The sequence below is a fragment of the Mustela erminea genome, chromosome 2 (assembly GCF_009829155.1).
Source record: "Mustela erminea isolate mMusErm1 chromosome 2, mMusErm1.Pri, whole genome shotgun sequence".
Classification (NCBI taxonomy): Eukaryota; Metazoa; Chordata; class Mammalia; order Carnivora; family Mustelidae; genus Mustela; species Mustela erminea.
The window spans coordinates 15,586,320-15,874,677 of NC_045615.1; the positions used below are offsets into that span (position 1 = coordinate 15,586,320).

The window sequence follows — 288,358 nt, forward strand, 5'->3', positions numbered from 1 at the left end:
AGGTATGGCTTTTTTGTGCTTTTGTAAGAAAAGTTATCTGAAACTTGGAAAGAGGCAAAAGAGATTACTAGGTGTTCTTTCAGTGCAGTGCTGGGCTTGACTCTATTTGCTAGGTATTTTCTAAGTCTGATAGGGCAGAAGTTAACTTGTAGATGGTTGTCAGGTAGAGCTGGAAATAAGTTCTGTGCAGAGGAACAGATAACCTCAAAGGTTACAGTTTATGGCCCTGCTGGACATTAACTAGTTTTGCATCTAACCCATAACCTATTAAATTAACTGTATGTACATATCTAGCTTCTCACATGGTCTTTTGATTAGTTTTACAATTTTCTGGTCTCTCATTAAATAGTTAAAGTCAATTTTTGACATGTGTTCTTCCTGTATTTGCTGAGAGTTCAGATTTTTACCTATTTGAAAACTACACTTTAACCATTTATTTACTTGGTACTTTTCTGTGGTACATAATAATTGATGTCAGTTATGACCTCATTGTGAAACATCAGCTCTATCGTGATGAAGCTTTCTTTTACGTGTTTAGTACTTTCTGTCTCAAATTCAGCTTTGTCTGATATTAACATCATACTGCTTCTGCTTTTGGTTGATGTTTAAGACATGGTGGGTTAAATAGACAGGTTAGACACTTGTTAATTCCCATCTTTCTGAGCCACTTGATCTTAAATATCTCCTATTCAACACTTACTTGGGCTTTATTATTTGACCTAACGTGAATTTGTTCCATATACATGTTAGTATGTGTTTGGTCTTAATGCTGTTATCTTTTTGCTTTGTTTTGCCTTCAATACTTCCTTGTGATTTTCTTTTGTTACTTTTCTAACAATTCTATTTTCCAAGTAAGATCATGCAAGGAATGATTGCATTCTCAGGTCTTCTGGCCTCCTCATCAGTCTTGCTTCCCAGAGGCTCGTGGTCTTTGCTGTACACCTTCTCTCCTGCCATTTCCCCTGCACACTGAAAGTTTATCGATTATTTTTAGTTCTGTTAATGACCATTATAGCTTTGACCTCTGTTTCTTGATTTGTCAAGGTAAAAAATGAAGTTGAATCTACCGATTCTTGTTATTAAATATGAGGAATTCAGTGGTTTATAGCTTTCTTTCCTTCATTTCTTCTACTTCCTGATTTTTCTTCATAGTAGACGATCTAAATCCATGAGGGTTATATTACAATTCTCTTACATTGTATAGTTTTTTCTTTTTAATCCATTTAAATAACTGGGAATATTATATTTTAGGGTATGTGAAATATATACTGAGACTCGGGTGCGCATTCTAGCCTCAGGGTGCAGTTGCTGTGGGAAGTTGAAGATGACGTTCTTCAACATGACTGTGTCTTGTCTTTTTTTTTTTTTAAGGAATTTTTAAAAATTTTTAAAATATTTTATTTATTTATTTGCCAGAGAGAGGGACAGCAGGAGAGGGAATACAAGCAGCGGGAGTGGAAGAGGGAGGAAGCAGGCTCCCCACTGAGCAGGGAGCCGGATGTGGGGCTCCATCTCAGCACCCTGGGATCATGACCCGAGTCGAAAGCAGACACCTAACGACTGAGCCACGCAGGCACCCCTTAAGGATTTTATTTTTAAGCAATCTCTACCCCTAATGTGGGGCTCAAACTTACAACCCCGAGATCAAGAGCTGCACACCTACTGAGCCAGCCAGACACCCCAACATGACTGTGTCTTGAGTCACCCCACTTCAGTTTGGATTTATTCCTCTCTGTTCTGTGTACAACCATCATTCTGGGACCTTTGCTTCACCATCACGTGGAAGATTTTCATCTCTGTTCTCATATGTTGGATAACCTTTCACATGTCTGTAATGAAATCTTCTTTCTGGGGTTTACTCCTTTGCTTTCATAGTGCACATCCTCAGTAGCTTCTTGAGAAAGCCCATGGGAAGTAAATTTTTTGACACCTTAAATATCTGAAAGTGTCTTTATTCTGTCCTTACATTTAATTGATAATCTGGCTGGAAATAGGATTTGGAAATCTTTCCCTTGGGAAAGTTGAAGGCATTGCTTCTTTTCTGTCTTGCCTTCAGTGTCACTGCTGAGAAGTCCAAAGCCATTCTGATTTTTGATCCTTTGTATATATAACTTGTTATCTTAGTCCCATCAAAACCTGGTGGGTTGTCTTGTGCTCTCCACTATCTTGAAATTTCAGTCCTGTACTTTGGTATGCATCCATTTTCAAACTATCAAATTTGAACATCATAATTCCATTGCAGTCTGAAAATTCATATCCTTCAGATTTGGGAAAACATTTTTAATGCTTTTGTTAGAGTCTCTTTTCTCTTTTTCTCTCTGTTCCGTCATTCTGCAACTCCTATTCAGGTGTTGGCCCTCATGAACTGGTCTTCCGATTTTCTGAGCTTTTCACTTTAGTTCCATACTTTTCTTCCCTAGTGTTTCTGTTTACCTCTGTGAATATGTATGTGAATACAGATATATATATATTTGTATATATGATCATATCTACCATATATATACTACTATATATATAAAACATATAACATATACCATATCTACCATCTATCTACATCTTGTTATTTTATGTACATATTGTCATCTCTCTCTCTTTGATGCTGTTAGTGATTTTTTAGTGTTTTCTCCAACTCATTTTCTCCTGTGGTTTTTTGGTTTGTTTGTTTCTTACTTCCACGATAGAGATTTTCTTCAGAAATCAAATAATTCTTGGTTGTGTGCTCATGATTAAGAGGAGAAGAGAAACTAAAAGTTGATAAGAAGCTCTGTGTGTACAGTGAGTGTCTTAATTTGCTTGGGGTGCTCTAACAGACTGAGTGGCTTAACAAAATAACAAAAATTATAAAATAACAAAGTTCTTTTCTCACAGTTCTGGAGGCTGGGAAATCAAAGATCAAAGTTCTGGCAAAGCTTGGCTCCTGATAAGAACTCCCTGGCTTGGAAGCCTGCCTCCTCCTCCTCTCTCTCTCTGCCTGCCTCTCTGCCTACTTGTGATCTGTCTGTCAAATAAATAAAAATCTTTTGAAAAAAAAAAAAAAAAAAAAAAAAAGAACTCCCTGGCTGGCTTACAGATGACTCACAAATCTCACTGTGTCCTCAACATGGTTGTGAGAGAGAGCAAGCAGGTTCTCTATCATCTCTTCTGCCCCTGTCCGTTTTATTGAGATATAACTGACATGTAGCTCTATAACGTCTAAGGTGTGTAATGTAATGACTTGGTTTGCATCTACCGTGACACGACTACCGCAATAAACTTAGTTAACATCCATCATCTCATAGAGATACAAAAACGAAAAAAAGAAAAAAAAATGTGTTTTTCCTTGTGGGAGAACTCTTGGGATTTACTCTAGCAACTTTCATGTCCACTGTCATACAGCAATGCTAGCTATAGCCACCATGTTAGACACATATCCCTAGTCCTAATTTATACTGCACCTTTTGACTGGTTTTATCCAGTTACTCCTCCCATCTCCTGCTTTGGGTAATCATAAATTTGATCTCTTTTTCTATGACTTTGGTTTTTTCTTTCCTTTAAGAGTCCACATATAAATGAGATTATATAGTACTTGTCTTTCTCTGACTTATTTCACTTAGGATAATGCCCTTAAGATCCATTCACATTGTCACAAATGGCAGGATTTCCTTCTTTATTATGGATGAATAATACTGCATTGTGTACAGATACACACACACACACACACACACATATATACAGACACCTCCCCCCCCCAACTTCTTTATTCATTCAACCATTGATGGGAATTTAGGTTGTTTCCATGTCTTGGCTATGGTAAGCGATGCTGCTGTGAACATGGAGGTGGTGCAGATATCTTTTTGACGGAGCACTTTCATTTCCTTAAGATATATTCCCAGAAGTGGAATCACTGGAACATATGGCAGTTCTGTTTTTAATATTTGAGAAACCTCCATACTCCTTTTCATAGCGGCTACAGCAATTTACATTCCCATCAACAGTGCACAGGGGTTCCTTTTTTTCCCACCCATATCCTTAGTAGCATTTGTTTTCTCTCTTTTTTTTTTTTTTAATTAATTTATTTGACACACAGAGAGCACAAACAGGGGGAGCAGCAGAGGGAGAGGGAGAAGCATGCTCCCTGCTGAGCAGGGAGCCTGATGCGGGGCTCCATCCCAGGATGCTAGCTCGGATCATGACCCAAGCTGAAGGCAGACACTTAATCAACTGAGCCACTCAGGTGCCCCTTCTCTTGTCTTTTTGATGATTCTAATAGGCACGAGGTAATATTTCATTGTGGTTTTGATTTGCATTTCTCTAATGATTAGCCATGCTGAGCATCTTTTTCTGTACCTGTTGGCCATTTGGGTATTTTCCTTGGAAAAACATCTACTTAGATCTGTTGCCCATTTCTAAATTGGATTATTGTTTGCTTTTTACTGTTGAGTTGTATGAGATCTTTATGTATTTTGGATATTAACCCCTTATCAGATATATCATTTGCAAATATTTCTTTCCCATTCCATAGGTTGTCTTTATTTTGTTGATCATTTCTTTTGCTGTGCACAACTTTTTAGTTTGATATAGTCCCACTTGTTTATCTTTTATTTTGTCACTTGTGCATTAGGTGTCATATCTCAAAAATCACTGCCTAGACCCAAGTCATAGAGCTATTATTCCCTATGTTTTCTTGTAGGAGTTTTCTGACTTCTGGTCTTACGTTTAAATCTTTAAGCCATTTCAAGTTATTTTTTGTGAGTGATGCAAGGTAAGGGTCTAGTTTTATTCTTTTACAAATGAATATCCAATTTTTCCAGCACCATCGAAGAGACTTTCTTTTTTGCATTGAGTGTTCTTGGCATCCTTGTCAAATATTACTTGACTATATGGTTTATTTCTGGACTCCTAATTCTGTTCCATTTGTCAATGTGTCTGTTTTTAATGCCAGAACCATACTGTTTTGATTATTAAAGGCTTTTAATATTGCTCAAAATCACAAAGTATGGTGACTCCCACTTGGTTTATCTTTCTTAGGATTGACAGGTATTTGTGGTCTTTTGTGATTGTTTTTTCTACTTTCATAAAAATGCCATTGGAATCTTGATAAGGATTGCATTGAATCTATAGGTGGCTTTAGATAACATGGATATTTTAATAATAATTCTTCTGATACATGAATATAAAATACCTTTCCTGTTTGTCTTTGATTTCTTTCATCAGTTTCATGTAGTTTTCAATCTGCAGATCTTTCACCCGCTTGGTTAAATTTATTCCTAAGTATTTTATTGCTTTTGATGCTATTATAAATGTAAATTGTAAATGGAATGTTTTTTAAAGTTTCTTTTTCTGATGATATATTATATATAGAAATGCTAATGATTTTATATGTTAATTTTGTAACCTGTAACTTTACTGAATTCATTGATCACAGCTAACTGTTTTTTGGAGTCTTTTTGGATTTTCTATATATAATCATGTCGCTAGAGATGATTTTACTTCTTTCTTTCCACTTCTGTTGGCTTTTTTTTTCCATATCTGATTCACCATTGAATATGTGTTTCTATATTCACCATTGAATATAATGTTGGCTGTGGAATTGTCATATATGGCCTTGTTGAGATATGTTCCTTTCATACCTAATTTGTTGGTTTTTTATTATGAATATTTTGTCAAAATATTTTTCTGCATCTATAGAGATGATCATACCACTTTTTTCTTTCATTTTATTGTTATGTATCACATTGGTTAAATTGTGTATGTGTGCCATCCTTGCATCCCTGGGATAAATCCTACTTGATCATGGTGAATAATCCTCTTAATGTGATGCTAAATTTGGTTTGCTTTAATATCTTATAGAGATTTTAAATTTTATATTCATCAGGGATATGGGCCTATAGTTTTCTTTCTGATAGGGTCCTTTTCTGACTTTTTTCTTGGGTAATTCTGGGACACATAAAATGCATTGCAGACTGTTCTCTTTTCTTCATTTTTTTTGGAAAAGTTGGAGAAGGATTGGTGTTGATTTTTCTTTAAACGTTTGGTAAAATTCAATGAAACCATTTGGTCTTGGGATTTCATGGCTGGGAAATTTTTGATTGATTACTGATTCAATCTTCTTACTAGTAATTGGTCTGTCCAGATTTTCTATTTCTTTCCACTTTGCTCTTGGTAGGTTGTATGTTTCTAAGAATTTTTCCATTTCTACTATATTGTTCAGCTTGCTGGCATACAGTTTTTCCTGGTAGTCTTGATGATGCTTTGTATTTTGTGGTATCAGTTTTAAGTCTTCTTTTTCACTTACAATTTTATTTGGGTCCTCTCTCTTTTTTCCTTGGTTAGTCTAGCTCAAAGTTTGTCAATTTTGTTTATCTTTTCAAGGAACCAACCAACTTTAACTTTTAAGGAACCAAGTTTTGTTAATTTTATTATTGTTTTCCTGTTCTCCTTTCATTTATTTATGCTCTAATCTTTTTGTTTCTTTTGTTCTGCAAATTTGAGGCTCAGTTTGCTTTTCTTTTTCTAATTCTTTAAGACAGAGATTTAAGTTGTTTTTTTGAGAATTTTCTCATTTTTTAAGCTTTTCATTTTAACTACAGCTAGTTAACATACAGTGTTATATTAGTTTCAAGTGTGCAATATGGTGATTCAGCAATTCCATACATCACCAGGTGCTCATCGCTGACAAGTGCACTCACTAATCCTATCATCTGCTTAAGCTATGAGCTCACCCCCCTCTCTTCTGGTAACCATCAGTTTGTTCTCTATAATTAAGAGTCTGTTTCTGGGTTTGTCTCTCTCTCTCTCTTTTTCTCCCTTTATTCATTTGTTTTGTTTCTTAACTTCCACGTGTGAGTGAAATTATATGGTATTTATCCTTCTCTGAAAGACTTATTTTTGCTTACCATTATACTTTTTAGCTCCATCCATGTCTTTGGAAAAGGCAAGATTCCATTCCTTTTTATGGCTGAATAGTATTCCATTGTATAGTTATATAGGATGTCTTCTTTACCCTTTCATCAACCAACGGACAAAGGATGCATCCATATCTTATCATCAGAAATATTGGCCTATTCTCTTTTTCTATGGTTTTGGTATCAGGGTAATGCTGACCTCATGAAATGAATTGGGAAGTTTCCCTTTCTTTCCTGTTTTTTGGAATAGTTGGAAAAGAAGGATATTAACTCTTCTTTAAATGTTTGTTAGAATTCACCTGTGAAACCATCTGGTCCTGGACTTTTGTTTTTTGGGGAATGTTTTGATTACTGATTTAATTTCTTTGCTGGTTATCAGTCTGTTCAAACTTTCCATTTCTTCCTTTTTCAATTTTGGTGGGTCATATGTTTCTAGGAACTTATCCATTACTTCTAGGCTGTCCAATTTGTTAATACATAGTTTTTCACAGTATTTCTTATAATTTGTATTTCTGTGGTATTGGTTGTTATTTCTTCTCTCTGATTTGTGATTTTATTTATTTGAGCCCTCTTTTTTTTCTTGATTAAGTCCATTTAAAGGGTTCTCAATTTCATTGATTTTTTTTTTTTTTAAGTACCAGCTCCTGGTTTCATTGATTTGTTTATTGTTTTGATTATTTTTTGTTTTTTTGTTTCTATATAATTTATTTCTGCTGTAATCTTTATTATTTTATTCCTTCTACTGGTTTTATTTTGTTTGTCATTCTTTTTCTAGCTCCTTCAGTTGTAAGGTTTAGTTGTTTCTTTGAGATTTTTCTTGCTTCTTGATGTAGGCTTGTATTATTATAAACTTCCCTCTTGGAACCACTTTTGCTGCTTCCCAAAGATTTTGGACTATTGTGTTTTCATTTTCATGTACTTAAAAAATTTGTTTTTTATTTACTTTTTGACCCATTTGTTGTTTAGTAGCATGCTATTTAACCTTCATGTATTTGTGGTCTTTCCAGATTTTTTTCTTGTGGTTGATTTCTAGTTTCATGATGTTGTGGTAAGAAAAGCTGCATGACATGACTTCTATCATCTTGAGTTTGTTGAGGCTTGTTTTGTGACCTAATACAAGACTTATTCTGAACAGTGTTTTATGTGCCTCTAAAAATAATGTGTATTCTGCTATTTTAGGATGGAATGTTCTGCATGTATCTGTTAAATCCATCTGGTCCAGTTTGTCGTCCAAAGCCATTGTTTTCTTGTTGATTTTCTGTTTGAATGATCTGTCTATTGATGTAAGTGGGGTTTTAAAGTCTCTTACTATCATTGTATTATTATTGATTAGCTCCATTATGTTTATAATTAATTGTTTTATGTATTTGGGTATTCCTTTGTTGGGTGCATAAATATTTACAAATGTATATTCTTGTTGGATTGTCCCTTTTATTGTTACACAGTGTTCTTCTTTGTCTCTTGTTACAGTCTTTATTTTAAAGTTTATTTTGTCCAATAGAAATATTGCTATACAGATTAGATTTTCTTTTGATACCCATTTGTATGATAGATGTTTCTTTATCTCCTCACTTTCAATCTCCAGGTCTTTAGATCTAAAATGAGTCTCTTGTAGGTGGTGTATAGGTGGGTCTTGTTTTTTTGTTGTTGTTGTTTATTTTATTTTTTTATCCATTCTGTCACCCCATGCCTTGTGATTGGAACAGTTAGTCCATTTACATTCAAAGTCATTATTTATAGATACATATTTATTGCCATTTTATTCCTTTTGTGGTTGTTTCTGGAGTTTTTCTCTGATGCTTTCTTGTCTCGCTTTCTTTCATTGTTTGCTGGTTTTCTTTTGTGATATACTGGGATTCCTTTCTTTTTATTCTTTGCATATTAGTGGTTTTTGATTTGTGGTTACCATTATGTTTGTATGTAACATCTTCCTCATATAGCAGTCTATATTAACTTAATGGTCATGTAAGTTTCAACTCATTCTTTTCTCCTTTCTTCCCCATATTTTAGGTATATGGTGTCATTTTTTGCCTCCTTTTATTTTGTGGATTACTTGATTGTGGATTACCTGATTTTTTTTAATACAAAAATATTCATTCTTAACTGCTTTTGTGTTTCCTGTTTTCATACTGTCACTTTTGTTCTTTCCACTCAAAAAGTCCCCTCTAATATTTCTTTCTTTCTTTTTTTTTTTAAAGATTTATTTATTTGACAGAGATCACAAGTCCTCAGAGAGAGAGGCAGAGAGAGAGGGGGAAGCAGGCTCCCTGCTAAGCAGAGAGCCCGATGCGGGGCTCGATCCCAGGACCCTGAGATCATGACCTGAGCTGAAGGCAGAGTCTTTAACCCACTGAGCCACCCAGGTGCCCCCCCTCTAATATTTCCTGCAGGGCTGGTTTAGTGGTCACAAACTCTTTTAGTTTTTGTCTGTCCAAGAAATGTTTTCTCTCTCTTCCCTTCTATTCTGAATGGTAAGCCTACTAGATAGAATAATCTTGACTGCAGATTTTCCCCATTCGGCACTTTGAATATATCATGCCGTTCTCTTCTGGCTTGGAAAGTTTCTGCTGAAAAACCTGCCAATAGTCTTTTGGGGTTACTCACATATTTTACTGTCCTCTGTCGTCTGGTTGAATTACAGTGTGTCTTGGTGTGACTCTACTTTTGATTTTGTTGGGGGTTCTCTATGCTTCCTGGATCTGGATATCCATTTCCTTACCCAGCTTAGGGAAGTTTTCAGCTAGTGTCTCTTCAAATAATTTTTCTGCCCCCTTTATCTTTCTTCTTCTGGAATTCCTATAATAATAATGTCATTAGGTTTGATAGAGTCACGGTGTTCCCTATTCTAGTTTTGCATAATCCTGTTTTCTCTGTTTTGTTCAGTTTGATTATTTTTCATTACTCTATATTCTAGGTCATTAATTTGTTCCTCTGCTTCTTTTTGCCTGATGTTCTTTGCATCAGGGATGTTTCTAACGAAGTTCATTATACTCTTTGTTTCCAAATGGTTCTTTTTTTATCTCTCTGTTAAGGGTTTCATGATGTCTTCCACTCTTTTCTCAAGTCCAGTGAATATCCTTATGACCATTGCTTTAAATACTCCATCAGGCTTGTTACTTATGACTGTTTTGTTAAGATATCTGGTTGTAACCTTGTCCTGTTCTTTCATTTGTAATAAATTTCTTTGTCTTCTTATTTTCTCTATGTCTGTGTGCCTGTTTCTCTGTGTTATGAAATTCAGCCATGTCTCTTGTTCCTGATGATAATGGCCTTATGAAGAAGAGTTCCTGTAGTGCCCTACAGTTTAGTATCCCCTATTCACCAGGGTCTGACACTTCTGTCAGTGTCTTCAGTATGTTCTTTGTGTGCTCTACTGTTGTGTTCTGGCCACTCAATCCTTCAGGTAAGAGGTCTGTAGAGCCCGTCTTTGTTGTGGGCAGCATGGTCATCCCTAGCCTCATTGTGGCATGTTTTAACTAGATCTCTGATCTAGGTAACTAGGTGCTCTGATCTGCTTGTGAAATGAGACCTGTCACCACCACTACCAGAACCGAACATCCCCACTATTCCTGGGTCGGGAAGAATGGTGTTTGCAGGGTTTTGGGCTGGTCTTCTGGGATGGAGCCAAGACTGACGCAAGTGGGACTGGGCATGGCAGTTTCACTGGAATGGAGGGGGGCAGGGCTTGGTGTAAGCAAATGAGGTAGCAAGTGTGGGCACTGTGCTGGTTCCTGAAGGTGCCCTGTGCTTATGCTGCGGGACATGATGGGAGGAGAAATGACTTTGGTCAGTTCCTTTGTTCCCATTGGGATTTCTCCATGAATGCTGGCCTCTCTGAGATGAAAAAATAACCTCCTTCAGATTGATGTCTTCATGCTGATTGTCCAGGGACTATTTGCTCTGCCTTCTCTTTAAGAGAAGCCCTAATGCTCCCCTGGCTCTATCCAAGCCATCTCTGCTAACCTTTAAGACTTCATGCTTTAAGACCTGCTGGTTGCAGTACTCCTAAAATTCACCCTCTCTTGCTTTTCAAGCCAATTGCTATGGGATTTGTTTTCCCTGTGTGCTAGTCTGTCTCTCAGCCTTCTCTAGGACTGTGGCTCTCTCCCCACTGCAGCAGCTATAATCCATTTCTCTCCCAAACTGCATCTCCATACTTCCTACCTTCTTCAAGGCCACCTCTTCTCTATCTTTAGCTCTGGAGTTTGTTCTGCCAGTCTTAAGGTTTGTTTTGGGGGTATTTGGGATGATTTGATGGTTATCTAGTTGTATTTGTGGAATGAGGCGAGCCTAGGGTCCTCCTACCCTGCTGCCACCTTCCTCTCCATCCTTCTCATTTCTTAATGTGTTTTTTAGTAGAAGTTTCCCTCTTAGAACTGCTTTTGCTGCATCTCATACATTTTGGTATGGTGTGTTTCCATTTTTGTTTGTCTCAAAGTACTTTTTAATTTCCTCTCTAATTCTCTATTTGATCCATTTGTTTAGAAAATTTTCTAATTTTTATCATTCATGTTTGCTTTCCAGTTTTCCTCCTGGTATTGATTTCTAGTCCCATACCATTTTTGTGAGAGAAGATATTTGGCATGATTTCAGTCTTCCTAAATTTGCTAAGATCTTTTTGTGTCCTAACTTATGGTCTATCCCGGAAAATGTTCCATGTGTACTTAAGAAGAATGTGTATTCTGCTGTTGTCAGAATGTTCGGTATATGTCAAGATCCATTGGGGTCTATAGTTTCGTTGTTTATTGTTTGGATGATTGCTGAGAGTGGGGTATAAATGTCCTCAACTATTATTACATTATTCTTTATTTATCCTTCAGCTTTGTTAGTTTTTATTTTGTATAAATATAAATTTATATGTATGTGTGAAATATATACATCTATATACATATTTGCTTGATACATCTTTTTCAATCCCTTCATTCTATGTGTGTCTTTGAGGCTAGACTGAGGCTCTTCTGTGGAGCATACCACTGGAAATTGTTTTTAAAATCCTTTAGCTCTTTTATGTCTTTTTATTGGAGAATTTAATCCATTTACATTTAAAGTAATTATAGATAAGGATACACTATTGTCATTTTATTGTGTACTGGATGTTTGGTAGACTTGTACCTTGTTTTTAATCCTGTTGTGGTTTTTTTTTTGTGTGTGTGTGTGTGTGTGTGTGTGTGTTTTAATGTCTTTTGGTATTAATCTGCTTTTACTTCTTTATCATATTCTTGTATGTAATTACTACAGGTTTTTCCTTTGTGGTTACCATGAGGCTTACATAAAATATTTTGAAATTATAACAGCCTATTTTGAACAGACTACAAACTTCAACAGTATTCCCAAACCTTATAATTTTCTCCTCCCCTTCACATTTTATTTTATTGATGTTACAGTTTATATATCCTTATATTGTATAACCAATTATTATAGTTGTGGTTATTTTCACATTTGTCTTTTTTTAACTTTTAAACTATTTATAAGTGAATTATGCACCACCATTAGCATATTATAGAATCTAACTTATATTTACCATTACCAGTGAGTTTTATGCTACCATTTAATGTTTTTATGATGTTAATTAACATCCTTTTACGTCAAGTTAGAGACCTCCCTTTAGCTTTTATTATAAGGCAAGACTAGCAGTGGTGAACTCCCTCAGCTTTTGTTTGGGAAAGTCTTTATGTCCTCTTCATTTCTGAAGGATGGTTTTGCCAGGTGTTGAATTCTTAGCTAGCAGTTTTTGTCTTTCAATATTTTGAATATCTCATCCTATTCTCTTACTGGCCTGAAAAGTTTCTATTAAGAAATCGGCCAATAATCTTGGAAGGCTTCTGTTATACATAGCTTCTCTCTTTTCTCTTGCTGTTTTAAGAAACCTGTGTGTTTGGGGGCACCTGGGTGGCTCAGTGGATTAAGCCTCTGCCTTCGGCTCAGGTCATGATCCCAGGGTCCTGGGATCAAGCCCCGCATCGGGCTCTCTGCACGGTGGGGAGCCTGCTTCCTCCTCTCTCTCTGCCTGCCTCTCTGCCTACTTGTGATCTCTCTCTCTGTCAAATAAATAAATAAAAATCTTAAAAAAAAAAAAAAGAAATCTGTGTGTTTGACTTTTGACAGTCAACTACAGTAATTGTTGTTGTAGCCCTATTCAGGTTCAACCTATTTGTGGTCTTTTGAGTTTCATGGATTTGATGTTAATTTCTCTCTCCAGGTTTGGGACGTTTTCGGCCATTATTGCTTTCAATTGCTTTGTCTCTTTCTTTTGATTGTGTTCCATAAATCCCATAGGTTTTCTTCAGTCTTTTTCCATTCTTTTTTCCTTTTTCTCCTCTGTCTGGATAATTTCAAATGTCCTGTGTTCTAGGTCACTGATTCTTCTGCATGGTCAAATCTACTTTTGAAGCTGTCTATTGAATTCTTCACTTTAGTCATTGTATTTTTAGCTCTAGATTAAACAAAATTTTTCTTTGATGGTTTCTACTTCTTTGCTGAACTTTTTAAAAAAATATTTTATTTATTTGAAAGAGAGTGAGCAAGCGAGAGAGACTGAGCGAGCGAGAGAGCGCATGAGCAGGAGAAGGGGAGAGGCAGACTCCCCTGCTGAGCAGGGAGCCCAATTTGACTCTTGGTCCCAGGATTCTGGGATCACAACCTGAGCTGAAATCACTTAACCAATGGAACCACCCAGGTGTCCCCTGTTGAACTTATTTTTAATGCATTGCTCCCAAATTTAGTTGTGTGTTTTGGTAGTCAATAAGCTTAAGAGAATTATTCTGAATTCTTTGACAGTTCATAGATCTCTTTTTTCTTAGGGTCAGTTATTGGAGATTTACTAGTTTCCTTTGGCTGTGTCATGTTTTCTTGTTTTTAAATAATTATTGTTTACTTACATTTGTGTCTATACATTTGGGTAAGTGGTCTTTTCCAGACTTTACAGGTTTCCTTTGGCAGAGATAGTTACTTACCAGTTAGCTCAGTTTGGGTTTCTGGGTGTATGTCCTGGTAACTTTCTTGGGCAGGTGGAGCTTGCTAAACAGAGTTCTATTTTGGGGGGTGAGGTCAATGCCTAACCTCTGAGGTTGGGGGATGTATCACTAGCTTAGAACATTTGGATAAGACTGCTGGCTTGGTTCCCTGCTCAAGCAGTACTGTAGGATGAGATCTGTGGCTGCCTGTGTTCTGTAGTAAGGCTCTCTAGATGGTTCAGATTGGGTACTATAGTCAGAAGTAAGTAGAACTATGAATTTGCTTCCTTGCTCTGGCAGTGAAGCAGAGATATGCCCCAGAGCCCACATGGCTTACTGTGTAACAAGACTATGTCCCGCATTTCCTTGCCAGCTGGGGCCACTGGTTTTGTTTCTGCAAATGGGGAAAGCCATAGGGTACTTTGTTAAAGTGTCTCTCTCAGCAGGGCCATTAGTGGGCAATGCAGCTTCCCAGATGCTCTGGTTAGGATCTTGATAAAGTGGGCTCAAGGCTGCACCTAACAATATGTGGAGATACAAATTAGTTTTCCTGTGCAGGCAGAGTAGGCCAATCAGCTCCAAGACCAACAAGGCTCTTTGTCTGTGGCACTGGCCAACCTATGCCCCACGTGTCCTGGCCAAATAGTGTCACTGGCTTTGCTCTGCAGATGATCAGTTCTGCGTGTTACACTCTCTGCTAGAGTGTTGCTGGGATACACAGCTTCCTGGTGTTTTTGTCAGGCTGTCTGGTCAGGAGGGTCCAGAAGCTATACTCAGCAGTGAGCTGGGCTATGTCTCAGCTTCCCTGCCTGGACAAAGCCGAGGAACCCTCCAAGCCTGGCAAGACTCTTTGTGGTCTCGACTCAAACCAACCGGCTCCCCTAAGTTCTCTGGCCAAATGGTGTCACTGGCTTTGCTCTGCAGATCAGCTCTGCCTTCCATTCTCTCTGCTCATCTTCAGCATGTTGGGCCATGCAGCTTCCCAGTGTTCCTGATCTGACTTTCTGGTCAGGAGGGTCCAGGAGCTATACTCAGCAATGGATTGGGCTATAACTCAGCTTCCCTGTCTGGGTGAAGGCAGACCAGGCTCCAAGCCCAGCAAAAGTCTTTGTTTGAGGACCCGAATTAGGTAGACCTAGAATGTGCCAAGTTCTCTGGCCAGACTATGCCATCTTGGCTCTGCAAATGAACAAAGCAGCTGCAGCATTGGTACTACTACTAGGGTGCTGCGATAGGAACTGGGTCACGATCCTATTGCTAGTTGTTGTGAGCTCCTCCCCCTTCTCCGTCACAATCTGATTCTTAGTGGTTGAACCCCTCATTTTCCCCTGTAATCCCCATAGGGCTCCCAGGAAGCCACCCACATTGCTGGGGGAGCTGGATGTCCACCATAGGCTTTCTTTTCTCACTGGAGGTACCATAGGCTCAGGGCAGACCTCTTGGTGCAGTGCTATTCCAGCCTGGGTGAGGGGCAGTACAATCCACATGGGCCACTCCCTTCACCCTTCTAGTGCTGTCTGTCTTGGTCTCTTGTGCTTTGGGGGGATGCTTCAGCCTCATCCCCATGTTCTAGAATTCTCAGTGGTGTCTTGCCTATGAATAATTGTCAGCTGTTCTCCTTGTGAGGGGGAGCAAGTCAGAACAACCTACGTCACCATCTTGTTGATGTCACTCTCCCCTGTTTTCTCCTTATAAGGACACTAATACTATTGGGTCAAGGTTCCACCCTTGGGACCTCACTTTGCCTTTATTACCTCCTTAAATTTTTATCTCCAAATATTGTTACATTGGGATTTGAGGCTTCAATACATGAGTTGGTGGGGAGAGATACAAACATACAGTATGTGGCTCTGGGGCTTACTGATCTTGCTATCTGGGTTGTTTTTTTGAGGAACTCCAAATGACAGCCTTTCTGGTCTTTCCTCTGGGGTTTGTTAGAGTCTCCGGAAGAGCCTTTCAATTTCTGGCCTGCAGGGAAAAGTTTTAGCTGCCAAAATTCTGAAAATTGACTTGGGGAAGAGGACTGGAACTTTTAGTACTCACTATTTGGTGTGTGTGGGTTCCCTTAATCATCCTATTTTCAATTATATTACTCCAGCCTTCAACTTTGTCTACGGTTCTCTTTCAAAGATCCTCTGTTTGACCCTCTTCAGAAAATAACCCCCCAGGCTATTGCTGAGGTGGGAACAGAGCATCTGCTGAATGGAGGGAGCTGGCATAGGGACCCAAGGACCTACTTGCTGTCAAATGACTCCCACTATCAGTCCTCCTCACTTTGGCCTCTTCCCTTCCTCTCCAGTGTTTGCTGCTGTCCATTCTTGTGGCTTTTGGTTTCTGTGGTATGAGCTGTATTCGCTGTGAACTTTCTCCATTGCTCAGTTTCAACTGCTAAGTGAGTTACTACTATCTACCTTCCAAAATCTTACCACTTTTGTCTCTTCTACTCTTCCTGTGGTATGGATTTTTAAAAATCCCCTTTAGTCTGTGTTTGTGAGCTTTGGTGGGAACCAAACTAGATCTGTGTGCTCAGTCTTCCATTTTAACCCAGAAGCGTCCATTCTTTTCTGTAGCAGTAGCTTTCAGAGTTAGTTTCAGTTCTCTAATTAAATAGATTGATTACTTACTGCCGGTTCTTTCATTCCATATTGCCCCTTGTCCGAAGTTCTTTATTTGGATGTACTTTTTGGCTGCATTTCTTCATCAAGTTATTATTATTATTTTTTAAAGATTTTATTTATTTATTTGAGAGAGAAACAGTGAGAGAGAGCATGAGCGAGGAGAAGGTCAGAGAGCGAAGCAGACTCCCCATGGAGCTGGGAGCCCGATGCGGGACTCGATCCCGGGACTCCGGGATCATGACCCGAGCCGAAGGCAGTCGTCCAACCAACTGAGCCACCCAGGCGTCCCCATCAAGTTGTTTTTTAAGGAAGAGTTTACTGGCAGTTGTGCCAAGAGGTAGCTTGAGGTAGGTGGGGTGAAGGCAGACAGTGTCTGCTAGGCAAAAGTAGCTTTAAAAAAAATCCTTTTCTAACCCAATTGCCAGCCCGAAGCCGCCCCCCTTTCTAAAGATTTATTTATTTTAGAGAGAGAGAGAGAGAGAGAAAGCATGGGGGTGGAGGAGGGGCAGAGGGAGAGAGAGAATCTCAAGCAGGCTCCCTGCCAATCATGGAGCCTGATGCTGGTCTTGGTCTCATGACCCTGATATCGCAACCTGAGCTGAAATCAAGAGTCGGAAGCTCAACCGACTGAGCCAGCTAGGCACCCCTGAAGCCCTTTGTTTTAGAACTTCTAGAGCTACCACTGCTCCTAGGTTTTAGAGTCCTTAGATCTTTGCTGGTGTGTGAATGCCAAACTGTTGCCTTTATGTTCAGCTCTTCACTTCCTAGTTTTGTGGCCTTGGTTAACTCACTTCACTGTTTGGGACCTTGGTTTCTAGTGTGTAAAATGGAGGCCATCATTCCTCAGAAGGTTGTTGGGAGAGGCAATACCAGGACTGTCTGTTCAACAGGTACTACTTTCCTTTCTCTGCCGCCCCCCACAACCCCTGCTTTCCAAGCCTTCCTTTCCTCAGATGGACATAAACCATGCTTTGCCTGTTGCCTTAGCACCCCAAATACGTAGCGGTCTGAGACCCCGGTTCTTGGAAAGCTTGACAACAGGCAGAAACAAGACTTGATCCCAGACAGCTCAAAGCAGACTGGCTTTTCCTAGAGGCTCAGGTGTGGAGCCCTTCTCCACCTGCCCTGGCTGGGACTGCAGGAACTGTCATCTTCCTCATCTTGTAGCTGCTAGCCTCACAGATAAGATCATCCCTGAGACAAGAGGATAACCTTCACTGCAGCGCTTTAGCTGGCAAAAGCTCTGACTCAAAACAGTAATTTCCATCAGGGGAGAAAAGATAAGGTTTGGTCACTTCTAATCTCCACGAGAGGATGTTCACGCTCCAGTGTCTTTCTGTGAACAGGCTGCTTGACATTTCTCATCATGGGGCTTGCTCACAATCAGCTGTGCTGCTGCTTTCTGAATGAAAAAGGGCGAGTGTGAGACAGGTTTGCTCCTTCCCCCTGCTCCTGTCAGATGGTTGTGAATGTGGGACTGAGGGACTTGGGGGCAGACAGGGAAGAGACCTGCCACGGATGGATGAATGAATGCTTGTCGAGAAAAGGCGTAAAGAAGCAAATCTCAGTGTTGAATACACTTACGTGTGCTGCTCCCATGCTTCATTCAGGATTCTAGCTCTTGTGACAATGAGAATGTAAGACATGTAAGACAATATAAGATATGAAAGACTGGCTTAAACTGTGGCATCTGTGACAACAGAATAGAAGTTGTAGGTATATTAATTATAGGTAGTTATTAAAAAGGATTCAGCGGATCTATGTGTAGCGACACGGAAAGAGGTTTACTTTTGTCGCATTACAAAGTCATGTGCACAGCGCGAGCATTTTATGTGGGGCTGCTCATGTGTGTGCGGGAGCGGATGGAGGCTGTTTGCCAGTGTTTACCGTGGTTGTCTCTGACGGTGGGATCTCAGGGGACTTTGGGCTTTTCTGTTTCAATTAGTTACAGTGGACATATATAATTTTTAGAACCACAAGCTATGTTCACTTAAAGAAAAAGCCTCTCTACTTTGCATTCTTTCTTGATGACCTCATTGACTTCCGTTATGTGCAGTTTTCACAACTGGCACAATGACAGGATTTTCCTCACAGGTTGGTTGGTAGGAGGATGAAATAACATGAAAGCACAGCCTCGTTGCTCCATTGAACCTGCTGACTGAAACAACTTTAAACACAAGTGGGCTGAAAGTTTTTTTCCCCTTACAACAGGAAACATGGTGGGTAGAAGAGGGCGAGAGAGGGTGAGTCACTGACTTGTGTTCGAACCCTCAATCCGTTGAGCCGCAGACCTGGGCTGCCATGCTGGGCGGTGTGGGCACTTTTCTTATTCCCTTGCGTGTGACCCAGACACTATGGGATGGCCACCGACTGGAGCTGCGCAGTGTGGTGGCCCGGCCTGGGACTGAAGGCCCAGAGGTGAGGACACCAGGCAGTGTGGTCCTTTGTCACGTGGGGGAGTGTGGCATTCCCCTTTGGGTGAGGACTGCCTCATCAGGCGTGGGAAAGGCCCAAGGCAGGGCCCAGCCCTGTGGGGCTCAGCAGATCCTAGCTCCTTCCCTTGAGGGAGTTTTCCAGGTGGACCACGAGGGTATTCTAGGCTTGTGAAGAGATGCAAGAGCAATCATACATGTTCGGACATAAAAAAGCAGCCAGTTTGTTATTTCTAATGGGCATGAGTTTGACTGTCGATGTTAAAATCAGTTTCTTTGAAGAGTCTGTAAACTTAGTTCTTGAAACAGCCTGCCCAGAATGAAACACAAGTGCATTGCTGGCATACACAGAAGTGTGGCACTATGCCGCTCCCCAACTCCCTCGGAGGGTCTCCCTGATCACACAGCCACCAGCACATACGGGGCGGGGACTGGAGGCCATACTGGTACTGGACAACGTCCTGGGAAGCTCTCAGAATTACAGTGATATTTTAATTTTATATTTTTTGGAGATTTTATTTACTTATTTGAGAGAGAGTGTGAGAGAGCATGAGCAGAGTAGAGGGGCAGAGGGAAGGGAGAAGCAGTGTCCTCCTGAGCAGGGAACCAGATGTGGGGCTCCATCCCAGGACCCGGAGATCAGGACCTGAGCGGAAAGCAGAGGCTTAACCCACTGGCTTAACCCCCCAGGCGTCCCTACAGTGCTATTTTAAAATGCTTTTTGCTGCTCCGGTCTCAGCTAGTCTCTTGTCCCTCCAGGCATGGATCTGAGAGTTTGCAACCCTAGACTTAGATGAATGAGCTAGAAGGACCAACTAGAGGATGGGACAAAAGGTCTCAGAGCACCAGAGGTATTATTTTCCTGACTGGCTTCTAGCAAAATTTAGAGATTCTAGCAAAAAGCCACATTTTATTGCCAACAGATATGAAACTCCCTTTTTAAAATGGGCCAAAGACTACACTTTGTTAGATGTAATAACACTTAGTACTGGCAGTGTTTTATGTTGAACAGACCATGTACTAAGAGCCTCACATACATGAGCTTATTTAATCCGCACAACTACCGCAGGAGGGAGTGACTGTCATCTTTGGGAACTTGCTGAGAAGCAGAGGAAGTTTACGTGCCCGAGGTCATGCTCCTGTCGAGAAGTCCATTCACTAGAGTAACAACTGTTTATATATGAGAATGTCATGGTTATGCGTTGTCTCTCCAGTATGACCACATCTGATCCTCGCACTTGCCCGAGGAGCTGGGTGTTTATCTCCCATTAGAACAGGGATCGTAGGGGTGCCTGGCTGGCCCAGTTAAGTGATTGACTCTTGATTTTGGCTCAGGTTGTGATCTCGTCATGAGATCGAGCCCCACACTGGGCTCTGTGCTTGGCACAGAATCTGCTTAAAACTTGTTCTCCCTCTCCCCTGCCCCCAACACTCTCTCTCTCAAGTAAGCAAATAAATCTTTAATGCAGCTCAAAAGGTGAAGGGGGCATCCCCAGAGCCTCAGGGTTTTCAGAATCAAGGTCTTGAGCTCTTTCTTAAACTCAGGGGTTTCTAAGTTCTTTATGAACAAATTGTGCTTTCGATTAGATGATAATCTCTAAAACAGGTACACCCACATACCTTTGGAAATAGAAATTTGCAATCTGAAGCTATTTTCCTAGAACAGGTTTTAGTTCTTAAGTTGTACTTTTAGTTTATTCCTTTGGGTCAGTAGAAATCTTTCCATTAAAGGGACCTGATCCATTCTCAACTTTAAGAAACCATATCTTTACCAGGCTCCTTCACTTGGTGATAACCTATTTTTAAAATCTATTTTCTACTCAGATTTCAGTCTGTTTTTGATATGGCTTAATTCCCAGGGGAGTTAACAAGGTGAACTAAAAGCAGAGCTATTTGACTAGGCTTGAGGTGGTTACTAACGTATGTTCAATATGGATCAGAAACACAAGCTTTAAAGCTTCCGTGCTGAGGCTGGCAGGTCCTGCCCAGCTGACCCTTCTCAAGAAGCAGCCCGTGGGACCGAGGGGTACGTTTTTGAGAGGGCCAGGCGGACCAGGCTGTGGAGGCGCCGAGCACCACACTCGCCAGGAAAAGCCTTGGGCAGTCAGAAGAGCAGCTGAAGCCTCTCCTGGCAGGAGAGGCCGCAAGAGTTCTGCCTGCTCTCCCTCTAACCTTCGTAGCTTTAAAAGTTCTGCAGCTTTTACACAAGCTTAGGAGACTCACTCCAAGGAAGGCTGAGGATGAGCTAGAAAGCAAGCTATTTTCCTGTGCCTGAGATGAAAACCCAGATGGGACACTGGCTGACAGCCACCAGAAATGGGCACGTTCTTAGGGAATTTCGTCTTAAAATCTTGCTCTGAGTTATTACTTTAAAATAAGCCTTTTTACAATTTTATAAGGGACTAGTTTGTACATTACACGTGTGGATCCCTTTAGGGCAGCAGGACACTGAGGACAAGCAACTGGAGGCACAGAAGCTCTTGTGGAAGCTGCGGCCACACTGCAGGCAAAGGCAAGGCTGGGACAGCGTGCTCTCCATTCCCTTGCCCCCCATTACGTGTACTAACAGCTAGTGCAGTGTACGCACCGTGAGTTTAACAATTTCAATTTTGGAGGAAAAACAAGCAAAAGTGAGAAGTAGCTAGATTACACAGTGCGCCCCCGAGAACACCCAGGTTAAGTGCTGTGTGGCCGCCAAATGAAACAGTACGCGGCACCCAGAGGAAGTCAGCGGCGTCACGGATTCACAGCAAATGTCACTATATGTGTAACAGGGAAAGGAGAAACACCTTGTATGATTCCTCTCTGTAGGCTGAAGATTTTATTTTTCGAACCTTTCAGGGGAATCAATTCCATTTACTAAACCTTTGTAAAATGCCACAGAAGCCAGGGGGCAGAGGGGTAAGCCATGCTCTGAAGAACTGGCCATCTCCAGGCAGAGTCTCCCTTGAAGATCACCTGGAAGTTACAAAGAGGCAGTTCTAGAATATGAACATTTGAAAAAACCAGTCTTTTCCCTATTTTTAGATTTGGGCTTGTTTCCCACTTTTTTGCTTTCAAGGGCATTTAACTCTTACCTTTCTTCTGTTAAAGCAAACCGAAACCCATCTTAAAGAATTATGGTGCAGGAAATGGCTTCTGTGGAAGCGCATCCGGACTCAGGGCCACTCCTGCCCAGGCAGGGCGGCTCAGACTCTCCCTGCTCAGGACAGACAACAGGGGGAGCCACTTCTGGGGAGAACTGGTGCCCTCGCTGCTTTGTAGGGGTCAAGAGAGTACAGACAAGACAAATTGTGAAACAAAGGTTGTCTATAGCGGCCCATTGCAGATGGCAGACTCCCAAGTGAGAAAGGCTGGTTTCAGGCTGGAAACACCAACTGACAACTTCAGTTCCTCTCTCCCCATCACACTGTTCTTTCAAATATCAGCACAGGAATCAGAGTGATTTCCATTAAAACAAAAGCTCATTTTCTTGTGCTGGAATTTATATCAAATAAAAGGACAGAGATCAAAGGCAAACAGTTTTCCCATGTTCCAATCCTTTTGTCCCTACAGGACATAAATAACCTACTCCTAAGTTTATTCCTTGAATGACAATAGCTAGCTTTATTTCACGAATGCTGGTGTCCAAATGAGTTACTTTGCTTTCATCACTGTGCATGAGTCAAGGCAGGTCAACTGGAGGCTTCATGCAGACTTTAGGAACTGGATATGTGACTTGAGAAGATACAGAGGAGGGCGAGCGGGAGCTCTGAGCACCGAAGCTCGATGGGCTTGGTCAGCAGACACCCAGCCTGGCCCTGCGAGCAGATTCCAGTCTCCGCAGCTGTAGGATGAGGGAGAAGCTCCTTGCCAGGGAGACAGGCTGGGTCCATTTGTTTAGCTCAGCCTCTCTGCTGAGTATTCAAAATATCTTGAATTTTTATTTTCTGCTGGGAGGAGACTGCATCAAGGTGAGCTGGTGCGGCCATTACTTTAGTGTCTTTACCATGTACGGACCTTGTAATCTGTAGCCAATCTTTCTGTAATAATTCCTGGTGCCGACCCCTGTGAAGCAGCAGAAAACTGAAGTTAAGAAAAGTCTCTACAAAGTCTAACTTTCATAAAACCCTCAAAAGCCAGCAAACTCCCCCCTCACAGCTGCCCTCTTCCACTCATTCACAGACCAAATTCCAGTCCAGACTGAATCTTACCTTAACAAGTTCGGAACATTTTTATTATTTTGAATTCAAGCTGTACTAAAACACAGAAACTGTATTTCAGAGCCTCGCGTGTTGCAATCCTGCGGACACCTCCTTGTGAGAGGAGGTGGATCTGTGTGAGAAATGTCCACACTCTCAATGGAGCCAAACAGCAGTAGCGTTTCCAGGAAGCTGTGAGAAGAGGCGTGGGAAACGGGGTCTGCACGGAGCGCCCGGAGGAAAAGGGCCCGGAAGGAAGAGCTGCGCTTTAGTGTCTGCGCCAGCCTCCGCAGCGTGAGTGACAATTTCAGCAAAATATTGGTCACATTAAATCAATGCTACTCAATTTGCACTTTACTAAAGTTTTGTTTGTCTTAACTGGCATATTTACTTTCATGTATGAGCAGTGTAAGTCCGAGGAGTTCATACCAGTTTTAAGTTTGCACGCATTTAAACAACGTAGCTGATTTAAGTCAGTACTAAAGATCCAGGAACTTAGTTGCTTTAGAGAAACACTATCCTAAGTGGTGTTCCTAAAGTAAAAACAGTCTTACACATAAGACGCTGAGCTCCTAAGAGGATAGAGCACAGTAACTCAGGCAGTATCTCCAGGAGTGGTTAAGAGGATGGACTTTGGATCAGTCTGCTATGGGTCTGAGACCTAGACCCGTCATTGTATAGGTCTGTGGCCTGCGCCACTTACTTAACTTCCCTATTATTTGATCGTCTGTAATAACATACTTAAGTTTTAAGGGTGTCAAGTATTAAACGAGACTGTCTATGAAATGTGATTAATTCAGAGTCTGAAAAAGGCCGATTCCTCAGAAACACTGGCTGCTGTTGTTACTCTTTTAAAAGTTTTTTATGAACTGGTACCTGCTTATATTTCTAGCTTCATCTCTTGCTACAACTCTCTCCCTAACATTATGCGCTTCAGCCTTGGTGAATCTAAAATTTTTCCAGGCTCTCTGCATGTCTGGCTCTTTCTCTTGCTTCCAGGTCTCTTTGCTTATGCTGTTCCCCCTACCAAATTAGTTGAACCTGAGGAGGGGGGTAGTGGAAACTTCCATTTATAGGTCACATAGGTAACAAGCTGGACTTGCAATGGGCATCTGAAGTAAAGACATTCTTGCGGGCTTGAGCCCTTAACCCGTGGGATCTGATGCTAACTCCAGGGAGACAGTGTTGGAATGGAGTTAAATTACAGCTGGTATTGCAGAATTGCTTGATGTGTGGAAAACTGCTGCGTCTGGTGTCGGTAACGTAAGTATTCACAGAGCACTGTGTGCAATGTGAGTGAAAACAACAACATGTGTCTTTATGGTGCTTTGCCGCCCATGGCTCCCCCACCTCTCCCCCCCGTTGACTATGTGCTGCTTGCCTCCCTGTGATGGAAGTTCTATTTACCTTGTTGATCAAGTGTATTTCTAGTGCAGAGGCCTGTGCCTGGAATCAAATAATTGTTAGCTCTTTCAAGTCTAGCTTAGTTCTTTAGTCCAAACATTTGCTATTTAGGAATAGGCCTTCCCACCATGTTTTGTTTCCCATCCCCTTCAAAATTTTTCAAGTGTTTAGAAAATGGAACTAAAGCTGGCATGACAAAAGTCACAAAACTGACCCGTGAGAACAGGTCACTGGAGACTTTCCCCTTAAAATCAAGGATTACTAATACTCCATCTCGCATAATCGTACCGTGTCTCTGTTCTAATCATTACTTCTGTTCAACACTGTGACTCAGGGTAGAGCAAGGGGAAAACAAAAACACCGCACAGGTCAGGTGGCAGCTCAGACCCCCAGAGGTACACAACCTCTTCTAAAATTCTGTATCTGTAAGCATATCCTATAACCTAGCAATTCTGCTCCTGAGTGAAAAGAGAAATGAATGCTTACATCCAACAAAAGATATAATTTATAATATCCAAACAGGAAATATCCCAAATATCTATCAACAGAATGGATAAACTGTATTTTCACATAACAGAATACTAAACAGCAATGAAAAAGGAACTTTCTCTGTAAGAACATGGATGAACCTCACAGACCTAATGTATATGAAAGAAACCAGATATAAAAGGTTAACACAAGTTCACCTGTTAACACAATGTTCAGACAGAGGCAAAACTAATTTTATCGTCCTAGAGGTCAGAGTACTGGTTTCATATGGAAGACAGTATGGACTGAAAGAGGGAAGAAAGTCTTCTGGAGTGCTGAAAATGTTCTAAATCTAGTAGCTACATCGGAACATGTAGCTAAATGTAAAAATTAAGTGGTGTGCTTCCAGTCAGAATGGCTAAAATTAACAAGTCAGGAAATGACAGATGCTGGTGAGGATGCAGAAAAAGGGGAACTATCCTACACTGCTGGTGGGAATGCAAACTGGTGCAGCCACTCTAGAAAACAGCATGGAGGTTCCTCAAAAAGCTGAAAATAGAGCTACCTTACAACCCAGAAATTGCACTACTGGGTATTTACCCTAAAAGATACAAATGTAGTGATCCAAAGGGGCATGTGCACCCGAATGTTTATAGCAGCAATGTCCACAATAGCCAAACTATGGAAAGAACCTAGATGTCCATCAACAGATGGATGGATAAAGAAGATGTGGTGTATATATATACAATGGAGTACTATACAGCCATCAAAAGAAAGGAAATCTTGCCATTTGTGACGACATGGATGGAACTAGAGGGTATTATGCTTAGCGAAATAAGTCAATCGAAGAAAGACAACTATCATATGATCTCCCTGATATGAGAAAATGGAGATGCAATGTGGGGGATTTGGAGGGTAGGAAAAGAATAAATGAAACAAGATGGGCTTGGGAGGGAGACAAACCATAAGAGACTCTTAATGTCACAAAACAAACTGAGAGTGGCCGGGGGGAGGGAGGTAGGAAGAGAGTGGTGGGGTTATGGGCATTGGGGAGGGTATGTGCTATGGTGAGTGCTGTGAAGTGTGTAAACCTGGCGATTCATAGACCTGTACCCCTGGGGCTAATAATACATTATATGTTTATAAAAAAAAATTAAAATTAAAAAAATTAAGTGGTGTGCTTAACACGTATACGTATCTCAATTAAAAAAATAAAGCTTCAGAGGGACACTCCATTTAATAGATGTTTCAATGTATTTGTTTTTTTTAAAGGATTTTTACTTATTTATTTGACAGATCACAAGTAGTCAGAGAGGCAGGCAGAGAGAGAGAGGAGGAAACAGACTCCCCGCTGAGCAGAGAGGCCGATGTGGGGCTCGGTCCTAGGACCCTGAGACCATGACCTGAGCCGAAGGCAGAGGCTTTAACCCACTGAGCCACCCAGGCGCCCCTGTTTCAATGTATTTTGAGAGATCAATTTGTCCAGAGAATTCAGTAAAATAAGGTAGAAGGAATAGGATGAGTGGCCCACTTCACACTGAACCGCCCACTTGGACAAACCACCAGGAGACTCTTGCACATATGTCCACTATCCACAAAGAAGCAAGAAATCATAGCCCCTCTTTCTATGCTAGCTTCATCCCTTCCTTACTGCCCTGTTGTTTTGGTAATCATGCTGTGCTTTATTTTACTTGCATGTCTAGCTCCCCTCCCAGAATGTAAGCTCTTTAAAGTCCATGACTTCCATCATTAGGGCTTAATAAGCGCCTGGCATATCATGAACATGCAATGAATGCTTACAGATATACTGTACTGTATTCACAGTTATTATGTGGTATACATACAGAGAACTGTGCTCCTGGGGGATGTCTTTAAAAAAAGAAAAAGAAAAAATTGCCACTGTGTTGTTAGGTGCCCAGTCAGTGGGAATGACTCAATGTAAAAGGCATTAAGGGCAGGACTTCTTCATCAAGTTACAAATTTTCCACCTTGTTATGTTAAAGATTAAGAGTCTGCTTTTCAATTTATACTATTATATCTAATAAAACTGCCCCCAATTTTTAAAGAAATATTTGTTTTTTTATATATTCTAATTTCACAAAGCAGATGCCATTTTCCATGGACTTAATCCACTATGAAGAATTTCAGATATATAAAAGTAAAAATGATAGTATATTGAACCTCCACATACCCATTACCCAGCTCCTTCAACAATTATCAGTTCATCCGCCAGATTGCTAATGCTTCCAGCTTTCTACTCAGAGGAAGTCACATAATACATCTGTTTCCTTCCAGTTCTGCTCAGCTTAGTCACTGGAGATATAGTTTAATTGCCTTCTTTCAAATAAAGATGATGATATTTTCTTCACCATCAATTTCCAGACTGAAGATGTCCTGTTGATCAGTGGACTTTACTTCCTGAGACATGCTACAACCCGTATCTATCCACCACAACCAGCAGCAGAGGTGACACAGAAGCCGCTCCCAAGACAGGACTAGCCAGGCCTCGGATAACTGCAAAAGTTCCTCACCTTGAGGGTGTCCAGATTTCCTAAGCACGCTGCTGAGAAGAACAGGTCTACAGGGGCACAATGAAGCCTTCCTCAGTCGTGACTCCCAGTGAGCATACAGACTCCCTGAGCTCTCCCTTTCTGCCTGTATACAGGGCACACGCCCTAGAAATCATTACCAGCTTGAGAAGACACATTTAGACTTTGTGCTTTTTTTGAAGGAAAGGTATACTTTCAAGCTCCTTTCTTTGTTTTCAGTAACATGCAGTAGCACTGAGATGGAAAATCTACTTCTGGAGGCTCTGAGAACTTTTAAGAATTTGGGGGAGAGAAGTCTGACCTCCACTGGGTATTAACCAACTAAGCAAAAATACTCCCCATTTGTATTTCTACGTGCCCCCCCCCCTTTCTACAATCTGCAGAAAAGACTGCCAAAAGCATTAGTGCTCTTAGCCAGCTTGAAGGAGAACACACCATCACCCAGACTGGGTGCAGGTCACACCTGCTCCCATCCCCACTCCGTGCTGAGCAGGGCTCTAAACAGTCCTGTCACAGTAACTTTCCTCTTGTTATTCGGCCAACAACAAGCAATTACGTGTCACAACTGACGTCAGCCAGCCTCCCAGACTGACGTCGGCAGGCTGTGTCACAGGCCTCAGCGTTAAAGCTGCTCCTGCCCTTGAGGAGACATGCAGTGGGCTGTGCATGTAACTGAGTTCTTGGGTCTGCAAAGCCTTGGGCTGGGGAACGAGCAGGACTTGCACAGACACACAGCAGCCCTCAGGGTGCCCTATGGCCAGTTGTCAGCAGAGCAGTCAGGATGGGGAGGAGTGGGGGTGGGCCAAATGCCTGCTTCCTTTCATCCTCCAAGTTCTGTAACCCACAACCAGAAGTTACGTAGATCTTGGGGGCCTCTTTCCTACTCTCAGAGGCTGGATAAATGTTCTATCTTCACCACTTTGCAGGCTCTGATGATGATGAGATATGGTGAAAGAAGAGTATCTTGAAATGTGTTGGAGTGATACTCTGTGATTCGGTTTCAGCGACCAGCCTCTATAGTTACCCTCCTGGCTTTCACCTGTGCCCCAGGACCTATAGCTCTTTTGGAGGAGAACATAAACCTGGTTACTTGTGTGCAGGAACTTTACACAGAACGCAGCCACAGGACAGAGGTAAAGACCTGGGATGCCATGCACTCTGATGGGGTGACAGGAAGAGAGAGCTGGTCAGCACTATGTGGAAGTGCTCCTTACCCAACTGTGATCTCCAGCTGATTGCTCCAAGGCTGGCTGCCATGAGCTGCCTACCTCCTAGGACCCTATCACTTAGGGGAAACCAGGGGATAGAGTATTTCTCTGATCCTTTTTCTGTACCCAATACCTTCAAGCCTCAAACCCCTCACAGTGGGTGAAAATGCCTCCACTTTTCTGACCCCCTCTCCTTTCTTTCTTTGAAAAATGTATACCATTTAGCTTAAGTTTTGCATACTCTTAATACTGAGGAAAGAAAGGAAATCACGAAGTGTGTACCTACATGCCACTGCCTCAGCCACTGACTACAGGAGTAGCTTAATTACGGGTTGTTTAATGATCTTTAGTATAAGTGGGGGAATAAAAATCACAAAATCTTTAAGATTAATAAAAGAGGAAAATGGAACAAATCTGTTAAATTCCACTCTGATTCTATTTTAGAAAACAAAGGCGGGGGGAAGAAGTAAGCAAAAGGAGTAAACTAGTCAGTGTGGTCCCTGACTTGGGTACAAAGTAGCTCTTTGCTTCTTCCTATTACTGCAGCCCTTTCCTTCTAAAAGGATAAATCCTCCACCAAAGCAGAGGCTGAGAAAACTGAAAACACATATTCCCTTTAAGAGAGAAAGTAAGTCAGGAGCAGGAGATGAGCCTACACCCCACCTAACTCCATTTCAAAACAAAGGAAGCCCAACAACGTTACAGTATAAAGCGGGAGGAGGAATTTAGCATTTAGAAATGCCAGGCATTGCATCTAGATATCTGACCTACCAACTCAAACACCTAACAAAGGGGCACCTGGATGGCTCAGGTGGTTAAGCGTCTGACTCTTGGCTTCAGCTCAGGTCATGAAGTCAGGATCCTGGGATCAAGCCCCATGTCAGGCTCTCTGCTCAGCACAGAATCCACTTGAGATTTCTCCCTCTCCTTTTACCCCTCCCCGGCTCCCCAGCATGCTCTCGCTCTAAAGTAAATAAAATCTTAAAACAACAGACTCCCCCCGCTCCCTGCCAACACACATACACACACACACACAAAACCTAACAAGACTGGAATTACTATCTTATGAGGAATGTGAGTTCCAGAAAGGGCGCTAACAAAAGGTCACAGAGTTAGGAAACAGAACCATAATTCAGACCCAGGTCCCTTGTCTCCACAGCTCACAGTATTTCTGCTAAGCTATAGCTGGGGTGGCACTGGGTATTGTAGATAAGTGCCCCAGCCACCTCCCCCACTCTGGCTTTAAACGTCAAGTCTGCTCTAGTAGCTGCATAGAATGGACAACTAATTGGCTTGTCTTCATCAACTTACCTCTCATACCTGTGTCTAGTTTGTCAGTATCATTTTTGATAAATCACTAGCTGAAATAAACACAGTGACCTTATTTTCACCTCACTAATAGGGCTCAGTAAGAAAAGTTACATAAAACGGTCTGATAACATAGGCAATAACAAACTTTGTAAGCAGATAAGGCTTACAAGTGTGAGACCTACTGTTACTTTTCAGTAACTACTTGATAAATTGTCACCCTTTCTAAAATGAAGAAAAATACCATATGGAGTTTGGAGGGAAAATGTGGCGGGGCGGGGGGGGGGAAGCAACAAAGATGGAAAAATGATGGAACCGAGATCCCAGAGGAAGGGCAGTCAAGTCAGGAGGAGTATGAAACTTATAGAAAACAAGGTGACTTCAGGCTGGACTGTGGCACACTAAATGATTAAGATCAACTTGCCAGCTGAGAACAATCTAAAAATTTAGACAAATTCAAAAAACAAAACACCAAAGGTCTAATAGTTATTATCAGGCAGAGAATAAGGAGAAAAGGTGAGCTTTAAGAAGGGAGTAGACTTCTACCTTGGTGGTGGTTGCCAATCCAGGAAGGGCAGCTGAGATCTACAGAGACCAGATGGAGAAAAGTGGGACTGGGTAGGAGTCATGTGGCCACCAGAAGCAGAGAACTAGCTATAATACTGCTCATCTCACTCCTCTCCATGAAAGGTGCTCTGCACTGTGGGAGTAACTGAAAGCCAGAGTTGCTTCTAAGATTCAAGAAGATGAAGGAACAGAAAAGAGTCTGAATCCAGAGCCTGGTAAAGGCACAGACTCCAGGGTAACAATTCCCTTTCTGGATTGTCTCTGAAAGGTTCAACTTTGAAGCAGAGAGAGGGACTTCTGCCGGGGGGGTGGGGGGGCGGTCATTCACACGACCTGGATAAACCTCAAGCCTTGTTCTTGGACAACTAGTGCTCTTAGATGCCCTGGCTAAAGGAAACAGAGATCCTACTTGGATGAAGCTAACATCATCTAGGTTTTGAAGTATTCTTGAAAGCAAATTCTCTCATAAAATGTTCTGCAAATAAGAAGTGATGAGATATACTTTTAAACAAGACAACAGGGTAACAAAAGGCTGCAGGTATTCCAGATCTGAGGTCCTCTGATGCAAATTGTAGAAGAACTATGCTTCCTACAGTTCACTGAGATAGAGACTGAATTTAAGACTATTTAAAAGCAACAAAAAACTAAAACATGATAGAACAGTTGAAAAAGATACTAGAATCAGAGAACTGAAAAATGAGGACTAAGGCATCAGTGAGTGAGTTTAGCAGTAGGTTATACCGAATTAGAAGAAACTATCAACGATGACACATGGAGAAACAAAGCAATGGGGGTAGGGAAAGAGGGTATGGGACACAATGGATATAATGAGTAGGTCTAACGTATGTTTACCAGCAGTTCCAGGAAGTGGGGAGAAAATAGGATAGAGACAATATGGGATAGAGGCTGAAAATTACTCATTTAAAAAAGAAAAAAATCAACTCCCCCATGAAAGAAACCCAAGCATAGAAAACCCATACCCAGGAACACCATAGTAAAACTACAGAAAACACACTCTAAACCAGACAATATTAAAAAACAAAATCATAAAAGCAGCCAGAGATATCCTGAAGACAGACCTGAGAGTTCTTAACTGCATCATTAAAAGCCAAAGACAGTGGAAAAAGTCTCAAGGTGCTGAAAGCCAAAAAATACAAACCCAGAACTCTTAGTGAAAACTGCATTCAAGAACAGAATCAGATAATGACACGTCATATAATCAAATTTAGTTCACTAAAGTAAATTCTTTAGGCATAAAGAAAATAGTATTTGCAAATTACCTGATTACCCATCAACAATAAAACAGATAAAATGTGATATATTCATATCATAGGATCCTATATATCAATGAAAATAAAGAGCAAAGAAAGTAATAAATGTAACAGTAAGTCCAAAGGAATATTAAATGTATATAACAATAATATTAGTAATAATAATGTCTTGTGGATTTTTTAAAAAGTATCACACATGGAGAAAGTTCAAAAAATATCTAAATGACCAATAAACATATGAAAAGGCAGTCAACTACATCAGTCAGCAGGAAATATAGATTAAAACTACAGAAAATACCACCACATACATCCTGAACAACTGAAACTCTTACATATTCCTCGTGGGAGTAAAAATTGGTAGCAGTATAGGAAACCACTTTGTAGATTCTTATAAACACCTGTAACTCTCTGTAATCCAACAAGCCACTCTTAGTGCACTGCCCACAAACATGTCTGCACATGGGCCCCATGATACATATATAAGAATATTCATGAGCCCAAACTGGAAGCTATACAAATATCCAGCAAGAATAAAAAAAAATGTGAGATATTTGCATAATGGAATCCTATATATCAATGAAAATGAGTGAAAATGAACACAGCCACACACAACGTGACTTCATCTTATTATATTGCACACAAGCAGCCAGAACAACAAATTTACTAAAATGATTTCATTTATCTAAAACTAACAACAAAACTACACTACAGTTAAGGGATTCATAGTTAGGTAATGGGAGTATAAAAAGAATACATGGAAGAAAATACCAAAAAAGCCAGGCTGCTGCTAGAAGGAAGAACGCAAGGAGGTGGAAGGAGAGGATGATGGGAGGGGTCAAGAGAGGGTACTTCTTATTATATGGATGCTGCGTATGTTCTTGACCTAAGTAAGGACGACATAGGCATTGGTTAAACAATTTCTTGTTTAGCAGTTAATGAACTTTCCTATTTGCTACAGTTTACTGTCAACTTTTAAAAATGACAGATTAGTTAAGATTTAGTAATTTTAACTATGTGAACGCTTGTTTATTAAATAAGGAAATATATGCCTCATGTATGTGGAATATCAGAAAAACTTGGGTTTAGTGATTCCAACTGGACAAAGGAAGCACATGAAATTACTAATGTGATTTAATACACGAAAAAAAATTTAATATCATGTAATTATTGAGTATGTACTAGGAGCTAGAAATTAAGAGTTTTATCTGCTAGAATTCTTCAAGGAAAGAAAATTTCTGACCTAATAATTTAGAAGCTTTCATGTCTGAAGTAGGAAAATGAATTGAAATCTGGAGCATTCCAGTTCTTTGACACTACCTCAGCTAAGACACAAGGCTGTCCCCTTCATCGCTAGTCATTTGTTGGACTGAATTAAAATTCAGCCTACAGCACATTCCTAGAGCCAAACATGAAAAGAGAAAATATGCTAAATCTATCTTTTGAAACTTAAATCTGATTTTTCCAACTAGGCGCAAAAGACTGAGATGATGATTCATGATCATTTTAAAAAAATCAGTGGAATAAAAATAAAGAAACTGTTTTAATTAGTTTTGGGTTCAATTAGTCAACTATTTATTGAGTGCTTGATATGTGCCTAGCAGCGTTAATACAAGGCAAATGTATTCATTAGTTTCATTCATTTGCTATTGAAATGAGACTTTATTACATCTCATTGATCTCTTAGTTGGATGGCAATATTTCACTCTTCAACAATGCACACATATGAGAGTTGGGGAAAGGCTTTTATTCCGAACATTTGAAAATGAACCAATAAACTCAATGACCTGAAATCTTTGAAAGAGGTTTTCTTCCCTTATTCTAAAAAAAAAAAAAAAAAACGGATTACCCACGGATAATCTTAGTTCTTGAAAGCAGTTGATTATTCCAAGTCAAAAATACAGCACATTAGTACCTTATTCTCCATGATCTTGGAAGATACAGAGACTACCTGAGTAGAGCTCTAAGACCCAACCTGCTACCAGGCGGCCTGAAAGTTCCTCTAGCCATTCTGAAATGGCTATACTAAGATAAGAACAAAGACAAATTGAACAAAAAATAAAAGTAGGTAACTTATAAAGCAGACACAGAGAATCTAAATAAAAGCTAAAAGCTACTATGTAAACTTAGGGTAGGCTGATGGTGGTTGGTTATCCTATAGCTCTTAGGTTTTTTTTTTTTCCTTCATAGGGTGTTTGATATAGGAGAACCCACAATCTTCTAATTCAGAAATGAAGTGGCTCTGTTCATATCAGTGCAGAATATGTGTATGTCACAGATCATTCTCACTACTTTGTTCATGTCCCAAATCATTAGTGTCTCTACAGTAGTTAAAGACTGTGCCATCGGTAACCTGGTATAGGAAGTGGGATCCCTTCTATTTATAGTCTTTTAAAAAACAGACTTTAAAAGAGCAAATGGTGGAGTAGGAAACTGCAGAGATCAGTCGCTCCACTGAATCTACTACTAAACTGGAAAAAAACAGAACCAACTATTTTGGGACAATGGAACTTTATAGCATCCAGGGGGGGTGCCTGAGGAAGGGGCTGCTCAACTATGACAGGAAAGCAGCAGATGCAAAGCACCTACTATTCCTGATTTCTATGTAGCTGGCTGCAGCCATGGTGGGCAATAAACCATTTTCTCTAAGAATGTGAAGCTGTATGTTTTGTTTGGTTTGGAGGCTCTTGGGGGGACTAGTGTTTTTGTTCTGTTCCCTCCTTGCTGTGGCTTCCCTGGGGTATTTATTGTAAGATTTGAAGAGACATACACTACCTTCTCCCGCTTTTAAAGATCCAGACATTTAAGAAAATCCCTGTTGGGTCACAAGCTGACTGCAGAGAGAACAAAAACTTCAGGGGCCACATGCAATGAAGAATCAACTTTACAAAAACAGTTTGGAAAAGTCACTACACAAATGGACGACTGTAGCCCTTAAAAGCAACCCTACAGAGGAGGACAGTCTGACCTGTATAATATTCAAATGTGCAGATCTTAACAATAGAAAATCCAGGAAAAAAAGAATTTGACAAAAGCTATGCTTAAGCCTAGACACTGGCATTACCAGGCAAAATCAACTGTATTAAATATGCTCAGAAGCTGAAGGAAACAATGGACAAAGAACTAAAGGAGCACAAACAACAAAAGCAAAAATAAGGGGGACTGCAATTAAGAAGCTTCTCTATAGCAAAAGAAATAATTAAAACAATGAAAAAACCTATAGAATGGGAAAAAATATATGCAATTCATATATGAATAAGGGGTTAATATCCATAATACTTAACCATACAACTGAGTAACAAAAAACAATGATTACAAATGGGCAGAGAGACTAAACTGACATTTCTCCAAAGAAAATATCCAAGCAGCCAACAGGTACATGAAAAGGTGTTCAACATCACTATTCATCGGGGAAATGGAAATCAAAACCACAATGATATGACCTCGCACATGTTAGTATGGCCACCAGCAAGAAGACAAAAGAACAAGTGTTGGCAAGACTGTGGAGAAAAGGGAGCCCTTGTGCATGCTGGTGGGAATATAAATTGGTGCTGCTCCTCTGGAAAACAGTATGGAGTCATCAGAAAATTAAAAACAGAATTACCAGGAAAAAAAAAGGAATTATCACATGATTCAGTAATTCTTCTTCTGGGTATAAACATCCAAAAGTCATGAAAACAAGACACTGAAGAGATATATTTACTCCATGTTCACTGCAGCATTATTCACACTAGCCAAAATATGAAAACAACTTTTGTGTCTGTCAATGGGTGAATGGATCAAGAAACTGTGGTGTAGGGTATACAGTACATGCAACAGAGTATTATTCAGCCATGGGAAAGAAAAAAATCTTGCCATTTGCAACATGGATGGACCTTAAGGCCATTATGCTAGGTGATAAAATCAGACAAAGACAAATGGTGTATGATATCACTTATATATAGAACCTAAAAAAATAGTTGAATGTTAGTTGCCAGGGGCTGGGAGGGTGGAGGAATAGGAGCGATACTGTACCAGGGTACAAACTTGCAACTTGTAGATAAATAATTCTTGAAGATCTAATGCACAGCATAGTGATTATAGACAGCAATATTATAAACATCAAACTTGCTAAAAGATTAGATCTTAATCCTACCACAAAAAAGAAATGATAATAATGTGGTATGTTAGAGGTGTTATTAATGCCATAATGTGAATCATATTACAATACATAAATTTATCAAATCAACATATTGTATGCTTTAAATTTATACAATGTTATATATACTTCAAAACAAGAACTAAAAGAAATCAAACACTCTATGTACAAAGGAGGAATGTCAATAAAGAGAAATTATAAAAAGAAACTGAACAGAAATATTGGAGCTGAAAAGTACAGTAGCAAAAATATTTAAAATTTAATAGAGGAGTTCAATTGCAGATCTGAGCAGACAGAAAACAGAATCAGTGAACTTAAAGATAATGTGATTGAATTTATCCAGTCTAAGGAGCAGAAAGAAAAAAGAACAAGGAACCTAAGAGACCTGTTGAGACACCACGAAGCATACTAACATACACATAATGGAAGTCTCAGAGGGAGATGAGACAGATAAAGGGTAGAAAAAAAAATTTAAGAAAAAAATGGCCAAAATTTCCCAAATTTGATGAAAGATATGAAACTACACTCCTAAGAAGCTCAAAAGTTTCAAGCAGGATAAACTCAAAAAGATCTATCAAGGCACATTACAGACAAATCATCAAAAGCCAAAGAATCTTGAAAGCAGGGAGGAGTGACTCATCAAATACAAGGGATCCTCAATAGTATCAACAGCTAATCTCAGAAACCATGGAGGTCAGAAGGCATGGGCTGACACATTTAAAGTAAAGAAAGCAAAAAACAAACCTGTCAACTAAGAATTTTATATACAGCAAAATTATCTCTCATGGATAAAGAAGAAATTAAGATATCTCCAAATAAACCAAAGCTAGGAAAGGTTGTACCACTAGACTTACCCTGCAAGAATCCTTCAGATCAAAACAGAAGGACTTCCTTCATGTGAAGGAAGGAAGGAGGGAAGAAGAACAAAGAATGAATGAACACTGCTAAACGTTAACTACATAGGTAAATACAAAAGCCAATATTATTGTACTGGTTTGTAACTCCTCTTTTCCCCTATATAATTTAAAATACAAATTCATAAAACAATAATTATAAATTTGTTAAGAGACTTATAGGTATAAAGATATTATATATATATATAATTTATGACAGGAACAAGGCAAAACAGAAACCGATATGTATGGAGCAAAATGTTTGCATACTATGAAAACTAAATTCATATTATTCAAACTAGGTTGCTCTAAGTTTAAGATGTTAATTGTAATCCCTCAGGTAATCACTAAGAAAATAACTAGTAACCAAAAGAGAGCTGAGGTGGATATACTACCAAAGAAAAGATATTTTATTTTTTTTTTTCATTTTTTTAGAAAGCTAGTTTTTTTTTTTTTTTAAAGATTTTATTCATTCATTTACAGAGAGAAAGATATTATAAGCAGGTGGAGCAGCAGGCAGAAGGAGAAGGAAAAGCAGGCTTCCCACTGAGCAGGGAGTCCAATCGGGGGCTCGATCCCAGGGCCCTGGGATCATGACCTGAGCCAAAGGCAGATGCTTAACCGACTGAGCCACCCTGGTGCCCCAAAGAAAAGATATATTAAGCCAAAAAAATGTATAGGAGGTGAAGAAAAATGTTATGTATTGATAAAAAGTTCAATTCATCAAGGTTTAACAATTATAAACATATTTATACCTAACAACAGAGCCCCAAAATACATGAAGCAAAAATGGACAGAACGAAGGGAGAAATAAATAGGTCTACATTAAGAACTGGACATCTCAATGCACATTTTTAATAATTTCTTGAAAAATAAGACAGAAGATCAGTAAGGAAATAGAAGACTTGAAAAACCCTTTAAACCAATTAGACCTACCAGACACATATAGAACACATCACTCAACAACAGCAGAATATACATTTTCCACAGTGGACTTGAAGGGTCCTACAACTTGGATCATATTATCAGGTCATAAAACAAATTTAATAAATTTATTAAGACTGAAATCTTACAAAGTATGGAAAAAAGTGTAAAGAAAAAACTGAAATCACTAAAATTAGAAATGAAAGAGAGATTACTGGCTTTATAGAAATAAAAAGAATTATAAGAATACTATGACAACAACTTGGATGTGTGCATACACCAATATACTGGATAATCCAGTTAAAATGGACAAATCCCAGAAACACAAACTACAAACACTGACTCAAGAAGAAAGAAAAGGTCTATATAGTCCTCTAACAAGTCAGGGAATCAAAATCCTCCAAACAAAGGAAAACCTAGGACTAGATGGCTTTACTGGTGATTTCTATTAAATGTTTATAGAATTAACACCAATCCTCAAACATTTCCAAAAAACTTAAAAGGAGGGACACTTCCTAACTTAGCATATGTGGCTAGCAACACCTTGATAATGAAGCTATACAAAGACAGTACAAAGAAAACTACAAACCTCTAACTTTATGAATGTATATGGAAGAAAATACTTGCAAATCACAGATCTTATAACAGTATCCAGAAAATATGAAGAATCCCTAAAATTCAACAACAGAAAGAGAACCCAATTAAGTACTAAGCAAAGGACTTGAACAGATGTTTTTCTAAAGAAGATACACAAATGACAAAAAAAAAAAAAAAAAGAAGAAGATACACAAATGACAAGCACAAAAAAGACATTAAGGAATCAAAGTTAAAACCCCAGTAAAACAACACTCCACACCTACTAGGATGGTTATTTTAAAAAAGAATAAAGGGAAAACAAGTGTTGGCAAAGATGCGGAGAAATGAGAACTCATGCATTGCTGATAGGGAACATAAAATGAGTGATATGGCCATTGTAGAAAGTTTGGTGATTCCTGAAAAAGTTAAAAAGAGTTTGATCCAGCAACTCTACTTTTTTTTTTTTTAAAGACTTATTTATCTGAGATAGAGGGAGAGTGAGCGAGCATGCATGAGCCGGTGGGGTGGGGAGGGAGAGGGAAAAACAGACTCTCAGGTCATGATGCCAGGGTCCTGGGATCAAGCCCCGCATCGGGATCTCTGCTCAGTGGGGAGCCTGCTTCCCTTCCTCTCTCTCTGCCTGCCTCTCTGCCTACTTGTGATCTCTGTCTGTCAAATAAATAAATAAAAATCTTTTTTAGAAAATGGTTATAATGGTAAATTTTGTCATATACAATTTACTACCTCCACAAATTAAAAAAAAGGACTTTAAAGGTTCATTAACTATTTTCAGGTGTTTGTGGGGGGATAAGAGTGGGATATCTCTAAAGAGAAACCATGTACCCTCAGCCCAAAGATAATCTTCTATATTCCCTAACCTAGAAGAAAGATATAAATGGCCAATAACATAGATCTAAAGGACCAGACAGGATTTAGATAGGCTTGTAAAGGGAAATACAGACATGTCCTCATGGAAGAAAGATGACAGACAAAAGGTCAGATGCAGGGGCAACTTGTGAGGAAGGCCCGCCAAAGTCTACTTAGGACAGTGTTAGGTATAACTGTGCTGCCATAACTGTTTCTATGAAAATCTGATATTGGGTTTGGGATAAGAACCCTTGAACCTACGTTGGCCCAAAGAGAGTCTATCCTGGGAGAAGGCTAAATGAAGTTTCCTGTAGAAAGGGACTGTATGCCTGTTAATCTCAAGTTAATGAAAACATATTTAACTTACTAGGCAAAAAAGGGCTGTCACCAGATCCTCTCTTTATAAGTGGATGTACTCTCTCACCCTTTAAATCCACGCTGGCCCAGTGATGCTGGTTAAGCAACAGAATGGGGCCTAAGGCAGGCAGGGTCTAAGACGACTTCCAGAGTCCCTGTCTAGTGGTATTCAGTCTTATATAATCCCTTCCCCTTGAGAGTAGGCTGGACTTGACTCTTTTCTAAGACCAGGTACAAGGACTATGGCTTCCATCTTGAGGGGCTCTCTGTCTCTGTGATCACTCTAGGGGGGAAGCAAGTTGACATGTGATGAGCAGCTCTACAGAGAGGCCTGTGAGGCATGGTGAGGAACTGTGGCCCTAGACCAACAGCCTGTGAGGAACTGAAGCCTGCCAAAACCACACAGTAAAACTGGCAGTGCATCTTTCAACCCCAATTGAATCCTGAAATGATTACATCCCCAGCTGATACCTTAACTGCAGCTTTGTGAGACACTGTGGGCCAGAGGTACCGAGCTAAGTCGCTTCTAGATTTCTGACCTACAGAAACTGTGTGGTAACTGCTTGTTTTCAGCCACTAAGTTTTGTGGTTATTTATTACACAGAAACAGATATGAATATAAGATTTCTGGGACTTCTAAGCCCAAGTCTTTGTTTCCTTCCTCTTCGAGCCCAGCCTTTCAAGCCATGGGACATGTAAGTCATGGGAAAGGAACCAAGGTGCTCATGTTGATAGCCTCCACTGAGCACCTGCTACCGGCTAGAACTGAGACTCCAGACAAGCCAACCTAGTCAGCTAACAGCCATTTAAGCCACCCCAGCTAAGGCTCCAGACATCATGAAACAGAAATGAGCTATCCTTTCTATTCCCTGCTGAATTTCTGACCTACAGAATCACTAAGAAAATGAAATGCTTGTTCTGTTAAGCCACCAAATTTTGGTGTGGTGTGTTAGGCAACAAGAAGTAACCAAAACAATCACTAATTAGTAGGATTTGCAGTAAGAGGTTAGAGAGAACACAGGGTCTAGATCTGAGGCTTAGATACACCAAACATCCATGATTCATTCATATATGGTGGAAAAACTGAACAACTGGATGCTCAGAGTGGGAGAAAATGGTGGTGGTGGTGGTTGGGGGGGATATAAGGAAACATATCCCATGGCCACTATCTAAAACCCTAAATCTACCAGTTAATGTCTTGGAAATGTGAGCTATTAGAGACAACAGTTTAAGCCAGGCTGACCAAAAAATAAAAAGTCCCCTGTATTATATCCTGTTGGAATGAGAAATGTTTAAACTAAAAGACTCCATAAAAGCAGTATCTCAGTTGCTAAAGAAGGCAGCAAATGTTTTCCAGCATTATTTAGTGATCTGCTCACCCAAAAGGCAAGAAATAGATCTGAAAGAGTAAAGTTTTATCAAACTGAAGGGATTATAGCAATGTCATATATTTACAGAAAAGAACCATACTAATTATATGAAAGTTACACTGATAAGGAGTTAACATGGTAACAAACTAAAAACAGACTTTGTGACAGAGAGCATATGATAAGTAGTCCAGACTAGACCACTTTGGAGAAGGCCTTCTTCCTCAGAAAAAAGCCTGTGAAGTGTCTAACTTTGCAATAAAAGCAGTCATTTCTATCCAAGCTCCCAGACCTCTTGGGAATATTATTAGAGGCCACGTGACATAACACTATTCCTCCTCCCAAGCAGATGCACACAGCGTAATTCCCAATACCCAAAAACTAAGAGGAATAAGGATGGGGAGAAAAAGTATACAGATGTGTGTCAACATTAGCAAGGCTGTCCTCTGGGATGCTCATGTGCACATTTCTGAGATGCAAGGAGACTTGCTAGCAAGGACCTGGGAAGAGCAACAGCACTTGCCAGAGACGGTTCCTCAAGAGCCAACAAGCTACTACGTACCTGGATCACTAGCTTTGGCTTAGGAAATCTCATCATAAATTCAGTTGCTGATAAGATCCAAACAGTGGAAACTCACTAGTGGCTTATTCAGGAATACTTGAAAAACATGCCTTAATAAATATAGTCATGAATACCAAGAGAGGGATGAGTATAACGCACTTGGTATACAAAGTACTACAATCTGGTACCTGATTTATCTACAAATGAATAAATATCAAGTCAGGAATAATGACCCTGAGAGGAGCTGGGCAACAGTGCAATACAGACACCAATTAGCAAACATTTAGCTAATTTCTTATCCAGCAAAGTAGTATATCATCAATGCTAGTTAATAATGATGCTAAAATTAAGAAAATCCTGGTTGCACAGCAATATTTTATGTTCTATATATTGTCTTTAAAAAGGAAGATACTAGGGACACCTGGGTGGCTCAGTTGGTTAAGCGGCTGCCTTCGGCTTAGGTCACGATCCCCAGCGTCCTGGGATCGAGTCCTACATCGGGCTCCTTGCTCGGTGGGGAGCCTGCTTCTCCCTCTGCCTCTGCTGCCACTCTGCCTGCCTGTGCTCTCTCTCTCTCTCTCTCTCTCTGGCAAATAAATAAATAAAATCTTAAAAAAAAAAAAAGAGGAAGATACTAGCCACCATCATGATAAAATCCTGTGGGAACATGGAACAAAAAAGAAGTATGTATAATCGTTAGAACACCAAAATGGGAGAAATAGAGGAATATACAGAACCCTAACAGTGTGCATTTCATTAGAGGATAATTTATTAAAAGAGAAATTATGAAAGAGATGAGACAGAAAGAAGAGAGAACCATCTCCTCCCTTCCTTACTGAGAAGTGCTAGGCACACATGCACGTGCAGCACAGACTGGTTTGCCTTTGGCAGGAAACAGATAAGCCAAAACAAGGAAGGTTTTTCTAGGCATTTTGGTTAGGATTATGATTCCACTACCAGACAGAACCAGGTACAAATACATGCTTCTTTTCACCTAGATTTTCATGCAAAGAATAAAGCTACCTTCACCTTAAATTAAGGGAGATGGGTTGCTGCTTAGAATACAGGTGAAGTTTCTGGGGTCCCATAAGTAAACCTAAGCCATTTGTAGTTTAATGAAACCAAATGACTGTTATTTTCTGCCCACATATCATTAAACACTGGCTCTGGGGTACCAGACCATTAATTTCGGTCCTAGGAAACCATACTGGGTTACGTAAGGCACAGGCATGTTGATGTTTTTTCACTGGTAGGAGTTGTAGATGTAGTTTTAGAATCGTATTCTGAGCATCATGATTTAGAATGATCTCATCTCCACAGGGACTTGTTTACTCATTCTATATTTAAGGTTTAAGTTTTATTCACCCTGTATATTTACCTTCTCCCCTTCCCTCTTCTGTGTCTGTTTAATGGGTTTAAGCAAAATGGCTAACAGTCTCTGACTTCAGTGATTTCTGTCATCAACCATTCAGACATTTTCCTCATTTCTCACCACCACTGTGTGATCTATCAGCCTGGTACAATTCTTGGCCAATGGCCATATTAATTTTCTACTTGAAAGAACACAAATAGAATACTGCTTATGACGAAGGTACTAGGGGGAGCTTGGGGAATAGCTGTTCGTCTTGATGCATAGCAATTAGCCTGGCAAACAGAAACGGTAACATGACTGGATCTGATACCTAGCCAAAATTGCCAAAAGGGGAAAAAAAAAAAAGTCATTCTGTTGGGGGTATTAAGTGGCTTTTTAAATAGTAGCTATCATCAGTTATATTTGCCCTTTTGGAAAGGGTATGGGCAGTATAACATCAGAGATCTCCAGTTTCCATGGTGATTATTAGTAATGGCATTTCAAATGTTGTAGTTAGATTCTACAGTATAATCACTTGCACTTTACACCATAAGACAGGGCAGAGAAAAAACTGCTTTATCTTAACACATTAAAGAATGTTCATCATCCACTTAAACATCACAGCTTTTCAAGTAGACAGAATTTGTTAATCTTAAACAGATGTATGTTGACAGAACCTACATGAGTAAGTTGGGGAGATATCCTAAAACACTTGGATATAATGGGGACTAATTAATTGCTTAGATATTTAGCAGTAATTAACTGCCTACACATTATTTTGTAAATTGGTTGTTCTTATCCTATTGATATACTCATTTTTGTATGCAGAAAAAGATTATTTTCCTATTCTGAGGCAATTAGTCATGAACTGAGATGTAATGTAAGTAGAGAGAAAAATCTATCTTCTTCTGCAGTTAAAGATAATCAATGTGGTGAGGACTAAGTTAGCTGTGCGGCTTAATAGGAACATCCCTCAAACACAGGGCAGCACTTTGTACTCCTCTGCCCTCTCAGTGCTGATTCCTTGAACTTGGGGGAAGCCAAACATTTCATTTTTGCTTTAATACTCACATTTGGAGTTGATGGTTAATTTAAAAACACAGTTTACTTCCCAAGACAAATACGTGTGCTTTAAAAAATAGAAAGAATTATTTTTAAAAGTCTAAGAAAGTGCTTCATTTGACTCCAATAAACAAGAAAATTTGTAATTTTCTCATGTAGCTATAAGTTAATCTTCTAAAAAAAAGGATCAATCAGCTGTAAAATATTCAGTATATACCCTCTAGAAACAAAATATATTAAGGTAACAAAGATAAAATGGCCGATTGGTTTAAGATAAAAAACCGATTTGTTTTTAATAGAGAAAAATAGAGCACATGGAATCCTTCTGACTAGTGTTTCAAATCAGATCTACTGTGCAGTTAATCATATTGTCTGAGACAGAATCAAAGATCATAAATTCAAGTAACAGAAAATCTGCTGGCAAGTTGAGGGGAAGTAATAATGAATCAGAATGTAATTTAAAAAAAAACTCTACATAAGTGCATTACTCTTATAGTCACAGTAACCAGAATGATAAATGACCTGTCTCTTCCTTGCTCAAGCTACTAGTTATGGCAGAACAGAATATCTAGGCCACCACTGTGTACAAAAGCCTACAGACCAGAACAAGGATGGATTTACAAATTAAGGACAAGGTCATAAAAAAAAGTATCACCAAATTGTGACTGAAGTCAATATGCATCCACAAATCATGGATAGGATAACCTACCTATGGGAAGCTGTGTTAATTTTCACCATCAAATACCCAATGTACAAGGAGATGGAACTCAAATACTAATGAAACCGAAGGGCTTCCTAACATGGTTTCAGAAAAGAATCTACTTTAGACGTAATCAGTAAAACATAATTGGTTACTCTGAGCACTACAACAGATTAAGACACTGAAGGGCCGAGTTCTAGATTCTGTAACTGTAAAAGATAACCTACCTCCATTGTTTTTAGTAAGGAAAGAAAGGTCCATGGCGATCAAGTAAAATTATCCAAGATCACAAGGAGTGCTACAGTCAACAAAGGAATGGAATCCAACCACTCCCCAAATGTCTCCTCCTATATAGCCCAACTAATGACACACTGTGAAAAAGCACAGTGCACAAACACCAATGTGATCAGAGTTTTTCATTCTAAGGATTGATTTATGGAGAACAACTGTCTGACTTTTTACAAAAACAAATTAAAACACACACACATGTACTTGCATCAGCAGCATATATACTAAAATTGGAATGATACAGAGAAGATTAGCATGGCCCCTGTGCAAAGATGACACGCAAATTCATGAAGCATTCCATATTCTTAAACCACAGTGAGATACCACCTTACACCAATCAGAATGGCTAAAATTAACCAGCTAGGTGTTGGTGAGGATATGGAGAAAGCGGAACCTCCTACTCTGTTGATGGGAATGCAAACTGGTGCAGCCACTCTGGAAAATAGTATGGAGGTTCCTCAAAAAGTTGAAAATAGAGCTACCTTATGACTCAGCAATCACACTACTGGGTATTTACCCTAAAGATACAAATGTAGTGATCTGAAGAGGCACACGCACCCCAATGTTTATAGCAGCAATGTCCACAATAGCCCAACTATGGAAAGAGCCTAGATGTCCATCAATGGATGAAAGGATAAAGAAGATGGGGTGTGTATATATATACAATGGAATACTATGCAGCCATCAAAAGAAATGAAATCTTGCCATTTGCAACAACATGGCTGGAACAAGAGGGTAATAAGAGAACTAGAACTGAGCAAAATAAGTCAATCAGAGAAAGACAATTACCATATGATCTTACTGATACGAGGAATTTGAGAAACAAGACAGGATCATAGGGGAAGGAAGAGAAAAATGAAACAAGATAAAACCAGAAACCAGAGAGGGAGATAAACCATAAGAGACTCTTAATCTCAGGGAACATACTGAGGGTTGCTGGTGGTCGAGGGGAGGGATAGGGTGGCTGGGTGATGGACACTGAGGACAGTATGTGCTATGGTGAGTACTATGAATTAGTTTAAGATTGATGAATCACAGACCTGTACCCCTAAAACAAATAGTACATTATATGTTAATAACACACACACACACACACTATAAAGTAAAGTAAAGAATGAACAAACATGGAAGGACAAAAGCAACATAAAAGACAGGTGATGATAGTACATTAAATCTGCACTGCTCAAAGTTCTGAATAATGGACATCTCAGGTATCTAATTCACAAGCTTAACTGAAATAGTAAAGTAAATACTAAATTACAGCAATAAAATGCATACAAAGAGCAAATGTTCTTGGCTTTTTGATCAGATGTTGAGTCAAAGAGAAAGTCAAGGCCTTGTGTGCTTTACTCAGTAGAAAGCAATGGTCCAGTATATAGACTAGAGTGACCCGAAGCAATGCTTCCTTCCTCCCACAGAACTCTGGTTTCAAAAAGACAATCCAGGACTACAGAAACCCACTGGCCAAAAGAAATCTCCTATACAGAAATCTAGTGGTCCTACTGTAGTGCTGATAAGCAGAAAGGTTCTTCCCTGCTATTTTCAGTAAGTCTCTTCTTATTATTTTAAAAATCCTACAGGCAGACGATCTGAAATTGAGCTTTTAGATTATGATAAAAAGCCAGAAAAAGGACAGGTGCTGATTTCCACTTAGACACCCTGCTCATAAAAAACAATAACTGAGGCTCTTATGTGCAACTGAATAGAACCTCAGGCCAGTCAGGGGCCCTCTGTGCATGTAACATTTCTCAAAAGAAAGATATTAGGAAGGCTAATGAAATAATGTGGAGAAGTGATAAGATTACCAATGTTCTTCCGTTTTAAAATTGATGACATTCCCACAGATACGAGAAAACCATGTGACTGCAAAGCAGACTGTGGGAGTGTAGGCACTGCCAGGGTCACGGAGAGTATCCAGACCTTAATGATTTGGAAGAGAATATGAGAACCTTGCTACTCAAAGTGTGGTCTGAAGGTATCACCTTGGCAGAGGTATCACTGAGAACTGGTTAGAAATGCAGGTTCTCAAGCCCCATCCCAGACTGAAACAGAATCTTCATTCTAACAAGATCTCCAGGTGAAGCACAAGCACATTTAAAGCTTGAGAAGTACTGTGCTGAAAACACTGACAGTGTCTAGCCAAAGGGACCACTGAAATTTCAGGTGCTTTCAATCCTCCACAGATGTGTGTAGAAGGAGTCCTGAGTCAGGCGGCCCTTTCCTGGTACTGGGAAATGTTAACTTCAGAACCACCACAGGTTAAACAGTTGAAAGGTAAACATTTCTTATTACAAATATCAGTATCAATCAGATGAGCCTCATTAAGTCCCTCTTTAGTGAAATTAAAGATAACAGAGGAAAATATATAAAGCTAGCCATGTTGAGAAATGTTTTACTTATCTGTCTGGATAATGCCAAGAAAACCACAACCACACTAAGCGATTAAGTAAGCCTGTGTCATTATATTTTCATAATTATAACTGTTAAAACCCAGGTAAGGTTATTGATTTATTGATTAGCAGCAACTTATTGATTAAAAAACCTTTCAGAAAAGATTATTTAAAAGATCTTCAAAGAAAATAATCTGCCTCTAAGAGAAAATATTTTCTAATGGAAAAACAAATTCTGGAGGGAAAACAACCTATATTCTGATCATAGCTTTCCCCCATGCAAGCTTCTTACTGGGAACAGCAATTTTTGTAAGGATATACTACTAAAGTGTAGGAATGAAAGGGTATACATAAGGTTGTTTTTGCTCCATTCATACTAGAATTTCCTTTTCGTGCCCACTTCCTCAATTACCTAGACAAAGTACGGGGAAACTTCCAAACAAGGGAAAGCTATTTCCCAGAAGCAAAGTCACTGAGGGCAATACTTAAGGAGCAAAAAACTCTACCTTTAAACATCTTGTACTGGCACCTGAGATCCATTTTAAGTTTCTGAACAACAATATTGATAATGGCCACACTGGTTTACTTTTTCTTGGATCTTTATCACCAAATTTCATCTTCCCAGACAGAGTGGGCACAAAGCACAAGAGAGGAAATGACCATGACAACTAGTGGGACAGAGAGATGACTGGTGTGACGGACAGCAAGGAAGGCAGGATCCAGATTACTGGTCTTGCCACTCAGAGATGGAGTGCTTCTGAAACTATGCCACCAAACTGTGTGCAGTAATTCTGTGTCTGACCACAAGTCTTTCACTATTATACTCTGTCCAATTGTGAATAATCATAAATGGGGGCAAGAGAGGCCTGAGATCATTTTAATTGTGATACCAAGTTAAAAACGTGAATGAATCATGAACTCTGTCTTCCTCCAGTTACCTGATATAACAGCTATTTTCCCAGATCCATGTTCTTCTCTAGCTATTCTTTCTGCCTCCTCCATCAGCAGCATGCCAAATCCCTGGAAAGAGCAAAAGAGGGGTTAGGGAATTAAGAAGGAAGGAAGTCATTATGAGGATATGTAAAACAAAAGGGATAATATTCAGTAGTTGCTAAAATCTGTTAAAATAAGAGTGACCAAAAAAAATTATGGGGATAAGAATACAGAAACCATTCAATTATACCAAAAATACACTATAGCAGACTAGTAAAAAAAGGCAATAATTTTGCAACAAAAGCCGTCAAAAGGTAATCTATGGATCATGTAATCTCATTACAGGCTGGTGGCAATTGCCTCTCAACTTCTGTCTCTTTTTAAATAAGCTCTAGGCAATCTCCAGGTGATGAAGTCTGGGGCATCCAATCTTTAATCTATTAGTCATCTCTCCAATTTCTAAAAGGTTTTGAAATATTCTTAAATCACCAAGTCTGGGGTTTACGCTATATCCACCATTAGTGGTTTTAAGCTATTTTGTGGAAATTTGAAAAAGTAAGTTATTTATTTAGGTTGTTCGTGGGGAGTGGAATAGCATTCCACTATATATCAGATAGAGCTTGAGTCTATGAAGACCTTTCATATTTCACAAGTGCTTTACATTATCATCTGCTTTGATTTCATAATACGTAGTTGAACCATAAGAAATTGCTGGTATTAAACCACTTCTGACTTTCAAAAACAGAAATTTCATGTGGTTTAACCTAATACTGTATCCTACTTGACTCTCAAATTTGTCACTCACTCCTTCCCTCTCACACCCAAAAGGGTACAAGTCGGAGAGAAAACATCCCTGAACATAAACTATTAGTTCCTCCATTTCTGTATTTGCCTTTCCCCTTCCTCTTCCCTCTTTCACTGTCTCTTCCTCCAGCCCCTCCTGCTACCTACTCTTTTTCACTTTTCCTCCCTTGGGCAATTTCTTTCTCCTTCCTTTGTTCCTTCCTCTCCTTCCTTCCTAATCTATTTTTGAGAGAGAGAGTGTGTGCATGTTCCCCGGAGAGGAAGCAGGGTAAGGGGGCGGGGTGGAGGGAGGGTCTGAGGAGGAGAGAGAATCTCACAAAGCTCCAAGATCAGCACAGAACCCAATGCTGGGCTTGATCTCATGACTCTGAGATCATGACCTGAACCAAAATCAAGAGTCAGACGCTTAACTGACTGAGCCACCCAAGTGCCCCTGGGCAATTTCTTAATTATAGTCAAAGAGAGATGGAATACAGGATACCTGATGCTGAAATTTAGTAGGATCTCGACTGCTCACAGGGACGACACTTCCATACACATGCAGCTCTCGAACTATGGAAACACCTCCAACCAATTCAAAACGGAACGTTTCTTCTGAACACTTTCGTAATCGCAGGAGGCCAATCAATATGTCTTGATCTGGGTCTTCATATGATAAGAATGTTTCCCAGCCACCATTTGCAACATAATCTCTCCTCACCAATTCAACCTGTTGAATAAAAATAAAAACTTCTTTTAAGTTAGACAAAAAACAAACAAACAAACCCTTAATCAGGGAATAGAATTCATTTTTATAAGTATTTACTTATTTAGGCTAAAATACCCAATTAAGGATAAAGAATGAATAATCATGAATTATGTTCCTTCTTACTTGTCTACTCTCACATATCATTGATTAAATAAGAGTTCAGGCCTTGTTCAAAGAATATTATAAAAGGAAAACACATTTGAATTTCATTAACCTTGAAATTCTTGCAGAAATCTGGCTCAGTAAAGGCTTCAATGTACTTATATCTTTGGATTCTCCAAGAAGAGCCTCTAATAAAATTATATATTATATCACATGTGTAGCTCTTGGGAGCACCACTGAGCCCCATAACAGTCAGGTGGCGCAACAGTTTCATTTCCTAGCCTTTATCTCTTCTATGAAAACCTGCTTTTGGGGGAAAAATGTGCTATTGGTCACTTGTTTCTTGATGGGATTTTAAGAAAGTATGGAATCCCTTTAAAGGGATAAGCCTTTAAAATATTATACCTAGTTAGTGATAAGATTAGAACATCAAAGAAATTCAAGCACCGGAAAGTAGCTTTTGGGGGAAGCTCCTGTTGTAGCAATCTACATAGGCTTTTGACTCTTCAACTCATTGTTCAAGTGCCCCTTGACCTTTGCATTTATATAAGCAATATTTAACAGTATGCACAGAAAAACCTACATATGTGGACAAGGTCACATCCAGACACTTTCCAAAAATGGGTGGATTATGACTGTAGTGAGTGAACTGTAGTGAGTGAACAATTCAGAATGATGGTTATGTTTCTTACTTCTCAAACTTAATGTTTGCTAACTAACTGGATTGCAAAGGAATGTGGAAAAACGATTAACTTTGTTTGGGTTGACTTTTTTCCTCAAGAGGTCCCGAATGTTAAAAATATCAATGCAGGTATCATCTAGTCTTTCTCAAATGGGGTTCTACAAGAGAGTTAACTCATAGGAAATATGGCACATAGCTAGGCATTATAGGTAAATAGGAGAGAAGTTAACTCGTTATAAACAATGAACATTTTGGGGCATTAGGCTTAAGTTTTGTGGAACCCCTGTTGATAAAGGCCTATCCATTTGATTATCACCAATAGAGTAGAATTTAATAGCTGTATACACAGAAATAAACATCTCATTTAGCTCTTCCTGAAGGTAGAATAGCCACTAGCTGCATGTGGCTATTTATATTTATATTTAATTAAAACAAATAAAATTAAAAACTCAGTTCCTTAGCTGCACTAGTCACATGTCACATGTGACTGGTGGCTGACACCATACTGGATGGTGCAAATTACAGAACATTTTCAACCCTGCAGAAAGTTCTGGTGGATTGTGCTGATCCAGAATGAAACTCAGGCTTGTATTTCCTAGCCTGGCTCTTCTACAATTCACCCACCCTCATATTTGCCTCTCCTGTCTTGTCATCTCTATCTGATCCTCAATTACTTTGCTTAGTTTACTTACTAACTTCTAGGGATCAGTCCTGTTGGTTAGAAAGTATGGATCCAGGCTTGCCAAAGATTTATGATCAGGGCCCACTCTCTCTATAAAATGAAGAAACTAACCTGGTATGGCCGTACTTTGTGATGAATTTCTTGGATTCCAACCTCTCTGGTTCTTACATCTCGACACTGCCCAAAAAAAATAAAAAATTAAAAAAAGGAGGAGGAGAGGGGCAAGTATAAAACTGGTAACTAAATTTTTATTCACACCTTTCCATCAAATCCTGGGCTCAAAATTAAGTTTGGACACAATTTACAAGGAGATTAAAAAGAACTAAATTTCAAAATAAAACCATATTTACTAAGCCTGAGGATAGGGGGAAATGGTAGTGCTTTAAAAACAAGCTTAGAATTCTGAGAGCAGGGATGCCTGGGTGGCTCAGTTGGTTGGACGACTGCCTTCGGCTCAGGTCATGATCCCGGAATCCCAGGATCGAATCCCACATCGGGCTCCCGGCTCCATGGGGAGTCTGCTTCTCCCTCTGACCTTCTCCTCGCTCATGCTCTCTCTCACTGTCTCTCTCTCTCAAATAAATAAATAAAATCTTAAAAAAAAAAAAAAAAGAATTCTGAGAGCAATATGTAATACTCAAAGTAAATAATGTATGTTCTAAAATCTGACAACAGTTTTACCCAGGGGATATAACTAAACCTGAAAGTATAATCCAAAACTATGTATATAGAAGAGTAAGAAGAAAATTCCTCATTTTTTAAAACCTTCACCATTTTATGGCAGTTAAAATTTTTAGCATCATCATGTTTCTGTCATTTTACAAATGTCAAAAAGAAGGATGCTGGAAGACTGCCGTGTTTTGTTTTTGTTTTTTGCATTGTGGAAGAAAGGCTGGGAGAAAGGAAGAGGTTAAAAAGGAAGAAAAGAAGGAACCCAGAGCTATTTATTATACAGTCCAAACCATAGTCATGAGATCATCACTAGGAGGCACAGAGCTGCCTGCACATGATACACATGCAATGCCTGGTCTCTGCAAGGCCAAGCTCATGTGATGCAACTCTCACTCTTATTCCACAACCCAGTGTGTACACTATATAGCCGGACATTTATAATTACAAAATCCTCACAGTATTGCATTATATGTAATATAGTATTTTTCCCCTTCAGAATAAATTATAAAAATTACTGTCAGGACTCTAACATTTTCTTTTTTTTTTTTTTAAGATTTTATTTATTTATTTGAAAGACAGAGATCACAAGTAGGCAGAGAGACAGGCAGAGGGAGAGGAAGTGAAGCAGGCTCCCTGCTGAGCAGAGAGCCCCATGCAGGGCTCCATCCCAGGACCCTGGGATCATGACCTGAGATGAATGCAGAGGCTTTAACCCACTGAGCCACCCAGCCGCCCGGAGGATTCTAACATTTTCTACCAGTGAGAAAAGATCATCCTAGGAAACGTGATGATGTCATGCAAGTTCTATTACTAAAATAGCATATTTATGAAGTACTGTTACATACGTATAGAATTCCATGAGAAAATCTCATTATTCAGTTCTGTAAAAGCAAACCTATTTCCATGTCCCAGGAACTAGCCCCAGATAATAGTGCTTTGTTAATGTGGTTTCTATGAACTCAAAAATTATATAGCAAACAAAGATCAGAAGTCTCTGTAATTACAAATCTATTAAATTTAGATGTTGTCTTTTAACTACAGCAGATCTATATAGTAGTTTGCATGTGAACGCACCATAGTTATATGCTCTTAATGAACACCTGCATTCCTCCAGGAGGGGGGCTATGAGATAATGCTTTGGGGGGGGGGCGCAGAGGGAGAGAGTGAGAGAGAATCCCAAGCTGGCTCCATGCCCAGTGTACAAGCCTGGTGTGGGGCCCAATCCCAAAACCCTGAGATCACAGGCCAAGCCAAAATCAAGATCAGAAACCTAACTGACTGAGCCACCCAACTGCCCAGAGAAAGCTTTTTAAAAAGCAGAGACTGGTGTGTACTTATTTTCTGGTAAAGACATTGCCTATGTGAACTAGGTGTCTTTGGGCTTTCACTGAATTTTAGTCTTTCCAGTTTAAGAGAGGCTATTACGGTTTAAAAGGGATACTAGGTTAGAGATGATAGCTAGATGATGAGATTATCAGGCTAACCAGGCCAGGTCAATCACTTTGGCTGTGGTATACTCAGAGGGGAGAGGGGTTGGAAGAAGGACAGCTGGAAAACGGGAAGCAGAACAGGCACATAGTTTCATTTGGTACTATTAATTACTATAGATAATAAATTTGCCCTTTTTCTAGAACTTAAAATTGTTTTTGTTTTTGTTTTTTAAAAAGAATAAACCAATCATGTTCACAAACTCTTCTTTGGACAAACAATGGACTAAAAGAATAAAATGTCTTGGGCAAGTCCACAAACATGATATGCAGTCCTTGAAACGGTATCTCTCAAAGTGTGGTCCATGTCTGGATTGTGCATGAGAACATCCCATGGCTCTATCCCAAACCTGGTGAATCCAAATGCTGAAAGCGGAGCCCAGGAATTAATGCTCATCCCTTGAGCCCACTCCTGGCTTTTTTCCTTTAGCAGATCTATTAAGAAGTTTCTAGGGGGCTGTGAATTTATGTCATAATCATCTTATTGTATTTAAGAGTCATCTGCAGAGACTGTCACAGATTCCTGGGCTCTTTAGTACTTCAGGGTCAGAAGAAAGATGTTTAGTAAATATCTGCGGAAGAAGTAAGTACCTGAACAGACAAAGGGATGGAGTGGGGCAAGGGACACTGGAATATGTGGGCAACAACACTGTTTGGTAATCATTTTACACATGTAATCCTTATTTCTTCAAATGTATATGCATATTGTCTACCACCGCTAGTCAAGAATTGAACACCCAATACTCTAAAAGAAAGAAAAAAAGAAATACTTCAAAATTTAAAAGGGAGAGTTGAGCACATAGTTGGCATCTGAGTAGGTGAAAAAGCAACCCTTAAATTAGCAAACCTGCCCTTTTAGAAGAAAGCAGACGGGTGTAAGGGACAAGATGCAGCCTTTGTAACCACTAGTTTCAACTTCATGTTACAGAGTACAATACCTTCAGTATGTGAAACTTTTTGACCAAACTTGTGGAGTCTGTAAGTATGTATCAAAGTGTTTTGTGTTTCAGACTACTTTGATCTCAACAGTTCTAGTCAAACTCTTACCTGTATTCCAAGGTCTTTCATTCTTGCAAATGCCAGCTCTCTCAAATTACCATGCTCTACCCCTGAACTGACTAAGGGCATTGGAATATCTCTGCAAAAGAAAGACGTCAGCTGTTGTAAAATACAAATCTTTCTCTACAGCAGTAAGGCAGGGATATATAAAAAAGGAAACAAACAAAAACCTACAAAGCAGATCAGAAAAGCAGAATTATTCTAAACAGGAAGCAAGGTTCAGGGCTTCTCTGTTTGTTTTCCCATCCATGAAATCATGATTTTCACCTACCACTCAGGGTTTTTGTGAGGAAACACCCAATGAAAATAACTTTATAAGATTACAAAGTATAAAATAAATGTCTGATAGCCATCAGTAATGATTTTTGGCTGAAGAGATAAATTTGCACTAAGCAAAACAAGAAATACAACTGTCTTTTTAAGTAAAATCCAATTTTTTTAAAGAGGAGAAATAGCAATTGTTAATGTACTTCTTTATTAATAGCTTAAAAACACTTGCCCATACAGTTGCTGAATGACAAGTAACCAGGAAGCTCAAAAGCCTAGCTCAGCCAACAAATGGACTCAAAGAATACTCCCCCGCGTCTCCCTGTTTCCTAGAAATCTAAATTAGAAGTGACTCTGCATTAGAAGATTAACAGCTTGCCTAAAGATAAGAGGAGATAAATTTTATTTCCTGGCATCAATACAGCATAAAGTGCCAGGCATAAAGGAGATTTCAATCAAAAGCTAAATTTATGAGCTCTATTTTAGTAGCCCCAACATCCTCTTCTAGACAAAAATCAGCATCTGATGATAAAAGTTAAAAAAAAAAATCTGAAGAATATGCTTAGCACATCTACTTCCTATTCAAAGGCAAGTCCTCAATTTGTTTTGTCTAATATTTGATTCATTAGGAGAAAGATTTGAAGAATATATCTTCTCATTTGTTTTTGAATCAACTTGAATTTTTTTCTTCTTTTTACTTATCCCTCCAAATGTTAAATATATACAATTAGCTAATTCACCCATTTGATTCTATTAAGATATTTCTCACTCAAAAATATCAACAGCCAATCAATTATCATTAAAAGATATACACAGTAAATCTATTAGGCTCTGGAAGCCAGCAGAGTTTCCATGAAACATTACATAAAGCAATGATAAGCCAAAATTCTTTAAGACAAAGACACATCAGTGAGTTCAGTGTAAGAGTGATATTAAAGAATATATTTTAGAGGGATTAGTTAATATATATGGTATACTTAAAGTTCTTAGCAAAAAAAATTAACGTTCTATTTTGAAACTATAATTTCTTAAAATCAAGTACATTTTAAATCAGTTGCAGGGGCGCCTGGGTGGTATCCAATTAAGTGGCCGTCTCTTGGTTTCAGCTCAGGTCATGATCTCAGGGTTGAGACTGAGCCCTGCATAGGGCTCTGTGTTCAGCAAGCAGTCTGATTGTGACCTTCTCTCCCTCTCGCTCTGCCCCTCCCTGTCATGTGTTCTCTCTCTCTCTCAAAAACAAACAAACAAACAAATCAATAATCACATAAAACTAAATGAAGGTTACTGAAGCAAAATAAATAAATAAATAAATCTATATCTATATCTATATATATATGAGATTTATTTTGGCCAGGAATGTGCAAATATACTGTTTTAAATATTTTACTGTTTCATATTATATAAGCCAAAGATCAAGTCTTCTAAATGCCCTTTTTTACCCTGAAACATTTTTTAAGGTTTTATTTGAGCATGCACGCGCATGTGCACATGCACATGCACAAGCGGGAGGAGGGGCAGAGGCAAAGGGAGCAAATTCCCCACTCAGTGGAGCCTGATGTGGGCCTCTGGGGCTCGAACTCAGAACCCTGAGATCATGACCTGAGCTGAAGTCAGATGCTTAACCAACCGAGCCATCCAGGTGCCCCATTTACCCTGAAACATTTTATAAACAACTCAGAAATACATGTACTTCCATGTCTTACAGGTAAAATTTAAAATCCTGTTATACATGATATTAATCTGATAAAATCACTGGCAATCACTATTAGTACTCATTGAATGGCAGATACATTTGATTCTTGTTATTCACTAGGCATAAATTCTATAAAGGTGCCATGAGTACTGTATTCGCAATTACTCAAACACTGTTCCTACAGAAAACACAGGGTTAGGTTTCTGTGAGCCTCACTTACATTTTCTTCAACTGATCGATACATAACCCTCTTTTATTTTATTTCTATGTAAAAATACTTTATTTAACATGTATCTGACTCATTAACCTAACACTTGTGGCTAACAGCAGTTAAATTTATGCCTTAATGAAGCTCATCTAATATTTATTTTCTTCAGAAGGTTTATTACAGCTTGTGCTTAGGAATGCTAGACAGCAATTCTGCACTATGCTTGGGGCCCTTTTAAAATGCAAAAATCAACACAAAGCACAAAAATGTGAAAAATGGATTATTTAGTAAGATTGTGAAAAGGACACCTGTTTGCACAGTATCAGAACAGTATCTTGTTCCTCAACAACCCTCCAAACACTAGTCTAACATGCACCGATGACTCCTGTTTCACCATCCCTATTATGACTGTCAAACTGGTGATTATCAATCATCCCTCCTACATTTATTAGTTGGGCTTGTATTACAAGGAAGAGCTTTCTTTTCTCCATTTATTTATTCATTTATGAACTCATGGATTCCTTTTTTATTCAAAGAGTTGTAACCTGATGCTAATGTTATTTATTTTGTTGCTTAAATTAGATTTGGCCTGTGGGTATGTATTCAGGCTGGTTTCTGGGTCCTTTTGACATGTTCACCTTCTTTGAATATTTCCTTACTTTCTGAAACAACAATATGTTCCAGGTTTATTTTGTATGTTTGCTGCTCCAACCCTGTAACTGGCCAATGTTCCAAGCAGCCCCTGATTCCTTTTAGTGGGGAATGGTATTTAGAAATCAAGATCTAAGCATTCACTGTGCTCATTACTACTGAGGTATCATTGCCTCCAAACTCAGTGTAAATAACTAAGAAATTTATGTATATACATACATACTTGTATGTGCATATAGGCACTCATATATGAATATACATAAATGTACATTTATAACTATTTCTGTATGTAAATTTAAAAAGTTCATGAGTTCATACTGAACTCATTACAATTCTAGTCCAGTGTTCAACTTTCCACCTTTCAAATCAGACGATGAGAAATCTGGCTCTCTTATCTTTAGATATTGACTTATTTGCTAAGTCAAATAGTTTATCTGCTAATCTCCTAACTGCTCAAGCTGCCACCACTGCGCTCTCTACCCTTCTCCATTTCTTCAGATGACAGATATGAGCGGTAAATGCCTCCATGGCATTGCCTCCATAGGTGATGGGATGGAGAGATGGGAAGGGAAAGAAAGATGAGCTCTCTACAAATATTTTAATAATAAACCAGTACTTTTAAAAGACACTAAAAATTTCAAAGGAAGTAAACTCTCTAAGGGATTGGTTTTATCATATAGTGTCGTTAAGCAGAATTATATGACAGAAATAATTACCAAGAGAGCTGGCTAATAATTTGTGGGGCCTAGTACAATGACAATAGCCTCTTGTTAAGAAATTATTAATAATTTCACGATGGTGAAAGCAAAGCATTAAGCCAAGTTCAAGGAGCTGTGAGACTACACAGCTTACGTTTCCCAGAAGCTAGCTCTGATTACCACGAAGCACAAACCAGAGAGGACCTAGTAATAGAGAGCTTTTTAATGATGTGAACAATTCATAAATATTGTTAAATTTATGTCTATCAATATAAAAATTCAACATTTTTCTTTTTAAAGATTTTATTTAGGGGTGCTGGGTGGCTCAGTGGGTTAAAGCCTCTGCCTTTGGCTCAGGTCATGATCCCAGGGTCCAGGGATTAAGCCCCGCATCAGGCTCTCTGCTCACTGGGAAGCCTGCTTCCCCCTCACCCCTCTGACTCTCTGCCTGCATGTGATCTCTATCAAGTAAATAAATAAGATTTTATTTATTCATTTGAGAGAGAGAAAGAACGCACACACAAGTGAGCATGAGCTGGGGGGAAGGGCAGAGGGAGTGGGAGAAGCAGACGCCCTGCTGAACAGGGAGCCCTGACAATGTGGGGCAACCCTGAGATCATGATCTGAGAGGAAGGCAGATATTTAACTGACTGAGCCACCCAGAAGCCCTGCAACATGGTTTTAGTAGTCTTTGGCAGTGATGTGCTTGGAGTGTATCAGATGTGAGTTCTTCCTCATTAAGGAATAGAAATGTGGCACTCTCCACTTTTAGCGAAAGTATCTCTTTCAACGAAAGCAAAGGTTTCTTTCAGTGAAAACAAAGGGACAGAATTCTATGTATCCTGAGCACCTTTTATGTGCAGAGGAGTGTATTAAGCAATCTGGAATATATAAAGAGAGACAAATACTGTTACAGTTTTCTAGGAGTTCAAAGCCCAGGTGAGATTACTGACCATCTGAACTCCATCTAGGTAGGAGTTAAAATTACTTTTAGGTTTTCTCAATTTGTTTCAATCAAGTTTCACTTTCTTGACTTGAAAAGAGATTATAACTCAAGAATATTTATTCACTTTCCTATTTCAGTAGGTAACATTTTAAGCTTAGAGGTGCTAATATTTGCAATTTGCTCATCAGAAACGTTTCAAAGTAATGTCTAGAGCTTTTTTGGTCTGAAGGTTCTCAAGCTTCAGAAGCATGTTTTGGTTGCAAATTGGTATTCCTCTTCTAATGGTTCACAGTGACTTAAATACCACACTGAGGCAGACAGCTGTCAAAGAGCCCGCAGGCGGCAGCACTTTAATGTGGCTCCATCATGTGTCTGGACAGAATTTTACATTCAATCATTCACTGCATCCTTCAGGGGCACAACACAGAATCATCTATTAGAATGCTGCTTCATAAAAATAAGTAAGATGTTACTTGAATCAGATGTTACTGATTCAAGTGTCATAAAATTAAAAGTGTAAATTATAAATTAGTTAAGAAAAGAAAAGGTGGGGGAAATGTCTAATTAAAAATAACAACTAATCTATTAGTAAAATACAGCATTTAAAAAAAAGGCCAAGTATAAAACATTGTATTTTCACTTGAAACACCTTCTCTCCTACTTTCCTTCCTCTCTCCCCTTCTAACACCTATCTGAAAAACAATTCCTAAAATCTCCCTGTATGTTTAGATTCACCAGTCAGTGCTAAGTTTATTATCTGTAATTGGTAGAAGTTATCACTAGGGGACCCTACATAGAAATAGCCAGATATCCTAAATGCACAGAACACAAAGACACACATGATTTGCCTTTACTATGGTTTAAAACAAAAATAAACTATAATTATTAAATTACCTAGATTCAACACTCTGGGAGGGACTTTTTTCCCTTGCCAATGGTTTATCAGTTTTCTACATTCTCAGAGTTGCTCTAAAAGTTTAAAACTGAAGCTGGAAGGAACATTGTGGAGTCAAAACCATATGATTCCCTTTGCACAAATCAGATTTCTCAGTTACTTATTAACACTCTCTAAAGACCCAGCCTTTTCTTGTACACATCTGTATATAATGTTTCAGTTACCCACTAAAACTTTCTTTAGCACCTCTATTTCAAAATTTTACTTTCCAGTTACCAATACAAATTTCCTTCTAGAGGTCCAGATACACCAAATTTGAGCTATAACCAAATATAAAATGAATAAAATATAAAATATTAAGCTGAGACATGAAGCTTTTACCAGAAAACAGCTATCAGACTGTTATTAAGTGTTAAATGTACTATGTGAATATGGCTTTTTATCTCCCTAGTCTTTGTCTTTGTCTAGAAGAATGAAGATAATTCAAAAGGCCTCTGAAAGGTAAAACTGAGATTTTCTCTGAGTTATCTCAATAAAAAGCACCATCTCCTTTACTCCCAAATTCCATGACTGGCAACTTATATATAAACAGACAACTGACTGAAGAAGAAGCAGAAATAATAATCAGTTATAGGAAAAAAGTGTTAATCTTCACTAATAACTACAGAAATGCAAATTAAAACCCCTAGATAAATAAAAAATATAAGCATCTGATTCTATAGAGATTGTGATTAAGCCAATAACTGCTTATTACTCTAAATTGGTAGCTTATCCTAATCCCTTTGGAAAACTTTATCACTATACATAGCAATAACCACAAAATTCATTTATACTCCCCTTGTTCCATAAAGTATATTCATCACCATCTTACTTGGTTCCTTTATCATGAGTGACCCTTCTCCTAGATTATACTACCCTAATAGAAGGCTTCATCAAAACTAAATATAGATTTTTCTATCTTCATGGATTTTAGTTGTCATGAAGGTTAGGATAACGATTTAAAAAAAAAAAAAGTTAGAAGCAACCTAAATGTCCAACATTAGGGAACAGACTAAATGAGACAGAATGAAATGCTAAACTACGGTGCTGCCATTAAAATTATAACTATGAAGATTATTCTAAGTCTTTAATGAGAAATGGAACACAAAAATGCAAACAAAATATTTGCCAGTGTATAAAATGTATTGCTATGTAGAGATGCATCCCAAACATACAAGGAAATTTTTGGGAAAATAAAATAAGCCCGTTATTAATACATATTTTGAAAGTGCTTTTAAAGTAGCTTTATAGAGAAGTTATTTTGTTCATGTAAATACAGTGCTTTATGGCTGGAACTTAAGTAGAAAATACGAGTTCTGGATAGCTAGTAATATCCTACGAACTCTGTTGGAAAAAAATCATAAAATCACATGCTCCAAAAGAAATGCATTGTGATCAGTGAACTGTGGTACACAGAAACACACTACCTCAGCACTGTAAAGTCTAGGCTAGAATTTCAGTGATTATTGATAACAAAAAACAAGTCAATATAAAATAAATTTGAATAATTTTTTATGCAGTATACACAAAGAAAGTATGCAAGTAAAAATGGGCAAAAAGCAAGTAGCAAAACATAAATCTGAATGAATTCTTATGCAGGCAGCCATAGTAATAGTTCACTAATATTCAACGCAAAAAATAAACTAATTTGAAGGAATTCTGTCCAGGCTTATTCGGAAACAAATGCTTTAAATTAGTGCATGGTACATTAAAAAAATAAAGAATTCTAACAGAAACTTGTTTAACAATAGCATTGTTATATTGGAAACAAAAAATAAAATAGAAAGTATCATAAAGATTTTAATCTTTATTCTAAAAAACCTAGAAATAATCACATTCGAAATTAAGTAAATTATCAGTCCCAAAGCATGCAAATCTGACATCACAGGTAGACTTTGCATGACTCTCTCCACCAAAGGCATTTGCTATGTTAGGAACTGAGTCATCATGATTTTGAAATAAATTGAGTGTGTCTGAGGATATTACTAATTCCATGTTTTAAAAGAGATTGTACCTCTTGTTTTACAGCATTCTGTTAAGTTTTAATTCACCCACACATCGTAAAGTAAAAAAAGAGTGTCACTTCAAAATCTCAAGCCTACACCCACCTGTACCATTTGTCCTGCATAAATCTTTTAAGTGATGTATTGATAGATAAATAGAACTGACAGTTTGGCTTCTTGGAATTAGAGCTGGGGGACACTTTTATTGCCAGATTCTCCAGAGAGAGCTCTACTGGGGTCATGACAGGAAAACTGAGAACAGATTTTCTCTCCTCAGTCTCATGTTGGTTACCCATAATATGCCCTTCTCACACACAACCTTTGGAAGTATTAACACACATGCTCTTAATTCTTCTGGTCATGATGCCCTTACAATTTTCCTATAGAGATTATTTTGCTGCTCTTATTTTCTCAGTCTTTATTTTCTTAGTTGGTGGTAGGCCAGGATAATGTCCCATGGTGATATTTCATAGTCTATAAACTTAAGCTTTTAATGTTATAGCAATGTCTCTGTTGGTTTTGAATCACTGGTTACAGCAGTAAGAAATTTAAAACTGAAAGTGAAGGGGGAGAATGCAAATTCTTCACCTGATTGTGTGAGCTATGCCTTGTTACTTATGGTAAGAAAACTATGGTGTCCATGGCTGTGACATTTCTATCTACTCTGTGATATTTGCTGCCATTCGCTGCTGCTGGGAAGTATTATTTTCTGAGCTCTCTGGCTGCCCTGCAGTGTAAGTGCCTGACATTAAGCTTTCTGTAGCATGAGTGCTTGACATTAAGTTTTTGATTGTTGAGGCATCCATTTCAAAAGACATCTATCCTGAGTAAACATATTGCTAGCTGTGTGACACAGCTACTAGCAAAATGACCAGATAAGGATTTAGACAGTCCCTTCCCCCCATGAAGTTCTCTCTTTGAGAAAGCCGTTGGTAACCTACATAACTGACCCTCGGAGTGGCCCCATTTTCTTCCTTATCACACCTTAATTCCCATTTTTGTTCTTTAAATTAACCAATGAATGAACCCACAAAACCCTAGACACTCTACCCTTGGATCCTAATAAAGGCAGGTTCATGCCTTTCCCGCATTCCCCCTCAAGTTCACTGTGTACCTATTGGGTTTGCTGGGGACCTTCCAGGACACTTGAGTCTTGTTTCTCTAAGTCCCCTGACGGTTTTTGCTGAAGTGTGTCTTGCAGTTATAATAAGCAGCATAAGGGCTAGTCCAGCAACACTGGCCCCCATGGGGGAAATATGTGTTGGGGCCCAATATGAGTAATAAGGGTCAGGGAGTATCTCAGGTACTCAGCTGATAAGATCACCATCATTAAGTTGACGTCAACACAACAGATTTGCTTTTTCATACTCAGCTGCTGGGAAGTAGTATCTTCACTTTTATCTCGTTGCTCAAGTCAGTTAAATGCAAATAATCTTTATCTTTTGTTTTTGTTAATACTACTTATTGCATCTTTGTTTTCTATTGTATTAGTTTACATTTTTTGAAACAATCTCAAAGTTACAGAAAAAGTCCCAAGTGCAGTACAAATAACTATTTTCCTAAATTATTTGATGGCAAATTGGGAACAAGATGTTCCAACACCCTCAGAATACTGGAAGTATTTCCAGTATATAACAGGGATATTCTCTTACACAACCATAATACAACCACCAAAATCAGGAAGTTAACAACAGTACTTTACTACTGTCTAATCCTGGACTCCACTGTAGGCTCACCAGTGTCTAAACAATGTCCTTTATGGCAAAAGGGTCCAGTCAGAACCTTGTGTTGTATTTAGGTGTCATGACTTTTTAGTCTCCTTCAAAATGAAACTCTTTCCTTAATTCTTATAATTCTGAAGATTTCACACTATTTTTTAGAGTACCTCTCAATTTGGGATTGTCTGTTGTTTCCTCATAATTAAATTCAGATTATGGAGTTTTGGCTGAGTAACACAGAAGTGATACCGTCATACTATCATGTGGCACATTAAATGACTTGTACGATTACTGATGGTATTCACTTTCACCAGCTGCCAGTCATCTCCACAGTCAAGTTACTTATTTCTGCTCTGTAATTAATAAGCATGTTATAGGGAGGGATTCTGAAACAATGTACAGTCAATATGCATTATTCTCAGTAACTATATTCTACAAAGTTTCCACGAATGCTGAGTTAGTGAATATTAAAATATTGCTCCTAGGGGAAATACAGGGCTAGGTTCCTGTGAGCCTCTGGTCACAACATTTTCATTTACTAATCAACATATAACCTTGCTTCACATGTGTTTAAGAACACCATATATATATATAAAATTGTTGATACAACACTGAACTCCCGGCCAACAGTGCTATACTCAAGGCCAAATGAAGCTTATATAACACGTGTCATTTCTCCGTAAGGCATGTCATAGCCTTCTTGCACTTAGGAACAGTACACAACATTTCAGTACCACCTTTAAGGGTCATTTTAAATAGTGAAATGACCAACAAATAGCACAAAAATGCAAAATACCATTGCATTAAAAAGACTGAAAAAGACACACACACTATATTTCTTATTATACGATTTATAATTATTTCTGTATCTACCCATATGCTGAAAACCATGAGTTCACACCAGTATCTCCTATTCTAAAACATCATGGGGTACATTCCAATTTTCTCCTTTTTCACATTTCTAATTCCCATTCCAGATAACACAAAGCCTAGCTCCCATTATCCTTAATATTATCTACTTCCTAGATCAACCTTCTACAAGTAACCAATCTTCCACTGCTGTTCTCTTCTCTGCACCCCATCCCCCACCTACTCCAGGACGTGTCCTCACCCTGCTCAGTTCTGACATCCTGCGCCAGACCAGACCTAACCAAGAATGCCCTCACTACCACATCCAGGCGGCCAGAGACCACACAATAGCACTGCCTCCTCCACAACAGCGACCTCCGTGCCCTGTGGCTCCCTACTTCTGGGCGGATGGCTGCATTGTGAGCACCTTCTAATGTCTTTTGAACTGAGTTGTTTGAAAAGGGTTGGAAAAAGAAGGGGAAGGACAACACAAACAGTTTTGGCAGCTGAGTTTTCTTCAGTATTAAAAGAAAAAAACCAGATCATACAGGCAATTTAGATCCTTACACTGGGCCAATAATTTAAAAAATTTAAGAAATCACTAGTGTAAATATCCTTCAACTTTTAAGCAAATCCATTACTTTATATTCTTGATAATTGTCCTTTAGTTGATCATTCTGCTTATTTTCAGTACTCACTGTTTTATATTATTAGGAACACAATTTTTGTGCTCAGTGGAGTAATAGTCACAGCAACTGATTGTACACACATTCACTAGTCACCTTTCCCCCTTTTGTTTGTACTAGAATCTAGGCAGCTTTTGGCAAGGTGGTGGAAATGTGCCTTCCTCACCAGCAAATACAGGCATGGCTCTGTCAGGATTGTAGGTAGATCTGTAACTTTATGGCTCCTAAAATTTTTCTTCAGTGTTATGTTTCTTATAAAATAAATAAATAAGTAAAGGTCATGAATGCAAATGACATCTTAGTTTTTCTCTCCTCTAGGAAAAAAGCAGTTGAAATGATTTCCTTCATGTCATCAGGAATAGTTCACTCTTTCTCCACATTTACATTAATATCTGTGAAGAATGGTTATTACTACTCTTTCTTTTTTCCTTTAGAGGCTCTACAACAGGGATAACAGATATATGCCTACACTTCCTTCCTCCGTACTCACTACTGTATCCAGACTGAAGTAGGCCTGGAAAAGGAAATTCTGGAACCAACATCATGCATATGTACCATCGTAATTTCTTCGCCTGGCACGTGAATCAATGGAGAGATGAATACATGAATAAATAAGATACTGGCAAAGTGGCTTGGACATGCTGTCCTTTCATTTCCATCTCTATGTATAGACAGAATTCCAGGTCTCATTTCTAATTAAAAAAAAAAAAAAGATTCAAACTCCTCAATATTAATTTGGACTGTTCTCATTAGAAATTAAATAGACTCATTTTTATTATTGATTATTAATATTATTTCCAGCATAAAAGGTAACACACTACCTCTGCACTCGGTATACTCGAGTCCATGGAGGCACGAGGGCAAGGATCCGAGCCACCAATTCAATCAGGTCGCTAGGAGAATAACTCTTATATCTTCCTGATTTCCAGAGCTCATAAAGTCCAGTTCCACGAATCACCAGGGTAGGGTAGAGTTTCAAACCATCAGGACGAAAAGCAGGGTTCTCAAAAAATTCCTGTGAATGGAGAAGAGAAAATTACCACTCCATCAGTTATGCAGAGATTGATGAAGTTTTCCATGGTCAAGTTTCAGTCCTGGGCCAGCTTCTTGCACATAACTACCAAGTCCTTAGACTGCCTTTCCTTTCCTTCAAGGGAGGGGATGCAGACAAAACAGCAACTCATTGTTCTTACAATCTCCCTGGAACAAAATGTGTGTGTGCTGGTTTACAAAGCCCCTGTTTAATCCAGTCGGTCTACTGCTGCAATCTCATCTCATGCCACCCTCACCACCTTGCCTTTCTGCCTTTTGCAAAGGCAATTTCCTCTGTCTGGAGAGTACATCAATTTTACTTCATCTAGCTAATCTCTAGGTCTCGGCATGAATGCCAATTCTTCAGAGAGGCCTTCCTGACCTTCAAATACAAGTTGTCTCACTTAAAAAAAAATTCATATTGAATTCTATAATACTGCTTTCTTAATATCACACTGGTAATTTATTCGATGCCTGCCTCTAGACTGCATCCTACTTTCATATAGAATATACTTAGTTTAAACTTCTAAAAAAGACGTGACAGAGATCATCACTTGCCTACAAAACCTAAAATGTTTACTATACAGCCCTTAGCAGGAAGAGTATGCCAGTCCCTGGATATGCCTATTTTGTCTTCAGGCCAGCTGGCACCATTCCTAACCTGGGATACACACTATTTGTTATCTAGACACTGAGAAATACATCTAATTTATCTACTTTGACACAGTCATTTCCTGTACTGTATCATCCCAGCTGGCTTTATTTGGGATAAAGCACGGAGACACCAGGCATTATCCTTTCCATGACTTTGCACTGCTCATTTGCTCTTAATTTAGCACACTGTGTAATAGAGGAATGAAGGTGGACTCAGTTTCCTCTCACTCCACCCCGGCATTGGTATCTATAGAGCTAGCTGTACTGTATCTTGTGACTATAACAATGCTTTTTATCTCGTGCTACATTATTCTTGCAGAGCTTTCCACTGCTTAACTTGCTTTTCAAAGAAATGTAACTCTCTCTCACTAATTTTTCAATCTCTCTCACTAATTTTTGTCATATTCTTAAATGCTGTATTCTTTGTGCATCATTTGGTTTTAGAGATATTCTTCTGTAATTGCATGTAATTTTCTGTGTACCATTTATATATTAACAATTCATTAAGCCTTTATAAGTAGTCTATAGCCACCCAAAAGAACATGTATGCAAGTCATTCTGTACCTAGTTTGAATGCATGTTGGAATACAGGATTTCAGAGAAGTAGTTCAAGTGCTTCTATGATAAATTTAGAAGATAGATGGGCTAATAAGAATGATGATAGATGAAATTGGTTCTGGACTTCTGGTTAAACAAGAATTAAAACATGTGTTTCCTTCCTTTCCCTCCAAAATCATAGTAATAATAAGAGATGAACTTTTATAAAAGTATAAACCCAGAAGAACAAAAAGAACATCAGAGGAGATGCGGATTGGGGGTTTGAGTACAGGACCAGTGATAGTAATAAATTTTTAAAGACAGAAAATGAATGAAGATTGGCAAATGACTTTGCAGGTAAATAGAGCTATAAGCAAAGTATCTGCAAAAGTGAATACCAACGAAGGTCCAGCTCAGTCACATTAGAGTCCCAGAAAGGCTCATGGGTCAAATGTACCATTAACCAGGCAGGACGGAAGAAATCATGGGATCAAAGTCTGAAGATGGAGGGATTTATTCCTTATTCCTTTGCCCTGCCTACAAGGCATTTGTTCTGCCCTGCCCATTTGTTCCTGGAGAAACTCCTGAATGCTGTGATTCCAGGTACAAAGGAAGGCCTAGGAGAGGATAAAGGCTGAAAACAGAGAGATTAAGTGAAAGCCAGCACATTGTTGAATTCCCTGCCTTGCTTCCTGGATGCCAGCAGTCAATTTTGTGATCTACTCATACCAGCCACTTCCAAGCAGGAACTTGGAGAGTTCATCTCTGGATTAAGCAAACAGCCCTAAATAAGAGTTCAAGATACTGACATTTGAGAATCCCCTAAAGAAAAGGAGAGCTGGGGCATGGATGGCTGGCTCAGTCAGTAGAGCATGTGACTCTTGATTTTGGGGTTGTGAGTTCGAGGCCCATGTTGGTGTAGATTACTGAAAAATAAAAATCTTAAAAAATATAAACAAAATAAAACCTTAAAACAAGAAAAGGAAAGCTTATTACATGAATATCTTTCAATGAGGTATACCAGTAGCTAGCCACCCAGAACTTGCAGTCTGTTCTTTCAGTCCCTTACTTTTTTTAATTTTAATTTTATTTATTTTTTCTAAGAGAGGGGAAAAAGAGGGTAATGGAGCAGAGGGAGAGGGAGAGAGAGAATCTTAAGCAGGCTCCACGCCCAGCAAGGAGCCTGACATGGGGCTCAATCTCACAACCCAGAGGTGAAATTAAGAGTTGGATGTTTAACAAACTAAGCTACCCAGGTCCCCCTGGTCACCTACTTTTAAAGTATGACCATCTGGCTAAGGATCACCAGAAATTTGGAGGAAGCCTAGAAAATAAAGGGCAAAACAAAAGAAAAAGAAAAAAAAAAAGGAATGTGGAGGATAGATGCATTGTATAAAGGAAAATAAAACTTAAAAAACAAACCCTGTAATTCCCTCAGAGAGAGAAGATCTATTACATCCATTATACAAGAACAGGATGGTAGGGAAAAATCACACAACCAGAAGGTAAGAAAGAATTCCTGAAAATCAAAGCAAGCTATAACAAAAATAAAAACATCTAACTGAAAAGTTGAAAGATAAATATAGGAATAGAAGAAAGCAGAAAAAAAAGGAAAAAATAGGTAAAAATAGGAAAAATAGGTAAAAAAAATTTGATGAATATGGGAGATCCAACATTTGCCTAAGAGGAGTTTAAAAAAGAGAACATAGAAAATGAAAGGGGAAAATTAACCAGTGGTACAAGGAAATTTCCCAGATGACAGATTCTTCAAAATCTAGCACAATTAGTTAAAAAAAAACTCTTGCCAAGATACAGCACTGTGAAATTTCACAATACATGGGATAAAGACAATTTCTTAAACAGAGTTAACAAAACAAAACACCCAGGTTACATAGATCACAGGATTAAAGAATAAGGAATACAGGATTAGGAATAAAAACACATTATGCTCCTTAACAACAATGCTAAAAGCTACAAGGCAATGGTGCAATGCCTTAAAAAAAAGTCTTTACACAAGTCTGTAAGTGCGAAGGTTGCATAGAGCCATTTTTTGAGTACACCAAAAGCTTACTTTCTATGAGGAACCTTTCCTAAGGAACCTGGTAGAAAATGTGTTTTAGTAAAGTCAAGGAATAAACAAATAAAAAGGGTTAACTTGGAATCCAGAAAACAAAGAATCCAATCCAGGAGATTGGTGAAGAGAAGACCTCCAAGAGGACAGTTATGAACCAGGCACAGAGAACTGCCAGTTTGGAGTTGGAAGATAAGACGTCCACAAGACTCACCACTGACTTGACTGGTTACTTAATCTCATCAGGCCCGCTTCCTCACCTGGAGAGGCTACATCAGGTGGTCTTTCCTGACAGAATGCTACAGTGACTTGTATCCTATGCCACTATCTTCAGTAACAAGCCTTTATATTAAAAACCAAGTAACAATAAATACCACTAGCCATCCCTGCCACATAGTAATTCAATCAGATTGGCTCAGTGGGGAAAAAAAAAGAACTTGTGTCAGATGTTAATGGACTTTGAAAGACTTCCGCTAACCGATAGATTCGGAAGAGAAACATATTCTTCAAGCATTTTCAGCAATCTTAAGACTGGATATTCAAGAGCAGTCTAATTATTAAAGGAATAAAACACCAAAACAGATAAAGGTTACTTTGAGTAATAAATAAGTTCTATCTGAGGATAGGTGGAAAGGGCAAAGTTAATGCTTTTAGGATAAATTCCTGAATTTCCACCACAACAAGGACTTCTAGCTTTATAAAAAAAAAAAAAAGAAAACTTCATTTCTGAGTTCCTGGAAAATAGAAGCAAATGCTATTTATCATGCACAGCTACAAGCTCTGCACCTACCACTAGGTAAGAGTGTGAATGTGTCATGAACAGATGCGTAAACAGATACTAAGAGTAGTGACCCAGAGCTGACCTAAACAACAAAGCATGAGATCTAAGCCAATTTATAACTAGCACACTGCAGGCATACAACCCAAGATATAGCTGTGATACCTCAGCAGGCTAGGTAGTAGATTTATGGATCTATGCCAGGCAAGGCTATCACGTCCTCTATAAAGGTAACAGTTGCTACACTTCTGTAATTATACAAGCAGTCTCCCGATTTAGCAACCCTTCTAGCAGAACAAAACACATTAATTAAGGAAAAAATACCTGTGGGTTGCTAATGGTGGAACAGTAAAATAAAGTAGGGAAAAAAGTTTTTGAAGTATAAAACAGGGGTGCCTGGGTGGCTCTGTCAGGTCAGAATCTGCCTTTGGCGCAGGTCATGTTCTCAGTGTCCTGGGATTGGGCTGTGCATGGGGTTCCCTGCTCAGTGGGGAGTCTGCTCCCTCTTCCTCTGCTAGTCCTACTAATTCAGGAAAGCTTGTGAATTCCAAATGGGCCCAACAATATTTCCTAAAACAAAAATTAGTTTAAGAAGTTTTTGTGCAAACTTTTACCTGAGTGTATCTTAGATACCGTAGTGTATCTTAGATAGAAAAAAGTACACAAACTCTCAGTGTGTATCTTGAAAGATTTTTACATATCTCATAACCAGCACCCGGACATTCAAATTAAGAAAAAGAATATCAAAATCTTAGAAGTCCACCTCATGCGTGTTTCCAGTTACAATTCCACCCAAAGTTTTTGGACTTCGTATTAACAGAATTGTATATTAGGTAGTCTTTTGGAGCTGGTTTCCTTTGCTCAATTTTATGTTGAAAAAAATCAGCCATGTTGTTTCATGAGGTTGTAATTAATTTATTATTTTTCATAGTATTTCACTGTATGACTACATCACAATTTATTTATGCATTCTATTGTTAATGGACACTTGTTGCCGCTCTGATATTACCAACAATAACTTGTGACTGTGACTTTTGGTAAATATGTGTAGGTATTTCTGTTGAGTATACATCTAGGAGTATAATTGCTGGGTCTTGGGGTATGCATATATATTCACCCTTAGCAGTACAACTCCTGGGTCTTGGGGTATGCATATATATTCACCCTTAGTAGACAATGCCCAACATGATGTACCAATGTACTAGCAGGAAATGAAGAATTCCAGTTGCTCAATCCTCTTATCAACACTTGGTTTTGTCTTTTTTCATTTTAGCTATTCTTAGCTTTTCTGGTGAGTATATAGTAGGAATGCATCATAGTTTTAAATTTCATTTCTTTGAAGATTAATGACTTTGAGAACTTTTAAGTACGTTTATTGGCTGTTTGAATATCCTATTTGTGAAGTGTTTGTTCAAGTATTTTTGCCCATTCTCCTACTGGGCTTCTGCTTTTTTCTTACTGATTTGTAGAAATTCTTTATTTTAGGGCAATTTAATTTTGCTCAAGAGAGAAATGTTAGCTCTATTTTGTCACTCATTTATTTGTTGGGATGCAGTCAGAAGAGGCATACAGTCCATTCGTATTCCCTTTTGAGTTTTTCTGAAAAGATTACAAACAAGATCTGTTAACGTGAAGAATTGTCTTTCCAATATTATCACTGAACTGTTCTTTATTCTGAGGATACTAAGGAAAATGAATAGTAAGACTCAGCTATTTGGTATTATTTGAAACGTGCCGTATTTTCTTCTAAGGATACCTAAAGTAATGAATTCTGATTACTGGTCCACCTAGGAGCTGTGCTAAAGAAAAGTGCTTCAGGGAACTTTAAGGCTTCGAGTCTAGATACCTCGCTATTAACTACTGAGGAGAGGCCATTAGACTCAAAATCTACACAGCTAACACAGGGGAATTAGTAAAAGGGACATTTATGAATTAGTACTATATTATAAACAGGCCTTCAGTTGTAATTCACTGGCCTAAAAATTGTAAAGATAAACTTTTGGTAAGGAAAGAATGAATTATTAACTATGTTCCAAATGAGGCCAGGTGAATTCCATTTTTCTAAATAGAAAAATTAAGTATTTCTGTGAATGAAATAATTTTATAAATACTTTCACTCTCTTCTCTAAAAGAATATCCCAAAGGCACTTTCTCTAGCTAAGAATTTGAAGGAGAAAAATAAAAAAAGAGTTCTGATCAATCTCATTTCCTAAGACAACAGGAACACAGATCAAGCAAACATGTGATAGAGTAACAAAAAACACTCCCAAAATAGGGGCGCCTGGGTGGCTCAGTGGGTTAGAGCCTCTGCCTTCAGCTCAGGTCATGATCCCAGGGTTCTAGGATGGAAGCCCCGCAGTGGTCTCTCTGTTCAGCAGGGAGCCTGCTTCCCCCTCTCTCTCTGCCTGCCTCTCTGCCTACTTGTGATCTCTGTCTGTCAAATAAATAAATAAAATCTTAAAAAAAAAAACAACCCAAAACAAAAAAACAAATAACAAAACCCCAAACCAACCAACCCAGAGTAGGTATTCAAATTTAAAGAACAGGAAACCTAGAAAAAAACCAAGTATTTTCTTTCACTATTTAATGAAATCCTGGAAGAGAAAAGCAGCTCTCAGTTCAGAAGCATCTGAAGAAATCATAAAGGATGGATCTAACAACAGATACAAAAATGAAAAGCCCAAGATAGAGTGGGCAAAAATATTTGTAACAACTATTTAAAAAAAAAAAATCAATGAGGGACGCCTATGTGCCTCAGTTGGTTAAACTTCTGCCCTTGGCTTAGGCCGTGATTTTAGAGTTCTGGGGTCAAGCCCCACATCAGCCTCCGGGCTCAGCAAGGAATCTGCTGCTGCTTCTCCCCTGCCCCTCCCCCCTGCTCATGCATTTGCTTGCTCTCTCTGATGAATAAAATCTTTAAAAAACAAAAAACCCAAATGAATCCAGAATGTCCTTACCTAGAAAGTTCATCTAAATTAACATAAAAAATGTTTATATCCAACAGAGTAATTGGTCAGAGAACAAAAACATACAATTCCAAAAAGATGAAAGAATTATTATTACATGCAAAATTGAAAAATGTATTACCATAATTACAAAATACAAATTGAAATGGCACTTTAATCCACCAAATCAGCAAAGAGAGAAACACTGTATCTGTGTGTGTGCAAATGCATAAATAGGAGAGAATTATTTGGGGAAAAAGATAACGCTGCTAAAATGACTGTAAATTGTTATAACCTCTGAAAAGCAACTAAGTAATATGGTGGGATTCTTGAAGTGTTTATACCTTTACCTGATAATTCTACCGCACGGAATTTATCCTAAAGAGATAATCCTAAAAACTATAAAAAGTTATAGGCATAAAACTGTTCACCTGCAGTGCCATTTACAATATTAACAACTGGCAATACCTTCAATTTAAAAAAAATTTGGAAGGAATTAAGCAAAGTATGGAATATTTATTCCATGGAAATTAAGTACAAATTTAAATACGTTAACATTTTAACAGAGACCGGCTACATAACAGATAAATGCTTGCATAACATTAAGTGAAAAGGCCATTAAAATTACTTATCATATATATGTAAGCATGTGTGTCTCTCTGTGTGTATATGTATAAACCACCTCAACCCTCCAAATAGCCTAAGCATAAAAAAAATTCCTAGAAGGAAACATATTAAAATGTTAGGGTTTTATTTGGTGTTGGGGCTGTGAATGACTTTTCTTTCACTATAGTGTTTCTACTATTCTATAATGAGGTCATATTGCTTAAATAATGAGGGGGAAATTAGCAGTAAATAATCAAAAAGAACAGAGAGGGTAGATAGAGCAACATGCAGAGGCACTTGAAATTAGCCTTTTTAAGGCAACACTTACTATAAACTGTTCGATGTCTCTCTCTAGTCCCACATTTGGCAGATCAGGCATCATATGAGCCACAACTTTGAAACCAGAATCCTTGGCCAGGTGAAATGACTCACATACTGCCTTCACAGTGTGGCCCCTGAGGAAAGAAAATTCACTCCTGTTATACAAATAAATGGGCAAGAAGGTTAACACAAGGAACAGAGGGAAAACAATCTTGGAGACATGTAATGGTAGTTTTATAATGAAGAATAATATGGCTGGGGAATAAGAATCTCAGAAAATCATTTTTATATTTCTGGCTGTGAAAAGGCCTAGAAATAAATCAGTTCACTTCTGAGATATTTCTCAGAAATTCCCCAGGTACCTAACTCATGGCTGTGACAGTAAATGAATGGGTTAACCAGAGTTAATGCACATAAAAATTATTTGGACTATAAAAAAAATTATTTGGTTTAGCATCATCAGCTGAAGTAAGCTTACTAATATAAATATTTAAGTTAAAAATAAAAATAATGAGCTCAAAACCATGCAGAAGCAGCCTCTTATTATGTTCTTTCCTTTAAAATTTTTCTGAAATTATTTGGAGAGAGAGGGAGATGAAGAATGTCACCTACATACAAAATAGATTTCATTCTGGTGGTCTCCAATGTCTTTTAAAAAGTGAGAAGAGTGAATGATTTACTGACAAGGCAGAATCATCTGGGGCCAGCTGGGTAAATCATTTTAACATTCTAGCACCACATCTAATAGGAAGCAAGCCCTAATAACAGTTTGGGGCTACTGTAAACCAAAGCCCTATGCCAATCCTTTCACCTCCAGGACATTCCCATTCACCACCACCACCACCACAAATAAACAAATGAATAAACAACAAAAAAAACCACACACAAAAAATTCCTAGAAACATGGACTTCATCCCACTCTGGATATTACCATGCATTTCCATTAATCCATTTCCAATCTCTTTTTGCTAACCACTTCCTGATTTATATGACTAGGTGAGGCCTCTCTCCTGATACTCCATCCAAATATCCAGTACTCGAAAGTTCTACTGTACAATACCACGGTCCCTAGGCACATGTAGTTACTCAGTTTATACTTCAATTAATTAAAATGAACAATTCAGTTCCTCAGTTGCACTATCATATTGGACAATGCAGATGTAGACTACTTCAATCACTGTACAATGTTCTGGACAGCTCTGCTCTAAAGCAAACCCTCAACTTGTTGTTCTACAAGTATCTAGAATTGAGTACATCCAACAACGAAACTCACCTTCCCTCCATGACTCCTCTACTTCCCATTCTCTCCTACCCCCATGTCCATCTACTCACCAAACACTGTCATTTGCTTCTTTTTAAGACATCATTTCTTGTTTAAATGAGTACAACAGCCTCTTAACTGATCTTCCTTCTCCACCTGCAAACTGTGATCCTTCCAAAGGGATCTAAAATGCAGATATGCTCCTATCACAACTTATCTTACAGCCTGTCCTCAGACTAAAGCCGAAACTCCCTGGGCTGACTTCTAAGGTTCCTTATTATTTGGCCACCATGGCTAACCTCTTCTGCCTCACCTCTTACCACTATCCTACCTCATGCTCTACACTCTTAACCAAGCTAACCTGCTCCAAATCCCCTAAATTTGCCAAGTGCTCTCATCGTTAGGCATTTGCTTGTATGTTTCTTTCTGCCTGAAATAATCTTCTTCTTCCCCATTTGAGTCATACTCTTCCTGTAAGTCTCAGGTCTGATGCCATTCTTTTCAGAAAGCTTCCCTGACCTACAAGAGACTCTTCCCATCTCCACAGGTACAACACGTGATCACTGCAGCAGGCCAACCAGTGTTTCCGGTTTAAGACTCACCCTACAAGGGTACATTTTATTCATGTTAATCTTTCTTAAGCCTGATATCTGTGTAATTCTTCCCTGTGATCAAAACTATCCAACAGATCTCTAGTACCTAAAGGAAAGATTCCTCTCTCTTTAGCCTGGCATTCTTCTGGTGGTTTCTAAGATGCTGACCAGTGTAAGCCTTTTACTTCCTAGTTGCCTTCCTTCTCCTACCACAACCACCAATCACGTCTGCCTCTCCTGGTAAAGTAGCCTTTAAAGTCCAACTGATCATATACCAACTCCCTGAAACCTGACTTTACATCCTCAATCAATGATCTCTGCTGCCTAGCAGACTCCTGAAATCTTTTGTTTTTCTCTAATTTACCAATTAATCATAAAGTTCCTTATACAGCTAATCTTTCATGTGTATGTTTCTCTTCAACTCAGTGATCTATTTCTAGAGTTCTTCAAGAGAACTTTATATGGCTCTGTCAACCCCTATTTCTATTCTTTCTTAACTTCCTAAATTTCTCAAAGTTTACACCCATTGCTCAACAACCCTTCTCTCACTACTCTATTAATTGGCATCTGCTTCACAAAAACCGATCTTTTAAATAGCACCCTGATTTTCTTCTTGTTCAAACCCTTCTCTTTGTTTCCATGCTCCTGGCCTTCTCTTCTGCTTTAGAAGACTGACCTTGAAGCCCTGCCTTCCCCTTTCCATATGGAAAAGGCTGTTTATGACAAGAACAGGAAGAGAAAAAAGCACATTTACAAGCTACTGGAAAAGAGCCAGTAAAGACGAGAAAAATGGAAAGGGGGTGGAAATTAAGAGCAGAGACAGAAGAATGACTCTGAGAAGAAGGAATACCTATACCTCTTTCTCTGATATTGGTAGGAAGGAGAAGAGGATGAGTATAAATATAGATATAATCAGGGGGAGTTAGAAGGAAGCTTGTGTGAAATCATTTGTCTTCATTTTACCTGTTGGTATCTCTGGCCACATCTTCGTAGACACTCTGTACCCCAATCTCCAGCCTTGTGCAGCCATAGGTCAACATGTCACTTAAATGCCGCTTCATGCAGTAATCTGGTCTGGTCTCAATTGTAATTCCAATACACTTTGTGAGGCTTCTTTCAGAATACCTGCAGAGCAAATCTAAAAGTAAGCAACCTTCCACAGCTTTAGGACATTTGCTCCCATTTGAACGACTGTTTTCGCTTAGTCCTGTAAGACAGTGGTTAAGAGCGTGGCCTACCTCAAATCCTGGCTCTGCTACTTCTTAACTATGCGCACAGAAATGTTATTAACCTCTCTGTGCTTCGGTTTCATTATGTGCAGAATGAGCCTAATAGAAGCCATACCTCATAGGACTGACATGACTGAACTAGCACACAGTACTGTTACCACCATCATTATCATTCTTATCCCCCTACAGGACGCTAGTAACCATAATCTCCTTGAAACAGCGAATGCAACTGTGGAAACTCTAGTAACCACTTTTCATATAAGTGAAAAGTATCTGCCTTATTTATTTCCTACTCTGTATTTTATGCCATGTTAAATAAAAGAAAAAAAAAAAAGAAGGGCAAGGGAAGTATGTATAATGATCATAGGAATAATTTAGATAAAATGTCTTCTATATACACACACAAGTCATTCTGCCAAGCCTATTAATCTTAGCAATAATTTACAAAATTAGGCATCATTCTTCTCTTTCACTAACACTAGGTATCAAAGTAGTGAGTAATACTTCAGACTCAAGCTGCTTGAGTTAATGGCTTTACTGCTGGCTGAGAATCCAGGGAAGTAAAAGGGACCTACTGAGGGGGCTGCTAATGTGAGCAGAGGACCTAACATTTCCGGGGGCCACTGCACCAAGTGCTGTGTTAGATACTCTGTACATATATGGAATGCTCCATCAGCTCAATGAAGCATGTCTTCTTATCTCCATTTCACAGAAGAAACTGAGGTTCAAAGAGATGAATACCATGTCTAAGGACACAGAGCTCATAATATCCAAGTCAGGATTTGAAATTGGGTCTATCAGACTTCTAAATTCTTATTCTTCATTTCACTTTAGAGCACTGCTTAGACAATTCAGCAAGGAACATCAGATTTCTCTTTTCAACTTCTCTAACATCCTAGAACCCAGTGATTCTTCTTGGTGCACCCTTCTACAACTTTCTCAATTCCCTGGGAGGGTAAGGGAAACCTCTTTTTCTCCCCCATCCCGCCCCCTATTTGATTTTCTTCCTTTCAAAGAAGTTCAAAGTCCTTTCTTCAAGTATAAAAATAATCAAGTTTCCAAAATTTTAAAACTATTCCTTTAGGTTCACTTCTTCATTAACTGTCAATAAAAGCTGACTTAATTTTAATAACAGTTATTAACAAAGTTAATCACTGAACTGGAACACCGATTCTGAAATTTTTCATTCTTGATATTCCAACTCTTTTGCACTGTTTATTACCTATAAAGTTTTATATGGAATTACCAGAGGCAACAGAACTAAAAAGTAAATAAGTGGTCCACAGTTACTGAAAACTGAATCCGAAGAGAGATAAAGTGCTCAGATATTTATCAAATCTTGCCTAAGACAGGATATAAATCATTGTGCATCTTTGAAATAAATCAGAAAGTCCCATGCCTCTCAAATAGGTGGGTACTAAGACTTGCACTAACAGAAAGAAGTATATAATGCCATGGTTAAATATAATTTTCCTTAAATATCAATTATTGTGTTTGGGGAAAACCATATTTAAAAAATTAAAATACTCATATTATGGAGGAAAAAAATCACATGAAGATTGATTTAAAAAGAAAGGAAAGCAAGAAACTCTAAATTAGTGTATTTGAGAAAGTAAAGAAGAACATAATAGAATCAGGCATTCTAAAATTGTACCATATATCTCCCTATTAACTGACTGTTTCAAAGCTTCCAGTTTTTCTTAAAAGAAAGCTCAGCAGCACAAGAGTACCTTGGATCACTGGGAAAAAACTAGAGGATGGGCAACTGTGCAAGTGGGAATCTGTCCACAGGAAAGAGAAAATCACCAGCAAATCTTTCTCTTGTCCAGATCACGAAAGGCATGCAGACACAGGAAGCTGCTGCAAGGACTGTAAGAAATCTCTTTCTTAGTAATTGGAATATAGTATAAGGAGAGAGACAAGCCTTATTCTCAAACAATAATTTAACTCCATTTCAAAAATGTCTTTCCTCTTAAGGGAAATGTCATTACCTTTTGCAGGGTAAGAAATGGAAAAATTAAAAAGTAAGTTTTAAAAAGCTAACATTTTGTATTTACAAAAAGCTTTTACCACTACCTTCTTTTCAGAATTGTATTTTCATTTGCAAAGCAATTTAGCAGAAACTCTTAATCTGAATGACAAATTAATGGGGTATTTTCCTAAAAGAACAGAGTTTAAGGTCATCCTTCCTATAGGATAACTGTATTTTTATTGGGATTTTTGTTAATGCTACATTTAGTCCTACAGTCACTGAATGTACCTCTTCATTGAACAGCAGTGTAAAGATATTAATGATTGTTCTTTAATATGCAAATATTTGCATGAAGGCTTTCAACTAGTCCAAGCAACTTCGGGGCAATTTTTAGGGCCTGCCATAACTCTCATATCATTTTAGGTAGCCATCCAATAGGATGCCTCTCTGTTAGTACCCACTTCAACTCCCATATCTTCTGGGGACCACAAAATTCTTAAGTTCTCGGGCACCCAGGAAATGCACTACACATTTTCCAACCCTGATCATAAACTTCTAAAGGCCAAGTTAGGACTCATACCCAGGTCTTCTAATTCCGACTCCACTGCTCTTTTTATGCCATTACAGGGTCATCTTAAGTAAGTCTGGACCCTACTGTGCAGGGCTATACTGAATCCTACACATTTCTGTATGCCACAGTAGTGGCACCAACTACAAAAGATGCTAGCTAATATGCTCTGTAAAGCCAAATATAATTGAAGCCAATAACTTATGCTGACTTTTTTTTTTTTTTTTTTTTAAGAAGGTTGGGCGGGTGCAAGTGGGGTGGGATAATACCTTCAGAGTTTGAAAGTACACAAAAACTATATGTTAGCTGGTCTTCAAAACATAGCTCAAATATATTTCTCCTCCCACAACATCTTCCCAGAACCTCTCATCACTTTGTGCTACCATTCCCAGAGCCACCTTGCCCATAATATGAATACAGTTTGCCTTGTTATTGGTGGATGTTTGTCTGTGCATCTAGACAGGAGCCACCTTGAAGGCAGTAGGCTCGAATATGTTTGGCGGTAACTGCTTAAAGTCTTCAGCATCAAAAACTCTACTTCAGTATAAAAAAATACAACTACAAAGAATGAATTAATAATCAAGCGTAACTAAAGACAGGTCTTTCTTTACCTTCCCACAGCAGCCTCTAGGTAATTCTGCTGGTTATCTTTCCTCTTGCAAAGAATCAACCCTAGAGGATGCCTCAAACTAGACCAGGGATTCTATAGAAAGAAATAATACACTAGTTCTTGTCTCAGAGATGCTTAACAATCTAGCTCTAAGAAAAAGACACAGATGAAATCAAGAACCACTTAAGAACAAAGACCTAAAAGGGGCAGAAATATGAACACATATTATTTCTTGGTTCTATTTATAGAAGGAAAAAAGTAAACTATAAAAGTGGTATCCATTATTACTAACTCCTTGCCTGAAGGGCCCCAACAAAGGGGACACTGAAGGAAGACAGCAAACCAATGTTAAAGTCTTCTGGAAACTGTTTATATGATTCACTCCAGGAAGATTATAGCATCAAAGAACACTTTTCATTGCTATCAGTTTGTTGCAGTCCTCTTTTAAAACCTCTGTCAATGGTGCCTGGGTGGCTCAGTCATTAAGTGTCCACCTTCAGCTCAGGTCATAATCCCAGGGTCCTGGGATCAAGTCTCACATCAGGCTCTCTGCTCAGCGGGAAGCCTCTTTCTCCCTCTCTCAGTTCCCCTACTTATGTTCCTTCTCTTGCTGTATCTCTCTCTGAGAAATAAATAAAATCTTAAAAACAAAAACAACTTTTAAAACCTCTGTCATTAATAACGTCAATGTGTCTTAGTCTACTCCTGTGTGAAATCTTATTGGGGCTCAAGGCCCAAATTCCTGAAAATCCTACAGAACCTCAACCTGCTCAAACCAAATGGCAAAGTAAATAAAAATGGTACACAGAAGAAATGTTAATTTTGATTAGTCATAATGTGAAACTCTCTTCCATATCTACAACCCCAAACTTGGCTAATTAGAATTTACAAAATTCTTGGAAAGCCAAAAATTTGCTTGAAACGCCAAATAACATCAGGGGTTCATGGTGCAATATCTCTGGAATAGCACCACAGACCAAATTCTTTTTTTGCTATTGTCATATCTGGAAAATATATTTCAATAAAATTTTATGCTCTGTACAATGCTGTGCTGGTGATATTCTAGGCTTAAAAATGACTGAGTTGGGTGTCTGATGATTTAAAAGTAACAATTTCTTTTCCCCTTTTGAGACAGTGGTCAAGTTTGCTTCCTGGACATTGGTTGTTATGTCAATGAGGTCTATAAAACAAAGTTCTGCCCGACACAAACCAAGGAAACAGAAACAAAGAGAATTCTGATTTTTAAATGAGCACAACCAATGAAAAACTAACCTGGTGACCTTGTAAGTTTAGAGACTAATAAGGGACCTTTGCTCCCTATCATGCTAGTTGACAAGGTATAAGACAGTAAGATATATATAGACAAAACAACCCATAACATTTTGGTTTTTGATTCTTTCAACAGCTGACAAGAATGCTATCAGACAGCTGAAGAACCAATAGCAATGCATTATTAATAGAAAAGAAAAAAAAGAGTTATTACATATTCTTTTAACACTGCATTCATATTCTACTTTAAGGACTACATATAAGGACTATAAATGCATTATAGAAAAGTCATTGTCAGAAAGTGACTGCCAGATTAAAAGTAACTTCCAAATACACCTTTTAGATAAACATTCTCATTCCAACAGAAATCTTCAAACTACAGAATGTCGGAGAAAGTAGTAATTTCAGAGATAATCTAGTCCCACCTCATTTTTATAGATGAGTAAACATAAGCACAGAACACATAACTGGCTTAAATCAGGTAATAATGTAAGATGATCACAGAATTAAGTGTGGAAACTAAGTCTTCTGATTCTTCATGCACAGTTCTTTCCACTGGGTTCATTTAATAACACTTACTTAGTACTCTCTATCCGTAAAACATTATGCTAGATATAAGGGACTTTTTCTCTTAAGAAGGTTAATTTCCTATTTAGGAAGGGGTGCCTAGGTGGCTCACAGTTAAGCATCCAAATCCCGATTTCAGCTCAGGTCATGCATGATCTCAGGGTCGTGAGACTAAGCCCCACAGGAGGCTCCTCATCCACTGTGGAGTCTGCTTCAGATTCTCTCTCTCCTCTTCCTCAGCCCCTACCATGCCCTCTCTCTCTCTCTCTCCCTTAAATAAATAAATATCTTTTAAAAAAAATCTCCCCCCAAAACAAAAACAGAACCCATACAGAATAGCCTCTCTCTGACCAAAATGGCATTAAATTAGAAACTGACAACAATGAGATACCAAAAAAAACTCTGTTTTTGGAAATCTGGAAATCAAACAACCCATTTCTATATAATCCATGGGTCCAAATATAAAGGATTTAAAAAATACTTTAAGAGAATAATAATTATAATACCACATATCAAAGTTTATGGGATTCTGCCAAAGCAATGCTTAGAGGAAAACTTAAAAGTTTAAATACTTACATCAGAAAAGAAAAAAGGTCTATAATAATGGCCAAGCCTCTATACCTTACTAAGTCATAGAAAAAGAACCATGAAGCATGCCAAAGAAAGGAGAAGACAACAATAAAAAAGTAAAACAAAAATTAATGAAGTAGAGGACATAAAGTCAAGTCAGTTCTTTGAAAGGAACAACAAAATTGATAAACCCCTAACTAGACTAATCAAGAAAAAAAAGAGAGAGAGAACACAGATTATCAGTATCAGGATTGAAAGAGGGGTGATCACTAACATCCTACAGATATTAAAAGCCTAAGGGAATATTATGAACAATTTAATGCCAAAAAAGTTCAACAACCCGGATGAAGTAGACAAATTCCCTGAAAAATATAACTTACCAAAATGGATACAGATAAAACAGAAAATCTGAATATCCTTAGTTAGGAACTGACTTAATTATCTAAAACCCTTCCATAAGGAAAACTTCAGCCTTGGATCATTCTACTGGTGAGTTTTAGTAAACACTTAAGGAAGAAAAAACACTGATTTTACATGAACTTTCAGAAAACAGAGGAGGACACACTTCCTAGCATGTTTAATGGGGCCAGCATAATAACACTAATACCGAAACCTAACAAAAAAATTACAAAAAAGGGGATTACAAACCACCCCTGTTCAAGAACATATATACAAATCCTTTCCAAAGTATTAACAAGATGATATATAAAAAGGATAACACATTATGATCAAATAGGGTTTATCCTACGAATGTAAGGTAGGTTTAAAATTAAAAAAAAAAAGTAATCTAACTGATAAAAATAAAGTAGGAGAAATATGTGATCATCTGAACAGATATAGAGAAGTCATTAGACAAATGAATTAATGATAAAACCTCTCAGCAAACTTCTTCAATCTAATAAAAGTGCCTACAAAAAACCTCTCAAGATAAGATAAGAAAACAAAGTCCACTTTCACCACTTATATTTAACACTGTCTTAATGTCCTAGCCATTACAATAAAGCAAGATAAAGGATGCAAATCCAAAAAGAAAAATTAAAGCCTACTGTATTTGCAAATTAAGTGATCGCTTATGAAGAAAATCTTAGCAAATTTACAAAAACAGCTTTTAGAACTAAGTAGTGAATTTATTAAGGTAATATAATACTAGGTTAATATACAAAAACCAATGATATATCTATATACTATCTGTAAAAAATCTGAAAATGAAATTTTTAAGAAGTTCAATTTATTTTTTTTTCTTTTTTCTTTTTTCTTTTTTATAAACATATAATATATTTTTATCCCCAGGGGTAAGAAGTTCAATTTCTGTAGCATGAACAGACACAAAAATATTTTGGAGTAAATTTAACAAAAGGCTAATAAGAGCTCTACACTGGAGACTTCTACAAGGAATTAAAGAAGATCTAAGTAAATGAAGAGATAGACTATGTTCATTGATCAGAAGACTCAATATCATTGTCAATTTTCTCCAAATTGTTTTATAGTTTTAACACAATCCCAATCCCAACACACTTTTTAGTAGAAATTGATAAGCTGATTCTAAACTTTAAATAAAAATGCAAAGGAACTAGAATATGAAGACAATCCTGAAAAACAATGACAAAGATGACTCAAACTACTTGTCTTCAAGATATACTATGAAGCTACCATGATCAGACAGTATGTTACTGGCATAAGAACTAAAAAATGGATCAATGGGACAGAACAGAGCCCAGTTCCACATTTATAGTCCATCAATTTTTGACAAAGCCACCAATATAATCTAAATGGGAGAGTTTTTATGGGAAAAATGGGGAAGTTTTTAAAAAAGTAATGTTGAAACAAAAAAATGGGGACATTTTTAAAGAAGTATGTTGAAACAATTAGATGCCTACCTATAAGGGAAAAAAGAAAACTTTGACTTACTTCACACTACATATAAAAATTAATTCAAGATGGATCACAAGCCTGAACAGGCAAGCTAAATATAAAAACCTAAAACGAGAACTAGAAGAAAACACAGGAGAGTATCTTCTTGTCTTGGGAGTAAGCCCAGGTTTAATAGAGACAATACAAAAGCAGTAACTATTAAAGCAAAAAACTGCTAAATTAGACTTCATCAAAATAAAAACTTCAGCTTAAAGTTAATCTTAATATAATAATACTCAAGCCACAGACTGGGTTTTCGTATTTGTAAAATACAGATCTAGCAAAGGACTGGTATCCAGGATTTATAACAGTCCAATAAAAAATAGGCAAAAGATTTTAACAGACACTTCACGAAGGAAGTATACACAGAAAGCATAAGCACATGATAAAGTGCTCATCGTCATTAGTCATCAGGAAAATGCAAATTAAAGCCACAATGAGAAACCATTACACACCTACTAGAATGGCTAAAATTAAAAAGACTGACACCACCATATGTTGGTGAGGATGTGGAAAAACCAAATACTCATACATCACCGGTCAGAGTACAAATGATACAACTACTTTGGAAAAATGTCTGGCAGTTTCTTAAAAAATTAAACATAGATGTAGCAATTCTACTTCTGGCTTACCCAACAGAAATAAATGCAGTATTCACACTAAGACCTGTATGAGTATGTTCACTGAAGTTTTATCACAATAACTGCAAACTGGAAATAGCCCAGGTGTCCAATGATAGAATGGATAAGCTGTGGTCATGCATACAATGGAATACTGCTCAGCGCAACCACTGAAATACCCAACAACACTGATGAATCTCCAAATATTAAGCTCAATGAAAGAAATGTTATACAAAACAGTATATGGCTGTATGGAAGGGGGAAAAAGGGGAATAATGGTTGCCTTCGGGAGATACAGTTGAGAATTTACTGGGAAGGGGCATGAGGAAGATTTCTGGGATGACGGTTATGTTCTATATCATGACAGCGTTTTGATGCACAGGTATGTATGTTTATTAGAACTCATCAAATGATACACTTAAGATCTTTGCACTTCATTGTATGTAAATGTACTTCAAAAGAAAACACAGTGGACTATATATGGAAAGAAGTGTACTGAAGCCTGCAACGTTTTGAAATACATAAAAAAAAAAAAGAGGGATCCATGGATGGGTAGAAAAAGGGATAGTTGGATAAGTATGTGATAAAGGAAGTACTGTAGAATCCAGATGAAAAGCATGTAGTGCTCACTGAAAAATTCTGTATGTTGGAAGAAATACAGCAGCTAATATGACTGAGATCATATTTTAGGTTGGACTGCCAAAGTTAAGGATCCTGGTCACCATCCATGAAAATCTGGTTGATCAAGGGAGGAAGCAAAAGATGTCAGTATATAAAGTGAGGGGTGAGGAATATATTAAAGCCAAAGACCAGAAATGCAAGAAGTCTGAAGTGTGCCAGAAAATAAAGCCCAGGGCAGTAAGGAAGAAAATAATCACTTTCAAGCCCTCTGAGGTTGCTTTTGCTTTCTTCCTAACTTCTGCAAATCTACGAAACTGTCTTGTAGGCCTGGTACCCAGCATTATCTAGCACACCAGCTTTTCCAAGACACATAAGGACACAGCTGGAGGATTTAAAGTCATTGATGAGGGGCAAAAAGAGGAAGAAACGGAAATGAATTAAAAATTCCACTGGGAGAAGGTATGACTCACCCACTTCTTGATGGGTAACCACCCTTTGAAATTGCATCTTTTAAAAACAGCCAAAAAGCATTAAAGATTGAATGTAAAACTGCTACTGGGCAGGACTGATTAAAAAGGAATAAAACTATTTTAAAAGGTTATTCTGAGTTATTTGGCAATATTTGCATTCCAGTGAATGGGTGACTCAGATCCTACTGCCGGTCCTTTTCATCTCCAAGCTATGATTTTTAGAGGACAACAGTCACCAGAAGTTGTTGCTCTCTGGAGACAACTGGAGTTTTAGTCTAGCTGATAGAAATGAGTGATTATCACTTTGCTTGATTGAATGCACCTTGACAGAAACCACACCTGCTTTGTCCTTGAACTCTTTTACTCAGTTTTCCAATTTTTCTATTTGCAAGGATAGAACATACTTTTTGCTACTAACTTGCTATAAATAGAAACCAGGTTCACTCTGGGGGGGCTTTTCCTTACCTTAACTTTTGATCTTTTAAGTAAAAGCAAAATTTTGATCAGGCTTAAACATGGCTTAAACTTTGATCAGGTTAGACACTGAATAACAAAGGAGGGTAACATGAGGTAACTGCAATTTGAATGAAGACTTTTAACCTTAAACATTATTATGGACTCATCTGTCACTATGTAATTTTTAACTTAATTTGAAATTAAGCTTTTAAATTAAAACCTCTGCTGTGCTAACTAAAATCAGTATTGCATATTTGTACTCAGCAATAATAAACTAATAGCAACGAACATTAAAATAAACATGAAGCTCATTACTTAACATCTGGGAAAAGTCAGCCACACTGGGTAACCCAGCCAGTCTTCACAAATACCCTTAGTGCAAGAGAACATAGAAAACGGAGAGGTAAAGAGCTCATCCAAAAATTTTTGAAGAAAACACATTATGTCCAAAACACATCATCTCTGGGCTGCTCTTTATTTCACAAAATGTTAACATTTGAGAATGGTCTTCTAGGTCTCTAGTTCTATAGCACAATCCAGACTGCTATTTCTTTAAACTATATAACATTTTCTGAAAAACTAAATGCCATCTTTAAGTATGGTAGCAAAAATGTAGTAGTAGCAAAAAATTTACCTCAAACAAAATAAGATACCACAAATCAGCTTTTTCCAGATTATCTCATAAAAGTATAGAGACCAAGAGAAAGAACAAAACATGTCAAATGTAGGTTGCCATGATTCGGTGTAACATTCATGGATGGTTTTATGGCTCCCAGATTGTACTTTTATTACTTCCCAAGAGCTGTTCATGAGATTTGTTGCAATGAAGACTCAAATCATATATAAATTTTCATCTGAAAGTAAAGTGTTTGTTGCCCTCTTGAGGCAAATTCAAGAACAGAAATAAAACAACGCTGGCTTGGCCTACTCCATTACAGAAAGAGGCTTCCTTCTCCAAAGGGCTTTTTCTATCATGCTCTGAAACTGGATAGTTATAATATAAACTCTATTTTCACACCAATAACAGACAACTTATAAAAGGCACTAGAACATTTCTGCAAAAATAAAGCTAAAACTTCATACTAAGAATAAAGCAAAAATTTTAAAGTTTCAACTGATAAAAATGTCAAACTAGCTGCATCCTAAAAATTAATTATGCAGATCTTCAGTCAACTTAGCTTATATGGCCCAGGGGACTCCAACTATACACTACGAAAAGTTTTGTGACAAACTTTTATGAAGGTTGGGAGGGTGGGGCAAGTCCAAGACAGTCTACTCCGTTATACTTAGCAAATAAGGTCTTCAACACGAGAAGAGCTGCACTGAGAAAAGAGTGTGTAATATCTAAGTGTGGGTAGAAAAATTCAATGGTCTTGACAGATTATCCTGTTACAGAATTCTCAGAGTTAAATGAATTTTAGTAATTCTGAAGTACAGTTGCCATTTCAGTGTCATGGGGCTTTGAACTAATTAATGTTGTTTCTTCTTAAATTACATTTTATTTTAAGCTATCACCTGATTTTCAGCATTAAGAAGAATGGGTTGGACTACATTATTCCTCTAAAGTTTCAAAGATTTCAGTGTTTTACTAAGCATGACTTATATTCATGAATGATCAAGATTTCAAATAAGCAGTAAAAATATGGTCATCATCTCATCTTCCTACTAAATACTAAAGGTCCTGTAGGAGGAAGAGATCACACCAGCCAGCTGTTATTAAAAGTCTAGATTCATGGACATAGAATTAACCCATCACATTCTCTAGAACCAATCAAACAAAGTAGGTTCCTCACACACTCTCCCAGTTGCTGAACTCTATACAGATGTCTCAAGATACCCTTGATAGCTAAGGGGACAGGGAAAGTAGAAAGAAGACAAAAAGTGTCCCTAATCTAAGAGGTTGCCCTACCTGTTGTTAGCTGTCAGTATTTCACCTACAGACTGATCATTCATTCAAAATGTATTCACACATTTACTTATGGCTACTAAGTGCCAAGAACCACTTTATTTTATTTTTTTTAAAAGATTTTATTTATTTATTTGATAGAGAGAAATCACAAGTAGTCGGAGAGGCAGGCAGAGAGAGAGAGAGGGAAGCAGGCTCCCTGCTGAGCAGAGAGCCCGATGCGGGACTCGATCCCAGGACCCTGAGATCATGACCTGAGCCGAAGGCAGCGGCTTAACCCACTGAGCCACCCAGGTGCCCCAAGAACCACTTTATTTATAATACCTTAGGTTCATTCGAACTTTGGCTGCACTTACGACTACAAAAAATTCTCTAAGAGGGGCACTATTTGAACAACTTTGTCCTTACCTATGTGACCCTCCCTCCGCAATATAAAAGAGAAGCCAGAAAAAAGCCTGAACACAGGAAGAGGAGTATTAAAAAAAACTCCAGAGAGATCCTATTTCTTCCAATATTTTGAAGTTCTAATGATGTACACACATGTGTGCTCATATACACATAGACACACAAACTTTCATACATTTTTTGTATCTAGCACAGTTTCTTGCATTAGAGCAAAGCTCAGGCTCTGAAAGCAAAGCTGACTGGTTTCACAGCCCCACTTGGCCACCAACTACCTGTGTAATTTTGACAAGTTGCTTAATCTCTGTACCTTAGTTTCCTTATCTGTAAAACAGGGGTAGTTTACATACTTAACTCAGGATGCCTGGGTGGCTCAGTTGGTTAAGTGCCTGCCTTTAACTCACATCATGATCCATGGGTCCTGGCATCTGGCTCCCTGAGCAGGGAGCCTGCTTCTCCCACTCCCTCTGCCCCACCCCCTGCTTGTGCTCTCTCGTGCTCTCTCTCTCTCTCAAATAGGTAAAAAAAATCTTTAAAAACAAATAAATACTTAATTCAAAGGTTTACTGTAAGTTTTAAAAAAATGAATACTTACCACAATGCCCAGCACATGATATACAAACATGAATGTCCTCCTTTATCCCCATCTGCCATGTCCCTTCCTTCTCAGCTCTAATGCCCGTAGTAACCATCATCACTCTACTATCTCTTCCATGCATTTACATTTTCTAAGCATTTACACATATGTCCCTGCATTTACATTTATGTGCAGGTACACAAAACTGACGGGATCCATACTGTAAGAACTGGCTCTAAAAATTGCTTTTTCACATAGTATATATACCTCAGAGACTGATAACTTTATCATATTAGGTGATCTTATCTGTCTGCATGGCTACAAAGGCCATGTATAGGTTGATAACCCCCAATTTTACACTGCCAGCCCAGATGTCTCTTGTATAGTCTACCCAAATCTCCACTTGAATGTGCCTTAGATATTTCAAATTTAACATATCCAAAGTAAAATTATTGGTTTTCTCCTATATACCTGCTCTTCTCTATCTTTTTCATCTCAGCATATGGCCCCACCCATCAACCATTTCCTATAACCAAAGGCTGGGTATCGTGCTTGATTCTTTCCTCTTTCTTACCCCCAACCCAACCCAAAGTCCTGTCATTTGCAGCAATAAAACAGAGTTCTAATCCATCCTCTCTTCTCCATCATTACTGCCACCACCCTCAAGTGAGCTATGATGGACATAATAGTCTTCTATCTGGCTTCTCACTTTTACTCTTATAATCCTCCAACCCATTACCCAGACAACAGACAGAATGACCTCATCAACCTGTATGTGTCACTCTCCTGCTTAAAACCATCTACTTTCTACTGCATTTCAAATAAAATTTTGGCTCCTCAAAAGCATTATATTTTCTGGCCCATACGTATTTAACTCTGCAAGCTCACTTCATGATTATTCTCTCCTTTGTTCACTGGAGTCTAGTTACAGTGGCCTCCTCTCTGTTCCTAGAAGACCCCAAGATCTTCCCCATTTCAGTGATTTTTGTCTTATTTTTTCTGCTCTTGGCCTAATTATTCCTTATACATTGGGTCTCAGCTTAAATACTACCATGCTGTCCAGAGAATAATCTTGTTCTTTATCATAGTAGTCTATTTCTACTATAGTATTCCTGTTTATTTGTTGAACTAGTAGAAATAAGCACCTCAAGAGTGAGGACAACATCCTTACTCCTAGTGCTGAACGCAGTGCACAACACCTAGTGGGCCCTCCATAAACACTGAGTAAATAAGAGGGAATAGCATACAGTAATTAACTAGATTTTCCTGAAACTTCTGAAAATAAAACCTACTTTCAAACCTACTTTTTAAATAACTATATATAAAACTTATTCTTCTTCTTGCTTAAAAACTGAGATATGAGATATCAAAAGAATGTATAATTCTCTTTTGCTTTATCAACTACAATGAATAAATCATCTCATTCATGAATAGAAATTATTTAGTAGTTATTAATAAATTATTAAATAATAATCACTTGTTTCATTGATTTCATGGCAGCCAGATGTTTTACATAAAGTGTACCCTCAGTGCTCTTTTTGAGTGGTTTAAAGACTCAACTAGTTTAGTTTTAGTTTAGTGGTTTAGACCAGCCTATGGTTGAAAAACCTTCAGTGATTTTATGAATCGTTCTTTCTCAGAGGATACTAATGTCAGTGAACCATATGCACTTATTTAAAAAAATAATTTTTTCAATGAAAACAGTCCTTTCCCACAAACAGACATAACTATGAGAACTAGGAATGTGTAAGGTGATGGATGCTAATTAAGCTGACTGTGGTGGCCATCTCACAATATATGTAAGTCTTTATTCTGTACACCATAAATTTTACAATGCTGTACATCAATTATATCTCAATAAACTAGAAAAATGTATTTTAATTATAACCCATCAAAAATATGCAAATAAAATGAACAAAATCTACCACTGCCCCCGCCCCCCTGCACCACCAAAAAAGAACTAGGAACATAGATGTAGAGCAGAAGGAATTCTCAAAGGCTGCGGCTAGGAGGATAAGCTGATAACCACTCTGAAGAATATGGTAAAATAAGGATTTCTTACTTGACTGCCTCGTAAATATTGTTGGAGGTATGTCCTGATAAGGCATCATGTAAATTTCGAATAAAATAATCTCTGTATTCTTCTGGAAGGGCCATAAATGTTCCACCCATCACAATAAACTCCACTTTATCCACACTGTGACCAAGTTGTTTTAACTGAAATACATATAAATTCATCAGCATTAGACATAGTCAACTACACTAAGAAGGCACTGAGAATTTCTAATTTTATTTTGTAGCATTTTCATCAGTATAGTTTAAAAATGAAAAGCAATTAAACATATTTAGCAAATTCTGTGGATTAAAAAAATAGACTCCAGAGTCTGAAAGGAAAAAAATTCTAGCTCATGGAGGGAAAGGGAGAATTATAAAGAATCAGAAAGAAGCTTAACATCAATACATATGTGTGAATTTAAAAACATGGAGAATATAAACTAGAAAGCAGGAAGGGCAAATATAATAATACAATACAATATGCAATATAATAAATATTTATTGATTATGTATTTTTATTTCAGAATTTGCGGTAAGCTTTGGGGACAAAAAGATGACTATATGCAACATAATCAAGACTTGATGCCAATGGAAGAAAAAGAACACTACATTACAAAGAAAAATTAAGAAGGCAATTTTAAATCAAAACTTTGAAGTTTTAAATCAGTTGTGAAGATTAGGAGCACAGGTAGCACTGCTCTCTGGAGGAAAAAAGGAAAATAAAAGTCTGATAAAATATGAAATAGTATCTCTCTCTAGGGGAGAGAATAAAACAGATTTTTCATTTTGTCAGCCATAACAAGCCAAGATTCTAAATTTTAAAAACGAGTATTTAAATTTCTTAGGTTCCTCAAAAAATTAAAAATAGAAAATCAGTATGAGTAATCCCACTACTAGGTAGGTACCCAAAGAAAAACAAAAACACAAATTCGGAAAGATATATGCACTCCTCTATTTACTACAGCATTTTTACAATAGCCAAGATGAAAGCAATCCAAGTGTCCACTGACAGACAAAGGGATGAAGAAGATGTGGTATATATATATATATATAAATATATATATATATAAATCAGCCATAAAAAAGAATGAGCTCTTGTCATTTACAAAAACATGGAGGGAACTAGAGGGTATTGTGCTAAGTCAGACAGAGGAAAAACAAATGCCATATGATTTCATTTATATGTGAAATCTGAAAAACAAAAATGGATAAACAAAAAGCAGAAAGAGCCATAAATGCAGAGAACACACTAATGGTTGCCAGAGAGTGAGTGGTGAAGGGATGGAAAAAATGGCTGAAAGGCAGTAGGAGAAAACCGGCTTCCAGTTACAGAATGAATGAGTCACGGGGATAAAAAGTACAGCATAGAAAATATAGTCAATGATACTGTAAAAGCACTGTAGGGTGAGTGATGGTGAGCACAGTATAACAAATAGACATGTTGAACCACTAGGCTGGATGCCTGAAACTAATGTAATATTGTGTGCCAACTACACTTCAATTAAAAAAAATTTCTTGCCATATTTTAGGCTTGAGAAAAACTGGGTCAAAGGGACTACCAAATTATGAACTCAAATTAATGCACTGTGTAAAGGATGTCTACACTTAATATGGACAAAAAGGCACCTTCTAAAATGTTTGTTTCTGAGAATGGCAGATAACAATTTATGCATATGTATATCTTTATGTATGTAAATATTCACATATACATACGCATGCACACACAAATATGTATTTGATAAAATGTGTATGTAAGTGTGTACACACACACACACACACACACACATAAAGAAAGCCTTCTATCTGTGTTTGTTTACAAGGGATACACAACAAAATCATTCTGGTAGCTTTTTCAAAATATCTTGCCAGAACCGTAAACTACACTTAATTGAACTCTAGAGGTGAAATGCTGGCATATGTTTTGGAAAAGATACTCAGGTGATTCAAGTGCATTTACAGTTAAGAAAAGAATCACTGCTTACAGTAGTTTCTTTTCCTTTTTTTTTTTTAATTTTATTTTTTTCCAGTGTTCCAAAATTCATTGTTTATGTTCTACAGTAGTTTCCAAATCTTTTAAAACCCATTCCCTTTCCAGTAAACATAAAAATTTCATATGCTATTGAAACATTTTAAATGAATTAAATGCCATAGTTAAAAAAGAAACTGAAGCAACGGTCAGCTTAGAAGATGCTTTTCTAAACTATGTAGGTTCCACCCAGGCAGGGGTCCTTTCCTACAGCTGACCATCGTGATGAACATGTGCTTGGGTGACAGTGAAGTGAAAAATCTGAACTGGCTGGCATTCACTAATACTAGTTAAACAAACACAGAAATGACGTAAGGACATGAATGTATTACTTTCCATTGGAGATTTCGTAGTTGCCCTATCAGATATCACTGTAAAAATTAGTGGTCACACTTTTTTAAGTTGGATAAGTTCAAAATAGAATTATAAAAGAGAAAAACTATATTAACATTTAGATTTCCCAAACAGAGCAAGGCTGTTGACATAGGACTTGTTTTTAATTGGTTATATTGGAGTCTAATTTACATACAATAAAATCAATTATTTTTTAAGTGTACAACCGGATGAGTTTGGTTACGTGTTTAGAGAACGTGTTTAGGGTTGTGTAATTACCACCACAGTCAATTTCACAACTCTCAGAAGTTCCTCATACCCTTTTGCAGTCAATTCTCTATTCCCACCCTGGCCAACCAGGCATGGTACTTTTTATGCAGCATATGGAAGCAAATATTCAATCCATCCACCTACTATCTAAGGACTTCCACATATCTACATCTGTAAATTTGGTCTGGTAAATGAGTTTGTACAATTTGAAAGAAACTTAGAGAATATAAAACCTTAAAGCAATAATAGAGTCACGAAAGGAAGTAGCGTTTCTGACCTTGCTGGGTATTGCAAACTAGTCTCCCTCCTTCAGATGGGTATTTAAACTTACCAAGGGGAAAGACACTCTTTTAGTTATTTCAGGTTCAACTCAAATCAAACAATAATACCTTCAGTGTACAAAAACTGAATTTAAAAATGCTTTTTAAAAACTTACCTGTTCTATTCGGTGTCTTGTCTGTAGATAAGGGTCATATCTAGCGCGGATAGCTCGCATGGAGGTTGGCTAAGAAAAAAAGAGAAAAATCTCCTGCTGGGCCCACATTCAATAAAAATAATAAGTAGTTTCAAAAGGACTGTATTAAAAATAAACTTCTTTTGTGCTCCTTCCTTTTTCAGTCTTGTTAGGGATCAAAATAATGTTCTGAATAGCATCTGGCTAGCTCCTACCCAACTGTCTTAAGTATCTGACCAGCAGGGCATCTCCTTGAATCATATTTATCTTTGTGTAAACACTTATGAAACCTCCAGGGTCACTTTCTGCTAGAGCAGAAAGGGGTGGCTAGGGGACAGAAATGAGAGGGAGCTTTTTCACTGAATAATTCCTTTTGTATTTTTAACAATTTGAACAATGGAAAACAAGTAAAAAGTGAAATCCCATATATAAGAAAACGTCCAGTGGTTTGCTGGCTGCTGACCTCTTCTGCAGAGGCTCACTGCTTCAAAAGCCTGCTTGCTGTTCTCCTGCTTGCACCCTGTCCTTACTCTAATCCTTACCCACACAGCATCAAATGATCTTTTTAAAACCCTACACTGGAACAGACCATCCCTCTGCCTTCAACCATAATGGCTTCTCATGACACCTGTAATAAAATCCACTCTCTGAGCAGCTTACAAACTCCCTATGTCATCTGTCTTTCCAATCTCATTCTTCCCCTTACCCATAAGTCCTGGTATACCCCACTGTCATTCCTGCTACAGCTCCTTGTTCTAGATATTCTCTCCGCTGGGAACGTTCTCTCCTGATATTCCTGCATGGCTCCTTCATGTCATTCAGGAATTCAGTCCAAATATCATCTCCTAGACAGTCACTTGCCAGCCACCAAGGCTAAAGTACCTACTCAGCTTCTACAAATCTAACTCTATTTTCCTTCTTGGCTTAGCATTTACTAGTACCTGATATTTTCTTCTTTCTTCTCTATCTCCATTAGAACGTAAATTCTGTAAGATCACGGACCTTGTCCATTTTTCACTGCTGTAGAGGCAGTATAATGTGGTGGTAAGGAACAAAGAATTCAAAACCTGGCTCTGTCACACTTAGCAGTGTGTCTCTGGGCCTGATGTTTAGGACTTCTAAGCCTATTTCCTTATTCATAAAACCAGGATAATAACAGTATCTACCTTCAAGATGCTGCTATATGGTTTAAAGTTGTAAAGCACTTGGAATAGTTGACATATATAACAAGTGCTTATATAAGTATTTTTCTAGTGACTAGAGCAGTATATGTAGATAGTCAGCAAATATTTGATGAATGAACAACTTCTATCTTCAGGAGAAAAATAAAAAATTAAAAAATTTAAGAAAGCCAGTACTTCTACAGGCACACTATAGGTCAAAGTACAATGTTACACTTCCTCAGAATGACTTCACATCACTTTACCTCATATCCAGTATAAGACTGGGTTGAATATTCAAAATCTGAATCTGGTCCACCAGGGCAGTATCTGCCAATACAACCAAAGAAGGATGTCAGATATAAAACTCAGTCCAACAGTCTAGATCAAGTATCTGCAGTCTCCATAAAATCCCAAGAGCAAACAAGCTTCATTTTCAAATCCTAATAGAAGAGTCTATCTTTGCAGTATCTACAACTAATTTATTTTCTATGAACAAGTAAACACAGGAAACATATAAGGAACACTATATGTCTACATTATGGTAGTCGTTTTCAGAATGTTGCAGTCACTGTTATTTTAGAGGTTTAAGCTTTTAGGGACAAGTAAGAGGATTTAAGTTTTCCTAGGTTTGGAATGATACTCACAGTGCTCTCGGTAACTACACTTAGGAAAACCTTTCTCTCATTTAATCTTCCTACCTAGAATCATGCATATTCTTCTGCCTATTTTTCCAATTATCTAAAATTAAATGTTTAAAGGTTATTTATAGTTTATATATAGTTTATATATTTATAGTTTATTATAACTTTGTAATGATACTTTTCTGATCCAAAGTCATTTTAAATTTCTGACATTTAGAATTTAGGCAGCTCATATTTCCATGTTTCATTTATGAAGTTGATAGACTGTCACTCTTGAGTTCTATAACTTAAGTATTTTTTTGTTTACTGCAACAGATTAAAATCTTTATATGTTTCATTTTTAAAGCAGTGAAACATCCTATCAATGGCTGCTTGTTTCAAAGAACTAACTTATGAATCTACTGAACCAAAGTTTTAAATATTAACCAGCATACACTGATTAAGATTCTAGGGGGTTAACTAATTCATTTAAAGTACACATGCACACAACTTATGAAAAGCATCCACACTTACACACATATATTTCCTGTAAAACTGATGTGTGGGCATCTGTGGGGTTTGCACATCACAGCCACAACAGCAATCTACAAAAAAAAAAAAAATTAATAAAAAAGTTATCATGGAATAATGAATATAAAATCCTGGAGAGTGGTTATCTCACAGAAGGAGGGAAATGAATGCAATCAGGAAATGGTACATAAGGAAAGATACAAAAAAAGAAAATGGCTCAAAAGGGGCTTCAGTGTATCTGTAATGCTGTATTTCTTAAGCTGAGCAGTGGGTGTAAGGGTGACCTCTTTTGAGTGTTTTAAATCTCTAAAATACACAAATGCACTTATCTACTAGTTTGGATTATATTTTACCTATAAATTAAGTGAAAAATAAGGAATTAATACTTTTCAAAGTCAAAGTGATTCCATTCTCTCACGCTCTTCATTTTACTAAAATAGCCTACAAGAAAAAAATTACTTTATGCAATACAGATATAAAATTATATCTAGGCCTAATCTTTGTAACTCAACCTCCTCATGGAAATATTGGACCTCAATATTTAGAGCACAGTATTAAGCTAGGAGCTATACTTCAGAGTGTGTGCAAAATATTCTCAGAGGGGTCTGTCAGAGCCTTCCTGATCTGAGGACAGTATGTGCCTCAGAAAGGAGGTGATGACAGAGATAGAAGTATGGTTACATACGTGGGGAATTGGCCAAATAAGGGTACAGACTAAGGTGAATGCAAGCCAGGTTTCTTAGTATTGGAGAAGGAAGTTATAAATATGAAAAGGGAGAGAACTTGGATGTGATAGAAGGTATTGCTGTGAACTCAGAGTTTTCAATAAGTATACTCATATACAAATAAATATAAATGTTAAATGTGTTAGTATATGTGTATCCACATACGTATGTATGTATACATACATATTTCCTAGCTTGGCTCACGGACATGGGCTAGGAGCAGCAACACCCTAATATCAACGAGTGTATTAGCACTCAGATCTTGGTTTCTAAATACCTTTCTCCACTGAAAAAAACCCAGGGGTTTGTGGAGAAACAGCTGATTCCAGACATGGAGCAAAGAAAGGACAAAATGAACCTGGAACATTTTATTAGAACAGAAAGCTAGAAACTGCTCGAAAAATGATGGGGACATTTTAGAAAGACACAGAAACCAGCCTAAAGGCTCTCACTGGTCAAATCAGGAATCATCTGTAGTCAAAATAAATAATGATAGTAACAGATTATAACCATCAAACTGGAAATCATTAAACCATTCATACAAATAAATGAATGAGTAAACTGAAAATGTGATAAGAATTCAAAGTACTTCACCGCACAAAGCTTTTTTTTCTTTTACTTTTTCTTTTTTTTTTTTTAAGATTTTATTTATTTGACAGAGAGAGAGAGAGAGAGAGATCACAAGTAGGCAGAGAGGTAGGCAGAGAGAGATGGGGAAGCAGGCTCCCCGCTGAGCAGGGGCGGGGCTCGATCCCAGGATCCTGGGATCATGACCTGAGCCCAAGGCAGAGGCTTTAACCCACTGAGCCACCCAGGTGCCCCCTGCACAAAGCTTCTTAATTACAAAATGGAAAAGATTAACTTTACAGAGGAGAAGCCTGGGAGATGCTAACTTGCTCAAAGTGAACAATATTGGAAAGAAGAATAAAGACGAAGGTATCATGCTCCCTGATTTCAAATTGTACTACGCAGTATGATACTGGCATAAAAACAGACAAATAGATCAACAGAACAGAAAGTCCAGAAATAAACCCCTCATATATGATCAGTTAATTTACAACAAAGGAACCAAGAATATACAAGTGGGGGAAAGGACAGTCTTCTCAATAAATGGTGCTGGGAAAACGGTACACCCACATGCAAAATGACAAAACTAGACCACTATCTTATACAATACGCAAAAAATTAACTCAAGATAGATTAAAGACTTGAATGTTAAGACCCGAAACCATAAAACTCCTAGAAAAAAAACACAGGCAGAAGTTTCCTGACATTGGTCTGGGTGCTTAAGTTTTGGAACTGACTCCAAAAGCAAAAATAAGTAAGTGGGACTACATCAAACTACAAAGGTTCTGCATAGCCAAGTAAACCATCAACAAAAGGAAAAAGCAACCTACTGACTGGGAGAAAATATTTGTAAATCATATATTCAATAAGGGTTTAATATCCAAAATACACTACAAACTCAGCTCAGTAGCAAAACTACATATGATTAAATAATGAGCAGAGGACTTGAACATTTTCCCGAAGACATACAGATGACCAGCAGACACATGAAAAGATGTTCAATATCAATAATTATCAGGGAAATGCACATTAAAACCATGAGATATTACCTGTTAGAATAGCAAACTGAAACGAAATACTACCACACACCTATCCGAATGGCCAAAACCCAGAACATGGACAATACCAAATGCTAGCAAGCATGCGGAGCAACAGGAATTCTCACTTTTGGTGAGAATATAAAATGGCACAGCCACTTGGATGACAGTTTGGCAATTTCACAAAGGTTTAGTTTTATGGATTATGATATAATCCAGCAACCATGCTCCTAGGTATTCACCCAAATGAGTTGAAAACGTAGATATACACAAAACCCTTCAAACAATGTTTATATCAGTCCTGTTCATAATTGCCAAAAACTGGAAACAACCCAGATGCCCTTCAATAGGTGAAGGGATAAACTGTGGTACATTGAGACAATGGAATATTATTCAGTTCTAAAAACAAATGAGCTGCACCAAGCCACTAAAAAGATGTGGCGAACCTTAAACGCATATTGCTAAGTGAAAGAAGCCAATCTGAAAAGGCTACCTACTGTTTGATTCCAACTACATCTTTCTGAAAAAGGTAAAACTACAGAGACAGTAAATAGATCAGTTTGCCAGAAGTTTGGAGCAAAAGAAAGGATGAATAGAGGAGTTTTAGGGAAGGGAAACTAATCCTCATGATCTTGAAATGGTGGACACATGACATTATGCATTGGTAAAACCCACAATACAGGGGCGCCTGGGTGGCTCAGTGGGTTAAAGCCTCTGCCTTCGGCTCAGGTCATGATCCCAGGGTTCTGGGATTGAGCCCTGCATCAGGCTCTCTGCTCCGCGGGGAGCCTGCTTCCCCCTCTCTCTTTGCCTGCCTCTCTGCCTACTTGTGATCTCTGTCTGTCAAATAAATAAATAAAATCTTAAAAAAAAAAAAAGACAACAAAAAAACCCACAATACACACTACTGTGAGTGACCCCAATATAAACCATAAGCTTCACTTAATAATAATGTAGCAATATTGGTTCATCAATTTTAACAAATGTGCAAACCAATGCCAAGGGCAACCTGGGCAGGAAGGAAAGGAAGTATAGGGGAACCCTGCGTACTTTCTGCTAAATTTTTAGATAAACCTAAAACTGCTCTGTTAAAAACAGGAAAAAAAAAAAAAAAACATAACAACAAAGCAGGGTAACATCAGGAATAAAAGCACGAAGATGGGGTGCCTGGCTGACTCGGTGGATTATAAACGTCTGCCTTCGGCTCAGGTTGATCCCGAGGTCCTGGAATTGAGTCCTTCAACAGGGAGCCTGCTTTTCCCAATGCCTCTGTTTCTCTCTGTCTCTCATGAATACATAAACAAAATCTTTAAAAAAAAAAAAAAAAAGGCATGAAGATGAGGATGCATAGCAGATAGGGAATAACAATCACCTGTGTATGTACTTCTGGTATTTTTGTATTTTTAATTTTTCTTTTTTTTTTTTTTAAAGATTTTTATTTATTTGACAGAGATCACAATTGGCAGAGAAGCAGGCAGAGAGAGAGGAAGGGAAGCAGGCTCCCCGCTGAGCGGAAAGCCCAACATGGGGCTCGATCCCAGGACCCTGAGACCATGACCCGAGCCGAAGGCAGAGGCTTTCACCCACTGAGCCACCCAGGCGCCCCTGTATTTTTAATTTTTTTGAAAGTTTTTATTTTGATTCCAGTTAGTTAACATTCAGCATTGTATTACACGTTTCAGGTGTACAACACAGTGATTCAACAATTCCATATATCACCTGGTGCTCATCACAACAAATGCATTCCTTAATCTGATTACCTATTTAACCCATCCCACTAAACCCCTCTCCTCTGGTAACCCTCAGTTTGTACTATATACTTCCTGGCAGTTTCCTAATTTCTCTTTCTGTTTTTCCCTTTGCTCATTTATTTTGTTTCTCAAATTCCACACATGAGAGGAATCATATGGTATTTGTCTTCTTCTGACTGCCTCATTTCACTTAGCATATCTCTAACTCCATATGTCTATGTCATTGCAAATGGCAAGATTTCCTTCTTTTTAATGACTGAATAATATTCCATCATATATCTGTATCTATATATCTCACAACTCCTTTATCCATCCATGAATTGATGGATACTTAGGACTGCTTCCATAATTTGGCTATTGTAAATAATTCCACAATAAATATAGGGGTGCATGTTCCCCTCTGAGTTACTGTTTTTGTATTCTTTGGGTAAATACCTGGTAGTGTGATTACTGGTTTGTAGCGTAGTTCTATTTTTAAATTTTTGAGGAACCTCCATACTATTTTCCAGTGGCTACACCAGTTTGCATTCCCACCAGCAGTACAAGAGGGTTCCTTTTTCTCCACATCCTTGTCAACACCTGCTATAACTTGTGCTGCCGCTTTTAGCCATTCTGACAAATGTGAGGAGATAAATCATTGTGGTTTTGATTTGCCTATCTCTGATGGTAAGTCATTATGAGCACCTTTTCATGTCTTTTGGCCATCTAGATATCTTCCTTGAAGAAATGTCTGCTTGTTTTCTGCCCATTTTTTATCTATTTTCTGCCCATTTTTATTCCATTTTAATTGGGTGGACATTGAGTTGTATCAACTCTTTATATCAGATATGTTGTTTGCAAATATCTTCTCCCACTCAGTAGCTTGTTTCCTTTGATGTGCAGAAACTTTTTATTTTGATGTAGCCACAATATCCCCATAATAGAAGATATATCTAGAAAGAAGTTGCTATGGCTGATGTCAAAGAAGTTACAGCCTGTGTTTTCTTCTGGGATTTTTATGGTTTCAAGTCTCACATTTAGGTCTTTAATCCATTTTGAATTTATTTTTGTGTATGGTGGAAAAAAGTGGTCCAGTTTTCTTTTGGCTGCCTGTTGCCGCCCAGTTTTCCAATACCTGGTTTGTTGAAGAGACTTGTCTTTTCCCTGGTGGATATTCCTTCCTGCTTTGTCAAATTAATTGACCATACAGCTGGAAGTTTATTTCTGGGCTTTCCATTATGTTTCACTGATCTTTGTGTCTATTTTTGTGCCAATATCATGCTGTTTCGATTACTACAGCTTTGTAATAGAACTTGAAGTCTGGAATGGTGATCCCTCCAGCTTTGCTCCCCACTCCCCAACCAAGGTTGTTTCGGCTATTTGGAGTCTTAGTGATTCCATATGAATTTTAGGATTGCTTGTTCCAGTCCCAAGAAAAATGCTACTGGCATTTTGATAGGGATTGCATTAAATGTGTAGATTTTGGATAGGATGGAGATTTTAACAATATTTGTTCGTCTAATCAATGAGCATGGGATGTCTTTACATTTCTTTGTGTCCTCTTTAATTTCTTGCTTTAGTGTTTTGCAGTTGCCAGAGTTCAGTCTTTCACCCCTTTGGTTAGGTTTATTCTTAGGTATCTTACTATTTTTGGTGTCATTGTAGATGGGACTGTTTTCTTAATTTTATTTTCCTTAGATTTTATTTCTTTGAGAGAGAGAGAGAGAGAGAACAGGGACTGGGGGAGGGTATGGTAGGGACAGAGGGAGAAAAATATCTCAAGCAGATTCCATGCCGAGCATGGAGCCTGACATGGGGCTTGATCTCATGACCCTGAGATCATGACCTGAGCTATAATCAAGAGTCAGATGCTTAACTGACAGCCACCTAGGCACCCCTTAATTTTGCTTTCTGATGTTTCATTATTGGTGTATAAAAGTGCAACAGAGAGAGAGCACTTGGGTGGCTCAGTCGGTTAAGCATCTGCCTTCAGCTCAGGTAGTGATCCCAGGATCCTGGGGTGGAGCCGAGCTCAGCGGGAAGCCTGCTTCTCCCTCTCCCACCCTCCCTGCTTGTGTTGCCTATATCACTGTGTCTCTCTCTGTCAAGTAATAAATTAAATCTTTAAAAAAAAATTTGATAGAATTTGCCTGTGAAGCCATCCAGTCCTGGGCTTTTGTTTGTTGAGAGTTTTTTTGTTAACTGATTCAATTTCTTCGCTGGTGATCAGTCTCTTGAGATTTTTCATTTCTTCCTGTTTCAGTTTTGGTAGTTTACATGTTTCTAGGAATTTTTTTCTTGTACGCTGTCTAATCTGTTGGCATATAGTTTTTCATAATATTTTCTTGTATTTCTATGATGTTGCTTATTTCTCCTCTCTGATTTTTGATTTTGAGTCCTTTCTCTTGTTTTCTTCTTGATAAGTCTGGTTAGAGGCTTATCAATTTTATTGATTTTTTTTCAAAGAACCAGCTCCTGGTTTCATTGATCTGTTCTATTATTTGCTTAGTTTCTGTATCATTTATTTCTGCTCTAATCTTTGTTATTTCCTTCCTTCTGCTACTTTTAGGTTTCATTTGTTCTTTTTCTAGCTCCTCTGGGTGTAAGAGTAGGTTGTTAATTTGAGATTTTTCTTGCTTCCTGAGGTAGGTCTGTATTGTTACTTCCCCGTTAGAACTGCTTTTGGTGCATCCCAAGGTTTTGGAATATTGTGTCTTCATTTTTATTTATCTCCATGTACTTTTAAATTTTTTATTTCCTGATTAATCCGTTCATTGTTCAGTAGCACGTTATTTAGCCTCCATGTATTTGTAGCCTTTCCAGATCTTTTCTTGTGGTTGACTTCTAGGTTCATAGTGTTATGGCCAGGAAAGATGCATGGTATGATATTCTTGAATTTGCTGAGGCTTTTTGGTGGCCTAATATGTGATCTTTTCTGGAAAATGTGTATTCTGCTATCTTAGGATGGAATGTTCTGAATATATCTGTTAAACCCATCTAGTCCAATGTGTCATGGAAAGCTACTATTTCCTTGTTTCTGGTTGGATGATATGCCCATCAATTTAAGGGGGCTGGAAAAGCCCTGTGTTATTATTGTTATTATTGCATTACTATGGTTTGTCATTTATGTTTGTTATCAACTGTTTAATGTATCTGGATGCTCCCATGTTGGGTGCATAAATATTTACAATTGTTTTATCTTCTGTTGGATTGTCCCCTTTATCATTATATAGTGTCCTTCTTTGTCTCTTATTACTGTCTTTGTTTTAAAGTCTATTTTTTTAAAGGATTTTATTTATTTATTTGACAGAGAGATCACAAGTAGGCAGAGAGGTAGGCAGAGAGAGAGAGAGGAGAGAGGAGGGAGAGAGGGAGAGGAGGCAGAGAGAGAGGAGGGAGAGAGAGGAGGAGTCGAGTCCCCCCCCGACTTGGGACTCGATCCCAGGACCCTAAGATCATGACCTGAGCCGAAGGTAGAGGCTTAACCCACTGAGCCACCCAGGCGCCCTTAAAAAGTCTATTTTGTCCAATATAAGTATCACTACTCCAGATTTCTTTTGATACACATTTGCATGAGAGATGTTCCTCCATCCCCTCACTTTCAGTCTGCAGGTGTCAGTTGGTCTAGAATGAGTTTCCTGTAAGCAGCATATAGGTGGGTCTTGTTTTTTAACTCATTTTGTCACCCTGCGTCTTTTGGAGAATTTAGTCCCTTTATATTCAAAGTCATTATTGATAGATATGTACTTATTGCCACTTTATTCCTTGTTTTGTGGTTGTTTCTGATGTTTTTTCTGGTCCTTTCTTCTCTTTTTCTCTTTCATGGTTTGTTAGTCTTCTTTAGTGATATATATGGATTCCTTTCTTTTTATTCTTTGCATACCTATTATTTTTTGATTTGTGGATACCATTAGGTTTGCATGCATATAGCCATCTATATTAAGTTGATGGCTGTTTGAGTTTGAACCCATTCTTTACTCCTCTCCTCCCTATGTTTTAACTATATGGTGTTATATTTTATATCCTTTTATTTTGTGATTTTTTACATAAATATTCACTTTTACTGCTTTTGTGTTTCCTACCTTCATATTATCACTTTTGATCTTCCTTTCCACTCCAAGAGTCCTTTTTTTTTTTTTTTTTTTTTGGGTTAAGATTTTATTTATTTGAGAAAGACAGAGTAAGAAAGAGCATGAGAAAGGGTCAGAGAAGCAGACTCCCCGCTGATCAGGGAGCCCAATGCAGGACTCGATCCTCGGACTCCAGGATCATGACCTAAGTCGAAGGCAGTCTTAACCAACTGAGCCACCTGGGCACCCCTATCTGGGAAACTCTTTATCTCCTCTTTTATTTTGAATGATAGCCTTACTAGATAGAGTATTCTTGACTGAAGATTTTTTCCATTCAGCGCTTTGGATATATCATGCCACTCTCTTCTGCCTTGCAAGTCTTCTGCAGAAAAATCCGCTGATAGCCTTATGGGGGGTTTCCCCTTATTTGAACTGTCTTCTTATCCTCTGCTGCTTTTAAGATATATATATATTTTTTAATCATTACTTTTTGCCATTTTAATTACATTACGTCTTGGGGTGGATCTGCTTTTGTTGCTTTTATTGGGTGTTCACATTGCTCCTGGATGTGGATATCTGTTTCCTTCCCCAAATTAGATAAGTTTTCAGCTATGACTTCCTCAAATAAATTCTCCACCCCCCTTGATCTCTCTTCCTCTTCTGGGACACCTATAATATGAAGGTTATTATATTTGATGGAGCCACTGAGTTCCCTAACTCTACTCCAATTTTTCATAATTCTTTTTTCTCTTTTGTTCAGCTTGATTATTTTCCATTACTTTGTCTTATAGGTCATTAATTCAGTCCTCTGCTTCTTCCATCCTGCTATTCAGTCCATCAAGTGTGTTTCCCATTTAATTTATCCAGCTCTTTATCTCTACTACGTTATTCCTTATCTCTGTCTTAAGTACTTTACTCATGTCTTCTATTCTTTTCTCAAGTCCAGAGAGTATCCTTTTGATCATTGCTTTAAGTACCCCATCACACATGTTACTTATATCTGCTTCGCGAAGATCTCTGGCTGTGGCCTTATCTTTTTCCTTTCTTTCCTTTTCTGTCCTATTCTTTCTAAGTCTCTGTGCCTGTTTCTGTGTGTTAGGAAAGTCAGCTATATCTCCTGTTGAGGGTTATGGCCTTATGAAAAAGTCCTGTACTGCACTACTGTGTACTGTACCCAGTTCCTCAGGGCCTGGCGCTTCTGGAAATGTCACCAATGTGTGGTGCACATGCTTGCTGTTTTATCCTAGCTGATCTACCCTTTAGGCAAGTCATCTTCAAAGGCTCTCTTTGCCTTTTGTGAGTAGTGCTTGGCCCCTGACCTGAATGTAGTACATTTTAACTACGTGTGCTCTGGTCAGCTTGTGAATGAGACCTGTCACCACTGCTATCTGAACAGGGGCTCCACAAAACTTCTGAGTCAGGAGACACAGTGTAAGCAGGACTTTGGATCTGTCTTCTGGGGAGGGGACTGGCCAAGTTGGGACTGAGGCAAGCATGACAGAGAAAGGCAGTTCCACAGGAGAAAAGGCACTTGAAGTGAGGTTGGTATAAGCAAGTTAGGTAGCAAGTGTGGGCGCTACACTGATTCCCACAGGTGGCTGTGTGCTCATATGAGGGATGCAGGAGGGAAATGGTGCCTGTTAGTTCCTTGCTCATGGAAGGGTCTCTCCTTGAACTCTACTTCTCTGGGATGTGTTCTTGAGATGAGCAAATAACCTCTGCACTGTGTGTTCCAGGCGCTCTTCAGATTACTGTTTATATACTATGTCATAGGTTGTTTGCCTAACTTATAAGAGCAGTGCAATGCCCTCTGGGCTCTATCGTAGCCAAGCCCACTGACCTTTAAAATTCCAGTCTTTATGTCCGCTGGTAGCAAGAACTCCCCAAATTCAGCCCCTCTAACTTGCCAAGCCAATTGCTATGGGGATTCATTTTCCCTGTGTCCTCCTTGGTATGACAGTGTTAGTCTGTCTCTCACCCTTCTCTGTCACTGCGGCTCACTCTCAACCACAGTGGCACGATCTCTTTCTCTCCCAAACTGTATCTCTACACTTACTACCTTCTTCAGAGTGGCCTCTTCTCTACCTTTAGTTGTGTAGTTTGTTCTGCAATTCTTCAGGTCAATTTCTGGAGTATTTAGGATGATTTGATAGTTACCTAGTTATATTTGTGGGATGAGGTGAGCCTAGGTTCCTCCTACTCTGTCATCTTCTAACCTCTCCCTGTACTTCTGATATTTTTAATAATTCACTCTGTGACACTGTCAAAGATGGATTTGGTGCAGGTAAGAAAAAGTAGACTAGGTAGGAAAAGACCAAAATAATCTAAACAAGAAATAATGAAGGCCAAAATATTCCTACCATTGGTGGTAGGAATGGACAATGCATTTCACATCTTTTGGAAACTGAGTGGACAGAGGCACCATGGACTAGGATGGAGACAAAAGATGCATGAGCAAGTCTGAGGTTAGTTTTGGTTATGTTATACTTGAGGGTATACAGGCAGTCAAAAGAGAGATGCTTAACAGGCACTTCGACAAATGCCTGAAGCTTGAGGAGTGGTCAGAGCTGGAAGTCAGCATATAACAATACTTAGAAATGTCAATGGATAATCACCAAAGAAGGCATGTATGGTACTAAGAACAGTGGACCCAGGATCACAGAAAACAACAATTTTTAGAAGCAAGCAGAACAAGAAGAGACCTTAAAGAAAGCAAAGTAATCAGAGGTAGGAGGAAAAGAAGAGAGAGAATGGTGTCAGGGAAGCCAGGCTTATTAGGTTGAAAGGCTGATAAGTTTTTGTCTTCCATAGTGGCAAGCTCATACAAAATGCTGAAAAACGAAACATCAAGGCTTATCTACAGAGTGTGTTATCTGGGGATATGGAAGCAGACACCAAGAAATCAGCTAAGAGTTAAAAGTGCTTGTCCTGAGGGGGAAAATGGGAGGTAAGGGGTTTGAAAATATAGTTGACCTTTGAACAAGCAGGAGTTGAGGGATGACAACCACTCAACTCAGTTGAGTATCTACATATAACTTTTGACTACCCAGAAACTTAATTACTTTCATAGCTTACTGTTGATCAGAAGCTTTACTGGTAACAGAAACCATCAATTAATACATATTTTGCATGCTATAGGTATTATACACTGTAATCTTACAATAAAGTAACCTACGAAAAAGGAAGTTTCAGGAAAATCATAAAGAAAATACATCTGTAGGGGCGCCTGGGTGGCTCAGTGGGTTTAAGCCTCTGCCTTCGGCTCAGGTCATGATCTCAGGGTCCTAGGATCGAGCCCCACATTGGGCTCTCTGCTCAGCGGGGAGCCTACTTCCCCTCCTCTCTCTGCCTACTTGTGATCTCTCTCTCCGTCAAATAAATAAATAAAAACTTAAAAAAAAAAAAAAAGAAAGAAAGAAAATACATCTATAGTACTGTACCTATGGGAAAAAAATCTGCCTGTAAGTGGACCCATGCTGTTCAAACCCATGTTGTTCAACGGTATTAATTTCTCTTAAAGAACCCTTTACACTAGGTACAAATAAATAAAAAAAACCACTTAGTACAGGGAGAAGAGACCAGGATTGGTGATACATTGTATATGAAAGCTTAAGGGTTTAATTAACCACAAACACAATATGATCCAGGAGATAAGACTACCAAACAAGTCAACATAAACTGTTATTACCAAGTATAATACTCCCATCCAAATAACAGATTGAATTTCTATGATCATACCACACACACACAATTTAATTCTGGATATCATGTTTTAAGAGGGTCCAAATCCTATCTTTCACACTCATCTTTTTTATCCTAAAGCCCCTACCCTAATTCTAGCTCTTAACCTTACTCCTTGATCAAGCCAAGAGTATCCTAACTGGTCTTTTTGGCAGCAAGCTACTCCACATCTTGGATCCAAATTAATTTCCTGGAAGTCTATTTTGTTCTTATCACTCTCCTCAAATATCTTTAACAGGTTCCTATTACCCAGCTTCTTTACAGGACATTTAAGATCTTTTACAAGCTCATTCCCAAACTAACTCTTTACCCTAATGTTCTACTGCTTTCTCAAATCAATTATCAACCCCAGTCAATCTGAGATACTCACTGTTCCCTGCACACATCATACTTTTTTTTTTTTTTAAAGATTTTATTATTTATTTATTTGACAGACAGAAATCGCAAGTAGGCAGAGAGGCAGGCAGAGAGAGAGGAGGAAGCAGGCTCCCCGCGAGCAGAGAGCCCATTGCGGGGCTCAATCCCAGGACTCTGGGATCATGACCCGAGCGGAAGGCAGAGGCTTTAACCTACTGAGCCACCCAGGCGCCCCACACATCATACTCTTGTAACACCTCTTAGTGCCTTAGTTCCTTGTGCCTTTGGTCCCATTATTTTTCAAGCCTACTCTTCTCAGCTTATATGGGCATCATTTATATGTCAAGTGAGTGCCATGCTTTCTCTTGGGCTTTCCCTAGTCTCTTTTACTTCAGGGACATCTTTGTCCTCTGGACTTCCATAATGCTTCCCACCATGTCAGTCACTTCACAAATACCATATACAGAATGCCTTTGTACCATTAATTACCTTTCAAAAGTACAAGGGGTGACTGGGTGGCTCAGTCTGTTGAGAGTCCTACTCGTGATTTCAGCTCAGGTCGTGACTGTGAGATTGGGCCCAGTATCAGGCTCTGCACGCAGCACAGAGTCTGCCCGATTCTCTCCTTCTCCCTCTACCTCTTCCCTTGCTCACGTGCTCTCTCTCTGTCTCTCTCAAACAAAATCTTTTAAAAATAAAAGTACCTTTTATAAGTATCAATTGTATCAAAAGCCATGAGCTTAAAATGGCCAACAATATTTATCATATTGAGATAGTCACCATGTCTCAATTTATACCTTTATGGCCATCAGAATATCATCTACTCCTTTAAGCATGAGTGTTTTTCCTCACCATGACCTCATAACATTCTGCACGTGTCTCTACTGCAGCACAAATCATAATACATGGATTTTATTAAACTGAATCTAGGATGTTACATGGAGGCAAGGACTTCTGGCAGAAGAGATATACAATCAATATTTCATGAACCAAACTACTCACCCCACTGGCAGTTCTGATGGGTTTTGCCTTTAATTTGGGGACTAAGACCTTTCGATACTGAGGTGGGACAGCAGCGATGATATCCACCAGGCGGGGCTGTGCTGAAAGGCCATATTTGGCAGCTGTCCTGGTTTTCACCCTGGAAGTAAAGCACCTAGCATTATCAAGATCATAATATTTCAAGGCATAAACTTGAAACTACCAAAAGAATGACCTACAGATGACATCATCAACTCCTGTCACCCTAGGTGATGACAACAGTGGCTTTAACATTTGTGAGTATCAGAAAAATAGAAGAAAATCAGGAAATCATATCAACGACTTCTTCTCTTAGCCTGGAGTACCAGAAAGAAAACAAGATGACTAAAGGGAAGGGTCGTAGGACAGTGACACAAGGTAGGTCTCATTCAACAAAGTGCTCTGGCTTTCAAGGGTTCCACCCTTTCCTCAACCTCAACACTACAGCATCTGGGATTAATTCTGTTTTAAGGGACTGTTTATTACACTGTAGGATTTTTAGCAGCTTCATCGGCCTCTACCCACTAGCACCCTACTTTCCATTGTTAACAACTAAATGTCTCCTGACATTGTGAAACGTCTCCTGGGTGGGTGGGAGGGTGGGTATCATGACTGGTTATGAGCCATGGTCTTAGACCAGACAAACAAACAAAAAATAATTTAAAGGAAAGGTGAGCAGAACTGAATAGTAAATAAAGTATATATATTCTTAGTGTTTTAAAATTTTTCCTAATATAAAGTAGTGTATACATAAAAAACAGAACATAAAACATATAAACATTCTTTAACATTTATGAAGCAAACACTTATGTTACTGCACTCCAAGGAACAGAATATGATCAGCACTTCAGAAGACTATACGCTTTCCCGATTATAACTTTATCTCTAATTCCTAGAAATAACCTTCAGTCCAGCCAATAATTCCTTGCTTTTCTCTATTATTTTATTGGTTTCTTGTTTCTTGGCTGCTAGCAAACCCTAACAGCAAACCCTAATTTCTCATTTTAATCCATCTAAAAATATTGTGAAGTATTTGCATAATTTTCAAACGATGTTAATTTAGTACATGATTTGTAAAAAGTACCAAGTACTTGGTAGGCCAAAAGGTATAAGGCATAGTTGTTTTACGCCCTATGTTTGTATGTTTGCATGTTTTCAGATGGGCATTCACAAAGCTAAATGTGTAAGTGATAAAAATATATGTGATAAAACACACATACAATAATAAATGTGTCCAGAGTTCAAGAGAGGAACTCAGTGTGTGCTGGGGAGACAGTCATGAAAACAGGTGAAAAACTGGCTTTAGACAGGCAGTGAAGACATGGAGATGCCACTGAGAGCAAACAAGCTGATTTATGTGAAGACATAAAAACAGGAATGCACATATTTTAAGATATATGGTAGACTTGATAGAAAGCAGGACATTTTCAATATAAAGCTACAGAAGTTTAAAAAGTAGGGTAAGTTGAAGCCAGACCAAGAAGGCTTACATAATAGGCTGAGGAATTTGCATTTAATTTCATAAATGTTGGAGACATACTGAAAACTACTGTACAGTTAAAAGTTAAAAGATAAGAATTAACCCAGCAAGAGATAGAGGATGAAAGCATAAGCCACTGCAGTAGTCCAGAATTAAGTTCAAAATGGGTCGGATTATTAGTAGTGGGAATGAAAGTGAGAGTCATAAAGAAGAAGAGAGTAAGCAAAATTTAAATACTAATTGGATCTAACAAAAACAATTTGAAGAGGACACTAGAGTTTCAAGCCTGGGTAAAGGTTAACACAATTAAGCAAAGAGGACATCTGCAGAGAGGCTGGTTTTCAGGAAGATGTTAACATAAACTATAGATATACTATATTAAAGAGACTGACAAAAATATACAAGAGGTAGAAATGTTCTCTAGAAATAAAAGACTTTTGTAGAATTAGCGGTATAGTCAACAATGAGAGAAAAGCAACTTCTAAGGACAGGATAGAAAAATCAGTAAAATATAACTCCACAGTCAAGAAAGGATAGTTAAGGGTCACCTGGGTGGCTCAGTGGGTTAAGCATCTGCCTTTGGCTCAGGTCATGATCCCAGGACCCTGGGACTGAGCCTTGCATCGGGCTCTCTGCTCAGCAGGAAGCCTGCTTCTCCCTCTCCCACTACTCCTGCTTGTATTCCCCCTCTTGCTGTCTCTTTCTCTGTCAAATAAATAAGTAAAATCTTAAAAAAAAAAAAAAAAAGGAAAAAAAAAGACAGTTAAGTAACTTATTTATTCTTTTAGCAAAAATTTATTAAGTGCAATATTCCAAGAAGTGATAAAACACTGCAGTATCTCATACAACAGGAAACAGCCTTAAAAAGGCCATGCTGTGGTGATTAGATCACTGATGACCTACCTGGGAGTGGAAAGAAAACCCTTTCATTATAACAGATCTACATAGTGAATATCTAATGAAAACAAAAGATGTAGAGATGAAAGACTACTCTTAACTGAGAATGTAGCAAAGTCAAAACTACAGATGAACAGGTCATAGAGGCTATAAAGTAGGAAAGGGTTGTATTAGATCAAGGATATCCCAAAGGCAGGGTCTTCTTGAGAGAGTTAATGCTTCTTCTGAGATAGTAGGAAGGGAACAAGGATGTGAAGTGATGTAGCACAGAAGATAACATGGGCTCTGAGACAGAACAGACGATGTAATTCCAAATCCCAGTTCTGCCAATTACTAGTTCTTTACTCTTAGGCAAATTATTTAATCTTCCTCTGTCTCAGATTATCCAACTGTCAAATGACAGTTACGTAAGTACCTAACTCCCACAGTTTTTGAGAAGACCAACTGAACTAATATAATAAACTACTAACAGTGATTGGGACATAGTAAGTGCCCAATGAATATTAGAAGCCATTAGTATTACTAGGCTATGAGAGAATTTTGCCATAAATGAGAGACAGGGCAGAGCAGAAAGCTAAGTTCTTATTTAAATTTAAAATGTGAGAAAGAAAACAAGTAGTATTTATAATTTCAATAAAAATATCTACCACCTAAGAACAGGATCGCCTTCTTTGTTTTATAAATCAACTTACTTATTCAGATCGATGTCTTTCCCCTGTTCATGGGCTTCAATTAGTTGTTTAATAACGTCTCCTATAGTCAGCATCATCAGCTCAGCAGGGCTGAGATCTCCTAGAAAAATAATATTTAACAATATAAAAATTCATTTTATCCAGTAAAGTTTTTGTATTTATTTTTTCCTCCCAAAATAATTCCAACCATCCCAGATGAACAGCTCAAATTTACAAAAAAACACCAAACTTCCACTGTTTACAGTTTGATCGTATCTTTTGTAACTTTAATTAAAACAAACTTGCTTCACCTATACATGGGAAGAACTCACTTTACAAGCACAAACATTGTAAGAACGATAAATACAGGGAAGAAGAGAGACAAACTTGCAGAGAAAGAACCTAATTGCACAAGAAAGCACCAAAGTGGTTAAAATAGCTTCCCTTTATCTCCAGAATTATAATGACATTTAGATGCATTCTTTCACCTAACTCTCAGAATGCAGTAGACAGAACAGGAATATTTGCTTTTCCATTAAAAATGCCACCAAGTGGTAAGGCTGAAACTCAAATCCAGGTACCCACAGAAGTAATATTACAAAGCAATGCAATGCTACTTTGTAATACAAAGGATGTTGGTTCTGTACTTGCTTAAGGATCTTAATGCATCTCTAAAATATAGTCTATTCACCATCATGACCCTCTGGCAACTGAGGCTGACGTGACAAGCAGAAGCCGACAAGTTCTTACATGACCCCATTCCAATTACAGTAGATTGGTTCAAGGATGGGCACCTACCCAAGTCAGGCCAAGTGGAGTTCTTTCCTCAAGACAAAAAAATGCCAGTTTCCCACCACTGATAAAAGCCATGAGACTACGGCTCGGGAACTGCCACCAAACATAATGCCGGCCTGTAGAGAAAGCTAGTGCGCAGAGACGATGGAATCATCAGAGAGAAGTATAGACGAGAAAGCTCTGGCAGTTATGGAGCCCCTTCATTTACTTTATCTCATTCGAAACCTCACAACACTGTAAAGTAGATGTTGTTAGCCCCTTTTACAGATGTTAAAAATTAAAGTAAGTTAAGATGCCATTGTAAATGGCATAGTTAAGACTCAAATCCAGGTTTTTCTCCACAACTTCCACCCTTTTATCACTAAACTAGGCTGCTTCTTTAAAGTTAACACATACAATGTTGAGAGGAAAAAAAAAGTCCATCTATAATCAGAGGCTAAATGCTTTCGAAACCATGTAATTCAGCCCTCCAGAGTTCCAAAAAGGCGCTTCAAGAACAATATAACAGAGATAGGATTGGTGGTGGTGCCAGAAGAGGAAAAGGGAGGAAAGGAAAGAAAAGGAGGGTCTCTTTCTTCATTAAACCAAAGCAGCTCAGCTTTTGCATCTTTAATATACTGAAGCGAGGAAAAGAGGATTCAGGTGATAAAAATAAAGATTTGAAAACCACAATATATAGCTCTTGAGTATATAAAAAATTAACTAGAGAAGCAAATTAGTAAGAAAAGGCTTCATGGAGGAAATGGCACAGGGGTCTTTAAAGAAAGGAAAGGAGGGGACAAGCAAAACAGAGGGGAATTCAGAAGGAACAATGTCAGGTATAGGAATTACCTATCTTTGTGTGAAGAAGTGTTGCCTGACAAGAATATAGGCTTTCTGATAAGGTTCAATAAAAAACAGATTACAGGGTACACTGACTACTAGGAAAAGGCATTTAAATGGAGTGGAGAATTATATATTTTCAGGTTTGGGAGTAGAAAGATGAAAGTAGTGTTTTTAAAAAGTATATAAAATAAAGAAAATGATATAAAAATAATTCAGAAGGTGAAGAGAATACATATAATTTGATACTAAGTTAAAGGCCCTTGAAAGGCAACAATGTAAAAAAAAACCCACAAGATTTTAAGTAAAAAAACCTCGGACATTAGGCTCTCATCTCTAGATCCCAACCAACCCCTACTGGCTGTGTGATAATGGGAAGATCAAAGACTTGTGTACGCCCATTTCCCTGCCTGCCAAATTGGGATAAAACATACTCACTTGACAAGACTACTGCAAGAACCAAATGAAATAACACATAGGAAAGCCAAAGTATGTTCAAATATTAGTTATTGATGAAGGTGGTTTAGGAGGATGGTGGCCTAAATGATGAATAATAAACTGTGTCAAGAGGCAGGGCTTAGTGATAGATTAAGGGAAGAGTGTGAAGCTGTCTGGCCTGACAGTGTGAGGAAGAGCAGGGCAGAGGAAGAAGATGACTAACTGGGGGCATGTAATTTGATGCCATAAGACACCTGAAAATAACCTGGGCAACTGGAGCTGTTGTTCCAAGAAATGGTAGTGGATGCCCAGAGGCACAGTGATCAAAGACAGATTTAAAAGAAAAAATTGTGGTTTTTTGGGTGCACACACACAGTCTGACCATCAGTTCTACTTCCTATGGGATATAGATGGGATGGGATGGGAAAGTTACTTAATTCTTCGAATCTCCCGTGGGAATGATTCTACTTTCCATCACAGTGGAAATGATATCAACTTCAAAAATTATTAGCAAAGGCTCAATAACTAGTGGCTATTATTATCAATAGCTATCAATCATGATCAGACCGACTGCTCAGATGAGTGTACAGAGATAAGTTTAGAACTTGTGAGAAAAGACTTGAAAATCTGACTCCATCCTGTTGAAAACGAAAGATGGAACTTCTCCAGGGTAACTGAGGAGGTAGTATAAACGAAAAAAACTACACAGCTGACCCACAAAAAACGCAAGAACTCAGACTCTTCCTTTTTTTTTTTTTCAAACCCAGATCTTAAAAAAAAGAAAAAGAAAAAAAACCTGAAAAAAATACATAAAATGTATCCTAAAACAAATTTTAGCAAATTAAGAGACCCGAGAGCACGTTAAATCCACCGACCACGTTAACTCCTTGGAGGACACACCTTGGAATAGAGCTTTTCCTGCCACCGGTGCAAAAGACACCAAATGACTACCAAAAAGGAAGACGGTAAGGGTAGGCTGGTTTAAAAGGCGCAACAGGTAAAACGAGAAGGCAAGGGGCTGGAGCCGACACAGGGACTGACCCTAGGGTGGCAGGGCGACTGGCTCAGGCGGACGATTTCCGCGGGAAAAACAGCGTTCAGCACCTGACCGCCTAGGTGTTCGCCCCTTCCCTATCACCCTGCTTGCCTCTACTTCCTCTCCCTCCCTTCGGTACCTTTCCGCTTCTGCTTCATTTCTCCGCCGCGGCAGTAACCGCCGCCACACGCTGGGTAGCTACCAACTCGGACCTCGGGGAAAGTTGACAGCCACAAAGCAACCCCAGCCTGTCGTAAAATGACGGTCAACGTATCGTAAAGCTGTTCCCCGAAGACAGCCCGCGCAAAGGCCCGCCCCGCCCCTCAGCGGCGGCTCCCGAAGTTGCAGGAGGCGGGGAAAATGTGCTCGCCTGGGAGGTTTCTGCTGGGGTTTAAGGGCGGTGCAGGGGATGGGCTGAAGGTAAAGGACAGCTGGGGCTTGGGCGTTGGAAAGCTCAACCTGAGTAACAGAGCGGCCGGACAATGCTTATGAATAGGAGCTGCGCTAGCAGGCATAGATGGGAGTGTGAATGTAGGTGGTCTCTAAAGCGGAGCCCTGGACGCGCCACGTCCAAGGAGGCGGGGCTGAAAGGCGAGTGGGAGATCGATCGTCTGAGGGAAACCACCTAGTGTGTTGGAAACTAAATCAGAGCCTGGAAGAGACCATACAGGAATCGAGTATCAGTCTGAGGGGCAGGCTTTGACACCAGTTAATCACCTTAGTCTCAGATGAATGGCACAAATTATCGATAAACATCATGAAAGCAATGAAGATAACTCCAGAAAAACTAGCACACGCACGAAGTTTTGCAGAGTTTGGAGACAGGACTTGGGAAGACGCTTTCCCGAAAGCCATCCGTGATCTTTGTTCATGGGCCAGAAACATAGAACTCCTTTCATTAACATAAAGACAGGAACAGGTGCTGCTTCCAGTCTCTTTCTTCCCACTAGAACTGAGGTAACCCCAGGTCTTTGACCCCACCGTGACAATGAAACAGTCTTGGCCAAGTTTTGTGACTTCCCATCAAACCAAATTCACTAGTATTTGTCCTTATTGTCATTCTGGTACCAAAGAACATGTTAGCTTCCTTGAAAGTCTTTCATGATCGGACCCTCCACACTCTTGGTTTTCTTCTATTTTTTTTCCCATCTCTTTGGTGGACTCCTCCTCTACCTCACCTCACCTCAAAATATTGGTGTAGCACAGGCTTCACTTCTCATCCTTGTCTCTTCCCAAGGTGATCCCAAGAGTATCAAAGCTTTAAATACCATCTATCCAGGGCCGCCTGGGTGGCTCAGTGGGTTAAAGCCTCTGCCTTCAGCTCAGGTCATGATCCCAGAGTTCTGGGATGGAGCTCCGCATCGGGCTCTCTGCTCAGCAGGGAGCCTGCTTCCTCCTCTCTCTCTGCCTGCCTCTCTGCCTACTTGTGATCTCTGGCAAATAAAAATCTTTAAAAATAAATAAATACCATCTATCTGCCTCCACTTTTATAGGCCAGCTTCCCCATTTGACCTCTAGTTAGATCTTGGTATCTAGTTTTGGGCATCTCAAACAACAGAACTCTATTTTTATTCCATATCTGCCTGTTTCCCACTCTTCTTTATCTGAAGTCACGGTCATTCACCTTATCACTCTTTTGACTCACACAAGAGAATAAGTGAGGTGAGAAGTACAGTGGTAAATTTTAAAACATGGTTAGGGTAGGCCTTATTGAGAATATGTTATTTGAGCTAATGTTTGATATGCAGATATCAAGGGGAAGAGTATTTCAGGTAAAGCGAATGGTTAGTGCAAAAGTCCTGGGGTGAGGGGGTGCCTTGTATGTTCACGGAAAGTAACGAAGCCAGCATCAAATGGAGCACTGAGTGAGGGATGTGTAATAGAGAGGTGATGAGGTGGGGTGGGGTGGGTTGGGGACAGAGCAGTTTATATAAGACCCCATAGGCCAAAAGCCCTTGCCTTTTACTCTAAATGATGTGGGAAGCTGTTGGAGACTTTTTAGCAGAGACGTGATCTGATTTATAACTTAAAATTATCTCTCTCAGGGCACTTGGGTGGCTCAGTTGTTAAGTGCCTGCCTTCGGCTCAGGTCATGTTCCCAGGATCCTGGGATAGAGCCCCTCATTGGGCTTCCTGCTCTGCAGGAGGCCTGCTTCTCCCTCTCCCACTCCTGTGCTTGTGTTCCCTCTCTTGCCGTGTCTCTCTCTATGTCAAATAAATACATAAAATATTTTTAAAAAAGTAAAATAACATTGTCCCTATTTTCTGTGTTAGAAATAGTCCTGGAGGTGGGCATGGGCAGAAGCAGAGAGATCAATTAGGTGGCTATTTTCTTACCTATGCTACAGATTCCCAAAGTTGGCTGCACATTGGAATCACCTAGAGAACAGTGAAAAATTCCATCACCTGGATCACATATCATACCAATTAAATAAAAATATCAAGGGGTGGGAGCCAGTCAGGTTTTAAAGATCCCTGGGTGATTCCAATGGGAAGCAAAGTTTGAGAACTACTAAACGAGCCCAGAAATGATTATAATTTGAGTCAGGGTTGTAGGCTGTAGATGTGATGAGAAGTGTTCAGAACCTGAAAACATTTTGAAGATTTCAACAAGCTTTCCTGATCAACCAGATGTGAGATAGAAAGAAAGACCTCAACATCAAGACTGACACTGAAACTTTTGGACAAAGGGACTGGAACCATGAAGTTGCCGTTGGCTAAAATGGAGAAGCTTGTAGACAGAGTGGGGTTTTGCAGGGGCGTGTGAAGAGGTCAATCCATACTTGTCATGTTTGGGATCCTAGCGAGCAGTGAGCCCTGAAAAAGTTCAGGCTGGACCTACCAAGTGAGAGTTACAGGTACATAGGTGAAATGTAAAGCTACAAAACAGAGTAAGAGTGGAAAATAAAGAGAGGACTAAAGACCAAGCTTTGGGGACATTCAGTTCTTAGCAGGTTGAGGAGTTGAGGAATAATCAGCAAAGGAAGCTGAGGAGGTACCCCCAGGGATGTGGGAAGAAAACTAGGAGAGTGGTGGTTACCTGGGAGCCAAGTGCAAGTGTGTTAAGGAGGATGAAGTGATCCACTGGATCAAATGCTGCTGTTGAAGGGTCAAGTCAGATGAGGGCTGAAAACTAAGATCACTGGGGACTTTGACAACAAGAGTTTTATGAAAGTGTAGATGTGAAGGCTTGTCTCGAGAAGGTTTATGACAGATCAAGAGGAGAGGAACTTGAGACAGCGAGTTTAGACAACTCTTGAAGGATTTTGTCTTCAAGAAGTACAGAGAATTGGGGCAGTAGGCAGCAGGGAAAATGGTGTCAAAGGAAGTGTTTATTAAAATAAGCACTTGGTGAGTCAGTCAGTTAAGCAACTCACTTTGGTTCAGGTCATGACTTCAGAGTCCTGGGATAGAGCCCCACACTGGGCTCTGTGCTCAGCATGGAGTCTGCTTGACCCTCTCCCCCTGCCTCTCCTCCCCACTCATGCACTCTTTCTCTCTCTCTCCCAAATAAATAAATAAAATCTTTCAAAATAAAATAAAACATAATAATAAATAATAGCCAGTTTTTATGCCAATGGGAATAATCCAATGGAGAGTGAAAATCTGATGAATTGTAAGAGAAAGCTATTCTTCCTAGTCCTGCATTCGGAGAGAGGAGCACAGAAGAAGGGATTTGCTTTTGATGGGTGCATGGATAGTTCTTCTAGTAACAGGCTGGAAGGCAGAGCACAGGGGTGCAGATTCTGATAGATGATTGGTGTGGTGATGGGACTCTGAGCAAGTTTTATTTCAATTGCTTCAGTGTTTCCAGTGAATTCAATAAAAATGAAGCCTGGTAGATTTCCCAAACTTTTAACAGACCTAGCATTCAAGTGTCTGATAGCAGGCGTGAAGGACCACCATAAATAACCCAGGCAGCTTTAAAAATGATCAAAATTAATTTTAGTTATTAGGTACTTTAGTAGTACCTCTGATTTAGAATACGGTTAACTGTTGGAGCAAAGAAACAGCCGGTAGGGGGAGACCTAAGCATATGTGACGTGAACATAAGACCAAGGTGTGATTTTGCCCAGAAACAGAAGATCCAACACTGATGATGGTATTCATGTTGATGTTCTTTGCTTTGAACTTTATACTGTTATTTCTATGGTTCTTTTATGGACGAGGCATACCATCTTGCTAAAACTTCAAAGCAACTTTTAAGATCACAGTCTAAATATTTATCTTTAATTCTTTTTAACCTCTTTGCTGTCTGAATCCCCACTTTGGACTAAAAAATATCTACAGGTACTGACAGTAATCCTGGTAATGATTGACTCTGCCTTTGAAGGTCAAATGCTACCTGAAGCTGAAGGTTAAAAGTTCCTTTATTTCCCCTTACATGATGTGCTTATTTAGGTGGCCAAACAGCAAAGTAGAGTAGATTCTCCTTCTTCTCCATTGGACAGCATTCTAAAACTATTTGTTTTTCTGATTTAAAAAAAAGATTGATTGATTAATTGATTTTCGCAGAGAGAGAGAGAGGGCCTGCACGCAAGTATGGGGGGGAAGGGGCAGAGGGAGAGGAAGGGAGACAATCTCAAGCAGACTCCTGCTGAGCATGGAGCCTGACCTGGGACTTGATCTCACGACCCTGAGTTCATGACCTGAGCTGAAATCAAGAGTAGGATGTCTAACCAACTGAGCCACTCAGGCACCTCTCTTTTTCTCTCTCTCTCTTTTTTAAAATATGGATGTAAAATTTAAATTCCAAACAGATCTTTAAAACTGTATGACCCTCATTTCTACAAACAATCCAGTGGTATTTGGTTTTTGGTGAGTTTCAAGGCTTCGTTACCAAGAGTCAGTTTATCTTTTTTATCTACGTAATCTATCTTGGGCAGTGATCTTGTATTTGGAGTGTAGTGCAGGAATAAGTGCATTGTTTCTCTTCAGACTGGGGTATTTTTCCTATCCGCTCAAGTAAGTTAGATCCATCAGAATAGGGCACTTCGGTGGTTCAGCTGGTTAAGTATCTGCCTTCCACTCAGGTCATGATCTCAGGGTCCTGGGATTGAGGTCTGAGTCAGGCTTCCTGCTCAGCGGGGAATCTACTTTCCGCCCTATCCTTCCCCCTTGCTTGTGATCTCTCTTTTTCTCTCAAATAAATAAATAAAACAAGTCTTAAAATGAAGATTCATCAGAGTAAAATTCCCCCTCAAAGAAAGGATGCTGCAGAATGGATGCTATAATTTATTTGGAAAGAAAAGAATGACTAATAATGACTAATACCTGCCTGCTTGCCGAGAAGGATGTAAGATCCCCAATTAACACACAATTTAAGTTTAAATGAGACGGGGGAAATAGCATGAATCAATTTCTGAAGGGGGAGATCCTCATAAATAGCCCTCGGATGGCAAGTTAGTTTCACTTCTGCTTGTGTGAATGTGGCTTGTGACTGCAGCCACAAAGGGCTATATACCCCAGCTGGTTCCGCATATCTCTACCAAGGTGGAGAAACTGCCACCATCCCCTCTGTGGACTCCTAGAGCCAAAGCAGAAAAAGTGACATCTGGTAAGTCATTTCTCTTATGTAATTTTTGCTGTAATGTGTGCTTGGTTTAAAGAGATAGAATTCAGATTTACAGAAACATTGAGAAGATAAGAGTCCCCATATAACCCACACCCAAGTTTCTCTCCTATCTTACATCAGAATGGTACATTTGTTGCAATAAATAAATCCATATTTATAGCATTATTATTAACTAAGAGCTAAAAGTTATTCAGGTTGTCTTAGTTTTTTTTTTTTTTCCTACTGTCCTTTTTGTGTTGTAGGATCCCATCCAGGACACCATATTACATTTAATTGTTGTGTCTCCTTAGGCTCCTCTTGGCTGTGACAGTTTCTCAGACTTTGTTTTTAATGACCTTGACAGTTTTGAGGAGTGCTGGTCAGATATTATGTAGGCTTAACCCCTATTGAGATGTAACTGTTTTTCTCATGATTAGATTGAAGTGATGGGTTTAGGGGAGGGAGATCACAGAGTTAAAGGGCTGCTCTCATCACATCAGGTCAAGGGTACATACAGATGATTTGATCTATTAATATTCATGTTGACCTTCATCACCTGGCTGTGTGCAGTGTGTGTCTAGGTCTCTTTACTGTAAAGTTACTCTTCTTGCCTCCTTTTTGTATTGTCCTCTTTGGAAGGGAGTCCCTCTGCAAAGCCCACACTTAAGGAGTAGATGGTTATGCTCCCTCTTCTTGAGGGTAGAGTACCTACAAAAAATATTTGGAATTTTTCTATATGGAAAACTTGTTTCTTTTCCCTCTCTTAATCATCTTAAAGTAGCTTTTTCATGAAGGAAAGTGGGTATGACTTTCTGAATCATAAGGCTATGCAAAGACCAATAAACTAGAATTCAGAGGATCAGGTTTTTGCTTGAATTTTACATAAGAATGTGATTTTAGGCAAGTTACTAATCATTCCTCCCTTCTAAAAAACACAGCAATTTCAGTCATCATTAGGGGTAGTATTAATATCACATTTATTTATTCACTTGAGAGAGAGAGAGAGAGAGGGAGGGCATGAACATGGGGTTGGGGGGCAGAGGGAGCAGAAGAAGCAGACTTCCCACTGAGCAGGGAGCCTGACAAGGAACTTGATCCCAGGACCCTGAGATCATAACCTGAGCCAAAGGCGGCCACTTAACTGACTGAGCCACCCAGGCGCCCCTATTAATGTCATCTTATGCCTCATTAGCTTTGGTAAGCTTGGGGAAGCGGTGTGAGAGAATTGGAATTCATTTTGTTAGACTCTAATAATGCACGTTATGAAAATATGTGCTTATTTTACTTAACTCTTCATGTTGGGGGTGGGAAGGGGGGAGAAAATCATGTTATTCTAATAGCTCCTTTTCTGTATGTACTTCTGTGGGCTTCCCTTCTCAGGTTACAGTACTAGCTTGTATGTTAATGCTGAAAATGTAGTTCTTAACCTTTGGGGATTCGAAGGCCTTTGTTTCACTTTTGCTTCAGAGCTCATGTGTTTAAATGGCTTTTTTGGCACATAGCTAGCTTGGAAGAGCAGTGCAACGTCCAATAAAGTGGTTAGGACATGTTGCCAATACCAAAGGTACTTAAAACTTAAGAAGAAAGGAAATAAATCCTAAATGTCACCAACATTCCATCAGTTTATTAAGACTCTCCTTCTTATTTCATACTCCAGCCCACCTCTCTGTGGGAGGAGGTTAAGATTTCACCAAGGACTCTCGAAGGACAATGAGATAGAACTCTCGAGGTGATTGACTGATCGATGTGGACAAGAATGGAGTCAGATTATCAGTGAAAGTGGCATATGTACTCTCAAAACTAAATAGACTTGACCCTGGTGAATCCTTGTACTGATTTCTAATTTAACTGTCTTCATCAAATATTCTAAAAATAAATAACATTTTTACAGCGGCTTAAGTGCCTACAGACCAACCGTGCATGCAGTATCACATTTACTCATCGCAGTGAACTCCTGAAACAGGTCTCTTTGTACTTGAGATACTTATTTATATGTAGATAAACTGAGGCTTACAGAGGTCAGGTGATTTGTTCAGTGTTATGTTGGAGTCCTGGAACATGATCCCCGCATCCAGACATTCTGATGCCAAATCCTGAGTAATTTCCACTACGCCATTCACATTTTGGCATGTAAGCTCTGTGTGTATAGACACCTTCCCCCTTTATACCCTGATGTAGCTCCAGCACCTAGGAACAGTGCCTGGCACATAATGGACATGCAACAAATATTTTTTTTAAAGATTTTATTTATTTATTTGACAGACAGAGATCACAAGTAGGAGAGAAGCAGGCAGAGAAAGAGGAGGAAGCAGGCTCCCTGCTGAGCGGAGAGCCCGATGCGGGGCTCGATCCCAGGACCCTGGGATCATGACCCGAGCCAAAGGCAGAGGCTTTAACCCACTGAGCCACCCAGGCACCCCAACAAATATTTGATTATAGGAATGAATGAATGTAATTCCTGCCATTATTAATCTTACCATCTAAGACACACTTAAAAGATAATACCTCATTCCTCCAACAAATATTTATTCAGTGCTTACTACGGACCAAGCCCTTCCTACAGTTAATAAAAGTAGAAAGTAAACCAATTAATGATAAAAATGCCCCGTAAAGGAAGTTTATTAAGTTAGGCATTTTGATATTTTCCTATTAGTACTTCCTTGGGGGTGGGGGTGGGGGTGGGGGTAGGAGACAGAAATGCAAGGATAACAAGAATCATATCAGGAAGGGCTAATGCTGTGAAGCAAGGAGGGGTGAGCTGAGATTCTGGCTGTAGGAGAAGAGCTAGGGGGACAAGGACAGGCTGTTTGCAGTTCTTACGCACATTCAATTCCACATCACAAACGGAATGCAGTGTAAGTGTTCTCAGTCTCTCATGCCCACCTCTCTCTCTCTCTCTCTCTCTCTCTCTCACACACACACACACACACACACACACACACACGCACACACACACTGGCTTGTTTTACTTCTGAGGGCACTGAAGAATGAATGTTCAATCAAAAGCTTCAGTTTAAGCCCCAAGTACAATTTTATTGAGTAGCTTGTCTTAGTCCAACACAATAGCCTTCATTCCCAAAATGCCTCTTTGTCATGTATTTGAAGGGAGTGCTGTTCCCTTTCTTCTCCAGAGGCTTTATTTCTATAGTACCTGTGAGAGGCTGCTTGGTGGAATGGAGAGAGCAGTGACCTCGGAGTTGCTCTGACCTTGGACAAGTTCCTTTCCCTCTCTGAGCCTCATTGTCCATATCTGTAGAAGAAGGAGCTCAGGAGCATTCCTTACTTACTTCCACTATATGAAGATGTTCTAGTAAAGGAATAACTATTGCATTTGTGCATTTGATGTAAAAAAAAAAAAAAAGAGACATCAAGTAAACACAAACAAGAGAGGGAGAGTGGGAGAAGCAAGAACAACTATCAAAAGTCACAGTTGTTTAACAGGAAATGCGTTCTGTGCAACTTTCCCATATCAAGCTAAATATGCAGAGAGTCTCATTTAAAAGATGCTATTCTTAGGCTCAGTGCACATGAATGTAAATAAGTACTAAAATCAAAACTTCAGTGCTAACCTCATAGTTGCAATACAAGTGAAATAAACCACACGTGAAAACCTTGCCTGTATGAGCAATCAATTTGAACTCTTTTCAGTTGCTTCTCTGCAGCAGCCAAACTTTTACAAAATGCAACTATCACCACTGTGTCTTCTTGGGGGTAAAGTCAATGCCTACATCGTTTGAGGAAGGACTGTGCCCCCATGGCTTGTTTGCTCCTGAAAGTGAAATGAACCCGAAATTACAGGAATCTTGGTTGTGCTACTTTTGATGACACGGGAGCCCTAATTACACGGCAGGTGACATTTCATATTAAGAATTTTAATCTTTTTGGCATCCAACTAAATCCAAGAAGGACTAGTTCAATCTCTCATTCATATGGGGAAACTAAGACCCAGGGTGATAAAATGGCTTGGCTGAAGTGCTGCCAGCTCCTTTCACTGGTAGCAAAACCAGAGCTGTACCTTCCACACCTGCTTGGTAGCTTACTGCCCTTCCTACCATCACGGAGTTGAGCTCAGTGACTAGATACTCACGGTTTGCAGCATACTACCCTCCCTAGTGATATATTTGTTTAAATCTTTCCTTTTAAGTGCGCGGTGTTTCTTTCATTCTACTTTCTCAGCCTTTTTCTTGCTGATACCTTCCCACTTTCCAGTGTCTTGGTTTGCCGATCAAATGATCTCTTCCTGCCAGTTTGAACACTGGCAGAAGGAATTGGAAGCCCGATTCGCCACACCACAACTCAAATCACTTCCAGTTTCTCCACATTTCAGTTAGGGATCACAAATTACTCAGGTACTGGTACCATAGCTGCCCCGGCGTTGGGAGACCAATGGTTTGGTGTCTCTGAGGCATGCAGCAGCTAAGCCCAGCCCAAACACTGATAGTTACATGGTAACAGCCCTTGCTGGTCATTGTGTACTGTTGATTTCATAAATGAAGTTAGATGAACTGACATTGCTGGGACTCTAAAAGAAGTCAAAACCAGTGCCCAGGATTTGGTGAACATGTCTGCTTCTCCTCTAAATCTCCTTCTTTCTCAGACTGAAGGGCCTTCATCTCAGCATTTGTATGGTGGTAACGCTTACCAAATTGTTAGTTTTTTGGACTTCATCTGACCTCTCTATTTCTTCCTGGATTGTGGCTACCAGAACACAAGTTATTCTAGAAGTTCTACAGTGGATTTGTCTATTGTTAGGACCATATATTTTGTTTTGTTTCCAGCACTCCCTATGATATAGTGCCTAGCATTTTGTGTGACTGTGGCTGTGGCTCATTGAGCTACTGCCTTCAGAAAACAACGGATCGGTTTCTTTCTTAGGGTAATTCTTAGTTCTGTATCTGAAGTTATTGATGAGGGGAGTCCGCTGGCCAGCTCAGTCGGTAGAGCACGATTCTTGATCTTTGGGTCATGAGTTCGAACCTCACATTGGGTATAGAGCCTACTTTTTAAAAAAATGGGTTATTGATAGGCACTGCCATGTACTTGCATACATTAGAGCTCACCTACCTGTTTGTTTTCCTATCTTAGCTAGGTTTTGATGTAGTTTAGCTCTTCTAACTCAGCATTACAAACCAGGAGCTGCTTGGGTCTCTCGTGAATTCTTGTGACCTCTCAGAGAACTTCTACTACTAGCTTTGCTGGTGAACATTTCAAGTAAGAACATAGAATTTTGGGATTTGAAGAGGTCTTACAATACATCTAGTCTGTTGCCATTGTTATCAGGTCATACCTTTAGATACCTTTAGTAGCAGAAAATTCATTACTTTCTAAAGGAGCTCCTTGTATTTTGGACAACTCTAACTACTAGAGAATGTTAAGCCAAATATACCTTCCACAGAAACCAAGAGCCCTAGTGGTCCTCCCTTGGGATCACAGAAAACATGTATCATCCCTCTTGTATAATCAACTCTAAGGTCATGTATTTGGAGACAACTATGAAGTCCTGTCCATACCTTCTGCCTTTGCCATGTCATCTCTTTATCAAGTTCAGGATTCCCAACACTCTTTGTGGTTGATGCTGCTCCATTTGTACACTTGTCCTTTTGTTCCTACTCTTTGCTTTACTCTTAAAGCTGGGACTCTAATTATATAAACTAAATTGGTTTAAATAAAAATTTTAAAAAACTAATTGGCTTAAAACATCCTATGGTGTAGAATCTCATCAGAAGCTTCCTATCCATTATTTTATTCATTCATTCAGTATTTATTGTTAGTGATTGTACTTCATGATGGAAACACAACACTGAAATGAATGTGGATACGACAAGGGGCAAGAAAGAATTATAACAAACGTGTGCTTGGATCAGTGGTGACAGAAGAAGGGAATGACTGGGAATCAGGACAGTTTCACAGAGCATATGCTAAAACAGAAGAGTTCTGTTCTGTTAACAGAAGAGTAGGAATTCACTGGGAGAAAGAAGGGAAGGGTACTCCACAGAGGGAACAGCGTACACTAAACTGTGTGGATTAGGAGACCCTGCATTGGGAAACTGTACGGAGTTTGGGGAGCCCTGAGAGGGAGCCTCAAGATCAGGAATAGAGAGATGAGGAACTCCACCTAAGCCTCAGGACTTTGCACATAGTAGGAATTCCCACCACATCCAGCCAACACCCACCAAGTACAGAAACCATCCGCCGGTTAATATCCACCAGCCAAGCTAGGCAGAAGAGGCTATTTTGACTCTTAACAGCCCAGGGGGCTAGTGGCAGTTGACAGATCAGATTTTGCATTTTTCAAAAGGGCCAGTGACTGTCTGCTTTTGAAGTACACGGCTGAGTGATCCACACAGCGACATCAGAGAAAGAGAGGAAGCCCTTTAGGTGCTCCTCACGTGTGTTGCTCAAATTCCTCTCTACGTGTGGAGACGAAGAAGCTCTAAGATAGCACACCTCTACCCAGTCTGTGCTGTGCACTCTGATCTGGTCCTCTCTGGGCTCCGTTCTCCCTCCATGCCCAAGCTTTATCAGCCTGTGGACTGCAGACAGGTGGGGTCTGACACTTCTCCTTCTGGGTGTGCCTCTCTTCCCCCCACCCCCTAACCCGGCAGATGCCCCAAACTGAGGGGTTGCGTATAGAGCCAAGTAGGGGTGTGTTCTTCGTTGAAGTGGAGTGAGGTGGCAAGGAAAACCCAGAGTAGGGGCGTCTGGGTGACCCAGCTGGTTGAGTGTCTGCCTCCGACAGATCCTGGGGTCCTGGGCTGGAGCCCCGCATCGGGAATCCCTGCTCAGCGGGGAGTCTGCTTCTGCCTCTTCCTCTGTCCCTCCACCTGCTTGTGCTTTGTTTCTCTCTTTCTTTCTCAAGTAAATAAATAAAATCTTAAAAAAAAAAAAGAAGAAGAAGAAGATCCAGAGAACCTGGGTATCGCATCTCTACTGCCCCACTCAGTAGCTTCCAAAGCCACTCCAGGGAACCCTGGGAATATCAAATATTCCATCCATCTTCCAGATTCTTGCTGAGACCTGTGGAACTAAATACAACTGAACCTGAGGCTTACACGATTGGGCCCCTGATGTCACCCAAAGGAGCAAAACCGTATCATCTCACCTTTATGGTTCTGGTCACCAGAGGCTGATTGTCAGAGTGGATTGTCTTAAAGATCTCAGATAGTATCAGTTTAAATTTCTACAGATGTAACTACAATTGAAAACTAATGGCCAAACATGGGTCTTTGTCTTATTTAAATAGACGTGTAGTATATGCGGTGTTGTGAGGAATTCAAAGACAAATTAGAATGGCTATTGGCCTTTAGGAGCTTGGAATCTAGTTGGAGAAACAAAGCATAAGCAGATTGACACATTGTTGTTGCTGTTACTCTTTTGCTTTTTGTACTTACAATTTCTGCTGTTATCCACCTGCCCCCCACCCTCATCCTTTGTATATATTTTCAGGCTGGTTCTCCTAAGTGGACAAAAGCAGACGTTTGCCTATCAGGAAATGGAAGACACTGAGGATTTTGTGGGTAAGAGGCCACATCCAGGTAATATCCCTACAACATCCCCTGATGGAGTAAATAGTTCCTATTTATCATTATATAATAGAGGGCTGATGGGTTGAGACTGTATTTAATTATCGTCAGTGTTCCTTCATCTTTATTCAAAAGCTGCTTTCTTATGACATAATAGTGAATGAATGTCAATTATTTCAACAATAGCTTAAAATAGAGCTATTCATAATGTAGTGGCCTGTCCAACCAGCAATTATATTTGTATATCCAGGCTCCCCTTCCTTTTATTTAAAAAAAAAAAAAACTTTAAAAGATTTTATTTATTTAACAGAGAGAGAAAGAGAGAGATCACAAGTAGGCAGGTGGCGGGGGTGGAGGGGTGGAGAATAAGCAGACTCCCTGCTGAGCAGGGAGCCCAATGCCAGGCTCCCTCCCAGGACCCCAGGATCATGACCTGAGCTGAAGGCAGAGGCTTAACCCACTGAGCCACCCAGGTGCCCCATTCCCCTCCCTTTTAAAAGGAGGTTCCAGAAAGCCATCTTGGATTTTCTGAGGGTAGTCTCTCTTAGAGTGAGCAATGCAAGGCCCCTGCAATCATATCAGGTGGTTTTCTTAGAAGGGGAGTTATAGGGTGAATGCCTTTGGAGTCAGTGAGGGCGGCCTCCCTCCCTAGAAGGCTGATGTAGGGCCCCGGAGCTAAGGAGGGAGCCTTCCCTAGGAGGATGCAGGAGAGTAACCCCTAGGTACAGAAAACAGGGAGTATCACCTCCTTTGTGTTTTGAGAGGAAAAATTCCTCACTCACAGGGGATGAAAACACTTAGGGGCAAGGGGTACGCAGTTTCTGTGTCAGTGGGGTGGTGGCTAGCATCCGAGACATGGCTGGGCACGTAAATGGAAAGAAAGATAACACTGGGGCTCCCTTGGTTGAGCTTAGCCCTGAGAGAGCTTGCTTGGAAGACCCGCCGCTGTCCGGGCTTAACGAGCCGGTATCCTTTGTCCAGCTTTTAGGGACATTTCAAACGCGACACCTTGTGGCAGCAAGAAGCAACAGCAGCAGTAGACTAGCTTCGGATGCCCTCCCACTCCCACTGCTCTTTTTCTTGGGTGATTCCCTTTAAAATGCTGAAAAGGAGGAGGGAGTGCTTGAGCAGTTATAGGGAATGAGACGAGGTGTGGCCGGTTCAGACCAGTTCATTCCAGTTACAATCTATATAGCAAGACTAACCTGAAATGGTCTAAATCCCAGATAGTAAACTTTCTCCTTTCCAAGTGGCTTTTCTTTTCAGAAACTGAAGACAAAGTTTAAATCCTGCTGTTTCATCTGACTTCTTAGCCTTTGCTTTAGTTGAGAAATAAGCTCCCGATCATTTATCACATTAATTGCCAGTGCTTATAAAATGGAAATAAAGGCCATGGATGCATGGACCCATCCCTTGTTTTATACACGTGGCTGAGATACTATGCACATATTGTTTGCAAAAAAGAGCTTTTGGGTTCCGAAGTCGAGATCAAAGCCCGACATCCTTCACTTTCCTCAGCAGGTTGTAGAAACTTCTTGGAATCCTGAGACACCTTTTATAACGTGGACTAAAATATTCTTCGGCCTATCGCTGGCCTAGGGAGGCCTAAGTGGTAGATTCTTTTTTTTTCCCCTGCTTCTTCTCCAGTTCCAAGCACTGAGCCAGCAGCTTGGTATTTAATTCTAGGCAGTCCTGTTGAGCTCAATTAAAGAAGCTAAAATGTCTGAGGCAGAAGGGTCTGAAATACCCTTCTGAGCAGGCTCCAGGACCTGGCAGGGTTTGTGCTGGAAGCCATAAGGCTGAACCAAGGGGGAATGACAGAATAACCATCTGGAACATCTGCTGTCTGGAGCCCAGAGGTGGAGGCTAGGCCTTCTGCACAGGCTGCCATCTTGGGTATCAGAGTGAAACTTCTGTGCAGTTCTTCAGGAAAGATGACTTCTCAATGTCATGCACAGTTTTGGGGCCTCACACTCCTAAATGAACTTGGAGTGCCTTGACTCTTGGGAATCAACTTTAAGGGTTCATTTTGATGAAGTTCTAGAATCTAGGTGAGGTTCGGTGGGGCGAGGTCCAGAGCCGATGGCTAAGAAAGAATTTTTAAAATGTCTCTGGTGCAAAAAGGTGGGTTATAAAGCACAGGGACAGTACCCGTGGGCAGGAAGAGCTGCTGCCCCAGGTTGTGAGGGATGGCAGGTTATGTACTATGTGGTTGGGGGAAGGTGAGGGAAAGGGAGATTTCAACAGAGATTTCATATGCTAAAGAGGGCCTACAAGGTGCCGGGATACCAGAGGTCTTGCGGCTTGATCAAGGTTGTCTTTCCCTTTTAGCAAGCCATTAACATCAAGATAGTTGGGAGATTCCTAAAGAATGTCACATTTGTCCCACCCAGGAGTGGTGGGGGTGAGGGGGAGATTGCGAGGTGTCAGCCTTTTGCTTTGTCCTCAGCCAGCCTTCTGCTCCCTCATCACTCTCATGGCCATTTCCCAAGGCCTAAACTGATTCTAAGAACACTGGGTTAGGATCCTTGTCAATCACCTTGACTTAAAGACCCACCTATGGCCCTTTTCTAACCAGGTGGAGACCACCAGTGGGTATTTTCTAAGACACAGCCAAAGCACAATGTTTTGGTTGTACCCTTCTGAGGATTATGGATCCTACCAGCCCTTCACTTCATAACTGAGGGAAACCATTAAAGGGAATAAATCTCTGGAGTACTACAAAGATTTGCTGCTTGGGGATTTCTCTTCTTTTTTATGTAAGGAAGCAGATGCTAATGACTTTCAGTGAGGAAGGGGGAAAATTCTTCCAAATTTAACCTTGGAAGGGCATCCCCTGGTAGAACACCCTCCCACACTCTTACACCGAGTATATTCTTGTCAGGCCTCTCATCTTACAGGTAGTCAAGGAGAAGTGATTTGCCCTGGTCATGTGGTCCGTTCTTTTTTCTGCCTTCTGCTCCTGATCAGTTTCTTTCCCAGTCTGGAGAAACTTCCTAGAGGCCTTCCTTCACCCCACACTTAGTTGTATCTTGGGCTTCTCTGTACACAGTTGGCGTTTAGTGAAGAATATCCAGCCATTCTGGTGGCTCGGGATTTCCAGACTTTTCATTTCATTTCAACATATGTCCTGGGGAGATACATTAGACTGCATTTTGGAGCTAGATGCGAAGTCCTATGACTCTGGGAAGTAAGAACCAGACTAGAACGGTCCAGCAGTGCCTATCTCTGATAGGAGTTAACAGGCCTGCAGAGGTGGCAAAAGAATTCCTAGATTCTTTGGGTTTGTGTTCTGATAGAGGTCAGGCAAGTATGCTGTGCCCAAGACCTCTAATTTTATATAACCTCTGTTTAACTCTAGTTGACGATGATGTATTTAAAGAACCAATGAAAAAAAGAAAACGTTCAGATAGAGACCAGCGGTTCCGCGCATTTCCCTCTGTGGAACAAAGTGCTCTTAAGGAATGTGAGTATTATGACCCTGCTGTGTGGCTTGTATTAATGTGGCTCTGTTCTTTTCCAAATGTGTGAAAATGCTCAAAGGAGGAGAATGTTCAGTTGGAAAGAAGGATGAAATATTTTCAAATGATCCTGAGCCAGAAAAGGAGGCCTTGGGGCAGGGATCTATAATTTGACAATGCATCTCTATGAGTCTCTGGATAGGAGAGTTGTCAAAATAAGAGATTGTCAAAATAACCTCTTCCTGATTAGGAAAATGACTGTGAAAATGGTTGGTTTGGTGCCTTGGTGAGTGTTTCTATGATGCCCTGGCAGTTTTTCTTTTTATGACCACAGGAGAGAAGAATTTAGAAGGGCTATAGCCCACAGCAAAGATATGCTGACTTCTGTTACAAGGGGTTTCGGAGCAGACTGGGCCCTTGGGAGGCTCTCACAATCAATAATGGCTATCTCCCATGAGCAATCATTGCTAGTGTCAGATAACTTGCTATCATATTTAATTGGCTTTTCATTTCACTTCATTTCTTTCTTTCCTTTCTGTGTGGTATTGAGCACATTCCTCTTCTGGAGATGTAGTACTTCATCTCTGCCAGGTATGTGTTGGCTAATACATTCGTGTTGATTCCAGATGAAAAATTAGAGTCACGGACCAGAAGGGTTTTGAGCAACACTTATCAGAAACTTATTCAGTCTGTCTTCCTGGATGACAGCATTCCTAATGGAGTCAAATATCTCATGTGAGTCTGGTATCAGCTCCCTATAAAATCTTCCATCCATTCTTAGGTGATTGTAAGTGCTTTTCTCCAACAATGAAAAGGAATTCTTAGTTAGAAACTAAGCAAAGAAGGCTGAACATTCATTAGCTATGGGCTATTATTTATTATTGATTGATTGATTATTATTGCCATTCATGGGGTTGTCACAATTGCTAGGTACCCTGTTAAATATTTTACATATATCAAATTTCATTTACTTGTCCCAATACCCCTATAAAGTAGGAACTATTATTATCTTCCCAATTTTACTGAACTTGTGGCTTAGAGAGACCAAGACATGGACCAAGGTCACACTGTTGGTAAACGAAAGGGCCTGAATCCAACCCACGCTGTGTGAAACTCTAGCCTGTGGCCTCAACCACTGGGCTGAGCTGACTTGAAGCACTTGATTGGTGCCCGGGCTGAATCTCTTACTCATAAAAGTCTCCAGGTTGCTGCCAATAATACTGTACCTCTGCCTAAAATTTATTTCCAGGATCAAGACTGTATAATTTCCATAGAACACAAACAAGGATGCTTCGCATCCGGGTAGACATTACAGAGTTTGTATAGAATTATCACTACCATGTATTTTTGCATAATCTCCTTTGAGGCTCATGCCGACTCTATGTAGGAAACGGGGACTAATATTCCCTCCTGATCAAGAAAGTCTCAGAGATTCAAAAAGATGGATGATTTGCCTGGGATTGCAACTCAGTTCCTTCATGTTCTATTTTGGTACTCTTCCCACTATGCTTTGATGACCCTGACCATGTGCATTTAAAAATCAATTTAGAAACAGGCTTCTTGCCTTGATTGAAAAACCATCATTGGACCCAATCTACATTGGATTATTCGGAAGCACAGGGGCTGGGAAGAGCTCCTTGATCAACGCTATCATCCAGCAAGCAATGTTTCTACCAGTATCTGGAGAAAGTATATGTACGTCATGTATTGTACAAGTGAGCTCAGGCTGCTGTGAGCAGTATGAGGCTAAAATCCACCTTCTCTCGGACCAGGTAATTGTCCCCTTCCTCCCTTCTTTCCTCTTTCCCACCCCTGTTTTCCTTCCTTCCTTTTCCCCACCCCTGCCTCCTTTCTTTCCTCCTTCCCTCTCTCTTTCCTTCCTTTTCTTTCTTTCCTTTTCCTTCTCTCTTAGAGATGAACATAATATTCCTTGTAGATATAGTTTATGCCTTTGTCAAAAGAAAAGAACATAGTACAGAATGAGAGAGTTCTGTAGAGCAAGATGGGGGTTCTAGCCTGCATCCTGTCACTGTTGTTACGGGGCTTTGGACAAGCCATTTCCCTCCTTGGGCTCCTGATTCCTGAATGACAAAACAAGGGGTTTGGATTAGATGATTCCCTGCTGGATTCCATGATGTTAGAGTTTCTGAATAGGCAGTCCCTCCAGGAATGGACTCCCTTTTTCCTTGTTTTCCATGTCTGTGTCATGAGGGGCTTGGCCCTACTCTCCCTTGGCAGGAGTGGAAGGAGGAGCTGAAGAACTTGACTAAACTCCTGCACAGGACAGAGGAACCAGACAGAGAAGAGGCAGACGTGTGGGACAGGGATGACGCTGTGGAGGAAGCCATCTGGAAGCTACAGATGTTTTACGGAAATGGAGCGGAAAGAAAGAGCTATGAAGAGCTACTGAGGGCAAGGCCCAAAGGAAAGATTCCCACCTCCAGAATCATCACCCTCAAGGCAGAAGAGGTAGCCCTGAGATTTCTTTCTTCATTTTATTATGAGTCACAAGTTTAAGAATCAAATCCATTGAGGAAATTTGCTCACGGCACGGTGTTTTTGTTGGAAACGAGTTGATACCCAAATCAGAAGTACCCCTGCCCGAGTTCTTTTTCATTATTTATGGTTGTCAAATGAGAAATGTTAGTGTCTGACTGGGGGTCTTTAGTGCCCAGGGAAGACTATTTACAGTTACTTGAGGATTAATTAAGGATGCTTGGGTCTACAAATGTCTAAAAACAAAACCATCTGATTTATAGTGGCTTAAATGAATAGGGATTTATTCATTTTCTTATATAAGAAGGCTGGAAGCAGCTGGGTTTGTGGGTTGGTTCAGTGGCTCATCAATGTCAAGATCAACACCTCCTGGGCGCCCTTGGCCTGTCCTCAGACTTGTTGCCTCATACTCATAAGATGCTACTGAAGTGCTAGACTTCACAGTTGGCTTCATAGAAGAAAGCAATGGATAAAAAGTTGGCACCAACATCTCCTCTTTCCTGGGAAAGTAAAAACTTTCTCAGAAACATCCCCAGTAAACTTCTGGGTAGAATTTCCTGTTCAGAGGATTCAGTCACATGGCCTTTCTAGCTGAAGGGAATCTAAAGCGAGAAGCAAATATGTTGTGATTGGCTGAGGCCAATTTGAATCCACTGCCCAAACAAACAAACAAACAAACACTATTCTCCTAGCACGGGTGAAGCACGGGATGGATATTGGATATGCAGCTAGTAGAACAATGCTCTCCTCACATCTATCATCAATATTCGTTTTATTAAATTTAAATTTCTTTGACATTTTCTTGGTATGAAGTAAGAACAATTACTTAAACTTGTTCTAAATTTTAATGTTTTCAATTATCTCCCAAGGTTAACATAGCAAGTCCCTCCTTAAGTAGCTAATGCTTACTTGTATAATTAATCGAGTTTCCTTAGACTTTCTGTGTTATGGTTCAGATTTAATATAGTCCATTCTCTCCAAAATTTTTAAATACTTGACTAGGCACATTTAGAGGTCAAATAAATGGAATCTTTCAAGGCACTTAGCTCTTGTAAATCTAGGAAATCAAATCTAATAGCCACTTCTTATATTTAAATGGATATCACTCTTCAAAATAATTATACTCTTATTTTGTCTAAAACACAGACTGAGCATGTCCAAAGAAACAATGATTACAAAACTGGTTACTTTATCAGCACACACACAATTTACACCAAGTAAGCTACACCAAGGTACCAATATAGTAACCATTTCTTCACTACCCTGTATTTAGAAATATTCCTTCTCAGTGTTACAAATTTACCCCTTGAAACTAGGAGTTGAAATACCACAGTTACATCTCAGTGAATGAGGGCACAGATTCAAAGTCTGAGTCCAGGGTTCTAGATCGGACTGAGGGAAACTGAGCTTGCCTTCCAGAATAGTTTGTCCTGAGCCAGTTTATTGGGTTGAGCCACTGTCTTAGACAAAGGGACTTTTCAAGGACATGCTTTTTCTTTCACACTGCCTTTAGGGTATCTGCTTTATTTATTCTTTTAAAGATTTATTTATTTACTTCAGAGAGAGAGAGAAAGAGAGAGCGTGAGTGGAGGGGCAGAAGGAGAGAGAGAATCCCAAGCAGACTCTGCACTGAGCAGGGAGCCCAACACAGGGCTCAATCTCATGACCATGAAGTCATGACCTGAACTGAAACCAAGAGTCAGCCGCCCAACCAACTGCACCACCTAGACACCCCCAGTATCTCTTTTGTTTTTTAAATTAAATATCTTAAAGAACTTTTCTTTCACATTTTCCTATTATTTGATTAGAATTGATGAATTCTGTGACTCCCTACCCAGATTGCAACAAACCCCCTGATTTAATCTCAACTCTCTTAAGAATTTCTGTTCTTATCTTTCTTTGAGGACTATTCTATAGATATTTATTAACAATGACCACCAAATGGGCGCCTGGGTGGCTCAGTTAGTTAAGCGTCCAACTCTTGATTTTGTCTCAGGTCATGATCTTAGTGTCATGGGATCAATCTCCATGCTCAGCAGGGGTTCTGCTGGAGATTCTTTCTCTCTCTCTCTCCCTCTCCCTCTGCCCTTCTCCCCTGCACCCCCAGTACGCGCTCTCTCTCTCTCTAAAATAAATAAATAAATCTTTTTAAAAAATGACTATCGTATATCCCAAATCATCTGTCTTTTGAAGTAGTATCCTGGTAGAGATTTGCTGCCACACATGGTTGCTGGCATGAATGTGTCCCATGCTAGGAATAATGGGCCGAGAACAAGTCCCCATCACCCCCCATCATTAAAACATTCTGGAAATGCCTACACATCAATATTTTTTTTTTGTATTTGGAAGAAAAATTTTAAAAACATTTTTAAAGATCAATTTCAGACTAATTTTCAATTTGGAAAATATGGTCACCATGTCACCATCAATTTTCCAAAGTCAGGGCTTTCTGGTAATCCAAATGTTTGCATTAGCCATGGGGGAAGAATGCCCTCTCCCCAAAATGTAGACAATTGCATATTAATAATGTTAATTTTAGAATTGAAATGGAATTTAGAGGTTGAATTCATTATCCAGTGAAGCTATAACTTTGCTGAAGCCCCATTCTAACTGGTTCTGTTTTTTTTCAACATACATTTAAGGAGCTTGCACTTTCTGATCTCCAGGGTCCTTTCTGGCTCTCAGAGCATAGGGCCTTTGCAGATGGGATCACAGGCCTCCCGCAGCCCGTTGCCCAGTGCTGTTTCCTGCCACTACTCAGTGTACCGTCACTGAACCCAAATCATAGCTGATCCAGGATCGAGGAACTGGGAGAACATCTGGTGTGTGTGACTTTGTCCTTCTTCCTCAGGCAGGAGAGCTGTCTGTCAAGCTGGACCCCTACATCCGGACTCAGAGGAGAGACTTGGATGGAGAGTCAGCTGAGACACAAATTTGGCCCTTGATCAAACACGTGGAAGTGACTCTTCCCAAATCAGAGCTGATTCCAGAAGGCGTTGTGCTGGTGGACATCCCAGGCACAGGCGACTTCAACAGCAAGAGGGATGAAATGTGGAAAAAGGTGATTCTCTTTCCTGTGACTTCATTCCCTCCTCCCTCAAACTCCTCCACCCTTTCTAAAGCAACAAAGAATGCTCTGCTTCAGCTGCTGGGGTTGTAGGAGCTCAAGGGCTTAGATTCTTCTACTTGCTAGGTCTATCCAGGTCAATGGCAGGAGAGGGGTGGCCAGAGAAACTGGGGAGGGAGGAATCGTGAGGCAGGCCTGGAAGCTAGAACAAGAGTAGGAAGAACAGGGGAAAGGTCAGCAACCAAGTAGTGCGGTCTAGGAGTAAGCAGAAGAAATGCAGACAGGGGGAGAGGGAGGCCAAGGGGTGGGTACAAAGTGGAGAAGCTGAGAGCCAAGCACCAAGGAACCAGGAGGCCACTAAGGTGTTTAGCTGTAAGGCCCAGAGGCCCAATAAAGCAATCCCAAGCCAAGAGGGATTAATTGAAAAAGTATCTGAGCATCTCCTGAAACAGCCAGACCTCAGTGCCTCCTATCAGGACAGAAGCTGCCATTGTCTCTCTCACCCTCTGCCTGGCTCTTGGGACTATTTCTCTTTGAGCATCTCTCTGCAAAGTCCTGCTTTTCACTTAGCTTTCTCTACTTAGCTCTTAGGTTCCATGTCGTGGAGAATGACCCCCTACCCCCGCCTCTAATGACACTGTAGTTCATACGCCTAGGACTGTTTGACTTCAGTCTCTATGTGTTTTAGTTCAAATTCCTAAGAAGGAAAATGGGATCAAGTACTTCCCAGCTAATGCTTCACCCTCTCTGGCGTAAGCATCGATCTTTAGTGCAATCAGCTGTGGCTGAAGTGGTGGTTGAAAGTCTGTCCTTTCAGCCAAAATCTTGGGTAGGGTTTCAAATCTTGGCAGATGAAGTCAGAGCTGATGGGGCACCCCCGGATATGTCTACAGCCAGAGAGTTAAGCATTGGGGTGGTTAGATCTGTACCTAATGATTAGAGTTTGAAACATCTTTTAAGAATTTATCTCTTTGTTCATTTGCTTTTCATTCATCAAACACATATAATATGTAAGACAATGTACTGAGGATGCAAGGATTATAGCTAATAATAATAATGATAGCAGACATTTACCAAGCATATATTTTATACTATGTCCTGATCTCAGTGAAGGAAGTTGCCCATTATCACCCTGGAGATTTTAACCCAGGCAGGATGGCTCAAAAGCCTCTCTGCTCTTCAACTCTATAAACCTATGTGGTAAAACAAAACGAAATAAAAAGATGCAGAACATGGTCTTTAATGTTAAGAATTGCGCAGATGCATGTGCACGCATGCGTGCGTGTGTGTGTGTGTGTGTGTGTGTGTGTGTGTGTGTAATGTTTGTAAATGAACAGCAAAAGGAGATTCTTGCCTTTTAGAAGGATACACACCCAACTGTTAACAAGAGTTTCTGTGTTTACTACCACTCTTTACTACACACACCTGTGTGTTGTTTGTATATTTTGCATGAACGTGTAATCCTTATATAACAAAAAAACTAAAAAGCTGAAAGCAAAATAAATCAATGTTGAATGAGAAGCAGAGCCTTCCTACAAGGGGCTTAGGGTCTAACAGGAGAGAAGACACCTACAGATGACTAATCCTTGGCAGATTGTGAGACACGAGCAGTCTGAGGTGCTATCAACACTCAAAAATAGAAATTACCTTCAACAAGAGACCTCATTCCTTCAGCAAACACCCACTGAGCCTCTCCTCAATTTTGCATTAGGTTTTGGATAGAGGGAAACAGAGTCCTTGCCCTTGGCAATCTTGTAGTCTGGGAGAGAATCTAATTAGTTATATTACTAAACAAACCAGGTTACTTAACAATGAGAGTGCATTCTTTTTGCATGTGAGGATAGCTTCAGAGAGGGCGCTTAAGCCCAGTTGTCACCAGAGAAGATTGTTGAGAATGGGACCCCTGAGCACTGTCGTAGGTCAGACAGCAGCAAAGACCTAGAGAAACGAAGGAGCCAAGTGTTGGGGGAAGGATGAGTCTTTTGGGGTGGCTGGAGGAAAGGATTGTGGGGTATAGAGGAGAGGGTTACAGAAGGCAAACCCACAAGTTGGGCTTAAACACTACCCTTCCTGGGGAAGCTCGAACGACGAGAGGTACTGGGGTATGTGATAGAGAGAGAAAGGGTATCTTCAGGTGAGGAGCTTGGAAGCATGGGGTGGGAACATGGAAATGAGGCATAGGACAGGAGCTGAAAGAAGACTGGGCATGAGGGCTGGGATCAGTGAGTCATGATCAGTCCTGCACTGTAGAAGGCTCCATAAAGAACCATCAATTCTCTGCTATATGCAAACTTTAAATTCTGTGGATTTGTGCTAAATGCATGACTGTGGGTCAGGGGAGCTTTGAGACTAGTTTGCAGTCAAGATCGGGATGACAGGAGGACAGCTGACAGATAATCAGCCTGATTTTATGGATGAGGAAATGAAGGCTCAGAGAGGGGAAGTAATTTTCCCAAGACCACACAGCTATCGAAAGGCAGAATTTGAACCCGAGAGCAGGTCCCCACCTTCCCAGCTGAGGCTCTCTCTCTCTCTCCCACAGGACCTCCCGCAACAGTTCTTTAAGATACAGGCAGTCTGAACATCCTTCCCCTTGGCGGTCTGCTCAAGTCCTGACATGAGGGTCTTTGTTTCTTGAGGTTCTTGTCACTCTTGGAGTGAAATAGCCAGCCTTGGCTAGTTGCAGGCTAGGCCTGGGAGCAGCAGCATAGGGAGGCAGCCAGCCTCTCTCCCTGGAGGGAGCCATGGCTGCTGCCAGTTGCGATATGCTGGGCAGCCTGTCAAAGCCCGCTCAGAACAGAGGAGCCGGCAGATCTGGCCCAGATCAGCCTCTCTGAGGAGGTCGGGCTACAGTGAAGGGATGGTTCCTGGCCTGTTCTGCTTGGCCTCAGCTCCCCTGCATGCCTGTGGTTTTGTGAGACTCTCTCACGTGGAGTGACTAAAGACTCCCCACTTTTTAGGAGAACAGAGCAGAATGCCCCCTCCCTCTTCCCTCTAGCTTCCCGCCTTGCTGTCCCTAAGCTAAGACTATTATGAATTCATGTGTCGCTTTCTGCCTCCTTGAAGTCATGACACCTTCAGCCTGTCACCTGAGCCCTCTGAGGCCCTGTTCTCCTCATGGGAGGGAGGGTTGGGCTGGCATGGATGTCACCCCACTCATTCCTAAATTTAGTTGCTCTAGGTAGTCTTTTTCATTCTTCTGAGCCTCTAACTTGACCAAGTCCTGGCAGTCAGAGCCTTGTGTAGGGCCAGAAATTTGCAGTCCTCTTATGTTAATAAACATTTAGGAAGCACCTGCAGTTTCCCAGGACCATGGGAATACAAAGGTGAAAGAGGCCTTGCCCTGGGGGAGCTGGTAGCCTGCTATCCTGCGATCTTCCACAACCTGACTGATGAGCTAGACGCTTCCCTAGATAGATTATAGCTTGGGAAATGGAGGGAGCCAGTTGTTTTTATTTTCCTGCCTCAAGGGGAGTCCATCCATAAGGAGGAGGCTCAGGGCCCATAGTTGTATGGCCTTCAAACTGATCTTTAGCCTCCTGATCTTTTACCTCTGTAAAACGGTGAAGTTTGTCTAACTCTGGAGATAGACAGTTTAAAAATAATGATCCACAAAGCCAAGAGGTGCATGGACAGAGGATTGAGGGTGCTGAGGAGGTGGGGGGCTCCAAACCCTCCATCTCCAATTCAATTAAAGCAGTTCAATTTTTAAAAAATCTTTTGGAAATTGTCCTAAGATTTCAGTTGAAAAAGATTCCACTGGTAAAAACAAACTCAAAACCCAAGATTTCTCAGCCTCAGCACTGTTGACATTTTGGGGGGCTGCTTACCTGGGCGCTAAAGAATGTTTTAACAGCATTTCTGTCCTCTACCCCCGCCCACTAGCTTACCCCAAGTCGTAACAATTAAAAATGTCTCCAGGGGCTCCTTGCCCCCACGTGGTGGCAGTGTGCTGCATACGCAGGGGCAAACATGGAACTGATGCCCTGTGCTGATAACTTTGAGGTCAATGCATGACCAGTAACTAGTTCTGGAAAAACAATAATTTTCCCTAGGAGACAACTGAGGTAAAGCAAGCCAGTGATGGATCTGGGGCTGGAGGTCTGAGTTCTTGAATTCTATCAATCAGTAATGCCACAAATAGCTATGAAGCCTCCAGGGGGGATCAATCGCTGTGCCAAAGGGGAATGTGAATTCTAAGCCGCAAAGTGCAACCTCTTCTTTTCAAGCACCTCACAGTCTAGAGGTGATGTGGGGTCAGGCGGGGTGAAGAGGTACAGAGAGCCCAGCCTATGCACTAAGCCTGAGAGATACCATCATATCATAACAGGTAAGTTCAGGTGCTGGAGGGTGCAGAGGAGGGGTGGTCAATCCAAAGGGCGAATGGGGGTCAAGCAGAGGTCATGGCAAGTGTAAAGGTCCTGAGAGATGAAAGACCAAGTTACATCTGAGAAAATTCAAGAAGCTCAGCCTAGCTGGTACATGGAGAATGTGGTGGGGAGAGCTGAGAGGCAGGACTGGAAGAGAGATGGTACAGAGCAACATAAATGGGCGGAGGACATAAATGATACATTAAGGGCTCATGTCCTCTACAACTGAGTTGCCACTTACATTCTTAAAATTATTGTGGTTCTGTTTCACAGACCATTGATAAATGCTCAGTGATCTGGGTGATCAGTGACATTGAAAGAGTTTCTGGAGGGAGAGCCCATGAAGACCTGCTGAACGAGAGCATCAAAGCCTGCCAAAGGGGCTTCTGCAGAGACGTGGCACTGGTGGTCACCAAGACCGACAAACTCCACCTGCCAGAATATCTGAGGTACAGGGCTGGGCTCGAGGGCCTGTGGGCTTTCCTCTATGGGTCCCAACTGCTGTAATGACAGAGCTTTGACTCCTGGGCATTTCAGACCCAGGGAAGCAACTGCTGGGGATAAAAGAGAAGTCTGGGGAACCTCTGAGGACATTAGGACCCTTGGGACCTTAGGTAGATTGCCTTGGGAATCTGAACACTGTGAGCCCTCTAACAGAGTAGCGGCTCAATACCCAGTAGGCTGTCCCCATACAGGGTGCCACTCATGTGTAGGAGATGCAAAGAGCATCTCTCAGACTTGTGCTGGCCCCCCACAGATATGGGACGTGGAGATGCCCCGATAGCTGGTAGGCAGTGTCTAGAGTGCTATCTGACATTGCACAACCTTAAAGTGTCAGATTCTGTTTTAGGCTTTAAACCCTTGTGGAACAAGGTTCTCAATGTTTCAGAGCTTTGGCCAAAAGTAACAGCATTCTGACTAAATTTTAGTGGAAGGTAAGCATTTTAGAGTTTAATAGATGTTAAAGTGTGCCCATTTCCACGTGGATCTCTGTACCTCTGTAACCAAGAGAGCCATAACTTACCTTCTCAACTGACATGCTTTGAAAGTGGAAAGGGGGTATTCTTAACCCTTACAGCAAGTATCAACCTGTCTGTCCTGGGTACACGGGCCTATGGTCACCAGATAGAATGTTGTTAATGCTTCCCTGCTTTAATTAGAGCATCCTTACCGGTCACCTGTCATCTCTGCCCTCCCCCCACCACCCCCACTGAAACTTGCACCCGTGTCTCCAGGAATTCATGAAGCAGAGACACCGTCTAGGGTAAAGAAAAAGGCCAAGGATGTTTCCCTAGCTTCTTGCTCTCATGGGTTAGGTTGGAACTTCAGCTTCAATTTTTTTTTTTTTTTGGCCTGCAGGCTTTTGTCGCCCCGCCCCCTGCCCCAGAATAGTATCTCCAGTGCTCCCTTCCAGTGCCAACTCTGCAACTGAACATTATTCCATCAGATTTACGAAGCCCTTATTGAACACTGTGGTAGGGGCTGCAAATTCAGAAGGGCACAGCACCTAGTCACCAAGTCTGCTGTCTTACAAGAAGGTTAAAGGTTATAAGAGAAGGACAAGCAAAGTGTTATGGGGACCCAGAGAGAGGGGGCTGCATTTTGATTGGGCCGGGGGATGGGGCCACAGAAAATTCCAGCACCAACAAAACAATGAGAAATAAAGACACTTGTTTCAAGTGGACACTGGAGGTAGATCAGAAGAGAGGACATTTGGACCAAAGAAAGCTTATGTGAAAGAATTAAGGCACAACCGTATATACTGCTTTCAGGGAAAGTCGAAAGACTGCTGTGACACACAAAACGAGTTAAGTAATTGTTACAATTTTCTTTTCAGGGAAAGAAAAGTGAGAAATGTAAGTACGGACTACTTATTTTTATTTTTTAAACTCCATTGGTATACAATTGATACACAAATAATTGCATGCATTTCATATAACAATGAGTTTGGACATATGCAAGAACTCGCTATTTTTAATAATACTTTTCATGATTAATACTATAAAATTCAAAGCCATACACATTTGTCTGGGCCAAATGAAGTTATGCCAGAAATAACTGTGTAGCTTATCACCATATCACTCTCGATAACCTTGAACTCTTTGTCATGCTTTCATTTCTTTTCCCAACCTAGGGAGATATTTTGAGTCAGCGGGAGGCTGTTTTAGAAAGAAATGAAATGATAAAACTACAAAGGAATAGAATTCTCAAGGAAAAGCTCAAGGTGAGTTAACAGATTTCCAAATGTGTTTTTTGGCTTTTCAACCACTCAGATTTTCAGAAACAGATGTCTACTGGGTCTTGTGTAGTTGCCACATCAAAAGCTTTGGAACAAACAGTTTGGAGTCAACTTAGTCCTCCTGGTTAATAACTTTGTGACTTTTGGCAAATTACTTCTCCCTGAGCCTCCACTTTCTCATCTATAAAATGGGGAGTTGATAACATCTACCTCCCGTGGTTGCTGGAAGGATGGGTTGAGCATACGGTCCACTGAGAGAGAGATACCCATAGGTGATATCAGAGGTCATCACACTGTTTGAGGATGATTCGAGGGAGGAATGCATAGGGTGCCGTGGGGACACACGATCTTCTCCAGATCTCACTAGCACGCAGAGAGGCAGTGTTGCAGAGAGGTGCAGGGAAAACTCCTCATGCCCTTGGGCAGAATTATAAAGAAGCAGCAGTCTTTAGTAAGGTGAGGATGTGGGCGAAAGGGCCTTCTGCAGAAGCATTGGGAGATGCGGCTGGAGCTATTTTTTCATTTTTTAGAGAGAGAGAGAGAGCTGGAGCAAGGGGTTGAGGAGATGGAGGACAGGAAGGGCAGAAGGAGAGAGAGAGAATATCTTAAGCTGTTTCTGTGCCCAGAGCAAAGCCCGACACGGGACTTGATCTCATGACCCTGAGATCATGACCTGAGCTGAAATCGAGAGTCAGATGCTTAACTGACTGAGCCCCCCCAGGCGCCCCCCTGGGGCAATTCCCCTGTTCTGTGGGAATCTCTGTATTTTCTCAAATTATTTTTTGTTATTCTGCCACTAAAATAAAGTTACAGACATAAATCTCCTTACTATAATTGTCTTATACAATGATACAACTGAAACCAATTTTAAGATAAACTACAAACAAAACATAGAAGTGGTATATTGGGGTCAGCATAATGGGATAGATGTTTTGGTTTTGCTGAAACTAAATCTTTGGCTCTGGGTAATAGTAAAAACATATGGCCCAAGGTCCAGTTCTATATTTAATTGCATTCTGCAGTTTGAATTCAATTACATTGATGCAGAAAACGTCTGATGTACAAAGTGGAATTGAAATTTTCAAAACTTTTGTCTCTAATTCAGAATAATCAGACCTTGCACTTAAGCCTAAACCTTTGACCAACCAATTCTTAAATGCTGCTTTTAATGAGGCAATAAGTGAGCAAACCTGTTCCTAGTCTCTTCAGCTTTCTTGCTGGCATTCAAGAAATATGCATTTAACGAGTACCTCATCATTTTGTTTCTGGAAACAAAAACACAAAGTATTTCAATACACAATTCACAACTACATTTATTGCTAATAAATGTGGTGCGTTGGTGCATATGAAATAGGGTTTGGACAACAGTGAGTCAGCTTGCCGGGTGACTAGGATTCTATCATACAAGTCCTTTTGAGGTCTGCACGCCTACACCTCTGAGGGCCAGGTGATACCTTAATTCTCCGACCACTTGACTTCAGCTGAATTATTGTGAACCCTTCCCCTGTACTGCATGCCTTCATTGGAGCAAATTGAATCTTAATCATAGAAAATATGAGGCAGAAGTTGATTATAAAGCAGTCATTCCTATAGATGTCTATGCTGATTTTTTATTATAAAAATAAAAATTAGGAAAACGTATTGTAAGAAAAAGGACAGATCCCTGAGGCTCCTTTTGTAGAGCGTAGTCTGGAAATACTATGTATTTTAGAAAGATTGTTTTCTCAGCCTTAAGGAGAATGGGTGGGGGGAGGGGCAAGTGAAGACCAGATGCCGAGAGAGACCTGTTGGGGAGGCTTTTCCTGTAATCCCGCTGGAAGAGCTAGGAGCTTGAACAAGGCAGTCACTACAGCCCTAGAGGAGAGGAGAGACCTTCAAGAGATGTTAGGGAGCTTATACCCCCAAGTCCGGATGACTAATTTTATGTGACCGGTGAAAGAGAGCTGGGTGTTTCCGTTCTCAGGTGCGTCCTTGGAGCTAGGTATGACACAGCTTTAGGGTACCTGGAATGAAAACCATCCCACTCCTCCGGTGTGTCTCTCCTTTGCTCTCACGCTATTAACACACTCACGACAATTTTTTTTTTTTTAATTGAAGTACAGTCAACGCACAATATTATATTAGTTTCTGGGGTACAACATAGTAATTTGACAGTTCTATACATCACAAAACCATCACCACCAAGTAAGCCTAGTTATCATCTGTCCCCATGTTGTTACAGTGTTAGTGACTTTAGTCCTTATGCCGTACTTCACATCCCCATGACTGACTTAGTTTATAGCTGGAATTTTGTACCTCTTAATCCCCTTCACCTGTTTTGCCCATCCATCCATCCCCCTCCCCTCCCGCAACCACCTGTCTGTTCTCCACATTTGTGAATCTGTTTCTATTTTGTTTTGTTTGTTCATTTGTTTTGTTTCTTATATTCCTTATAAGTGAAAACATATGGTATTTGTCTTCCTTCATCTGACTTGTTTCTCTTAGTGTAACTTCCTGTAGGTCCATCTGTGTTGCTGCAAGTGGCAAGATTCCATTCATTTTTAGAGCAGAGTAGTATGCCACTGTATGTGTCTCTAACATATCTTCCCTATCCATTCATCCATCAATGGACACTTAGGTCACTTCCATATCTTGGCTACTATGAATAATGTTGCAGTGAGCAGGAGGGTGCATAGATCTTTTTAAATCAGTGTTTTCATTTTCTTCAAATAAGTAGCCAGAAGGGGAATTGCTGGATCATATGGTATTTCTATTTTTAATTTTTTCAGGAACCTCCATGCTTATTTCCACAGTGACTGCACCTATTTACAATCCCATCAACCGTGCATGAGGGTTCTTTTTCCTCCACAGCCTCACTAACACTTATTATTTCTTATCTTTTTGATAAAAAAAGATCTGATTGGTGTAAGATGATATCTTGCCATTGTAAGTAGCATTTACATGGTGACTAGTGATGTTGAGCATTTCTCATTTGTCTGCTGACCATCTATATGTCTTCTTTGGAAAAATGTCTGTGCAGTTCCCCTATTCATCTTTTTGTTTTCCTCTACCCATTTTTAATTGGATTATTTGTTTTTTTTGGTGTATTCTCCCATGAACTGTTTATATATTTTGGATATTAACCTCTTATCCCATGTAGGATTTGCAAATATGTTCTTCCATTCAGTAGGTTGCCTTTTTTTTGGTTGACTGTTTCTTTCTCTGGGCAAAAGCTCTTTAGTTTGATGTAGTCCCAGTTGTTTATTTTAGTTTTATTTTTATTTTTTTATAAACATATAATGTATTTTTATCCCCAGGGGTACATGTCTGTGAATCGCCAGGTTCACACACTTCACAGCACTTACCATAGCACGTACCCTCCCCAATGTCTATAACCCCACCCTCCTCTCCCAAACCCCCTCCCCCCAGCAACCCTCAGTTTCTTTTGTGAGATTAAGAGTCACTTATGGTTTGTCTCCCTCCCAATCCCATCTTGTTTCATTGATTCTTCTCCTACCCCCTTAACCCCCCATGTTGCACTCCACTTCCTCATATCAGGGAGATCATATGATAGTTGTCTTTCTCCGATTGACCTATTTCGCTAAGCATGATACCCTCTAGTTCCATCCACGTTGTTGCAAATGGCAATATTTCATTTCTTTTGATGGCTGCCCAGTTGTTTATTTTTGCTTCTGTTGTCTTTGCCTGAGGAAAGAGATCCAAATAAATACAATGTCCAAATGTTTACTGCCTATCTGTTCTTTTAGGAGTTTTATGATTTCAGGCCTTACATTTAGGTCTTAATCCATTTTGAGCTTATTTTTGTATATGGTTTAAGAAAGTCGTCAAGTTTCATTCTTTTGCGTGTAGCTGACCAGCTTTCCCAACACCATTTGTTGAAGAGACTGTGTTTTCCCCATTGTATATTCTTGCCTTTTTTATGGTAGTTTAATTGACCATGCAAGCATGGGTTTATTTCTGGGCTGTCTTTTCTCTTCCATTATCTATGTGTTGGTTTTTGTGCCAGTATCATACTGTTTCGATGACTATAGTTTTGTAGTATGGTTTGAAATCCGGACTTGTGACACGTCTAGCTGTTTTTCTTTCTCAATGTTGCTTTGGCTATTTGGGCTCTTCTGTGGTTTCATACAAATTTTTGTATTATTGGTTTTAGTTCTATGAAAAATGCTTTTGGTATTTTGATAGGGATTGCCTTGAATTTGTAGATTGCTTTGGGCAGGATGCACATTTTAATGGTATTAATTCTTCCAGTCTATGCTAACACAGTTAACAACACTCTGACATCGGTGTTGGGATTTTTTGCCCACACTGAGCAGTTCTCTGTGACACTACATTCTTTTTTCTTTTTTTTTTTTTTTTAGGTTAACATGTAGTGTATTATTAGTTTCAGGGGTAGAATTTAGTGATTCATCAGTTGCACATAACACCCAGTGCTCATTACTCATTACATCCCAGGCCCTCCTTATTGCCCATCACCCAGTTACGCCATCCCCCTACCCACCTCCCCTCCAGCAACTCTCAGTTTGTTTCCTAGAGTGAAGAGTCTTTTAGGGTTTGCCTCCTTCTCTGTTTTTATCTTATTTTATTTTTCCTTTCCTTCCCTTCCCCTATGTTCATCTGTTTTGTTTCTTAAATTCCACGTTTAGTGAAATCACATGGTATTTGTCTTTCTCTGACTGGCTTATTTCACTTAGCATAATAGCCTCTAGTTCTACCCACGTTGTTGCAAATGGCAAGACTTCATCCTTTTTGATGGCTGTGTTTTATATATATGTGTGTGTGTGTAATGCCACATCTTTTTTATCTATTCATCTGTCAGTGGACAACTGGGGTCTTTCCATATTTTGGCTATTGTGGACAGTGCCGCTATAAACATTAGGGTTCATGTACCCCTTTGAATCACTATTTTTGTATCCTTTGGATAGATACCTAGTAGTGCAATTACTGGGTCATGAGGTAGGGCATCCTACAATTTAATTGAAATTTAGTTGAAAATATTTTCCTGGACATAGCATCAGATTCTACAGGTGAAGGGCTCAGTCCCACAATACTTCCCCCTACTTCAGATGCCAACTGCAAATAGTAAGTCCCTAGTTTACCCACAACTTACATCTGACTTAGCTACAAATTGAAGGTCCCCATGATCTCTTTCCCCTTGGATTCAATTATTAACTAGAACAGCTCGCAGAATGCAGGGAAATAATTACTTACATTTACCAGTGTTTTTTTTTTTTTTTGAAGATTTTATTTATTTATTTGACAGACAGAAATCACAAGTAGGCAGAGAGGCAGGCAGAGAGAGAGGGGGAAGCAGGCTCCCTGCTGCACAGAGAGCCCAATGCGGGGCTCGATCCCAGGACCCTGAGATCATGACCTGGGCCGAAGGCAGAGGCTTTAACCCACTGAGCCACCCAGGAGCCCCTTACCAGTTTTTTTTAATACAATAAAGACTAAAGATACAGATGAACAGCAAGATGAAAGGGAAAGGTCTGGGAGGGGTCCAAATGCAAGAACTTCTGTCCTCACGGCGTTGGGCTACATCACCCTCTTGTTATGGGGATGTGTTTGCCCACTTGGAAGCTCTTTGAACCCCATCCTGTTGGGGTTTTATGGAGGCTTCCTCACAGAGTCATTGTCAGTTACTCTGTTTCTAGGCCCTCTACCATCTCTGGAGAATGGGGTGTGGGTGGAGTAGAGCTGAAAATTCCAAACTTCTAATGACCTGACCTTCTGTAACCAGCCCCTATTCAGGAGCTCACCCAGAGGTGCCTCATTAGAAAAAGAAGACACTCCTCTCACTGAGGACTAATTCTAAGGGATTTCGGATCTGTGTCAGGTACTAGAGTCAAAGACCAAATATTAGAATAAGAGATAGTTCTAGGGCTCTTACCACTTAGGAAATGACAATGGTTTTAGGAGCTCTGTGCTGAGAACTGGGGTCCAGAATTAATGTTAGAACCAAAGATTGTCCTAGCACCCCAATTTATAAGGAATTCCTGTGTCAGAATCTCGGGGCAGAGACCAATACATATATATTTTTCTTCTTATTATTATTTTACTTGGTTTGAGGACTCATGGCTTTTCACGGAATTACTGTGTTCTTTTTATTGTTCCCGTTCACCTCTTGGCCAATGGGAGTCTGTAATTTAAGCTGGTTCCTTTTAGCCTTACCCAGACATTTTTAAAAAATATTTTTGTTCTTTGGCAACAACAAGATACTCAGGCTCCTTTTATTTTTCCCTGCCACAAGATAGGGAGACCTCCTACTCTCAAATAAACCTGGGTTTCTTTTAGTAAAGAACCATGCTAAAAATAAAAGTTGGGGTGCTAGAGATCCATATCAAATGAAAGCAAAAGCAGTGGGCAGGGTGATATCACTGCAAAATTATTTTAATGACGAAGCTATAAAAGAGATTTTTTTTTTTTTTGAAAATGGGTCATGATTTATATTACTGATCTCAAGCTACCTCCAACTTTACTATCCCTCTTTTGATTCTGCTTTTATCTAATATCCCTCCTGTTTTGGGCTACAAGCTTTCTCCTCTCTCATATATCATATCTTCTTACAAACTTTAATATCTATGGTGCTATACACTGTTCTAACAAACACTGTGTGTAAATTATAACAGTGACTCATCTTTCCATGGGATAATCTGATGAGTATCCACTCACCTCTTGGATCCTACTTTCCAGTTGTAACTGTTTCTATATCTCTTTTATAATGACACAGAACCTGCATACTATAGTCGCTTCATTGGCACTATAAAAATATTTCTCTGTACTATAATGCAAGCATAAGTGTTAACTAATTGTCAGAAGTTTTTAGAAGAGGTACACAGAATTTAGAGCAAGATTTTAAATAATGTAAACACCTAGGCAAAGTGAGGCATACTCCTTTCTTTCAATTGTTCTAAAACCCTACTTAGATTTAATTCCACATCCGTTTCATCTCCTAGTAGAAAATAGTTTCAGCTTTCCCTAAACTTTTTTGCTAGAGTCAAAACTCTATCAGAAAGGGAAAAAAGTTAATCTTGGCAGATCTTTTGTATTATTTCAGCCCTGACTGTTGTGTGTGGGACTTCTGGAAGCCTACCCAGGCATCTCTATCCCAGCCTTGACTGCACGGGCTCACAGATTGCCAGACATGTGGTCTCTCGCTTCTCCCGGTGGACTACTCGCTCGGCTCTGTTGTGTCTTTGCATCAGAAAGAGATGGACAATTCTCCACGGTTCTCTAATGACCGACCCCAAACACCCATGCGCGCACACACACAACCCTTTATAGTTTTTCTCTTTTCTTTCTTTCAAAGATTTTTTATTTGAGAGAGAGAGTGAGGCGGGAAGGGGCAGAGGGAGAAGGAGAGAGAAACTTTAGCAGACTTTGTGTTCAGCATGGAGCCTGACTCAGGGCTCAGTCTCATGACTCTGAGACCATGACCTGAGCGGAAACCAGGAGTCGGATGCTTAACCAACTGAGCCACCCAGGTGCCCCTTCTTTTCTCGTAAGTGAAAATAAGGAGCGATTATGGAACAATATCTGTGTCTAATCCCAGTGGGACTTCTCTGTGATGATGATTTTTCTAATCATAAAAAAGATTTTCTCACATTCATAATTCCTTGACATTTAAGACCATGCTTTACTTATACATTGCCCTGCTTTTAAATGCATCTGATTACTAAGTACCCAGCTAAGAAACTTGCATTTTCACAGCACCTTTGTCCCGTGTTGTATGGTGTAGATAAATATTTAACAACCAGATCTCTGTTTAAAAAGAAAAGAAACAAAGCAAAAAAGCCCTGATTTCTAGCATTTGTTGGTTCCCAAGGTGTAATACTCCCACCTTGCCAAGTTCAAGGTACCAGGGTGATGTCACTAAAGGCAGAATTGATTACAGCCAGCTCTAGCTCTTTTTGTTTTTCCCGTAAAGCATCCTGGGTACTTTCCCCTTCTCTGAACATTTCAGTACACCTTGAACTATTTTATCTATATATTTCCTTTTGAATTGTTATTCTTTTAAAATAATTTTTAAAAAGATTTTATTTATTTTTTTGACAGACAGAGATCACAAGTAGGCAGACAAGCAGGCAGAGAGAGGAGGAAGCAGGTTCCCCACTGAGCAGAGAGCCCTACGTGGGGCTCAATCCCACAACCCTAGGATCATGACCAGAGCCGAAGGCAGAGGCTTTAACCCACTGAGCCACCCAGGTGCCCCTAGAATTGTTATTCTTAACTCCCAAGAGAATAGTTTTTCTGCAGGGGTTTTCTTACAATGTCCAGCCTTGTGGGGTGTGGACAGATGGGAACACCTGATGTACGGGTGTGCTGTGTTCCTTATGGGGCTCTTGCAGGGTTGAAAGTGAGTGAGCTGAAGCTTGCTGACAGTTCTTATAAGGCCTGTGTGTTGTTTCCTTCACCATGATTGAACTATTCTGTTCCCTGTGTCTCTCACACGTCAGAGAAAACTGCCCGGTGACTCCAAGGTTCTGGAGGCTTCTGACCTGGTGTATACAGTCAGCGCCCAGGAATACTGGCAGCAGGCTCTCCTCACTGAGGAGGAAACTGGTAATTTATATATATATATATATATATGTATTTTTTTAAAATCTCAATTACTGGAATTCTCAAGATGAAGCTTGGCATGCTGAATTTCCCTCTCTAGAATTTTCTGTGACATTTCCAGCTTGTCACAGTTTCTATACATATTAGCAGATGTATCCGTTTTTCTCTCTGCATTGCTGTGGTGCCAGAGACTAAAGTTCCTCTTTCATCCAATTTTTACCACGAGTTGGTGGAGGTCAGAGATTGGGTTGTTATTTCCTAAGTATTTGGTTTGCAATTCTGCACTCACCTAGCTGCAAGTATTAGATGTATTTACCCAGCATCTGGTGTATGCTTTGTCCCTAAGGAAGAAAAAGCAGAAGACATGACCCCTTTCTTCCCAGAACTTAAAACCAAGATGAGGAGCTCGTACTAAGCCATGTGTAAAAATCAAGGTACAAATAAGGCTTAGTTAAATGGTGCCATGAATATTATAGAAGCCTAGAGAACCTAGAGGTCTGTGTGACTGGAGCACGCAGTAGGAAGTAGGCGAGCAGGCAGGCTCTGAACTTGACATTGTCCTGAGCTTAAAATGGCTTAAGATGTGCAGGCATTTTACCATACACGTCTGCGTGGGAGAGGAGGCAAAGGGGCAGAAAGTAAAAAATGTTGCTAGAAATGGGGGAACTTCTTGAACAAGGATATAAAAGAAATAATCAGCATGGCATAGGCAAGAAATGATACAGAAGCATTTCCATTTATGGGAATAATGGGGAGAAAAGTCGGATGACGCCTTTTATCTTCTGACTAACAAAAGGTTAGGGCTGAGATGAATTTCTAATCCAGAAATCCCATTCAGCGGAGATTCTCATCCTTCCTACAGCAAGCACGAGTGATTTTTGTATTACGGGTTTTTTGATATAGATGGAAAAGTCTGGGGGAGGGAAGAGCTGAGACTCTGGGACTGTGAGCACCTTTGGTTCAATTCTTTGTGAGTAGCATTCCAGAGGGAAGTGCCAATGTTTCTAACCAGCCTGCACTTTTCTACTTAGTTGGACTTATACCACTAAATAAAAGTTAGTATTCATGATTGCTGATCTACCATTCATCATTGTTGATCCTAGACATAGAAAAAACATCCCCAGAAAAGTTGGTGGAGTGGGCAGTCATCCCACGTAGGACCTTAGCTGTAGTTAAGGCTGACTGCCATTCCGATCTGTTCATTTTTGTGAATTCTCTTTGCTGTGAACTCTGCCCTTTTCAAATTGTTTGTGCTGCCTGTGAATTCCAGAAATCCCCAGGTTAAGAGGCTATATCCGGAAAAGACTCCTGGACAAGAAGAGGAGGATGGTGACCAAGTATGTGACTGAAGCCTTTGGTTTATTGCTCCTCACAGACAGTTTCAACTGCATGGAAAACCCGCCGGTATGGAAGAAACTTATTCTCTGCCTCCCAGCCTGGGCAAAACATTCCCTTTTACTGAGTTAGGAAAATAACTTCTGATATTTTTTTTTCTTTTCATATAAAAGGAAGATACTAAGCTCAGAAAATCTAAAGAGAACAAAAAGATAATTCGAGGGTTACAATGGTGACATTTGAGTAAAAAATGAAGGAATGATATTTTGCCCGAGACAGATGGGTTGAGAGAGGAAAATGTAGAAATGATCAGCAGCTACTTTCACCTCTCCTTGGAACTTGAATAAGATGGAATGTGTTTAAGTGATAACAGAAGTGATTTGTTTCACCCTCGTAGAATACAATTCTTGGTTATCCTACAGAAACATGGTTATGCATACGTCCAAAAATTTTTTCATCTTTCTATGGATTTCATTTATACTTAGCTGCTATCAGAATCTCAAACTCAGAGCAGCCTAGTACAATAATGTGAGAGGAAGGGAGCTAACAGGGACATTCAGCAAAGAGTTTAGGTATATATTTTCACAGTCTGGAATGGTGGCTGCTGAATGACCAGTTCCAAATTACTCTTCTCATGGGAATAGACAAATTTATCTCTTTGATAGATGATTTTTTAAAAAAGTTTTTATTTATTTATTTGACAGACAGAGATCACAAGCAGGCAGAGAGGCAGGCAGAGAGGGAGAAAGGAGGAAGCAGGCTCCCCGCCGAGCAGAGAGCCCGATGCGGGGCTCGACCCCAGGACCCCGAGACCACGACCTGAGCTGAAGGCAGAGGACCCAACCCACTGAGCCACCCAGCCGCCCTGATGATTTTTTTTTTTTTTTTTACCCTAAAATAAGATGGATTGGCTGCTAAGTTAGAGGCAAGGGAGAGTTTTGGAGAAAAATCTGTCATTCCAATCAATCACCAACTATACTGCTTCTTTGTGAGGCATTTACATTTGAATTGCATTTGAATATATAAATGGGCAGTCCTATTGTAAAACAGAACTCTGACCCACAGCCTGCAGTAACCTGCCTGGGAAACCAACTCCATATCTACAATGAACAGCTCAGGAGGGCGGCCTGCTGTAAGTTAGATTCATAGGGAATCAAAGTGCTATCTCTAGTAACAATCCAAGAACCTAAGCAATAATGTTTGTAATAATCAGACCCAAATGGGCTGATGGTTACTAACTGACAGCTTCCCTAATTTTTTTTTTAATTTACTTACTTTTTTCAGCGTAACAGTATTCATTGTTTTTGTACCACACCCAGTGCTCCATGCAATCCGTGCCCTCTCCAATACCCACCACCTGGTTCCCCCAACCTCCCACCCTCCACCCCTTCAAAACCCTCAGATTGTTTTTCAGAGTCCAGAGTCTCTCATGGTTCACCACCCCTGCCAATTTCCCTAATCTTTATTCCTGCTTCCAATCAGAGAAGTCAAACATGCACCCTAATGAATCACATAGGATCTTCACTTCTAGTTTGTTCACCCACAGCTCCCCTATGCCAGCGGCCTCTGATGAGGGCATATGACGCCTTCCCACTCCTCAGCCTGCCTTTGAATCTCTGCCAAACACAAGTGCTGATGGCTGACTCTCTTGCTCTAGCAAGCTCTGAATAAATAGCCTTCACATGTTCTCATTTGGTTGGTGTTTATTTCCACACTTGTTATCAACCATCAGATTTGTTCAACCAAATTGTCCAACTTTTTGTTATGCTGAACAAGGAGGGAGCAAAGAAAGTGGACCGGTGGGGCTCTCTGAGAGTTTAAGGGGCTGGTCCTGAGAATGTGGGAAAGGCCCTATGGCGTGGCCACGGGAGGCAGATAATGGAGACCTGACTTCAATGTGAAAAGTAAGACATGCCAACTGTAGATAGTCATCACAGTTTTGGTCAAATGTCTGCATTTTAAAAAATTCTATATAAAAATGACATACAGAACAAGGTTCCCTGTCTTTTTCACCATGTTTCTTATTCTGTGAGGGAAAAAGAAAAACAAAACAACAGCAACAAGTTGGATTTTCTAATCTAACTTTGTCCTCTGAAATAGCAGGGAAGTATTTGACCTTCTAACTTCCCGAAAATGTTCTTCAGGGTGAAAATTGCCTCTCTGCCCAGCGAAAGATTGCTTTTGGAAGTGTCGATGGAAAACAAATCAGATGTGGTACTGTGTGTGGTTGGTTTGTTTTATAAACACAAGGACAAGGCATTTTGCAATCAAACTGAGAAATGCCTGCCTTGGTCCTCTTCTCTGCTAAGGGGGAGGGGTGGGCAGCCTATGGAGGGACTCTGTGCCATCCTCCCTAGAGGCCAGGCTGTAGGTGGCAGAAAACACAGAGAAGGGGGCTGGTTGGCACTTCTGGCGTAGCCTTTCACATGAGCATCAGCCAGCATTTTTCCTCAAAATCCTTTGGCCTCAGATATTGGTCTCAGTCTTAGTTCATTGATGGAAAGTTGGAAGGTGAGAGTTTTGTCAGTTCCTTTGCATTCTGAAAAAATGCAGTGATTGGTCATTTTTTAAGATTATGACTCATACAAACAAAAAAAGAGTCTGGGTAGTTAGTGATTCTAAATGAGTAGGGATCTAGTCATTCTTTTTATGAATCAGTAGGAAGCTGATTATGACATCTCAATGTCAAACGAACCCTGCATTTATTCATAGTAGCTGTAAGCTTTTCCATTTCTTACTGTTCTTATATTCCCAGACATGCTCCTTCTTATCATTCCTTTGTTTAACAATGATCTATTGAGTATGAAACATTGTGAGAATCTTTCCTGTAGAGTTTCTTTTTCTTTTTTTTTTAAAGATTTTATTTATTTATTTGATAAAGAGAGCGATCGCAAGAAGCATAGAGGCAGGCAGAGAGAGAGAGGGGGAAGGAGGCTCCCTGCTGAGCAGAGAGCCCAATGAGGGGTTCGATCCCAGGACCCTGAGATCATGACCTGCGCTGAAGGCAGAGGCTTAACCCACTGAGCCACCCAGGTACCCCACCCGTAAAGTTTCTGTTGATGACATCTTTCTTATTTTCTTTTGACCACCAGTGAAATCACAAACTCAGAAGAATCCAGAGGGCACTCTGAAAGAAAAGTATGGCTTATGGAATTCTTACTAGTGGAAAAACTATGAGAATCTGTGGAATAGTCTCTATAAACTCTAATATTCACATACTCTAAGTCTTGAGGACTATGGGAGTTTAAGGGTGTTTTTAAGAACATTCAGCCTCATTCACTCCAATGCAGTCAAGATCTAGAAAAGCTGTCATTTATATAAGGTCACATATCAATTTAGAGCGATTTCTGTCATCAGATTTAGAATAGAATTTAAAAGCTCACATTATCTATCAGTTTCTCTCTGGTCTTCATTCTCTCCAAAATGTTTACCCACGGCGCACTCTGTGCCATAACTCGGAATAAACAAACATGAATAACTCAGTCCGCAAGTTCCTAGTCCAGGGAAGGAGCTATGGAATGAGACAGACATAGCACAGCAAGAGGAGGGCTGTAATGCAGGGGTGTACAAGAATCAGTGACAGCACCGGAAAGAGAGCCTCAGATTCACTTGGTGAGGTCAGGGGAAGCATCGCACAGGGAGTGGGTTTTGAGTTTTGTCTGGAAGGATGGGAAAAGCATGTGCAAAAGTATGAAGTACAAAATGGAAGACACATTTGGGGCATAGTAGCAAGTTCAGGAGCAGCTACCCGGGGATGGGATGACATTTTGGGCAAACAACTGGGGGTGCTGGAGAAGTTGGCTGCGTCCTGGCTGTGAGAGGCCCTTAAGTGCTGGGCTAAGTAGTGTGGCTTCCATCTGCTGTAGGCATTGTGGGGTCCCCAAGATTCTCACCCAGAGAACAGCACTACAGAGTTCCCAGTTTGAAATCAAGAGGTCAAGGCTCTCTCTCCCTTGTATTAATTGAGGAGATCTTTTCCTCCTCGACTAGACTGTATTCTCTTTTGAAGAAAGGATGATGTCTTTATTATTGTGTCCTGTAGTTTTGTTCTTCAAAGTGTGGTCCAGGGCCCAGAAGACTAGCATCACTTAGGAACTTGCTAGAGTTACAGAATCTCAGGTCCTTGGATTTGAACAAATTCTACCAGTGATTTGTACACATGTTAAAGTTTGAGAAACGTGATCCTCAAAAACTGTTTTGTACATAAAGGCTGCTAAAGGATGTAGAATCAGTTGTCATTGAAAAAATGCATTTTAACAGCAACTGGATTTTATTTTAGTTACTCCCTGAAATAGCCTAATGGATTAGATACCTAAAGTAAGTTGCAGGAGGAATATATATATATATATATATATATATATATATATGTATTTATATGTGTCCTCCAACTCACAAAGCTTAAGGAGGTCTCTCCACTGAGGGATGCTTTATTGGGGGGAAAGAAGTCAACTAAGGATGGTTAGCTCAAACTAAATCTTGTGTTGGTGGGCAAGCATAAAGGAAGCAAAGTTTGAAGAGAAAGTGCCCTTAGGGAGGGGATGGCCTCATGCTTCTTATGGCCCTTGTCCCTAGAATGAATACTTGCACATGAGTGGCCTGCGGAGATTTGTGGAAGAAAAGATACAGCTGCTGGAGAAGGCCATTGACCAGTGCTTTGCCCACATAGAGCAGCCTCTGCAAGAAGGAGTCCAAAATGCCAGGACTTCCTACCGACGGATCCTTGGGGCATGCCTGGTGGTGAGTGAGCCTCTCCAGGGAGGACCTGTGTTATTCAATGACATTCACCTTATCTCCAAGCTCTTTTTGCACTATTCCATGGCTTCTGAAGGATAAAGATATAAGTGCCAGGTTGTATTTATTTAAGGCTAACTGTTGAAAAAAGAGGCTTCTCATATCAGTTTTCTAGGGCTGCTATAACATAAAATACCATTGACTGGGTCATTTAAAGGGCAGACATTTCTTCTCACAGTTGTGAAGGTTAGAAGCCCAAGATCAAGGCAGTGTAACGTTGGTTTCTCCTGGGGCTTCTCTTTTTGGCTTGAACATGGCCATCTTCTCGCTGTGTCCTCCCATTGTCTTTTCTCTGTGTGTCCATCCCTGGAGTCTCTCCCTCTCTTATAAGGATACCAGTCCAGTAGGCTTAGGACCTACACTTATGCCCTCACTTAGACCCCCCCAAAAGGCCCTGTCTTCAAACATAGTCACATCTGGGCTCAGAGCTTCAACAGGTCAAGTCAGAGGAATACAGGTCACTCCATGACACCAGTTAAGAGTAAGGAGTGATTAACAACACTGCTGATGTGACAAGGACAGTGCAGAAGTCTCTAGACCTGGGAGTAGTGCATAGATTGTATGTTGTTGCCATTGTTGTGATATGAGTTGGAGAGTTAGAACGTTGGCAGTGAGAAGGTGGTGTGTAATGGAGCTCTACATTTCCGTGGGCTGAAGGAATAAAGCAGTGGGAATGATCGTGGGGTCCCTGGAGAGGACTGTTAAGAGTTTTGACACAGGAGAATGAGAGACAAGAATGCCTTCCCTATGGCTGTCCGGGGGCTGAATGTCCATGAATATAGTATGTGCACACGCACTCCCTCATGCATCCAGCCAACGTGGATGAAATGCTTACTCTGGTGCCAGATACTGTACATTACTTGATTCCATCCTCACAGCAATTCTGGATGCTAAACACTCTTATTATTGTTTAATTTTACAGACTTACAGAGGCCGAACAACTCTCTGTGGCCTCATATGGCATCCACGTCTACCACAGGCCCATCTGTCTTCAGAGCCCAGATGCCCAACCCCCACAAGTGCCTGTTGCACCCCCTAAATGTGCTCGGCAAACTATGGCATCTACTTGTAATGGCTGACCAGTTACGTCGTTTCAAATGTGTCAGTCCCCATAAAAGTACGAAATTTGATCCACAGATAGCCAGTGTCACCTGGCCTGCTCTGTAGCAGGCCACCCTGGGAGTAGATCCTCCAGCCCCATTCAGGTGACTGTACCCCCAGCCAACGCCGGATGGAGCCTCACAGAGGAGCCCTGAGCCAGCACCGGCCAGCTGGGGGTAGAGTCAGCCTGGGCATGTAGACTTTCCACCCCTCCCTCCCTCAACTTGGCCACATAAGAATGGGCTTTGGGCCTGGAACACTTCCTTATGGAGAGATAAAAGAGCCTTTAGCCTGTACGGGGCTTATCGCCTTGCTTGGGAATATTGTTCTCTGCTTTATGCTCAGTGAATACTTCTTTGTTCTGCTTGGTATAGGCATCCAAGGCCCTTGGGCAAGCTCCCAGTTGTCTGTATCTCAGATTCTGTGGGGGAAAGCTTGGGTCTTGGTACTGCACACAATGTGGGATGTGTGCAGGACTGTCACCCACAGTGGCTGTGGCATGGGTCTGCTGGCCATAAGGGACCCATGCATAAGGCTGGATCGTGTGCACACATTTCTCCTCTTGCTGTCAGTAAACGCTGTACCACTTGAGCCTAGTGTACAGAATGTCTGTTCTCCGTGACCTTGAATCATGCCCTCATCTCTTCTCTAGGTGGCCTTTATCTGCCTTTTGACCTTAGCTTCACAGCTTGGCTATCTTGTGAATCGTGAAACAGCCAAACCATATCTGAATTCCTGACCTACAAAACTAGTGAGCGATACTCAATAAATGTTTTTTGTTGTTTTAAGCCATTAGGTTTGGGGTAACTTGTTTCATAGCAATAGATAAGTAAGTCACTCTGGGGGAGAATGGCTTCTGTATGATGCTGAAAGATCCCAGATCACCCAAAGTGAGTAAAAGCATTCTGAGAAGGTGAAGACACAAAGTGGAGACCATTCCTTTCATCTCCATGAAAGAAAGGAGCGGTTCAGCCATCCCCAGACCTTCACAGGATGTTGTCCCATGAACTGTCTCGTCTCCTCAGTTCTGTAAAGGTATTTTTCTTGGTGACTCCAAACATGTCTGAGGTGTCTTTGATAGGCCACTTTCCTTTATGGTCAGAAATTTGGGCAAACATTTATATGCTGACATCATATTGCTATATAATATAGAAAAATAACCTAAAATGTGTAATAATAAGAGAGTGGTAAAATGAATTAGGTTATAGCTATATGATATTATATTTTGTGGAGATTGAAGTAATTTTTGAAAATATTTGCAATGAATTGAGGAAATGTCCTTACTATAATACTAAGTGAAAAGGACAGAATATTAAAACATACATATGGTATGATGCTAGTCATAGCATGGGACATATACTTGCACTTGAAACAGAGTTCCTTAAAGCATGTATCATTGGTCACAAGAACCTCTACTGAAATTTCGGTCTGTGCAAATGTATTTTTATTCTTTTTACTAGGGATCACCATCTGGTAAGGTTTATCAATATCTCTTGTGGCTCTCACTTCATCATATTTTTTTTTTTTTTGCCTCTGATTTGTGAATTTATTTCTCTGGGAAAAAATATGAAGATTCAGAAATCAAATTACATTTCATTAGACATTTAACAAAGAGTACCAAAAAAAAAAAAAAAAAACAAACCTGGGTTACGCTTGGAAAATGTGAAACCTATAACCCCGGTAGAGTCATAGCACATTTTCATTTAAAAATTGTTCCTTTAACAACTGTTCATCAAGTACTACTTACACTGTGGCCAGATGGTGAGTACATCAGGCTGGATACGATGCCGTGCCTTTTCCCAACAAGCTGGTGTTTGGGCAGAGAAGCCCGATGAGTAAACAGACAATTATAAACTGTATGAGGAGGTGGGGATCAAAGAAGCATAGGGCGCTCTGGAACTCAAGGCATGACTGCTATCCCCTCTGCCTAGCTTAAGCCTATGTTAAAAGATCATGTTGTCCTACTCTTCCCTGTGATTCTTGGTCATAGGCTTTGGCCAAAGGCAATCTGATTCTGATCCCATGGCATTCTAGTGAACCTGTACTAACTCAACTAACTTATTGTTTAATTACCTAGAGGAGTAGAGGAAACCAGGGCTTTCACCAGACTCTGAAAGCTGTTTGCCTGAAAAATGGCGTCTATGCCTCCAGGACCCTCGCAAGAATAGATCTGAATGAAGCCATCACTCAGCCCATCTATGACCAGATTGATCCCGTTTTTGGAGGCATTTTTAGGTAAAGGATTCTTTCTCTTGCTCCTTCACGAACAAACAACTGAAGAGCACTGGGCCAGAGTCTCATCGTTAGAAGAATTTGTGCTTTGGATCTGGAAGTGTAAAGAGTAGCTTGCAACCGGAGGAGGAGAGCTTAGGGTCTGGCAAAACACAAAAGCCTTCTTGGTTGAGTTTCCTTCATTTCTCACGGTGACCTGGAGTGCAGACAGAGTTGTTGCTTTCAGACTAATATTATGATTTCCAGTATTTTTCAAATATCTCATACAAGCAGCAAGAGATATATTTTCTTGTGGATCGGAGCCCCGGGCAGGTTATTTTGGTTGGAGAGTGTGGAGTTAAAGCAAACACACGGCCTTTATAAATTTTCCCGAATGCAAAAAGGCAAAGAGGCTGACCGATGACTCTTTGTTTTTGACATATCACGTGCTTGCTCCCTTACTAGCTGTGTGAGCTTCACAGTGCCTGTTCCTTCCTTGACCTTCAGTCCTTTTCTCCATCAACAGAAGCAGACTGTCCTCATCCCCCAGTGCAGGAGCCTGCCCCCAGTCCCCCTCCTTCGCCTCTGGCATTTCGCCACCTGCTCCTACTCAAACCATTCTTCCTTTACTGGATTCTTACTCATGTTCCCCTGCCCTGCCCCCATCTTCCTTTAAACTCCTTTGGGCTCATGCCATCTGTCTCCCCTATCCTGTTTACAGGTCTATAGCAAAAACTCCAAATTCCTTAGAACAGCATTCAAAGGGCAGGCATCTGGGTGGCTCAGGCAAGTGTCTGGACTCTTGATTTCAGTTCAGGTTGTGATCTCAGGATTCTGGGATCGAGCCCCATGTTTGGCTCTATGCACAGTAGGGAATCTGTTTGGGATTCTCTCTCTCTCTCTCTGTGCCCCTCCCGCAGCTCTCTTTTTCTCAAATAAATAAAATCTTTAAAAAAAGATGCAATTCAAGACATTCTACCTGCCTCCAGCTGGCCTTTCCTCCCTCCGCCCACCCTGTTGCTCAGTGCCCGCTCCCGGCTCCAACCAGCCTGGACGGTTGCAGAGAGCAACTGACAGGTGTGAGGACCTGTGCTAAACACTGTGCATGCATGATCTCATTAGATCTCTCAATGGCCCTCCCAAGTAGCTTCTGGCCATTTACAAGGGACAAGCTGAGATTCAGAGGACTTGATGTAGCTTTTCCAGGGTCACGCGGCTCAGGGGTAGAGAGCCAGGATTTTAAACCTATGCCCTCTCCTTTATAACCGACTGTTTCTTATTCTTGGGAGATTCTGAAATTTCGTTCATTGTGTTGTCCCTACAGGAAATAACTCCTCCTCCTTTTTACTTTCCCAAATCTTCTGCATCTCTGAAGTCTCTCCCTTTCAAGAGGAAACCCCCTGGCAGCCGGGAGACTGACTTTTGAGGTTGAACAGATCAGTGTCCAAAGTCTGGCTCTGTCACTTACTAGCCATGTGGCTGGGCACACATCAGCAATCGTCTCTGAACCTCAGTTTTCTTGTCTGTAAAATGGGCATCACTACACTGGTTTCATAGGCTTTGATGTCCAGGACCTGGCCCAGCACAGTGCCTGGCACACGGTAGGAACTCCCTAACTATTGGTTCTCATCCCCCTGGCTTAAAAGCGAATGAAAGGGGACCAGCTAGTTCCTTCTTTGTTTTAGCCCCACAGTAGCCACTGTTGTTCCTTAACATTTTATTTTGTTTCTTCTATAGAGCTGGAATGCCCACTGGTTCCACTTTGCTGCCTCACATAGAAGCTTTTAAGCACTCCCTGCAGGAGAAAATGATGGAAATTGGAGTAAGAAATGGCTGGAAATATGAAAGCTACAAAAAAAGTTTCCTGATCCAGGAGGTGTGATTGTTGTAAAGGGGAGAGGGCAGGGAGGTGGGGCAGTGCTTTCTTTCCAGCAGGAGTTTGAACATGTTATGGGCCTCTCCCCCCTTGTTCCCCTGGAGTGTCCAGGTCTGGGCATGTCTCACAGCAGGTGGTCTGGGGCACAAAGCACAGTGGGATGGGGTGGGGAAGAGCAGCCCTGAGACTGCCATGGGGGGTGGGGGGTGGGACACCGGGTGGGCTCTGTGCCTTTTCGAGGCAACCAGCCGGGAATGCTGAGGTTGCAAAGGAGACTCAGTGTCTAGGAAGAATCTCCAAAGAATCCTAAGATGTACAAACACTAGAATGCACCTGTAACACTTTCACTAATCTTCTATCATTTTTGCCAAAATTATGAAGTATTATTCAAAGCAGGGAAACTTGAAAGACATGTCATTTTTCTTGCAGATCATTTTAAAATTCTGAGTAGCCAAGATTCTTCTATGTGACCCATTTTCCTTTAGGCTGTCTTAGTCTCTTCAGGCTGCTGTAACAAAATAGCATAAGCTAGGTAGGTTATAAATAACAGAAATGTATTCCTCACAGGAAGCTGGAGGTGCAAGGTCAAGGTTCAGGCAGATTTGGTGCCTGGTGAGAGTCCACTTCCCAGTTCATAGATGGCTGTCTTTTCACTGTCACTTCACATTGTGGAAGGGACAGAGGAATTTGCTAGAATCTCTTCTGTAAGGAGGATAGTCCCAATCCTGGGGGCTCTGTCCATATGACCTCATCATGTCCCAAAGGCTCCACCTCTCATGCCATCACCTTGAGGATTAGGATTTTAATACATGAACGTTGGGTGACACAGATATTAGGCCCATAGCACAGGCCCAGCCCAAATGACATGGCAACGCTAGAGAATGGTCCCATGCCTCCCCCTTAAGACAAAGCTCCTGCCTATGAGAAGCTCACAGCCTAGTGGAGGAAATGCCATGTGGACGGCCAAGCATAATAGAAGGCGGAGGGGAAAGGTGACCACACGTGGGAGCCCCTGACCTGCTTCTGTGGAAGGATTTGGCACCAATGGCCTTTTTTTTTTTTTTAAAGTATTTTTTTTAATTAAATTTATTTATTTATTTTCAGAAAAACAGTATTCATTATTTTTTCACCACACCCAGTGCTCCATGTAATCCGTGCCCTCTATAATACCCACCACCTGGTACCCCAACCTCCCACCCCCCGCCACTTCAAACCCCTCAGATTGTTTTTCAGAGTCCATAGTCTCTCATGATTCAATGGCCTTTTGTTAATGCGGGTTCACAGATAAGCGCCATCCTGGGAGGCCTAGAGGATTACATCCTCAGAAAGAAGAGGAGGATCTATGAATCTCTCACCACTTCTGTTCAGAATGACCTGAAGCCCTGTTATGAAGGTAGGGGCTCCAGAGGGGCAACCCATCCACTCCCTCTGGGGTCTTTCTCTCAGCTTCTTCGGCGGCGTCTTCTTCTGCGTTCCCCCTCAAAGCATTTGCTCTCCTGTATCCTTAGTCCTTCTCAGACACTTACTCCATGAACTGAAAACCAAGTAATGGCGAGGGTGTGGGGAGAGGTGATGCATGAGTCATTTTTTATCTGTGTGTTTCCAGTGCTTTCTGACCACCCTTTCTTTGTCAATTTGTCTTGCTTCTCCTGTCCTTGCTGCATCTCCGCTAACTAAACTATAAAACCCCTTATCCAATTCTCATTCTTATGCCCCTAAACTATTTGTAAACCCTTTTTCCAACTCCTTCTCATTTTGGCGGTCCCATTGATTTTTCTGCTGGGGAGGCACTGGAATTTTGTAAACTACTGCTTAATTCACTCATTAGATTTTCTGAATGATAGTTACCTAAATGTGGAGAGTGTTGATCTTTTTCTACCATGCGATTAGTAAACATTTTCCACTGTGTGGAAAATGGTGCTGCATGTATGAATACATGTGTGTATGCATGTGTGTGTGTATATGTGTATGCATGTGTGTGTATGTGTGGATGTAGACCTCTGTACACTCTGTGTATATATATTTTTTCTTTGCTTACCTTTCTTTCTGATGCTGAAGATGTCTGAGCAAGTCCTTGCTGTGGCGTGACCATGGCTATCATTTTTGCCAGAGGCAGCTCAGATCGCTGGCAAAAAAGCCTGTGAGAGGATGAAAGATGTCCTCAGAAGAGGGGTGGAGCGGCAGGTGGCCGAGGGCATGTTTGAAAGGGCTCAAGAAAGGATGCGGCACCAATTTCAGCTACTGAAGGTATGGTACATTCATAGTCTGAACTCCAGTCAGGCCCCTTGGGGGAGTCAAAGAAGAGGATACAGAAATGGGAGACATAGTAAGTCATTCGGGCCCAGGTAGAGCCGATGGCTTCTGCAGGGCAGGGGGTGAAGGGAGGCGGAATTCGTGCCCATGACACCAAAAAAGAAGACCAGCTGGTGCTGCACATTGTCCCTTCACTGTGCCCAAATGCACAGGATCTCTGTGGGGTGTGACTTCAGAAACGCAGCCCCTCCGGCTCTCTCTCACACCCTTCCTCTTTACTGGGGCATCAGTAGAACAACTGTGATACCAGATGGGGATCCTTACCTCTTGACTTACATGAGCTCATTTAACCCCCCAGCAAGCCTGTGAGGTAGGGGCTATTGTTGTTCCCATTTTACAGGTAAGTAGACTGAGGCAGAGAGAGAGGGAGATGTAACGACAGGCCCCATAGCTATGAAGTTGCAACACTAGGATCTGGGACTAGATAACCTGGTTCTAGGGTCTCCCACAATAGCTAATCTCTAGGCAGATTTTTCCTTTTTTAAAGAGGGAAATGTCTGGTCTGCATAACATATCAATCAATCAATCAATCAATGCCAATAAACTATTATAGGTCAGTCAGGTATGACACCGAGCAGAGAATCTTGATTTGATTCTGTTTATCTCAGAAAACAGTTCCTGACACTTTCCTTGAAACTAAAGCATCTATCAAGGACCCCTGGGCCATCATGTCTGAGTTCTGGTTTTCTTTGCAGACCACAACCTTCCCACGTAATACAAGTTCTTTGTTTTTGTTCAAGCCACTGTTGGCCCCTCCTGGCCATGTGAGTTTCCACGGTCTTCTGCCTTGGTTGGGTCTGAGTTGACCCTCTCCTAAATAGCTAAGGAACCTGGCTAGTTGTTTTTTCCATTCACCTCTGAACCAATCTATGTCCTCAAATGTTTCCACCCTGCCTCTGCTCAGCCCTGTGTCCCTGTCCCCCACCCCAATGTACTTTTGGAAAAATACCTTTCTCTACAATATGAAGCATATCATTTCTCTTTGAATAGGCTAAGAGGCATCTCATTTGCCAGTAGCAGTTTACTCTCTGTCATTTAACATATTATCATAGTCTACAAACACATGCAGAAAATTGGCTAAACCCTACAGCATGTGGTCCTCATTGGGTGTATAGAAATTGGCCCTGAAGGAACTCCCCCAAAACAACCACTAAAAAAAAAAAAAAAAAAAAAAAGTGATTTGTACTTTGACCATGTACAAACGCATCTTAAATGACAGAATGTAGAAAGTTGAAACTGGGCAAGGCCACAGAGCATCCCCATTCCCTGATCTTATGGACAAGGGGGCTGAAGCCCAGAGAGCCTACATTACTGCTCAAGGCTCACAGCTAGACCTGAGACTAGAGCTTAGGGTTCTTAGCCTGATGTGTTGAAGAAAAAAAGCAAGAGTGAGGAGATCCAGCCTTAAAATGAGGCTGTGTGAGGCTAAAGGGAAGAGTCAGGTATTTTTCAAAGGTAGTCAAGAAATGGTTAGAAGAGGGAAAAGGGTTTTCATTGGTTGCAAGACTGAAATAAGAAAGAAGACATTTCTTAGACAGCTGGGACAGAGCATCAGGAATGTCAAGCGTGGTATGCTGCACAAAGCAGGTACTCAGTAAACATATATCCAGTGACCGAATGAGCAAAATGTTGGTGGTTAGTGACCAACACTTCCCCTCTTTTTCCATCTCTGTAAATGCTGTTCTCTCCCCCTCCCTCTACCTCCATGAAGCCTCCTTAGCTCCTGACTCAGTTGGGCAGCACCAGAGGTCCAATCCTCTGTAAGTCTTGATAGGCAGGAAAGGAGATATTGAGACGAGTGGAACCCCCCAAAACGTTGTCCTGATGACTCCTGAGCCATTTGCTGTGTGCTATGGTGGCCCACCCTTGGACTGACTTTGATTTTAGCAACCCCAGTCTATACACTCTCTGGTTGCAGGATTAGGTGGGTTCCCTTTCATAATCTGAACTTTCCCTTGGGCTGTGCCATCCTAACAGAATGACCATGTTTTGTTGTACAGAATGGAATCACGGAGAAAGTGAAGGGCAGTATCGCCACCATGCTGACCCTCGCTTCATCCCAGGGGGATGGTCTCTACAAGGAACTTGCAGGTGAATACATAAAACTTTTGCATAAGCGGTGACCTTGAAGACACCCCCTAGCTCTGGTTGCCCTTTGCAGGATTTAAAGAAGTCAAGTTAGGATGAATTTCCAGGGTATGGGATGGAGAAGTTCATGGGTGCCCCACTCTTTGTGGAGCACCCACTTGAGACCACACATTATACTCAGGCTTTGTGTGCAATATCTCATAACGTTCTCATATTAGCCCTCAGAGGGAGATGGTAATGCTCCATTTTGCACATGCAGAAACAGAGACTCAGATTAGATAATGTGCCCAAGGATGCATAGCTGGAAAGTGGCTCTGCCACCTCCATACACCCATTCTTTGAAGTATATGGCTTCTCATGAAAAGGCTCACTTACTGGTGGTGGTAGAGAAAGGTTTCTCTTCATCTCCCAGGAGACTGGGGATGCATGACCAGCTGCCTATGCCTTGTTGCATGTAATCAAATCTCCTCCTTGCCATGTGCTCCAACAGACCTCCTGGTATAAACTGGAGAGGGTAAACTAGTACAAAAGCAATTGGGAAATTTCTAGAAAAATTAAAAATTCACATATCCTTTGGCCCAGCAATCCTACTTCTGGGATTTTATCCCAGGGTATCCTCATACATGTGCAGAATGGCATGTAGATGAAGTTATTCAGGGCAGCGTTGCTTATGATGTCAAACATTGGAAAATGCAAATATCCATCGGTAGAGCACTGGTTGACTTAGGCACACAACAAGTGGAGGACTGTGCAATTGCTAGAAAGAATAAAGTGGCTTTTTAAAAAATGCAGAGTAGCAGTATGAAACAATCTCCAAAATATATGGTAAAGTGAAAAAAGGCAAAGTGAAAAACTGTGTGTAATATGTTGCCATCTGTGAGGGAAGAAAAGGAAACACATATGTATAGGCATAAAAATTGCCTGAGATACACAAGAAACAGGCCACACTGGCTATCTACAAGGAGAGGAACCAGGAGCCTGGAGGACAGGGAAGGTGGGAAATTTATTTTGCAATCTGTATGTTTTGTGTCTTTTTAAAAATATTTTTATTCTTTTAAAGATTTATTAATTTATTTTAGAAAGAGAGAGAGCATGCATGTATTAGCATGATAGTGGCAGGGGGTAGGAGCAGAGGGAGAAGGAGAGAATCTCCTTCTCTTCTCCACAGTCTCCACTGAGTGTCGAGCCTGATGTGGGGCTCAATTCCACCACCCTGAAATCATGACCTTGAGCCCAAATCAGGAGTTAGTCACTTTAACTAAGTCACCGAGGCACCCTTCTTTTGTGCCTTTTAAATTTTAAACTGTGGGCACAGTTGCCTGCTGGAAAAAAAATTGACCTGATGCCATTGCTCTATGTCACTGAGTATGTCACAGTGAAAGATTTGGCACAGCAAAGGAAACAGTCAACGAAACAAAGAGGCAACCTACAGAATGGGAGAAGGTATTTGCCAATGATGCTATAGACAAAGAGTGATATCCAAGATCTATAAAGAACTTCCCAAACTCCATGCCCAAAAACAAATAGTTATGTCAAAAATGGGCAGAAGATGTGAGCAGACACTTCTTCAATGAGACATACAAATGGCTAACAGACACATGAAAAAAATGTTCATCATCATTAGCCATCAGGAAGACTCAATCAAAACCGCATTGAGATACCACCTTACACCATTAGAATGGCCAAAATTGACAAGGAAAGAAACAACAAACTTTGGAGAAGCTGTGGAGAAAGGGGAACCTTCTTACACTGTTGCTGGGAATGCAAGTTGGTGCCGTCACTTTAGAAAACAGAGTGGAGCTTCCTCAAAAAATTTTTAAAAAGAGCTACCCTACAACTTGGCAATTTCATTACTGGGTATTTTCCCCAACGATACAGGTGTAGGGAAAAGAAGGGCCATATGTGCCCCAATATTCATAACAGCAATGTCCATGATAGCCAAACTGTGGAAGGAGTCAAGATATCCTTCAACAGATGAATGGATAAAGAAGATAGGGTCCATATGCACAGAATATTACTCAGCTATCCGAAGGGATGAATACCCAGCTTTTGCATCAACATGGACAGAACTAGAGAAGATTATGCTAAGTGAAATAAGTCAAGCAGAGAAAGTCAGTTATCATATGGTTTCACTTATTTGTGGAACATAACGAATAGCATGGAGGACATTACGAGAAGAAAGGGAAAAATGAAGGGGTCAGTTGGAGGGGGAGACAAACCATGAGAGACTATGGACTCTGAGAAACAAACTGAGGGTTTTAGAGGGGTGGGGGGATGGGTTGACTGGGTGATGGGTATTAAGGAGGGCACATATTTCATGGAGCATTGGGTATTATATACAAACAATAAATCATGGAAAACTACATCAAAAACTAATGATGTACTGTATAGTGACTAACATAACATAATAATAATAATAATAATAATAATAATAATAAAAGAAAGTGGTCAGAGCTATTTCCAGAGTAAAAGCCACAGCTGCTGCTTCTAAGCATCTATCTTACACTTCTCTCTTGCTCTGAAACTTACTACACTCTGTCTCTGGTTGGTGAGAAACACATCTAATCTGTGCCCAATAGTCTCCCATGAAGGTGATAAAATTCCCTTATACTATACTTTATTGAACTCTCTCATGACCTTCTGACTAGGCCTTCACAGGAAACTGTTTCAAGATTATAGTCATCCAGTTATGTCTTCTTTAAAGAACTCCTGGGGCTCCTGGGTGGGTCAGTTGGTTAAGTGTCTGATTTTGGCTCAGGTCATGATCCCAGGGTCCTGGGATCAAACCCCTTGTTAAGTTTCCTGATTCATGGGGAGTCTGCTTCTCCCCCTCCCTCTGCCCCTCTCCCTGCTCTCTCACTCCCTCTCAAATAAATAAACAAATACAATATTTAAAAAAAGAATAAAGAACTCCTACTCGCCAAAGTTCTTCCAACTGCCCAGGTCTCCCACAAAAAAAAAAAAAAAAAAAAAAAAGTTCCACTGAATTTGATGTAAATTGCCCCTGCCATAATTTAAGATCATTTCCCTTTCTTTCCATCAACGGCAGATATATACTATGTAGGGTGTACTGTGCCAGGAGCCAAAGAGGTCTATAAGAGTCCCTGCTCTGAGTCTTACCTGCTTGGTAAAACAAGATGTGTGATCATGTATATCAAAATAGAAGATAGTATGCATTCACTGCACAAGTGATTATAATGACCTCCTAGGTATTGAGTAGTATTCTTGGTGTCGAGAATACTGCAGTGATCAAAAAAGACAAAAATCTCTGCCTTCATGGAGCTTCCAGCCCAGTGGGTAGAAGGTAGGCAATAAGCAGAACAATAAATAAAATATGTGACATGTAAAAGGTAGTAAATTCTATGGAGAAGAATAAAGCAGAGAAAGGGGAGAGGGAGGGCTGGGAGTGGGTAATCAAGGAAGGTCTCACCAGGAATGTGACATTTAAAAAAAACCAAAAACCTGTCAGAGGGAACACAGTTGGCCACCAGATTATTCAGAAGACAGTGGTTATTCAGCACTAGGATCTTGGGTGAAGTTCCATATAATTTGGATCCAGGAGTAGAGCCTGAAAAGATAGGTTGGATTTATGAAGCAATGAGGAGAAGAGAGACTTTCTAGACTCAGGAGCAAGACAGATAGACTCAAGGTTCTAAAACCCTTCTTGGTCATGAGTCTCATCACTGGCCAGGCTCAGGGTGGGTGAGTCTGGGTAATGATATGGAACATGTAGAGCCCAGGTGGACTGGAAAAGCATTGAGGAGCAATGCCAGAACCAACCCCAGGGCCAGTCTGAAGTGTCCCTCAAAGAGGACCATATTACTCTGAGTTCTCTCGAGAAACAGAACCAATAGGATATGAATATGTGTGGAGAGATAGATAGATAAACAGATGGATAGATAGATTTCTTTTAAGAACTTGGCCCATATGAATATGAAGGTTTGCTTCGTCCAAAATCTGATGGGGGATGCCAACAGGCTAGACACACAGGAAAGACTTGATTGAGTTCAAGTACAAAGCAGTTTGCTGTAGAAGAAGGAAGAGCTAATGTTGCTGATGAAGTCCAAAGGTGGTCATCTGGAGAATTCCCTCTTGTTTGCAGGAGACCAACATTTGATATGGCTAGACCACCACCTAATTAGAGGAGGCCCACCCATGTTGTGGAGGATGGTCTGCTTTACTCAAAGTCTGCTGATTTAAATGAATATCTTATTCAAAAATATGCTCACAGAAACTTCCAGAATAATGTTTGGCAAAATATCTGGGCACCATAGCCCAGACAAGATGACACCTAAAATTCACCATCGTAAGGATATAATTTCATTGCCATTCATGAGGTGAAAACCCAAGAGGCCAAAACAGAGAAATTCACCTAGAATGAGAACTGCTGAGAGCGGAGGTCATAGGAAGGAGAGAGAAGCCTGGAGAGGACTTAGGGGAGGTTTATTGTGTGGTGGGGTTTGTATCTCCTTTCACTGAGCTCTTGCAAAGACTCAGTAAAGACCCAGTGATCTCCTGGACCTTTTTATGGGTAGGTTTGTGTTTCTTTGGAGGGTGACCCCTAGGCTGAGATGAGCCTTAAGGTAAGAGCATGAATGCCCAGTTTGATCAGGTTTTTTAGTAAAAGAAATTGATCAGACTATCTGATCTCTAAGTTCCATCCCAGATATCACATTCTGGGACAAGTGATGAGATCCTCAGGAGATTTGTTTTCTGTGGACATTTCTGAAAAGGACACTAATTCCTGATGTATGCCTTTTGCTCTTCTGTAGATGTCAAAAGTGAATACAAGGAGATGGAAAAGCTACACAGAAGCCTGAAAGAGGTTGCTGAAAATGCGGTGCTGCGGAGAGGCATGCAAGATTTCCTTCTGAGAATGTCCCCAAGCAAAGCTGTTCCCCACAAAGCCTAAATTTAATTCTCAGGGCTTAGCACCAAGTAGATGAAAAATAAGCTTGGTGCCAAAGAACCAGAATCACTTCTGTTTTTAAAAATCTAATAAAGAACATCTTCCAATTGTTTGGCCTTTATATAGAATATAAAATGCAAAATATTGTTACTTCTGGCATCAGCTGACTGCTGAGAAACACCATTTCACTTTTATTCAATAGTAAAAAATAATCATCTTGAGTCCCTAACGGAGTTCTAAAATTTTAGGGTCTAGAAACTCGTGCTTCAGCAAAGAAAAATACTAAACATTGAAAAATAAATATTATGGAAAAAGACATTGCATAAGAAAGCTATGGGGCCCCAGTTCTATTTCCCATTTTAATACTAATGAGACTTTTGGGTAAGAAGGTAACAGCGTGCCATGGAAGCAACATGTGTTTTAGGGCAGACAGACAAGAAGAGACCTGGCTTTACCCTTTCCCAGGGGTGTTATTTAAGATCAGTACTTCTCAAACATTTTAGTAAAAATTTATTGAGAAACCTAAAGAGTTTTTGTTAATGTGGATTGATATTTACTGTATTCATAGACCAATGGAACAGAGTAGAGAGCCCAGAGAGGGACCCTCAACTCTATGGTCAACTAATCTTCGACAAAGCAGAAAAAAATATACAGTGGAAAAAAGACAGTCTAGTCTCTTCAATAAATGGTGCTGGGAAAATTAGACAGCTATGTGTAGAAGAATGGAACTTGACCATTCTTTTACACCATACACAAAGATAAACTTGAAATTGATAAAAGACCTCAACGTGAGGCAGGAATCTATCAGAATCCTAGAGGAGAACGTAGGAGAACATAGCCTCTTTGACATCGGCCACAGCAACTTCTTTCAAGATATTTACTGTATTCAAAATTAAAACTGAGAAAAATAGGAAATAATTATTTACTAACTCATTTAATAAACTTTTTATATATTAATATAAAAACATATTTTTATGGAAAAACTATATTCAGAAAAATTTAGCGAGAAGAATGACATTATTTACACTTTTGCAAATCTCTTTATTCTCTGGCTTTATAAAAGACAGCTGGATTCTATTATCTGTTTCTGCCTTGTCACATGTTTTTAGTTGATGTATATGAAGAAAATACAGATTCACACAGATTTAGAGTTGGAATGTGGAAGAGCACTTTGTAGCCTTTTCAAATAATTTCTGGATATTCTTCTTTGATCCAATCTTGACAAAAGATAGTTTCTTAACGGCTAGTTGCCATATAAAATCTGAAATCATATTGGTGAGCTGTTTGATATTTTATTACATTAAAATATATTTCTAGCTCACAATCTGAATGTATCTTTTACGTCCATGATTTTGTGGCATTGGTCATTTTGAAAATATTTGTCCACTGAATTAAGCAGATCTTCCAAATGACATATTTCATTATATAATATACCACAAAATCAGACTTGTTAATATCTCTACCAACTTAATCAGGAAAGTCTTGAAGTATTCTTCAAGAAGCTGTCAAGTTCATGGTAAAGGATACAAGTTTTATAAAAATCTCGATTTTACCCTTAAAGTTTATCTTATGATTGGCAACAAATATTGTCATTTGCTTTCTTTGAAGTGGTAAGTTCATTTTTGTTTATTTTTGAGAAAATGTCCGCCACATAATCAAGTATGATTAACCATAGTTTGTCAATTATTATTTCAATTCTAAATCATGTTTTGTGGGGGAAAAGTCAAGTTACAGCTGACAACTCAATCACACAAGTATTTGCCTTTAAGGTAGTAAAAGTGCCTTAAGTTGTGCTGCCCTTTTGGTCACACGAAATAACAAAACAGCATCTTCTTAAGAATCAATAATTAATGGAACAAATAACTTCTACTCTTTCATTAGGAGCATTCTTTTTTTTTTTTAAGATTTTTTTTATTATTTGACACACACACAGAGAGATCACAAATAGACAGAAAGGCAGGCAGAGGGAGAAGTAGGCTCCCTGCCGAGCAGAGAGCCTCATGTGATGCTCTATCCCAGGACCCTGAGATCATGACCTGAGCCAAAGGCAGAGGCTTAACCCACTGAGCCACCCAGCTGCCCCATTAGGAGCATTCTTAAGTGAAATTTGCTTTAAAATAAAAAACCAAAAAACTGAAAGTATGCAGTGAAAAAAACAAAAGCTACTAGTATAGTTTGGTGCCATCACCTTGGTTCATGCTAAGGTGTCAGTGGTTTTGTTCAAATTTCACCTTTGTTTTTAAATCTCTAGCACAAGTGTCAACATGGTCAAAACAACAAAGAAACAAACAGCATCTTAATCTTAATCTTAATCTTAATCTTAAGCCTCACCTGGGAGACCCAGAGAAGTGTTTTAAGGGCTGCATTTTGAGAACTACTGGATAAATTATTTAAACTATTTGAGCTTCAGGTTATTTATCTGTAAAATGGCGATAATGGTTAATACCTACAACAACACTACTAGAGTTGTCACGAAGTTTGAAATTATGTTTACAAAATATTGACATGTGATACTTAATGGCACTTGATAAGTGGTTATTTTGGGGCAGAATAGAGGTGGCATGGTTTAATGGTAGTTTGTCAGGAGACTTGAGTTTCGATCCCATCTCTGCTTAGTACTAATAAGACCTTTGACAGTTCCTTAACATCTCTAAGATTTCATTTCCTCATATACCAAATGAAGGAAGTGAACTAGAAGATTAAAAATCTTGGCTGCTTTGATATTCTAGGATTTTAAATCCTTCCACTTTTATTTTAAAGTTTTTTTGCCTGAGTAAGAAAAAAAAGTATTCATCCATGTAGGTGGGTCTCCCTGGGTCTCAGACCCTTTCCATTTTAAACTTCTAAACACACAGGTTGACTGCAGTTTGTATAGTTTCACTTTTTATTTTTCAAGTGAGGGATGTGGAAGACTTGAACTTCCAGCCATGTAGCAGTAGGAGTAACAGGGACCAGATTTATCTCTGATGTTAAGCTATTTAAAAAACAAACAAAATTTATGAAACAGCAATTTTCAGGTATAGGAAAATAGTACAGGACAATGATCCTTGAAAGCAAGGAAACAAACAAGGTAATCCCTAAAATTACCCCCTCCTGCTGCCTAGATAGAGTTTCTAGGCCACTATACAGAGCCTGACAGTCTCCTTGAGTTGAAGAGACAGTGTTCAGAGTTTGGGAAGTCCGAGATGGTTAGAATTCATAGGGTGGATTACTGTGGAGAAGAGAGCAATACAGACAGAAAGCTCCAGAGATATGAAGTAGAACTCTCTTGAATCTTTAACTGAATACTGATTAGTACATAAAACTACCAAGAAAGAACCACTGGAAAGAAACAGGCAGAAAAATCCCCAAATCCTATATCAGGTTAGGAGTAGCTAGAGTGGACAAACCTCCTTACACATGGGGCATCAAACAGAGTCCTCTGAAGAATCTGTCTTAGTAGTGGGTCCACGATAATTCTAGTCCACCCACCTAACAGAGATTAAAAACAAGCCTCAGAAGGATCAAAGTCTGTGATTAACTAAATCCTAGAAAAAAATACAAAAACATTTAAAGGAATAAAAGTTCCAGCACCCAACAACAGAAAATTCACAATATATAATATCCAAATAAAAATTACCAGGCAGGCAAATAAACAGGGAAATATGACCTATAATGAAGAGAAAAATCAATAAAAGAGACCCAGAAATGACACAGGTGATAGAATTAACAGATAAAGATATTAAAATGGCTATCATAAATTTACTCCAAACACTGAAGAAGATAGAATAAAGCATAACATAAGGAGAGAAATGAAAAAACTTTAAAAAGACCTAGAGAACTTCTAGAGATTGAAGATTTAATGTTCAGATGGGAATAACAATAGAATAGACACTAAAAAAGAAAATATTACTTTAGAAAAGGTAAATTGATATCTTTGAAGTAATCAATATTAATTAACTTGATGGGAGAAAATTCTTTACAATGTATACATCTGTGAAATTGTATCAAAACATCATGTTGTAAGATGTTGTAAGATGAACATAAGGGAAAGAAAAAAAAAGAGAGTGAGACAGAGAGGGGGAAGCAAACCATAAGAGACTTTTAGTGATAGAGAAACAAATTGAGGATTGATGGAGAGAGGTAAGTGGGAGATGGACTAGATGGGTGATGGGTATTATGGAGGGCACTTGTTGTGATGAACACTGGGTGTTGTATGTTGTATGTAAGTGATGAATCACTAAATTCTACACCTGAAACCAATGTTAACATATATGACAACTAACTGGAATTTAAATAAAAATTGAAATGAAAACAAAAAATAAAATAAAACTTTGTACACTTCAATTATCTTACAATTTAATTTGTCAATATACTTTATTAAAACTGAAAAAAAGAAAAGATCAGTGAACCTGAAGATAGAGCAATAGAAAAGAGCAAAAATGAAACACAGAGAGTAAAAAAGTTTTAAAAATAAAGAGAATATCAATGAACTATAGGACAGCATTGCACAGCCTAAAACATGTATTACTATTTCTTTTTTTTTTAAGATTTTATTTATTTATATGACAGAGAGTGAGAGAGCACAAGGAGGAAGCACAGCAGAAGGAGAGGGAGAAGCAGGCTCCCTGTGGAGCAGGGAGTCCAATGCAGGGCTTGATCCCAGAACCCTGGGATCATGACCTGACCTGAAGGTAGATGCTTAACCATCTGAGCCACCCAGGCACCCCCAAAACATGTATTACTAGAATCACAGAGGATAAAAGAGATAGGGACACGCGGAAAAAATATTTGAAAACATAATGACTGAGAATTTTTCAAACCGGGTAAAAACTATAAACATATATCCAAGATGCACAATGATCCAAAATGCTCAGTGAATACCAAGCACAAGAAACATAGGAAAATCACACCAAGACACATTATAATCAAATTGCTCAAAACCAGTGATGAAGAGAAAACCTTAAAATCAGGCAGATTTTAAGAGGAAATATTACATACAGAGGATTAAAGATAAGAATGACAGCAGACATTTCTTCAGAAATGCAATCCAGAAAACAAGGAATCTCTTTAAAGAACTGAACAAAACTGTTAACCTAGAATTCTATACTCAGAAGACAACATTTTTCAAAAGTGAAATGATTCAGACATACAAAAGCTGACAGGATTTATTACAAGAAGACTAGACTAGCACTATAAGAAATGTTAAGGAAGTCCTGCAATTGAAAGGATAATGGCACCAAATGAAAATTTTGATCTACATTAAAAAATGCAGAGCACTGGAAATAGTAAATATGTGGGTAAACATAAAAGACTTTTTCTTATTTTTCTTTAATTTCTTTAAAAGAATTAAAATATTGTTTAAAACAAAAATAACAATAAGTTTTATATTATGAGGTTTATATCACGTAGAAGTAAAATATATGACAATAAAGCAAAGGCCAGAGGAAATGGTAGTATATTGTTGTCTGAAAAATTCTCAGTTATTATGCTGTACTTAAAGTGATATAATATTACTTGGAGGTAGAGTGTGATAAGTTAAAGATGTATACTAGAAACCATAAAGCAACCACTAGAAACAAGTAGAGACATATCTAATAAACCACTTAAGAAGATAAATGGGAAATTAAAAATACTCAAAATCCTAAATATTCAGAAAAGAAGAAAAAAGAACAAATAACAGAAGATAAAATAGAAAAAAAAATAGCCAGATAGTAGATTTAAAACCAACCACATAATCACATTAAGTGTGTATGGTCTAAAACACTAATTAAAAGGCAGAGATTATCAGACTGAATTTTAAAAAACAAGATCCAATGATACATTGTCTACAAGAAACACACTTTAAATGTAAAGACACATGTAGGTTAAAAGTTTTAAAATACATACTTGCCAATCTTAACCTAAAGAGTAGCTGTATTAATATCAGGCAAAGTAAACTTCAGAGCATGGCGTATTTCCAGGGATAATGAGAGACACTATGTGTGATAAACTTGTAAAGTAATCAAGAGGACATACCAACCTTGTTATTCACTTAATAAGAAAGTTTCACAATGCATGGAGCACGAGCTGATAGAACGTAGAGGAAAAATAGCCAGATCCACAATTATCGTTGGAAATTTCAACACCTTCTATTGATAACTCAGGAAAAATATAGAAGACTTGAACAACCTATCAACCAACTTTATAAGTGGGTATTTACTGAACACTCTACTCAACAGCATCAGAGTACACATTCATTTCTAGGTCCTTGGAACATTTACCAACATAGACCCGATCCTGAGCCACCAGACAAATCTCAATAAATATAAAAGTATTGAAATCACAGAGTTTATTCTCTGATCCCAGTGGAATTTAAAGAAATCTGTAAAATTACTGAATATTTGGAAAGTAAAGAACATACTTCTACATAACCTTGATGCCAAGTATGGGCCGTTCATTAACGTCGTGTTGGATTTAAATCTCTTGTCTAAATCTCAGTTTTGCCCAGATGAAATTATCTTGTTATTGTGAGGAGCAATGGCATTAACTCCAGCCAAAGCTTAGAAAGTGAGTCAGAGCTGGCACTGGCAATAGGGCTATATGGTCACTGCCTGAAGGATATAACCAAGAGCTGCCCATCAGACAGGCACCAGCACTGGTGGAGAAGAGAGAATGAGGAGGAAACTGAGGCAGAGCTTCAAGTCCTGGCAGGAGGCATCAGACTGATACAAACACGAATCCAAGAAAGGTCAGAACTGATGCCAAAAGGAAAGGAAAAACTTTTGACACTAAGGGTAGATTCAAGAGGGATACAGGAAACTCAGAATGTAATGGTTTGGGAAGTTAATATTAGGAGAAGTTAATATTAGGTTTGGAAAGTTAATATTAGGAGAAACAGTCTTTCATCGTGTTCCTTAGTCTAGCCCATGAATTCCATCATGGGTTCTAAGTCACAACAGATCCCTGTCCCCAGGAAAGGGTTGAGCAGTATGCTACCGACACAGACAGCAAGGCTGCGTGGTTCAGGGCTGGCCTTAGTTCTAGAGGAGAGGAGGGAAGCAGGTGTGTTGCTCAGAAGACTGTGAGGTGTATAGATGCACTATCATTACTTCTACCGTTATTCTATTATTAGACATTTAGAAGGTGCTAGTTTTTCCCATTGTAAGTAACATTGTAGAGAATATTCTTGTATAGAAATCTTTGTCCCTATCTCTGATTTTTTTCTTGAGAGCAATTTTTGTTAAGATTTATTTATTTATTTGAGAGAGAGAGCATGGGTAAGGGGAGGGGCAGAGGGAGAGAGATAGAATGAGAATCTCAAGCAGATTCTCTGCGGAGTGCAGAGCCTGACATGGGGCTCAGTCTCACGACCCTGAGATCATGACCTGAGCTGAAATCAAGAGTCAGACACTTAACTGACTGAGGACCCAGCTACTAGCACTACAGCTTTTTGGTATGTTTGAAATTTTTTCAAAGTTTAAGGATCAATGGCAAAAAGAAAGTGAGCAGTGCCAGATGGTAATGTTAATAACTGGGTCCCATTCTCCCTCTACAGAAAAGAATAATATCCATTTTTGGTTAAAGGACAAACATCAGCATTACGGCAGTTCCCATTCTTGCTAGTAAGTAGACAGTGTTTCTGGAAAAACGGTTTGAGACTAAAATACTCTTATACTCATATCCAAAACTGTGTGGCCTTGTACATTACCTGTGAGCAAGCACATTTCTCAAAGCAAATATTATTATTATTGTTACTATTATTATTATTACTATCATTATTTCAACTCAGCACTGCCTTAGCTCATAGAAGGAGAGTGTACTTTTGGATTGTTTCTTGGTGTGATTGCACTAAGGCCCCTGTATGCCCTCCTGTTCTGGGCTGATGTCACTAAAGCCTGAGATAGACTCTGTTCTAATCTATCATTCATCCATCCATCTATCTATCTATCTATCTATCTATCTATCTATCTATCATTTATATCTATCTATCTATCTATCAATCATCTATCTATCATTTATATCTATCTATCTATCTATCATCTATCTATCTATTATCTCTATCATCTATCTATCATCTATATCTATCTATCTATCTAGCTATCTACCCTATCTGTCTCAGCTGGGTCATGCCAGCTTCAAGTAGCTTTTTTCCTATCCCCAGTTTTCTTCCTTGGGGGCTGTATCCTGCCCGAATGACATTACGATAGTCAAAAATGGTGATTGATTCATTAAAAATGTTAAATTATAGCCAAGTAAGTTCTGATTCATTGAAAATGTTAAATTACAGCCAAGTAAGTTCTGCTCAAGCAAAGGGAAATGAACATTTAGAACAGCATCCAAATTGTAAAAATAAAACATTTTCTGTGCCCAGTGACATCAGGGGATGTGTTTTGTGTCGAGCACCTCATACCTGATTGCTGAAGGAGGTGTTATTATTATCAAAATATAAAATCAACACTTCCACGTCAAGAAGACCATTGAGAAGAGACCCCTCACTTTCTCTGAAAATGTGGTATCAAACGAAACCAGTGTTATTAATTGACTTTTGGTCTTTTGTTTCTTTTACATTTCTCTCCCTTCCAATTGAATTACTCAGAGTAGGATGAATTTGTGCTGGTTTATTTTCTTCTATCTAAGTATCACATCAAAACTTAGGATATCCCCCCCTTCTCCTAAATCTCACAGTCTAATCTGATTAGGGACAAAGAGAGAGTTGATAATGATTCACAAAATCTGGGTAAGACTGTATCCTAGATCCCATCAGTGATAAAAACCACTTTAAATCTCTGTTTTAAACTCTTGCCGCATCGCCTATATAAAAGTTCTTTCACTTATTTTTCGCCCTGGAAAAAACATGAGGGCTCTTGCTGCTGGAAAGGGGACAAGTCATACGACCATGATCTTTATCTTTTGGCATCATGTGGGGGGGAAAGGCAGATTTTGCCTCGAGCGAGAAGATAAGAGATGGTGGTAAGGCTGTATATAGCTGGTAGGAAGAATTCTGAGGACTGCTGTCTGGGAGACAAGTTCAAGGCAACCGCTTCTCTCTCTCTCTTTCTCTCTCCCTCTCTTTTTCTCTCTCTCTCTCTCTCCCTCTCTTCCCCTGAAATTTACACCTATAGTAGGAAAAAGTTTTAAAAGCTGGAATAGTTTAAATTCTGAAACTATCTGTGTCTTAGAAAGAGTTCAGGATGCAGAAAACATTCCTACCCAAGCCCCCATTAGGTTGCAGTGATTGTTAAAAATCTATCCTCGAAGGTTAATTTTAGAGCAATTTTCAGCAGATGATGGAGAGGGCAGGCCTTGTGTAGGTTTGCACAGAGATGAGAGCTGAGTTGAGGCAGAGGGGAAGGAGAATGCTTTCCCTCTCCCACACAGGTATGAAGAGAAGGGGAAGGACCCCCCCCCCCCAACCCCACTCACACACACACACACTGATGGCAACTGTATGCAGGGTTTGTCTTTTCTTCTTTCTGTTACCTATTTATCAACTTTATACCTAGTAAACAAGTCTTTATTTTAAATTCTCTCTGTTCTGATGACTGGTGTGGGTTATGGGTCCAGAAAGACTGATTCAGAAGAAAAGGATAACCCGGCGGTGATGTATAGGGTAGAAGAGATGGGTGCTGACCAAAGGACCTAGACACCGTGGGTGGATTCAAGCACTCTGTTTGGGCACCTGGGAGGCTCAGTCAGTTGAATGTCTGCCTTCAGCTTGGGTCATGATCTCAGGGTCTTGACACTGAGTCGCATATCAGGTTCCTTGGTCAGCAGAGAGCCTGCTTCTCCTGCCTACTGCTCCCCCTGCTTATGCGCTCTCTCTCTCTCTCTCTCACACACACACACACACACACACACACAAATAAATAAATAAGAGCTTTCTTTTTCTTTTTTTAAATAGCACTCTGTTTGGCCCCTATCTGTGGGTGAGGGTTCCTACTCCCTCAGTGACAGGCATCTTCTTGGAACTTGGAGTTTGTGTTCTTCCCCTGCTAGGAAAATCAGTGCTGTCTCTTGAGTTTCCAAGTCTGTTCCCACTGAGGACATGGGGATGAGAAAGGAGGAAACTTAGAATCTTAGGTCAGGAAAGAAGTCAGAGGTGACCCCATTACCTTAGAATCACACCTGGTATCTACAAATAGATGGTTAAGGAGGGGCCATGAATACAGAACTCGCCAACAGCTCTAGGTCTGCAAGAAATGGCCTTCTATAATAGGGATGGGGAGCCTCTTTGACATTGTAACATGACTGTTAGTTAAAAAAAAGAGAAGCCTGGGGCACCTGGGTGGCTCAGTCAGACTCTGAGCCCAGGCATCTGCCTTAGGCTCAGGTCATGATCTCAGGGTCCTGGAAGTACAAATATGACCCACATATTGAAAACAGCCATGCACTTAAGAGATAGCATAAAACTACTTTTTTTTTTTTTTTTTTAAAGTGTTGCCTTTCTGGGCATAGAGTTTTAGAAATACTGGTAATGGGCTGATAAGCAAAGCATCAAATCAGATCCAGACTGTTGGTTTTCCAACTTTAAAGGAAATCTAATTATGCCTGGAAAAGTGAGCATATACACTCTTTGTTGCAAAATATGCTAATAAAGACCACAGCCATAAGACAGTCCAAAACATTGCGGGTTCTTTTCCGGTGGGGAGAACGTTTTATGTTTTGTCCACAAATTTCTACTTCCTTCTATCACTTGTTTATATCAAAGTAATTCTTTCCATTTGGAGCTTAGAAATCGCTGTTCTTCATGGAAATGGACTATGATAAGTGCTTAGATATTTAGTTCTTGGTGATTCAGGATCTGGGTCACTATGCATGTTCATGAGTATCTTAGTTTGTGGAAGTTGTTGTAACCAAATACCACAGACAGTGTGGCTGAAACACGAGAGATGTACTTTCTACAATTCTGGAAACTAGAAGTTCAAGAGCAAAGTGTCAGCAGGGTTGGTTTCTTGTAAGACCTCTCTGCTCTGTTTGTAGATGGCCGCCTTCTTCCTGTGTCCTCACATAGTCTACCTCTGTCGGCATGCCCTGGTGTCTTTTGTGGGTCCTAATTTCCTGTTTATATAAGGCTCCCAGTCAGATTGGATTAGGGGCAACCCTAACCTCATTTTAACTTGATTGCCCCTTTATTTATTTTTTTTAAAGATTTTATTTATTTATTTGACAGAGAGAAATCACAAGTAGATGGAGAGGCAGGCAGAGAGAGAGAGAGGGAAGCAGGCTCTCCGCTGAGCAGAGAGCCCGATGTGGGACTCGATCCCAGGACTCTGAGATCATGACCTGAGCCGAAGGCAGCGGCTTAACCCACTGAGCCACCCAGGCGCCCCTTGATTGCCCCTTTAAAAGCACTATCCCCAATTACAGTCACATTCTAAGGCCATGGGGGGAAGGTATTAAGCTTCAGCACATGAATGTGTGTGAGTAGGGCACCATTCAGTCCATAACAATAGGCCAGTCTTCCCAGAACCAAGGGAGGCCCAGGGCACACCTGGTCAAGTCCTCAGATGCTGGCCTCTTGGAGGGGGCTGATCCCACTCTGCAGATGTGTTTTCTTTACCAGTCCTTCTGCGAATCTGTGGTCAGCACTGCCTATCTGCTAAATCCAATTAAGGCTGCAATGCATTGGAAGCAGTTCCCCCTCAATGCAGCTTGCAGTATAGTGGAGATGTGGGGATGACTTTGAGGAAACAAACAGATCCTAAAGAGAGGTCCAAAGAGTTACGGAGTTTGGTGGGGAGAGGAGCATGTGTCTCCTGTCCTAGTCCATCCAGGCTGCTGTAACAATGCCATAGGCTGGGTGGCTTCTAAACAACAGAAATTTATTCCACAGTTCTGGAGGCTAGAAGTCCAAGATCAATGTGCTGGCATATTTAAAGTTTGGTGAGAACCTTCCTCATGGTTCATAGATGGCTGTCTTCTCACTGTGTCCTCACATGGCAGGAGGGGAAAGGCAGCTCTCTGGGATTCCTTTTATAAGATCATTGACCCATTCATAAAAGCTCCACCCTCTTGAGCTAATCACCTCCCAAAGACCCCACCTCCTATCTCCATCATGGGGGATTAGGTTTCAACTTATGAATTTTGGGGAACACAAATATGCAGTCTCTAGTCCCCCAGAAGCTGCAGTTTCTTCCTGCAGAGCAATGGCACCAGGAGACAGTAGCTGAGCTGAGCTGCTTCAGATACCAGGGCCTCCCCCTCTGCAAAAGAGTCATGCTCCTGATATCAAGAGGGTGAGGAGCCAAAAGGTTGAGCCTTTGTTCAGTCAGGCAGAAGCCAAAACAAAAACCTACTCAAGTAAGAGAATGAGAGAAGACGTGAGGTCACAGCTCCCCAGACTTACAGGAGCCTGTCCCACAGAAGTCCCCTCTGAGGCCATCTACCTGGAAGGGTAAGTCTCTCCAGATGAACAGATTCATAAAATGCACACATCTTAGCCCCCTGTCCTTCTCCATGTACAATATCCATCCTTTTCCTCTCCAGTGGGGGGTTTGGGTCATGTTAAAAATGAGAATATGCTTAGAAGTCTCCACTGGTCCTTCCTAGGTCTGGTGAAATTTCATGTGCACATGCGAGTGACCAGGAAGTCTTTAAGGCAGGTTCTGATTCAGCTGGGGCTGGAGCTGGAGACATTGCCTTTGCAGCAGACTCCTGGATCTGCTCATGCTGCTGGTCTCTAGACCATTCTTTGGGAGCAAAGGTAAAGAGGAAGTTAAGAGCCTTGGGAGCCACTTCTGCCTATTCTTCCTGGGATGCCTGCACCTGTTACTTCACCTCTTTGGGCTACAATCTCCTCATCTCAAAATGAGCTCATAGTGTGTTGCTAAGCTCTAAGTCACATCTTGCTCTCATAGCCTAAAAGGCTAACTTGAAGTTTGCCAAGAGGTAGGGCATTGTGTCCTAAATGGCAATGAGACTAGATGAAGAATCAGCAGGTAGCTGGGCTCAACTCCACAGAATGCAAATCCCAGCAAATCTCATGTGAGTGGTACCACCTAGATTTGTACAATGGAGCAGCCCTGGGACTGCCAGGCAAACCTTCCTGGTTCTGTTTATTCTTTTAACTTTTGAGTGCCCACAAAAGTTCCTTTCCATGTAGACTACATTGGCAATTTTTAAGTGGACTGCTGTATCAATACTCTTCAATCAATAATAAGATCAATCAATAATAAGATCAATACTTTTCCAATAGCCCACCCATGGCAGGTCCCCGGACACCCTGAGAAGGGCCTTTCCCTTTCCACCAGATAAGATTAGACAGAAGGGGACATGGTGTCTAGAAGGGGAAGCTTGGGAATGACTGTGAAGTGCTTTGAAAGTATGCCAAGCTATGATAGTCATAGGAGACTGCATGCTTGAATGGCTGAACTGAATAATGGCGATGTAGTGTCACCACCAAACGAATCCAGAAAGCCACCAGGGCTCAGCGAGGCCAAGGGTGTGGGCTTGGCATGTCAGCATCTGGATGCTTGGGCTTCAGCCCCTCAGCAATGTGTCTGTTGTCTCTGGAGCTACTGTCACACACTCTGAAGATCAGTTATGCAGTGGAATGGGCTCTCTATGTGCCCAAAGTCAGGGACATGGCTGAATAGAGGACTCTGCAAAGAAGAAAATCTGAACAGATCTTCCTCCCTGGAGGGTATCCTCGAAAGGATCCCTCTAAAGGGATCTTACAATCAAAACTCACAGTCAGAGAGCAGAAGAGGTGGAAGGGATTCTGATGAATCTCTGATCCAAGATGTACCTGCAGGGGAGGCAGGCTCCAAGGAAGGGTGGAGGGAGATGGGGCTGGATGAGCTGTGTCTCTCCATCTCCTGTGGCAATAGACAGCGGCCTAAGGAAATGTGACCAAATGGAGAGAGGATTATGCTCACACAGATAAGCCACCTGCTGGCACCCTGGCTTCATCTGGTGACAGGACTCATAAAGACCTGGAAAGGGTCTTTCCAGGGTGGAAAAGTTGTAATTGCTCCTGAAAAGTTTTCCTGGCTCAGCTCCTGCCTCTGGCTGAGATCTGGCCGTCTTCAGTCTGTGTCCTCAGCAGCTTCCCTCTACCCATTCCAGGGACGGGAAGAGTTTCCAGAGAAAGACAATGAGCTTCACAGTCTGTTCTCGCATGTGCTAAAATTCTGGCGGATGTGGTCTGCCCTGTCAGGGGCACAGGGGCATGTGTGTGGCAGAGAGCCAGGACCTGCTGGGGAAGTGGCAAAAGTTACCCAACAAAGGAAAGGAGAGATGACTTACGGCAAGGATACTCACCCGCCCTTGCCAAAAGCTCATCCTGGTGGATCTTAGGGAGCAAACACTTCATCCCAGACAGTTTTAATTCTAACTCATCGCCTTTAACTTGGATTTGAGGTTTCCATGCGTAAGTTTCCATAGGAATTGGGGAAAGGGAAAACTATTGATCTAGGAATGAATCCATCTTGAGAAATACACCCACGTGTGCACGTGCTTTATAAGGAGAAGCCTGAGGGATGCAGGGAAGGGATCTTCAGTGGGGGCTACTCCCTGCATGCTGGACCTCTGCTGTGCCCCTCCATGGAGCACCCCCAAAGCTGATGAGTAGAGAGGAGTCAGGAGTAGTCTGTGGAAATAGTGGCCAGATTATTCTGACCCTTTCTTCCCCTTCTTTTGGATGAGGAAGGTGGAAGGAAATATTTGGCGGCATTTATAGTCATGAGCACTGTGGCAGGACTCTTCAGAGACTGTCCACAGACTCACCTTGCATCAACATTAGCTCACTGTATTTGTGTACTAACACACTATATTTGTGTATTAATCACACCATTTATTTGCTATATTCTGATACTTTGACATCTGGGACCTTGCTGACTCTGGAGGGAATAGGCTCCACCCCAATTCCTAGAGATAGTAAAAAACTTGCCTTCTGGTAAGTGTGATGTGTTTTTCAAATGCAAACCTATCAGTCCACAACGGACACTGCAAACCACCTTCTTTATTGGGTTATCATACTCTGGGCCACTGTCCTCCTCCACTAATCATCCCAGGGCCAGTTACCAGACAACTAGGGACAGTTCCCAAGCCCCAGATCGTGCTGGAATTACTAAAATTAGCCCATCTTAAACCTGATTACCCTGTTTAATTTGTTCCTTCCAAGGAAATCACAACAAAGTCTCTTCCCCACATTTTCTCCTCACTTCCTTTGCCTCCTAACCAACCCTGGTGTTTCCCAGGTGCCCCCCACCCCCCGCCGCCATGGTGTGGCATGCTCCTTCTTGAGAGCTCTGAGTAACAAACTATCTTTTCAGTGGCAATTATGTCCTGATCTGTTGGCCTTAGTGTACTTCAAGTCCACTGATACCTTATATCTTGAAAATTTTCCATTGACATAGAGAAACAAAAAGACTCATGACATTTCTGTGGTCATGATGGAGAAACGTGGGTTGAATTCCAAGAATATAAACATGTTGAGTTATAAGAACCAAGCACAGTTGCTCAGTGACTCGGCATTATCTTGGGGAGAAGGCTGGTGAAGTCACCCAGAGCCTTAGTCCTGAGCTTTTCAGCATATTATCAGTGGCTTTGTTGTAGCGTGTAGCAGGCTTCTCAGATTTGTAAATGACACAAAGCTAGAATTAGCTAATAGTATGGAAGATAGAATCAAAATTCAAAAGAACTGAACAGATTGGAGTAATGAACTGAAGCTAACAAGCTTAAATATAACTAGGAATAAATGCAAAGTAGACTCTCACTCAGAATTTGCAAGTCAACTGCACAAGAACAAGAGGGAGAAAACCTGGTTTAATAGCTCATGTGTAAAGGTGGTTTGGGTGACTTGGTCAATAGTGTGAACTAGCAGCCAAGAAACATCATTTGGTCTCAGGCTGCAAAACAAAATCTTGCATCCAAAGCAAGGAGGCAATTGTTTCAATGTGCTATATTTCCACAGATCTGGGTTCAGTGTTGGGTGGTTCATCTCAACAAGCTTTTTGAGAAAGAATAGGTTATCTAGAGAAATGTGACCAAAATGGTAAAGGGTCTCAATACAATGCCATATGTAAAATGATAAATACAGTTAAAAATTGGTTGAAAAAATCATGAGTGATAAAATTAATGACTTAGTATAAAATTATAAGTGTAAAGAATTATATCAATTAAGTAAATGGGACTTTTGGATAAATATGGCAGATTGAATATAAACAATTATCTCCTCTGCCTTTAGAACCCCACTAAGAAAACCATAAAAGGGTTTTAGATATTTTGCTGTTATTGCTGTTGAACCTGATGCTGACAGTTCAAGAAAATTAAACCCTAAGTTGGGAGTGGGGAAAGCAGAGAGGCTGAGCAACAATCTAATTTGAAACATAATGTCGTTTTAAAACAGCCCCCAAATGCTTTGACATATCTCTGTCCTCTCCCCTTGATCTGGAAGGGCTTGTGACTTCTTCGATCAATAGAGTATAGCAAAAATGATGCTGTCTGACTCCTCCTCCTTCTTTTTTTAAGAGAGAGCAAGAGAGAGCACAAGTGGGGAGGAGAGGGAGAAGCAAGCTTCATGATGAGCAGGAACCCCATGTGGGGCTCAATCCCTGGAGATCATGACCTGAGCAGAAGGCAGCTGCTTAACCAACTGAGCCACCCAGTCAGGTGCCCCTGATTTCTGAAGTGAATTCATAAAAGGTCATGTCATGCAAACTCTACCTGCTCTTCTTGGAATACTTTCTCTCAGATCCCAGCTGTCATGTTGTGGGAGACCTAAACCACATGAAGAGACCATGTATAGTTGCTCCAGTAGGCAGTCCTGGCTGAACCAATTCTGAAGGTCATCACAGCCCAAATACTAGGTAGATGATGATGAAACCATCCTGGAAATGTGTCTTCCAGCCACAGCTGTTTTAGCCTGCAGCCATTTGAGTCACTTCTAGCCATTTGAGTTTTCTCAACTGAAGCTCCAAACATTGCATAGTAGAAAGAAGCCCTTGCCTGGCCTGTCCACATTCCCAACCCATGGAACCCAGGAACTTACTAGAATGGGTTTTTGGATGATTTGTTACACAGAAATAGTAATTGGTACATACCATAAAACTCCCCAATGTCTCAGGAACAGACAGCACCAGGTTCCTCTTGAACTGGGTTGAAGGTGGGGCTTAAAACCAAATGATTTATTGAGAATAGGCTTATTAAGCATTTCAACTCCCAGCTAGCCTCTCTGACTGCACACTTCTGGGTAACTGTTCCTTCCCCTCTGGAAGCTGTCTGGACTGAGGGGCATCAGCCTGGTTATGCCACACTGAAAGCAAGTTGATTAAGTGGACATACAGAATGCTAACACCGCTTGCCAGCTGTTTTTCCCCCTTCAGCTCTTAGAAGATTGGCTGCCACTCCTAGACTCTCCAAACAGAAGACCGAAGATGATCAAACAACAAAAAAGAAATCTTAGAGACAAACACTGGGGATTTGCTAGTAGAACAACCCATCTGAGGTCTCTCCATAGTGAAACCCTGAGCTGACCTGCCCATGTCCACAGAGCTTTCAAATAGATTTTCTAGCCCTTCACTCTTAAATATGAGGAGACAACCAATATTTTAGACAATAAGTCTCTCATGTGAAAGCTAAAGACTCATGTGAAAGAGAAAGATAAATAAACAGAATATAAGTAGCTTAGAGGAAATAGAGGCAATTGCTGGGAAAAGAAAATATTCTTTAAAGCTGATCCTTTAAAACAGTATCTTCAGGGAGAGATAAAGATATTGCATCAATGAGACAAGAAAATGGTATGATGAAAAAATTATTGCAGAATAAGGAACTCTTGGAAATTAAAAAAAAAAATGCTAGCAGGAATTTTTTTTTTTAAATTAAAAAAGGCTCAAGGAAATCTCCCCAAGAGTAAAACAGGAAAAAAAATGAGAAGATGGAAGCTGGGGGAGAAAAGTTAGGAAAATGAGAGAAAATGACCAGGAAGTCCAATATCTAAATAATAGGAGTTTGGGTTTGAAAAGAAAGGGGTGAGGGGGGAAGAGAAGGAAAATATGAAGGGAATAATTCAAGAAAATTTCCCAGAAATAAAGAACCCGAGATTCCAGATTGAAAGGTCTCACTGAGTACCCAGGATAAAGGATAAAAACTGACCCATACCAAAACTTACTTTGCAAAAATTTTAAAACAGTGGGGACAGAGGAAATTTCAAATACTTCTAGAGAGGAGAAGAAGGTCCTATATAAAGGTCAGGAATGGGAATAAGTTTTGGACTTCATACTGTTGGAAGGCAGAGAACAATGGTAGATGCCTTCAAAATTTGCAGGCAATCTCAATTAGAATTTTATACCCAGACAAAGTATCAGTCAAGGGTAATGGTAAGAGTGTAGAGATACTTTCAGACATGGAAGGTCTCCATAAATGTATCCCACGGTAAATGTGCTCCACCAAAACAGGGAGGTAAATTAAGAAAGAGAAAGGCAGTATAGTAAGAAGACAGAGGCCCTGACCCAAAGCAGAATTAAGGAGAAGCTCCAGGATTAAAGTGAAAGAAAATCTCTGGATAACATCTATGAGCTGGATGTGGAGAGCAATGGGTTCAGTATGAAGCAAATCAGAACATTTAGGGGAGATATCTACAAAAATATAAATTAGAATATCTGATGTATTTGACTATATCTAGAGGAGATGAATGAAAATGGTATAGGGGTTGGGGTGGGGGAAGTGGCAGAAGAATTGATGATGGATAAATAGAAAAAGAAGATCATTATGAACTCTAGGGAAAAATTAAATGTTACATAAGAAAATACAGTGCATTGTGAGATTAAGAGTCACTTATGGTTTGTCTCCCTCCCAATCCCATCTTGTTTCATTGATTCTTCTCCTACCCACTTAAGCCCCCATGTTACATCACCACTTCCTCATATCAGGGAGATCATATGATAGTTGTCTTTCTCTGCTTGACTTATTTCGCTAAGCATGATACGCTCTAGTTCCATCCATGTTGTCGCAAATGGCAAGATTTCATTTCTTTTGATGGCTGCATAGTATTCCATTGTGTATATATACCACATCTTCTTGATCCTGGGGGGAGGGGGTTTGGGAGAAGGGGGTGGGATTATGGACACTGGGGAGGGTATGTGCTTTGGTGAGTGCTGTGAAGTGTGTAAACCTGGTGATTCACAGACCTGTACCCCTGGGGATAAAAACATATGTTTATAAAAAATAAAAAATTAAAAAAAAAAAAAGAAAATACAGTGCATGGCTTGGGTTGTACAATCCTAATAAAGTAAACAAAAAACAACCTAAAAGAAAGCATGATATAACTGCACCATGAAGATAGGAGAAAGAATGTGTGTTAAATGAGAAATAGAGTCAAAAAAGTTAACTCTTTTCTCCATAGCGGGAAGAGACAATCCATTTAATAAAACAGAACAAAAGTTAAGAAATAGTGTTATAACTGTATTATTTACAAATGTGGAAATAAATATGAAAAGTAACTGTTTAAAGGTTGAAACAGGTGTCTGTGGTTAAGCAGGACGTGGGTATGAGAGGTTAGGAGCTACTGCTTCCATAATAAGCTTGTAATAAGCTATTTGATATAAGATTATTTGAGAAGATTATTAAAATGTATGCATATCTTTGATAAATGTAAAATCTAAATTAGAAACAGAAGAGCTCCATCTTGCACTAATCATGGTATGCATCATGCTTCAAGAAGGCAGAAAAAGAAAGGAAAATATTTTATCACTGTATATTCTGGGCCTTCATTCTTTTCTTGCCTCTGCCTCTTTCTCTCTTATCCCACTGATCTGCCTTGTTCTCCTCTCCTTTATCTCCATCATTCTTTCTCAATTTTTCCTGCAACCTTTTTTCCTTTTTTCTCCTTTACTCTCCTCCTGGCATAATATGCAGCTGAAATATCTTTATTATTATTACTTATTAAATAAACGGAATATAATGTTTCCTGTTCTTAGTTCTTAATGTGAAGAGCATGCATGGACTGCTCTTTTTCTCCCCCAACTGAAGCAATCTAAGAAGCAATATCGGTGGCAGGTTATTTTCTAGTAAGGTGGAGAAAATTTTTGTGTGAAGGTTCTCCTAGACTTGGGTGAGATATCAAAGGTCACTGGGTCCAACCAGTCCACTAATGTAGGAGACCCTGCTGTGGTTATTCTGTCTGGCAGACACTACCCAGGCTCTGATTAAACAACATGACTGGGGACTTTGCAGTCATCAGCCAAGACACCCAGATCCAGATGGCTCTACTGGGAATAAGAGCTTCTATATGTTGAGTGGAAGTCTGCCTCTCTCTCTACTATGATTAAAAAAAAATCCCAACATGGCTCCCCATAACAGCCTTCAATATATCTGCAAACAGAAATCTTGTCCCCTTGACTGGGTCTTCTCTGGGCTAAACACTGTTCTTCCCTGTTGGTTTCTGGATCCTTCATGTCCCTGGTCACCCCCATGGGCAACCTCCAAGCTGGGACTTAGTTTTTCAGCCAGAGGCACCTAGAACTGAACATAATTTACCAGGTATAAGCTCTCCAGTGCAGACTGCAGGAACTTTGTCACCTCCGTTTTTCTGCTTGCCATGCTTCTATTAACACAGCCTAAGTTTTGAAATTGTCATTTCTCTCAAGTCTCACATGAACCTCAGTCACCTAAAATCTTAAGTTTCTCTTACATGCCTCTGAGAAACCTGTTGCTTCCTACCTTGTTAGTGAGCAGATGAATTTTTCTAACATTGCTGTGTTGTACATTTATTCCGCTAAATCTTTCCTTCGCGGTTTTGGCCCACATTCTCACCCTAGTTTTGAGAAGTTTCTTATGATTCACTTGAATGAACACGTCTGGCTACAAACTGAAAATTGCTCACACATTCAAATTACTTCATCATCCAATTCCCAAACAAAATTTACATCATCTCAGCTCCAGGACAGATCCTCTTGGAGCCCCTCACTCTATGACCCGTTACGAGTACACTGGGCCATTAAATTTTATAACAGAAAGAGGTGCGGGCAAGCCCTTCCCTTGGGTCTCTGGCCTGTGCACATGGTGGGAGAGGGCTCTCTAGTCTTGCCGCCTCCAACCTGGACCAGTGTCAGAAAACCTGGGCTGTCTGATGTAATTCATCATCCCCACACCTTCTGGGAAATGAATGAAAATGAGCCGAGCCCATGGAGATGAAGCAGATGGTTGGGTGGGTTCCATGATGCAGGAGGAGCAGGGAACTCCACAAGGCGGAGGCCCTTGTTCCCACTGTCTTAGACTCAGCACCAGCTGTCAGCAGCTGGATGCTAGAGCGAGAACCGCATTATGATGAATACTTCATTTGTCAGGGGCTGTCAACCGTGAAAAATATTAACGGTGGCTAACGTTCGTGAAGTGCTTTGAGTTTTCAACATCCCTTTTCCTTGCAATAACCCTGGAGATGGGAAGGCCAGGAAGCAGTAACCCAGTTTTACAGATGAGGAAAGGATGATTCGAAGATGTCTAGTGATTTGCCTGTACCCGCGATGCTGGGGGTGGGGGGCGGACCCGGGAGACCAGGCTGGCTGTCCTGCCTGGGAATCCGCTCTCTTCACCACATGGCATCTCTGAAGCCTACTGTCCCCGTCACCAATAAGTAAGTGTTGATCCGTCAGCTGCTTTGGGCCTGTCACTGGGCTCCATGCTAGGGGCGGGGATGTGCAAGAGTATAACACATGAACTCCGACCTCAGTGAGCTCTGAGCAACCTAAAACAGTCTCTTCAGGGACCTGAGCAGATGGAACAGTCTCTGAAAACAATGGTCCTCCAAAGAAGAGGAGGCCCAGTGGAGAAGGTGCCAGGTGAGGGACAGAACTTGATCTGGCCCCGAGGCACGAGTTGTGTTTGAAAGTCTGGGAAGATAGAGCTGGATAGTGGGCAGCGGGTGAAGTCTCGGTAGGTGGGTGTAGAGAAGGGACAGGCCTAAGTGCCAAGAAAGAAGGGGGTGGTGGTCAAAGTGAAAGAAAACAAGACTGAGTGGACAGCCATTGGCCTGGTGCAAAGAGCTGAAACTCATGCTTTGGGTGTCCAGGTCACGGACATTCTGCGCTACACTACAGGATGGGATGATGAGGACAAGTGCGACATGGTGGCTCCCTCAGGAAGGTGACAGGCAGGATTGTATTATTGTCCTTTCAGAATAAATGGCTTCTCCCCACACTTCAGTAGCATAAGACATCTTCCACTGACTGGCACTCAGAGGAAAGACCTTCTAGTTTCTTAAAATTTGTTTTTGTTTAAATTGTAAACAAGTCACCTGACTACCTTAGCTCAGAACTTCCTTCAGTGCATCCTGTGGAATACTAGCCCTGTTCTCTGTGTTCTGTTAAAAATGGAAAAGCCTTAAGACTACATTCCCCCTGCCCCTACCTTTGTGGAAAGTCACCGTGCTCAATAGCGTTTTAAAGGCGCTGATAAGTCCTGTAAATAAGGAACACCTTTTGCTTTGACCAGGGAATCCTTTTTCAGGACCCTCCTAGGAACATCTTATGATACTTGTAGGCTCATACTATCATCTAATTTATCCCATCTGATCCTCACAACTACCCTGTGATAAGAGATGATTATCTTTAGGTCTACTGAGAATATTGAGACCAAGAAGTCTGGTGATTGCCCAAGGACATGCAACCAGGAACGGTCAGATTAGAGTTTGGACTTGACACTTTAAATCTAGGTCATTGTCCCTAATTCAGCCTTACAAAGTCTGAGCCATTTTTTTTTAAGATTTTATTTATTTATTTGACAGACAGAGATCACACTTAGGCAGAGAGGCAGGCGGGGGTGGGGGGCGCAGGCTCCTTGCTGAGCAGAGAGCCCAATGGGGAGCTCAATCCCAGAACCCTGGGATCATGACCTGAGCAGAAGGCAGAAGCTTTAACCCACTGAGCCACACAGGTGCCCTGAGCCATTTTTTTAAAAGGTTATTATATTTTTTCTAATTAATAGAGTATGCATAATTATTTTGTGGGGGAAGATATAGGAAGTTCTATAGGAGGAACTAAAAATCACCAAGAATGACTTCAGGCCGATCAGGCGTAGACTTTCCCAGAGGTTTGGGCTGTTTTTTCACTTGGAAGCCCTATTCTTTGGATCTGTCTTCACTCCCTCACATTTAGCTCTTATTGGCAGAGGGCAGGGGGTTGCTGTCTGTGGTGATTAGTGGGTTTCAGTTGAGATCAGATGAGCGATTTCAGAAAAACAACAAGATGGCGAGTCAGAAGGCATACAAAATGTTATAAAGTCACAAAAGCCAAATTCTGATATCATTTTGTGTGTATAATGACCGTTTTTTTACCAAAACTATCTCCTTAAAAAGCCCTAAGTTGATGAGATTCATTGTATCATTAAACAGTAGTTACTTTGAAAAAAATAGGCAACTCCAAATTCTGGGTTTTGAGAGATGACATAGTTGTCACCAAGATATTCTGCAAAGCTGAACAACAGAAAAAGATGAACGGTGGTTTGTGAACAACGGACAAAAACTGTTTTTGAAATATTTATACTTCACATACATTGCATTAAAAACTAGAGAAAAAGAAAATTCTAAAGACAAAAATTAAGAATATATGTTTTGGGGATACCTGGGTGTCTCAGTCAGTTAAGCATCGCCCTTGGCTCAGGTCATGATCTCAAGGTCTGGGGATCGAGCACCACGTCTGGTTCTCTGCTCAGTGGGGAGCCTGCTTTTCCCTCACCCTCTGCCTCTAACTCCCCTTGCCAGTGCTCGCTCTCTCTCTGTCCAATAAATAAATAAAATCTTCACTAGAGTGAAGATATAACATAATAACATTTGTGTGCTCTGGGAGAAGAGGTAGTCACATAGAAAGAGCAGCAGCCTGGGTTTCTAGCTCTACTCAGAATAAGATTCGGGCTCTGTGGCTCTTTGCCTTCATCTGAATTTTCTGTTCTCCAGTCACACAGGCCTCCTGCCTGCCCCTCTAGAATGTCCACTGTGTTTCTATACTGGGACCTTCGAACTGCCTTGTCCCCAGGACCTAGGATGCACTTTCCACAGATCATCAGCCAACAAATATTTATTGAGCACTTACTATGCACCAGCCACTGTTCCAGGCCTTTGGGAGGCGTAAGTGAGCTGCCTTTATGGAGCTGATCTTCTACAGACCATAAATAATACATTAGTGATCACTGACAAGCTAGCGAACTACATAATAAGTTAAGTCAATGAGGGTGATGGAAAAGAAAATGAAGTGGAACAGGGTAAGGAGAATTAGCTGTGCTCAGGGGTAGACAGCAATTTGAAACTGGACCACTAGGTTTAGCTTCCCTGAGAAGGTGACATTGGAGAAACGGCTGGAGGGATGCAAAGGAGTGAGACTTGCAAATATCTGGGGGAGTCATTCCAGGCACATGGAACTGCCCACGGAAATCCACCAGGCAGAGATCGGTTGGTGTCCATGGAGAGGCACAGAGAGCAGGAATTACAGACTCCGACTTCAGGTAAAAAATATTAGAGTGACTAGGCCACTAGTCTGACTCTGACGGACTCTGACCCCTGGGCCAGATGCTGAAGGATGGGCTCTGGGTCTAATTCATGTTCGTAAGAAGATTTGGAATACACTGCCTAAAGGTACACAACAGATGTTTGTTGAATGAATAATGGAATGTATGGAAGCATTCCTTGCAGATGTAGATGCTCTGGAGGTCAAGGACAGTTGTGGATGTTGTGTCCAGGAGCCCAGCATTGTGCCATTCAGGTTCAACACTGCTCAGTTCTTCCCTACGGAGACAGGGGATGATAACTCCCTCCCCACCTCCACCCTAGAAAGTTAATGGGTCAATCAAATGAAATCATTCAAAGACTGCAGGAAAAGTGAGCATATGGACTGTGTTTCGGTGGGCCTGACTGGCTTCCACAGCCAGAGTCAGAAGTGTGTTCAACTCTCCTTCAATGCAATCACATTTTCATAATACTTTCTGGGGGGGAAATGCCTATTATAAATGCCTTCTGTGATTGAATGGAAACAAAACAGTTTTGGGGCCATTCTGATTTTAGGTGACAAGGAGGTGTCATTTGAGCTACCACCCGTCTGAAGGACTCTCAGCCATTAGAAAACTTGGCCTGCGGGTCATTCTTGTACTTCACTATCAAATGTGCCCTTGCTTGTTTGGGTGGCTGTACTCAGAGCAGACAAAGATCGGAAACAGCCCAAATGCTCTTCAATAGGGGAATAAGCAAATTGTGGTCTATGGAATATTACTCAGCACAAAATAAAAATCAAAGAAGGAACCACTGTATATGCAACAACATGGACAAATCTTACCACTATAAGAAGTGCAGTGAACCAGAAACAAAAGACAGAAATGGCCCTTTGCCTGAAGCTACAGGGTTTAAAAGGATAAGCTTTGCTCCTCCTGAAATGTTACAGTCTCCTGCCCTCCCTCCAAGGGAGGGCACACCAGTGTGGGAGTATTAAAAAGTATTCTTTGTTTTAGGGGAAGGAGGACATCACCGAGGTCTTACTAACCCACAGGCATTTCTTGCCAATAGGCACATCCCCACATCAAAGATCAGTGGATAGAACGTGTTGAGCACAGTTCTTGCTGTTTTTAAGATTGCATTCCTAGGGAGGTTTGTGCATTGATGGGTAACTAAAGGATACTTTTTCATGGTTAGGGTACTGAAACATTGCCTAGGGCAGAATCCAGCTCTGATGCTCTATGCTGTTTGACCTTGGACAAGTTACTAAGTGTCTCTGTCTCTGCAAGTGGAAATAATAACAGGACCTACCTCACAGGGTTAATACATGGAAAGCCCTCTGAATGGCCTAACACATGGTATAGATTCTAAAGTGTCTTCTTCCACTTCCTGCCTCTCCCTTTCCCCTACCCTTAGCCCCCCCCTCCTGTCTGCTCCTTCATCTCATCCCCTAGCTATTTTATTATTATTGCTACTCCTATGTTTTCCCTCTGTGAAACGGAGCCTCAAATCAGAGCTGCTTCCCAGAGGTGGTCGGAAGGTTCAGTCACTAAAAATGATGAGGACATTTCTGACTCAGTTGTGGGTTGGCAGCTGCACTGTGGGGAAGGCTGAGCCTTGGCAAACTGCCCTCTTGTACGAGGTCTGACCTTCTAGTATTGAGACTGAATTTTTAACCAATCAATGGAGGGGGGTGTCTTCGTGACCATTACCTTTAGAGCTCTATCCTCAGGGTGGGGAGGGGGGGTGGGGGTGGAAGGGAGCTGGCGTGGGGGTGCCTTGTAAATTGATAGTGCTGGCCAGTGGCTCAAACTATTTTTGTAATTTTCCCGACACCTTTCCCTGTCGCCACCCCAATCTGAATGTAATTACTCTCTTAACATTTTGGAGAGATTGCCTCTTGAAAATGTTTTTGGTCCTGCTTAGATTTACAGTTATTTGTGCCTGAGGGCCCCCTCTTCCTGGATTGCAACCCCCTTGAGGTCAGGGAGCCCTTCTTACTCCAGTATCCCCAAGTCCTTGTGCAGTGTCACGGCTCCCTAAGCGCTGGCTTTGTTACCAAGGTGCCTTGAGACTGTCTTTGCGGAGTTCCTGCGGCACTCACAGAACACTCTTCTGCAGAGCTCCAGTGTGGCCAGTCTGTGTCCTTTGTGGGTGGATGTGACCACAGAAAAATACATAAATTCATTCTAAGCCAAGTTTGGTGAATGAATTGAGCAATGCAAATTCGGTCCTATAAATCAGTTTGTAAGACTGGTTTCTTGCGTGGCTTCTGAGCCAGGTCTAGCTGCCATTCCTGTAGAAGCTTTCCAAAAATTCTTCTGTGTGGGGTTTTAGGTGAGGAGTGCGGAGTCCGTAGCGGAGGCGGATTTCCCGGCTCTGGACTGGGCCGGGAGGACGGCGGGGCTGCAATGCCGAGATTGGCCACCAGAGGGGGGATGTGTTCCAGACCCCAGGGGAGCTTCCGCGACTGCTCCCAGAACTTTGTATTTATAAAGACCGGCGGCGGCCCAAGCAGCTGCAGTTCCCATCTCAGTCAGCATCTAGAACGGCCGCTGGTGCCTCCACAGAACACCTCCTGAGCGCTGCCTGTGGCTCACTGAGGCGAGGCACCAACAACACAGGGACTCCCCAACCACAGGCCCGACTCAGGCCCCAGGGTTGAGTCTTGCCTCCTGCCCTGACCCTCCTGGAGAAGTGACCCCTGAGACAAGTGACTGAGCACCGGGGCAGCCTCTTTCTATGCCTCCGTCTGGCTTTGGCTGGCTGTGGGGACGAGCTGTGCGGGGCTGCCTGGGTCTCAGTGCAGTGACAGCGGCCAGCTCTTCGGTCACCATGGCGAATCCCGGGAACTGAGCAGACCCGCGCTTCTGCGGCCTCCGCGGGCGGCGCTCAGGTGAGTCTTGGCACTAACTCTGTCCTGGCACCTGAGCCTAGTGTCCCAGAGGCAGGGTCCCCCAGCTGTGGGGGACCTGGATGTGGCCCTTGGAGCAGGGCGCTGCGTGCAGGCATCTCAGGATGTGCAGCCCGAGGTCGCAGCGGCAGGTGGGAAGGTTCCAGCTGTGGGCCTGTGGGGATGCAGCCTGTGTGAGACTGGATTTGCAGACGCCATTGCTTTAGTGGCAACTCTGCCTGGTCGGTGTCACATCTTGGAGCCTATGGCGGGAGCCGACTGTGCGGCTAAGTGTGTGAAGTGTGTGTGCATTGTGCGTACCACTGGTGGGACGTGTGAAGGGAGAGCTTAACATCTGCACCTTTCCAGCTTCGGGTTCTGATTTAGGGGAACTGTTAGCGGAGAGGGCCCCCTGATTTTTACTTGGTTTCGGTGCCATTCAAAGAGAAGATGCGAGCCCAGCAGAGTCAGATGCTGGAACCCAGACACCCTGTCTCTGCAGCAACAGGTGAGGTTCATGCCACCTTCAGCAGGAAGAATCGATGGAACCCTTCAGCTCCCCAAGAGTGACTTGCCCTGAAGGGTCCAGATTTCGCTCTGGTCCGTATTCGTGATTGTTGTTTGCAAAGGGAACCCCAAAGAGCACTGTTTTGGGGCCTGACTGGCAGGAGGGAAGCCTCAGGAACTTAGAGACCGTGCCCCTCTCCCCTCACTAACTACTTGGCAGGATCAGAAGATGCCAGGGTTGGGGGTGGGGGGGTGTTTCTCTCTGGACTCCCAGCTCCAACTTGCTGTGGACCCTTGCTCGTAAAGCCCTTCCCTGTGCACTATTGACCGGAGGCTAGAAATAGCTGAGTGGCTGGCAGATGCGCTTCTCCCCTTCCCAGAGGTGATGACCTGAGGCTGAACGAGCTCAGCGGATTGGGCCAGGTTCCCGAGGAGTAGGAAGGGACTCCAGGACAGGACCCCGTATCCTCTGAGCACCCCGCCCACCCCACCCAGACCTGATGGGGTGAAGCTATGGATGTCTATGGAGCATCACGACATCCCTAAGAGGGCAGTAAGGTGTCCCGTCCCTGGGGGAGGAAGGCCCCATCCTTTGACTTGAAACACAAAATTCCAAGCTCCTCGAGATTTCTCCTTATGTCACTTTGGCATCCACACCCTGCTCATGTTTCTACTATCCTGGTCCCCTCCCTTCCTGCTCTCAGATCCTTTCCTTGGCCCCAGGGCTCCCACTGACCCTCTTCACTGCCTGGTTTGGAACCCCTAAAGGTGGCTCCTGAGAGGGACAAATACATGCTTTCTGGACGAAACAGCCCTGTGGCTGGGTCCGTGCCCTGGGTGGGACGCCTTTCCCTGGTGCCTCACCCTTGCCTGACATCATTGGCTCTTGCCTCTTGGGGCCTGGATTGGCTTATCTTTAAAGCGGGAGCAACACACTGATGCTCCCTGACCCCCTAGCAGGGGCCGGGGAGGGGGGCGGAGAGATCCCAGATGACAACGGGGCATGAGCACACGCAAGGCGTATACATCGTCTCTATTATCACCACACTTGGCAGTGAGTTTGCACCTTGCTTGAGAGCACAAACTTGGCCCCAAAGGCAGTAAGACCAATGATCGAAGGGTTCAAATTCCTGTCCCTCATTTCCCAAGAAAGAAAAATAGCTCAAAATAAAACCTGGGGCAGATAGAACATTCTTAGGTTTCCTTCCCAAGTAACAAACATTAGCAGAGCTGGCCGAACACTTCCAATCTCATCTCACTCACATCTGGCCTCTGCTCGGCCGGGGCCTCTCTTCTCAACAGGCTCCCCAGGGCTCCTGCTCCACCAGCCCAGGGGTGGGGAGAAGGGTAGAGAAGGGGCCGCCCTATAGACGCATTCCAGATAAGGAGCCATGCATTCCAACTGTGGCCCAGGGGCTGATCAGCAGAGGGGAAGGTGGAAATGAAGATGGGGCTATCCTGGCCCGAGCTCATCTCCATACCCCCACCGCCAGCATGGCAGCACCCCACCGAGCAGACCTCTGGGCAGCAGCGCCTGTTGCCTTTGGCAGAGAGAGGATTATCGCTTGCAGAGGAGACACTGGCCTCCTGCTTTGCAGCTCCCCAGGCCAGAGGGAGGGGTGCAGCACTTAGTGCTTATGAAACAAGGGAGGGTCCCCTGCAGCTTAGCAGCAGCAGCGGAGTCGCTCAGGGGGCTCCACCTAGAGGCTCACAGTGGGTGGAGAACTTGGATGGAGCACGGGTGTTGGGAGGTTAGCAAGCCGGACATTACTGCAGCACAGAGAAGCTGGGTGGGAGAGGTTTGGGGGCTCCAGGGAACCCCTGGGGCAGGGAGGGGAGATCCTGGCAGAGCTGCGAGCTCCCGCTGCCCCCGTCTCCTGCAGGCTGGAAGAAAAGGCCCACAGAGGCTATGAACACCCTGCCCGCCCGTGCGTGCGTGTGCGCATGTGCACACCCCGTGCAGCCCATGCGGCATCTCCTTACTTGAAGAAGCCCCTGTCCGTCCTTCCTGGGCCATCGGAAGGACAGTTGTATGGCAGCTGGCCCGCCCTGAAGTCAGAGGTCTCTGGAGACAAACGTCAAGCCATGAAAATAAGGGGTTTAGGTTTGACTCTGCCTGCCAGAGCGGTTCAGCCAGGCTCCTCTTTGATTATCTGTGTTTACTGACACGATGCCGATGCCTCCTGTCCCACTGCCTCCAAAGAGGAACCGACTGGCTGCTCCCTTCAGGCATTGTGCTCCCCCCCCCATGCCACCTGCTAGGTCCCTGTCATCTTTTCTCAAGCAATAGACCCCTGGCTCCGCTCTCTGGGTCTCAGAGTTGAATTTGCTCCACACCAGTCCTGGGACCCATTCATCCTCCCAGCAGCTTTTATCTTCCAAAGAATTTGCTCTTAAAAATGGATTTTTAGTTCAATATCCAGAGAGTCCAAGAGCATCAGGACCAAAGGTCAAGCTAAACTTATGGCTGGAACAGAGCTGAAATTAGAAAGTAATTTGTCAAATCACTGAGCATATGTGGAAAAAAAAGAGAGTAGCAAGTGTTTTATGTTAAATAAACACTTTTTAATTTGGCTCCCAGAGTAGGTTTTTCTTATTACACAAAGAATGCAAACACGTTGTAGAAAACCCAGAATATCCAGCAAACAAAAATAAGCACAAAATCCCCACAATCCCCACCAGAGTCTTCTGATACAGAACAACCCGGAACATCTCCAAATACAATCTTTCTTGTCACCTACTCAGGACACGTGTATATATTACAAAATGGGATGGCATTGTATACACTCCGGAAATGGTGCTGTTTACTTCAAATCCGATGCCATTCTCCAGAGTCAATGGGTACATTCCTAGAACACCATGGGGTAGCCTCTGAGCCCCAGTGACCTGGCTTCAGGAGCCCATGCAGACTCTGGCCCCTCCCCGGGTCTCAGTGTCCGGGGGACTCCACCAAGGCTGCCTGCTCCTCGGGCTTGCTTGGGAGACGAATCCCTGCTGCGGTCCCACTGTAGCAGCTCCAGCACCCCAAAGTGGGAGCAGCACCCCAGCTCCTTTGGAACATGCCAGACTGGTCACACATTTGCAGCACAGAGCAGGAGCCAAGTCTCTATAATGTGCTCAAATTTCCAGAGGCTAGGAGATCACTCCACTGGGGTCAAGAGGCCCCTCCAGGCCCTACCGAGCATGGCCCTCAGGGCCCCTCTGGCTCAGGTTCTGGCCCCAACCAAGGGCTGTTGAGACAAATGGATGGATCCAGTGATCAGAAAGGTCCAAAGGGCCTCGGCCTTCCCAAGCACCGAGGAAGCTGGCGGAGACTTGGGATTCTGAGGACCTGGTAGATGGTACCCGAACATGAGGGACTACTGGTGTTCAGGCTCAGAATCTTGGGGATGGGTGGTGCCTTGTTCGGTGTGTTCATTTCTGTCTGCCTATAGTTTATTCTCTCTCTCCCCGCCCCCTTCCTCCCTCTCCTCTCCCTTCGCTGTCCCTCCTGCTGCTGCTGCAGATCAGAATGGAGAACAAAGCCATGTACCTGCACACGGTGAGCGACCGGGACACCAGCTCCATCTTTGAGGAGCCCTTTGACGGCAGGAGCCTGTCCAAGCTAAACCTGTGTGAGGACGGTGAGTGCATCTGGCTTCGTCTTACACTGCAAGCCCTGCCCTGCCCCCATACCCAAACCTGTCATTGCTCCAGGGCAGCAATGACTCCCCCCACCCCCCACAAGTCTAATACTTCCTATGTGGAAATTCATGCTTTGAAATGTCTTTTAATTGACACATCTCTACATATCTTTGTGACCTGCAAGATGTGTATCCATTTCACAGGTGAGCTGGTGGGGCTGGTGTTTAAGGATCGTAGAGGCTGTCAGTAACAGAGGCATTCCAGCATTGAGTCTCCTGACTCCTAGGGCAGGCTTTTTGCCTCTTTGGCTTCCTCTCCTCTGAGTGGGTCAGGCTGGGGTCAGGCAAAGGCTTCTGAGCTAGCGAGCCCAGACCTCAGGTGAGGAGCCCCCAGTCCATTTCCCAAAGCATCTGTGAGGAGAGAGCATACCTCGTCAAGGTGCTCAGCCTCCCTCTAGGTCTGAGTCTCTAGATCAGGCCCGCAGGAGGGAGTTCCCCATGCAGTGACCCACTGCATCTGTGGGAAATGGTTATTTGCTAAGACTGAAAATTTAAAGGATGCTTCCTCCAAAGAAGCCCAAAGCACCTTGCCAGCAGACGGAATCCTGTACACCCAGGACCAAGCTTGACACTTAGTAGGTGCTTAATAAATGCTTGCTACATCAATAGACACACTCCTTTTTGCAGTGAGCACAGGGGAGGGCAGCATTGTTCCCACTTCAAAGCTAAATAGAATGAAGTTTACAGAAGAGTCTCATAAAGACTTATGGCCAATTAGGTAGAGACAAGCTGTCATAGAGTTCTCCAGAGAAATGGAACCAAGGGGATATATATGTATATACAAAGTTTTATTATGAGGAATTGGCTTACATGATTATGGACGCTGAGGAGCCTCACGATCTCCAACTTCAGACTGGAGACCCAGGAAAGTGGGCAGTATAATTTGATCTGTGTCAGAAGGCCCGAGAACCAGAGGAGCGAATGGTGTAAACTGCAGTTTGAGGGCTGGAGAAGATGAGAGGCTATGTCCCAACTCTGTGGGCAGGCAGGAGGCAAAAAGCAAATTGCTCTGCCTTTTGCTCTCTAAAGGCCCTCCACTGATTGGATGCGGCCCACTCCCACTGGGGAGGGCAATCTGCTCTACTGAGCCCACCAAGTCAAATGCTAATCTCATCTGGGAACACCCAGAAATGATGTTTCACCTGGCCCCTGTAACCAGTCGAGCTGACAGGAATTAACCACTATGCAGGCCTTTATTCAAGGCTCTTTCAAACACCATGTTTTCTCTCCACTCTGCTAGCTGCCTTTGTCTCAAAATTACTCAAAGACAGAAACACCTCCCCATCCTGCTGTAACCGTGTCTCCTCCTAAAAGGCACCAAGTGCTGGAAGGGAAGTTGGGGAGCTCAGAGATGCAGGGATCAGGGACAGTCTCAGCAGGGAGAGGAGACAAGCTTTGGGCTCATGACCGATAAGCCCCCACAGCCTGCCCTAGTAAACTGCCCACCACTGTAGCTCTTCTTCTGAATTCCGTTCAACAAACATATTTTGAGGATCTTCAATGTGTCAAGCCACGGGTGGGGTGCCAAGGATGCTCTAAAGCAAAATCGAACCATCCTTGCCCTCCAAGGGCTATGATCTCAGCGGAAGGGACTGGCCTGGGGACAACTACCCATAACATAAAGTAGGCAAAAATATGTGTCAGCATGGTAGTCCCCCACTTTATCTGTGGTTTTGCTCTCCACAGTCTGTTCTCCACACCAAACTGTGGTCTGGAAGCAGATGACCCTCCTTCTGACCTTTTATCAGAAGGCCAGTCACAACCTAATGCCATCACGGTGCCTTATGTCATTCACCTCACTTCATCTCATCACATAGCCATTTTAGCCTCATCACAAGAAGATAGGTGAGTGCAGTGTAATAAGATATACTAATGGAGAAAGAGAGACCACATTCACATAACTTATTACAGCATACTGTTATGAACGTTCTATTTATTATTGTTGTTGTGAATCTCCTGCTATGCCAGACCTGGAAATTAAACTTTATCACAGTGTGTGTAAATAGGAAAAAAACAGACTACATACAGGGTTTGGTACCCTTGGTGGTTTCAGGCATCCACTGGGAGTCTCGGGAGTATCCCCCATGGATAAGGAGAACACTTGGGTACTGAAGTTAGGAGAGGTCTTTCCAGAAAAGGCTTTAAAGACTGAACACAATTTTGTAATAGAAGAGGAGGGTGGGGAAGGGAGCCACCAGCTGTGTCACATCAAGCCAGGTCAGTGTTTCTGTCAGGTTCCTGTCTTCTGGGAAGGCCGGGTCACTGGCCAGTGCTCAGCACTCCTCCATCTGCACAGACCAAGCTGGCTTTCGTATCCTTGATCCTGCCTACTCCCTACCAGCCCCTCAGGAAAGAGGACTGGCTTGGCAAGGAAGAACTGGGGTACAGCACAGTCGGGGAGTCTGGAGGACTATTAGGGCCAGCCTGGGGTGCCAGTTGGGGCAGGGCAGGGACCCCAGGGCAGGGAGAGGCCAAGGGTTGGAAGCATCACCAGGCCTCATACCCCTTACATCATCTTTCTCTCTCTTTTTCTGTACCCCAGATTTAAAAAGACCATTTGGACCAAAAGCACTGAAAATAATAGTAGTCTCAGCAACTGTGCTTTCCAGGCACCTCAGCAGGGCAGAGATCCCATCAGAGAACAGTTTTAGAGCTCTGCCAGTAAGAATCCTCAGGGGTGTCCTGAGGCCTGGCACCCCTGAAATACAGACACAAGTTGGAAGATGAGAGGTGGAGGCTGACTCACCCTTCCAGGGCCGTGTGACCTGACTGGGTCACATCCCTCTCTGGACCTCAGTGTCCTCATCTGCCAAATGGGGGCAGGGCAGAGGGGAGGTCTCTGTGAGGTTCTGTCCAGTTCTAGAATTCTGTGTGTCGAAACAGATCTGGTCATTGCATTCAGGGTGTGGTCCTTTGAAAACTTAAATCGGAACATGATGCTGCCCCGAGAAAGCTCTCAAAACATCCCCCCTCAATGAGAGTAATAACTCAGGTGCTAACAGTAGCCAAGGAGGCTACGGACATTCACCTTGACCCTGCTGGCATACTCACTTGGGCCTGTGCTCCCTGGAAGGTTGCTCTTCCACCTCCTTCCAGTCTTGGCTCAAATATCACCTTCCCCATCAGGCTTCCTGTCCCCTTGCACTCCTGGCCCTTGCTTCTCTTTTTCCTTTTTCCCACAGTCCTATTCCCCCCTAACACATTATGTAATTCTTATTTTATTATGTTTATATTCCTTGGCTGTTCCTTGAGGGAAGAATATAGGCTCGACAAAAGCAGGCACCTCGGTTTTGTTCATTGATGGCTCTTAAGCCTGGCACAGAGTAGGTGCTTGCTAATTCTTCAATGAATGGACATTGGGTCCTTGAAATCTAAAGGTGGCAAAACAAATACATCCTCAGCCTGATCTCTAATTGTCTGGTCTCCCCCACTCTTCAGTGATCTGGCCTCCAGGCATGAGGATGGGGGGTCGGTGTGAGGAACCCAGAGACCCCAGTGTTGAGATGAAATCAGCCACCTAATCTCATGGGTTTCTGGTTTGACTCCCCCACCCCTTTCATTTCTAAGAGGAAACCAGTAAGCTCTGACTTGGGGAAATTCAAGACAGATTTTATCTGTTTCCCCAGGATTTTGTTCTTTGATCCTCATTTCTGGACAGTGTAACTGGAGAGGGTGAGGGAGGCTGACTGGAAAGCAGAGGGGGGCCGAGATGGGGAAAGGGAGGGAGGCCTGAGCTGCCTTATGGGCCCTGAGTAGATTTAAACAGTAACGTCTGGTAGGTCTTGCAGGGCTCTGAGTCCCTTCCAGGATTTTCCCCTTAAAGGAAAGTAGATGAGGAGGAGAGGTGAGTGTCTCCTCTCCTCCTCATCTACTTTCCTTTAGTAGCCCTGGGGTTATTAGGATCTGCTGAAGCAAAGTAGCAAAAATGCAGCCCAGATATTAAGGTGTGACTCAGACTTGAATGCAGGTGAGACTTTAAAGACATTAGGGCCTCAACTTGTTATTTCAGGGGTAATACACGGAGACGCCCCCTCCCCTCCTCTCCCTCCCCCCTTTCCTAACTTGTCTTCTCTTTCCCTCCCACCCTGTCTTTATCTCTCCCCTTCTTTCCCTGTAGCAGGTGAGAAGAGAGGGGAAGGAGCTGTTACCTGCCTTGGTTCCTCTGCCCCCTCCCTAAGAGGCCGTCTGGCCCAGTTCCCGAATTGTGCATTGCCACACCCTTCAGGCCCACAGTCCCTGCTTCCCCACGTCTAGGGACCACTCCCCCCTCTGCACCCCTTGTGGGGCCATGTCTCAGGACCCTGCCTGCTCCCTTGGGTCTGAGCTGTCGGTCTCCCCATCTGAGCCCCCTGTTGACAGGCAGGCCCCAAGGGCAGGGCAGGGCCCCCTCTGTGCCACCCCAGGGGAATAGCTTCCCTTCCACCTGTCTCCCTGGAATTGCCCGGAAGGGCTGATGGCAGAATGCGACCTCCAGGGTCCCCGCGCCCAGCCTCCCGTGACCTCCACGACCACTTCTACCTCCCTGTGAACAGAAACCCAAAAGGGGGCCAGCTGGACCTGCTTGCCCCTCTCCCCTCTTCCCTCCGCTCTCACCTTCCCGGGTGGTGCAGCCTTTCCTTTCCTGCCTGCGTAGCTGTAGGCCTCCTCAGTCTGGCGCAGGGAGGCGGAGAAGGCGGAGGGCGCGTGTGGGTGGTGGTTGGCCGGGCCTGACTCCTCCACGGCCCTTCCTGAGGGCCAGAGAGAGGTGTTAGTGTCAGAAAAATATTGTAGTCATGCTCACCCCGTGGCCTCAGACACTCCACCACGCTCGCGGCGTCATCCGGCGGCCGCAAATGGGAGGCTCGCGGAGGTAATGAGTTACACATGCTCCTGGCCTCGCCCCGACGCCTGCAGCCAGGCTGCTCCCGGAGTGGAGGGCCGAGGCCCCCGTGCCGGAATTCAATTATTCTCCTCGGGGAACCCCTTCATCTGCCTTCTCACCAATCAGATCGCCCTGGTGCATCTTGGCGCGTCTTAGCGCTGGCGGGAAGCCGCCCAGGGGCAGGGGTGGGTTTCCTGGGCGGGTCTGGCTAGAGCCTCGGCTGTGGAGGGTCACCGCCCTCTACAGGTTGGAGAGTCCCGCCGCGGAGCAGGAGGAGAGCCTAGGATTAACTGGTGCAGCGACGCAGGGCTTTATCCGTCCGTGTTCCCCGGGGGCGGCCAGGCTGGGTCTGGATGCGGGGTCTCTCTTGCCCAAACGGGCTGTCCCTCCGTATGATGGGGAAAGGCCTGGAGAGGTGACAGGCGTGTGGACATTGCAGATTGGCCGGTCTGGGCTCAGTGCAAGGGTGTTGTGTTTTGCGCCCCACTCCTTCATTCCCCTAGGCCACCATTCACCCGGTGCTCTGCCTCGCTGGGTCGGCCATTGGGGAGCAGCCCCGGCAGGAGGTGGAAGGCTGGAAGACAGGGAAGGCAGAATATTTATTCCCCAGGGCCTGCCTTAAGGGGTCACCCTTGGGCTGCCAGTGTTCTCCCACCCAAGGTCACTGCCCCATATCAGCCACTCTCTCCGCACGGTTTTCTCCTTCCAGGGTCCAGCAGCTCTTCCGCTCCTTGACCGTGGGGGCTGGGGTGCTTGCATCCAGAGGGCACAGCCATGGTGGGCATTTCACACCCTGGCCACGCTTTGCACACATTCCTTGATTAAATCCTATAAAGTGTCTTATTTTGACTGGGCCATCTGTTTCACCGGGGCCTGGACTTTCTAATCCTCAGTGTCCCCATCTACAAAATGGGGATGTTACCTCATGAGAGCCGTGGGAGAATCCGGTGACATAACCCACGTAAAGCGCCTTGTGCACGGTAGACTCAAGATACACATTTCACTTCCCTGCCCTTTGGGGAGTCCCCTGTAAATCCTGGGGAAGTGAGGAGGAAGGAGGGCGAAAGAGGAGGTCAGGCGCAACTGCGGTCCCCCCTGACCCCAGGGTCTCCCGGAGACACCCACATTACTTCTTAGGGTGTCTTAAGGCTGGTTTTTACCTTCTGCTGAAGAAAGCAGAGTTTTGGTTAGTGGGATCCCTCGTGAAGCCTGGATTTTCGGGGAAATTGAGCAAAGTCTTTTAGTCCTGGTCCCCAGCTAGTAGAATCAGTAGGCAATGTTCTGGACCCTGAGGGCTGCTGGTTCTGGGGCATGTGTGAGTCTATCCATTCCCCACCCTGATCAGAGGCAGAAGGCTCCCAAGGGCCTTCCTGAGGTTTGCCACCAGAAGAATCAAGGGATGAGTTTCAGTGTCCCTGGATGGAGGCTAGTGTCTTGTGGAGGGAAGAGTGAGAGGAGCCCAGAGGCCCCAAGGGCTCCTTCCAATATAAGGGGACACAAAGGGACCCTCCCCTCCTTTCTCTCACCCAAGCCCCCAGCCCCTAACCGTGGCGTGCCATGCACCGTTACTCTAGGGAGTGAGGGCAGGGAGGATGGCTCTGAGGGGAATGGTGCCGACCCGACCCCTGGCCTGACACACTCCAGAGTGGGGGTGCTGAGAGGAGGTCTGTGTGTCAGCAGCACCACATGTGGGAAGGAAGCTGCACAATGTGCCCTGAGTAAGGGTGCTGACCGGGCATGGTGATTCCTCATCGCATCACCCACTTCTCCCCACTCAGAGACCCTGCTCAGATGTTCTTGGCCTTCATTCCCTTGTTCATTCATTCACTCATTCATTTTTTTTTTTTTTTTTTGTCCTCATCTTTCAATGAGAAAGGTGCTTTGCAGGCCCCCTACAGGGGCTTTGTCCTGGCTACATGCAGGGAGAGGGGCCAGGAGGCATGAGACATGGTCCTGTCCTGTGTCATTGCACTGTCACTGTGGTTAGTCCGTCCCCTGCTCCTCCCCCCGCCCCCATGGTAGGCCAGCAAGACATGGATCCATAAGCAAAGTTTACTCACCTAGAGATGATCCGGTGGGAAAGACACTCGGGGTTTGGACCACGTGGTTGGTACAGAGCAGATACAGCCTCACTCGTCCCAGGCACCCCAGTCCAAACTTAACATCCTTAATGATCTTGTCTTCTCCATTGCGGGGATGGCACTGCATGGTGGTGAAACCCCACAACCCAAATCCACAGGCTGACTTCCAACCCCAGCTCTGCTGCGTGCTGGCTAGGAAACTCCAAGCCCGTCCTTAGCCTCAGCTTCCCCTCCTCTAGCCTGTGAGATAATAGCCCCCAACCCAGGGTTATTGTTAGGGCTACCTGAGTAACTCCACATCAGGTCCTTTCAACAATACCTGATATATCCAGAGCCCTCCATCCATGTTTGATCATAGGAAAAATACGGTTGCATCCCTCTATTTTTCTGCTTCTGCCCTGGGGTCTGCCCAAGGCACCCTCCTTCCTCCACATTCTGTGTTCTCAGTCTCTAGGACAGTCAGCTTCAAGAACAAGTCACCTTGTTCCCAAGTTTATCTGGTATTGCTTCCTGGTGTCAAACAATAAACAGCATGACTGCTGCCCCTTGAATCTAGAAGACCCAGCTTCTCTCTTTCTCTTTCCCAGGCCCTCATGGTCCTTGTCAGCCCTTCTATTCATACTGTGCTGCTGCAGCTGTGTCCACTTGAGTCCTTCTGGACCATAAGCCCCTTGAGTGCAAATGCTTTCTGCTTTGAATGCATCTTAATATGCCCAACATGAACACCTAGACACAAGACACCGTAGACACAGGATGCCCAGCACTGTGTCTTGCGTATGGCAGGTACTGTTGCTTGTTGAATGAATGCGTGCATCCCTGTTCACCAAATCTGTAAGTACCAGGTGAAGGAATGCTTAAAGAGGTGAATTTAAGACAAAAGCAACAGTGACTTTATTCATCCTAAGAGGGCAGGTTTTATGGTACTGCTGGTGCATGCGGAAATAAAAGGTCATGGTTCCTGCCCCCAAGGGGCTTAAAGTCCCCTGAAGACACAGACAGGAAGACCAGTCCTGCATTATAATTTGATTCATGCTCTAATGGAATTGGGTGCAAAGTGTCGATAGAGGGAGAAGAAGCGTGCCTACGTGGGCCCAGGGGAGGAAAGAAAGCGCCCTGTGAGGATAGCCGCTGGAGTGAAATATGGAAGGGCAGAGAGCAGTACGCCTGCTAGAAAGGGCAGAGAAGGCTTACCCAGTCAAGGGAGGTAGCACAGAGCTCAGGCTGAGGAGGGACAGTGGTGGGAGGTCCTGGACATTCACTTTTTTGAGCTCTGCTAGGCCAGGCACTGAGCATTTGACAGGTATGAGCTCATCTGATCCTTACGTCAGCCAGTGAGATGAGTCCCATTATTATAGCCAAGTGATACAAGAAGAAAGCAAGGCTCGGAGACCTGGTAAATTGCCTGAGCTCACAGTTAGGAGGGACTGGTGTCTTTGTTCACTGGGGCTGCCATGGCAGTCCCACGCAGACCAGGTGGCGTATGAACCACACACATTTGTTTCTCACTCTGGAGGTGAGAGGTCCAAGTTGAAGGCACAGGCAGATTCTGTGCTGGTGAAGAAGACCCTCTTAGATGGCCTCTACATGGATGACCATCTTCTTAGTGTCCTCACGCAGTGGGTGAGGAGAAGGAGCCCTCTGCGGTCTCTCCCATAAGCGCCCTGATCCTATTCAGGAGGACTTGACCCTCATGACCTGATCACTTCCCACAGGCCTTTCCTCCAAGTATCATCATGTTGGCTGCAACAGATGAATTTGGGGGGATACAAACATTCAATGTATAGCGATTGGAATCAGGATTAACTGACTCTACCGCCCACACTCTTAATTGTATTGAAGCTAAAGTCATGGAAGGTCTTCTGTCAAATCCATAGGAATTTGGGTCTCCAGAGGCAATAGGAAGCCAGCAAAGGGTTTCCAAAAAATGAAAGGAGATTTCCATTTTTAAATGGTCACTCTAGCTGCAGGAGCACATTCGATTTTTCCAGCATTACCTCTGTTGAGCCATTTCGGTGGGTCGGGGGAGAAGCCAAGGTGCAGTGGATTAAGTCTGGCTTGATTGAGAGAGTGAAGACCCAATGCAGACTCTGCTTTCCCAGTGCCTGGCCCGGAGGTGGGGGAAAGACTCAGCCGGGTGGTAGTGGGGAATGTCAGGTAGAGTCAGGTCAGGTAATCTAGGTGAGAAATTCTGTGCCTCCATAGTGGTGAAAGCAGTGGAGGAGGGGGGAGGCCACACAGTGTTTAGATTAGTGCTGACGGATGGACAGTGTGTGGGAAACGAGAGGAGGTCCAGGGAAGGGGCTCTGCTGAGCACCATGCTGAAAGGCCTGAGAGCTCAGGACATGAGGGGGCAGCAAAGGAGGCTGAAAAGGAACAGCGAATGAAAGAATCATATGAGTGTTGAGCCCTGGAAATGCAACCAAGTAGAAGTGTGACCAACGGTGCCAGTGTTGCTGAAAGGTCAAATTGAAGGAGCACTAAGCATTGACCATCAGACTGAGCCATTGGAGATCCATGGTGACCTGACGTATTAGTCAGCTTGGGCCGCGTAACAATAGCCATTGATTTTCTCACGGTTCTGGGCACTGGAAGTCTAAGACCACGGTACAGGCAGGGTCGGTTCCTCTGGAGCCTCTCTCCTTGACTTGCAGCTGTCTCCCTTGTTGGTGTGTCCTCTTGTGGTCTTTTCTCTGTGCACACATGCTCCTGGTGTCTCTTTGTGTGTCTGCCTTTCTTCTTATAAGAACACCCGTCAAATTGGATCAGGGCCCAACCTAACAGCCTCATTTTAACATAATCTCTTTAAAGACCCTGTCTCCAAATACAGTCACATTCTGAGGCAGTAGGGGCGAGGGTTTTAACACAGGAGTTTGGGGAGGACACCATTCAGCCCCTTATACCTGGCAAGAGCGATTCTGGCAAAGTTAGATGGGAGGAGGCTGAATGGAGTGGGTTCAGGACAGAACAGGAAGAGAACGGAATGCAGTGTGTACTTGCGATTCTTCCAAGAAGTTCTGCTGTACAAGACGACAGAAGTGGAGGGGAATGGAGATTAAGAACGCATTTTGTTTTATTTTAAGATGGAAGAAGTAGTATGGTTTGTGCAACGGATTGATGCTCTGCAGAGAGAAACACTGGCTAATTAGACATTCTGGAATTATAACCTTGAGAAAGTATAAGAAGGAATCTGATGTGAGTCAGGGGTTGTTGGCTCAGTCAAGAGAACACACGGTTCGACTACAGTGACCAAAGGGAAGGCAGAGTGCTAGGACCTGGACCTAGGTCAGCGGTTATGGTGTGGGGAGAGTTTAAAGAAAGCTTTCTTCTCATTGCTTCTGTTTTCTTAACTGGGAAAGCAAAAGTGAAGATGGAGGAGGAGGCATGAGACAGGTGTCCGGGGATGAGCGTGTGGCTGGCCTAGGAACAGGTGGCAACCCCCTAGTTAGTATCAGAGCCCACTTGGGTCTAACGGCCACGACCTTAAAGTCATCCCAGCAAGCTTGGCAGTGTGGTTTTCTGTTTCTGGCTATGCTCAGTTATGTGAAAGGCAGGGCAGAGCCACAGAGTTAGCTCTAATCAGATTTAGTTTTGCCAAGTGTGAGGATGCCAGAAAGAGGCAAAGAGATTGAAGGTGTGTCTAGCAAGCAAATAACACAAATCATGAAATGTAAGTGGGGAAAAAGAAGGAAGGAAGGACTGAGGGGGGAGATGGGAGAGGGGGCGGGGGGCAGGCAGTAGGGTCCAGGTGAAGTCAGGGAGTGCCAGAGTCAGAGTTCTTGAGGGAGTCCTCCTCAGGAAGACAAGAGAGGTGGTAATAATGTGGGACATTTGAAATGGAGATTAAGAAGGAGTTCCGAGGGCACCTGGGTGGCTCAGTGGGTTAGAGCCTCTGCCTGCAGCTCAGGTCATGATCCCAGGGTCCTGGGATCGAGTCCCGCATCGGGCTCTCTGCTCAGCAGGGAGCCTGCTTTCCTTCCTCTCTCTCTGCCTGCCTCTCTGCCTACTTGTGATCTCTGTCTGTCAAATAAATAAATAAAATCTTTAAAAAAAAAAAAAAGAAAGAGTTCCGATTATTGACAAAACCAATAGAAATGAAATGTCAGCCACATATGCAATTTTAAACTTTCTAGTAGTGGCATTGAAATGTGGAGACACAGATGAAAGTAATTTAGATACATGAATATATTTTATTTGCGCTAATATATCCAAAATATTATCATTTTGATATGTAATCACTATAAAAAAACGATCGAAGTATTTCTATTTTTTTTCCCATGCTGAGCCTTCACAATCCACTGTGTATTTTGCATTTCAAGCCCGGCTCAGTTTGGCCCACATTTCAAATGCGTCAGGGCGGAGGTTGAAATCAAGAGAGGAAAAGAGGTCAGGAGGAGTTTGAAATGGAGACTGAGAGAGAGTGAGAGCAGAGAGGGGAGGGGTGAGCTGATGTCCCTTAGTAACAAGAAGAAATGTGCAGTTGTGATGTGAGAGTCCAAGATTGGGGGGAGAAAATGTTCTGGAAATAGCAGTGAGGAGCAAAGAAAAACACCTATGGCACCCTTGGGCCAGTTGTATGAGAATAGGAGGGAGAAAGCCACACTTGGGAAGGCAAGGGAAATAGGTTTCAATCAGAACAAAAAGAAGAAAGTGAAAGAAATATTCAAAGCAGAAGTTGACAAAATTAGAGATTTTTTTAGAGGAGAGGCTGGGAGGTCCAAGGGCTGTCCCGTGGGAAGGTTTCAGTATCTGGGCTGATAAATGGCCAAAGGAGGATAAACAAGGCTGTTTGGGGATTTGCGTGGGTGATGGGGAGGCCAGGGGGTTCTGGGGCTTCTGTGGGGCCACTGGAAGTCAGGACCCAGGACTCGGTGAGACTGGTCATGCTGGTTTCAGCAGAAACGGTTGGTGAGGCTGTGTTTGTAGGAGGGGTCTTGCCAGGAGCACACAGAGTCCTAGGGCAACCTCTCTGCCCATCAGCGTGGCGTGTAGACAGGGTTGGGGGGCCTCATCCTACTGCCTTAGCAGCTCTGGAGTTCATTTTGGCTCTTGTGAAGGTGAGGAAGCCAGGGGAGGTCCAAGAGGGGTTGGGGCTGGTAGCAGGATGGTGAGAAGTGATCATAATAGAGGGATTATATGGGGGCTCCCCCGGTGGGCATATGGCACAGGCAGGCCCTGTGCTCGGGGCCTCAGTATATTGTCTCTGTTCAACCTCAGTACATATTATTATCCCCAGTTTGTGGATGAGAAGATGAAGTCTTAGATGAGGTCAATGAGGTCAACTGCCCAAGGTCACCCAGCCAGTCAGAGGCGGAGCCTAATTCAAATACACCCGGCTGTGGTCCTTAAACCCCACCCCCGGCTGTGGTCCTTAAACCCCACCCTCTGTGCAGCTCAACCCTTCCCTCCCTGCCGGGACTTGGGGCCCCTGTACCATCACTGCTGGTGGCAGTGAGGCCTAGGAGCGTGGGTTCTTAGAGTTTAAGGTTTCAGAGGTGGAGACATTCTGGAGGATGACGAAGCCAGGGTGGGGCCGTGGGAATAAATGGCAGCGATGCAGGAGACAGATGGAATGAATTATTCCAAGAGGTGACGTTGGCAGGAAATAGATAAAGTGCAAGTAGGCTTGGACAGAGCACAGGGACAGGGTCTTAAATGGCTTCAGAGGGAAGGCTGGGACACAAACCTCAAGGCAGACACGAACCTCTCAGGTCAGAGAAGTGCCTTGCCCCCCCCAGCGCCCCTGCCCCTACTACCTTGTGGGACTTCTGGCCTGGAGTCTAACTGCCGTATGCAGATTCTGCCGTGGGGTCTGGAAGATATAAACACAGCTGTGAGGACGGGGCCCAGCCCTGCAGACGTGGTTGCTGGTTAACGTGAGGCTCACAGAGCTGCTGGGGCGCGGGGGGGAAGGGGGCGTGTGATGGTCCCAGCCTCCGCACAGTGTCCCCAAGCCTCTGTGCTCCTCGGCCTTCCCACTTCCTGCTTTCAGCTTGAGATCCATTCAAGTCAAGAAACCCAAGATGTTCCGAGTGCCCACGCAGAAGCCTTGTCTTTAGAAAGTGCGGTTAAGAGAGGAGGATACAGAGAGGGGGCTGGCTGCTGGTCTCTCCCGACACCGGGGTGTGGGCTAGTTTCTATCATCTACCTGTCACCTTGGGGAGCACAGGGAATCTAACTGATGGACTAGGAAAGGAACATACCAGAGACCCAAAGGGGATAGATGGCAGCCATCGGCTCAGCAGGGGCAGACTGAAGAGAGTTACTCAGGGCAAAGGAAACTGAGGACAGGCTTTCCTGATGAGGACCATACACCCCAGTTTGCACGAACAGTCTTGGTTTATGCCCGCTCTCCCCCCCACCTTTTTTTCTTAACATATAATGTATTATTTGCTTCAGGGTACAGGTCTGTGAATCATCAGTCTTGTACAATTCACAGCACTCACCATAGCACATACTCTCCCCAATGTCCATCACCCAGCCACCCTATCCCTTCTCGCCATCCTCAGTAACCTTCGGTTTGATTCCTGAGATCAAGAGTCTCTTACAGTTTGTCTCCCTCCCCCAGTCCCATCTTGTTTCATTTTTGCCCTCCCTGCCCACTATGATCCCCTGCCCTGCCTCTCAAATTCCTTGTGTCAGAGAGGTCGTATGATAATTGTCTTTCTCTGGTTTCTCTGGTTTCTTCCACTTAGCATAATAGCTTCTAGTTCCATCCACGTCATTGCAAATGACAAGATTTTGGGGGTTTTGATGGCTGCATAGTATTCCAGTGTGTGTGTGTGTGTGAGAGAGAGAGATCTTTATCCATTCATCTGTTGATGGACATCTAGGTTCTTTCCACAGTTTGGCTATTGTGGACATTGCTGCTATAAACATTCGGGTGCACGTGCCCCTTCGGATCACTACGTTTGTATCTTTAGGGTAAATAGCCAGTAGTGCGATTGCTCTATATTCAACTTTTTGAGGAATCTCCATGCTGTTTTCCAGAGTGTATGCCCGCTCTTTCTGCGTAGTGATTAATAGAGCACAATTTGCTTTTAAAAAGCTTCTTTGTTTGAAGATTATCTCATGGTTTGTCCATAAGTGAAAGTGAACTTGACCTTGTCCCACTTACCTGGTGAGTTGTATTTTGGCTTTTGGGTTCTCCAGTACTGTTTGACTTCCATATACTCTGCCAAGTGTGGGAATTCATTTCTTCATTCCAGAGTTATGATGACCCCGCAGCTCTGACCTAAGGATATTGATTAAGATGTAAATGCAACATCTGAAGTATGTTAAGCATTTCCAGGGTATCCAGGGGGCGTTGCTTCTAACATTTAGGCTTATATTAGGGGTCCCTGAAGGGCGTTGATGGATAGAGATAAGAAGGGTGTGGTCTTGCCAGTGGATGGATGTGGACATGAGAAGATGTAGATGTGGACGTGTACGTGAGAACATGTGGACATGAGAAGAGCCCGCCCGCCTGCCTTGCAGATGCCCAGGGCTGCCCCTGGGACTTTGGCTTGTTGAGTGTGCCCTTTCTCTGCCCTCTGCAGATGGTCCTCCTGGTAAAGGAGTTCTGTTTTATGGTCAGGAATAAATGGTTGTTCTCACAACTCTATTTCTAGAGAAGTGTTTAAAGTTCTAACGTCCTATTTGTAGCTAGTTTGGATCCTTGATTCTAGGAGGTGACATGCCCTTCTTTTGAGGGGCAAAATTCCATCAGTGAAGGAAACCCAGAGATGGAACAGCACTTGGGTACCAAGGTGACTTGAGTGGTTAGGGGATCAGTCCTACCGCAAGCTCCCTGGCTGCAGTTCCTGTGTTGGGGTAAAGCTGAGATAAGGGAGACAGCCACGGGGTTTTCCTGCATGCTCTCCTCATTCTCCTGCACGCACTTGTCATTGGTCTGGCACGGGCTAGCTGAGGGAAACAGAGCTTCCCTTTCCATGGCCGGACTAACTGGTCCATGCAGGTGGAGTCTGGGAATCAGCAGTCTTAGCCATTACCTCTTGCTCAAGAAATGGTTGCTGAATGGACGAATACACTGTCCTTAGGCTCCTTCCCCTAACTTCCCCATTATGTGCACCAGGACCCCAGCCCTGGACCGCACATCTTCTTTCAACAGGCCAAAACATTCCAGCCCTGCCACTTTGAGTAAATTACCTAACCTCTCTGAGGCTCAGCTGTATCATCTATAAGACAAAAGTAATAATACTTGCCTTTGTGATTGCTGTTGTGCTTAGAATTAATGTTACCTAAGCACTCAGCCCAGAATAGGTGTTTGTGGGGATGGAAGATGTTATTCTGTTGTGTCCCATTGTTGGAGGTTCCAAAGCAATTTTAAAATGTAGGGTTTGGGGAGCCTGGGTGGCTTAGTCAGTTAGGTGTCTGCCTTCAGCTCAGGTCATGATCCCGGAGTCCTGGGATCGAACCCTGTGTTGGGCTCTCTGCTCAGCGGGGAGCCTGCTTCTCCCGCTCCTCTATCCTGCTCTGCCTACTTGTGCTCTTTCTCTCTCTCTGTCAAATAAACAAATAAAATCTTAAATAAAATAAATTATAGGCGTCATTATTATTCACATATGGTGAGGCCAACAGGTCAGGGGAGGACTGCCATTGAAAAGATGGTTTGTGAGGCACCTAGATGGCTCAGTCAGTTAAGCATTTGACTTTTGATTTCAGCTCAGGTCATGGTCTCAGGGTTGTGAGATGGAGCCCTGCAACAGGCTCTGAGCTGAGCACGGAGTCTGGTGAAGATTCTTTCTCCCTCTCCCTCTGCCCCTCCCCACCCACTTGCTCTCTGTCTCTTTAAAAAAATTAAAAAGAAATAAATTAAAAAAAAAAAAAGATAGTTTGTTGCTCACACCACCTCATGTCACAGAAGGATTTGGGTGGGTGAGGCAGTGTGAGTGAGCTTGGGATGCAATAGCTTGAATCATTTCGGTGGACTCTGCGACCTACAGCTGTCCCTGGTTGTCTGGTACCCAGCTCTGGGCTGAAAGGGTAGGTGCTCAGTAGTCTGGAGGGAGGAAGTGGTAAAGGAGGTAGTGGTCGGTCATATGGGCTGTTGTCTGGGTGGTCTGCACAGGAAGGGCTTGCCGGCAGGCGAGTGTCTTTCTTTGGACCATCCCTGGGAGGGGCAGTCTCCGCAGTCAGCAAGGCCCCAGGATGTTTAAGTATCAAATACAGAAACTAGAAAACATGGCTATTACAAAAGTCTAAATAGTGGTTTGGTTTACCCAGTAAGTCTGCATTTCGTTGATGAGTGTCATTTGACCACAAACAGCCAATAGATGTTAACTGAGCTCCCGCTCTATGGGCCAGGACCTGTGAGATGCAGAAATGAGTCACAGACACTGATCTCCGGGAGCTGATGCCCTGCGAATCTGTATTTTTGTGAATTGATTTATGGATATGACTGTTCACATTATTACCTGTACCTTAATTGGCCAGTTTCCCAACAAAGCTCTATGATGATAACTGTTGCTGGTTCCAGGCCTTAGCAGGTGACAAAGGGTGAGTGGATCTGAGGTCCATCGTCTTCGCTCTGATCCACTGAACCCCTTTGGCGGCTCAGCCAGCTGTTTTCCAGCTGAGGCCACGAGCTGGAGGCTACTGAGCCTGTAGGTTTCAGGGACACTTCCTGCTCGGTCCCGTACAGGTGGCATGCGTTGGGATCTTAGCCTTCCTCTTCCAAACCAGATACCCAGATGGCCCTCCCAACTTAACTGGGGGCATTGGGGGAATGAGACGGGTTGTTAAATGTATCCATTCCTGCCCTGAGGCTGGACCCATTCACCAGATCAAGGCGACCAGCCGGCACCACCAGCAACCGGGGAAGAGCAGGGACTTACAACTGAACAGAGCTGAGCCCTGGCTTCCACACTGCAAACACATCATCAGATGACTTATTTCCTCTGTCAAGGGGCCAGGAGAAAAATTGGGAATCTTTTCGAGAGGGACCCAGGGCCACTCTGTAGGAGTGTCTTTTGGCCTGAATTTAGGCAGAACCCTAAGCCCGCTGTTTGAGTGACTGCACTGACAGCATTTCTTCTAATCCATGCCCTGCCATGTATGTCAAGAGCAGGGCATCTTCTACTGGCCCAGGACCCACTGCTGCTTCCTGGGGACTCCGTGGCCCCTCCCTTCCTCCTGGGTCCCTGAGACCGGCCAGCTCACCTTGACTGCCCTCATCTCCCCTCCCACCTGGCTTTCTCTCTCCATTCCTCAGCCCAGCTGCAAAATAATAGGCGCCCCAGCCAGAGTCCCTTCCTCCTCCCACTTTCCTCCTACTGAAAATAAGCACCCAAGCCCTTGTTTTCAAGAATTTTTATGCAGAGTAACGTGGGAAATAGATAGGGACTGAGAACAATAACAAATACTGTAGGGACATTACAAAATTGCAAGATATCTCTAGAAGTATGAGAAGAAACTGTCCTGGATCATCACAGCATCTACACTGAATTAGCTCTGGCCATCCTGCCCTCCACGCAGCTCCATTTTCTAGAAATGGATGTGAATGTCTCAGACTCATCTGATCATGCAGAAGACCGTGGTCACCTTTGCCTGTCACCCTTATCTGCCTCGGGGACTCAGATCTGTGGGGCCACCAGGCACAGGTGACTAGTGTCCTCTGGACAGCAGCTGGTGGTTCAGGACCCTCCCAGCAGCTGGTGGTTCAGGACCCTCCCAGACTTAGGTCAGGTTCGAGGGCTGGTGCATGGCTCTCCCCCGTGGTGTCTCTGCCTCACACCCTCCTCTTCCCTTTACCGAGGGAAAGCAAAGAGTGGTGCACATTCAAGCCAGAAAGGGACAGCAGCTTCAAAGACAGAGGTTATTTGGGGCTGCCGAGTACAATGAACAATGTGAGTGGTGAGTAACCAGAGTGAGGATGATGAAGTCAGCCTTGGGTGGTTTTAACAAGATCCTTGGATGAGATGAGCCCGGAGGTCCCTCCCAGGAATCAACCCTTATTTCCAACTACTGTTTATGAACTGTGGGACCGAAGAGAACAAAAGGAAAATGACTGGAGTGTTTGTTGTTGGTAAAACTGAAGTAGGTGACCGCTGAATCACTTGCATCCTGTTTTCTATGTTGTTTGGATCCCAGTTCTTTGGAATGAAGTAAATACTCACTTTTATCAATTTGTATTTTTTTAAATGGGAGGAAAATAAATTCAAACAGATAACTCCCCAAATGCACTATACTTATGATTAAGAAATTGAAAACCTGGGCGCCTGGGTGGCTCCGTGGGTTAAGCCGCTGCCTTCAGCTCAGGTCGTGATCTCAGGGTCCTGGGATCGAGTCCCACATTGGGCTCTCTGCTCAGCAGGGGGCCTGCTTCCCTCCCTCTCTCTCTGCCTGCCTCTCTGCCTGTTTGTGATCTCTCTGTGTCAAATAAATAAATTAAATCTTAAAAAAAAAAAAGAAAGAAATTGAAAACCTATTTTTTTCAAGGAAAGGCTAAACTGATGACAGAGATAGCTCAGAATGTTTTCCCTTGTCTCACAGTTAACAAGACAGAGGCAGGCTTTGAACCCACCTCTACAGGGCCCCAAACTCATGCTTTCCCCCTGCAAGTGTATGAAGAAACGGGAAATCAGAATTGCGAAGACTCCCACCACAGTGTGTCCCTGACACCAGGGACTGTCTCTTTCTCAGCTCAGCAGTCTGGGGATGAGTGGCTTAGAGATAAATTTTTCTTTTCTGTTCCTTAACACTTGCTCCCATGCCCCTCCCCACCCTTAGCACACAGTACTTGAGCCCAAACTCTTTGCAGGATCAGGGAGGCGGGGAGACTCTCGTTGCCATGATTAAAAGGAACCTTCACACTTTTAACCTGGGAATAATAAAGCTGTTTGAGAGAACCACATCTGAATGTGTCTTATTAAAAAGGAATCAGAATTAAAGATCTAAACTAAGCTCTTACAATAGTGAGGCTTTCATGGATTTTCCAAGAATGTGTCTTCACATTCTCTTTTGATATGACAAATGCTTTACTCCCAAACTGTATCTCAGTGCCATAGATGTGTGATTTCATCTGGAATCAGAATCAGAAGATACAGGGGTGGGGTTGAGGCCCCAGGATGGCTAAGAAGTTCCATGCACGATTGCCCTACTCAGCCAGGATTAGCGTCAGTTCAGCCCTAATGAATTGCTCCCACAGTTTACCTACATGGGCTCTACGTGGCAATCTGATGTTGTGGGTGTGCAAGGAAAGCCAAGATTTTGTTTAATTTAATTTTAAGACCAAATTTTTGCCCCAAAATGTGTTTTCACAGCCATCAGAAATGTATCAACTATTCGCGTAAGACAAATGTAAGACAGGACCTTTGCAGCAAAAATAAATGGTTTACACATGTCTTCAGTCTTGCAAAGAATCTTATTGTGGTCCTGCTGTGTGCTGGTTGAGAGGTAGAGAGCAGTCAATGAGACCCACCTTGCCCCCAGAGGACCTTTTAGACACGTTGGCAAATAGGTATAAATAGACAATTGTGAATAATGAGGTTAGTGCTAGCAATGTGGGCAAGGTTCTGACATCATTTTTTTAGTGGCACCTAATCCCTAATGTTCTACCTTCTAGAGTCTTTTTTTTTTTTTTAGATTTGTTTTTTTGAGAGAGAGAGAAATAGTGCAAGCGGGGAGGAGGGCAGAGGGAGAGGGAGAATCCTCAAGCAGTCTCCATGCTGAGCTAGGAGCCCGATGTGGGTCTCAAACCTAGGACCCTTTGATCTCGACCTGAGCCGAAATCAAGAGTCAGCTGTTTAACCAGCTGAGCCACCAAGGTGGCCCCTAGAATATTCTTAATCTTGAACATCTAAAAAGTTTGGCTTTGCTTCTCTATAAAAGAATTCTCCTTCTCTATAAATGAAACCAATTTCATCTTGCAGTTTGCTGTTGTACTGTGATTTAATTACTCTTACAGAAATCGGTATTTCTCAGAATGTGGCTATATACAGTACAGTCATGCTCAAGAGAACTTTAAACGATATATAGGTATTAATTTGTTTTTTCAATAGCTAGGGGATTTATTTTAATGTGTCATAGGAAGATACTAATTGTCCACTTACAATGATACAAAGTGTCCTTCACAAATAAGTGAAAGCTCAAAAAAAAAAAAGAGTGACTAATTAAATAACAGCCTAGAGATACTGGACTGTGGCAAAATTGTGCAGGCAATATGCAGACAGAATGTCTGGGGGTGGGGAAACCATGGATCTGCTTCCAGCTGATCAGGAAGCCATAGGCCCCATGCTGAGATAAACAACATCTTCCAGCCTGGGCACTCAGGGGCCGGCTCTGCAAGTCACTGTGCATTTATTTTTTGGTTTCTACTTGTTTCCTTGGAGCCACTGGTCTTGCCCTCCCCAAGCCCCCTTCTCTTGGTTTTCTGATCTCCTGCAAAGCCATCCACTCTTCAGGAGGCTCCGACAAGATGGAAAAACCTTTCTCTTTGATTCCCCTAGATCTTGGAAGAGTTTTTTGTTTGTTTGTTTTGTGTGTGTGTGCCATTTTCTCCCTCGATCTGGTCTTGTGTGCGACCATGTCGGCAAACAACAGCTATGTTTAATAACTAACAGCTTTGCCTGCCGCTTTGCTCATAACTGTTCTCACATGGAGGAAGAAAGTTTCCTTCTTAAAGTCACAGTTTTCAAATTAATAATAGCTGTAAATCAGACGATGATGCTGATGGGGAAGATAGTGGATTCTAACTCATCTAGAAAGGCCTGTCCTTCTCAGCCCTGCTGAGTGGCTGCCTTCTTCATGCACAATCTGGGAACCCCACACAGAATGAGTCACTGTCTCTGCCACGCAACACTGGACTTGGGCTATCCCTCTATTCCATCCCAGTTTCGTTCACACCTGTGTAACCGATGCCTGTTGACATGCCTTCTTCCCCTCAGATGTGAGCCTCTGAAGGGTGGCGGCCATATTTTAATTTCTCATTCAACAAATATTTTGAATGCCTGCTATGTGCTGGGCCCTGGGCTAGGAACTGGGAAGATGGAAGCAAACAGGATGACACTGTCTCTCCCTCATGCAGCTTGTCGTCTGCCTTTTATGGTGTCTGTCAGAAGTGTATTAGCTATCTGTTGCTGCATAACAAGTTACTCCAGAACTTAGCAACTTAAAATAACAAAGATTTATTATCCCAGTTTCTGAGGAAGCCATGGGTTTGCAAGGAAAGCCAAGATTTTTGTCTACTTTTTCAGATCCAAGTTATATGTTTACGTATATATGTGTTTACATATAATCTGGCATGAATCTGGGAGCGTCTTAGCTTGGTTCTGGCCCATGGTCTCTCATGAGACTGCTGGCAAGATCTTGGTCAGAGTGTGGTTATCAAAGGCTTGATTTGGCTGGTGGATCTGCTCCCAGGCTTACCGACATGGGTCTCAGTTCCTTACCAAGTAATCTTTTCATTGGGTGTTCATGACATACTTCTGGTTTTCCCCTGAATGGATGTTCCAAGAGAGAGAAAGTGAGTAAGGAGAAGCCACTGTGTCTTTTGTGCAATCTCAGAAGTGACATACTATCACTTCTGTGGGTCACACCAACCAAATCCTGGTGCAGTGCTGAAGGAGACTACATAAGGGATAGGGTTCAACGAGAGCCATCTTGAAGGCTGGCTACCACAGTAGGGCAATTGATAGTGGGTGGTCAGTAAATGCCTGTGAAAGTTTTTAACTCAAGAATCCATGTCAACACTTTTGTTTTTTAAATAGACTTTATTTTTTCAGAGTGGTTTTAGGTTTACAGCAAAATTAAGTGGGAAGTACAGAGCATTCCCTTATACTCCCTGCCTCCACACATGCACAGCCTCTCTCAACATCCCCCACCAGCGTGGTCCATTTGCTGAAACTGATGAACTTACATTGACCCATCCCTATCACTGAAAGTCCACATAGTCTATGTTAGGATTCACCCTTGGTGTTATGTATTCAATGGGTTTAGACAAACATACAATGATATGTATCCATCATTATTGTATAATATGGAGTAGTTTCACTACCCTCAAAATCCTGTCTTCTCCTCCTATTCATCCTCCCTTTAGACCTTGCCTTTTCCAGAATGTCATGTAGAATCATAAAGCATGTAGCCTTTTCAGGTTGGCTTCTTTCACTTAGTAATATGCATGTAAATGTCCTCCATGTTTTTACATTTTTCTTTTCTTTTCTTTTTTTTTTTTAACAAATAAGTGAACATATTTTTTGCCTTGGTTTTATTGACTATATCATTTTGGAGTGTTTTTAATCTTCCAATAAGCCTAAATAATTTAAATGGTTTACCCAGCTAACATGCTGCTGCCACATTACTTTAAAAAGTCAGTAAATGTGTTTTAAGCAGACTTAGTAACTTGTCTTTCCCCTGAATCATCTTTTTTTTTCCCCTTACAATCACATTCTCTAGCTAACTTGCCAGAATCATTCACATTCTGCTTGTCTAATGCATTTGTGGAGAATCTCTGTTTGAAATTCTTATATGTTATACTGAAGGCAGATTTTGTTTAATGTACAAAGTTGAGTCTTGCTAAAAAAAAAAAAAAAAAAGATGCTCTCTAAGAAGAGGAGGCCTGTGTTGTGCATTAGTTGATGAAGGGACCTGTCACAAGTGAGTGCTGGTTATTAAACAGAAGCCTCGGATAAAAGGGAAGGGAACCTTTCTTTCTTGATGGGAAAAAATAGAACTAGATCATTGCAGTTTTCCCCAACAAAGGCAATGAAGGAAGAGCCCAAGATTGGTTTGGGATAAACATCAGGATAATGGCATTTCAGCATGTCGCAGCAGTTAGGTGGTCACTGGCATCATCTAAAGAGGAAGCGGGAAGTAGAGCAGGAGGGCTGGGACAGTTGTCAGGATAGCAAGAACTTGTATTTGTTTAGTATCCAATGCTGTGCCTCCCATTCTGACTCTAGGAAAACAGCCTCATCTCTAATAAGTTGCAACCAGGGACCCAGCAGCTCTCATGAGAACAACAACAACAAAAGGCAAAATGCAACAAGAACCCTTCAGATTCAGGAGCAAAACCGCTTATAGAGTCTGTTGTGTAAAAGGGATAGAACATTCTGGAAAAGGAGACTTAAGGGAAGTTAAAAAAAATGTACTCTTCTCGAGTCTTAGAGGAAAAGCAGGTTAACTTTTCAAAATTTGCTAACAGTTAAGGGGTGATGAGAATGGTGTTTGACTTTGTATTTCTTTAACAACTTGCTCCAAATTGTACCCGATGTTTTATGGAATTATTATGTAATTGTTCTACTTAGCTGTTTGAGCAGCAGTATTTTTAGTGAAATGGAGTAAGTGAGTGGGAAAATGTTCTTTACTCAACACTACCTCTGGGGAGCCAGGACACAAGTGTGGTCACCTATCCTCTTGCTCTCAGTAACCAAACCTCCCAAAGGCCCCAGAGGTGATCATGGTACCTGAGAGGTAATGAGTAACCCTTGAAGCATCTCACTAGCAAACCCCCAGTTGCCAAGGAATCACAAACATCATTACATCTTTAAAAACATTTCAGAGGGGCACCTGGGTGGCTCAGTTGGTTAAGCATCTGCCTTGGGCTCAGGTCATGATCCCAAGGTCCTGGGATTGAGTCCCACATCCGGCTCCCTGCTCAGCAGGGAGTCTGCTTTTCCCTCCCCCCTCTTCCCTTGTGCTCTTACTTTCTTGCTCTCTCAGATAAATAAATAAAATCTTTGGAAAAATGTTAAAAATAAATAAACATTTCATAATATCATTTATTTTGACTTTTTTCTCCTCCACATCTTCCTCCACGTCTAGCACACTCCAGTTAGTTAGCAACGTTGTCCATCCCAGGAGAGGGAGAATAATCATAATAGAGGCATGCAAGTTTTGGGAAAGATGCCCCCTACCAATTCCTGCCTGCCCTGCTGGAAGTTAGGGCAAGACAACCTCTCTTCTTTCCACAGTCCATGGATGAAGCAGGTGGAAGTTAGTGACTTCCCGGCCTCTGCCCTGGCCATCTGAGAAGCATGCCTCGAAGGAGGAGTCCATCTGTAAACTGAAGGGGTTGGACTAACAGATCCATGAGGTCCTGTAGAGCACTGATATTTTTTGCCGTTCCGTATTGGCCAGAAGCTCATGAGCCTCATGTAGTTTCACGGAATGAAGTTACTATGTCTTCTCGTTAATCTAAACCTGTGGTTGCTAACGGGTGGTCAGATCTGGCATGTAAGCATGTTTTGTTTACATTCCCTAGTGTTTTGTAAGTTTTTTGTCTTTTGTATTATTATTATTTTAGTTGTCAACACTTTAAAAGTAGGGCAATTTCTCAAAATTGCTTCTGGCTTGTCTTGAAAATTCTGTCTGGCAACACCTGGCCCTTACCCCTCCATCACAACCTCTACCATACTGGGTGTGAGCTGTCAGGTTCCCCAGGCCCACGTGACCCAGTTTGCTCATTTCCCTCCCTTTCTGGCCTCTGTAGACGTTAAAGTTTGCAACCTCCATTTTAAATTTCCTCCATATTCTCTGGGTTCCATGGGACAGTGATGGTTTTGTAAAGAACACATATTGCAGCCTATCTGAGCTTTTTCTCCTGCTTTTCCTAGCTCCAGGAGAGTGGGTTTGTTGGGCATATGAGCTGTGGGCATGCCTGTCTGGCTCGTTTATGAATGCAGAAGGTGGGAGGAGAGTCAAAAGCTCAAAAGCTTGTCGTGTTCTGGAAAGTTCCCCATCATTACAGCTGCTTTACAGATGTGCAGAAGGTGTATGAGAGGTTCTGTGTGAGCATCTCCATGCACCAGGAGAGATGAGACCAAAAGAAAAAAAAAAAACACTATGGGTTATTCAAGTGTTTCATTTTTCTCTCCTCTTCTTACCTTTATTGTCTAGGTCCATGCCACAAGCGACGAACAGGAGGCTGCTGCACCCAGCTGGGCTCCCTGTCAGCCCTGAAGCATGCAGTCCTCGGGCTCTACCTTCTGGTCTTCCTGATTCTCGTGGGCATCTTCATCTTAGCAGGTAAGGGCACCCTCTCCTGGTCTGACCTTTAAGCATGCAGCAGGAGGTGTGCGGGGAGCAAGAACAGATGGGAGCCCGAGAGGTGGGGCCTCTGCTCTTCATTTCCCTAGTCATAAGCCCGACCACTGCGCCTGTCACCATGGAAACCACGAAGAAGGACACTGGCTGGTATTTCAGACGAGCGAACTCTTAGCAGCATTGCCCATTTCATGTGGGATTAGATGTTGGCAGGGGCTATGTGATCTTGGGAAATCCTGAGTCCAGGAGCAGAGACCTGTCTGTTCCCAGTGGCTTTTGACTTTTCCCACATCACCATGGGACTTGTCCATCACACTGGTCCTCTGTGGAGCACTGTGCTGTGGTTTGCACAGAGACGGCTAAGTCCCTTTTCCTGAGGATGATGAAGATAGTCATGAGACATTTTGCTGCTAAGGCTAATCAGAGTCATAATACACCTGTTGTCATAATACACCATTTGCAATTACTGGGAGTGGGATGGGTTTGCTCCAGGCAAGTTGGGTTCTTCTCTCTGGTTTCCATCTACAAGACAGGCTGGTCATATGCTGGAATTGGGAGCACATTCTATGGCAAGACAATGCAGAGCTCATGGACTTAGAAAGGGATCAAATGGAGGACCCCGCTGTTTTGAGCAGCCCAGCTCACCACTCACAGGTTACCCCACTATGCTATAGATGGTGTAACAGATATAGACAGAGGTTGTGGTAGTCTCTCCTGACTCCCACCCACCTTTCTCAATAGAGGTATGTAGGTGTTGATAAAGTAAAGCCAAGGGATCATTTATTTCACCCTCACCTGTCCTACATGGGTGCCTGCTTTGTGTCAGGTTCCATGCTAGGAGTGGAGACACGGCCAAATAAGACCCATGGGCTTTTTTCAGGGAGCTCCCAATTGGGAAACAAAGCAAAGGAACACAGATAGAGCCCTGTCCTAAGGTAGAATGGGATAGGGTTGATGACGGGGACCATATTTTGACACAGCAAATGCTGTGGTCATCTACAGGAGGCGCACATGGTGCAAGTGTGGGTGTTGCATGGAGGGGGTTAGTCAGAGCAAGGCGGCTGGCCAGGCTGAGATGACTTTGACTGTTGAGGGTGGGGTCCTTGAGTGAACTCTAGGACAGGGATCTGGAGGTTAAGCACTTGCAGATGACCCTTCACTGGACATCGTGAGGCAGATGCCCTGGACCTCACTGGTCTTGTCCTACTTCCTGTCAAGTGAGCATAGTCAGCTGGGCCCTATAATGGGATGTTCAATGTGGCCTTCACCTTCGGGGTTCTACACTCAGGGCAAAGGGCATCATTAGGGGTATTGTGTGTCCCACCACCCATTGACCTGGGAGTGGAGGGGGGGGGGCGGCCAACAGCAACAATGAGAGAAACTCATGATTCATCTCAAGGACCCAGGGCTAATATCCAGCCAGAGGATGACTTGAACATGTTCTTGGGCTGCTCAGTGGGAGATTGGGATCTGGGTTTTGTGGTCTTGGCAGCCACAACCATAACAAATTTCCAGAATTTTTGGAAACCGTTTCAGCCCAGCAGGAAAGCTAGGCTATGGTATTACAATCCCTCTGCTGAATAGGAACTTTTAGGTGACAAAAGAGGGTCTCGAAGAGAAAGCCAGACAGATGGGGACCCTGGGGCAGGTCTCTGGAGCCTGGAAGGCCTGGAAGGCATCATCTCTTGGGAAGATGAGACCTGCCAGGGAAGGAAGGTTCTTGTCTAGTGCCTGGAGGGTTGCCATATGGAAAAGAACAGGCGTGTTCTGTGTGGCCTCAGAGGGTAGAAGTAGACAAATGGGTGATATTGTAAGGACGCAGATTCCCATTCAAAATAGAGGAGAGTTCCTAACAAGTAGTGCTGCCTGGCATGATGCAGAAAGACTTTCCTCCTGGCTTAGTCAACTCGGAGGTTGAATGGGATTTATGATGACATCCTGGAAGTTTCAGAAGGGAGGGTAGAACATGGTTTTCCAATCTAACCAAAATGTTGCCATGCCTCATTAGCTATTCTGTGTGGAACCCTGGGGAGGATATTGATCATTGTGATTACCTTTGAGCCTTAAGTTTCTGGGTACCAGATTGCCTGTGTGGCATGATAGTTTGGGGTAGATTTGAACTAATCTGATGAAACAGAGCATCATACTTTATCTCTTGGCTCTGTCCCTTCCCCAGGTCCTTGTCTAGAAAATCATGTGGGCCCCTGGGAGGGGCTCGGTGAGGGTGGCCAATGAAAAATATAGTCACCAGCTGCCTCTCCCCCAGGGAGGAGACTTAGGAATGTGGTGAACAATTCTAGGGTTCTTTAAGGAGATCCTACCTGACCTTAGGTAGGAAGTTTCTTCAGATTACCCTGATTGAAGACCTCCATTGGTGCTCCTTTTATGAAAATATCAAAACCATGAGGAGATCTATGATTCAGTGTAAACCAGAGCCTACCTGGCCTTGCATTAGTTCTGTTGTGGCTGCTTCCCCACCTTGGACAGAACATGTTCTTCATTGTCCTGCCAAGGTTGCCTTGCACAAGAGGTGCTAAGGACTGAATTGTGCCCCCGCCCCCAAATTTATATGTTGAGGTCGTATCCTTTAATATGATGGTATTTGCAGGTGGGCCTTTGAGAGGTTATTAAGTCATGAGAGCAGAGGCCTCATGATAAATTAGTACCCTTATAAGAAGAGATGGGTGAGGAAGGTGGAAAGGGAAAGGAGGGAGAGAGAGAAAGATCTCCTAAGTGAGGACACAGAAGAAAGGAGTCATATGTAAGCTAGGAACACAGCCCTTACCGGGAACCAAATCAGCTCACTCCTTGATCTTAGACTTTCCTGGTCTCCACAACTCTGACTGATAAATGTCTGCTGTTTAAGCCACTTGGTATTTTTTTTAGTAGCCCAGGCTGACTGACACGGGAGGATCTCTGTCTGAACCACTCTCAGATTTCAAGGCCTCCTTGTTGACGCAGAGATCATACATCCTACTACTGGATGACAAAATCATCCACTGCAACCAAGTACCATGTCTGACAAATGCTTGCTCTTACCATGTTTCAGTATTGTGAAATTATAGCCTAACTACAGAACAATATTACTCTTATAAAACCTCCTAGGAGACTTGTCTCAGTTCATCTCTTCATCCAAGTATTTGAAATAGAAGGTAAATACTATACCTCCTATTTATGCATCATCTTTGCTTCCCCTGTCTGATCCAGCCATCTGGATTTAAATTATTTTCACCCAAACTATTTTCTCATTTGGGCTTTCTACCCACCATCTACCTATCCATTCCTGACCAGCATCCTCTTAGGAACTTTCCTGATGTTCCCATAATATTTCCAGGTTTTATGCACACAGCCTTCCAACATCTCTCAAGGAGGCTGCGTCAGTCCCTTCTTCCCACCCTGAAATTCCTCTAAGATTTTCCATCTCTTCAAGTCATTGCTTATGACCTGGACTGATGGCTCCCTATTATGTGCTTGTTGTGTTTCACGTTCAGTTTGGGACAATATTGACCATTGGGCTTATGTTCATGAACAAGAGAGTTGAGAATGGATGGTCATGGGGTTATGAGGTCCTTGGTCCAGCAATTTAGGGAAGATGTGATGGAGTGAAAGTGTTAGAGGAGGTTCACTGTTATTCATGACTATTCAGGGACATCACCGTGGTGACAAGGGATGGTCATGAAGAACAACATCTTCCACCTTGCTCCTGTCATGACACTACTAAGGAATTGCAGTTCCTGCGGTAAAAATGTAATAGCAGAAGGGGGAAGAGCAAACATCTCGGTCTCTGATTTCTCAGGAAGCTGGAGTTTTATGGCCATGTAGACTACAGAGCTGGAACAGGGAGAGTTCCTGTGACATGGGTTAGGTTAGGTATTGTGGGTTAGGATCTCAACCTATGAATTCGGGAGGATGCAAACATTCAGTCTGTAGCATGGGAAGAAAAAGGATAATGAGATGTGATTTCTACTCTGGGAGGGTTTAAAATCATCAGCAATCAGCACACATACACGTTAGGACAGTGTGATGTGGCCACTGCTATTTGCCAGAGGAGCGCCTGCTTGTGTAAAGGAGGGGGTGGGGAGGCTCTGACTCCCAAGAGATGGAATGGCTGGAGACAGCTGAACACTAAGTGATCCAAATGCCGTTTGAACTGAACACCTCTTTTTTTTTTTTTTTTGATCACCTCATTCCAAACAGGTTTTTGACTCTGAAATCATAGAACAGTGTGCTCAGAGACCATATCCATTTATATGGCCAATTATTGATTTCATTATGCATCTCGGAATTGAGAGTGTGATGCTCTTGGACTTTATTGGGACCACCTGTTGGAAACAGTGCCACGAAATCCTCCTCTGTGCTTATTGTAGGGGTGCTGTGGAGGATGTTGTTCATTCCATTACACAACATCAACACATGCAGAAATTATTTTCTGTCTTAGTTGCAGAAGGAGGTATGCTCGCCTTGAGGAATTAGTTTGTTTTCACCCAAGGAGACTGTGAATCTGAAAGTAATTAAAGTTGCTTTCAAGAGGCAGTTAATGCAAACCAAGAGTGAGCTGTCATCCCACTACAAGATGTATGAATTTGAAGGTAATTAAAATGAAAACCTGGAGACATATCTGTGGTCCTCCTATAGCTACTGTATAGACTTTCCAGAAAGCATTTTTCTGTTTGTCTCGTTCCTACTTCTATTTAGCATCTCACACATGTCCTTTATCTTGTTCACATCTGTTATCTTACTGTATTTTCTGTATCCTTGTAAACTGCCTTTATCCTTTTTGGAACAAAGAAGGGCGTTATGCACAATTTTTGAAAAAATTCTGCCTACTCTCTTCAATTCTGCAAGTGCATGATGTTTTTAAAAATGCAAATGATAAATGAATGAGTGAATGAATGAATGAATGAATGAATAACAGAGACATGGAATCTTAGAGGAGATCTTATTTGTTGGGGGGAAATAGGATTATTTCAGTTTTAGTCAAACTAGTATTTAAATGGCATGGTAAATACAGGATCACCACTCAAGGACATGGGACTGGTGGAAGAAGTGTATAATTAATTATATTACTACACATATTCATGGTGTATACTGTGCTGGCATTATAGCATTTAGGGAGAAGAGGAAGACAGGCAGCCTCACACAGTACCATATACGGGGTAACACCGTGGACTTTGAAGACAACCTGGGTGGGTTTGAATTACCTCTTCTCGGTTACCAACTATGAGACGTTGACCAAGTTACTTGATCTTTCTCTAATTGACTTTCGTCAACTGAAAATGGGGAAAATAATTATGTCTGCATCATTGGGTTGTTATGAGATTGAAATAAGTTAACATATCAAAAGCACTTTGAAAAGTGGCTCCTGGCACCCAGTAGGCACACTAGAAGGAATACTGTTGTTATTATAGTGGGAGTACTACCACTACTATGGGTATTATTACTCTTGGGTTTTTTTTTTTCCCCTGGTTTTCTTTGCAGTCAGTTAAGCTTGATAGTGGAAACTGAGAGTCAGAAAAAACTTGGGTTTAGTCCCAGCTCACCCATTAACACACTGTAATCCTGGGAAAAATCACTGTCTGAACCTTAGTACACTTAATTGTAAAGTGAGCAGGTTGGACTAGGTCAGTGTTTTCCAGACTTTTTGACCATGACCTACGTTAATAAATTTTACATTACAACTAGTTCACACATCCCACCCATAATCCAACTAACCTTAAAAGTGAGATGAATGCCTATGATTTTCTAGTCTATTCTATACTTTTCATTTTTAAAAAAATACTGACAACCCTTGCATTCATGTCATGATCCACAAATGATACAAGCCATCATCTGAAAAACAATGGGCTCCATTTATCTTTTAAACATTCTAAGTGAATAGCTATAGGATATAGGCCTTGAGGGAAAATTTCTGGGTTCACATCTGGCCTGTGCCTCTGACTGAATCTTAGAGCAAAAGATTTAACCTCTCAAATCCTCAGTTTTCTCATCTATCAAATGGGATGACAATAGTATACCTACCCCCTAGGGTTGTTGTAAGGATTAAATTAATTTATGCATGAAAACTCTTAGTGCCTGGCACATAAAAAGTACTCAGTAAATATTAGATATCATCATTATTAGTGTTGCTATTTAACAATATTGTTATTACCATCATTATTAGATAATCAGAGGAATTTTCTTGTCTGAACCGCCAAGGGTCAGAAGTGTGCTTTTTTAGACTGAGCACCCACTGGTTTTGTCTATAAAGAGAGCTTGGTATGCTTGTTGTGGTGGGAGGGTGTGCACTCATAGCCCACCCGCTTCTAGTAAACAAACCCACAGGGGAAGCCTAGATCTTCCTAGAGCCTGAGGGATCCTGGACTTGCTGTGACAGTGCAGGGCTCAGCATGCCAAAAAATAGGGTAGGGTTTCCAGCACTGCATCTCTTCGGGTGGGGTGGGAGAGAAGGAGCCAGCCAACTCCATGGTGCTGTTCCCACCCGCAGCTCCCCGAGAACGCAGCCTTGGAAGAGGTCTCAGAGGACATCCTGTACGAACTCCCTCCCTCCTGGGGCGAGAACCTCCCTCCTGACTTCCCAGAGAGATGAAGTATTGCATGTCTATTGCAGAGCAGCCACAAGTGACAGGAACTCTTGCCCAATCCTCCTCCAATGGTCCACGCTTGCTGTTTCTAGCTCCTCCTGCAGGAACAGCTCCTAACGAGGCTTCCTCCTCATCCTCATGATTGCTCTGCAGCAAGTAAAGAGGCTAAGCGAGCCTCATTCTTTCCACAGCGGCTCTTTAGATCTGGTTAGGAGACCTGCGTGTGTGTGTGTGTGTGTGCGAGCGTGCGTGTGTACGTGCACGTGCCTGTCTTCACACTTGGCGTGTTATGTAGAAATCATTGGTTTGTGTGCCTGCTCCCCTTTGTGGTCCAAAACAAACCTCCTTTAGGATAAGGCATTGTGTCGTGTTTGGCCTTGTGCTCCCGGTGCCTGACATCAAGCTCTACACATAGTAGCTACTCAGCTAACGCTTGGCCTCCATGTAATGGCCATCCTCCCTCTCCTACCTCCACCCAATAGATTTTCGTGGAAAACACAATTAGACACAGCAAGGTCCCTGTGGTCTGGCGAGGGCACCGTGTGCCGAGCTGTGGCTCACTTTGATCTGGATACTGCACGTATGCTGATGTAGCCTAAATTTGCACGAGCCTTGCTCATGGTGACTCACAGTAAGACACGACACCGCATCAAAATGATGGGATACTATGCAGCCATTAATAATCATGGCCGTTCGCCAACGCCAGATCTCTTTCAAAGGAGATATTGCCTAGCGGGGGCTCCTCTATCCCGGGTCAGTTTGACTGACTTTTTGCTGGTTTTGTTGTTGCCTTAACTTCCATGCAGATCTTGTTAGGAATCCCAATTAAATGTCATCACACTGGGTTCTGCCAAGTATTGCAGCCTGTTGGATCAGTCTGAATCTGGATTTGGACAGCTGTCATTAAGCTTTCCCTTTCAGGCTTGTGTCATCGGTCATATCTGAGCCAGTATCCCAATGCCGTCTCCGTTCCATAGCCGCCACGTGTGCAGGATATGACCGAAGGCACACCAGCACGCGCACATTTTATTGTCCTGTGAGGTGGGATCCCTTCAAAGACCCCTCCCCCTCTACCAGCCTTTTTCCTTCAACCTAGACCCCACTCACCTGAGACTCTACCTTTCCCCCTGCATCCCACCTTGGCAGTGTGAGCCTTCCCAAGCCATCAGTGCTTTTCCAGAGGAAGGGACTTGGGGCTCTCTCTAGCTCCAGGCAAGTGAGAGGGAGAAAGAGGAAGAGAATTTTGACATCCTGACTTCTCCGCAAAAGATTTCATGACCCAGGATGAAGAACCTGTTATACCTCTCTTACTTATGCGGATGCTTCTGACCTCCCCTAAGGTGAGAGAAGTGGGCATGAAGGAAAGTCCCCTGCAAATTTGACACTATGCTTGTCTGGGTCTCCAGTCAAATTGTTACAAAATAAGATAGGACAGTGCAGAGGACCTATCTCAGCTACATCTCCCTGGAATCCTTCCTCTAGACAAAGGCCTATAGTTGGCTATTGCCTGTTTTGGCCAATAAAGTTTTATTGGCACATAGCTGTGCTCATTCATTTATGACCTATATTGTCTATGGCTGCTTTCAAGCTGCAGCAGCAGAGCTGAGTAACTTAAACAGAGACCATATGGCCTAATAAGCCAAAAATTGTTACTCCCTGGCCCTTTACAGAAGTTTGCCAACCTGCCTTTAGGTTTATACTGACCACTAAGCAGCCCTTCAGTCTTTCACCTCTGGATTGTGCTTTATGGTTTTCAAAGACTTTTCGCATATGACATGTCATCTAATTCTCCTAACAATTGAAGGAATCCAGAAGAGAGTCCATAGGTATTACTGAAGAAACCGAGGCTCAGGGGAGATGCGCATGCTGCCTCCTGGTCCCACAGAGGGGGAGCGGAGCCTGGACCTTGGATGATAGGATTGTGTGCAATTAGTACTTCTCTTACCCAGTCTCCTGTGGGAGGCATTATCTGTGGTCCAATGGCAAAGCTTCTGGGCACTGGAGTCAGCCTGCCAGTTTACACATCTTGGCTTTCCCACTTACTGTGGGCTCTTGGGCAAGTTATTTCAAACTACCTGAAACTTAGCGTCCTCATCGATAAAGCAGAAGTGATAACACTCCCTACTTCTAAGAGTCATGATGAGAATGAAATGGGTTCTTTGATGGAAACTGCTTATAATCGTCCATGGCACATAGTAGGAATCATCAGTGTTTGTTAGGTGATTTTAATTGAATGTAACTTTCTCCGACGGTATCATAATCCAGCCCTCATTTCATCATGCTGCTTTGATTTCTGTCCAAGGAGCCAGGATTGGAGGAATTTTTGGAGGCACTGTGAATGCAGCACCCACATTTTGCTCAGAAGATGAACTTTCTTATTTAAGCAAGAGTGGATGTCGATGGACTTGCTTCCTTCTACAGCTCACGTTTCCCTCTGTGTGGCTCAGCCTTCATACTTTCAAAACCTGCCTTTCTGTCTGCCTTATCATTCTATCTTCTGCTTGCATGTGCCCGAGCTATCAAGTAGATGTTGTCGCTAACTGATGACTTTGAGTTTGGGCTGGGATGGAAGCCGAGCCGCTCACAGGCTCTCGTTCTCTACCCTGTTGGGGAGAAGATAGAAACTCTCAGCATTTCTGTTAGGATTTTGTAGGCATTGTGCGTTTTCTGCCCCTGCCCAAGAGCTTAGAGCCCTCTTGCATTAAATCCAAAACAGCAAGCATTTGTTGAGTGCCAGCAATGTGCCTGGCACCGAGGCACAGGGAGATATGAAGAGAAATAAAGAGCGGTCCCTGACATAAACACCTTACCAACCGGAAGAGCAGATGTGAAAAAATAAAAACAAACAACCCTGTAAAATATGGTACAGTTCAAAAAAACAGATGGTTTAGAATGAGGCAAACCAGAATTCAAACATCAGCTTGATCACGTGTGAGTTGTGATCTGGGGAAATGATTTAATACTCATTGGAAAAAAAAAAAACACATTAAAATGGGGACAATAATGATCGCTTGCCAGTATTGTGACGATTCACTGAGCTAACACATAAAATGCCTTGCACAATGCCTGACTTACGCCGGGGCTCAATAAATGTCTCCCTATAAATCTCAAAAAAGAGGTACTAACATATTCAGAGAAGTTCTCATTTAATTCAGGGAAGCAATCCATTGATCTCCTATGGTGCTCTGCTCCCCCCTGTTTCACCTGTAAATCTTGGAATAACAAGTAGCTCAGTCGTTGGCCTTCTTCCCTTCAGTCATTGAGCTCTCTTGCTGGTGCCTTTCATCAAATTCCATATTTCATCTCTGTCCTCACCACCGACTTTTGCCGCAAATCCCAGACTAAAATGTTCAATTACCTACTTGGACCATCTCCACTTGGCTATTTCTTAAGCATCTCAAACTCAACATGGGACTTGACTTTCCCTCCCAAAATTGTTTCTCCCCAATTCTTCTCCATCTCTGTAAATGACACCAAGATTTACCCAGTTGTATCAACCAAACACCATGGCATCCTTCTAGATTTCTCTCCCCTGCCTCCCATGTTTACCCTATCAGCAAACTCTGATGGACCCCATCATCTCTCACCTGCACCCTTCCAGTTGCCTCCCAATTGTGGAGAGTTACCAAATAAAAATACAGGATGCCCTAATAAATTTGAATTTCAGTTAAACGTTGAATAATTTTCCAGACCCATGAGGAAGGATAGCAAAGCAGAGAGCTTCTCACATAACCAGCTAGTCTCAAGTCTGTGGGAATGTTGATAGTGATGGTGGTTGTGGTGGTAGTGCTGGTGTTCGTGGTGAGTCATGGCCCTCCCTATCTTTCTCTGGTTCCAGGAGAGGTTGGTGGTGGCCCATTGTTATGGCCTCCAGTAGATGGTATGTTTTGTCTTCTTAGAATAATGTTCACCTTTCACCCATGGCCTCCATTTCTGAGAAGTTCCTCAGAGATGGGAAGCTGGCCTTCTTGGCCCCAAAGGCCCTTCCAACTGGGAACCCCTGTGGTCTGATGGCTGCCAGGCATCCCAGAGCTCCTGCCCCTCCATGTGCAACTTTGCAAGAGCCCCATTCCCTGAGATCCTTTTTAGAGCCATTCAAGGGATCCAGGGAACTCAGTGGGAGGGAGGAAAGCCCCTCCTGCAGTCCTATCCCACAGCCTCCCCTCCTTGGGAAATCCCAGAAGAAAGGCTGGCCCAGGCTCTGCTCCAGCTCAGGGGTCATGGGTGGCCCCTCCCAATGGTCTCTCGCCATGCTTCTCTCTAATGGAGCACCTGTCTGAGCTCAGCTGTCATCTAGTAGCAACCTGGAGCCAGACCCCCTTTTTCCAGAGATCCCCATCTTGAAGAGGGGTGTTTGGAACCTCCCTCCCTGACTTAGCATCTGCAAGAACATGGGGAGGGCAGTGAAGGTGACCGAAGTGACTCCCAGGAGGCAACAGTGCCAGTTCCCAGGACGGGAAAGGGATTCATACAGGGCTGCCTTGAGTCACCCTGGGAGGGGTTTCTTCCGCACAGGGCTTTGTTGCTCCTTCTTGCTGTAGTCAACAATGAGAAGGCCAGTTGTCCTCTGTGAAACATTTCAGCATATTATCTGCCAGAGTTTTGGAAAAACTGCATCTTTCCGGGAGGAGTCTGAGGAAAGGCATCTCTTATTTACCCATTAACACTGTCCCTGACCATTAGCTGGGGCCACTGAGCACAAATAAACAAGCAGATTGCCTTAAGGAAGTCAATGTCCTGTCAGGATCTATAAAAGCAGTTTATATCCTTTGGCTCAGAAATCCTACTCCATTGGCCCGAAGGAAATGATTACAATGAAGGAAAATGACATGTATATAAAACTCTTAGCAACGTTATGCATGATCACTCAAAACTGGAAAAAACCTAAATGTCCAATCTCAGCAGGTTGTTTAACTCAATTATGACAAAACAACACAAAGGAATATTACATAGCCATTCCAAATGCTGACTAATAAGCAACACGGGAGAGTGTTTATGAAGTAATGTTAGGGGAAAACACACTGCCCTATTGCTTTCGTGCCCTCGGTGTGCAATGTGCAAGCAGATACGGTACAAAAGGAGGGAGGGGGGGTACTGGGAGGAATGAAAACTGCTGGTGGCGCGAGAGGCTTATTGGTACACATTCTTCTCTTTCAATTTCCTCTAATGTTGGTGTTTTAATAAAGCCATCCTTTTAAAAAGCCACAGGAATCCTGCAAGCCTGAGAGGCACCTAGCATGGCTCTCACTGTCCTGGAGCCATCAACCTACTCTCAGGTGGGGCCAGCGGGTCTCTCCTTATTTATTCCCCAAATGTGTGCACGGTCTGCCCCAACCTGGGTGTAGAGGGCTGCCAACAGAGGCTCCCTCGAGTCCAGGACCAGAGGACACCCCTGCAACAGATGGAGAAGCTGGGCAAGTGCCCCGGGGGCACGCAGAAAGGGAGAGGCCAAATGACAAAGGAAACCAGAGCTGGGAAGGATTAGTCCTGGCCTCAACTTTGTAAATGAGACCAAGGCCGGGGTTGGGAAGTGTCTTCCTCCTCCTACCCCTTGCCTCTGGGACTGATGGGGACTTGTATCCCAGGCTCTGGAGGCCCCCAGACTCCTGTTCCTCTGGGAGGGCTCTGTCTTCCCAGGCACCCTCCTCAGGGGTCCCAGCTGTCACCTCCACCCAGAAACATGCTTTCTGGAGCTTCCCTTTGTTCTTGAAGCTCTCAGTGCTTGGCGAAATGATTATTTCTTCTAATAACTTCTACCTTCTTTGGGGGTGAAGTCATTCTTCCAGGGTAATGGGAATAAAGTCAAATGCTCCAAGTTTCTCGCTGAACTGGTTTTCTTTTTCTTTTTTCCTTTCTTTTTGTCTTTAGCTCCCTGCCCCAGCTTTATTGGGCAATTGACCAATAAAAATGATATGTATTTCAGGTGTACGACGTGTTGTTTTATTTACATAGGCATTGTGAAATGACCACCGCAGTCAAGCTAGTTAACCTCATCAACCTAACCATCACCTTGCATAATTGGGATTTTTTGGTGTGTGGTGAGAAAACATCATGTCCACCCTCTTGGTAAATTTCAGGTATACACTACATCTTGTTAACTACAGTTTCCACGCCATATATTCGCTCTCCAGAGCTTATCCATCCTGTATAGCTGCATCTTTGTATCCTTTGATGAACATCTCCCCATGTCCCCCCACTCGAAGCCCCTGGGAGTCACCCATAAAAACTCCCTGTTTTTATGAGTTTGATTTTTTTAGCTTCCACCTACAAGCAAGACCCTACAGTCTGTCTTCCTGTGTCTGACTTACATCACTCAGCGTCACGGCCTCCAGGTTCATCCATGTTGTTGCACCAGGCAGGATCTCCTTATTTTTCACGACTGAACGATATTCCACTGCATGTCTATACCACATCTTCTCTATCCCTTCATCTGTCTGTAGACACGGTTGAGGTTGTTTCCATGTCTTGGCTATTGTGAATAAGGCTGCAATAAATATGTGGCTGCAGATACCTATCTCTTCAAGTTCCTGCTTTTATTTCCTCTGGGTATGTGCCTGAAAGTGGGATTGTTGGTCCAGAAGGTAGTTGTCTATTTAAATTTTTTTGAGGAACCTCCCTAAGTCGTTTTCCATAGAGGCTGCTCCAGTTTGCATTCCTATCAGCTGCGCACAGGGCAGACTGTTGTTTTTTTCTCACTACCCCCTCCCCCACCTCCATCCATGTCAGGAGCATACCTCAGTGCTGTGACCCGTGTTTTCAGGTATGTACCTCCTTTCACAGATCCTGCCCCCTCGATTATGGTCTGAGGACTTCAAGTCCCTAATTCTTTTTTTTTTTTCTTATTAACATATAATGTATTATTTGCCCCAGGGGTATAGGTCTGTGAATCATCAGTCTTACACAGTTCACAGCACTCACCATAGCACATAACCTCCCCAATGTCCATAACCCAACCATCCTATCCCTCCCCACAACTTGCCAGCAACCCTCAGTTTGTTTCCTGAGATTAAAGTCTCTTATGGCTTATCTCCCTCCCCGGTCCCATCTTGTTTCATTTTTCTCTCCCTTTCCCCACGCGCCCCCCGCCCAGATGGGCAACTGCCTTCTCAAGCGCTCCCTTTGCAGTACTCCTAGGCACCTCCGATTCAACACGCCCAAACCCAAACTCAATTCCACCTTATGGATATATTATCATTTCTTAACCAAATCCCTGTTGTTGGATGCTAAAGTTTCCAGCTCAGCCTGAGGGCTGGGACGCAACAGTTGGTTCACGAAGATGTTATTCTGTGGCTGACCAAGTCCAGGAGGGTGCAAAATTGCCCTTTTTAGCCCAGGATCCAGTGGAAAAGGTGTGGAAAGAGGAAAGGGCTCCTGCGGCATGTCACCCATGGCCCTTCACTCTGGACTTTGGGGCCACTCAAAGGGTCCCTTTCCTGACCCTTGCGAGAGCCTCCCTGTTGCTTTGACTACCTGGTTCCATAGGCCCCTTCCCCTAGGTCTTTTAGATCCCCCCTCTTGGCAACCTACTCCACCATCCCACCCCCCTCCCATCCTACTGTTTCCTCGTAGCCTTTGGTCCTGGTTATCATCTTTGAGGGCCATCTGGTTTCCCTCTGGATTAGGCTGCAGAAAGAGGGAGCAGGATCGTAGTAGTTTCCTTGAGCTAGTGTAACAAAGTCTCACAAACTGGGCAGCCTAAACAACAGAAACTTATTTTCTCACCATCAGAAGCCTGGAAGTCTAAGAAGATGGTGGCAGGTTTGCTTTTCCCCTGAGGCCTGTCTCCTTGGCTTATAGACAACAACCTTCTCTCTACATCCTCACATGATATTTTCTCTGCATATACATCTCTGGTCTCTCTCTTCGTATAAGGACCCAGTCCTGTTGGATTAGGACCCCACCTTTATGACCTCATTTAAATTTAATTACTTCCTCAAAGGCCCTTATCACAGTGCAGATTAGGGCTTCAGCATATAAATTGGGTAGTGGTGGAGGGAGGTACATAATTCAGTCCATAACAAGGATGGAAAAAAAAAAAAAAAACCCACCAGTTCTACTTTAGGGATCAGATATCTGTGTGCATCAGACCTTGTTCTGCAAAAGTGGGCACCAGCCTGAGGGTTCAGGGGCCGAGGTCAGCAGTGCTTTGCTGGGTCTACAGCCCATGACCTTAGGTGGTGGCAGCAAAGGCAGAGAGTCACTGTTCACCACCTTTCCAAGGACTTTGGTCCATACAAACTGGGATCCCTAGCTAGACCCTCATATTCAAACTTGGTTGATCAGAAAGTGACTGTCCTCATGTATTAGTTTCCTAGGGCTGTCATACCAAAGTACCCCAAACTGAGTGGCTAAGAACGGTAGAAATTTATTTTCTCCCAGTTCTGGAGACTCAAAACTGGAGTCTCAAAATCGAGGTGAAGTCCCAAATCGAGGTGTAAGTAGCTGTACTTCCTCTGGACACTCTAAGGGAGAATACGTCCTTATCTCTTATAGCTTCTGGTGGTCATCAGCAGCCCTTAGTCTCTCTTGTCCTAGAGATACATCTTTATAATTTGTGCGTCTGTCTTCACATGGCTTTCTCCCTGTGTGTCTGTGTCTCTATATCCAAATTCCCTCTTCTTGTAAGGACCTCGATGGTATTATTTAGGGCGCACCCTAATCCAGTATGACCTTAACTGGATTATACCGGCAAAGACCCTCTTTTCAAAGGCCACACCCACAGGTTCTGGGTGGACGAGAACTGGTGGAGGTGGGGCGTGGGGAGCACTCTTCAATCCAGTACACCAGGGAATGAAAGTACACTTTTCCTGGTGAAAAGCTTTGAAAGGAAGAAATCATTTGGGACTTGCCCTTCTCCTGCAGAATCTCAAGAAATCTCCCGCTTTTGCATTCTTTCATGATATGATCAGTCAGGTGCGGCAAGTGGAGGTAGAAGAGAGGCTCAGGAAAACCGAGTTAACAGTACTCACAAGTCTTAAGGACACAGGGGGAAGCAGCAGGGTGGGCAGGAGGTAGAGGTCAGGAGCAGGAGGAGGAGTTAGGCTGTGGTCTTCACTGGGGTTTCTGCAGGTAACAAAAAATGAACGACAGTTCAGGACTGGCTGGTGTGAATAGTTTTGGTGGGCTCTGGACTATCTGGGTGGTCTCCAGTTGCCTGGACCTGGACCTGCCGATGCTCAAGACAGAGGAAAATTGCCTCCCAGGGTGCACCAAGCCCCCCAGAAGAAGTGTGCCTCTGGATGGATTAGTTTGCCTATCAAAAGCATGCTCTTGCTGGGGCCCTTCGCTATCTCTAAGAACTGGCTAGCCTAGAGAGAGGCAGTCTCTCCCCTGCCAAGAAGATGTTTTAAGATGTCAAAACATTAGAATATACAAGAAAACTTAAAATATGTCCAATACACTCTCTCTCATGGGAAAGAGGAAGGACCTGGCTGCCTTGGTCCCTAGCTCCTAGAAACTCATGCAGTCTTCTGAGCATTCTGGCAGGCCTGTGCTCACATTCTAGAAGGGACTTCATCTTCTGCTTTCCCTTGTGGACACAGGAATGTCAGTGGCTGCGCAGGGAGGACAGGTCCCCACTGGTCCCCACTGGTGGTCTAGCCTCTTGCTCTGGGCTCCTGCACTGCCACTGGCTATGTGACCTCAGTCAGGAGGCCTTGCCTCTGGGAACCTCAGGACCTGGTCTTCTAGCACATCAGCAGTCACCAGTTACTGGCCTCCGACAAAGCCCCTTTCTACTCTTCAGAGGTTATGCGCCCTTTAGAGGGACTCCAGGTTGACAGTTTCTGAGCTGGACTTTTGAAGTCCCATCAACTGTGAAAATTCTAGGTCCCAGGAAGCATCCTTGCTACCTGATCCTGCCCCGGTCCCCTTTTGTGTGCATTTGGCGCATTTTTCATGTTGGTCTTATACAAAGGCCGGTGGTTTCTACGTCTGGCTTTCCAGGAAACCACGACCTCCGTGAGCACGGGGCCATCTTTGAATACCTTTATATCATCCACACTAGCGCCGATTTTGGAATTACACCGACTTGGGGTTCCATCCCTTACTCTTCTGTTTTTACTCTATGACTTTGGGCAAATTACTGAAGTTCTTTGAGTTGCAGTTTGCTTCTCTGTAAAGTGGGGCTCTTCATGCCAACCTCTGAGGCACATGGTGGCCCTTGAATAAGACAGTGGATTCACGCACCACCATTACTCTTGGAAAGAGGAAATCCTCTGGTCATTCTTGGTGGGAGGTACATAATAAGCGGCTTAGTCCATGCAAACCTATTCTTTTCTCATTGAGCTGAGCACTGGAGTAGGCCTTTTGTTAATAGATCTCAATGGGATTGATTGAATGAGTGCATAGATGGTATCTGTTCACATATATTTGAGGGGGGAAAATCAGAATTAAAAAATCAGAATTGTCCATCCCAATGATGGACAAGGTTAGTACTGCCTTGAGACCCAGGCAAATGGCCTCGAGCCCCTACACCTTCCCCATACTTTAGAGGCCCCCCTCAGTCCCAGCTGGCCACATCCGATCCCACGAGGTGAGGAGGAGCCTTCGGGACTACGAGAACATGCCCTTCTAGAGCCTGTCACCCTTTTCTCCTGGGCCATGCTCTGGGGACCTGGCACCATGGAATTTGCTGTCCTGCAGGTCCGGCTGTCTTCCGGGACACCAGGTCATCCTGCCGAGGGTCCATCACATTGCTGGCCAGAGGGCGGCAAAGCGGGATCCATTGGCAGATGTCAGGGGGCAGGGGGATGGAACTTGGATGTGCAGCCAAGCTTGGTGTCTCCAACCTTGGGCGTAAGGCTCTCTGTGGTACAGGACTGCACAGGGAATGGGAGGGGGCCTGGACCGGGTTCTAGGTAGGCATACGTGTTTCTGGCACCTCTGAAATTGGGCTCTTGTCAGCGAAGCCCAGACACGGGTCATTAAATGGCAATGAAAGCGTTTGGTGTCACTGCCTGGGACCAGGGGGCTGGCCCCCAGGTGGCAGTGGCAGTGTGCTAAGCCCTTCCCTCCTTGGGGGCTCTGGACCTCCCCCTGCTGCCAGGACTCCACTCTGAGGCAGCCAGTGGGAGGTGATGCTCTTGGCCTGGGGGAGCAGGACGATGGTGTGCTGCTAGGGACCCCTAGTGAACCTCATCACTGGTTAGTTTGCATACCAAAAGCTTGCTCCCCAGCCCTGCCCAGCCCAGCCCTGTGGCAGCCTGATCTCCTTCCTGCGCGGCACCAGCTCACCCAAGCCCCAGGACTTCCAGCAGCTTCCTTCTGGTGACTGGGACAGCAGCTACTCTGCCATCTCACCCTTGCGCAGCCCCCAGCTCCCGGGACTTCAGGAGCCACACCCACGTCCACTAGCCTCTCCTTGCCCCAGGCCCTGGCAGGGGAGGATGCAGCCCCGAAACACTGTGTGTCAGGCAGGGGCTTTTCCCATCTGCCTCTGGTTGCTGGGAGCATAGCAATTTCCACAGGGAAAAGCACTTTTAATGGGAAGCGGTTGAGGCTGAAGGAGGTCAGCTGGGGGTGAATCAGCTCATCTGCACTCTTCTTGCCTCCCTCGCTCTCTGAGTTCTCCTGCAGCCCCAGGGCCTGATTCCCCCAGCCACCCCCTGTGCAGTGCCCAAGCAACCCCCCACAGCCGCCTTCCCAAAGGTGGCAACTGCTGTCCCCCACCCCCCACCACCACCATGATATCACAGTACTGTTATATTTCACATTCGTTATGTCACGCGATTTTCACGTAATACTGTGAGCTAGAGACAGTGAGCCCCATTTAGAGGTGAGAAGATCGAGGCTCAGAGAGCCTGATAGTCTTCATAGGTGAACAGGTGTTCATTAAATGTGAATGGCACCTGTAGCTAGAGTCTGAGCTGGGACTCAGCCTCTGGTTTAGAGAGCTCATGCCCCAAACCCCGACTGCCCCTGCCTGGTTTCCGCCTGCCCCTGCATCGAGGGACTGTGGATCAGCTTGAAACCAGAGCTCTGGGCCAGGCAGGAACGGCCCCGCTCCCATGTGATCAAAACAGGCCTGGCTCTAAGTCTTCTGAAGTCCCCTGTTCTGTCCGCCACACGCTTGGCTTTGGGGCATGAAGTAGAGAGGGAAACTGAGGCAAACCTGAGGGACAAGGAGGGTGACTTTCCATAAAGAAGGTTAGTTTCAAGCCAGTTCTCTGTTCTACCCATGTATACTGATTCCCACAGCCCGGCCATGTGGCTTTTCATGATGTCGGCCTCCATGGTGCATATTATCCAAACAGATCAACAGAAGGACTATAGTACTGCATTGCCCACTATGAAGTAAGTCAAGGATGGATTTTTAAATTTCCCTGATAAAACTGGAGGTTATGGAGAAGTTCCCATTCCTTTCTGTAGCCCAAAGCTTTTGATTTAACGAGGCATTTGGGGCTGGAATTTTTTTTTTCCCCCTCCTTTCTGTCTTGGAAAGCGTCCCACAGCTGGAACCGTGAGCTCTCAGCTGTTTGTTTTTCTTCCTTGGAGAGGAACTTGGGAACGTTACCCACCAAACCCCACAGGGGAATGGGCAGTTTGAAGGGCGTTCAAGCCCCAAACACACAAACCCCAAACACATGAGCCGCAGGCTGCACTTTTCCTCCTGGAGGCTGAAAGGCTGGTGGGCAGTCCAGGTGTCCCCAAAGAGCAGGGCCAGTTCCAGACCCCTCCACCTGACATTTGATGACCGAGAAGTTGGGGGAAGGGAAAGAAGATTCCAGCCCCCGGGCCCCAGGCCAGGTCCTGAAACTCCAGTTGTGCAAGCGGAGCAGGGCTGCCCGGAGCGGCTCTCAGTGGGCCCATTTATCATGTGGCCTTGGGTGGGACCGGGCAGAGCCCGAGTAACGTTTGCCCAGAGTGCGTGCCTGCCGGGACCCAGCCAGACTCTTCCCCCAGGTCCCACCCTCACCCTAGGGGGCCCCAAGCCCCAGGCCTGGTCCATCTTCCTGGCTCCACCCTACCCCAGTTCCTCTCTTTAGTCCCCCTTTAGAATTGCTTTTATTGTGGTGAAATAGATCTGAAACTTACCATTTTAACCACTTTTAAATGTATAGTTACGTGGTGATAAGTACATTCACCTGTGCAACCATCATGCCCATCCATCTTCAGAGCGCATTTCATCCTCCCAAATGGAAAGTCTGTAATTTTTAAACCCTGATTTCCCATTCTTCCCTGCCCCCCTTCCCACCCATGGCGACTACTCTTCCATTTCCTGTCTCTGTGAATTTGACTACTCCAGGTACCCCATGTGAGGGGAATCATACGGTATTTTTCCTTCTGTGACTGGCTAATTGCACTTAGCATAATTAGTATCTTCAAGGTCCATCCATATTGCAGCCTGTGACAGGCTTGCCTTCCTTTTAAGGGCTGAGTAATATTCCTTTGTGTGTCTACACCACATTTTATTTATTCATTCATCCATCAACGGGTTGGTTCAGCTATTAGGTTTGCTTCAGCCTTTTGGCTATTTTGAATGATGCTGCCATGAACACGGGTGTGCAAATACCTGTTTGAATCCCTGCTTTCAATTCGTTTGGGTGTATACTCAGAAGTGGCCTTGCTTGCCTTTCCAATTTTTAAATCAGCTTGCACTTGAATTTCCAATGGGACATTCGGACCAACCTGAGACCTCTGTTTCCTTGGGAGAGACAGAAGAGGTTGGGAGAGCATAGAGAAGGAAAGAAGGCAGTCGGGATCATGAACTCCCATCATCCCACAGCTTTCACAGGACTACATCACTAAAACAGGAATGGGGCAGGGTGGCTTTCGGAAATGCAGATTTGCACAGCCCGCCTTCTCCTGAATCAGAACCTCCCAGCTGTAATCTTCAAGTTACTTGGGTACTTTTCTGATTCATTGCAAGTTTTAGAGCTACTGCTTGAAAACTGGACATTCCACTCACTGGGATGAAGATGGCAAAAGGGACCTCATTAGAGTCTCTGGTTCTGGGTATGCTGAGGGTGTCAGCCAGGACCCCTCCAGCACATCCAGCCTCCTGGATATCAGATCCTGGGCTATAGCTGTGTCTTTCCCTCTTCCTGTGAGAACACTAGTCATATTGGATCAGGGCCCACCCTAATGACTTCATCTTAATTTAATCACCTCCTTAAAGAACTTTTCTCCAAATATTGTTAACATGCTAAGGTATTGAGGGTTGGGACTTCAATATACGAATTTTTTTTTTTTTTTTGCCAGGGTAGGACACACTTTAGCCCACAACACAATCCTTTCCTCCTTCATTCCTTTCTTGACTATCTTAAATTCTTTGAACGGCAGCTATGCTCACCACTATACCACCAATGCTCTTAAATTCTTTGTATTGCTCAAAGCAATACCATCAGGAAATAGAGTAAAAAATTATTTGTAATTCCACTGCTCTAAAAAATCAATTCTTTTCAACAATCCGTTTTCTCTTTCTTTTCTTCTTCTCCTTCTTTTCTTGTAGAGAGAAAGAGAGAGGATGTGTGCATGGACCCTTGTCCAGGGGTAGGAAAGAGGAGCAGGGAAGGGCAGAGGGAGAAAGAGAGAGAATCTTAAGCAGGCCTCATGCCCACAGCAGAGCCATATGGGGGGCTTGATCTCAAGACCCTGAGATCTTGATCTAAACTGAAATCAAGAGTCGGATGTTCAACCGACTGAGTCACCCAGGTGCCCCTGCAATCCCAATTCTCATTTAATCCTCTGTGTGTGGGGGGGTGTTCCCGGGTGCTTGCTCAGTCTTATAGCTCATGCATTTCCCACACTGTTGCATAACAGACCTCATAGCTGTCATTTGTAGGGCTTCATCAAAGTCCAGCTAACTGATATACCCATGATTTAATTATTCCTGATTTGTTCATTCATGATTTTTCCATTTTTCACTTCTACAAATAAAAGAGCAATGAGTTTCTTTGTGCTATATAGTTTCCCTTCTTTTGGATTATTTCCTTAGGGTAAACTCCCAGGGGTGAGATTACGTTCATAAAGGATGTGAACATTTTTATGGCTCTTGATGCATCTTGCCAAATTGCTTTCCAAGAGCATTTTACACTGTCATCAGCGATGTATAAACATACTAGTTTTCACTGTCCTCTTGCCAGCATGATGTAGCACTGTCCCATTATTTTTAGAGAGATTTCATTTGTTTTATTTTATATCTCTTCAATAACTAATGATCTCATAATGTTTTTCATATATTTGATTATTTATTATATCACCTCTTAAGGGAACTGTCTCTTTAAGCCCTTTGCCTGCTTACCTATGTGAGGCCAAAACAGATCATTATTAAGTATCTACCACCTGTTCACTACCCCTGGGTGTTATGGGTGACCAAGGAAGTGTAAGGCATAGTTCTTAACCTTCCAGAAACCTAACCTTAATACGATCATATCTTATTTAGTTATTGCTGATTTCTTTGTCCCTATCCCCTGCTTTGCACGTTTTGCTCAATAAATTTTGTTGAATGTAGTTCTATCCCAGATAACATGTTTATGTTCTTTGCGGTTCACAGAGATCTGCCTTCAATTCAAAGGAATGCAGAACCAGAATCCAAAATGAGTCTGAGACCCAGGGAGTTAGCCTAGACCTTAGAATCTAATATGTATGGTCATGAGATTCTGTGCTACAGTGGAGGGAAGATACACTTGATAGCAGTTTTTAAAGCAAGGTTTAGGGTTTGAGGTTGGCAACATGAGTAAATGTATGATGTGGCTGCTCACCAAAAGCGATCACAGTAGTACTCATATTAATAGAGGTATAGTATGGAGAATAGGGGAGGTGATAGTCCTCAACTCCACAACTTCTCAGTATTTGTCTTTTTTCTTTTCCATTTTTTAAAAATTTTAAACCTACAGAGAAGTTGGAAATATATAATAAGCACTCATATACCCTTCGTGTTGGTCCATCAACTGTTAACACTTTGCTACATTTTCCCTTCTCTCCCTCTCCCTCTCTCCCTCTCTCCCTCTCTGGAAGTCCCGCCCCCCCCAACATTGTTATTACTGTTTTTATTGTTGTGGAATCCTTTGAAAGTAAATTGCAAGCTTCACCCCTAAATACTTTAGTATTTACTACCAAGGGCAAGGGAATTCTCTTATATCACCCCTTATAGTTGTTAAATTCAGAAACTTAACTTTGATATAATTACAAACACATAATCCATAATTAACTTTCTTCAATTGCTCCAGTAATGTTCTTCATTGCTTTTTTGGTTTTGTTTTGTTTTAACTTGATGCAGGATCCGACCCAGTGTCAGGCATTTAGTTATACCATGTCTCTTTGGTCTTCTTTTATCTAGAATGGCTCCTAGCCTTTCATTGTTTCTCACGACATCAATATTTTTGAAGAACATAGGTCAGCTGCTTGCTATAATGTTCCTCAATCTGTGTGTCTGATTGTTTCCCCATGATTGGATGTAGATTACACATTCATGGTGGAAATACATCATAAAGCTTGCTCAATGCATCACATCAGGGGCATATTGTATCTTTTTTTTTTCCTTTATTGGTAACATTCAGTATGATCACTTGCTTAAAGTCTTTATCTACTGTAAGTTATCTTTATTCCCTTTGATATTGTGTGGATACCAACCATCTTTTTTCACTCAATGATTTTAGCATCGTGGATAATGCTTTCCCGACTCCACTATTACAAAGCTGGTCCTAAGGTGAGGGTTTTTTTTTTTTTTTCTAACCATCCTCAGTGTTGTTTTCCTGTCTGGGCACTACAGTTATAGCTGGATGTAGATGTATAACTGTGGGGTGCTGGAATTGGCTCCCACTGTATGAATCTTTTCCCAACTCCATATTTAGTGACATCACGTCGGGAGCTTGAAATCAGCCATAGTGGGAGTATTTACACCTCAGAAATTGGCAAATGCTATAGAGTGGGATTTTTGTTATTCCCCTGGAGGACAAGTTGTTAAACCTTTACACTGATACAGACAAGCTGAAACACATTAAAAAAACCAACTCTGTTGGTGGAGGGACTAGAAACCTTAAGGAAAGGAGATCTGTCTTCAAATATTTAAATGACTCTCTTGTGAGGGATCCTCCCTAGTTGGGAGGTAACTCCTTAACACATCCCGCCCTCCCTCCCACTGGGCACTTCAGCTGTGTGTGAGTCCTTGAAGGAATCACAGGCATCTCCCCACATGATTTCTGTGGGAAGCTAGTGGTGTGGCAAAGAATGTGGAGGCTGTAGGTCACCTCGAGAAGGGATCTGGCTGCTTCATCCTCTGATTCCAGAGGAAACAGTATGGATGCAGAGAGGTGTGAGGTGCAGAAGACATAGAGTTCATGCTAAGTGGCTTTCATGTTGGTAAAGTAGGTACAGCTTTACCTCAAGCAGTGAGGACTAAAGCAGGCTTGGGCACTAGGGGGCTTGGAGAAGGTTTAGAATGACAGTTAAGAAAGTTTTTTCCCAGCCCACCAACCGACTCAAAGTAGTTCAATGCCAGGGATGTTCAACAGCATGAGCCTGGGCGAAGTCCGCACACTTCACCAGTAGTATTGTGTGGTCCAAGAGGTAAAGCAAGGAAAGGCGTTACAAGCAGTTGCGTTGGGTTTATCATTGATGTGTAGAGAGGTAGGTAAACTCCCTCAGAGGCCTGGGACATTGGAAAGCAGCTCCGAATCCAGGTCTAACAGTGATTCAAGTATGGCCAGAGGGGAGCAAATGGAGGAGGGTTAAGTTACCAGGATCAGTTGTGAGAGACCCAACAAGCTTAGGGGTGGTTTGAAAAGAGGGGAGTCAGTGTTCTGGGATCTCTTGTCAAAGTACCAAATGATTACAGGTCCTGGGGTGAACAGTACTGGGGGACGCTGCGGGCAAAGAAGGTGAAGAGCTGTGTGTTCAGGTCACCAGAAAGTAACACACACAAAAAAGATCAAGTGCATGACAGCGCTTTGTGAAATGTAAACCCCTATTTGATGTTCTGTAATGAGTACAAACACCCACAGATCTGACAGTCCATGAAGAAAGAGATGGAGGCTGGAGCAGAGGGCGTATGTGAATACTGATAGTTTGAACTTGAACAGGGCTTTGCAATATAGGTGGGGTTTTCTTTCCAGACATTTTTCTCAAATGAGATAATATCTGCATAAAACACAGAACTGAGTGCCTGGCCCATAGTAGGTGCTCAGTTAAAGTTTATTCTTTTCTTTAGTCCTCATAGCAATACCCTACGGTAGATGATGTCAATTCTATTTTTAGATGGAAAGGAACAGACTCAGAGTGATGAATCTTAGTTAAGTGTTGGGCAGGCCTTTGGATCGTAAGTTCAATATTCCTTCTTTTCTAACGCATCTCAGGGCCCACCTAATTCTTAGAATCTGTGAAATTCTAAAATCTGCTTCTTTTATATCATCTTTTGTCCTTCACACGAAGCTGTCAGTTTTTGAAACTGACATTGTAAACATGACATGCAGGCAGTGTTTTTTTTTATTACAGTATGTTTAAAGTTGTTATTAAAATTTTTCCCTGTTGTAGGAAGGCTCTGAATTCACATGATATCACATTGGAACTGACGATTGTCACTGGCAGGATTTCAGATGCCTCTTTTGCAATACTGTAGATACCCAAGCTAATAATTCAAGATGCTCAGGGGACCAATAAATACTTCAATGTAACTCTTAGTCTTAAGTGTCAAGGTTTTTCACTGGAAAAGCTCTGTCTGTTTAGGTGGAAATGCTTTTTGCATTATTGTCAGTGACAATATGCAGGGACGGACGGATGGATGGATGGATTAGATGGATGAGCGGGTGGGTGGTCTGATAGAAAGAGATGGGACCTGGGTTTCGAGAAATATGAGTCCTAGCCCCGGTTCTGCCGCCAACCATCTAGATGACCTGGACCGTTTCATATCCCCTTTCTCAGCCTTCATTTCCTCATCTGAAAATGAGAAGTAAATGATTATTCAGGTCATTTTCAGCTCAAAGCATCTTACTACACCGTGAGTCTGATTTTGGAAGAACGGCAACATGAGAGATCTGACACGGGGCTGCCAGCCTCGTGTTTGGAGAAGAGGAAACCCAGTAAGTGCCTAGATTTCTGGCAAGTGTGGCCCAGATTCCTTACATGCCTCTTAGCGAGAATCATTTCCAACCTCCTTAAAGTACTTTATGACGGGCTCAACAAGGGAAGAAAGATGGATTTAAGAAAATTGTCCAACCAAGAGCCGGGTGGAAACCCTGGGGGACTGATATGGAGCTGTTTGAAAACAAGCACTTATGGAACAAATTGTCCAGAAAGATAGAAACAAAGAAACATGCTTGCTGCCCTCACCAGTGTCGGATTAAGGCCTCATGTGACTGGCTGGGGGCAGACGGGGGAGCTGGAGTGAGACTCCCATAACTCCTGGAATAGGCTCCTGCTAGAGCAAGGGGGGTGGACCGCGCACTGGGGTAGGGCAGAGTCGGATAGCTGGGCTTGAAAGCAGGCTCTCCCATCTACCCGCAGCGTCCTCTCCAGTGAGCCACTCCATCTCCACAGGCTTTCCCTGTAAACCTGGACACGTGAACAAGTTTTGTGTTTTTATTCCGAATTGGCCAGTCAGGTGGTGACACAAGAGGGGACAGAAGAGAAGCTCAGGAAAGCAGAGTTGAGTGGACATCCGGGTCTTGGGGATAGGAGGCACTGGCACCCACACAGGGCCACGTGGGGAGGCAGCAGGAGGCCGAAGTTGGGCGTGGTGGGAACCGGGAGAGCAAGACCGTTATTGTGGTTTCTGTGAGAAAGGCAAGGCAGCGCAGGGAACGTAATTTAGGATTGGCTAATTTCGATCTTTTTGGTGGACTTTAGGCTACAGAGGTGGTCTCTACTTGCCTCCTCCCTGTTGCTGGGATGATGGAGGCAGAGGAATACTGCTTCTGGGGGCCAGAGAGAGGAGGTGTGGCTCCAGATCGGACAGCAAAGGCGTGCTCCCGGCTGGGCCCTTTGCAATTTCTAGAATTGACTAGATCCAGGAGGAGCAGTTTCTCCCCACCTAGAAAGGTTTCTTAAGATGTCAAGACATAATATATAGGAAACAATTGTATGTATACATATAATACATAAGTTTTATATAACTATAACATACATTTAATTTATATATGTATATAATGTGTACAGATACATTATACGTATATAATATTTTATCTATTTATCTGTTCATATTTTATATAATTATATATTATATATATAATATTACGTGTATATGTAACATATTATACAATACAGAATACCTATCATCTAAATTTGGACGTATGAACAATGGTCTCAGAGTATCACATGAGATACAATAGTTGACAACACACAGGCCACGGTCTGGTAGTAAGCAGACACCTGTACTCAGAGTAGCTTCCTCTCTTCCTCCATCCAGCTCAACAGATGGCCCATCTTTTACCTCTCTCTTGACCTGGGGCAAGAGGGTCCTTCTGTCTAGAACCCTGTCTTTTAACTGTGAAGTAAGGAACGGCATCCAGATGCTTGCCAAGTTAACTTTCAGGCCTGACGTTTCCCCTTGCTTATTTGATTCCTGCTGAGAGCTGCCACGCACATTTGTGGGTCAGAAGGGCAGGGACAATGGGGGCGCCTGGGTGGCTCAGAGGGTTGGGCCTCTACTTTCGGCGCAGGTCATGATCTCAGGGTCCTGGGATGGAGCCCCGCATCGGGCTCTCTGCTCAGTGAGAGTCTGCTTCCTCCTCTCTCTCTCTCTGCCTGCCTCTCTGCCTACTTGTGATCTCTGTCTATCAAATAAATAAATAAAATCTTAAAAAAAAAAAAAAAAGGAAGGGCAGGGACAAGAGGTCCGCCTGGGGGACTCAGCAAAGGATGCTTGGGGGTTGGAACAATGTCATCAGACTGAGAAAGAGATTGGCCAAACCTCACAAACACAGACCTCAGTTTCAACACAGTGGTTAGCCCTGGAGAGTCTTCGTAGAGCCACACAAGTATCCTTTCCAATGCCCGACCATGGACCCAGACTCGGGTGAGGTAAGGAGAAGGGGCATGCTCTTTAAGGTCATGGAACACAAAAAATGTCTGTTCTACCACATACACACCACTTTTTCAAGATTTTATTTATCTATGTATTTATTTAGCCGGAGCACATGAGCAGGGGGAGGGGCAGAGGGAGAGTGAGCATCTCAAGCCAACTCCGTGCTGAGCCTGGAGCCTGACATGGGGCTCGATCTCACGACCCTGAGATCATGACCTGAGCCAAAAATCAAGAGTCAGATGCTCAATTGACTGAGCCACCCAGGCACCCCCCTGCATGTAATTTTCACATTGATGTGAGTCTCAGGCCTGTAGATCAGAAACTCTAAGTTGCCCCATGACATCTATCTCTGAGGACTGCTATAAAAATGAAATGAAGGGGCACCTGGGTGGCTCAGTGGGTTAAGCCGCTGCCTTCGGCTCAGGTCGTGATCTCAGAGTCCTGGGATCGAGTCCCGCATCGGGCTCACTGCTCAGCAGAGAGCCTGCTTCCCTCTCTCTCTCTCTCTGCCTGCCTCTCCATCTATTTGTGATTTCTCTCTGTCAAATAAATAAATAAAATCTTTAAAAAAAAAAAAATGAAATGAAAATGAAAGCGTCCAGCACAATGCCGGATGGTCAGTAAGGGCTGGCTCGGTGAAAGTGTCCCCTCTTATTAAATATTCTGGGCCTGATTATTCCATAAGTAGAGGATATTTCTGCAGTTAAGTGCTGAAATTATCTCATGTCAGTTCTTAATAAAGTTCAAGCCATTTGTTTGCTTCTAGAAATATGTAACTGGTCAGTTGGCTAGCTCAGGGATGGGACGAGATTCTAGAGAGGAGCTTTGGCTTTGTGATGGGTAGGTACCACGTTTGCATAAAAAGGGTCATGCATGAAGGGACATCCAGGAAGAGGGGGGTCCCTTTATTTTTCAAATAGGATAAGTCTGGGCTCTAGAAGAGTGGTGTTTACACCCTTCATTCTTGCATTGTGTCATTACGGATTGGCGGCTTGATTATATTGTTTATCAGTGGGGACTTTAGCTTAAACTCTGAAATTCTATACTAGGAAAAATCAGTGTATCACAGGCAAGTTGTCACTTTTCTCTAAACGGGACTCCATTTTCCACGTGTGCTTTGAGAACAGGCTTTGGGTTTGTCGGGAGAAGTTTTTATTGTTTCTAGAACTATATTCAATGACGATGTTTTTGAAGGCCACTTCCTGGCACTAACTTCAAGAATGGACCCACAAGCCCCACTAAAGTCTGGAGAAGATTCCCCACAAGAGGATTTTTAAGTTTCTAAGCAGAATTGTCAGATCCCCAAGTGTGTGTTACCCACAGGTGGCAGGGATTTGAAGAAGCGCTTGGTGGTCAGAGCCCCCGGCAGCCTGGGCCCATGAGGCTCACAAGGGCTGCAGTTTAGGTCCTTCTGAGTCTGCGGGCCTGCTTCCATCTTACGATCTGACTGAGGCTTGGAAATCAGCAGTCACCTCTACTGTCCACCCCGACTTCCTCCCAGTTCATCTCCAGTAAAGGGCCTCACTTACCCCTTGTCATAGGTTAAATTGTGTTTCCCTCAGAATTCCTTTGTTGAAGCCCTCACCCCCAGAACTTCAGAATGTAACTCTGTTCAAAGATACGGTCTTTAAATAATGTTGCTAGGATGGGCCCTAATCCAATATGACTAGTGTCCTTATAATAAGAAGAGCTGAGGACAAAGACACACAGAGAATGAAGACCTGGTAAGGACCTAGGGTGAATCTGGCCGTCTTCAAGCCAAAAAGAGGGACCTCAGGAGAAATCAACCCCACAGACACATTGATCCCAGACTTTCAGGCTCCAGAACTGGGTGTCTGTTGTTTAAGCCACCCAGACAGTGATATTTTGTGATGGTGGCCCGAACAGACACAAACACCACTTACTTGTGTTTTCAAAAACTTATCTTTCCCACCAAAAATAAATAAATAAAATAAAGACCAGAAAGAGAGAGGGAAACACCAACCAACTCATCCACAGGGACAATGTATAGTAGACCTGCCTGTCCCTAGATGACCCACTGAAGCTTACTGGGGGATTCCAGGTGCAATTTAGGATAGCCACAAGCAGTAATCTCACTTACGACACTTGGTTATAACATCATCCCACTTCTTTCCATGGTGCCTGTTTATTTTCTCCCCACCATGATGTGAAGCCAAGAGGAGAGTCTGACTCCCCTGGCTCTGAGATTTGGGGAAGATAGATTTAATTTCTGTAAGCTTTAGCTATCTCATCTTCAACACAGGGCAAACAATGCCTATTTCACAGGTCGTTTTGAGGATTCAGGGGCATGGGGTGGTGTATGGAGTGACCAAGGTATAGGTAGAAATCTGACAAATACAGATGGACTAATGTGGACTCCAGACTCTTTTGGAGTCTGACCGTAAAGGCAGAATACCACATTTGTCTCTGTCCTATGCAGTCCTCTGTCATGTGTAATCATTCACATCTATTACAGTAACTTTGGATTTCAGTTTCGTCATCTGCAACGTTACTCTTGCCAGCTTTGGTCATCGGCTGTCGGTCATCAGCTGTGTATTGGCTCAACAGGGCTGAGGACTGCATGTCACCAGATGCCAAGTCATTCAGTGGTATTGAAGCCTTCCTCTTTGCCAGCCTCCCATTCCAAAAGGCCACCAAGTTCTGACAATGTTATTTCTTCATTGTGCCTTCTGCGTGCCCTTCTTTTCCATCCTGACAAGCATGGTCTTGCTTCTAGACCCTCTTCTGTCACCAGGACCACAACCTTCTTACCCTGCTTTCCTCCTTGAGTTCCTGACCTCCCCAATTCATTCTCTGCTTTGCTGATGGGGGCATCTGACAAAAGTATAAACAGAAGCCGCCCCTACCCCCAACTACTGAAGAATTTCCGCTGATTACACTAATTGTATCTACCTTCTTCAGATAATCTTTATGTTGCGTTTAACATGTTCTGTTCCCAAGGGACATTTTGAAACACAGAACAGAAGAGTTTTAAACAGGTTTCTTTTGGTGTGCAGTTTTTCCCTAAGTAAATGATAAATGTTTTTATAGCAAAGCTTGTATTCTAGACTTCTCTGTATTATTATCACCCAGACCCGTATAGGGAGTCAGTACCTTGTACACAGGTATTGAATGAGGTAATGCATGAATGAAAAATGAATATCCTAATTTTGAATTTATCTGTGGCCTCTTGGGACAACAGGAAACCAAAACACACAAAAAAACCGAAAAAACAAACAAAAAAAGATGGGAAGAGAGCCAGCCCCCTAGTGCTGAGGGAGAAAGGGATGCCTTCTTGTCTTAGTCTGGGATATGGACATCCGAGCCTGAGCCATGTGCTTGGACGTTGATTGTGAGAAGTGATCCTGGCAAGTAGCAGTGAGTGGGGGATGGGGAAGATCAGAAAGAAGGTTAAAGCTAATACAAGGATGCATCCTTGAGTTGGTCTCCACCATGGCCACTGGGGGCCAGTCCTACGAGGACATCTAGGGCTGCAGAGCTGCCTCTCTTGTGAAGAGTTTTTATCCACCGGCCTCTGACCCCATAAGGCAGGTTTCCTCTGAGGATCAAGGCCATTCCTGGATGCCATCCAGGTGGTTTTCACAATTCTGAGAAGTCATAGAAGCCCCGGAGGAGAGCAAGAGAGGACAGTGTAGATGCAGTGAGGTGCTGCCAGCTTTCACTCGCCTGCACGTGGCTCCCTGTGGCTCTGGGTGGATCAAATGTGGGCTGAGACTGTGAGGCAGGGCCCAAGGGCTGCTCCGTTCATCACTGCTCGTCCAAGCCCTTCTATGTCTGAGAAGAGAGGCAGGTGCATGCTCTCCCATCTCCGAATCATTCGCTCAATCATTGACAGCTTATTCACTGACTGCCTACCTGGTCCAAAGTTCTGTTAGGCACCACGTTGGTCTAAACAGCAAGTCCCTAATTCCACTTGTGAATTCACAAAGAGTTAGTCTCTTTCCTAGATGTACGCATGCCATTGAAACACTGTGTTTCCTGACATCTCTGGTCATGATTTCAGATGCTCTTAGTTTTGAAATGGGAATCCTGGTGACATTCTCCTCAATAGGAGTCTTTTGATTTGTAATTCATCTTGGATCTCATTTCCACAGTAACAGGTGGTGAATTATCAGAGACTCCATCTGCTTGGACCACCACCAAAGGGAACCCTTGTGCCAGGAGCGCAGGGTATCCAGCCACACCTCTGCAGAAAGTAATGAATATATTGGTAGAAAAACATACTGGTAGAAGAAGAAATATTTTTCTTCCTTTGCAGTTGTGCCAGGCCATCCTAATATGAGCCTCTGTGGCCATTAGCTGGCCATTAGCCAGCATGGTCCGTGCACCCTCCAGTTCGCAGTTTGGGCTCACTGAAGGGCCAGAGACAGGATCTATTTGCAAAGGCTGCACGTCTGGGTTGCAGCCAATTCCAGTGGTCAGGTGGTCCTCGCCGTTTGCCCATTTGCTGGACCTTGCATGTGAGGCTCAGAACTGGCTACCTTTGCTTGCTCCTGCCTGTCAGTGACTTGATAAAGGCTAGTACAGGTAGGCAGTCAGGACACCAGACCTCATCAGGCAAAACTTGTCACCCTGAGAGCCACTGGTTGATGAGTCTCCAACCTGACAGGACATCAGAAAACACAGGCCACCTGCCCAAAGACAGAGAGCATGTCTGGCTTCTTTCTCAAGGGGCCCCATGTTGCTCTGAGCTGCAGCCCGAAGCTCCTGGCTCCCTCTTGTGTATTGTAGGGGCTAGGGGTGGGGGACACCAGCAAAGAAAAATTTCATGTCCAACCTGTAAATGTGTTTATCCCGAGCATCCTGCTAAGCTGGAAACAAGGGTGTACAGTACTTAAAGATAGATAGATTGATCGATCCATCTCACCAAAAATGTACCAATCTGCTGCCCTCCTCTTTGGGTTGAGTGTCCCCCAATACTTCCCTTCCCCATCTGCTTCGCTTCCCCTGCCTCAGTTTTTCCCCATGCCCACATGTGGCCAAGGTCAGGCGCTGTTGAGCAACCCACCCCCCACCATCTGGTGAATGGCGGGGTCTAGAATACAGATGTGACCTTGCAAGAGCCCCAGGACTCTTGGGGCTCGTCCTGACTATACTGCCAGCTGTCCTGGGATCCTGAGCCCCTCACACTCTCTCTGCCTCAGCGGGCTCCATTCCTTTATGTCTCTAGCTCCAGGACTGGCTCCTGCTTTTGGTGCTTGCGTCGAGCCTGCCCTTCCCAGCTCTGCCTCTCGAGGCTAGGCCATACAGTCCTGCTCACTGACTCATCTCATGGCTGAGATGGTCGTTTAGGATGACACCCATGTGGCTAGCTAAAGACCCCCTCCCCGCCCCGGTGGTCCTACTGCTGTGCTGAGACCACCCACTGATGGCCCAGGCTCACTCTGCTCAGGCTGCTACAGCTTAAACAATAGACATTTATTTCTCATGGTTCTGGAGCCTGGAGGTCTGAGATCAAGGTGCCAGCATGGTCGGGTACTGGTGAGAGCTCTCTTCCTGGTTTACAGAGAGCCATCTCCTTGCTGGGTCATCATGGGGTCTCTTTCTCTCCTTATAAGGACACTAAGCCCCGCATGAGGTCCATGGACCTCATCTAAACCTAATCATTGGGGCGCCTGGGGAGCTTAGTCCATTAAACGACTGCCTTTGGCTCGGGTCATGATCCTAGGGTCCTCAGATCAAGCCCCACATGAGGCTCTCTGCTCAGCAGGAAGTCTGCTTCTCTCTCTCCCTCTGCCCCTCCTCCAGCTCGTGCTCTCTCTCTCGCTCACTCTCTGTCTCTCAAATAAATAAACAAATAACTTTAAAAATAAATAAATAAGTAAATAAGCCTAAGTACATCCCAAAGCCCCCACCCCCAAATGCCCTCCCACTGAGGATTAGGTCTTAACGGCATTCATCTCCTGCGGCTCCCTGGCAAAGTACTACACTTTCTCAAAGCCCAGGAAGCGAGAAGTGTGAAAGCAAAGCGCCAGCAGGGGTGGGTTCTTCTGCAGGCCCAGAGGGAAAATTTCCTGCATCTCTCCGAGCTTCCGGTGGCTGCCAGCTGTCCTTGGTGTTCTTACTCTTGTGCCTGCATCTCCCCAGTCTCTGCCTCCATCTTCCCATGGCCGCCTTCTCCACGTTGTGTCTCTGTGTGTCCTCTTCTTTTCTAAGGATGCCAGTCTCTGGGTTTAGAGCCCATCCTCATCCAATAAGACTTTACCTTTACTCATGACATTTTCAGATAAGGTTCAAATAAAGTCACATTCCGAGGCTCCAGGTAAACACAAATTTGAGAGGACACTATTCAACCCCCTACAGTACTCTAATTTTAAGTTATACTGAAAAAAGGGGTTATTTTGTTGTAACTCCTGCCTGTGTCTTCCCCATTCAATTCCTTGAACAAGTGCCCGGGGTCTATGAACAGATACAATGCCTGCCCCCCTGGGGCTCTCAGGATAACGGGAGAGGCTGATGGATGGGTATGATTAGCTCCTGCATTGCATTTTATGGTGATTATAAGTATAATAGAGATAAAAGCAACAATTCTATCCAGCTGAGAGTAGAGAAGGCTCTGGGAGGGCTTCTCAGAACTGTGAACTAAATGATGGTTAAGACAAATAGTTATGGAAAGACAAGGCATTGAGGGAGCAGTTTGGCCATAATTCTTGAGGTGATCCGTTCAGGATCTCTTATAGGACCTCACAGTTTCCCCACAGAAGTAAACAGCTCACCTGGTGTCTGGGTTGGGGCTGCCAAGAAGGTCCCTCATCTCTCTGTAAGTGATTGGTCCCTGGAGGATGGCCCATTAAACATAAGCCATGTAGAGGCTCTTGAAAGGCTGAGCATTGTTTCCTGGCCTCTCTTTGCCAGCCACAAATGTGAGGACATTTATTTGACCAAACCACATGACTGTCTCCAGTGTTGGCACAAACCTTCATGGAGTACTTTAAACTGAGAGCTTAGATATAGAGAAGACTGGGTGCCTCCCTTGCACCAAGGGAGTTCATTGTCTGAGGTGGCATCACAGAATGTCTGTTAATGCTCATCGGTAGCACAGGGCCTCCTCCTCTCCCCTCAGGACACCAGTCCCACCCCAAGACTTGTCCTGTCATCACGGTTGACCTCATTGATTTGTGCGACATCAATATATATGTATGGCTGGGGATTCCAAAATCTGCACTTTCAGCTGCAAACTCTTTCCTGGTTGGGGCCCACTTCCAACAGCCTTCTGGACACCTCTACTTGGAAGTACCTTAGAAACCTCACACAGTATGAACCAAACCTGCTCCCCTCAATAGTCACCTTGCAGATCTGTCCTGTTCTGATCACTTCTCACTGCATAGCTGCTTGAAAGAGTAGATTGGACATGCTAGTCCTAAATATTATTCTCTGTGTCCCCAAGAATGTGGCAGAAACCCATTCTCCATGCCTGTGTAGTTCCTGGTAACTGGATATTAAAGACACCCCATGGACTGAATTACCCTGTGCCTCAGATTCGTATGTAAAAGCCCTAACCCCCAATGTGATTGCATTTGGAGTAGCGTCTTAAAGGAGGTCCTTAAGGTTAAATAAGGTCATAAGGGTGGGACCCTAATCAATAGGACCTGTGTCCCTATAAGAAGGAAGAGACAGCAGGGATGCACATACAGAGAAAAGGATGTAACTAGAAGACACATGTCTGCAAGCCAAGGAGAGAGGTCTCAGGAGAACCCAACCCTTCTGGAACCTTGATCTTAGACTTCCAGCCTCTAGAACTGGAACATAAATGTCTGTGGTTTAAGCCATCCAGGCTCTAGTATTCTGTTAATGGTAGCCCGAGCCAACTAAGATAGACCTGCCTGGGATTTAACTATTCAGGGCTGCTATTCAGGCCCCAGAAGATTAATGGTTGTTAGTTTTCTCCAGGACCCACTACATAATTCACAGGGCCCAGGGCACCAATGAAAATGCAGGGTTCCCTGTTCCAGAAACAGGAAAAAAAAAAAAAAAAAAAAAAAAAGCTGTTTCTTTTCTTCTATTGTTTCACTACCTGTCACACTGGTTTTTATTTGCTGTTTACAATGACAATAACAGGCACAAGGATTCTCAGGCATGAGTACAGATCCTCATAGGAACTGACTGCACCCTGACATCCCCATGGGGGCAGAAGAGAGGGTTGCAGGGGCTCCCGGGGTGGGAATGGGAGGCCAAGGCCTCATCCCAGGCTGGCGGGAAGTGGGACTGCACATGAGCTGAGGGGCCAAGGCCCCGTCAGACTTCACTTACAAAAGCTCCAAGAAAAAAATTCTCAAAATTTCAAGATGGCGACCGCAGGGCAAGACGACACCAGCACAGTGCCTTTCCAGCCTGGAGCCCTGTGGGCCGGCTGGGGGAATGCCCTGAGGCTGGCCTGGCTTCTCTCCTGCATCACGAGGTCAGGGAAACCCTAATAAAACTGTGCATCACTCTAAGTGCTAAAGCTCTACTGAGATCCTCATCGTTCGGCAATTCTGGAGGAATATTATGCTCCACTTTCAATTTCATTTTCTGTCAAAGTCACATGTGTCCAGAGCTCAGCACATTCAAGTCAGCTCTGCTGACCACCTGAAAGAAGGCCCCTTCTCTTTCCCTTGGTGTTTATATCCACATGCTTACTTTGCTGTTTCATTTCAGCCCCATCCTTTCCCACGTGTGTGCTTTATACGATCTCTGAATTCTGATACCCACCTACCTGCCTGCCTGTCTTCAGTGTCACCGGCCTAAATGAACACAAGGCAGTACCACTGCACGGCACAATGGAAGAAGAGTGGGCTCTTCTGCAGCAGGGTGGCCAGGAGCTAGTTACTTACTGCCTCTGGTGTTGGTGTTTTCTTCTATAAAATGGTGATACCCCCTGCCCACAGGCTTACTGCATGGCCTCCAGCCTTGTTCTAACATCTGCCCCCCCCAACCTCCCACATCCCCTACATGGGCCACCTCCCCTCAGACTGCTCAGATGCCACTTCACTTGGTACCCTCCCGAGCCACTAACTAGTCCTCCCACCTTGCAGGCTGGAGTAGGGCCTCCACTCGGGTGGCCTGCCAGAGCCCTCCAGCCACGCTCCCCTGGAAAATAAGGGACAGATGCCCTGTGCTGTTTTGTGCAAGGAAGGAAAAGTGAGAAAGCCCACAGGACCTTCAGAGACCAAGCAGGCTGAGCCTGCTTTCGTGCTCTGCTACCTTCCTGCGCTTCTTCACCTGAAAATGGGCACAGTAATTCCTACTCCGTGAGGCTGTTGGGAAGAGAGAATCTCCTTAAAGAGATAAGAACTGAATTTGGCAGGAAGCAGGTGCTTAATAAATGGCATCAGCTGCCCTTTCCCATATAGCTTTTGGAGTTCAGCATGTGCTGGACTATCCCAGCAGCAAGTGGAGAGGGACAGTGGGCTGGATTAAGGGACCCATGACCCCGAGTCTTCCGTATTTTACACCCCCGGAAATCTTCTGACTTCTCTAAGCCTCTTTTTTTTTTTTTTTTCATTTTTACATGAAATTATGAATACTTGCCCTGCTTACCTCCCAAGGTGAGTTATGTTGAAAATTAAGTGAGGTGATGGATGTGAACTTTCATACAAAGAGAAAGTGGCCCAAGGTTTAGGCCACTAAACATCAAACAGAATGCTTGGCTTTCTTCCTCCCGGCCCACACCAGGTCCTCTGCCTTGCCGGCATGACAGGTATGCCAGAGGCATTTGGGGAAGACAGCCCTGAGGTCAGTCACATCTGGAGCACCTTCACTTGACCGGCATGTGATTTTTGTTTTCATGACTATAAAGGACAACTATGGAACGGAGGGCTGACTCGGGGCCGGGGTATAGGTGGGAAGGCAAGGCTGGATGGTTGTGCAGGTAAGAAGGCTGCAGGAGATGTGTGTGAGCAAGCCTCCTAGCCTCAGGTGCTGCCTAAGGCAGCCCCCAAGGCATTCATCATATATTAGTACACTATTACATGCAGGAGTACACAAATTAGGATTCAACCCTCAGTGCTGCATCAGAATTCAAATCTGAATGTCTGCATGATTCCTGCCGAGCAGCCTGACTCCCGCCTGGGTTTACAATGGGGAACTCACTACCTTACAAGCTTAGTTCACGTTTGCCTGTCTCTGTTAAAAAAATGGTTCTGTGCCTTCCCTCCTTTATAGTACTGCAGAGGGGTCAGGAGCCAGGAACTCTGGAACCACACTGCTGGGGACCCAAGGTCGGTCTCCTCCCTTTCCTGGTTGTGTGATCTCCTGAGCTGCTTAACCTCAAGTGCCTCGGGTTCCTCGTTCAGAATATGAGGGTCCTAGTCATACTTATCTCATAGGATTGTTAGGTGATCAAGTGTACTCATGTGAAAAGCACATCCTAAGTCCTCGGGAAATGCCAGTTATGGCTGTCTCTATGATTTCTTGTCCCCCTTGTGAAAGTTAACGTCGAGGAATAATGAAAGCACGTTAAAAGAAAATATGCCGGGCAGAGAGATAAATGAACTGTTTGCATAAACATGAATTAGGAGAGTCACACTCAAGGAAGAATTGTTCCCTGTTGAGGACAGCAAACATCTGGAAGGAATTAAAGGGGGGAAGAGGGTGGGTGGTGGTGGTGTGGTGCGAGAACACGCTGTGACCGTTGGAAGGAGATAATTCATTCTGGGGTGGGTAAGTGAGCCCCCCAAAAAAGGGAGGCTGCTCTAGGCTTATGCAGCATGATTTGATGCCCAGAGACTATTTACCCCTCCAAGTAATTTCTGTTCTGATTAGCCTGGGTACCTAAAATATCAAAACCATTCCTTTGAGCTGATGCATTACCTTGAAAAGGCCACTTCTCTTCTCAAATGCAAATATATTAACATAAAAAATAACAAGGTACTGTTAGACATCTGTGCAATTAACAATACGAGGATGGGGGTACTCAGCTGCAGTGATTTTCTATCTGCCTGTTTCAACAGGCACCCCACAACATCTATGACGGACACATGAATAGATGTAACTTTGGGGGGAAGTGATTTGGCTGGAGTTCTTTAGAATCACAAAAATGTTTATACCCTTTGATCTACTAATTTAACTTCTGGGAATTTATCGTCAGGAACATTTTCAAAACAAGGAGAGACAGTTCTCCATTTATTGTCCATGACTGGAAAAAATATTCGATGGTAAGAGAATGGGTAAATTTCAACACATCCCCTTGATGGACTCTATGGGGGCAGCCACCCAAAATATAATTACAAAAGAGAAAGAATGACGGGAACATGTTTGTGAAATAATCATACTAGGCAAAAAAGAAAAACAACTCCGAAATCAAATTGTGAAGAATGGGGATGCCTATGGGTGGAGCCAGAAAAAGAACACCAATGTGCTTTGTTGGAGGCTGTGGGATTGTGGAGGAATTATCTTCTTTCTTTTATTTGGGTGTATGTTAACACCGGTTGTGCAATGAACAATAAAAAAAGACACAAATGGGGGCGCCTGGGTGGCTCAGTGGGTTAAAGCCTGTGCTTTTGGCTCAGGTCATGATCCCAGGGTCCTGGGATCGAGCCCCGCATCAGGCTCTCTGCTCGGTGGGGAGCCTGCTTCCTCCTCTCTCTCTGCCTGCCTCTCTGCCTACTTGTGATCTCTCTCTGTCGAATAAATAAATAAAATCTTAAAAAAAAAAAAAAAAGACCCAAATGAACTCTCAGGGCAGGGGTAGCCCACTGTCAATCACTACCACATGGACAACTGTCAGCCCAGTTTCCTGGACAGAGAGAGGGGACCCCAGAGCTGGCAGGTTCGGGAGAAGGGGCTGCTGGGCAAGGCCAGGACCATCCGAAGGCACAGAGCATCTGTCAGGCATGGGCACCACCTGCGGACGGAAGGAGGGAGCAGGGAGCCAACAGAGAGGGGGACTAAAGGAGATTGTCTACTTCATGGTGTAGGCAGGCCTGGAACTTAAAGCAAGTAGGTTGCCCTGTTCCCCTTAGTCACTCACAAATCCCATGTTTCGAACCAGAATTTGCAAAGCCCAGAGTGTTCTTTATTGCAGCTGATAAGCTGTAGTGTCTCTTTGAACTCCAGGGGCATCACAGGCAGGGACTGTAACTAAATTATCGGCCTTTCTGTTTTCCAGCCACCCTGTCTCTATCTAACACTTGCCAACCAATCTGGGTCAAATATTGGACAAACACACTGGTTTTAAAATCAAATCCTGGCCTGTGAGGATTTTTTAGGCAGACAGTTCCTGTAGTTACTTAGGTGGTGACTGGGTCATGGGTTCATTTCCCCAGACCCTCTACTTTTATCGACAATGCTTCAGTTCTACGCTTCCAGAACACGGAGCAGTGGTGGGAACCGTTGGACCAGGAGGCAGAAAGCATGCCATTAGGCAGTTCACTTACATTGTCTTGGCCTCTGTGTTTTCACTGGAAATCGGGGGAAATTTTCACCAAAGACTGCATAGACCCCAATCCAATGGCCAAGGTCTGAAAAGCACAGACAGATGAAGCTCAACAAGGCCCAGCTTTGGCCACATGACATGTGTCATGCCCAGAATGAAGGAGATGATCCTTCTGCCATACTTTGCCCAGTGTGTCCACATCTTGGAAAACCACAGTTAGATCAGGCACTGCCTCTAAGGGGATATGGACACCCTGAAGTGCGGGGAGAGGAGGGCGGCCAGGATGTATGGAGGTTCAGAACCTAGTCAGGAGAGAACAGATGAAGGAAATGCAGATTTTCAACCAAAATTTTTGAAATTCTGAAGACCTGTCTTATGGAAAAATACTTCACTATGTCTATGTGACCCCCCAAAGGGCAGGCTTAGTGGATAGAAACTACAGGAAGGCAAATTTCCAGTCTGAAGAGAATGCAGAACATTCTAACAGTTAGAAGTGATTGAAGACAGAGAGGCGGTATAAGCAGATTGTAAAGATTGGGGATACATGTGGATGGAGCAAGAAAAGTAGGTGCCAAGTGAGTGACCACTTGGCATGTGGTATTCTTGGAGATTAAAGTTCCAGGGGAGGGAGAAGCTGAGATGGGGACTTCGAGGCCCCACCTAGCACTTTGGGCTTCTGGATCTAATCTGAAATGACTTAGCTTCTCCAGAAACATGGGGGCAGCCGGTCCTCGTGTAGCTCAAGCACCCGCACAACTATCGACCCCCTTTCCTGCCTGAGGTTCTGGAAGAGAGCTATCCTATCCCGATTTCTCAGTGTTTGAACAGGCTGTGGACGAAGTTCCCTGCTGTGCCAGTTCCAAGATTTCCAAGGCAGAATTCCCTCTGGGCCTCATCTGCCCCCCACCTCCCACCCTGTCCCACTTCTACTAGTAGTTTCCATTTCTCTAGTGGTGGTGGGTATAGGTCCGGCCAGTGCACAGCAAACAAACCACAGGCTTCCCGAGGCTCCCAGCACCAGGGTTTCTGGTATACCTGAGTCAGTGCGGTCCCGCAAGCTTCTACAAGGAGACACCGGGTTTCAATTAGTAAGAGGCACATCGCTCCCCTCAGTATTGTAAAATAGCTGCTTATCACCAAGAAGAGGAAACCTCTGGAGAGGAAAGGGCGAAAAGTCACTGAGATGGTTTCTTTGCTTCAGCGGGGAAATAGATGATGTAGAAAAAGGACTGGAGGGGTCAGAGAAGAGAGGGGTTGAATATAAAAGCATCTTTACCTGTACAGAGGGGCCCTCGCCCCGGCAAGGGCGGGGTGGTGAGGGGGTGAGGGGGTGGGATCCTGAACCCAGGATACCGGGAAGTACAGTGTTGCCCAGAACCGGGCTGAGTCCGCTGCTGGCATGGCTCCTTCAATCTGGAAGTCTTCTGGAGTAGACTTTGTAGGGAAGCACCCTGGTTCTGAAGCAAGCAAGCCCTGCGGGGTAGAATCCTGGCTCCATGACTTACTTGCTGTGTGCTACCTTGGGTGACTTTAACAGCTCTTGCCCTGAAGGGGGCTAAGAATAGCATCTGCCTCCTAACATTGAGAGGCTAACACTCAGTATCTTAGGACTAGACACCTGAAACTGCTGATTTCCAGTCGTGTTCTGCATATAGAAATGACAATAGCACAGGGACTGACCTCAGACATAAGGACGGGGAGCTGAGTACAACTAGTGCGCCCCCTAGAATGATCTCGGCTCTTTTAGAAACGCTAAAGCCCAGGTCACACCCCAGACCAATTCAATCACCGAATTTGTGAGCGGGACACCTCACCAGGTGAGTCTAATGGGCAGACAAGTTTGGGGACTACTGGCTTAGCACAGTGCCTGGGATCGGTTAAGAGTCCCCCTCTGCTTTCATCTGTCATTTCTTGATTACCTACTGCATGCCAGGCCAGCCTCTTGGGACCTGGGACCCTCCCCAGCAGAGCTGACCTCTCCCCTTACCCTCTGCAGTGTCCAGGCCCCGGAGCTCCCCGGACGACCTGAAGGCGCTGACTCGGAACGTGAACCGGCTGAATGAGAGCTTCCGGGACTTGCAGCTGCGGCTGCTGCAGGCGCCGCTGCAGGCGGACCTGACCGAGCAGGTGTGGAAAGCCCAGGACGCGCTGCAGAACCAGTCGGACTCGCTGCTGGCGCTGGTGGGCGCGGTGCAGCGGCTGGAGGGCGCGCTCTGGGGGCTGCAGGCGCAGGCGGCCCAGACGGAGCAGGCGGTGGCCCTGCTTCGGGACCGCACAGGCCAGCAGAGCGACGCGGCGCAGCTGGAGCTGTACCAGCTGCAGGTGGAGAGCAACCGCAGCCAGCTGCTGCTGCGGCGCCACGCTGGCCTGCTCGACGGGCTGGCGCGCAGGGTGGGCGTCCTGGGCGAGGAGCTGGCCGACGTGGGCGGCGCGCTGCGAGGCCTCAACCACAGCCTGACCTACGACGTGGCCCTGCACGCCACGCGGCTGCAGGACCTGCACGTGCTGGTGAGCAACGCCAGTGAGGACACCCGCCGCCTGCGGCTGGTGCACAGGGGCATGGAGCTGCAGCTCAAGCAGGAGCTGGCCCTGCTCAACACCGTCACCGAGGACCTGCGCCTCAAGGACTGGGAGCACTCCATCGCGCTGAGGAACATCTCCCTCGCCAAAGGTACCGCCTGGCAAACTCCAGCCCGCAGTGTCCCCACCTGGGCCCTGCCTATTGGTACCTTCTTCCTGCCTGCCCCTCCCCAAGGGCCCTGGAGTGCCCCCCAACACCTCCCCCGATCCACTTGCCATCAGGAATGGATGCTCCATCTAGTAAATCCTGCCCTACAGGACCCTGGAATTTTCTATCCAAATGGCCTGTGCCCCTTTCCCAGCCTGTGTGGGTCTCTCCCCTGGCCAACCCTAACCTCCCTTCCACCTCCAGGAGAATACCCTCAGCGTCCACCCACCACCCCCCTCCACCCATAATGGTCAAGGGTGGCTAATGGGGGACCGGGTCGTCAAGAGCTTGGCTCTGCTAAGGGGAGCCTCCAAGTGTTTCTGGCTGCAGAAAAGCAGGGGTCAGGCTGCAGGTGCAGGTGGGGAGCAGGGAGGCGCTCCTTCAGGGTCATGGTGTTCCAATGCATAAAGCACCCAGGAATTGGAGAATTCCCAAATTTGAACTTGGCCTTCCAGGACAAGTTATGAAGTATGTTCACTGAGACAGAAGAAAATATAACAATTTTATTTAACAATTTGTTAGCTTCATTTATAACTCTTAAATATGATGGCAGAAATGTGCAGGCCTCCACTGGTATTCTTGCTTCAGGCCTACAGACTCAAGAACCAGCTTCCCTCTTTTCCAGGACTATCTGGTCCCCTACCCTCCTCTCCCCCGTACCTTCCTGCTGCTATCTGCCCTGCGCATCAGAGGCACCTTTCGTGAGATGCACGTTTCCCACTTCGTGCCCCTGGTCAGAACTCCACCATGACCCCCCCAGGTTCTGCCAGATTCAATAAATATTCCTTAGCTTGATAGTAGGCAATAATGATATCACAGCAAACACCAACTGTGACAGGTACGGTGCCTTGTATGATGCCTTTTCGTTTTACATTCTCATTGAAGTATAGTTGACACACAGTGTTACATTAATTTCAGGTGTACAGCATGGTGATTAGATAATTCTGGATGCCTTATGCTATGTTCACCACGAGTGTAGCTACCGCCATATAATGTCTTTTATTTATTTATTTATTTATTTATTTTTAAATATTTTATTTATTTATTTGATAGAAAGAGATCACAAGTAGGCAGAGAGAGGGGGAAGAAGCAGGGTCCCCGCCGAGCAGAGAGCCCGATGCGGAGCTTGATCCCAGGACCCTGAGATCATGACCTGAGCCGAAGGCAGAGGCTTTAACCCACTGAGCCACCCAGGCGCCCCCATATAATGTCTTTTAAAAACAATGGTGAGTGTACTAATTCGTGAAGCTGCTCATAGCCTCATGCCAGGAGGTGACAGAGCCAGGATGTGGACCCAGGCTTTTCTGATCCCAGAGCTGGTGTGCTCTCTATCGCACACCTGACCCCAGCCTGACTTCCCTGCCTTCTCCTCTGATCTACCAAAGGTTGCAAAAGGAACAGTGTGTAGGAGCAGGTTGAGCAATGCCCATGAGTAAAGTGACCTTGGTGTCCAGGGAGTAGTAGGAGCTAGGGCAGGTCCACCTCATTTGGGCCAGGCTGGAATACGGACCTGGCCTTGCCAGAGTCTTCCCGCTTTTCGCAAGAAACCAGAAATATGGAATGTTCTAGAAATTGTTCACTTGTCTAATTCTGTGGGTCGTATGGTCCATAAACAGCCAATTTCCACCCCTCTCCCCCATGGGAAGCATCTGGTCCAGTGGCACACATTTTGTCACAGCCCTAGAGACACAGCCTGTCCTTCCCACAGCCTTAACTTCACTCCAGCTCTTCCTCCTACTGCAGCACCTCCTTCCCCTTCCTCTTCCTCATCCTCATCCAGATCCCACTGAACCTTCAGATCTCACTCAAACCCACCTCCCGCAACCCTGCCGGCCCCTCTAGCTCACTGAAGCCTCCCTCCTCTGAGCTTCTCCGTGTATTAGAGCGGAAAGTAGGAATGATGGGGTCTCCTATTTGCATAGTTCTTTCCAGTCTACAGAGAGCTTTAGGGTACATTATTTTGTTTTAAAGTGGGTCCCCACGACCGAATATGAGGTTGGTTGAAGGCGGGCTTTGTTATTGAGGGCAGGGTAGGATTCCTGCAAAAAAACAACTGAGGCTCCTGGAGGAAATGCCTGATTTACACAAGGCCACACAGCTGGTAATGATCTGACCCAGGACTTTTTGTTTTCAAACAGTTTTAATGAGGTATAATTTACATGCTGCGGGGTTCACCCATTGAAGTGTATAATTCAATGATCAGGCCAGGATGTTGAACCCACTGGCCAGTGCTTACCACACTACACTCTACCCTGACCCACCTCCCGGGTTCCCCCTGCTTCCCCCAGTGCCCGACAGCACAGTAATTGGGACCCCGTAAATGTTGGTGAAGAAACTGTTAGATCTTGAACCTGGACAATGAGAGCACTGGTTTTCTTGTCTTGGGATGCTCAGGAATCAAAGGAGGACAGGAGATAGAATTTGTTCTTCTAGATCCCCACCACTGGGATTTTAGTTTTTCCCGCCTTCTCTCTTCCTCTGCCTCCTCTGCCCACAGCAGTCTGTCAGGTAGTTACTAATAATAACGATGGTACCAAATTATGACCCACTCTGAGTCAGACGTTAATTCTTTAAATAGCTGTTAAAAACTACAGATCCTCACATCCTGTGGAACGGTATTACGGTTCCCATTTTATAGATGAGAAACTTGGATAACTTTCCCACTGTTTCTTACCCAATTGGCAAGTGGCAAAGTCAAGGTCTGAATGTGAGCCTTTCTGGTTTGGAATCCATGTTCTTGTCACTGACGATCCTGCTTCCTGTGGTGGGAAGTTGCCAGCTCTGAGCAGTAAAGGGAGCAGAGAGCATGGTCCCTTGGACTCCATTTGGGGGTCCTTAGGGGTAGTCCCCTCCCCGCCCTTCCTTCCTCTTGCAGTCAGCAGACATCACCATGCCTCCTGGGGGTGCCTCCTCCTGGGCCTCTCTGAGCATCTCACAGCTTGTCTGCTTCTATAATTTGCAAGTGCCCTCTCCTTGGCTTGGACTGAAGCAGCTCTGGCATCCATTCATGAAGGTTCTTCCGGTGGGATCGTCCAAGTAGCCTTTCTTTTTTTCTTAAACTAAGATTCACACTCCATTCCCTGGAACTGGAAGTTTTACCTCAGTCCTGCCCACGCCTGCCTTCCAGTCCTTGAGCTTCGCCTTCTCGGCGGACTGCGGGACTTTGGGAATGAATGCCCCCCAGTGCCTCTGGCTCCCAGGATCACCACCACATGGGCACCTCCCTTTCACACCTCCTCCCTCTCTCGTGGTTGTTGGGGACCCAACTGGTATGAGTCCCAGGGATTCTATTTGACATACATTATGTAATTACCATTCAGCTTTAATGAGACAGAATTCTACCCTGGCTTTTGGATAAGGGATGTGTTACACGCTAAACTTCTAGGCATTTCCATACTGCTCTCTGGAATGGCCTTTCTGCCCTGACTTTGTTCAGTTCCTCTCTTAGTCATTAAATACACACACACACACACACACACACACACACACTCTCACATTCACACACACAAACACACACTCATACTCTTCCACTTTCTGCCCTTGGCTGCAGAATCCACAAATACTCAACTATGTGTATTTTTTAAACATGGCCTTATTTATATTATTCTGGGATATGACCTCAAATGGCTTCATTCTCTCACTTTGTTATACAGTTTTCTATGAATTTTGTCTCTGGCTTGTCTTTTGTGGACACTCACAGCAGTGCTTTCTGTTTTCTGCTTTGGATTTTCAGTATTAATTATGGCTGTTGAAATCGGTCTGTGGTTGGAAAGAAGCAGAGAACTCAGATGATCAGAGTGTAAAGACATCCAGGGTAGGGGGTAGATAACCAGAGAGGGGAGGCCTCCCAGAGTGGGGAGATAACCAGAGAGTGTGGGGGGGCATAGCAGGAGGGAGGAAATATCCAGAGTGGGGGACATAGCAAGAGGGGGGAGATGACCAGAGAGGGGAGGCATACCAGGAGCGGGGAGATAACCAGGAAAGGGAGACATCCAGGAGAGGGGAGATAACCATAGTGGGGAGGCATCCAGGAGGGGGGAAATAACCAGAAAAGGGAGGCATCTGGGAGAAGGAAAGTGTGAGCCAGGCAGGAAGGCTGGACTTCCCACCATATTCAGATGGCCTGTTTGCTAGATGGACGGTTACAGAATCACAGAGCCTTACAGTAGTAACAGGCTCTGCAATCAGCTAGTCCACTCCTCTTGTTTTACAGTTGAGGACTTGAGGCCCAGAGAGGGGGACATGACTTGTCCAAGTCAAATCCCAAGCCGGTGGTCCAGCTGGGACTCGAAAATCCATCTCTCAGTTCATGAAAACAAGCTGTTGGCAGGGCAGATTTATGGGTGAGCTGCTTTTTCAAGAAAGCACACCGTGCCGTGGAGAGCGCAGCAGTGTTTGTAAAGGGCTGACGTGATAGAGGGAGGCCTTGGGTCCTGGGCTCCAACTCTAGCCTCTAGCGTGCAGGGACATGTTGGAGGGATCAAAGATCTCTGTGAACCGGGCCGTTTGTAAAGAGCGTTTCTGCCCCACCGAGGCCTGGGAAGCATGGGCTGGGCAGCAGCTCCCTGGGCTGGACGGGAGGACTCTGTCTTGTTGCCTTCTGCATCAGCCTCTCTGCTGGAAAGGGAGTGGAGAGCCTGGCCTGAAAGCAAACAGTGGCCTCAGCTTCAGGCTGTGAGGTCCGAGGAGAGCTGGCCCCGCAGCGTGGGCTGAAGTGGGGGGCAGCCCCTGTGGGTCTGGGCCGAGTGGCCCCCAGGCTGGGCAACGCTGCTGTCGGGCACTGCCCCCACACAGTGAAGGAAAGGGGAGAGCGTGCAGAACCCTAGAGGCGAAGCTGACAGCCCAGGGCCCAGTGACGTCAAGGGGGGAAGGAGAGTAATTAACTGAGGGACTCCACCTTGGTCAGCCGCGCTGGGATTAGCGTGTGTGGTGCAGTGGGCAGTGTCTTAATTATGATCTTGGTCTCGGTTCTGCTGGCTTCAGGCCCACTTCATCAGCTGTCCCTGTCCTGTTTCCAGCCCCGGCATGTCCCCCACCCCATCGCTCATGCCAGGATCCGGGAAGGGAGAACGGATTGCTTCTCCCTCCCTGCTGGCTGGGCCCCAGAAGAAGCCAGTGCTCAGTCACATACGCTTCGTTCTGTTCAGGAGAAGTTTCCAGCTGGTGTAGCCCAGGGGCAGCCCTCTCAGGGGACAGAGCTGTACTGGGGGCAGTGAGGGAGAAGTTTCCAGCTGGTGTAGCCCAGGGGCAGCCCTCTCAGGGGACAGAGCTGTACTGGGGGCAGTGAGGGAGGATGGGAGCAGACAGGACTGGGCTGGTGGGTGGGCTCTGGGAGGGCACTCTGGGCACAGGGCCGGAGGGTTCTCTCCATCCTCCTCCACCTCCTGCACCTCCTCCTCCTCCTCTTCCTCCTTCCCATCCCCCATGTAGGAGGTGGACCAACAGAGAAGTAGGCCCCGCTCCTCCCTGTCCCAGACAACCTCCATGCTCTGGCCTACTCGAGTGATAGAAGAGATGAGCAAGTCAGAGTGTCAAGAGTCAAGAGCTTAAAAAGCTCTGCTGGGTACCATTAGGACCGCTGATACCGTAACAGCTTCTATGACTGCCCAGAACTCCTTAGTGGACTCTCTGTGGTGAGTGAGGCAGAGGGCCTGAACTCCTTGGAGACCACGGAGCAGGATGAGGGGTGGGTCCCCGGAAGTGGGCCCAGAGTGGCCTGCCCAGGTTCAGGGGTGTTCCCTTGAGAAGTTTGTCTACAGTCATGTCTGAGGGGCCTTCCAGCTCTCAGATTTGGGGGCTCTGCCCAGGGGCCCTAAAAGATCAGAATGGGTATGCATTGGAGGTGAGCGTCAGGCCCAAGGGGGATGGGGCTTTTGGAATAGAAAAGATTTGGTGGATGTCTGGGGACACGTGAGAATGTTTTTGTGGAGGTGAAAGGAAGCTTGTGTCCAGAAGCATCAGACTGAGTGTGCAGAAGGGGTCGGGTGGGGAATCTGCAGGGGTCTCCGATAGAGGGGCTATGACCCCTTGGGCTATGAGGGAGCCCAGAGATGGTGAGTTCACTAGCTTCTGACTTGATTCAGGGGTTTTAGTGAGACTGCAGGCAAGGAGGTCTTTAAAAAGGCTGGGAGCAAGACCCGGAGGAGTATGGTAGCTGAGAGGAAGGAGGTGGGGGCATGACATGGGAATGACCCCGTTGGTGAGCCTTGGTGAGCAAGGGGGTGTGGGGAGCAGAGAAAAGGGAGGAGTCAAAACAGGTTCAAGCTTTTTGGCCTGAAAAAAAAAAAGATTTTTGGCCTGAATTCCCAGGAAAATGATAAGAAGTCAGACCCCAGGTGTGTGTTACCCACAGGCAGGAGTGATTCAAGAAGACCTTGGTCGTTGGGGCCCCCGGCAGCCTGGCCCCATGAGGCTCACACGGGCCACAGTTTAGGTCCTTCAGAGTCTGCGGGGCTGGTTCCATCTAAGGGTATGACTTAGAAATCAGCAGCCACCTCTGCTGTTCACTCCATTCCCTCCTAGTTCATCTCCTGTACAGGCCCTCAGGAACCACTCATCCGTGTCTTAAAAACTATACCCACGTCATGTAGGATGTTTCCAGACCCGCATCTCCTTGAAAGAGCCAGCTAAGCTTGGCAAGGCGATTTCAGGGGCAGCCCAAGATGACCATACATGGTAGTCTTGGGATAGTTCTGATGAAGCGTTAGGAAAGGGGGTAGGGGTACAGATGGTCAGCATGGCCTTGCCACTCAAAAGTTACCGAACCCCTTTATATCCAGCATGTCATGTAATCCACTGACTCCTCAAATGTCTGGGAAGGAGTTTTAACTTAGATTTTATAGAACCAGGACCTGAACCCAAGATACTTCATATTCATACTCAACACCTACCTTCCGAAGGATCTCCACCACCCTGAGGCCCCATCCCCAGGGCCATTCCCTGGGCAGAGCATTACTCCTGGGAAGATCATACATTGAATCATGCCTACAGGAGAACGAATAGAATACTAGTGCTCAGTGCATTGCCTCCTTGACCCACTTGATTCTGGAAGCACTGAGTTCCACGTGGGGAGGGTGGAGGGACAGAGGACAGTGACAAGGAGGGGAGTGTACTGGGCACTGGGAGAAGGACGTCCTTCCCAGGGACAGCAGTGGAGTGCAGACATCCCGGCAGCCCTCTGATCTGGTAGAGATTGCTGGAAGAGGGGTGGGAAGCTCATCTGCTCCTTCCACTATGCCTTTCCTTTGCCGTGTAATCTGAGATGTGTTCTAAGCCAGTTCTGTGTCTAAACACTGTCGCCTGAAAACTGGGATTGCTATAGCCAGGCTCACTTTGCTTTTCTTCATAGAGAGAGGAAGATGGCCCCAGAACCTGGTCCCCTTTAAATGATTTGTGTGTGTAACACATGCATTTTTAAGTTGTTGATTGCTTTTTCCCCGTGTGTGTGCCATTGAATCATTAAAGAGCTGTCAACTTGGGTTAGGGTCTGAGGACAGTGCCAACTTTTGGAACGTATCAGTACATCTTGATCTTGGCCGCCTGATTGTTTTGTATGTATTAACACCCTCTGATCTCATTCATTCATCAAATATTTATTGTGCAATCTGTCGCTGCTATGCTGTGAGTGTACATGTTTTGGTTTCCTAGGGCTGCCGTAACAAAGGACCACAAACTGGGTGGCTTAAAACAACAGAAATTGATTCTTTCACCATGCTGGAGGCTGGAAGTCTGAACTCAAGGTGTCCACGGGGTCACGTTCCCTCTGTGAGCTGCAGGACACAATTCTTCTGGGCCTCTTCCTAACTTCTGATGGTCGCTGATAATCCTTGGCATTCCTTGGCTTGTAGACATGCAGCCTCCCTTGTCATGTAGCATTCTCCCTGGGTGTCTGTTTGTGCTTTATCTTCTTCTAAGAAGCCCTGCCATTGGTTTAGGACCCTCTCTGCACTGGGTTAGGACCCACCCTGCTCTAGGATCACCCCCCTCTTAACGAGTTACATCTGCAAATGACCCAATTTCTAAATACGGTCACATTCTGAGGTTTCAAGTGGACATGAATTTTGAAGGGATGCTCTTCAACTCAGTACAATACAGTTTTGGCATTTTCCTTGGTCTTTTTCTGTCACAAGGCAGCAGGAGTGGGGAGCTTGGCATCTGGATCTTCACAGCTGGGACAGGGATTTCTGGGATGGAGCTGGCAATGTTGTTAGGAAACAGAGAACACATACAGTTATGAGTGGAGGACAAGGCAGGGTGAGATAAGTGCACAAGATTGACCTGGTGGGCAGCAGGCTTGGGGGGTGGGAAGGTCTAACTGTGTTTTGGGAATGGGGAGCTATCTCCTGTGACAAGTGAGGGAACAGGGCTGGGGCCAGAGAGACCGGAGTTGGAACCTGTGCTCCTTTTCTCATTACCTAGTTGTGTGGCCTCAGACAAGTAACTTCAACACTCAGCCTCGTTGTGGGGACTGGATCCAGTCACATAGGCTGGAATCCCTGCCACAGTGGCGCCTGGCCCTGGAAGAAAGCCCCGCTCAGGAACAGTTAGACCTGCTTCCTCCCCTCAGGTGTTCAAGCCAGAAATCTGAACCTGATCCTGTTCTTCTCCCCCCGCCTTCACCTATGTTTAGCCAACGTCTGTCTGTTCTGCCTCCACACAGCTGCTCATATCCCTCCGGAACACCACTTCCCTAATTCGGAGTTCCACTGCCTCCCACCCGGATGCAGCCTCTTCGTGGCCTCCCTGCGTCTGTGTTCCCTCCCATCCTGAGCCGTTTTCCAACATGGCGGCCTGAACCATCTTCTTCCTGCGCAGATCAGATCACACTCTTGTTTCTCCCATGTCCCGCTGTGGCTTCTGGTGCCCTCAGGGTCAAGTCTAACACTTGAGCCAGACCTCCAAGACCTCCCACTTGTTCACCCTTCTCATCCTGTCATGTGCTCCCAGCTTCTAATCCCACAGTGGCTCACATGTCTCTTTCTTCAAGCTCTTGTAGGGATTGTTCCCTCTGCCCAGAGCTCTTCCTTTCATTCTGTCTCAGTCAGTCCAGGTTGCTCTAACTAAATACCACGGTTCGGGCAGCTCAAACCACAGAACTTTATGTCTCCCAGCTCTGGGGGCTGGAAGTCTTGAGATCCGGGTGCCTGAATGGTTGGGTTCTGAGGAGAGCCCTCTTTCTGGCTTATAGGTGGCTGCTTTCTTGCTGTGTCCTCATATGGCACAGGGAGAGGGAGAGGGAGAAAGAGCATTCCAAGCATGATAAGGGAGGGAAGGAAGGAGCAAAGAGTACTGTCTTGTGTCTCTTATTGGGTCGCTATCCTCATGACCTCATCTAAACCCAATCACTTCCGAGGGGCCACCTCCAAACACCATCACATTGAGGATTAGGGCCTCAGCATGTGCATTTGTTGGGGAGGGGGTAGATCAGAGATATGTAGTCCTCCCTTTACTTAGCCACCTTCTGTTACTTCTTGAGATTTCATTTTAGATAACACTTCTTCCAGGAAGCTTTCCCCGATTCCCCCTGCACTCATATAAGACTAAGCTAGGTGGAGCCCTGTGTGCTCCCAAAGCATAATGTTGACCCTTCTTCTCTTGAAGAGGGAGTTTTTGTTTCTTCTACAGGTGTCCTGTTCCAGAAAGCTACCTTCTAACTTTGGTGCCATTTGTATCCCTTTCAGGACCACCGGGCCCCAAAGGTGATCCAGGAGATGAAGGGAAGGAAGGCGAGCCTGGGATCCCTGGATTACCTGGACTTCGAGGTGACTGGGAAGCCCCAGGAGGAAGCTGCACATACGAAGAAGGGGAGGGTGCCTCCATTCCATACCTGGCCCTCTACTTTCTTGTTGACATTGGTGATAGAGTTCCCTGGGAGAGTGCCCATTCAACCTACCTTCAAATGCCCTGGTCTGTCAAGAGATTGATGGGTTGTAGGTATGACAATAGGATGGAGCAAATCCTTCTTCATAGGAAGTACCAGGATCTGAAGAAAAGGGGTGCACGAGAGGCTCACAGTTTCCTGAAGCCACTTCCCACCACAAGAGTCAGGGTTCACATGACCAAAGCCTTCAGAAGCATTGGAGAGTGTTCTGCAAGTGTGTTGTTTCCTGCAGTGTTTCCCAAGTCACCAGACCCTGGATGTTCCCTCCTGCTTGCTGATTCTGCCCAGATCAATGAACACGCGAGCAACAGCTCTGAAGGTCCAGGGGCTGGCAAGGAGGGTGGCTCCTGGCCTTCTGGAAAGAGGGCGTTCTTCTTTGACTCATTGTGTCAGAAGTTCCTGTCCTGTGACTGTCAGACTTGGCATCCCAGTCTGTTCACTTCTGAGCCTCTGCTGTGAGCAGCATTTTTCTAGAAGAGTGCAAAGCCTTCTAAATGATGCAAGAAAAGGGGAAGTTTATTTGGGGAAAGATGTCTGTTTATGTCAGGAATTGTATCTCTTAACTATCCTCTTCCTAAATCTTTAAGAGGTTGTGAACCAGAGAAGGGGCAGAAGATAGTAGAAGGAGAGCCTTGACCTGGCCTCTACCCCTGGCTCCCATCCAGGGGAACTCCCCAAATTTAGAACCAAGGATGCCTAGACACTCACAGGGCTGTGGAATCTCCTTTTCTGCCTTATTGAATTATATGATGGGGAGCTCAGGTATATCTCATTCTAGATACAAGGTGGCTGGACTCTAAACAGGTACCTTGCATTAGGCAGGAGAAAAGAAACCAATCAGCCCTTCTGCGAGGTCCCACCATCCTCTGGGGCCATGCGTCCTCTTCCAGACATTTGATGTTAGCTCTGGAGAAATAATTACTGGAAGACAGGTTTTTCCAAGTCACGGAAAAAGACCAGAGAAAGCCAAGTTCACATTCAAAGCAGGAAAGAACAAGTAATCAGTTAATTAAGAGTTCTCTGCTTTACAGAGATAACTGTGAGTTTAGGTCAGGTCTCTGGGGGTGCAGGGCTCTCACTGGGTGAAAGCATTTGTTGTTTCTGGCTCTCCATGGTGAAAGGCAGGCAGTGGCCACAGGGCCTCGTGGCCAGGAGCCCCAGGGCCTGATCTGCCAGCAGGTCATCCATCCCATTTACTGGCCTTGCTGACTTTCTCCCTCCTCCTCAGCCTACGGTCCCCTTTGCCATATCTCTCTGGATGTATAGCATGGAAGGGAGCTTCATGGTTTTTCTCTTAAGGAGGATGGGGTGCTATCTCATCTTCCTCCTACCCTAAATGCCAGTACGTCCTTTTCATCCAGCATGAGGTGAAGCTGACTGACCACAGGCTTTCAGTTCAGGAAGGCCAGGGCTCAGATCCTGCCCCTGCTACTCTCTGCTGTTTGACCCTGGGCAGGATACTTAACCTCTCTGGGCCTCAGTTTCCTCCTTTGTCATATAGGTGAAATAATACCTCAGTTTATGGTGAGGATAAAATGAGATACTTTATGAGAAGACTCCAGAACAGTGTCTGACACATAGAAAGTACTCAAGAAAAAAAAAGTTTGCTGATTTTAAATCTCCAGCATAGCTAGAGGTAGAGGGACATCTCCCAAATGGATAGGGCACCAGTACTACCACTCACAATAGAATTGGACCTTTCAGGGCGTGGCAGGGAGAGGTCCAGCCTAACTAGATAAAAGGTGCCAGTTGCGAAGGCTTGTGCTGACCGTTAGGACAATTGCTTTGGCAGCATCTTTAAGTTAACTGAATGGAATCAGGAAGGAAAAGCTGCAGCGGGATGTCTTGTTGAGGCAGACTGCTGGGCCAGATCATGACCTACAAAGACCCTTCCACTTCTGAGTCTGATGCTCTACAACTTGTCCTCTGTCTTCCCAGGTCTGCCAGGGGAGAGAGGCACCCCAGGACTGCCAGGCCCCAAGGGCGATGATGGGAAGATGGGAGCCACAGGACCCATGGGCATACGTGGGTTCAAAGGTAATAACAAATCCCCAAGTCCCCATGTAGCCTTGTTCGCCACTAGCCCTCTGGGCACTTGTGTGGACACTGGAGTGAATGGCCAGGATCTGCCTTTTGGCTCTGCCACTGACCAGCTAGCTCAGTGACCTTGGGAAAGTCACTTAGCCTTGTTAAACCTTCGTTTCATTGTCCCGAACCCAGAAATCCTCACGATACCGTACTTCTCAGGGCTGTCACGAGGATGACATGGGTCATGTTTGTGTGAAGACCTTTTGTCCGCTTTCCAGTGCAACAGAAATGCAAGCCAATGTCCCTGGGGGTTGCAGATCAGTGGTGTAGCCAGAGGAAGCCAAGCTGGGAGACTAGGCTCACAGGAGAAATGGGGGTCAGCAGACCCAGGATACCCACCTCCTTCCTCGTATCCCCAGATTCCCAGCAGTCCGTCTCATGCTTTTGACTCCCCCAGTATTTGAAACTTTAATTCAGTTCTCAGATGTGCATTGCCGATAGTGTTCCTACTGAATTGGTTTTCTTCCTGAAGGCAGTCCCCTCGTTCATTGTTGGGGGCATCCACGGTATTAGTCAGTGCCTGGTTTTCCACATTCTCTTCAAGAACTTGCAGACTTCTACCATAATTGCATGGCAAGATGAGGAAATTGGGTGCTGGTTCCCCCATGTTGATCTCCTCCCTTGTGAAGATGAAAACGAAGAAAGAGTACTATTCATCATTCTCACCCCGTGTCTAGGAGGGTCTCTGCATCTTGGATCACTGAGAACTTTCTAGTGATTAAACAGGCTGAGGTTTTCCTCCCTTTTACAGAGGACATTTTTTTTTAGAAATTATTTTAAAATAGACTATGAAAGTAGTACATGCTTGTTAAAAAAATGTGACAATACAGAAGTATGTAAAGTATAAACTAAAAAGGGAGTCCCCTCCCTGAGTCCCTTACGCTATGACTCTTTAGAGTAACTAAACACTTTGGGGAACACCCTGCCAGATCTTTTTCTAAGCATATTCATATTTACGTATATGATTACCTTGGGGTGCTTTGTTTTGTTCTGTTTTCAAATCTTGGATCACAAAGGCATCCTTCCCCAGAACTTGCTGGCTGGCTTCTTGCACCAGACCATATGCCACAGGATTTTGACTTGCAGATATCTTTCTGGAAGTACTTGGAATAGAATTCCCTGGTCATTTTAGTTAGTGTTCCCTCAAGAGGTGTCAGGACCTTCTACTTCTTTGGAACGTAAGATGCTAGCTGGAAAAAGAGCTCTGTCCTTTCAACCATATCCTGAGAAGGAAACTCTACAGTGTGCCCGGAAGCTCTCTCCCATGTTTCCCAGACTCCCCCAGCCCCCACGGTAAATCTGCCTGACGTATAACGTCTGTCTTCCCAAAGTAACTGAAGACCTTTCCCCATCTTTTCCTCCTGTGCTTGTTACAGCAAACTTGGCCATGTACTTCTAAAACCTTGACTACTTACTAGAAATAGCTTTGCCCTGCCTTGTTCCCATTGAATACCACGACTCTAGCCTGTGCTGGTAGACTATGCTCTTCCACACTTTAATTAAGAGGGAACAAAATTTCTCAGGTGAACCCCCTGACCTCCTTCTGGGGTGACCAAAGCATGCAACATAATAGACTCAAGCTCTTATCTTTCCTTCCCTGCCAGGCCCTCCAGGGCTGGGGGCTCCTGGTGAGAATTTCTCAGGTCTTGGGTCTTGGGTTAATTCATCTCTTGCACATAATATTTTATCCATGGTCAGGATTTATTTCCACTCTAATGTCAATTTTCCTCCTCTGTGTCAGGTGACCGAGGCCCAAAAGGAGAGAAAGGAGACAAAGGGGACAGAGCAGGAGATGCTGGTAAGGACATTCTACTGGGGTTACTGGATTCTGGGGCAGCTGGCATCCAAGCAGCCCCAAACGTTTGGGAGATGGGAGGTTGGAACCATGGGCCAGGGCTCCGGTGTCAGGAGCTCCCTACCCCCACCCCCAGTTTCAAGGCTCTGCTGGCCCAGTAAGAGACAGCTATACTCCAGGGGACACAATCCACGCTTCCAGGCATGGTATAAACCCAGTGGTTATATGGAATGATCTGGAGGCAGGCTGCCTGTGCTCCCCCCTGCCTGCCTCACGAGATAGCTAAATAATCTCTGCACCTCAGTTTCCTCATCTATAGAATGGGGATAAGAAGAATCCTTACTTCATAGGATCATTGTGAGAATTAAATGAGTTAATTCACATAAAGTGCTTATTACAATGCCTGGATTGTGGTTAGGACTCAGGATGTGTTGAATATTATTATTCTGTGTGATACCCAGAAATTAGTTCAGACATGCTGACTTCCCTGGTGCTTACATGGGGAAAGGTGCAGAGGCAAAGCAGAATCCCTTTTTTTCTCCTCCTTTGCCATGAACTGAGCAGTGATGTTGGCGATCTCATAGTTGGGCAGAGCACCGAGTCTAGAAATGGCGGGCTTTCTGACGAGGGTTCTCCCTCACATGTTGACAAGGGAGGCCAGCCTATCTCATTATGACACTCTTCTCTAGGGCTTCTTCCTCCTACTCCCCTCTTGCAAAAAGGGCTACATATAGAACCTCAGAGATATTATCAGAGAAGAATGAGTCTCCTAGCCAAGTTTTAACAAAATACCAGCATATGGAATTTGCTGGACTCTGGAATGCTGCCATTCCTGGTGAAGCCATGAGCAAATGATCTTCTTCTGGGGCATCTGTGCTCCAGTCCTGGCTCTCTAGGAAGACCGGGTTTGGGGAAAGAGCACCTGCACCCAGGTTCCGCTGTGACACTCAGGGACCGATGCCACTGCACATTCATACACCGGACCCAGACCAAGCGTTTCCCAAAGGCTGGTCTTTAGTTATAGGAGTAAAATGACACTTCCATCCCAGTCATGCAGGACCAGGAAGGAGACCTCTCTCCTAAGTAGCACCTTTTTCCAAGATCTCTTGAAACTTGAACTTGCCTCCTACTTCCTCTGGCCTTCTCTCTCCCAG

At 42.7% G+C, this 288,358-nt stretch overlaps 3 protein-coding genes, 1 long non-coding RNA gene and 1 other non-coding gene across 16 annotated transcripts in view; 4 read left to right on the plus strand and 1 right to left on the minus strand.

The window, feature by feature from the left end:
- Window positions 1-16,056: 16,056 nt before the first annotated feature.
- Window positions 16,057-65,764, plus strand: LOC116584270. 6 transcript variants are annotated; one of them, XR_004283135.1, is made up of 7 exons: window positions 16,057-16,229; window positions 17,274-17,345; window positions 18,550-18,634; window positions 23,151-23,362; window positions 24,145-24,331; window positions 27,323-27,676; window positions 28,416-29,093. It is a non-coding gene; the product is annotated as an uncharacterized LOC116584270 (long non-coding RNA). The 6 variants fall into 6 exon arrangements; XR_004283136.1 differs by lacking the exons at window positions 27,323-27,676; window positions 28,416-29,093 and adding exons at window positions 64,701-64,870; window positions 65,572-65,764 and having other exon boundaries at window positions 16,058-16,229; XR_004283137.1 differs by having other exon boundaries at window positions 16,060-16,229; window positions 27,323-27,559.
- ELP3 (elongator acetyltransferase complex subunit 3) lies at window positions 22,352-116,764 on the minus strand. Of its 3 annotated transcripts, none has more exons than XM_032332321.1 (16): window positions 116,661-116,745; window positions 114,229-114,341; window positions 113,452-113,551; window positions 110,365-110,503; window positions 97,139-97,209; window positions 96,248-96,311; window positions 94,804-94,872; window positions 91,746-91,900; window positions 76,899-77,060; window positions 74,089-74,215; window positions 65,959-66,152; window positions 54,473-54,563; window positions 51,378-51,443; window positions 49,534-49,761; window positions 48,254-48,335; window positions 22,352-22,934 (listed from the first exon to the last, which is right to left on the minus strand). In XM_032332321.1, the coding sequence occupies exons 3-16, from the start codon at window positions 113,526-113,528 to the stop codon at window positions 22,858-22,860; spliced, it is 1,602 nt and encodes a 533-aa protein (XP_032188212.1). In that variant the 5' UTR covers window positions 113,529-113,551; window positions 114,229-114,341; window positions 116,661-116,745; the 3' UTR covers window positions 22,352-22,857. The 3 variants fall into 3 exon arrangements, with proteins under 3 accessions (XP_032188212.1, XP_032188211.1, XP_032188210.1); XM_032332320.1 differs by having other exon boundaries at window positions 114,229-114,353; XM_032332319.1 differs by lacking the exon at window positions 114,229-114,341 and having other exon boundaries at window positions 116,661-116,764.
- On the plus strand, window positions 45,126-45,232 carry LOC116585384. Its single transcript, XR_004283585.1, has one exon. It is a non-coding gene; the product is annotated as a U6 spliceosomal RNA (small nuclear RNA).
- Window positions 116,765-121,925: 5,161 nt separating the features above from the next.
- NUGGC (nuclear GTPase, germinal center associated) lies at window positions 121,926-174,522 on the plus strand. 4 transcript variants are annotated; one of them, XM_032332322.1, is made up of 19 exons: window positions 121,928-122,078; window positions 129,522-129,610; window positions 132,960-133,064; window positions 133,686-133,794; window positions 134,609-134,831; window positions 135,298-135,528; window positions 138,407-138,616; window positions 143,266-143,441; window positions 144,830-144,848; window positions 145,127-145,216; window positions 153,688-153,793; window positions 155,061-155,194; window positions 159,698-159,862; window positions 163,095-163,252; window positions 164,966-165,104; window positions 166,389-166,497; window positions 167,215-167,351; window positions 169,418-169,508; window positions 174,278-174,522. In XM_032332322.1, the coding sequence occupies exons 2-19, from the start codon at window positions 129,568-129,570 to the stop codon at window positions 174,415-174,417; spliced, it is 2,385 nt and encodes a 794-aa protein (XP_032188213.1). In that variant the 5' UTR covers window positions 121,928-122,078; window positions 129,522-129,567; the 3' UTR covers window positions 174,418-174,522. The 4 variants fall into 4 exon arrangements, with proteins under 4 accessions (XP_032188217.1, XP_032188216.1, XP_032188213.1 ...); XM_032332323.1 differs by having other exon boundaries at window positions 129,522-129,592; XM_032332325.1 differs by lacking the exon at window positions 159,698-159,862 and having other exon boundaries at window positions 121,927-122,078.
- Window positions 174,523-201,275: 26,753 nt separating this feature from the next.
- SCARA5 (scavenger receptor class A member 5) overlaps window positions 201,276-288,358 on the plus strand; it is a 120,118-nt gene continuing 33,035 nt past the window's right edge. The window contains exons 1-7 of one of the 2 annotated variants that reach the window (XM_032332327.1): window positions 201,276-201,686; window positions 205,696-205,813; window positions 230,648-230,776; window positions 272,710-273,384; window positions 283,122-283,202; window positions 285,260-285,358; window positions 287,151-287,207. In XM_032332327.1, the coding sequence (XP_032188218.1) occupies window positions 205,702-205,813; window positions 230,648-230,776; window positions 272,710-273,384; window positions 283,122-283,202; window positions 285,260-285,358; window positions 287,151-287,207 (1,153 nt within the window). In that variant the 5' untranslated portion in view covers window positions 201,276-201,686; window positions 205,696-205,701. The remainder of the gene's footprint in view (window positions 201,687-205,695; window positions 205,814-230,647; window positions 230,777-272,709; window positions 273,385-283,121; window positions 283,203-285,259; window positions 285,359-287,150; window positions 287,208-288,358) is intronic. The other variant, XM_032332328.1, reaches the window with a different exon arrangement.

What these genes read in the sequence shown, in the direction of transcription:
- NUGGC (XM_032332322.1), top strand. Translation starts at nt 129,568, where the DNA reads ATGGAAGACACTGAGGATTTTGTGGGTAAGAGGCCACATCCAG. An exon ending in AATGGAGTCAAATATCTCAT is followed by an intron (nt 133,795 to 134,608) that starts GTGAGTCTGGTA and finishes AAATCAATTTAG; the next exon opens with AAACAGGCTTCTTGCCTTGA. An exon ending in CCTGAAGCCCTGTTATGAAG is followed by an intron (nt 166,498 to 167,214) that starts GTAGGGGCTCCA and finishes CATTTTTGCCAG; the next exon opens with AGGCAGCTCAGATCGCTGGC.
- ELP3 (XM_032332319.1), bottom strand. An exon ending in CTACTAAATTTCAGCATCAG is followed by an intron (nt 48,336 to 49,533) that starts GTATCCTGTATT and finishes TGCTCTTTCCAG; the next exon opens with GGATTTGGCATGCTGCTGAT. An exon ending in GAAAATAGCTGTTATATCAG is followed by an intron (nt 22,935 to 48,253) that starts GTAACTGGAGGA and finishes GCTGCTTCACAG; the next exon opens with GGGTCGGCACCAGGAATTAT.